Genomic DNA, 267,374 nt, shown 5'->3' with positions numbered 1-267,374 from the left:
TCAATAATCCTGTAATACATACAATTAGTTAAAGAGATGTTATGGGAAAACTTGTTTTTTCAAACTGCATCAGTTAATAGAGCCGCTCCAGCAGAATTCTGCTTTAAAATCTGTTTTTTAAAAGAGCAGACAGATATGTTGATAGTTTCCCAGGTGCCCCCCAGCCATGTGCTCTGATAAACTTCAGTCTCTCTTTACTGCTGGGCTGCAAGTTGGAGTGATATCACCCCCCTCCCTTTCCCCCTCAGCAAACGATCGGCAGAACAATGGAAAGGTAACAAGATAGCAGCTCCCTGGCATCCACATAGCTAAAAATGCTCCCATGCCACACCTAGTGATCAGAATAGCACTCAATAGTAAAATCCATGTCCAGCTCAGCCAAGTCATGACTCCCCCAGTTACCCATGGAATAGGAGAAACAAAAGGTTACCTGAAAGCAGTTCTAATGTGTAGCCCTGGCTCCTACTGAAAGCGCCTACACACCAATATTACAGGTAAAAACAAATACAATTGTTGGCTCAAGAGTGAATTACAGTATTTGCAATGTAAAGAGTTTAATTTAGAAATAAAAAGTATACCATAAAAATCATGACAGAATCCCTTTAACCAAAGTTATGAAATAAAACTCCATGTGCTGAAAATAGGACTCCTGCTGCAAATAAATATTTGAAAATACTTTGCTGAAATATTAAAACTGAATATTGGTGCTATTGGATCTCCAAGCTAAAGGATTTTTTCGCATTTAAAAATAAATGGAGCAGTGCTAATGAACTGATCACCCAAGTGCAAGCAGTTATTACATTATTGTTCTGTGCACTGCAGAGATAGCCTGTAACCAATGTTCTGTACCCACATGTGCACAATAAATAATCCTTAGTTACTTACTCACACTGATCTTCACCCTGTAGGAAACAGTGGCACTGTGTAATGGTAATTCTCACATTAACAGTACTAGTAAAAGTGACAACAGAAATGTTCAAAAAACAGCAATTTGCAGTTTTCCGTGCATTATAAGAGATGTGTAGCAGTGTATATGGCCTAATTGTAATTCCAAGCCATTATTGCATATTAATAAAGGGACTTGTTTCTATAGCTTTGTTTTACCCAAACAAGTAATCATTTTTCACAATTTTGGATCTTATACATACCTTCATCGGTTCTGATATTTTTGAGTTCAGTTACTACAATTTTTTCCCCAGATGGTGTCCCATGGACATTTAGCAGTAAATGGAATAACTGATTGCTAATACAGATTCCACGTGGGGTTTTTTTTTGCAATAGTTAAGTCTCCTGTGGGGCAAGGCAAGAGAGTTAATGTTAGTGCTGGGAATATAAAAAATTATGTTCAGCACAAAAACTATTCATTGCAATAATGTTGAAAAGGGGGTGTATACTGTCCCTTTAAGCCAACATCATCTGCTTTGTTTTCACAATTCAGCAGGCGACTATATTGCACCCTGTGTACTATCAGGGGCAAAAATCTGATTCTGGTAACCTAAAGTAGTCTAATTAATTTATTGACCCTGCTCATGCTCTTTTGAATTGACTCCCACTACAAGCACTCTAGTCACCCACTTTTCTTTAGGCTTGAGCCACAGGGGGCTGATTTTCCAGTATTGTAACATGCATTTTAGTCCCAAAATCTACAGTGGCTCCGGGTCAGGCACGTAGAAAGGTTGTTCAGAGCATAGGGGCTGACTCTCAGCTTGCACAATCAGCCCATTGTGGCCACTGCCTTAGTATGAGGACTATGGGCCATGCCACCCTCTTTTCTCTTGTTACACCCCTAGGAAGCTTTTTTTAAAAAATACATATTGCTCAAGTTGATATTCTTATTAAAATCAAGAAATGCAGTTAGCAGCACAATACTTTTATGTAATAAATAGTGACTTTTTTGATGCAACCGCGCCTTTGTTTTTATGCGAGCACGCCCTTTTTTACATGTGCATGCCTATTTTGATGCGACGTGCCTATTTTGATGTGTCTTTTTTTACGCAAATGTGAATTTTCGCAGCGAAATTTCTCTAAAGTTTAGAGAAACAATTGGCCAAAATGCAGAATCCATGCCTGGCGAAAAAATTTGCTTATCACTAGTAATAAATATCACGTAGTGCAACAGAAGGTGACACAGGGCTTTATAAGCAGGAAAAAGAATCAAATAGGATAAAACAAGATTTTAGTATATCATTTGCAAAAAGTTGGTACCTTTTTCTCACTTTATCTGTACCCCTAAGTTTTAAAGGGTTATTTAGTGAAATATGATGCCTGCAAACAGGAGAGTGAGTGCTCAGCAAACACAGCAGGTATGGAAATGCAAGTCATTAAAGGTGCATTGACTGTAAATCATGTACTGACTCTCCCAGGCAAGCACAAGGAAATGTCATCGCTGCAGCTGCAGCCTCTCATATTTACCTGCATCAGCGCTTTTATTCATCGGAAATTGTCACTTGTAAACAAGTTCATTTCAAAACACTTTATGCTTTTAAACTTTGCCTGAGGCACCAGCACAAGAATCGGGAGAAAGTGCCTGCCTCAGACTCCCTGAGAATCCTCTGCTCTTCCAGCAAGTGCCTGCGTACGTGCGTTTCTTTAATAAGCCTTAATGTCAAGTACATTTAGAATGCTCAGCGGTGAGGCCGTGGGAATAGAGTCTCTACTGCAAGATATTATATTCTCTTGTACAAATACGAAGACAAAACATGGCAGATTTGATATGAATTCTACTTCCTTGCTGTACTGGGAGAGGTGAGGATACGCTGACTGCATCTTCTTTGAGCAGAAGTACTTAACGTAATGGTTGGGACCAACAGGTCACCGTGTTCCTTAAAAAGCGAAAATTTCATTTGTGCATAATAGTAAATAGAAGAATATGCAGCATTATTTATAAAACAAATCTGAAGGCTGGTGTACAAACAAAAGGCTGAAGGACAACTATACCCTCAAGCAACGTATGGCTCTATACAAATATATTGCATGAAACAGCTCATATATAAAACCCTGCTTCATCAAAATAAACCATCTTCATAAAAATATACTTTGTTAGTAGTATGTGCCATTGGGTAATCCTAAACAGAAAATTGCCAGTACTAAGGGCCGCCTCCTGGGATCATAGGATTCACAGTGCACACAAACAAACCAAGGCACACATACATGCTAGGCCCCATCAGCCAATTAATGGACAGAGTTCTGTCTTTTACTCCCACACTACTTCCTGTTACAGTTAGAGCTGCATTATTTCCTGTCAGGTGATCTCTGAGGGAGCACACAGCCCATCACAAAATGGTGGCTAAAGGGAAAACATTTGAGGCAATATTTACTGATATATATATTCCTTCCAGTTTGCTAAGGCATATTTAATAGGCCACTTAATGTTATATAAACTATCTGTTAGTATCTGTAAGTATTTATTCAGGGGGTATACTTTTCCTTTAAGTATCAATGGCCAAGTCCATATTTATCTGCAGCATGAATGGTTGCTGGTACTAAATAGGTACAGGAACATTGCCATGGCGCAATAGATGGACAAACTTGCCACCTTATTCAAGCTTTACAACTTTTTCTTTCTAAATTCAAGTAGTTTTTATTAAAAAATTGAGCATATCAACCAGTAAAATGAGAAGATATGTGAAGAAACAAAAACAAGTAGATTAAACAAATGTCATTGCCCAGCAGTGTCATTCGGTATTGTTGTATGCTAAGTCTAGGGCGTATATATTAGTCCATGGGCTCAAAACTTTATGGAATTTCTTAGGGATGCCTCATGTCGCATACAATAACTGTTCTACCCTACAAACATCATGCACCATTGGTCATTTGGTCAATCAGGCAAGTTAGAAAATTTTGGTCAGATAATGATGCGCATCTATTGAGTATCTGATAATATCCTTGGGGGACCTACAGTGCATTTCCTAGAATTTAAGTCTGAATGTTAGTTTTAGAGCATTGCATTTAAATAGATATCCGATCATTCCTCAGATGAAGAATAAAATATGAATGTGTATGGTAACCTTAACTCTTGAACTGCTGTTCCAGACCTGAAGTTACAGCACACAGCACACTGGAACACACCAAACATCCCCACTATTGCACACTAGATACACAAAGAAGCACAAACTAGTGCGATGTCAGTCTTTTCTGAAATTTCTCACATTCTACAACTAAAAGTCTGTAGCCACTGTTCCTCAAGAACTCTTACACTTTCTCTGTCTATTCTTATACCAAGAGGTAAGTTGTATGTCCTTTCTCTGAAAACAGAATTTAAATCTTAGTTTGAAGCTCATTGTCAGCTACTCTATATTTAAAGAAATAGATAGATATATAGAACTACCTTGTTCAAGCTTAGTGCTCCCAGAGGAGATTGTTTTCATTGCACTATGAACCCTATAGGAGAAAATTGCATGTTCTTAAAATCTTGCTTCGTTATGCCACTTTATTACATAAAATAACCCTACTTATTGTGTGAGAGTTAATAAACTTTTTGTCATATTCTGTTGCAGTAGGCACCAATATTCATCCTGTTCTATCCCCTCATGAACACTGCCACTGTGGAACATTCCTGCTCAGAGACCTGGGCAAATCAAGTAGAGAGGAAGGTTGAGTAGAGAAGAATAAAAATAGCAAATTCTGCCTGTTTTTTCCCTTCCCACACTCCCTTCCTAGCTGTATATGAGCCTGGATATCTCCTCATATTATGCTTTATACATTATACAATTATACAGCAAACTGCAATATATAGGTTTACCACTAGATGCTGCTGATGTGTTTTTTTCAATGATAAACATCCATAATGTGTTTATTATTAAGACTATTTTTCTCTCTTTTTACCACTTAATTTTAACAAATCAGGTTCCCAGTTTTTGATGTTCTATGCATTTTTGTACAAATTTCTAACTGCAAGGATGCCTTACAGGCAGTGAAGATAAAGGCTTGATCACATTAAAAGGAACAAACAGTACACAAACTATATTACAAACTATATTTTAATAAAGAATATCATACAGAAGCCTCAGATATTACTAAAGAAACTAAAGGGCATTTTGGTTAGATTTAGAAATACTACCTGCCGATTTCTACCTCAATGTGGGATTCCTTCATAGCAAATTACAGTTTGCATAACATCTGCATAATCAGGCAAGTGGTTTGAGGGCACAATAACACAAAAAGGCAACTTCCAAGCTTGCTTTTCCCAGCAATCTGAATGGCAAATTTTTTTAGACTTTATTTTAGTAGATGAAAATAAGACTCCCCACAGTACTGGGCCCCCAGTATCACTGTGTACCGTTTTGATGTAGTTAATAATATACCCCCTATTGTCAAATATAAGGATATTATAAGTCACCAAGGAGTTGCTACAAAAAAGGATACAGTTGTGTTGGTCTTGGCTGCATCAAATAAGTTGCGGTCATGCCAAATAACTCGCGTTTGTATCATATTCACGCACATCAAAAAAATCATTCTGACTTGCAAACCAGTGTTTGAAAGATAGTGTTATTGTATGTAAGTGTAAATCATTTCATCCCACTGTAGCAGAGGGTGGGTATACACTATACTGTAGGCCAAATACTCTGTAACAGAAATGTTTTCATCAGTTCTACAGTAAATGAACAGTTTAGTCAGGACAGCAGGAATGCGCGGTTTGAGATGATGTTGCAATACACAGTACCCATACCACATCAAGCACAGGATTGAAAAAGTAAATAAATAAATAAATAGAAAAGTAAACAAAAATAGTGGTCAGTATCCCTTACCCATTAGCCAGCTATGGAAGCTTAGTCAAAAGCAAATTAACTTTTTTTGTGAAGTATGTTATTTTATATTATTTTAAACAGAGATTATTAACAACATATTAATAATATCTATATTTAAATACACTAAAAAAAAAAAACCAAAACAAAATAAAACCTTGTTTGTTATCATTGTGCTGGTAGAATCTTAAGGGTAATTAGCCATGTTTAGCTGCTATAGGGGATCAGAGAACTACTTCGGACAACATCCAGTCCAGTTACAGGCAGGGAAACAATCTAATTAAATAGGAGGCGGGGAAAAAAGCCTGAGGTTTGCTGAGAATCCAAGAGGACATGAGGGAAAAGAGGAGGACAGGTGGGAAAAGAGGAGTACCCTGAGGGAGCCTGGGTTTGGAGGCAAATCCATGGGGTGGACCAGCAGAAGTCATAAAGGATGTCCTGCTGCAGCACCCATCCAGAGAGTGAGAGTGAGAGAATAACAGAATGGAGAATTTCGCCATCTGAATGCCAGATTTTACACAGCATAATAAATCTGCCCCTAGGTGTTGTGACTGTGTTAGTGTAGTGTACCACTAGAAGGAGCTGCATGCCTACATCTTATTTTAGCTAATATGTATTCTCTCTGTTAGTGGATGTGCTATCTAGCCTGACTTTATACCTGCTCTCTGTGGTGAGAAATACTTCCTTCTTGCAAATGTCTGTGCATAGTTAGCCATGATGGAGCTCGTGCCCGATTTGACGTGGCCATGCCCAATTTGACGCGAGACAAAAAAATTCTGCGCAACAATTTTTTCAGCAGGAAATTTTCACGGAAGTTTCGCCAATCGTGAAATGCAGAAATTCGCTGCGAATCCATGCCTTGCAAAAAATTCTCTCATCACTACTAATAAATAAGTTGTTTAAGCATTACCAGCGAGTCCTGTGCAACTTTCACTGTAAACCCAACAGTTAGTGAGTCAGATACACCCACATTTCCCCAGGGCAGGACTGCTGTTTATAGGAAACACTGTTGCATTTGTTCTATCTTCATATAAGTTATATATTTGTTTGCTAAAAACCTTTGTGTGTTTTATTCTCCCAGTAGAGGTGTACTCCTCATTGCCCACTCGGTACAGGCATTGTAAATCCCAGCTCCCATTATCTCTTTTAAGTAAAGAGGCCAGGTCTGCTGGATTGCCACAGGGATCCCACCAGGTATACTGTAAGTCAGTGTGATCCTGTTCTACGAGAGTGTTCCACGAAATGGTTTCATTGCTATATAGGCATTTCCTTACTTTACTCTGGTTGCCTTGATTTCAAATTTGTGGCAGAACGTACTTTTGCATTTTGAATTATTCTGTTTTAATTCTGCCTAATGCTGCATGGCAATATGTGGAATATTTATCAAAGGGTAAAAAGAAAATTCTCCACAAATTTCTCCATAGGCTGTCCTAAAAGTGAATTGAGAGGGAATTGAAAGTAGGGTTGCCACCTGTCCGGTTTTGACCTGTACAGCCCGGTTTTCAGAAGGGCTGTCCGGGTCAAAACCGCCTGCCTGATTTCCCAAATTAAGAGATTCACTGACATTGAAGCAGGAATCGGGCAATCCTTGATTGCCGCATCATTGCCCTTACCCCATGATGTCATGGTCCCGCCTCTTTCCCTGCCCTGTAATGTCACGGGCCCACCTCTTCCCTGTCCCCCCGTGACGTCACCCAAGCTCTCTGCCCAGTCAAGAAAGCCGGCAGAGGTGGCAACCCTAATTGAGAGTGACAGTAAAGAGAATCTGATGAAGACCTGTGTTTTATAAATATGGTATAAATAAAGGTGCCCATACACTATAAGATCCGCTCGCTCTGCGACATCGCCGATATCCCCACCTACGAGTGGGCGATATCGGGTAGCAAGGGACTTGAAAAAAAAATAATCCGATCGTTTGGCCCTGGGGCCAAACGATCGGATTACATTTGAGTTTATGGGGCAGTCGGTTCGGGGACCGCATCAACGAGCCGATGCGGTCCCCGATCCGACCGAATTTTCTAACCTGGCCGATCGAGATCTGGCCAATTTCAGGCCAGATATCGGTCGGCCAGGCAGCTCTGTTCTGCCCATACACGGGCTGATTAGCTGCCGAATCGGTCCAAGGGACCGATATCGGCAGCTATAGTCGGCCCGTGTATGGGCACCTTTAAGGTGGCCATACACGGGCCGACTATAGCTGCCGATATCGGTCCCTTGGACCGATTCGGCAGCTAATCGGCCCGTGTATGGGGAGAGCAGATCGGCCTGGCCGACCGATATCTGGCCTGAAATTGGCCAGATCTCGATCGGCCAGGTTAGAAAATATGGTCGGATCGGGGACCGCATCGGCTCGTTGATGCGGTCCCCGATCCGACTGCCCCATTGCCGCCCACATAATACGATCGTCTGGCCCCAGGGCCAAACGATCGGATTATTATTTTTTTTACCTAAATGGTCCCCGATATCGCCCACCCGTAGGTGGGGATATCGGGGGAATATCCGCTCGCTTGGCGACATCGCCAAGCGAGCGGATCTGCTCGTGTATGGCCACCTTTAGTCCCATAATATCACAGATAGCTGTAGGCCCCATTGTCTCAGAAGTCTATTGTCAGAAGCTGCTGCATTAATCCTCTTTCTTCCTTCACAGGATTTCCAAAAGCCAGTGTAATGCTCCTTTTTTACAGTCTTCTGAATATTTTAAAAGGAAAACTTAATTACCCTTCTTATCTTCTTCCCTTTATAGTGCGCTTGTTTGAAAGAGTCTCTTTAATTTGCTTCGTTTTGGTTTAAACAAGTTGCGCTTTAGTTAATTAAGAAGCATGATTTGGGGATGGAGTGACAACATTCATTAAAAAAGGCAAGTATGTTAGATTTACATTTACAAGAGTGGCAATGGATTATGGAGCTAAGAATATAGAAAACTTCAATACTATCATTTAGAAAACAGCATCCTTAGTAGTATTTGTTATTATTAGAAAAGGGACAGATTGTATTAGATGATTAGAATTGCTTGTGTTTTTGGTGTTTTGTTTTAGTTACTGCTTGGTTGCCATTGGTAACTGAAACGGGTGCAATTTAGTTAACATACTAACATATATATCAGTGGCAGTGGCAGAGTGGCAATGTTCATTAAAAAAGGGCAAGTACATTACAATTACATTTTCAAGAATGGCAATGGAGTATGAAGCTAATAATATAGAATACTATAATACTTCAGTACTATGATTCGGAAAACAGCATTGTATTAGATGATTTGACTTTCACACACACACGCGAAGCTCAGTTATATACACAGTGCAGTATGCAAACTCGGATGTAATACATGCAATGCAGTGTATTTTTCTCCCGAACTTAAGCATAATTAGCTGGTGCCTTGTAATTTGCATTAGCCATAAATTACACACAATAGATCAAAACAAGTTGTGATTTACTATGTGTTCAAGCATGTGTCCTGCTATGGGTCCAGCTATGTGTCCTGCTATGTGTCCTGCTATGTGTCCAAGCATGTTTCCTGCTATGTGTCCTGCTATGTGTCCTGCTATGTGTCCAAGCATGTTTCCTGCTATGTGTCCAAGCATGTTTCCTGCTATGTGTCCTGCTATGTGTCCAAGCATGTTTCCTGCTTTGTGTCCAAGCATGTTTCCTGCTTTGTGTCCAAGCATGTTTCCTGCTATGTGTCCTGCTATGTTTCCTGCTATGTGTCCTGCTATGTTTCCTGCTATGTGTCCAAGCATGTTTCCTGCTATGTGTCCTGCTATGTGTCCTGCTATGTGTCCAAGCATGTTTCCTGCTATGTGTCCTGCTATGTGTCCAAGCATGTTTCCTGCTATGTGTCCTGCTATGTGTCCTGCTATGTGTCCTGCTATGTGTCCAAGCATGTTTCCTGCTATGTGTCCTGCTATGTGTCCTGCTATGTGTCCAAGCATGTTTCCTGCTATGTGTCCTGCTATGTGTCCAAGCATGTTTCCTGCTATGTGTCCTGCTATGTGTCCTGCTATGTGTCCTGCTATGTGTCCAAGCATGTTTCCTGCTATGTGTCCTGCTATGTGTCCTGCTATGTGTCCAAGCATGTTTCCTGCTATGTGTCCAAGCATGTTTCCTGCTATGTGTCCTGCTATGTGTCCAAGCATGTTTCCTGCTTTGTGTCCAAGCATGTTTCCTGCTTTGTGTCCAAGCATGTTTCCTGCTATGTGTCCTACTATGTTTCCTGCTATGTGTCCTGCTATGTTTCCTGCTATGTGTCCTGCTATGTTTCCTGCTATGTGTCCAAGCATGTTTCCTGCTATGTGTCCTGCTATGTGTCCAAGCATGTTTCCTGCTATGTGTCCAAGCATGTTTCCTGCTATGTGTCCTGCTATGTGTCCAAGCATGTTTCCTGCTTTGTGTCCAAGCATGTTTCCTGCTATGTGTCCTGCTATGTTTCCTGCTATGTGTCCTGCTATGTTTCCTGCTATGTGTCCTGCTATGTTTCCTGCTATGTGTCCAAGCATGTTTCCTGCTATGTGTCCTGCTATGTGTCCTGCTATGTGTCCAAGCATGTTTCCTGCTATGTGTCTTGCTATGTGTCCAAGCATGTTTCCTGCTATGTGTCCTGCTATGTGTCCTGCTATGTGTCCTGCTATGTGTCCTGCTATGTGTCCAAGCATGTTTCCTGCTATGTGTCCAAGCATGTTTCCTGCTATGTGTCCTGCTATGTGTCCAAGCATGTTTCCTGCTATGTGTCCTGCTATGTGTCCTGCTATGTGTCCTGCTATGTGTCCAAGCATGTTTCCTGCTATGTGTCCAAGCATGTTTCCTGCTATGTGTCCTGCTATGTGTCCAAGCATGTTTCCTGCTTTGTGTCCAAGCATGTTTCCTGCTTTGTGTCCAAGCATGTTTCCTGCTATGTGTCCTGCTATGTTTCCTGCTATGTGTCCTGCTATGTTTCCTGCTATGTGTCCAAGCATGTTTCCTGCTATGTGTCCTGCTATGTGTCCTGCTATGTGTCCAAGCATGTTTCCTGCTATGTGTCCTGCTATGTGTCCAAGCATGTTTCCTGCTATGTGTCCTGCTATGTGTCCTGCTATGTGTCCTGCTATGTGTCCAAGCATGTTTCCTGCTATGTGTCCTGCTATGTGTCCAAGCATGTTTCCTGCTATGTGTCCAAGCATGTTTCCTGCTATGTGTCCAAGCATGTTTCCTGCTATGTGTCCTGCTATGTGTCCAAGCATGTTTCCTGCTTTGTGTCCAAGCATGTTTCCTGCTTTGTGTCCAAGCATGTTTCCTGCTATGTGTCCTGCTATGTTTCCTGCTATGTGTCCTGCTATGTTTCCTGCTATGTGTCCAAGCATGTTTCCTGCTATGTGTCCTGCTATGTGTCCTGCTATGTGTCCAAGCATGTTTCCTGCTATGTGTCCTGCTATGTGTCCTGCTATGTGTCCTGCTATGTGTCCTGCTATGTGTCCTGCTATGTGTCCTGCTATGTGTCCAAGCATGTTTCCTGCTATGTGTCCTGCTATGTGTCCAAGCATGTTTCCTGCTATGTGTCCAAGCATGTTTCCTGCTATGTGTCCAAGCATGTTTCCTGCTATGTGTCCTGCTATGTGTCCAAGCATGTTTCCTGCTTTGTGTCCAAGCATGTTTCCTGCTTTGTGTCCAAGCATGTTTCCTGCTATGTGTCCTGCTATGTTTCCTGCTATGTGTCCTGCTATGTTTCCTGCTATGTGTCCAAGCATGTTTCCTGCTATGTGTCCTGCTATGTGTCCTGCTATGTGTCCAAGCATGTTTCCTGCTATGTGTCCTGCTATGTGTCCAAGCATGTTTCCTGCTATGTGTCCTGCTATGTGTCCTGCTATGTGTCCTGCTATGTGTCCAAGCATGTTTCCTGCTATGTGTCCTGCTATGTGTCCTGCTATGTGTCCAAGCATGTTTCCTGCTATGTGTCCTGCTATGTGTCCTGCTATGTGTCCTGCTATGTGTCCAAGCATGTTTCCTGCTATGTGTCCTGCTATGTGTCCAAGCATGTTTCCTGCTATGTGTCCTGCTATGTGTCCTGCTATGTGTCCTGCTATGTGTCCAAGCATGTTTCCTGCTATGTGTCCTGCTATGTGTCCTGCTATGTGTCCAAGCATGTTTCCTGCTATGTGTCCTGCTATGTGTCCTGCTATGTGTCCAAGCATGTTTCCTGCTATGTGTCCTGCTATGTGTCCTGCTATGTGTCCTGCTATGTGTCCAAGCATGTTTCCTGCTATGTGTCCTGCTATGTGTCCTGCTATGTGTCCTGCTATGTGTCCAAGCATGTTTCCTGCTATGTGTCCTGCTATGTGTCCAAGCATGTTTCCTGCTATGTGTCCAAGCATGTTTCCTGCTATGTGTCCAAGCATGTTTCCTGCTATGTGTCCTGCTATGTGTCCAAGCATGTTTCCTGCTTTGTGTCCAAGCATGTTTCCTGCTTTGTGTCCAAGCATGTTTCCTGCTATGTGTCCTGCTATGTTTCCTGCTATGTGTCCTGCTATGTTTCCTGCTATGTGTCCAAGCATGTTTCCTGCTATGTGTCCTGCTATGTGTCCTGCTATGTGTCCAAGCATGTTTCCTGCTATGTGTCCTGCTATGTGTCCTGCTATGTGTCCTGCTATGTGTCCTGCTATGTGTCCTGCTATGTGTCCTGCTATGTGTCCTGCTATGTGTCCAAGCATGTTTCCTGCTATGTGTCCTGCTATGTGTCCAAGCATGTTTCCTGCTATGTGTCCAAGCATGTTTCCTGCTATGTGTCCAAGCATGTTTCCTGCTATGTGTCCTGCTATGTGTCCAAGCATGTTTCCTGCTTTGTGTCCAAGCATGTTTCCTGCTTTGTGTCCAAGCATGTTTCCTGCTATGTGTCCTGCTATGTTTCCTGCTATGTGTCCTGCTATGTTTCCTGCTATGTGTCCAAGCATGTTTCCTGCTATGTGTCCTGCTATGTGTCCTGCTATGTGTCCAAGCATGTTTCCTGCTATGTGTCCTGCTATGTGTCCAAGCATGTTTCCTGCTATGTGTCCTGCTATGTGTCCTGCTATGTGTCCTGCTATGTGTCCAAGCATGTTTCCTGCTATGTGTCCTGCTATGTGTCCTGCTATGTGTCCAAGCATGTTTCCTGCTATGTGTCCTGCTATGTGTCCTGCTATGTGTCCTGCTATGTGTCCAAGCATGTTTCCTGCTATGTGTCCTGCTATGTGTCCAAGCATGTTTCCTGCTATGTGTCCTGCTATGTGTCCTGCTATGTGTCCTGCTATGTGTCCAAGCATGTTTCCTGCTATGTGTCCTGCTATGTGTCCTGCTATGTGTCCAAGCATGTTTCCTGCTATGTGTCCTGCTATGTGTCCTGCTATGTGTCCAAGCATGTTTCCTGCTATGTGTCCTGCTATGTGTCCAAGCATGTTTCCTGCTATGTGTCCAAGCATGTTTCCTGCTATGTGTCCTGCTATGTGTCCTGCTATGTGTCCAAGCATGTTTCCTGCTATGTGTCCAAGCATGTTTCCTGCTATGTGTCCAAGCATGTTTCCTGCTATGTGTCCAAGCATGTTTCCTGCTATGTGTCCTGCTATGTGTCCAAGCATGTTTCCTGCTTTGTGTCCAAACATGTTTCCTGCTATGTGTCCAAGCATGTTTCCTGCTATGTGTCCAAGCATGTTTCCTGCTATGTGTCCTGCTATGTGTCCAAGCATGTTTCCTGCTATGTGTCCAAGCATGTTTCCTGCTTTGTGTCCAAACATGTTTCCTGCTATGTGTCCAAGCATGTTTCCTGCTATGTGTCCAAGCATGTTTCCTGCTATGTGTCCTGCTATGTGTCCAAGCATGTTTCCTGCTATGTGTCCTGCTATGTGTCCAAGCATGTTTCCTGCTATGTGTCCTGCTATGTGTCCTGCTATGTGTCCTGCTATGTGTCCAAGCATGTTTCCTGCTATGTGTCCAAGCATGTTTCCTGCTATGTGTCCAAGCATGTTTCCTGCTATGTGTCCAAGCATGTTTCCTGCTATGTGTCCAAGCATGTTTCCTGCTATGTGTCCTGCTATGTGTCCAAGCATGTTTCCTGCTTTGTGTCCAAGCATGTTTCCTGCTATGTGTCCAAGCATGTTTCCTGCTATGTGTCCTGCTATGTGTCCAAGCATGTTTCCTGCTTTGTGTCCAAGCATGTTTCCTGCTATGTGTCCAAGCATGTTTCCTGCTATGTGTCCAAGCATGTTTCCTGCTATGTGTCCTGCTATGTGTCCAAGCATGTTTCCTGCTATGTGTCCAAGCATGTTTCCTGCTATGTGTCTTGCTATGTGTCCAAGCATGTTTCCTGCTATGTGTCCTGCTATGTGTCCTGCTATGTGTCCTGCTATGTGTCCTGCTATGTGTCCAAGCATGTTTCCTGCTATGTGTCCTGCTATGTGTCCAAGCATGTTTCCTGCTATGTGTCCTGCTATGTGTCCTGCTATGTGCCCTGCTATGTGTCCAAGCATGTTTCCTGCTATGTGTCCTGCTATGTGTCCAAGCATGTTTCCTGCTTTGTGTCCAAGCATGTTTCCTGCTATGTGTCCAAGCATGTTTCCTGCTATGTGTCCAAGCATGTTTCCTGCTATGTGTCCAAGCATGTTTCCTGCTATGTTTCCTGCTATGTGTCCAAGCATGTTTCCTGCTATGTTTCCTGCTATGTGTCCTGCTATGTGTCCAAGCATGTTTCCTGCTTTGTGTCCAAGCATGTTTCCTGCTATGTGTCCAAGCATGTTTTCTGCTATGTGTCCTGCTATGTGTCCAAGCATGTTTCCTGCTATGTGTCCTGCTATGTGTCCAAGCATGTTTCCTGCTTTGTGTCCAAGCATGTTTCCTGCTATGTGTCCAAGCATGTTTCCTGCTATGTGTCCTGCTATGTGTCCAAGCATGTTTCCTGCTATGTGTCCTGCTATGTGTCCTGCTATGTGCCCTGCTATGTGTCCAAGCATGTTTCCTGCTATGTGTCCTGCTATGTGTCCTGCTATGTGTCCTGCTATGTGTCCAAGCATGTTTCCTGCTATGTGTCCAAGCATGTTTCCTGCTATGTGTCCTGCTATGTGTCCAAGCATGTTTCCTGCTATGTGTCCAAGCATGTTTCCTGCTATGTGTCCAAGCATGTTTCCTGCTATGTGTCCAAGCATGTTTCCTGCTATGTGTCCTGCTATGTGTCCAAGCATGTTTCCTGCTATGTGTCCTGCTATGTGTCCTGCTATGTGTCCAAGCATGTTTCCTGCTATGTGAAAAAGTGTTGGGGAGCATGAAGCATGAAAAAGGCTATTCTTTTGTCACGCAGGACAATTCTTTTTTGACCATGACTATTCTTTTGATGCAGGCGTCAATTTTTGGACGTGCAGCGAATTTTTCTGTGGTTAATTTTTTCATCCGTTTCATGAAACAATCCGCCAATGGCGAAACGCAGAAATTCGCTGCGAATCCATGCACCTTTGGTTTGGGATTTGCCCAAGATTCAGCCTTTTTCAGCCGAATCCTTAAAATCACGTGACTTTTTGTCACATAAACATGGAAGTAGTATTTTTTTTGCACTCTTTAACCCTTCTGTGTCCTTATTTACAATGTAAATTAGGATTCGGATTCGGTTCAGGATTTGGCCAAATCTTTTATGAAGGATTCGGCGCATCCCTAGTTTCTTGAGAGGGAGCTGTAGATAAACTACAGGTCAGCAATCCCAGCTCTTTTATTAGGGTTTTTATGTGTTTTTATTAAAAACTTCACAGAAAAGAATTAACATTACTCAGACCTACATGCCGGCCAATAATTACAAGTTATAACCAAAATTCACCCCCCCCCCCCAGTCCACTGGCCAAATGTCTCAATGAAGAACCTGAGATATGGACAAAAGCAGTCTCAGTCCTGGGAAGAGTCTATGCTGTTGCCGTGGATTTCCAGAAGAGGAGAGTGAATGAAGTGATCATTCTGGTTCATATTTTATTTGGTGTTACTACTGTTAAAGGAATCAACTCATTTGAAAACAATGAAAAATGATGTTTTTTCCCCTAAATGGGAAATTGTTCAGTAAAATAAATAAATAAAATAAAAACCTTGCGATATTGGATTTTTCCCAGACATACTTTGCTAGTAATTGGATACAGACCGAAATAAAAAGTGCTCGAGTATAAAGAAAAAACCTCATATTACATTTTTAACACAACTAATTAAATCAAGGCTTATGTTTTATTAAAAGTGGGTGAATTTATTTGACCATGGAAAAAGAATGCGCTGTTATCAGATTTCTTCTGGCAAAAGGTGAAAAGTTTAGTTGAAGGAAAGTGGCAGCATTGGGATTGTAAATGCTAGACAGCCATATATCAATGGGTAGAATCACGTAACAAAGAACAGTTTGTCCACGGCTTCTCCAGCAGAGTTAATAGAGGTCAACTGCGCATGAACACAGCTGGAGAATGTATAGAGACCTTGCTGCGTTCTATATACAATACTCAGATATTGGGTTTGTTTGAATAAAGCTATGTTTGGATTTGCAATGTGAAAATGGAATTCAGAGACTAATATTTATGTATACAAATTATTAATTGTTGAGCCGCAGCTTTCATGTACACATATTGCGCTAAGAAGTGTCATTAGTTCAGATGGAAAGTATTTTGTTTTGTTCAGCTTTTTTATACAGTCCGTTCAATATAACGCAATGACACATTCATTTTCTTTGTTGAGCTTAGCAGTGCATCCCAGTTGTTATGGAGTGCTGCAAAGATAACTGATCCATGGCCCCTACACATTCTTTCAATGGGAACCTCCGATGGCTGCCCGTGGATGCTGGGAGTTCTTGTATACAACATGCAGAGGCAGGAGAGCTCCACATCAGGGTTGTAATATATTGAAATTACAAAGACTGTTACAGTAAAATATGTGTTTCTCTCAAATAAAAGAATGTTGTAGCATTTACAGACATATATGAGAAGGATTCAATATCCTGAGACACTTTAATTTAGTACATTCAGGTCAATTTTCATCTTCCTTTGACAGGTTCTATTTGTCTGTGAGAGGTAGAAATTATGATAAGCTTTTACTTCAAATGGAAACAAAATAGATTTTCTGCTTACAGGATACGTGAACTCGCGCTTCACTCAGGAAAGCTCATTCCTTTTTTTTTAAAGCATTGTCGAGTAAAAGCAAGAGGGAAGGGAAGGCTATGGGGTTTTACTAGGTTAATGCTCCCAGCATCCCCAGCACAGGGTGATAAAATAAAACAATATTAATGCATTATATATTATATATTCAAACCATCATTATTTTGACTTATATGGTACAAATCATAGGGGCTGATTTACTAAGACACGATTTCGATTTCCGAATTGGAAAAATTCCGATTGGAAACGAACATTTTGCAACTTTTTCGTATTTTTTGCGATTTTTTCGGCGTCTTTACGATTTTTGCGTAAAAACGCGAGTTTTCCGGCATCTTTACGATTTTTGTGTAAAAACGCGAGTTTTTCGGCGTCTTTACGAAAGTTGCGCAAAGTCGCGATTTTTTCGTAGCGTTAACACTTGCGTGCAAAGTCGCGCCTTTTTCGTAGCGTTAAAACTTAAAAGGCGCGACGTTTCGCGCAAGTTTTAACGCTACGAAAAAATCGCGACTTTGCGCAACTTTCGTAAAGACGCCGAAAAACTCGCGTTTTCACGCAAAAATCGTAAAGACGCCGAAAAACTCGCGTTTTTACGCAACAATCGTAAAGACGCCGAAAAAAACGCAAAATTACCGATCATTACGAAAAAAACGCAATCGGACGCATTCGGCCCGTTCGTGGGTTAGTAAATGTGCCCCATAGATTTCAGTGCTAATCATTTTCTTGGCGTAGAAGTGTTTACCCAAAGGTATTTTGCTTTACATACTCATAAAGCAGTCATGCACAGTCTGCTTAACCTCAAATGAAAGGTTTTATTGATAAATGTAACGAATTATAAAATATACATTAGATAAGCAAATCTGTAAAACGGCCGCATTACAGAAGTCTCACATGTCCTTATTGGGGAGGCCCATTTATCAACATTCTCATTTTGGTGATTTTAGAGATTTTTGAAACCAAGACTAAACTGATTTCCACTAAAACCATGAATATCTAGTTGTTTCTTAAAAGATTTGAATTGAAAAAGCACGAAAAAGGCTAATCCACATTTTTTTCTTGTTTTTCAATGAACAGAGTATCTGAAAATCCTGAAAACCTCTAATACCCCAAAACAAAAGAAGGTCTTCCAGTTGGAAACAGAGCAGCTACCCATTGAGTTTTACATGACCTCGACAGATTTTAGATGGCGTTTTTATCCACAAAAAATGTGAGTTTTAGCACAAAAAAATAATAAAACAAGAGCATTAGGAATTGCCCCCATTGACTGCTTAGTACTAGGCACCTGATGGTACATATGCAAATTTCCAAAAAGGACAATAACAAAATATAATTGAACACTTGTGGGGCACAGTGGAAGGGTTTTTATTTTATTTGCACAAAAATCTAACTTTCCTCTATTTTAAAAGTACTAAGAGAGTGGAATTTTACAGGTATAGGACCTATCATCCAAAACCCGTATCCAGAGAGCTCAGAATTATGGGAAGGCCAGCTCCCACACACTCCATTTTAATAAAATAATTCTAATTTTACTTAAAGTTGTGTTTAGTATAGGACAATACATTTTTTGCTGTCCATTTTCAGACTATGAACACTATTAGGACATTGTTCCTATACAGGTATGGGATCCCTTATCCAGAAACCTGTTATCCAGAAAGCTCTGAATTATGGGATTCCCGGCTCCCATAGACTCCATTTTAATCAAATAATTCAGAAATTTAAAACTGATTTCCTTTTTCTCTGTAAAACAGTACCTTGTAATTGATCCCAACTAAGATTTAAATAATCCTTATTGAGGACAGAACAATCCTATTGGGTTTAATAACTGTTTTATTGATTCTTTAGTAGACTTAAGGTATGGAGATCCAAAATACGGAAAGACCCCTTATCTGGAATACCCTTGGTCCCGAGCATTCTGGATAAAGGGTCCTATACCTGTAGTAGCTTTGCCTATGGAGCACCATTACCAGCTGCTTGTTATATAAATAAATATAAATATAAATAAATATAAATAAATATAAAGCAACATTTTATGCAAAATATAAAGAAAATACTAGCAGAGAAAAGGTGTCATCTTGAAAAAAGCTATCCCATTTGGATTTTCATGGCTGTATCTTTTTTTTTTATCAAAAAATCCAAATTGAAAAAGCACAAACGAAAAAAAGTCACAGAAAAAATGTAAACACCATGACTTTTTTGTAGGGATGCACTGAATCCACTATTTTTGGATTCGGCCGAACCCCAAATCCTTTCGTAAATGATTTGGCCGAATACCGAGCCAAATCCGAATCCAGATTTACATAGGCGAAAAACGTTCAACTTCCGTGTTTATGTGACAAAAAGTCACATGAATTTAAGGATTTGCTTCGGCCAGGAGCGTGGATTTGGTTGAATCTGAATCCTGCTGAAAAAGGCTGAATCTTGGTTGAATCCTGAACCAAATCCTGGATTCGGTGCAGCCCTACTTATTGTTGCACAAACAGAATTGTTGAGGTTTTGTTGTATGATAAATCACAAAAAAATTACTATTTCCCATGACGAAATTGAGTTTTTGGCTTCAAAAAACCTGTACTGAAAAAAAGAGCAACAGTAAATGCCCCATTTAGTGCCATCATTTTTTAGAGTATGTGACCCAATTTGTCCCATTGTTTTTAATGGGTTACACCAGGTCTGAGATTGTGTAAAATATTGTTGTAATCTCATGTAAAATAAATCCTGTGCCCTTATGAATAGGAAAAAATTGAAATCCTTATTTTTAATTAAAGAATAGATACTTATTTGTCTAGTTATTCAGCTGCTCCAATTTCAGTGCTTGCTATGAGGCTATTCCGGCTCTGAAGTTATTTTAGAGTTTAAAAACAAACCTAACAAAATATATATATCTATGCAGAAAAAATGTTTGAAAAATGGACATTTGGGGTGTTAGAGAAATACTCTGACATTCTATCCATGATGAGGAAATTCAATAGGAGAATAATGACAAGTGCTTTGTTAAGATGCATATTCACTGGGCTTTAATGAACATGACATAGGCTAACAATAACTTCATACATCTGTTTTTCTTGGTGATAGAGATAATTTTATTTCATACAATAATGGTTTCAGCTGCCAATAACAGAAGAAAAATGTACACGTAATAATTCACTATGATTGAAGGCTTAATTAAAAAGAGATGTGACACATCATTACATTTTCTCTGTGTTTCTTATCAGGGTTCAACAGCTTTCCTGAATGATTTCTCTCGCACAATCAACATCATCACTTTAGTCAGGAGACATAAGGTGTTTCTGAGAGAATAATTAACCAGTTGGGGCCTGCCAAAATAAAACTGGAATTGTATTCATATTTCAAAGTCCTACTGTTGTCCCAGTGATCAGGTATACAGTATTTAGGAATTGTCTCTTACCTTCATAAAATAAACTTTATCCGCCATAACCACCACTAGTACAAAAACACATTCTTACATTCAGCATATGTTTTTATTAAGGCTCACTCTATCCACTCTATACAGGTATGGGACCTATTATCCAGAATGCTTGGGATCTGGGGTTTTCCGGATAAGGGATCTATTAGTAATTTGGATCTCCATGACTTAAGTCTGCTAAAAATCATTCAAATATTGAATAAACCCAATAGGACTGTTGGGATCAAGTACAAGTTACTATTTTATTATTACATGGAAAACGGAAATCATTTTTTAAAATTAGAATTATTTGCTTATAATGGAGTCTATGGGAGATGGCCTTTCCGTAATTTGGAACTTTCTGGATAACGGGTTTCTGGATAAGGGATCCCATACCTGTACCAACTTGCTAATGTTCTTACTGTCCTTATGTTATAAGATTACTTGTTTTGTGGTTTTAGAGGTTTTCAGGGTTTTTTATGCTGGCTTTTGTGTGACAACATGAAAAAGTTGAGGTTTTCATGCAAGAAGTAGAAAAAGTCACCAACATGGTCAGGGCAAATATGTGTAACCCTTTGGATTGCACTTAACAAATACTGAAATTAAATATTCTGCTGACCTAATTAAATTGGTAAGCTATTTGACACCTTACCAGTAGGTGTCACTGTATCTTTTTTTAAAAGTGTTTTTTTATTGTTTTTTTTTGTTGAAAGTTAGATAGATAGAAAAGGGAGGGGGAGGGGAAAGGGAGGGGAGCTGGACATCTTTGATTTCATTTGGTGGTAGTTGCTGAGGATTCGAGCCATGGGGACCAAATTCCTTCAAATTTGTTTGCACATCCTCTGGCGAGGTAGGTAAGTTTGTATAGTTGTAGTTGAGAGTTGATCAGAGAGATCCATTTGCCAAGTGTCGGTGGAGATGGGCCCATCCAGTGCATGGCGATTGTCTTTTTTGCGTAGAAGAAAAGTAGTCTCATTAAACATCTGGTATATGCTCTGGGCACCAGGGAGTCAAGTAGGCCTAGTAGGCACGTGGTTGGGTTATAGACTTGGGGGAGTAACAGTTCGGTAGCCATGAAATGTACGATTTGCCTCCAGAATTTTTGTATGTCTGGGCAGTCCCATATAAGATGAAAGAAGTTAGCGGAGGAGGCCTTGCATCTCAAGCAGTTAGGAGAGGCAAGTCTTCCGATGGTGTATAGTTTTTGGGGTGTGAGGTAGGTTTGGTGAATGGTTTTAAATTGTATAAGTCTATTTCTCACACTCACTAGAGGTTGGTATAGGTTTTCTATAATTTCATCCCAATCATCGGATTCTATGTAAATCCCGGTTGCTTCCCATTTGTATTTTACTCTGGGCCGTGGGTCATAGCGCTTAGAGATCAGGTGTTTGTATGTGTTGGAGAGAAGTTTCTGTCTAGACGTTTGAGTTATTAATTTTTCCAGATCAGTACTCTGGATTTGTGGTGCTGATATTGGAAATTGGGCGGAACAGAGATGTGTAATTTGCGCGTATCTAAGCTCCGACAGGTCGGGTCGAGAAGTAGCTTGGCGTAGCTGGGGTAAAGTGTTCAGGGCTCCATTTGTGTATAAATGGTCGATGCGTTTAATTCCTATTTTGGCCCATGTTGTTGCCTCTGGAAATGCTGCAAAGTGTTTAAGGTTGCTATTGCCCCATAGTGGTGTATCAGGCGATAGCAGCTCTGTTGTGTTGGTAAGATACCTCATGGTGTCCCATGCCTTTTTGTGGCATCTAGAACTGGTGGTAGGGGGCTAATGTCCTTTCGACATCTGTAAAGAGCATTGTGTGAGCTTTCAATGGAGGTTGCATATAGAGCTTCTAATAGTGATGCTGGGTTTTCGGTGTCAAATACTTTCCAATTAGCAATGTGGGAGATTTGGGAGGCTAAGTAGTATAATTCGTAGTTGGGGGATGTAAGTCCTAGGTGGTCTAGGGGGGCGTTGAGCGTTGGTCTAGAAAGGGAGGGGGTTTTGTTTCCCCAAATGAAATCGGATTGCGTCCGGTCAATGTCTTGTAGGGCTTTTTTGGGAATATGGCTGGGGGTGTTACTGAAGATATATAAGAATTTTGGCAAAAAAATCATTTTACATATATTAATTCTCCCGATTAATGTTAAGGGTAGTTTTGTCCAGAATTTGAGAGTGTCTTTAAATCTGTTGTGCAGTGGATACAGGTTGTGTTGCAGGAATAGGTCTGGGTCTTTGGTAATGTGTATTCCTAGGTATTTAAAGTTATTTGCGACTTTGAGGGTGCATTCTGGGTCTGTCATTTGTGGTATTTGCCCATCTACGGGGAAGATTATGGATTTTTCCCAGTTAATTTGCAGTCCCGAGAACGTGCCAAAGCGTTTGTATTCTGAATTGCATATGTAAATGAGTTGTGGGGGTCGGCGAGATACAGTAATGTGTCATCTGCATATAGTGAAATCTTTTCCTCGACTGTTTTGTATATGAGGCCTTTGACTTGTTGGGAGTGTCTGATTGCAATTGCCATGGGTTCGATGGCTAGTGCAAAAAGAAGTGGGGAGAGGGGGCAGCCCTGGCGGGTGCCTTGAGTGAGTGTAATTGTGGGGTATAGGATCCCATTTACTCTGATTGTAGCTTTAGGTTCTTTATACATTAGTTTAATCCATTTAATGAAGGTTGGGCCAAAGTTCATTCTGGTTAGGACTTCCCAGAGGTATAGCCACTCGATAGAGTCAAAGGCCTTGGCGGTGTCTAATGACACTACCAATCTGGAGCCTGGGTTTTCATGTGGGATTTGTAGGTTGAGAAAAAGTCTTCTCAGGTTAAAGCTAGTAGATTTGGATGGCATGAACCCTGTCTGGTCTGGTTCGACTAGTGTGGTTATTACTTTTACAAGTCGCTTAGCTAGTATTTTGGCTAAGATTTTTATTTCCATGTTGAATAAGGATATTGGTCTGTATGAGGAGCAAAGTGTTTTATCTTTTCCGGGTTTAGGTATTACCACTATGGTTGCGTCATAAAAAGATTTAGGGAAGGAGAAGCTTTCAAAGGAGGACATTAATGTTTCATGTAGTTTGGGAACTATTTCTTTAATGTGTGTTCGGTACCATTCTATTATAAGACCATCTGGTCCTGGGGATTTGCCCGGAGGGAAAGATAGTATGGCTTCCGCTATTTCGTATTGGGTGATGGGGGAGTCCACGTATTTTGTTTGCTGGCGTGTAAGTTTTGGTAGAGGGAGTGTGTTGAGATAGTCTTGAAGTTCCTGGTTGGAGTAGTGTGCGGTAGATGTATATAGTGAAGAGTAATAGTTGCTGAACTCTGCGGCTATAGCTGTTGGTGAGATAAGTGTCTCTCCTGCAGCGGATATTATTTTTGGGACAGCTGTGGTGTTTTTTGTTGCCTTGGCTAAGAAGGCCAGAGGTTTACCATTTTTGTCTCCATAGGCAAAAGTGGTGGCCGTAGCATGTAGTAATTGCTTTTTAGTTAGTTCAAGTCGGTGTAGGTTAAGGTTTCTGAGGTTAGTAGCAAATTCTCTGTAGTTTGTGCGGTGTGGGGTCTGCTGTGAATGCGGTTTCGGCGTTGCTTGTGGCTGTTTCAAGGTCTTGGAGGGTTTCTTTTGTGTTGGAGCGTACTCTGGCTATGGCTGCTATCAAAGTACCTCTGGTGACTGCTTTGAAGGCATCCCATTCTATCTGAGGGGTTGCTGTGTGTTGATTTTCTTGCCAGTATGTGTTTATCGTGTTGGTGGATTCAGCTAATACTTCTGTATTTTTTAACCAGAATGAGCTAAGGTGCCATCGCCGAGTTTGGGGGTTGGGCAGTAATTCTAGTGACAGAAGCAAAGGAACGTGATCTGATATTGCTCTGGGAAGGTAATTTATTTCTCTGATTTTCTGGAGCAGATCTGGGGAGACCAGTGCTAAATCAATTCGAGATAGCGTGCGGTGTGTTGCTGAGTGGCAGGAGAATTCTCTAACATCAGGGAATTTCCATCGCCAAGCATCTACGAGTCCGTATGCTCTGGTCCATTCGGCCAGTCTGGGCGGGTGTGTTGTGGTGGGGTTTAGTCTATCTACTGTTGGGTCAAGGCAGCTATTAAAGTCCCCCATAATGCATAATGGGGCGGGAGGCAGTGTTAATTATTGTACATTATTTTGTACATATCTTGGAGAACACTGTCATTGAAGGGTGGGGGAATGTAAAGATTGGCTATTAGAAGGGGGTTGCCAGCAATTGCACATGCCACAATTTGAAATCTACCTGACCTGTCGTTGCGCGCTTCTATTAATTCAATAGGTAGCCCCTTTCTGACAAGGAATGATGTGCCTCTGGCATACGAAGAGTATGTAGCATGGTTTGCGTATGTGACCCACGGCCGTTTCAGTGCCAGTACTTTCTTACCGGTTAAATGTGTTTCTTGTAGTAGGAGAATGTGGGGGCTATACGATTTTAGGTAGTTAAATACTAATACTCCTTTTACTTTGTCATTGAGGCCTCGTACATTCCATGAAATTATTTTAACCGTACTCATTGTGTAGTGGGTGTGGTGTTTGGTACTCACTGTGTGGGTTGCGACTCCCGGGTGCCCAGTTGTCATATGGCTCGGTTCCGCTTTGTAGAAGTTGTTGGTCCAGCTGAGTAGGGATCAGGGCTTGGTGGTATAGGAATAGTAAAGAAAGAAGAAGTAGATAGGTAACAGAACTTACAAACAAAAGAGGTTCCCAACAAAAAAAACCCCACCCTGCCCAATCCTTAAAGTCTGGTGGGCTTAATTTCCCGAACTTAGTATAAACTGGAGGAAGTGGTTGCCCATAACAAGTTGGCATTAAGGTTTCGCGATGGTCCGGGGGGCTCCGTGGCCTTGGTCGCGTTTGCTGCGGTCTGGTCCATTGCAGGTAAGGGTAAACTTGGCTTTGGTCTTTGGGGTTTGTTAGTGGTGCTGTCTAGGAGGTTATGTACCTGCTTTTTCTCCTTTTTTTATCCCCCCCCTTCCCCCTCCCCCCAAAACCCTCCCCAACCCCTTTCTCCTTCTTACTTCATCCCCCTTTCCCCCCCCCCCTCTCTCCGCTCCCTTTATCTCCTTTGTGCTTCTTTTTTAGTTTCATCTTGACTGGCTGTTGCTCTGTTCGTATGTATTGTCTTTTCCCATTTCGTGGGTACCAGCACAGGTTGGGGTTAAATCCGCTCTTTACCAGTGGATAGTTTGGTTTGGTGTGGGCTGTTTAGAGTAGATGGTTCCACTTGGGGCATATAGTTATGTTCTGTCGTAAGGCACATTTCTTTGTTCTGGGTCTTTGGCTTGTTTTTATGTTACTTTTCTTGTGCAGGTGCTTTAAAGTCTGTTGTTTTAGCGGTTGTGCAGCTTGGGATGAGGTGTGTTAGCTGGGTCAGAGTCAGTGTCTCCCCGTGGTTTGGAGAAGTGATTTGGTAGTGTACAAGTATTGTGTACTGGTATGTTCCAGTGCTCATCTCTGTTTCTTAGAGGGTTGGCTGCCTTGTTCCCATAGGGGCATACTGTGCCATTGGGGAGGGTAGGGTGGTGTGGGTCAGGGAGGCTGAGGCAGGGGGGTTTGTATTTTGCAGGTGTTTGTTCTTACCCCTTGGTTTTGTGGTGCGTAGTTGCCGGTTGTAATTCTCAGGGTCTGGGGCTTCTCCTTGGCCTTGCCCAAATCCACTCCATAGCTTCCTCAGGGGTAGTGAAAAAGTAGGCCCGGTTGGCATCATTGATTTTGAGCTTTGCTGGGTAGGTCATAGCATATGTTAAGTTAAGTTCTCTTAGCTTTCGTTTTACTCCGGTAAAGGTGCTGCGGAGTTTCTGCAATTGCGTGGAGTAATCAGGATATAATGATACAGGCGCTCCGTTATGTTCCAGTCGCCCCTTTGCCCGTGCTTCAGAGAGAACTGCGTCTCTATCACGGAAATGGAGGAGTCGTATGAGGAACGGGCGCGGGGGGGGTCCCGGTGGTCTGGGGCGGCCTGGGACGCGGTGTGCTCTTTCTATTGTGTAGTGGGTCGTGAGGGCTGCGTGGGGTAGGAGCTGTTTGAGCCATTACTCTGCAAATTCAGTTGGTACTTTACCTTCTGATCCCTCTGGGAGTCCCACTACACGCACGTTGTTGCGCCGCTGCCTTTTCTCATAGTCATCTAACAGCGCTGCTTGTAGTTTGAGCTGCTGGCGGAGATCAGTGAGTTGTGCAGGGAAAGGAGCGCACGTGTCTTCCAGCTGGCTCACTCTGGCTTCCACCGCTGTGGTTCGTTCCCGGATGGTTTGTAAGTCTACTTTTATAAGTGAGAGATCTATCTTGACCTCTTCGATGCGTGCAGTAAGCGTGGCTTGGCATGTCGCTATTGCAGTTAACACCGGGGCTAAGGCATCAGCCGGGTGTTCTTCTGGAGGGGCTGGAGGTGATGGCGGTTCGGCGCCATTTTGGACCGGCCGTCTTATAAATTGGTCCAGCTTTTGCGATGCGTCCGTTTGCTTTTTGGGCCCTTTGTTGCCACCCATAGTTTCTTGGTGGTGTAGGGCTTTAGCTGGTTATGTTTGGGTACGCAGACTTCCACTCTGCTTGGTTTCAGGATCAGTTGCGCCACGGAGCTCACCGAGGTGCGACTTGTTAGTACGGCATCCGGCCACGCCCCCCGTCACTGTATCTTTAGTTCATGTATAAGAAAAAAAAAACCTCTATCTTTGAATAGTTTGAGAGACCAACATCCCCTGTCTCTGGGGAAAGAGTGGTTTCTTCCAGATTTTTAGGGAAAAGGGAGAGAACTTCCTGTGTTTTTGGTAGTGACTGGGAGTGGCTTCGTCAACCCTACGGCTCTTCGTCAACACAGGTCATCGGTTACTTCCTACAGGCAGTGTCCATCAGCATATATGGCTGGGTGAGACCATAGAGCATTGCTCATATTCTTTGTTAAAGAGCAAGGAAACGCTACTACTGTAGCCCTTAATATAGTGTAGAGCCCCCTTGCCTATAGCAAATCGCCAACTTTATTTTTTTAAATAATGGTCACTTCTCCCAAAAATTGGCTTGTAACTTAGCTGTATTTGCAGCCTGTCATGGCCGCCATCTTGGATTCCCCCGCTCGCACCCCCCCGTGGCGATCAAACACCCCCCCCGCGGCGATCAAACCCCGCTCGTACAACCCCCCCCGCCGCTCGCTCCCTGCAGCGCTTGCCTGCTCCTTCAGTGCTTCTGCCTCTGTGTCTATGTGCTCGCTCACAGAGGCCAGGGGAGGGGAGCGCGCCTGCTTCTCTCACTGAAAACAAGCAATGTGCATGCGCCGCCTACAGTGTCCTGGTCGCATAGTATGTGCAGGAGCGTTACATTATGGGAATCCTCAGCTCGGCGTTTTTTCTTCCGGTTTGGCTTCTGATCTTCTGAACAGGGGAAATATGGGGAGACTTAGGGGCACTATTGAGACAACTGAAGGTATGCCTGCAGCTTGAGATTAAATCTTTATTAGCCTTTCCTTCTCCTTTAAAGGTTATATTGAGTTATTTCCTGCTATTTTATAATTTTGCCTTATTGCTATTACATTCACTGTCACCACTGTAATATTCAAACAGTGTAGCAAGATGTTACTCTTCAGTTGCTGCATAAATAAATATACCTTCTAAAGAATTCCTGGCGCCCAATTCTTTTCATCACAACCTTTCTGATAATCCTCTCACTGCAGAGGGCCCAGCCCTGAGTGAAAGTCCCTGGTGTGGCCTTATACTGTCATAATAGTGCTACATATGTTCACTGTGCGAATCATTCTGTGCAGCACAAATTTTATAAACGTCCCCCAATGTTTCCTAATACTACAACTAACTGAGTTCCTTTACTAAAGCCAGTTAAAAATACCCCTTAGCTAAGTTCTGCTTTCCATTTTACATGTTTTTCCAATAGCACTAATTTAAAAACAACATATTTTTTTCTTTCTCTTTTACTCTCTCTCTCTTTCTCTCTCTTTCTCTCTGTATAGACCTCTTTTTTTCTAAGCAAGGGTTTTCATTTCAGAAACCATATGGAGAGAGTCAAATGTCATGCTTAGTACCTCTGCTTCAGACCAGATCCGTAAAACTCTCCTCATTTCTCATTCCAGTAGAAATCTACAGACACCATCAGTTCAATTTTGCTTCTATTATTAGCTTCTGTTATAAACCATTCTATTCGGAAGTAGCGGTGAGCGAATTTTTTCACCAGGCATGGATTCGCAACAAATTTTTGCATTTCCTCATTGGCAAATAGTTTTGTGAAGCTTCTGCGATATTGTCAAAATAAGACAAAAATGGATACCAAAAAAGGCAGCTGTTGGGTTAGGTAATCGCGTCATAAAAAGGCATGGTCGCGTCATAAAAGTCACGTGCGACAAAAAAAAAGTGTGGCACCAACATGATTTTTTCCGACGTTTCACAAATTTTTACATAGTTTTGCACATTTTTCGCCAAAACAGGATGTATTGCCTTATCACTACTTGTAAGCTCAAAGGCATGTTATGGCTAATGATTTGGTGACAAAGACAGGCTAAGTCAACCAGACGCCCTGGTGACCTGGCCAGCCCCCTGTGTGTGCACGAACATGCACATACAGGTAACTGCTCTGGTTTACTACTTGTTAGCCTGGTGGTTTCAAGGTAAAGACCACTGACTCTGATTTAATGAATATTGTTAAGAATGGCGCTTCAGGAATTCTGGGTCTTTTACACATGAAAATATCATACCGTTCCCCAAGATAGTTATTCTAATAAAATAATTATGAAGTTTGCTTTGGAACATCCAGTTTTGTTGTAAACCTACAGGAATGATTTTTGCATTTAAATTTGGATGACAGCACAAAGCCAAGCTTTTCAATAAAACCAGCCCAGATGTCACAGTATAACCAAGATGAGCCTTGTAAATATTTGCACTGAAAACACAGTCTGAACTTGTCTATACTATCTGCGGCTCTAATTGTGTTTTTCACTCTTATTCTCTAGACTTAAAATTTAATTCTGCATACACTTCAAGGTGCTAAGTGGCTTCTACATTTAAATATATTTTTTTTTGCTGAGAAAAAAAAAAGGAACACAACGATCCAACATAATCAGTGCATATATTTGTAAAACTGTGCAACTTTGTCATCTATTATTTATGATCTACAGTAAATTGGCCAGACTTTGTAAAGTTTACTTTTTAACAAGCTGGAAAATATGCTGGCTCATTTGTAAATTATGAAATACTAAGGCATTTAAGTGTACGCACTGAGCAACTCTAGAGGGCAAAGGACTCCCGCAGATGGTCACAACATGAAAATGATTACTCTTTGACATTGGCACAGCCCTAAGATATTTTTTTGTTTAATGTTTTCATATTTTATAATCACAAACAGAAAAGCAAGGGATTCTGCCTTGGGGGAACTCAGCTGAAGTAATGTAAAACACAAAATGATCAGCGGAGCCTGCTGTGGAAAGACTGCATGATAACTGAGCTTGTTGTAGCACAACTGTTGTGCTGTCTTTAGCACTGCACCAGGACTACCCCACCACAATAAGGGGCACATTTACTAATCCAAGAATGTCCGAAAAACGTCCGAATGCAGTTCTTTCGTAATGATCGGTATTTTGTGATTTTTTTCGTAAATTGTCGTGACTTTTTCGTAGCCGTTACGACTTTTTCGCAGCGCTACGACTTGCGCGAATTTTTCGTAGAAAGTTTCGGATTCATTCAAGCTTCAGTATCGAGATTTTCCTTGGGCCAGGTTTGAGCTGCAGAGTGCCATTGAGTCCTATGGGAGACTTTCCTTGGGCCAGGTTGGAGCTGCAGAGTGCCATTGAGCCCTATGGGAGACTTTCCTTGGGCCGGATTGGAGCTGCAGAGTGCCATTGAGTCCTATGGGAGACTTTCCTTGGGCCGGGTTGGAGCTGCAGAGTGCCATTGATTCCTATGGGAGACTTTCCTTGGGCCAGGTTGGAGCTGCAGAGTGCCATTGAGCCCTATGGGAGACTTTCCTTGGGCCAGATTGGAGCTGCAGAGTGCCATTGAGCCCTATGGGAGACTTTACTTGGGCCGGGTTGGAGCTGCAGAGTGCCATGGAGCCCTATGGGAGACTTTACTTGGGCCGGGTTGGAGCTGCAGAGTGCCATTGAGCCCTATGGGAGACTTTACTTGGGCCGGGTTGGAGCTGCAGAGTGCCATGGAGCCCTATGGGAGACTTTCCTTGGGCCAGGTTGGAGCTGCAGAGTGCCATTGAGCCCTATGGGAGACTTTCCTTGGGCCGGGTTGGAGCTGCAGAGTGCCATTGAGCCCTATGGGAGACTTTCCTTGGGCCGGGTTGGAGCTGCAGAGTGCCATTGAGCCCTATGGGAGACTTTCCTTGGGCCGGGTTGGAGCTGCAGAGTGCCATTGAGCCCTATGGGAGACTTTCCTTGGGCCAGGTTGGAGCTGCAGAGTGCCATTGAGCCCTATGGGAGACTTTCCTTGGGCCAGGTTGGAGCTGCAGAGTGCCATTGAGCCCTATGGGAGACTTTCCTTGGGCCGGGTTGGAGCTGCAGAGTGCCATTGAGCCCTATGGGAGACTTTCCTTGGGCCAGGTTGGAGCTGCAGAGTGCCATTGAGCCCTATGGGAGACTTTCCTTGGGCCAGGTTGGAGCTGCAGAGTGCCATTGAGCCCTATAGGAGACTTTCCTTGGGCCAGGTTGGAGCTGCAGAGTGCCATTGAGCCCTATAGGAGACTTTCCTTGGGCCAGGTTGGAGCTGCAGAGTGCCATTGAGCCCTATAGGAGACTTTCCTTGGGCCAGGTTGGAGCTGCAGAGTGCCATTGAGCCCTATAGGAGACTTTCCTTGGGCCAGGTTGGAGCTGCAGAGTGCCATTGAGCCCTATGGGAGACTTTCCTTGGGCCGGGTTGGAGCTGCAGAGTGCCATTGAGCCCTATGGGAGACTTTCCTTGGGCCAGGTTGGAGCTGCAGAGTGCCATTGAGCCCTATGGGAGACTTTCCTTGGGCCGGGTTGGAGCTGCAGAGTGCCATTGAGCCCTATGGGAGACTTTCCTTGGGCCAGGTTGGAGCTGCAGAGTGCCATTGAGCCCTATAGGAGACTTTCCTTGGGCCAGGTTGGAGCTGCAGAGTGCCATTGAGCCCTATAGGAGACTTTCCTTGGGCCAGGTTGGAGCTGCAGAGTGCCATTGAGCCCTATAGGAGACTTTCCTTGGGCCAGGTTGGAGCTGCAGAGTGCCATTCAGTCCTATGGGAGGCTTCCAAAATCATGCAAAGTCTGAAAGTTTTGCCCGCCGTTTACGAGCACTCAATATGAAAAAGTCGCGACAATATACGAGCTTCCAAAGCATCAGAGGCATCTCATTGTTAAAAGATATTAGTCAGGAGAAGGGTACAAAAGAATTTCCAAGGCATTAGATATACCATGGAACACAGTGAAGACATCATCATCAAGTGGAGAAAATATGGCACAACAGTGACATTACCAAGAACTGGACGTCCCTCCAAAATTGATGAAAAGACGAGAAGAAAACTGGTCAGGGAGGCTAACAAGAGGCCTACAGCAACATTAAAGGAGCTGCAGGAATATCTGGCAAGTACTGGCTGTGTGGTACATGTGACAACAATCTCCCGTATTCTTCATATGTCTGGGTTATGGGGTAGAATGGCAAGACGAAAGCCTTTTCTTACAAAGAAAAACATCCAAGCCAGGCTACATTTTGCAAAAACACATCTAATGTCTCCCAAAAGCATGTGGGAAAAGGTGTTATGGTCTGATGAAACCAAGGTTGAACTTTTTGGCCATAATTCCAAAACATATGTTTGGCGCAAAAACAATACTGCACATCACCAAAAGAACACCATATCCACAGTGAAGCTTGGTGGTGGCAGCATTATGCTTTGGGGCTGTTTTTCTTCAGCTGGAACTGGGGCCTTAGTTAAGATAGAGGGAATTATGAACAGTTCTAAATACCAGTCAATATTGGCACAAAACCTTCAGGCTTCTGCTAGAAAGCTGAATATGAGGAGGAACTTCATCTTTCAGCATGACAACGACCCAAAGCATACATCCAAATCAACAAAGGAATGGCTTCACCGGAAGAAGATTAAAGTTTTGGAATGGCCCAGCCAGAGCCCAGACCTGAAACCGATTGAAAATCTGTGGGGTGTTCTGAAGAGGGCTGTGCACAGGAGATGCCCTCGCAATCTGACAGATTTGGAGTGTTTCTGCAAAGAAGAGTGGGAAAATCTTGCGAAGTCAAAATGTGCCATGCTGATAGACTCATACCCAAAAAGACTGAGTGCTGTAATAAAATCAAAAGGTGCTTCAACAAAGTATCAGTTTAAGGGTGTGCACACTTATGCAACCACATTATTTTAGTTTTTTTGGTTTTCTTCCCTCTGCCTAAAAGATTTCAGTTTGTTTTTCAATTGAGTGGTACAGTTTATAGGTCACATTAAAGGTGGAAAAAGTTCTGAAATTATTTATCTTTGTCTCATTTTTGTACAGCACAGGACATTTTATCAGGGGTGTAAAGACTTTTTATATCCACTGTAAATTTGAATTTCATATTATCCCATGGTTGCGTTATACCGCAGTTAATGGAAGCACGCTGTCTAGTAGGTCAGATCAACCTGCACTGTGTTTCTGTGACTTCACTGAGAACCTACATGACTGGAATGCAGGATATGGTGGTTATTTTATTTATTGCTTGGCATGAGGACGAGCATTCATCCCTCAAAAGCTTTTTTCTTCAAATAAAAAAGAATCCACAATTTCAAATTGTTTCTGCTTTTTATATTCTACAGTTTGATCATTGGTAACATTCACTTAGGGATGGAAACTTCACCTAGGTCATTTATTCTTTTTTTCAAGATGAAAATAGACATGTTTTGAAGAAACTCATTTACATCTGATACTTTTCCCCAAACTCTAAAGAGAAATGATTTACTTACTTAAAGGGGACCTGTCACCCTAAGAAATAATTCCAAATTCTTTTCTATTCTGCTAGTCAGAAAAAATAATGTTATTTACACCCTATAAATTGTATAAATCTTGTCTCCTACATCCTTGGAATTCACAATCATAGAGCACAGGCAAGTGCAACTTATTGTAGCATACAGAGTGCTCACAGCTGCATTTACCCTAAAATAATTCCATGGCGCATAGACTCCTAGACGTATGGCAAGGTGCCAGTAATGCACAGGAAAAAGGAAGTAGAGACTGCACACAAATAGGTTTTGGCTGGGGAGCTTACCCCATTTATTCTGCCTGTGTACAGCACAAAATCAACCACCCCCTCCCTCCGTCAGGATAACAACACCGTGAAGGGACAATGCTTAAAACAGTGGTGAAACCCCGCCTCCAATCAGGAGGGGAGTGATTGACAGTATAATTAAGCAACAACTATCTTTTCAGAAAAAGCTTAAATGCCCATAAAATAAGTCCATTGTATAGGAAGAAGGCTTGTATGTCCATAAAATAAGTCCATTATATGGATCCACAGAAATCCACTATCACAACATCCAGCTCATAAACACAAATTGACCATATAGTAAGTCCATTACATGGATCTACAGAAGGTCATTATCACAACAACCAGCTCATAAACACAAATGTTAGTTATAACATATGGTAGTGCAAGGAATATATGTAACATGCTGTGTTATTATTACACTATACCATAATGCAAATGCTCATAGTTACACACCATTGGGGCTGTTTACCTTGCTTTCTGTAATCCCCAAACAGTGCTGGGTTATCTGTAAAAAGAAAGAAGATAAATCAAATAATATTCACAAAAAGCAAGACAAACTCTAGTTTTCATTCAACCCCTTAGGGAACAACGTTTCCAAATCCAGAATGCTTCTGAGCAGAGCAATTTTTTTCTTTACAGGCAACCCCGCCGTAAGGGAAATCTTCTCCAATACCTGCCACCTGATTTGTGTTACAGGGTGCTTTTGCTCAAAGAAATGTTTTGCTAAGAGTGTTTCCTTCTTACATTTACTTTTAGCCCTCTCCTTATCCTTAGTTTGTTTCTCATCATCAGGTTTATTGTTTTTAATAACACTTTTATGTTCATTGAGGCACAAACGTACCACCCTAGTGGTTTGGTCCACATACCAGAGGCCACGTGGGCATTTTAACAGGTAAATGACCGCTTCTGTTTTGCAAGTGCAACATGCTTTAATTTTATTGGGTAGCCCTGCATCATCCCAAAATCTTATTTATGCACTAGAATGGGGGACCTGATTCCCATTCCCATGCACAGGATACACAAATATAGATTCTAAATTGGGAGGGGGAATTAGAGGAGTGCACTCACGTCTAGTAAGTGCTGAATGGAAAGTGATTGTAACTGCTTGAGGCTTAGAGGTAGGGCAGGGAAGGCAATATATGATAAGTAGCTGAGATTTTTAAATACCTTTATAGTAGGTATGGATGTTTCAATATACAGACAGATAGATGATAAATAGATGATAGATAGATAGATAGATAATATATACATGATAGATGAAAGTTTCTGAATAAAGAATTAGTTTCTATTGAAGAATATTTTGATTCCAATTTGGTTTGGGAGAATGTCTCTTCCTGCTTGCCTTCACTCACTAAATGGCGGCATATTGTGTCTGCATACTGCATCTATAAAATAATTTTCCAGGGCATAAGAAGTCTGTGAAGGTTTTTACTCACATTTTGTCCAACAAAACTGGACTTGCTGAGTTCTTTATTTTAGCTAGTAGCAGAGTTTAGCAAATGTCCTGGAATTTTCAATCTTTAGTGTAGTTAAATCACTGAAATACAATCACAATGGCTCTGTGATATACTCACAGTGGTACCATTAATCTCATTGAGGCAGTTGTTTATTTTTGAGTTATGTAACGATAACTGGGAATTATTGTGAAGGTGAATTGTTGGGAACATTGTTTAGCACAAGCAGAGCAATGTGGTTTAAGTTCCCAGTGTAGCAATAAGGGCACAGATCTATACACTGGGGAGAGTAAACAACATATTTGGTCTGAAAGAGGCATTAAAGACGCCATTTATGATAAGCTGGAGCAACCATTCCATTTTGCTGGACACAACTCTCATGGTCAGATTAAAGGGTAATGCTGTAAATGACAGGAGTATCCCAATCTTTTCCTGTATCAGTGCTTATATTTTATGTATGAACAAGATTTACTCAATAAATGGAGTAATTTGTGCTTTAGATTTGAAATATAACTTTGTGCTTGTGTGGTTTATTAATTGGATAAATAAGAAACTTTTCATGCTGCTTTATAAGCATCTGCACAACTTTTAATAAGTAGGTTTCTCATACTTAAGACATATTTTAACTATAAAAAGATTAATAGTGAAATGTGCCATTTGCTGATATCAGTCTGTCATTTGAACTCCAGCAGTTATCTAAAAGAAGCACATTTATGTACGATTAATTTTTTTTCATTATGTTCCAATGACAATTACTTGAGCCACTGCGTATTACAGTTTGACTGTGTTGTGCCACAAAGAAATGATTTGCCACATGCATTGTAATAAGGAAATTAAATATATATTTTACATTTTGGTTCTTCAATGGATTAACATATATGAATGAAAACATAAATCCTCTTTTGTGTTTTTGGAACTGGATTACTTTGAGTAATCAAATAAACTCATACATGTAAAAAAACTGATGTTCCCACAAAATAAAACTAAGGCGTTATAAGAAATATTTATGTCTCTTGATTATGTATGCACATTTCAGCTATTATAGCAACATTTACCTTACAACCAGAATTCCCTAGAGGTTGAGAGCAAAAGATTAAGGAAAAGAAATGGACCTGTTGCCTAACTAATGCTGTGTTATGGCAGTTTAAGTTGTATATCACATTTTTACACATCAGTGAGATCATGTTTGAGAAACCCTTCCATAAAATGAAATGAAATGTTGATCCGCACTGCTTGTATAGTGAGAAGACTACCTTTGTGCGTGGAAGGTTAATCCAAAGACATACACCAACCCCATGTCATGAGGCAGATAATGATCCAGTCTAGGTTAGGCTTGAATTCCACTTTACTCTAAATGATAACAAAAAATAAAGTCCTTTTTAAATGAAACATGTAACCCATACCCATTATAAAATCCCAGCTGTCAATCATATGTTGCCCTCCCCACCGCTATGCCTCAGGCATAAAGGCAGGGCAGACAATAACTTCAACATTTCATTCAGCACTCACTTCCCCTCCCTCCTCACCTTCTAATTGTGTAGCCAGGAACAGGAAACGGATGATTGGAGGAAATGATCTCACATATAAGGGAGGGGAATGGGAGGGTTTAAAACTAAGAAATCTTGCAATATGACTTTTTGGTCACTAGGTGGCAGTGTACCAATGTATATGCATATAAACCATTGATTTTAAACATAACACATAACTATTAACTGCTGGGGCTGCACACCCACTTTGGCACATAAGATTTTTGGGTGATACAAAGCTTGCCTTAATAACATTACTCACTAAATGGCGCTGGCCTGCTTGCTGTAATTGTGTAATTCCAAGGCTGATGGAAACAAAATTTATATTATTTATATAGCATTACTAAAGTCTGTTTTGCTTGACAAACAAAATATAAAAGAATTTGGAATTCTTTCTTAGGGTGAAAGGTCCCCTTTAAAGGAAGGCCAAGAGGCAAGAACAAAAGTGTTTTGCTTTATTGCATGAGATCAGCTTACCATGGTCTTTATGTTGTGAACTTGTAGTTCACTATTTATTGTGCTGCTCTAAATAACATTTAAATTAGACTTTAATGGACACTTTTGAAGGAGACTGGCCTGCTTCCTGCATCATGTTCTACACTGAGACTGAGTTATGTCTGTTCACTGAGCTTAAGTTTAGAACCTTGGAGGTGGGACATTATTTGCAGAGTTGTTTACTATGAGAAGTGCAACATAAGTCAAAATACTGTATAAAATTCCTGTAGCAGCCAATACTATGCACGGCTGATCCCTGACTTAAGGTACTGACACTTGTGAAGCTAATTACAGCCAACAAACTTGATGTTTTCAAACCTTGATGTAAGTGGCACTATGCCAGGCCTTGGATTTTGCTCCTGTAGTTCAGTAATTTACTTTGACTGTCCTTTCATTGTGAGCCCATAGTGTACAAGCTTGAGCTGTAATAAAAGCTGTAACTTTTAAGATTGTCATAGAGTTTTTAAATAGAGATGTAGCGAACTGTTAGCCGGCGAACTAATTCGCGCGAACATCGAGTGTTCGCGAACGCGGAAATTCGCGAACTTTTGGCGATGTTCGCCATTTTGGGTTCGCCACGTTTTTTTTTTGCACCGCGTTTTTTCGCCTCAGTTTTTTCCACCGCGTTTTTTCGCTTCAGTTTTTCGCCTTTGCGTATACATAGGAACAGCTTGCGTTTTTTTTTTTGGCGTTATTTTTTGGCGGTTTTTTTTGGCGGTTTGTTTTTTTTGCCGGTTTTTTTACAAAGTATTTTTGCTTGATCCCCCTCCTGCATGCCACTGTCCAGGTCGTGGCACCCTTTAAACAACTTTAAAATCAGTTTTCTGGCCAGAAATGGCTTTTCTAGGTTTTAAAGTTCGCCTTCCCATTGAAGTCTATGGGGTTCGCAAAGTTCGCAAATATTCGCGAGTTTTGCCGAAAGTCCGTGAACGGGTCCGCGAACATTTTTGGCGATGTTCGCTACATCCCTATTTTTAAAGTAATCGCTCTTTATGATTCACATATCTAGGCTGAGACTGTTATATCTGAAACGATTTTGCAGCAATTTAAAGAATTGTGTCTAAAAAAAGGATTTAATCCTAGCCAGGCTGCAAACCATAGAAGTAGGCCTGGAGTATGAGACTGTCTGTGCACACGGAGTAGAAGACATTGGGCCTGATTCACTAAAGTGCGATAAAATGTGCACTGTTTTTAGCGTGCGCTATAAATTTTACCGCGTCTTAATTTTGCCGATTTTTCACACGATTCACTATAAGCATACTTGCACTTTTTTACGCGTGATATTGCATGCGTTATTTAACTCGCGAAGACTATTTCAATGCGGTATTTGCCAGTAGATGCGCTAAATTACGCACGCGAATAGTCGCCGCATATGAATGGTAGCATAGAAATAGTGTATAAAAATTGTCGCCACATATAAATGGTGTATATAAATATTAGCCACATATAAATGGTAGCATATAAATGGTATCATATAAATAGTAGATGCTTATAAATAGTAGCCACTAGTGATGAGCAAATCTTTCTGGTTATCTTTAGTGAAAATTAGCAAATCTTTCGAAAGATCTACAAAACGGCAAAAATGTTGTGCGGGCAAAAAAATTGTTGCTGTGACTATTATTTTTTGACGCTTGTATAAATTTTTGGATGTGTGTTGAATTTTTGCGTGGCGAATTTTTTCATGCGTTTTGCCATTGGCGGATTGTTTTGCGAAACGCATGAAAAAATCCACCTTGAAAAAATTCAACGCACGTCCAAAAATTCGCTGCAAATCCATGCCTGGCGAAACATTTCATCACTTGTAGCCAAATATAAATAGTCGCGCAAATGAACGCACGCCATGTTAGCCATACACGCCAATACTTGCGGAAAATTACTGTATTAAAAATGAACATTTCGCTGCAAACTGGCGGCTGCGTCACTCTAGGGGAAACACAGACTTCAATAAATAACACTGCAAAGTCCATATTTTATTGCAAAAAACTAATTTACTGTACTTTTGTATAATTATCGCCTGCCTGTAGTAGGTGTTAATTTTGAGTAAAATTGAGTAAAAAGACACATACTTGAATAAATAACACTGTAAGTCCATATTTTATTGCAAAAAACTCATTTACTGTACTTTTCTATAATCTTTCGCCTGCCTGTAGTAGGAGTTAATTTTCGCATAGCCGAATGCGATATTTAGCGCGCAAAAAGTTATAGTGAATCAAGGAATCGTTTCCTTTTCAGCGCGGAAAATAACGCATGCGGTAAAACTAGCGTGAGAAATACCGCATGTGAAAATGGTGATTTATCGCACGCGATAATACTATGGTGAATCGCGCGCAAATTATCGCGTCTTTTTTACCGCAAAAAAGCGTGCGATAATTTTTATCGCACTTTAGTGAATCAGGCCCATTGTATCTGTAGAAATGTCTGCAAAGAAATGTCACCCCCCCAGTGAAATGAAGTTTAAATGTCTTTTAACAATTCAACAAAGGTTTTATTTGACAAACTGAGCTCAACTCAGTTGTAATGACAATTATGAGCAGAGCAAACACACCAATACCATTGTGGAGATGGGACTTGATATTCCTTATAATATTGGAGGGAGTAGATACTAACTTGATGCCCTGTGCAGCTGGGTGTCCTTTCACTTTCAGGAACAGTATCATAGTTGGAACCAAGTGCTACTCTTTCTAGCTTGCCTGTTTGCCTTACACCTGTGAAGTGTATTAGTACATATGAAATACTTTGTTCATCGTGTTCCTGTTCCCTGATGTTCACTAAGGGCTTTTCGTCCCTTAGAGCCCTTCTTTAATGGGGTCTTATGCGCTACAGCCACACTGACGCTGTAGGAGAGGTGGAGTCAAAACAGCAAGAGTATGGTATGAAAAGCTATGAGATAAGTAAGGAGAACATAAGTGAGAGAGGAATGGATGCAATAACCTCTCAAACTCCAGCATGACTATGTTTGGATGTAAAGAGGATACTATAGAGCTTTCTTTTTTTTCAATTTACAGTAGCCCCAGGATAAACATACCTGTATAAGATGATACAAGAAGGTTGTTGAAGTTATAAAAAAATGTATATCTCTCTACTATATATATTTATATACAGTATTACCACAATCACAGATGGATCTTTAAAACAAAAGTTTATATAGACAAAAATATATATAACAGGAACTATAAGAGCATATTTATAAAAATAAAAGAAAATGTAAGAACTGGTGTAAAATAAATGGCGTACTTATACAACCGAAAGAGCTGGTCATTATTTATAAAGACTGATCTATAAAATGATAACATCATTTTATACCTGGTGTAACTTAGTTTGAGTTATGTTTTTTTGCATATTTGCAATTGTTCATGATTTCATTATTAGAATGTGAGTAGTGATGAGCGAATCTGTTCCGTTTCGCTTCGCCGAAAAATTCGCGAATCTTTGAAAAGATCCGCGAAACGGCGAAAAATTCGCGAAGCGGCGAAAATGTTGTGCGACAAAAAAATTGTCGCCCGCGGCTATTATTTTGTCGCGCGGCTATTGTTTCGTCTCCCGCGGCTATTGTTTTGTCGCGCGGCTATTGTTTCGTCTCCCGCGGCTATTGTTTTGTCGCGCGGCTATTAGTTCGTCGCCCGTGGCTCTTGTTTCGTCGCACGGCTCTTGTTTCGTCGCGCGGCTCTTGTTTCGTCGCCCGCGGCTCTTGTTTTGTCGCGCGGCTATTATTTCGTCGCCCGCAGCTATTATTTCGTCGCACGGCTATTGTTTAGTCGCGCGCGGCTCTTGTTTCGTCGCCCGCGGCTCTTGTTTCGTCGCCCGCGGCTCTTGTTTCGTCGCGCGGCTCTTGTTTCGTCGCCCGCGGCTATTATTTTGTCGCGCGCTATTGTTTCGTCGCCCGCGGCTATTATTTTGTCGCCCGCGACTATTCTTTTTTGACGCCAGCGACAATTTTTTGACGTGCGGCGAATTTTTCCGCGGCAAAATTTTTCATCCGTTTCGCGAAACAATCCACCAATGGCGAAACGCGGAAATTCGCCGCGAATCCATGCCTGGCGAAACTTTTCGCCCATCACTAAATGTGAGCATTAGTAATGCATTTAAGGAAGGGAGATAATGTTATGCTGGCATAATCTTACCTATTAGTATGGAGGTATGGACAGAGATGAGGCTGAACCCACCTAAATCTACACTGCCCCAGCTTAGGAGTTTGGCTCACAATGACTAAACGTTGCCAATAGATCCATATGGGTCAGTACATTTTAGAATATATTATTAAAAGTTATGATTTACCAATTTTTCATTCTACTCTCTTATATATAATAGCTCCTTTATGAACACAATGGGGAGGTGTAGGTACCTGTGTTTTTACCAGATTCCCATTGCCTTCATTAATTCTTTTTTTACTGTACTTGCCATAATGTAAGTTTCTATTGTCCCCTAACAACTTATCTTACCCTAGGATGGCATTTTAAATTGTATTTTATTGTCAAAATTAAAATGAAAAAGGAAAAAAATAAAACATTTTATAACTTGCCTGCATATTGCATCATCTAAATATAAATGAATGTTTGGCTAAAGACCAAGCCTGCCCTTCTCTGTTTATTTCTATATTTTATTGCTTAAACATAGTAATAAGAGTGGCGGTAATGTTGCCACTGTTGGTAAGCACAAGAACATGAAGTTTGCTGTTCTGTTTCAAGTAACCTCTTCAACTTGGGCACATTACTGAATTCTTTTACAATAAATGCCTTCAGAAAAGCATTCCAGTAACTGCTGATGAGATGGCTCAGTGCGTTAACTTATACATTATTAATAAATGGTGCCAGCAGCGCTCCAGACTTCTTGCTCTGTGATAGTGCCAGCAGATGTGCTGAAAATGTGAAAGAGAAGTTTTGTATTGTTATAACCCTTTAAATATTTTTTTTATCTAAAGCACTGACTGTCGGTGTAAATGCCAGTTAATGCATACATAATTGAATGGCAATTTATATTTCTCGTGACGCAATGTATAAGAACATAGTAATGACCCTCAATTACAATTATGGGCAGTAGTCAGACTGATTACTAACCTGAGGGTCTGTAACAGCGTATGTAAGGTAGTTCAGCTGCCTAAGTGCCACCAAGGAGATATAGTTCAATCAGGACCCAAGCAAGAAATCAGACAGAAAAGTGCTAAATGGAAGAATAGAGATTTAGTATCCCCCTAATAGAAGTCTAAGGTGCCAGAGCCTGTGGAGAGACACCATGTTAATTGCCTACTGTACTGCCTATTGACTTTATGTATAGCATTTTGCTCTGATAAATGTTTTATCTAGCTATTCACCAATCCTCACTCTGTATACAGGAACTACTGGCTCACAAAACAGCCTTATTTTTTAAATAGCACGCTTTGTTCAGCTGCATTCGTCGCAGATAAAAGGGTTTCGAAGATAAGACGTGTTATTCTGCATAGCCCAATATATGGTGTTTTAGAAACATCCTAGCATTCATAAATCATTAGTACAGCATTGTAGATTTTATTTACATTGATTTGCAACAAATCATAGCCTTGGACTGTCACCAGCCCTGCTTGAAGGCTGAATACATGGCATAGCCTTGGAACAAAAAAAGGGAAGAAGTTTGGCACTGAAAGATATAATCTGGTGGCTATAGGGATGGAAAGGACTTAACATAAAAAAAAGGCCTGGATAGTGATGAGCAAAATAATATGTATGTTGGGAAAATGGTAAAAGGGTTATTGCTTTTGTAGTAACTTGGGTATAATTAAAATAGCTAAGTGTCATTTATACCACCGGCCACCAGAGGGCAGTAAGGGCAGGAAGGTATAAAATGAGCAGCCACACCCAGGTTCAAGGTCTTTGACAGGAGGGCGTAGTCAAGTTAACATCCATCGACAGGAGGTAAGTCAGGACCTGGGCAGTAGTAGAGGAATAGCTAGCCTAGGTTAGAGGGGTGTAATAGCAAGCATTACATGCACGAGGCATTCAGGGTAGATAGAATGGGCAGCTTCTGCCCCAACCAGGAGAAAGGGGAACCAGGTTCCAACAGGTACCCCGTTAGTCAGGGAATCAAGCACCAGTATAGGAACAGTTAGAAAGAGTGTAAAAGACTTCTGGCCAGAATCCTTAGATGAAAAGTCCTATCCGAGAAGAGTGGAGGGGTATCACTAAGGAGTACTGGACCACTAAAGTGAGTGGAGGGGTACTAGAGTGGATACAGGACCACTAAAGTGAATAGGTGGGACTAGGTCCATGGTAGTGGAATTGAAGAGATAACTTACTAAGCTGTGCAGCTGGCCTAGAAAGTCCTTGGAAGGAGAAGGAAATGTATGTAACACTAAGGGGCAGATTTACTAATCCACGAATTTGAATCACGAATGGGAAAAATTCGGATTGGAAATGAAAATTAGATCGCAAATATCCCGAAAATGCTTACGAAAAAATCGTATTACTCACGATAATATGGTATTGGCGATCCGAAAGTCACAAAATTTTTGTACTGACCATTGTAAACAGCGTCAGAGCCTTTCCGAATTTTTTGCGCAGAAAAATCGTCGAGAATACGCTTGGAGTGTTCGTATGAACGCTCCAAGCATTCGTGTCTTAGTGAATCTCCCCCTAAAAGTGCTAAAAAGTAGGCAGTAAAAGTACCTGCCTGTCTGAATGCAACGGTGACCATCGGCTGTGAATAAAAAGTTATTTGCATGAGAAAGAGTCTGCATCTTTTTTTCTGACCAGAGTCAGAATATCGAGTAATGCTAAGGGTGCTGTCCCTTTAAAGGACAAGGAAAGGTTAATATAAATTAAAAGTAAGTCTAAAGGCATTCTTTTTAAGTACTTACTGCATATCTAAATTCCCAGATCCCTGCTTGCTTCTCTGAGATATGGTGCTGGCAGCCTACAGCAGTGTGAAGCCTACAGTGACATCACTGAAATCTCTCTCCCCTTCCTATTCTCTGAGCATGTGTGTAACTTGATCCTGTCTCCTGTTCTGAGCTACACATGCCCACCAGCCAATCAGAAGCGGATCTGCCAGAGGGGAGGGGGGGGAGGGAATGAAACACATGTGCAGTATGAAGCAAGGAGGGAAAGGAAGGGAGAATACCTTTTTAGAGATGGCTGCCTGTTCTAGAAAATGTGAAGTAAGTGTGACTGAGTAAATATTTGATTAGGTGAGCCAAAAGTGTGGCGTTTTTACTAAACAATAGGAGGACTATTGGGCAGTATGCTTTTTAAATTTTGACTTGCATTCCTCCTTTAAGGAATTGTCACACACACCCTACCTACTTCTAAAATGATAGCCAGTGCACAATAAAATAAAGTTTCCAATATAGTTGGTTAGGAAAAAACGTTTGATTTTATTTCCTTTTCCAACTTAAATTCTGCTCAATTCTAAACAATATTAAAATCAGCATTTTATTGTGTTTGCTTCTTGCACTCTATTATATACTCTTGTCTTCTTTATTTTGTGACCATATCATTTGGAAGGAACAGTTTTGAGCAGTATATAAAATCTGTACTGCACATCTGTTGTTCAACCAATAAGAATATGTGGAGTTAAAGGAAACAAAATGGATTGTGGTCTAGCAGAAAAAGGGAAAATCAAAATGAAATGAAGAAATGTGTAAAGCAGAAGGTAAAGTTAAAAGCAGGAGAAAGCAGTGGTTAGTTTAAGGCAGGGCTGTCCAACTGGTGGCCCGCGGCCCCCCTCTGTATGGCCCCCCTCTGTATGGCCCCCCACCTGTCTGGCTGCTGTGACTACTTACCTTAAGGGTGTGTCTTAATGTCTATGAAGATTTTCATTCATCCAGGTCATGGTATATCTAGTATAAATAAATTTAAAGCAACTGGACTTGTTAAGTAATCATTGAAGACATTTCACTACTCATCCAAGCAGCTTCTTCATTTCAGGTGTGTCTTAATATGACTTTCTGAATGAATGAGGGGTGATATCCCTACACCAACCATTTGGGTTTTTGCTGTGCTACCACCATTAATGTGGGTATAGTCTTAAAAGCATATAACATGGATGTGGTTTAAAAAAGGGGAGTGGTCAAATCTGGCTTCCATTATCGGCCTTCCACCATGTAGGCCAGAAAAATTCCTGCCCTCGGTACCACAGAAGTTGGACAGCACTGGTTTAAGGCATTGAACCCCCAACCTCTACAGTCAAGGCACCTATCCAGAAACCTTGCCTGCAAAACAGTTGAAAATGCCATAGACCATGCGCCACCTTGTGGTATTTTTTGGTATTTTGTTTCCTTGTGTTAACTGCTTAACCAGACATAACGCAACAACATGGGAAAGTTAGGATCTTGGCTGCATCTGTATATATTTAACAGAGCTTCTTCCCACATTTGCTGCAAACAAATCCTCTTGGGTACTTGCAAAATAAAAGAATGATATACTATCAAATTTACACTGAAGAGTAGAGATGAACAGTATGTTTTGGAAAATTCATTTTGGTGTGTCATCACCTACACCTGCAAGAATTAGCAATATATAATATGTCCCCATCCATCTGGGATTGGGCAAATTAAGAGGCTGGGTTTTAAGTCCTGAGGGACAGTCCAAGTCCAACCAGTAAATTTGTTGTAGAGAACCCTTTATCAATTCTTTTTAAATGCTTTATGGATTTTCTGCCTATTTATATCATCCATGTTTATTATTGTCTCTATTGCTGTTTCAACAATTTTTATTTTAGGGTCAACTGAATCAACAAGTGTAGAATTTTTTGACAAAAGTTTATAAAACTTTTAGAGTTCTGCGCAGTAAACTTTTTTGGGATCTTTAGATATTTAAGAGATACTAGCAATGGCCAGCATTTTAATTAAGTGATGTGAAATAGCAGGTTTGTCCCTGTAGTAAAGTGATTCCCAACCAGTGGCTTAGGAGTAAAATGTTGCTCACCAACCCCTTGGATGTTGCTCCCAGTGGCCCCAAAGCAAGTGCTCATTTTTGAATTTTCAGTAAGGAAGCCAGCTTTGGTTGTATAAAAACCAAGTATAATGCTAAACAGAGCCTTCTGTAGGCTGCCAGTCCACATAGGGGCTATTAAGTAGCCAATTATAGCTCTTATTGGCACCTCCAGGAACTTTATCCATGCTTGTGTTGCTCCCCAATAGTGATGAGCAAATCTGTCCCGTTTCGCTTCGCCATAAAATTCCCGAAATGGCAAGAAAATTCACGAAACGGCGAAAAATTCGCAGAACACATTTGTTGCACGATTTTTTTGTGCAACCACAGCCAATTTAACGCACAACCAAAAAAAAATTCAGCGCAACAAATTTTTTCGCGCCAAATTTTTACAGAAGTTTCTCGAAACAATTCGCCAGTGGCGAAATGCGGAAATTCGCTGCGAATCCATGCCTGGCGAAAAAATTCCCAACACTTTTTCCATTTGAATGTGGCTCACAGGTATAAAACGTTGGAGATCTCTGCTGTAGTAATTTCATAAATTTCTCATAACTTGAATTGCGGTTACAATATTTCACAGCCCTTTAGGTAGGACTTCTCTATGGGATATTAGCTCCAACCTTACAGCATGCCCTTTTCTTGTCTCTATCTCTAAAGTTAAAAAAGAAGCACTTTATAATGAAGAGACCATTTTTTCAACAACCTAGGAAGTAGAGAGAATAAAATAAGGGTCTGGATGCATTGACTTGGCTGTACAATTTGGCAGTTTGCCACCTATCTGTATTTGTATTCAAGGAGCACATGATAAAAACATCCAAAATGCTCATTTCTAAAAGAGAGCCTCAAATTTATTGCTAATGGTTTATGTTAAAGTGATGCTAAAGTAATGAAATGTACATTCTAGTATATAAATGTTCAGCATATTCAGCAAAACACAAACATATGGAACTCATAGATTCAGGAAACAGCAGTGCAGGCAGCATTGTCAGAAGAGGCCCACTCCCTGCTGCCAAGAGCATTGAGAAGAAATACAGCAGGAACTGCACAGTCTTCATGACTCCAGCCATATCACAGCTCAACTTCATAGAAATATATGGCAAAATGTTATCTGCATTTAGATGAATGGCAACAATATATCTGATAAACATTAGTCCACATGATTTCACCATAGCCCGAAGACTACAGCTGCTCATATGGCATGTAATTTATTTATTACATCTTCTAAACCATTGTTTCCCTGTGATCCCAAGGTTTATTGCATTTGCAGTGTCTCACCTGGGAATCATCATTTTGTTTTTAACAAAGTGTAAAACCTTTATGTTTTAACTCTTTAGCAAATTAGACTGGTAAAATCTACCATCTTCATATTATGAGCATTTTCACTATACAGGTACAGGTATGGGACCCATTATCCAGAACACATGGATCTGGGGTTTTCCGGATAAGGGGTCTTTCCGTAATTTGGATCTCCTACCTTACGTCTGCTAATAAAATTAAAAATTAAAATTGTTTAAGCTCCAGTAAGGATTATTTATATCGTAGTTGGGATCAAGTACAAGGTTCTGTTTTATTATTAGAGAGAAAAATGAAATCATTTTTACAAATGTGAATTATTTGATTACAATGGAGTCTATGGGAGATGGCCTTTCCGTAATTCGGAACTTTCTGGATAATGGGTTTCCGGATAAGGGGTCCGATACCTGTATTGGATCTTTTATTATAGGATTGAAAATACAGGAAGAATCTCCCTTAGAGGAAATAAGATGTATTTCTTTAATTTGGCTCATCATACTCTAAGGGGGCCATTTACTAACCGTGGGATTTGTTTTTTAGCACTAAATATTAACTAAAATTTTTCGAGATTTACTATATGTCAAAAGGGCTAAAAATCTGAATCAGACAATTTGTCAGCTAAAACTTTTTGAGATCCCGTAGGAGTCAATGGCAGATGTCCCTTCTCTATCGGATTTTTTTACTAAATTTAAGACATTTGAGACAAATGAGTTTAGTCGAGTTTGAAAATTTTAAAAAATTAGAAATGATAGAGTTTAAATAAATGCACCTCTTAGTATTAGTGGTTGTATATATAGTTTATGTATGTGAGTGTATAGATTGGTAAGTATAGGTTTGTGGGCGCTGGGTTTACTTGGATGGGTTGAACTTGATTTCTTAACCCTATGAAACTATGTAACTATGTAACTATGTAAGAATTAATCTTCTTTTTGACAGGTAGATAACAAAGTATCTTATCAGGACTACATTGTTCTATAGTAATATCACTATCAAATGTGGAACTACAGGGTTCTGGTTTTTTACCAATGATGATTACAGTTCTGCAGTTCTGTTCTGTCTGTGGGACATAAATGCCACATCATTGCCTTAGATACCATATCTACATAAATGACACTGAGCATTATTGCTTCATAAATATTCATGAATGAATGTAACATGACATAAACAAACCAACTTGTAGCTGGAGGGCAGAGACTGGTTTGCAATAAGAATGGCCAGTGAGTAGGTCAGTTAAGCTGGGCATACATTAAAAGATCCATTGATTTGGTGAGATTGCCAAAAAAGCGGATCTTTCCCAATAAGCCCCCCTTGCCCTAGGGCCAAATGTTTGGATTATGATAACGGGTGTACACGCTATCAAATAAAAGACCACATAGTTACATAGTTACATAGTTACATAGGGTTGAAAAAAGACCATTGTCCATCAAGTTCAACCCATCCGAGTAAACCCAGCACACAACCTATACTAACCACATCAAAGAGCCAATGGGCAAATAAGCTGCCAACTCAGACTGAAGGAGTTGAAATAGAAGTTAATATCTGCCTGTGTATGGCCACCTTTAGTATAAATCTGCAGGTATCAGATCAGGTGTGCTACCTGGGAGTGGTACTGGAAGAGTATTTATCACTCAATCATCTTGGGTCTGCTCTTTCTTACATTTCAAGAATTAACAAGAATCAAACATATTACAGCTTGGAAAATACAAGCATATATCATGCATTTGTACTGTATCTTTGTTAGATATTGCAGTGCCATGGAATAATGATTATGTATTTTATTGTGCAACATAATAATCACAAACACAATGCCTCCTAGTACAATGTACCACAACCTTTTCCATTTCCAAGTCTAAATCTATGAGGGCCAAAGCATCCTTTGTTTCACCTCTCATAGGCAACATTATAAAATCCATAAAATCTGTAAACAAAATGAGAAGGCAGCAAAGCCAAGTTCTCCTTGCTGAACAATATTTATTTGCACAATGCTATTCATCATTACAAGGCCATTTGTGCTTTACCATACAGCGAAGCCTTGCTAAGCATTGCTTCTCTGGGCCCTATTACAGCTTCCTACCTTGTATGTCTTGTACTCCTGTTTCAGAGAGTGTATATTCATCAAGGCAAATGATGCAACTAAGTAAGAAACCTAATAACCAATCAATACCTGAAAATACAGTACTTCAACTGCAGCAGGTGGGGGAGATGCACGTGTCTCCCTCTGCTCCCTTTCCTTTATTCACATGGAGGAAGGAAGGTGTTATCATTAGGATTGATCCCCCTGAAGGAGAATAGATCTTTATACTGCTGAAACTGTACAACAGTGACTATGTCATGGTGTTAGGGGCAGCTCATAAAACCAAGACTTAAACACATAATGCTGGAATGCAGATAAGACAGTAGAGGTCTTAGGTATAGCAAAAGCATTTCCCATGGTGCCCTATGTAAACGTGGAAATCTTTTTTGACTGATTTGATTTGACTGTAATAAGCAAACAATACTTTGTACTCGATGGTAACTAAATGTAAATCTTTAGATTGTTCACCTTTATATTAACTTTTAGCATAATGTAGAGAGTGCTATTCTGAGACAATTTGCAATTGGTTTTCTTTTTTTATTATGTGTGGTTGTAAAGTTATTTACCTTTATATTTTATATAAATAGAACCCATAGCTGTTACTGATCTTTCCTTATTGTGTGGGACATCATTTTTATAAAATGCCTGCCATAAAGCAAAACAGAATTGATGTATTTTGCCAGAATGGAAAATAAAATGCCAGATGAATATCAGGAAATGTATTTTTTCATATATGCCAAAAACATGACCAAAAGCTTTCCCTAATTCTATACTATAGTATACAATCATTTCAGGCAACAGTGAACACTTTTTATTCTGACATCAGTTTGAATAGATAAGAAGGGATTTGTAAATAATCTCATGACTAGAGCTATACAATATATAGTAAATAAAAGTTGATGTTTGCATGTATTTGTCTATTTGTGCAAATCAGCCCTAAAGTACGAAGCAATTTCACATTTGTGCTGAAAATGGCAAATAGCAGTTAATAGATTTATGAATGCATCTTGCAGAGCTCACAGCAAGTCTTGTTCCCGGCTGTCAGAGCTTCTGCAGTGTTTGCAAACTCTATCCCATGCACATAGTAAGTGTATAGTAATAATATAGTCATTTGTCTGTGCCAGGCACTTACACTTTCAGCACAGGTTATGATTGCATTTTAAATTATGGTTTTTTTAACATTGCCTTATGTAAAATTAATGTTTTGAAAGGTAAATGCAATGTTATTTAAAATGATACTGACTTATTAATAAAGAATTTTCCTTTTTTGCTTGAAAGTCTGCAATTATGTTTTATACCCTGTCCTTCACAAAGGCCTGTATTCCTGCTTAAATATGGTGCTGCCTGCATTAGTAGCTATGTACTTATTGATAGGTATCCCCACTCCGGCCCCTGAACTTGCACTTCATCAAAATGCCAAGTGTTTACCTAGTGCTGGATTTCCTGCCCTATGCTGCCTCTGTGTGCCATACTCTGCCTGCCCTACCCTGCCTGTGTGTGCCATACTCTGCCTGCCGTATGCTGCCTATGTGTGCCATACACTGCCTGCCCTATGCTGCCTCTGTGTGCCATACTCTGCCTGCCGTATGCTGCCTGTGTGTGCATACACTGCCTGCCCTATGCTGCTTGTGTGTGCCATACTCTGCCTGCCCTACCCTGCCTGTGTGTGTGGCATACTCTGCCTGCCCTATGCTGCCTGTGTGTGTTATACACTGCCTGCCCTTTGCTGCCTGTGTGTACCATACTCTGCCTGCCCTATCCTGCTTGTGTGTGCCATACTCTGCCTGCCCTATGCTGCCTGTGTGCCATACTCTGCCCGCCCTATGCTGCCCATGTGTGCCATATTCTGCCTGACCTATGATGCCTATGTGTGCCATACTCTGCCTGCCCTATGCTGCTTATGTGTAATATACTCTGTCTGGCCTATGCTGCCTGTGTGTGCCATATACAGTGACAGAATGCCGGCACTAGTGATGAGCGAATCTGTTCCGTTTCGCCGAAAAATTCGCGACTCTTTAAAAAGATCCGCGAAACGGCGAAAAATTTGCGAAACGACGAAAATGTCGTGCGACAAAAAAAATTTGTCGCCCGCGGCTATTATTTTGTCGCACGGCTATTGTTTCGTCGCCTGCAGCTATTATTTTGTCGCGCGGCTATTGTTTCGTCGCCCGCGGCTATTATTTTGTTGCGCGGCTATTGTTTCGTCGCACGCGGCTATTATTTTGTCGCACGGCTATTGTTTCGTCGCCCGCGGCTATTATTTTGTCGCGCGGCTATTGTTTCGTCGCCCGCGGCTATTATTTTGTCGCGCGGCTATTGTTTCGTCGCACGCGGCTATTATTTTTGGACGTGCGGCGAATTTTTCCGCGGCAAATTTTTTCATCCGTTTCGCGAAACAATCCGCCAATGGCGAAATGCGTAAATTCGCCGCGAATCCATGCCTGGCCAAACATTTCGCCCATCACTAGCCGGCACTACTCCTCCAGTCTGTCTGAGGTGTGAACAGGTGAACAATTTGGGAGTTTACAGTCTGAGCCTGAGAAGTGAACAATACAGGGGTGAACAATTCAGACACTAAAATGTGTGAACAACACAGGGGATTACATGTAGAAACAATACAGGGGATTACAGCCTGAATCTGAGGTGAGAACCATGCAGGGGACCATTTAATCTCAGTACTGATACCATTTAAAGCTTACACAAAGGTCACAGCGGTCAGACAGGTTGGGGGTCACACAGAGAGGGGTTGCTGGCTGGATGCAAAGTTGGACAGCACTGCGCTAAAGCATTGGTAACCTCTCAATGCAAGAAGCCCTAACAGTTCACTATACTATAAAAGGTGAATATGATAGTCTGTGTACATGTGGCGACGTGTTTAGAATAAGTGCATCAGTCATTTTTAGGTTTTACAACATGCTGTAACTTTCAAAGAACAGACTTGTAATGCATAAGAAGAAGTCATGTCGTTTTATAGAAGCAAGTCATAACTCTAGCTATTAATTACAAGCAACGAACATCATTAACATATTTTATAGTTGCAGATAAGAGGAGAGGAAACATTTCAGAGCTACACTCACAGGCTACCAATGAGAGGGCAAGAAATTAAGAGTCATGAGTCAAAAGGTTAGGAGAGCACACCTTGGAAATAATTGGACATATAAAAAGCACAGAACTGGCTATTTAATTCTGCAATGGATCAACTACCTAGCAACAACTTAAACTTGTAGTTATTGGACAGGGTGCACCATAGGTTTTTAAAAAATGGCACAAGGAAACATGCAGAAGAAGGGTATGTTCCCATATCACGGGTGTGCTCATTGTCCCTTTGTCATTAAAGGTCCCCTTTCTCATGCCCTCATTGTAAAAGGATTTCCCAGCAAAGGTACACAATTCATTTTGGCTACAGGGTATTGCCAGTATTGAAACATTTTTTTAAAAAATGGGTGATCCAGCAGAGGAATTATGATTCGAGGAAATTGAACCTTGGATTAGAAAATATTTGTGTTTCAATGAATACACAGACTAAACAAGGACTTTTAGCTGCATATTTATCTGTAGGGATGCTGCTCCTTTATATTTAGGGATTGGTACTTACTTGGTGTTAAATTTAAGTACATAGGATAGGATGTGCATTCTGTAGGCAGAAACAAGGAGTAGGCAGAAGAAGCACCAGCCCAGGGTGCAATGATGGGGGGGGGGGCAGGCAGGTACCTCTCTTGCCCACTCCTAGTCTGCACTCCCTTGTCATTGCCCCCACTGCTTGTCATTACACGGTGGGGCAGTAACTCCCCCCGTGATGGATCTGTGCGCACACACGAGGTGGAGGAAGGTGCAGGGGCGACCCTGCCCTGAGTGCCCATGGGTGCAGGTCTTTGACCTCCAGAATAGAGCACTATGCTTTACCAATGAATGGAGTACTGCCTGTATCCTGCAAGTCAGAGGGCAACTATAGGTGCATGGTGTGTAATGATGAGTAAAACTGTAGTCAATGGAAAAGCAAAATTATATTGCAGTTAAAGGACATGTCAACCCCCCCAACCAAAAATTTTAGCAGAGAAAAGCCTCACAGCACTGTTTAAATACCTGCCACTCCAGTCCCTCAAAAGCAAACAGTAAAGCTGCAGCGATCCCTTGCAGAGCAGTGTAACTCCCTCTCCCCCCTCCCTTCGGAATTCAGCTTGTCTGCCTGGCGTGCTGCACATGCCCAGTTCCAAGCTGTTTTGGTGAGCATGCTCATGTGAGCTGAATCCCTTCCCTACTCAGCAGAAGATATGACCTCTTTAACCACGCCCACTTCCATTAATCTTTCAGTGAGCTGATCGCATGCGCATTTGGAACACATACACACACGCTTGATGACGTGACGGGTGACACACGAATTGGCAAATACAAGAATACGGCGGTGCGGGCTGTCGGAGGAAGTTGAGGGGGAATAATGTATGCGGTTAAGGTGGCGGTGAGGCACCCTTGGCATTAGACATGATTTTAAATTTACCGTTGACATCTCCTTTTTAGCTCTGAAATAACATTTACATTGGGGGGGGGGGTATATGGGGGCTTGGTTGACATGCAAAGGGGCAAATTATAATGCCAATTCCAGTTTTTTCTACATTTTTCCAAAGCAAAAACTCACATTATTTTTTTAGCAAAGCAAAACACATGGTGAAATTCTAGTGTGAAGTTGTGTAAATTTGAGCTGCTGATAAAACCATGAATTTCGCCACAAAACTGTACCACTCCTTACAAACCCTAATGGCATGGAGTGGAGCAACGCACATTTGCTAAGTAAATGAGCACAAAGGGGTTCAGTTTTGTGCCCCCTACTGTTCCTGCACTTCTGATTGCATATGTAAATGATTTAGAGTTCTTTCATCTGATTTCAACAAAAGGTCTGTCCTTTCTTATAAAAGAAAATATAATTACAAGAAAATTCCCAAGATACATTCATTACAAGTTTTCAGTGATTTTGAAAGTTATTTGTAAATGTAATTGCAATAGTAAGCAGTATCTCTCCCTCCCTTGCTATTCTCTGCACTGTGCTTTTGAAAACGCATTGATGTTTGAAATAGAGTAACTTTTGGCTAGAACTTCTCCCATAGCAGAACCTCATTTTCGTCAGCTAGACAAGTGCTACAAATTCCCTTGTTCCTGCACAAAAGAGCAATACAAGCCATTTAATCAACTTCAAAGCAGTAGTGAAGTACAACACACCCTTCATGGAGCAAGATTGAGTAAATGCTCCTGTGTATATACAGCAGTTAAGAACATTTGTATTTTTTTCTCTCATTCAAGTGTTGCCTTCCCTTTACCTCACTTTGTGTGTACTGTATCTCTGCAGCTGATCCTTTCCATCATTTGCTATATTATATACTGGCTTATCCTCTCATTAATCTCCTCAATTCATTTTCTGAGTATAATGTCATACAAGAGACAAAACTTGATACAACTGTAAAATTGCACCATTAATCAAGTACATAAATAATATCATCAATAAATATTCATGGCACGATTATTTATTGTCGCAGAAAGTCATCGTTCTGCCTTATCTATGGCAAGCAATCTTTCTCTCCCAGTCAGGTAACATGATGCCTTTAACAGGGGCAAAGTAGTAATTGAAAGAAGCAAGAATAGGAATATGTAATGCTGTAAAAGTCAGCAGCTCACAAAAGTAGACATGGGGTCCAGCTGCTCATCCCCCGGGCCATAAGACCAATGGGTTTGAACCAGGAACAAAGATAAAAGAGCATACACTTGATTAAGCACAAAACACATACGGCTGCACATATCACTTTGCTGTTTTTACATGTGATTAAATGAGATTTCATTATTCTCCTTTTTCCATTAGTGGAAAAAGTATATATATATTTTTTTTTAAATGGACAGTTTTACACAATTAAGCATACATTGTATTTACAGTTGATAAAGATACTGTTGGTGCTTTACAGTTGATATTGTCCTCGTAAATAATTTGGAGCAATGAAGTCTGTTCTTTGAAAAATGACTCTGGTTTAAATGTTCTCCCTTAGAGCACCCATCAGCGTTTGGTAATTTAGGTCACCCCTTCATTATTAGATGTTTACACTCTGTTACATTTTCATTCTATTATTTTGTAGATAATGACCCTTTTCAGCCTCATGTAATGTCTCATCTTCTCCATTTTCCCTCTCTGTGGGATATCTTCAAGACTCCATACATGGCTGGGTAAATGAATAAATCATTTTGTTCATAATAACACCTGAATGCTAATGATAGCATTATATGTCCTCTCCTTAATTCTTGTTTATGTTTATTACTGCCTACCATTGGATATACTACAGGTTCTTTGATCATTTTCAAAATTAATTATTTAAAAAGCAAGCACAATTATATGCTCCCTCTCTTCTTGGAGTTGGATGGATCTGTTGTTATAAACCTCATACAATTTACATTTTTCTTGTTTTTCTATATTTCATTGCCCTGCAACTTATCAACCAAGGATTTCATCTCTACTGCTCCAACAACATGAAGCTCTGAGAGTTTAATATATGTATAAAAGAAAATCTTACCTACATGTGTTTAAAAATTACATTAAAAATTGTCCTTCAAGAAGATCTTTAAAGGGATACTGTCATGATTTTATGGTGTACTTTTGATTTCTAAATCACACTGTTTACATAGCAAATCATTCCCTCTACAATTAACATTTTTATTCTTGAACCAATAAATGTATTTGTTTAGATGTAATATTGGTGTGTAGGCGCCATCTCAGCGCATTGTGCCTGAGTCTGAGCTTTCAGAATGAGCCAGCGCTACACATTAGAACTGCTTTCAGGTAACCTATTGTTTCTCCTACTCCCATGTAACTGGAGGAGTCCCAAGCCGGACTTGGATTTCTTACTATTGAGTGCTATTCTGATACCTACTGGGAGCTGCTATCTTGCTGCCTTCCTATTGTTCTGCTGATCGGCTGCTGGGAGGGGGGGTATTATCACTCCAAATAACTGTGGTATTGTAAACCTCAGGCATTTACTATAACCTCACCAGTTACACATTCTACACAATGGTACTTTAATTGCTTTTATACAGATATGGGTATGAGAGTGTTTTCTTTTAGTGGTAATTAATACAAGTTACATTTTAACTAATCAATGAGCCAGCCCTTCACGTAATCTGCTACAAACTATTCAATGTTACTATAAATATATCGCAACAACTATACTGTTGTAGTAACCACAGTGAGTGGTGCAGTTCTTTTCCCCCACTTTCCAAATGCCCTCTCTTGGGTAATATGTTAGAAAATTGTAGTTTATTCTGTTCTTTTATGGCATTTTTTTCAATACATCATTGTATTTCTCCTATAATTTTAGGAGTGGAAAGGTCACTTTGCCTTTGAAGAAAACTCAATGGAAACAAAAATGCTAAACTTGCAGTTGAGGTTTAGCTAAAAGCAACAAAATAAATTGAGTTAAGTTTGTTCCAAACATTAACTAATGCTATCGCCAAAGATTTTCCAATGACATCATGCTTTTAGAAAAACCACTTTAAATGACAAAGTATGTAATGGCACTAACAACACTACATAAAGCATATACGTATATCTATACACAAATAGCACTTCATTGTATCTCCATTTATTTAGAAATAACATTCTAACTGGATTGTACATCACCACATGCATCACTTAAGCAGCAGCCAAAGTAAACCCTCGTTATTGTTTAAATTCATTCTTGGATCATGCGTCTCCGGGTAACACTAGACTATAAGGTTCAAAAGAGGTCATTCTAATGTTAATTGCCTACTAGGCAAGAATTCTACATAAACACTAAGGGGCCCATTTACTTACTCACGAACGGGCCGAATGCGTCCGATTGCGTTTTTTTCGTAATGATCGGTATTTTGCGATTTTTTCGGAAAATTATCGCGACTTTTTCGTTACCAATACGATTTTTGCGGAAAAAACGCGAGTTTTTCGTAGCCATTCCGAAAGTTGCGATTTTTTCGTAGCATTAAAACTTGCGCAAAAAGTTGCGCTTTTTTCGTAGCGTTAAAACTTAAAAGGCGCGACGTTTTGCGCAAGTTTTAACACTACGAAAAAAATCGAAACTTTTTGCGCAAGTTTTAATGCTACGAAAAAATCGCAACTTTCGGAATGGCTACGAAAAACTCGCGTTTTTTCGCGCAAATCGTATTGGTAACGAAAAAGTCGCGATAATTTCCGAAAAGTCGTAAAGGCGCCGAAAAAATCGCAAAAAATACGAAAAAGTCGCAAAATGTTCGTTTTCCAATCGGAATTTTTCCAATTCGGTCGGAATTCGTGTCTTAGTAAATCAGCCCCTAAGGGGGCCATTTATTTATTGTCTGATTTTTTTTTCTGATTTGGATTTTCAGTGCTAAAAGTCACAGAGGAGAAAAGTTCCGACTTTTTCAAGATTTTCGGCAGCTCAATCTTCCCGAGATCATGTAGATGTCAATGGCAGATGTCCCTTCCCTTCCTTGGAGGATCCTTGTTGTGCTTAGAAATGTTAGAGATTTCAGATTTTTGAAACTGGTTATTTGTGCAACAAGTCGAAAAATACGGAATTTCCATGACTTTTTTTGCGACTTTTACCACACGTGCTTTTTCACTTCAGATTTTTGAGTAAATGGCAAGAGCTTATTTGAATTTATAATAAAAAAAAAAGAGAAATGTTAGAGTTGTAGTAAATTTTCCCCCTAAGGATGTTATTTGTCAAAATTCATATATATCGGAATAAATGAAAAAAACAATCAAATTAAAGAATGGAGATTCCCTTAAATTCATAATTTAAAAAATAGTTTCCCTTTTGCCTAGGCCGGCTCCCATTGACTTCTACATGACCTTGCAAGCTTTTCAGACTTTTACATTTTTTCACGTAACTGAAAGATATGGAAAATTACACCATAATTCAAATTCTTGCTTTTTAGAGCAAAACTATATAAATTACAGAAAAAATTAAAATATGAATGTTGGTAAATAACCTCCTAAGGGTCATGTGATACAAGGAATTTTCCCTGCATATCTCTATGGGGAAAATGCTGATCCATTTTCAGGTTATGTGTGGCTGTGCTGAAGGAAGACATAGGGGCAGATTTACTAATCCACAAATCCGAATCCCGAAAGGGAAAAAATCGTATTGGAAACAAAAATTTTGCGACCTTTTTCGTCGCCGTCGCGATTTTTCAAATTTGACGCGACTTTTTCGTATTTGTAGAGACTTTATTGTATTTTGTGCAACTTTTTCGTTGCCGTCGCGATGTGTTTCGTATTGAGCGATAGTAAATGGCGGAAAAACCAATCCGATTTTTTCGCGACGGCGACAAAAAAATTGCGGAAAATATACGAAAAAGTCACGACGGTGACGAAAAAATCATGGGACATGCGAAAAAAAATCGCAAAAATACCGATCATTACAAAAAAATGCATTGGGACGCCTTTGGACCGTTCGTGGATTAGTAAATCTGCCCCATACTGTCCTTAAGGCAGGACAAAAATGGACAAATGGACAAAAATGATATAAACAAGAACTAAAATTAGAATTTCACAATTACATCCTACATTAGACAGTTATTACGTTGTTTATTTTTATTGCAGATAGGGCATGTGGAAGGCCTAATTAAAGTGCAAATATAACTTCTCATTAACAAGTTTTATTACATACACTGCACACAGGGGCAAACAATAACATTTCTTCCAGTTTCAGGTGCTGCAAAAGCTATATTACACTTGTCCAAAGGAAAAATATTGCTCATGTAGAGAAATACATTTTTCATTAATTACTTTTATGAATTCTCCCCTAACGTTACATTAATCTAATAAAAGTCACAGTAGGTTTGCTTTATGTCTAGTAACCAATAGCCAGCAAATGCTTGTTTTGAAACAGGTAGTTAGTGAATGCTGTCTGCTAGCTGGTTGCTATAGGTTATTAAAACTGCTCTCAACTTGTGACTTTTATTATTATTATTAACATTTATTTATAAAGCGCCAACATATTCCGCAGCGCTGTACAATAAGTGGGTTACATACATTGGACATACAGAGTAACGTATAAAGAAATCAATAACCGATACAAGAGGTGAAGAGAGTCCTGCCCAAAAGAGCTTACAATTTTATCACATAATACCTTAGGCCATTGCTTTTTATCACTTATATTATTCTCATTTACTTCACCCTTAATTTTAGCTTTAAATTTTACTTGTTATCCCACTGTTTGAATCTCAAAGCTGGCATTATAAAGAGGACATCAGTTGAACTAATAATTTAATGAGCGTTTTTCAAAAGAATTTACCTGGCAGGAAGCAAGGGTGGGGTTATGGGGAGCGAGTGATATATAAATGTATTAATGAAAATGTATGGGTCAAATGTCAGCATGTTACAACTATATAAAGAGCTTCACTTGTTTCCTCTTCAATAAATTATGTTGTCGTGTAACAAAAGATGAGCTTTCTTCTACCCTATTAATCCATAACCATCTAAAAATATTTTTTCATTGATTTTCTGTCACAAAACAGTCTGCAATAGAAAGGTGCATTTATTGTCAATCCCACCTGAAAAAAGCAGCGCTTTGTATAATGAGGGTAGAAAGGGCTCCCTGAAAAGGCCTAGGTACAGATAATGCCTACACAAGTCATATTGATCGTACATTTTCTCTACAGCAAATGACATATTGATTATGGCATCGGATTTTAGTTTAGTCTGTATACTGTATGACTGGCAGGGATTCATCACACAGTGATCAGAAGGATTATGTTAGAAATGTATTAAGCATCCAGCTTCTGCATACTGTGCATATTCCTTCATTTTCCTACGCCATATGGCATTGGAGCTGGAGGTGGGGAATCCTACCTGTACCAAGCTCTTTATATGTATAATTTAACTTGAGCTAATAAGAAAATGTGTACATTTACTGATAGCCAGCAGTATCTGACTATCAGCGTTGATACCCGATGTAGCAATTTAGGGGAAAAATGCTGCCCTCTGGGTTAAAGGAGAAGGAACTGTAAAAACTAAGTAAGCTTTATCAGAAAGGTCTATGTAAATACAGCCATAAGCACTCACAGAAACGCTGCACTGACTTCTCTGTCAAAAGAAACAGGATTTGTTGTCTCTTTGTTCTCCTGTGCCAGAGACATGCAGCTCTCTCCTTTCTCCCCTCTCCTGCTCCCCCCTCCCTCAAGAATGCTAAGAACTCCCTCCCCCCCCCCCTTAGGAATGTATGATCTGAGCCAATCAGCAGGAAGCTTCCTCATAGTCTTAGAAACTAAACATGTACACCAGTCTTGGTTTTTGCGCAGGAGCGAGGCATTATGGGAACTTTCTTTACAGAGCTCAGTGGGTTTTTTTTCCTATGAGGCTTCTGATCATCTGAACGGGAGAAATATGGGGAGACTTAAGGGCACTATTGAGAGAACTGAGGGTATGCCTGCATTTTGCACACTAGTGCCGTAAGTTAATGACCCCTATGAAGGTGGTGGGAAAAAGAGCTCATCAGAAAGATGCAGGATTTATTTGACTCAGGGTTTGGAAATTTGCCCTGCATAGGAGGTCACAAAATAATATATTTCTTCTATCAAAAATTACTTGGGCTTATATTAAGACTTGTAAACGAATGGGATCCATGGAGATGTGTCAGAAATTGCTATTTTTGTGCTCACCTTGATATCCTTAAAGAGGCCGTCGGGCACAGGAGAAGCTGCAACTAAAATGGATCTTGTTAAAAACTCTAAGAAATCCTCAAAAACAAAGGAGAGTTAGGATGGTGAAGTGAGAGCAGAAACTTAAATCCATATGAAATGTTGACAGGAACTTGAAGTTGTGATCACAAGAAAGTTCTCACAAACTTAGACAAAGTTATTTTTGCCTAAAAGAGGGGGTGCATTTTTGATGAAAGTTGCTAACCTACTGTTCAGACTTCTGGTTGGTCAACCCTGTTATATAACTCACCTATTTTTCACGTTAGCTATTGGGGCACTTTGCTAGACCAGACAGCAAAGTAAGGTAAGTTTCTCAGGACCCCTCCATAGTATCTGCTGGTCCTGTACATACCTCATCTGCTTCAGCAGATACTTAATAATGCATTCTCTGCAAAATGACAGAGTTAATATTTACTGTAAAATATCTGACCCATGTTTAGTCTTTAGTATTAAATATCAGAAAATGTGATAATAGAAAAGGGCACAAAGGGGTTATAGTTTTAAAATTACGTTCTTCAGATTGACATTTCTGCAAAGGTCCAAGACATAATTGAAACCAATATTTTCAGCATTCTAACTAATGTTGTCTAAATGCTTTCTATCAATACCTACAATGCCTAAGCTGGGCATACACAACACAATGGAGACCCCAGATAACTGGGCCCGTTGTTCTTCTACCCTGCCCATCAACACAGGGACAAGCTGCGATCAGATATAGATCAAGAAGGGGCAAATGCTTTGTCCCCATACACTAACCTGTAAAAAGCTCATGTCCTAAAGCAAGATAAATGGCTGTTTAATTACAATAATAGTTTTATATACAGTACAGGTTTGAGATCTGTTCTTTGAAATGCTAGGGACCTGAGGGTTTCTGGAACTTTCTGTAATATGGATCACCATACTTTGTTTACTTAAAACTTTTAAACATAAAAGAAGCCCAATACGATTGTTTTGCCACCAATTCCTGCAGCTTAGGTACCAATGAGTACACTGTATGTTTGTTTAAATAAATGGAAGATGCCTACTTGTGACTCTTTTTACAAACATTAATGCAGTATTAATTGATATACTTAAAGGGGTGGTTAACCTTTGAGATAACGTTTAGTATGTTAAAGAATGTACTATTCCAAGCAATTTGGAAGCAGTTGGTCTTCATTATTTATTTGTTAGAGTTTATTATTTGCCTTCTTCGTCTACATCAGGGATCCCCAACCTTTTATACCCGTGAGCAACATTTAAATGGAAAAAGTATTGGGGAGCAACACAAGCATGAAAAATGTTCCTGGGGTGCCAATAAGAGCTTAATAGCCCCTATGTGGACTGGCAGCCTACAGAAGGCTCTTTTTGGCATTATACTTGGTTTTTATGCAACCAAAACTTGTCTCCTTATCAGAAACTCAAAAATAAGCACCTGCTTTGAGGCCACTGGGAGCAACATCCAATGGGTTGGTGAGCAACATGTTACTCCTGAGCCACTGGTGGTCTACATCTTTCCAACTTTCACATGAGGGTCACCGACCCCTCTAGCTAAAAAACTATTACTATGAGGCTCTCCAGTCTCTCATTCACACCACTGCCTGGTTATTAAGGTAAGCAAGACCCTAGCAACCAGATATCTGCTGAAATTCCAAACTGAAGAGCTGCTAAATTAAAAGCTAAATAACTAAAAAACTGAAAAAATAAAAACCAATATCAATGCCTACACCATACTAAAAGCTAATTTCAATGTGAACAACCCCCTTTAACTAAGGCAGCAAGTAACCATAGTACAAGTATGGGATCCCTTACCTGGAAACCCGTTATCCAGAAAGTTTTGAATAACGGAAAGGCTATCTCCCATAGACTCCATTATAAGCAGTACCATTATAATAGAACAATACCTTGTACTTGATCCCAAATAAGATATAATTATAAGACAAAACAAGCCTGTCGGGTTTATTCAATATTTTAATGATTTTTAGCAGACTTAAGTTATGGAGATCCAAATTACGGAAAGACCCCATATCTGGAAAACCCTATGTCCCGAGCATTCTGGATAACAGGTCCCATACCTATATAGTAAATAAAAACTGTAATTAGAATTGTAGTGTAATTCCAAAGAAGACACTGCTTATGATATACCCCTAATAAATCACCTCTAATAACAATACCCCATGCAGTCATTGAAATGGTGATGCAAACTACACTTAGCATCTTGCAAATAATGTCTTTTTCAGCACGTTCCTGTGTCGAAGACTGACAGAATATAATCTACTTTTCTATAACACATTAAATGGATTTTAAAGATTTTGGAGAGATTCCAGAACTCCCCAGTGACACAGAACAGAGGCACATGTTAGACTTAATGCTTTCACTGAGTGAGAAAAAGAGACACTTCTGGAATTCTATCAAAAACTACTAAGTGCTTGGAGTGGATTTCCATTTTCCAATATGCCACAAGGCAAGATAATGGGCAAATAGTGCTTTTCATGAAGTTTTGTTTTATATGCTTGGTTGGCTGCTCATGATAGCAATTGTTATTGTATTGTCATGAGAAAACTAATCTTTCTTACCTTCATTTTTCTGACACTAATTTACTGTTAGAAAAAATGCCAAGTGCCAAAGACAATAGAGGAAGGACTAGGTAAATGAAATAAATCATTATTCTTCTACTATCAACACCTAATTTCATTTCTATATGCTATAAATCATTGCTTTCCTAAGACTAATCATAAACATGTTGACAACCAACAAATGGGGCTGAAATTTTTTCACCATTTCCAAAATAAAATACTTGAAATTTATAGAAAACTTGTGCTTTTCACAAAATGAGTGAAATCTAATTATATGAAAAATGTGCACAGACAGGAATAATAATTTGCATTTCGCAATGTAGTATTCTTCATTAGATTTATTGCAATGGTCATTAAGCAGTGGCACGAAAGCAACATGTTGCTGACCAACACTTTGGTTGTTCTCAGAGGCCTCAAGAAAGCTGCTAGTTTTGGTTGCATAAAAACCATTTGTACTACCAAACAGAGCCTCTTGTAGGCTACCAGCCCACATAGGGGCTACCAAATAACCAATCATAGCCTTCTTTGGCACCCATGTACATTTTTCATGCTTCTTTTGCCCCCCAACATGTTTTACATTTGAATGTGGCTCATGGGTAAAAAAGTTATTGAGGACTACTGACTTGTTGCATTGCAAATTGTAATTTTGCATCGTGTACTTTTGAGGCATGTTTGACAGTGGCAAACTATACCCCCAGAATAAATACTTAATATTGATGAGCACATTTTTTGTGCCAGGCATGGATTTGCAGAGAATTTCCACATTTCGTCATTGGCGAATTGTTTTGCGAAAGTTCGGCAAAAATTCAATGTGGAAAATTTCGGTGGGCGTCAATATGCACGGTCACGTCAAACTGGGGGTGGTCACGCAAAAATGGGTGTGGTTGCATAAAAAAAATTGTTTTATTTGTCTTATCTGTGCCATTAGAATAATAAATCATTCTATAGGCACAAAAAAGAGTATCATCTAATTTAAAAAGGGGGGAAAGTAAAGGAGAAGGAAAGTAATTTTGGCATGTTACTGCCACTTTAGTGCCACCTAAAATGCTATATTTATTCTGCAGAAAACTTTATCATACCTGAGTAAACAGCCCTAGAAGCTTTCTCTGTTTGTTTAAGATAGCAGCTGCCATTTTAGCTTGGTCTTCATAGCTTCCTGCTGTAGCTCTAGCTGCTGCTCAGATTACACATTCCTAATGGTGGGGGTAGTGAGTTGTATGAATTTTTATGGGAGGGGGAGCAGGAGAGGGGAGATAACTGTGCAGACTCTGGCCCCAGGAATGAAGGATTTTTCTGAGAGGAAGTCAGATTCCCTAAGAACATGTTTACAAAGAAGGAGACAAGAAATCCTGTGTTTCTTTTGATAGGGGACAGAGTGCAGCGTTCTGTGAGTGCTTATGACTGTATTTACATAGACCTTTCTGATAAAGCTTACTTAGTTTTTACCTTTCCTTCTCCTTTAAAAGTAGCAATAAAAATAATAAAATAAATACAATGATTCAAGAATTAGATTGAAGAATAAGATTGAGTAAATCTAAGTTCAACTGCCTGTTAACAGTAAAATAATACTTCAGGTGACAGTTGGGAAAAAGTGCTGAATATCAGCAGATTGAAGCAATGCACAGAAATAAATAACAGGCACAGGTAACAAGACCCTTAATACATCCTTTAATACATAACGCAATGCACAGAAATAAATAACAGGCACAGGTAACAAGACCCTTAATACGTCCTTTAATACATAAAGCAATACACAGAAATAAATAACAGGCACAGGTAACAAGATCCTTAACACATAAAGACAGTATGTTAGCAATGGGGCAGAATGCAACAACTTTAAACAGGGGAAACAGAGGCAAATTAGATGCCACTAGAAAATTCTCAATCTGTTCTGCAAGCAAAGCCGCATCTCTAGTTTATATCAATCTACAGAATGTTCTCTGCTCTGCAAACACTGCTGATTGCTTCAGTCAAGGTTGGTTGGAAGTTTATGCATCTCCCTTCTGTTTTATCAACGTACCACCGCCTCATACTCCACATCTTTCAGGTTTGCAGGATCCAATGCAATAGAAATTCTTCATCAGTATCCAGCTGCAATGTTTAACAACATGAATATATTTTGCAATTGTATTATTTGAATTATTGAGGTGTAAAAATCATGTATAATAAATCTCTCCAGTGGGCATTTTGGATATAGCCTCTGTGTCTGTTGCCTATTGTAAAGCTGCTTTCTGTATTATAACCTTTATCAATGATTTAGAGCAATCAAGGTATGTTCTCTCATTTCTACTGAGGGAAATGCTATTAGTGAAATGTTACTTCTCCTTACATATGAATTGGACTCCCAAGGTTCTGACTGCTCCTTTGCATTCCTTGAAGGTAAAACTGATCTCCATCCAATCTAATTATTTGTTTCTCTAGAGATTTTAAATTCATATCCAGAGCACTGTTAAAATTTAAATTCTACTTAAAAAAGCATTTCTATAATTTAGTGGATGAAAATAAAGGAGGGCATGGATACATTTAAATAACATTACACATCATTTTCAATATAAGGAGATTATGAAGCAGGACAAAGGCATTGGCAATGGCTCTACTCTCATTGGGGTGATGGGTTCCTGATCACCGAGGGATCATTGCTTTTCATTTTCTGGCTATATTGACAAATGTAAAGAGCAACAGATATACAAATAATATTAACTGTTAAAATTGTATGTTGAGTGTGTAAAAATGTGCTTCTAAAATGTTTGTTTACTAGTGTAAGGGGATAGGTAACTTGGCAGTATGGTAGTTTCCGAAACTGTTTACATGTAATGTTGTAGGAAGGATGTTGCAGAACTACAACTCTCAGGCAAAATCAATAAATAGACTCCAGTGGTTCTGAAAACAAACAATAACTTCTTTATTAAAGGAATGTAACATCAATCTCTCAGGCAATAGGCACATAGAGTACAGCAAAATAATTCAGCAAATATTCACATATACACCATTCAAAAGGGTTTGGCGAGGAGGGGCCAGTGGCCAGTCTGTGGATAGTCAACTTGCAAAAGTTCAACCCCTAGCTTCAGGTTCTGAAACACAGTTCTAATCCCTCTACCATAGGCGGAGGGTGACTTTTTTTGGGGGGGAGGCTAAATATGGGCCGTACACAGTCCGACCTATAGCTAATGTGAGACTTAGTGGATTCGCTGCTGGTGTAAAAAATTAACCTCCCAACTACCTCTTGCCGTTCCCACTGACTCCCAGGGATACTGTACAAAAGTGCGGGTGGGGGTGCTTTTAACCCTAAAATGCTTAGGATGTAAAAGTATTCATATGTGCTCTTCTGTTGGGGGTTCACTATACATTTGTGTTTGTGATCAGTTAGCTTCAAGGGGTAGTTCACCTTTAAATTAACTTTAACATGATCTAGACATTGATATTCTGAGACAATTTGCAATTGGTCATCTTTTATTTTTAATAGTTTTTCGGTTATTTAGCTTATTGTTCAGCAGCTCTCCATTTGGTATTTCAGCAGCTATCTGGTTGCTAGGGTCTTATTTACCAGGTAGTGGTTTAAACAAGAGATGGGAATATGAATAGTTAAGGGGCCTGAATGGAAAAATAAAACTGTAGCTTCACAGAGCAATACTTTTTGGTCAGTGACCCTCATTTGAAAGCTGGAAAGAGGCAGAAGCGAAAGGCAAATTATTCAAAAACTATAAAAAATTAACTAGGAAGACCAATTGCAAAGTTGCTAGGAATAGGCCATTCTATAACATACTACAATTAACTTAAAAGTGAACCTCCCCTTTAGATGTGTTTAAGTTAGCTTTACAGAGAGAGAGGCAGCAGGTACTGACATCCCAGACACGTTATATACAGTGAGACGCAGTCTTTATATACAAAACCAGCACATTATATGCAGTGAGATGCAGTCTATGTATACAAAACCAGCACATTATATGCAGTGAGACGCAGTCTATATATATAAAACCAGCACATTATATATATATATATATATATATACACAAAACCAGCAGATTATATGCAGTGAGATGCAGTCTTTATATAAAAAACCAGCAGATTATATGCAGTGAGACGCAGTCTATATATACAAAACCAGCACATTATATGCAGTGAGACGCAGTCTATATATACAAAACCAGCACATTATATGCAGTGAGACGCAGTCTATATATACAAAACCAGCACATTATATGCAGTGAGATGCAGTCTTTATATACAAAACCAGCACATTATATGCAGTGAGACGCAGTCTATATATACAAAACCAGCACATTATATGCAGTGAGATGCAGTCTTTATATACAAAACCAGCACATTATATGCAGTGAGACGCAGTCTATATATACAAATCCAGCACATTATATGCCATGAGAAGCAGTGGGTACTGATGCCAGATTTTCAGGCCCTGGCACTATAACACTGGCACTGATACACAGCATTGGCTCCACTGTAACTAACTAGGAATGAAAAAAACAATGACAAAAGTAAAAGAAAAATAGAAAGTGCAGAAAACCATAACAAATATATAAAAGCACAATGAGCTTTGTTAGGGGGAAGAGTTAACTTACCCTCCATCTGTTAGGGTAGGGGATATGGATATTATAGATGTCAGGTGACAAAAACAATTTAATTTCAGCTAGTGGGTCAGTCTTTAGAACATATACAGTATAGTTACTTGTGTATAGTACCTGTGGGATCAAAACTGCAGCAAAAGTTCAAAGTTGTGCACTGGCTCCAGTTTGCAAAATCTCCCGATCCCTGTCTGCATCTGCGCCTTGATTGGTCAATTTTACTGCCTGTCAAGAAAGCTGTGCTCTGATTGGATCTTTCTTCTTGTGGATTCTCTAATCAGAGCAGAGCTTTCTTGACAGGCAGTAAAATTGACCAATCAAGGCACAGGTGCAGACAGGGATCGGGAGATTTTGCACAGCTGATTTCTGCAGAACCCCGAGAAGATTTGCAGGGCAGTGCAGAAACGGAGCCAGGTTTTAAGGTGCCAAATCAGGTTTGGGGAGGCTTAGCCTCCCCAAGCCTTATTGAAAATCCGCCTATGCCCTCTACCTTCCTTGTAGGAGCACAGGCTGCTCATTAAAAACCCTGAACCTAGCTGTTACTTCTAAAGTAAGCTATAAAAGAGAATATCCTAACACCAAGAGGGGCATTTACTAGCCGTTGGATATTTGTTTTTTTTTCCAGTTTGGAATTTTTAGCACTGAGTTGTAGAAAAAAAAGTTGCAACTTTTTTGAGATTTACTATGCGTCCAAACAGCTAAAAATCCGAATCTTACAATTCGCCAGCTAAAGCTTCCCGACATCATGTAGAAATCAATGGCAGATGTTCCTTTCCATTACTGAAAGATGCTTCTTTTGTCTCAAAACTTTAAAGGTTTTGGATTTTTGAGACTGGTTTTGAACAATTTGATTTTTCAGGGCGATTTTTCAGGGCGACTAAGTTTCTGTGACTTTTCCCACACTGACTTTATCAGTTTGGATTTTTTAAGTAAACATCAGACATTTATGGAAATGAGTTTGGTCAAATTTTTGAAAATAAAAAAAAAAGAGAAATGTTAGATTTAGTAAATGTGCCCTCATGGGGGCCATTTATTAATGGCCAGTTTTTGCATTTTTTAGCACTAAAAAAAAGTTGTAGCTTTTTTGAAATTTACTGTGCAACAAAACAGCTAAAATTCCAAATTGGACAATTTGCCAGTTAAAACTTATCGAGCTCATGTAGCTCAATGGCAAATGTCCCTTCCCTGGAGGATCCTTCTTTGCCTTATGACTCAAATGCATTTTGCACATTAACTCCAGTGCATTTGGCGACCATTTCACAAATTTTTTCACAGTCTCACATTTTTGGAACATTGTTCACTATTAGCAAATGAAAGATTAAAAACCATGTGATGTAAATTTAAACCAGTTAGTGACTCTTAGTACAGTAAGGTTACTAGATTACTTGAAAAGTCAGGGTGCATCTAAATTCATGTTGCATTTAAATTAAATTGCAATCACTACAGCCCTTCCCGCTGTTTTTTTTATACATTTCCCTGAATTTTGAGATCTGATCTGGTAATCCTTTGGTATTGGTCAATCACATTTGCGTAATACCATGGGTAGGAATCTCTGGTTTCTAAAGATTTGTGGCACAGAAAGAGTTCTGTGAGACATATATCTTAAAAAAATAGTTAAAATATTTTTTTTTTCTTACTTTAATTTCCTAATGATATAAATTCAGAGTTTGACCTACCATGTCTTTATTAGATATTGTGACATGCTGACTGCCTGTACACGTCACTTTTGGGGGGAGTTAGCTATGGTAGGCAGGTATGCAGAGGATCAGGAGCATAGAGACAGGGACACAACTTTTTCAGGCAAAAAACACAAGTTTATTTGGGGCAAATGCCTCCCAACATAAACATCACATTTCACAGTTAATCAGCAAACAGTTCATCAAACTTATTTATGACTTGTCCCTTCTTTGGGGCTCTCACCTTCCAGGGTAACTTTCACACTCTGGAACCTTTTACTGGGGCTTTTCACCAACCCCAATGACCTTCAAACATCCACAGTGACTCTCACACTCATGAACACTCGGGCTACTCACTCAGCCCTGCTGTCTCTCCCCTCATGGGATATCAACTCACCAGCCTCTGGCACACTTTGGCTTCTCACTAAGCTAGTTCCGGCACTCATACACGGAGCTTCCATTTGAAGCAGCGTAGGTGGTTTTTCACGGTGAGGGCAGTGAGGTTATGGAATGCCCTTCCTAGTGATGTGGTAATGGCAGATTCTGTTAATGCCTTTAAGAGGGGCCTGGATGAGTTCTTGATCAATCAGAATATCCAAGGCTATTGTGATACTAATATCTACAGTTAGTACTAGTGGTTGTATTTATAGTTTATGTATGTGAGTGTATAGATTGGTAAGTGTGGGTTGTGTGTGCTGGGTTTACTTGGATGGGTTGAACTTGATGGACACTGGTCTTTTTTCAACCCTATGTAACTATGTAACTATGTAACTATACACATTGTCACGGCTCCCTTTGCTCCTTTGCAGTGGCAGGCAGCACCCCCAGCCCCTCTGGGAGTTCCTCACACAGGCAGGCAGCACCCCCAGCCCCTCTGGGAGTTCCTCACACAGGCAGGCAGCACCCCCAGCCCCTCTGGGAGTTCCTCACACAGGCAGGCAGCACCCCCAGCCCCTCTGGGAGTTCCTCACACAGGCAGGCAGCACCCCCAGCCCCTCTGGGAGTTCCTCACACAGGCAGGCAGCACCCCAGCCCCTCTGGGAGTTCCTCACACAGGCAGGCAGCCTTCCTGCTCTGTGCTCTGCTCTGAGAGTGACCCTTTCTCAGTGACTCCTGGCACTTGGTTACATCTCCCTCTGCTCCTTGCAGTGACAGGCAGCACCCTCAGCCCCTCTGGGAGTTCCTCACACAGGCAGGCAGCCTTCCTGCTCTGTGCTCTGCTCTGAGAGTGACCCTTTCTCAGTGACTCATGGCACTTGGTTACATCTCCCTCTGCTCCTTGCAGTGACAGGCAGCACCCCCAGCCCCTCTGGGAGTTCCTCACACAGGCAGGCAGCACCCCCAGCCCCTCTGGGAGTTCCTCACACAGGCAGGCAGCACCCCAGCCCCTCTGGGAGTTCCTCACACAGGCAGGCAGCACCCCAGCCCCTCTGGGAGTTCCTCACCCAGGCAGGCAGCACCCCCAGCCCCTCTGGGAGTTCCTCACACAGGCAGGCAGCAAACTCAGCCCCTCTGGGAGTTCCTCACACAGGCAGGCAGCACCCCCAGCCCCTCTGGGAGTTCCTCATACAGGCAGGCAGCACCCCCAGCCCCTCTGGGAGTTCCTCACACAGGCAGGCAGCCTTCCTGCTCTGTGCCCTGCTCTGAGAGTGAACCCCACTCTGTGAGTCAACCTTTGCTATGTAATTTCACAGCTCTTTTATTTGCCGCTCACCTGCAGCCTAACCAGGCAGCTCCCTACAGTTGGGCAGCTAAAAATACTAAATGGAGTACGGAATGGAGGTCCTATGCTACTAACCCTCCATTTACTCCTTTCTCATTTATCTGGCTTTTCCTAAAAAAAAGTCACAGTTGCATCAAAAAAGACACAGGTGTATCCAAGAGCGGAAGAAAGGTGGAACTCAACAAAATGTCAGTATAGAACCATAAGGAAGAATGGGCTGTGTTTCATCCTGCACTCCCCAGTGATGGAACACAGGAGAAATCCTCTGCAGAGAAATGCAGGGCAAAACACCCATGTGTAAGAGCTCTTAAAGTAACAAATAAATGTGCTACAGCAGGTATTTTATGGCCCACTTTATTTGTCTATCCATTTATCCTTTATCAAAAATGAAATCAGTTGGACACTCATAAAAAATGCAATAATTATTTATGAAGGCGTTATGCTGACTTAGTTTTGCTACTCAGATAAAAAATGTATGTTTTCAACTTTATCATTTCTATACACAGAACACATTGTGGTCTTTTGAAAAAAATTCTTCAAAAACCTCAGTGCGGATGAAACTAAAATTCAATTGGAAACAAAGTAAATACAATTCTTTATTCTGCTCCTTTGAGCATTCAAGTGTTGACCAAGAGATAATTTGTTGTTTTTCCCTTTTCACACTTCCAACTTTCCCTCACATTTCTTTTTTTTTTCTTCTTCACAAAAAGATTGTTTTTATTCTTTTACTTGGTTATATTTAATACACATATGTCAAGCATGTTTTATACAACTACCGGTTTGTTTTACTGAACAAATCATGAAATTGTGGGAACATTTGCAAAACGGTAATATATTGGCTTTGAAATGCATTGGAGTCTCACGTTTTCTTCTCGCACTAAATGCATTGAAGTCAATAGGTGTTTTTTCTTCCGTCAAATGCATTAAAGGAGAAGGAAAGTAATTCTGGCATTTTACTGCCAATAGATTTGCCACATTAGTGCCACCTAGAACAAAATATTTATTCTGGAGAAACCATTACCATACAGTTTTAGAAGCTTTCTTGGTTTGCTTAAGATAGAAGCTGCCATTTTAAGTAGCTTAAGTAGCTGCTCCAGCTCTAGCTATTATAACTGAGATCACACATTCCTAAGAGAAGGGGGAAGGAGTTCTTAGCATTCTGGTGGGAGGTGGGAGCAGGAGAGGGGGAGAGAGAGAACTGAGCAGACTCTAGCCACCGGAATTGAGGATGTTTCTGAGAGAGGAAGTCAGACACTGGAACATCATGTTTACAAAAAAGAGACAAGAAATCCTGTGTTTCTTTTGATAGAGGACTCAGTGCTTATGGTAGTATTTACATAGACCTTTCTCATAAAAGCTTACTTAGTTTTTACCTTTCCTTCTCCTTTAAAGAAAATGGATGTTACTCCTCTAGTTTTTTCCCATACAACATGCATTGAAGTTGATAGTCATTGGTTTTTTTTTGCACAAATGCACTACCATCAGTTGTTGGTAAACAAAATGGATGGCAAAATTCTAGAGCAGATCGTTCAAAACCACAATTTTCTCAGCAGAATCAGAGGAAAAATGTGCTCATCGCTATTTGTGGCATATATACGGAGGGAATGGTGGCACACCAGTCAGAAAACTGTAGTAAAGAGCCACATATGGCTGGTTGGAAAAATCTAAGCAATGTATGTATGTATGTAAGTATAAATTTATTTATAAAGCGCCACAAGGGTACGCAGCGCTGTACAGTCTTACAGAATACAAAATTACACACTGGGAGGACAAGTGATATAATAAATAAATACAATACAGTATAATATATATATATATATATATATATATATATATATATATATATATATATAAGTGCCATGTGGTATGAGACTCAGTGGGAAGGAGGTCCCTGCCCTGTAAAGCTTACAATCTAAGTCTACAATGTCTATTTTAGACTTTCTATAGATACTGCAAAATTAAAAGATTGTTTTATCCCAATTTTTTTGCACAATTACTTTCTTAACCACTTCAACCTTGACAAGTATAATTATAGGACTTCTTTAAAATCATATTTTTTTGTCATTTTCCTCTGTATTTAAACTAATTTAAATATGCAAGGTTAATCTGATAATGCTGACTGATATATATATATATATATATATATAAATTTAAATGTTTAACCTCTGGTGCCTGCACTCCAAACATTCTGGCACTGCTCATTAATCACTGCAGTAAAAATAATTGATTTAATCTTTGTCAAATAATGTAAATAATATAATGGGTTTATAGTAATTGAGTTGGACATTAATGATTACTTTGTGACTCATTGATGTTTGCTCCTAGGTAAACAGATCTTCCATCAACTATTAATTTCATGTAACAGCCAATTAGAACGGCTCATATAATTAGAATGAATGCCGTCTAGAAAATGTTTATATAACTCTGTTTGACCTTAAACTACTAAGAAGTCTGATGCAGCCACACAACACATCAAATGCTGTGCTATATATATATATACATATATATATAACTAGTATATACAGTATATAACTAGTATTATACAGTACTTACTATTGTATTTAGTCCTTAATAAAATATAATAAATAAATAAAATAGATAAACTTACTGCATTTATACTACTGAAAGTATCTGGAAACCTGCCTATTCAACATCTCATTCCATAACTGAGGGTTTTTAACATGACGTTGGTCCATCTCTCTTGTCTACATCACTCTCTACTTTTCTGGGTAGGATTTCCACTAGATGCTGGAGCATTTTTTGGAAGGATTTGCTTCCATTCTTTCACAAATGAATGTTGAGCAGTAAGGCCTGGCTTGCAGTCACCTGTCCAATCCAGGTGGGCTTGAGTTCAGGACTCTTTAAAGGCCAATTTGGATCTTCCACTTCCATCTCAGCAAAGCAAAACAGCATGGAACTGACTTTGTGCTTCATACTCAAACTGCAAAGGTCCTTCCTCAAACTGTCATAAAGTAGGAAGCTGCAGTGTTTAGGTTTTCTTTTACTGCAGGTAGGGATGAATTAACTATTTTGTCTTGTTCGGTTTCTTGCCAGAAAGTAAAACATGGTATTTTGCTCCAGAAGACCCAATTACATCATTACTATGATCCCCTTGCCTCTCTTTGTCTAAGTAGCTGGCTGGGTACTGAGTTTTATTAGAAATTGCCAACATGTAAATCTTTTTTTCTATAAAGAACAGTTGCAGTGCTGGTAATTTTGTAGCCAAAAGTACCTTGCTATAGAACAAGACTCCAAGACAAGGTTCTGAATAGCTGAGCATGTATCAGACAAAAAAAAGGAAGTCTTAGGAAGCTGTCTCAGTACCATGAAGAACAAGAAGGCTGCAATATATGATACGAGAGGCTTCAGGTAACACAAGAGTGGTCTGTACTTTTTATAGACAAAGGTTAAAGCTTTTCTAGCCTCAACTAGCCTTGGGTTGTCTTTATTAGGAGACACAAATTGGGGGGCTATTGGTCTAATATTAGCGTGCACAGGTCTTATCCGTCATCAGTGAGGGCCTCCACAATTTATTATCAGTAGTAAAGTGATAAGAAACTTCCCATTGACTACAAAGCATTTCAACAAAATTGTAACCAGTTTCACATGTCAGTAACTGCAACCAATGGCCCTAGATTACCCCAGGAAAAACAGATCCAGACCATTATTACTCTTCCACAAGGCAGAATCACACCATCAGACAGGTAGAGTTGTTCTCGCATCAGCTAAACCCAGACTTGCCAGACTTTGAAGAGTGATTCATCACTCCAAAAAAACATATTTCCAATGCTGCAGTGATTAAATATAATGGCGGTGACACCATTCCAGCTGATGCGTGATGCTGTGCATGGTAATCTTGTGTACAACTGCTTATTCATAAACACACATGCTCAGAGTTCAATAGTTTTAGTGCTGATGTTGCTTCCTAGAGAAAGTTTGGAACTTTAGAAGAGAAGCTCAAATACTTTTGACAATATAGTACATCTTCAGCTACTTCCATAGACAGCTATTTTTTTCCTTTATAGGTAGGTTAGGTGTCATTGGTTAGCATTAGAAGCCTAAAATAGTTGTGTGCATATATTTAAAAATAGTCACAAGTTTATAATCATAATACTGCTAAGCTATCAAACCACTCTAACTATATTTAAAGGGATTATGTCTTATTTATGGTGTACTTTTTATTTATAATTTACACTGTTAATATTGCAACAATTCACTCTACCATTTAAAATGTTATTCTATTATAAACAACAAATGTAATTTTTTAAGTTGTATTATTGGTGTGTAGGCAGCCATCTTGGTGCATTGTGCCTGAGTCTGAGCACTAATAAATAAAACTGCTTTCAGATAAGCTGTTGTTTCTCCTACTCAAAGTACTGTTGTCAATACAACACAAGTTGCATAATAGCAAAACAGGGTTTATTCTTTTTAGGTGCTATTCTCAAGTCTAGCACTATATCTCCTCCAGCATTCAAGAAACCTGCTTTTTGGCAGGGTAAGGGGGTACCTAGGGTCTCAGAAATCATTACCCTCTGATTGGATTTTATGTATTTGGGGGCTAAAGTTCTCACTGCTTCTCACTGTATTTGAAGTATTTGTGCTGCTACAACCTTCTTTCTGTCAATATATTTAATGTGTGGGTGCCACTATTTCTGCCCCTGACTGTATAATGTATTTAGGATCTGCAGTTTTTGTTCAAAGACCTCAATGTACCATTATTTACAAGTGCATACTGTGTATATATTTATATATCCTTTATGTACAAGCTAAATCAGGTTGGCAGAGAAATGCCTGAAGCCAATCTAAATTATTGGGAGGCAATACACAGGTTCAGATCATAAAGTTGCTAAGCTAGCATTCCAAATGAATGTAGACTCTGTATCACTGTTATCACTTGGTGGGTACTGCAGTTTTACATATGGTTTGTATATGGTTTGGTAACACAGAGCTACTGACTAAAGCAGGTGCTTTATCTGGTTTCACTTTTCATAAAAAAGGCAACACTTTCATTGATTTCTCTTGTTATGGTTTCGTAAGTATTTGGACACAGATCACAAGAGCTAATTAAGACCCAGCATGTGTTGATATGTTTCAGTTTTGCTGAATGTAGGTAACAAGTTATTTCTGCTAAACACAAACTGCCAGTACAACTAAACAACAAAGAAAAATACAAATGTAGTTAAAATTAGGCAACATAATTGTTCATTTCTACAGCATGACCTTGCTTATTAACTTCTGTTTGGCACTGCTAGCTCACGCAGGACTATTATTTTTTAATAGTGCCCCAGTGCAAAAGCAAATCATAGAAACTTGTGCTTTCCATCAGTAAATTGTTTCCTGGAAGACAGCAAAGCTTCTCATTATTGAAACTTTCTGAGTCATCATATACCAGCCTAAACCCCTTCATTAGCCGGGATAGTTTAGTACCTTAAAGCTGCAGTAAAGCTTTTATTTTCCTATTGTTTTTGTCTAATTAGCACATAAAGAGATGAGAGTATACTAGTATATATGTAACAGTTTTCTAGATGGCTTACTTTACTCTGTATTAACTCCAGATGGTGAACACTTGTCCTGACATTGGCTGGGCAACAAATCGCTGGAACTCCTGGTAAAGCATTACATGGGACTCTCTCTTTCAGGTGGACCCTCACATTAGGATGGAAGAAGAATTAACCCTGCTGACTTCACACACGCTGAACATATCTTATAGGCTTCCAGGGAAATATAGCATATAATCCATAATCTTTGGGACATTTGAAGTCTCACAGTCTCAAAAAGTATACCAGAATAATGCTATGGATTTGATAAAATCCAATTAAGTCTTTTGGCATGGGCCAGGAAGGAGATAAGAGAGACAGAAGTGTTGCAGGACATGATGTGGGGAACAGCTGGCTCTCATGTGTAGCGACCTATGAGGGATGAAATGCTAAGGGGCTGATTTACTAATCCACGAACGGTCTGAAGGCGTTTGTTTCGTAATGATCGGTATTTTGCGATTTTTTCGTAAATTGTCGCAACTTTTTCGTAGCCATTACGACTGTTTCGCAAAATGTCGCAACTTTTTCGTAGCGCTACAACTTGCGCGAATTGTCGCGACTTTTTCGTAGCCTTCGCGCCGAGTACGAAGGTTTCGGATTCATTCAAGCTTCAGTATCGTGACTTTTCTTGAGCCAGGTTGGAGCTGCAGAGTTCCATTGAGCCCTATGGGAGACTTTCCTTGGGCCGGGTTGGAGCTGCAGAGTGCCATTGAGTCCTATGGGAGACTTTCCTTGGGCCAGGTTGGAGCTGCAGAGTGCCATTGAGCCCTATGGGAGATTTTCCTTGGGCCGGGTTGGAGCTGCAGAGTGCCATTGAGCCCTATGGGAGACTTTCCTTGGGGCAGGTTGGAGCTGCAGAGTGCCATTGAGCCCTATGGGAGACTTTCCTTGGGCCAGGTTGGAGCTGCAGAGTGCCATTGAGCCCTATGGGAGACTTTCCTTGGGCCAGGTTGGAGCTGCAGAGTGCCATTGAGTCCTATGGGAGACTTTCCTTGGGCCAGGTTGGAGCTGCAGAGTGCCATTGAGCCCTATGGGAGACTTTCCTTGGGCCAGGTTGGAGCTGCAGAGTGCCATTGAGCCCTATGGGAGACTTTCCTTGGGCCAGGTTGGAGCTGCAGAGTGCCATTGAGTCCTATGGGAGACTTTCCTTGGGCCAGGTTGGAGCTGCAGAGTGCCATTGAGCCCTATGGGAGACTTTCCTTGGGCCAGGTTGGAGCTGCAGAGTGCCATTGAGCCCTATGGGAGACTTTCCTTGGGCCGGGTTGGAGCTGCAGAGTGCCATTGAGCCCTATGGGAGACTTTCCTTGGGCCGGGTTGGAGCTGCAGAGTGCCATTGAGCCCTATGGGAGACTTTCCTTGGGCCGGGTTGGAGCTGCAGAGTGCCATTGAGCCCTATGGGAGACTTTCCTTGGGCCAGGTTGGAGCTGCAGAGTGCCATTGAGCCCTATGGGAGACTTTCCTTGGGCCGGGTTGGAGCTGCAGAGTGCCATTGAGTCCTATGGGAGGCTTCCAAAATCATGCAAAGTCTGAAAGTTTTGCCCGCAGTTTACGAGCGCTCAATACGAAAAAGTCGCGACAAGATACTAGCAAATCGTAATGGCTACGAAAAAGTCGCGATAATTCGCACAAGTCATAATGGTTACGAAAAAGTCGCGACAATTTACGAAAAGTCGTAACGGCAACGAAAAAATTGCATAAAATACGAAAAAGACGCAAAATGTTCGTTTTCCAATCGGAATTTTTCCAATTCGGATTCGTGGATTAGTAAATCAGCCCCTAAGAGTATGCTGAGTTTTTGTGTGTTGCAGCCTATAAGGTCAGCTTATATTCTATTATTACTTAAGGATGCCAGTGGCACCTCTAAATAATTGAAAAAGCACAGCTGGCGGCTGTCAGTACATCATTACCTAATGCTAAAACAGGAAAAACCTGTATTTTCTTTGACAGCAATAATAAACACAAACTACTAATAATCACTGATGTAAACCCACCCATTTGGTAAAATACATTGCTGTAAAAACACACTCTCCTTCCTCTAATGGAGAGAAATATGACTTCCTCTAGGGGGCGAGTACTGCTGTGTTATTCTTTCTGAAGTTTTTCCTTTCAGTCTCTTGCTTTTGGAAAACTCCTCTCCTACACTTCCCTGCTCTGGTATTTGTTTGTTTATTTATTTGGTGATTTTAACTCTTTCTCCTTTACTTGATTATTTACAGCACAGATTAGTTTAGGAAAGGCAAGCAGGCAGGCAAGGCCCACACATAAATAATCAAGTAAGAGGGGGATGAGTTAAAAGCACCATAAAAAACCAGCAGCACAGAGAAGTACAGGAGAGAAGTTTTATAGTGTGGTGGAGGATCATTATTGTAGAAACACAGACTTGAACATAAAAGGGAGAACCCTGCATGGCCACGTAGCATAGTATAAGCCGAGGTTAACATTTAATTACGCTGCCAGTCAAACGTTTGAGTTTCGCCTTGCAACCTCTGATTAAGGTAAACGTGTGGTCGGAGTCCAACATGATCTTAAAGCAGAAGCAACCTTTGTCCAATTTAAGTAGAAAGAGGTCAAATTGAATAAAATGGTTTAAAGGACATATAGGCACATTTTGAAGAATTGTCACTATCTCTTTAAGGAAAACATTAAATAAACCCAATAGAAGTATATAAACCAACAGAGATTTATGCTGCTTAGTTAATCATTACTTAACATTTGAATGATTTTTTTAGCAGACTTGTAGACATTAGTATCACAATAGCCTTGGATATTCTGCTTGTTCAAGAACTCATCCAGGCCCCTCTTAAAGGCATTAACAGAATCTGCCATTACCAAATCACTAGGAAGGGCATTCCCCAACCTCACTGCCCTCACCGTGAAAAACCACCTACGCTGCTTCAAATGGAAGCTCCTTTCCTCTAATCTAAAGGGGTGACCTCTGGTGCGCTGATTGTTTTTATGGGAAAAAATATTCTGTAGTGTGCAGGCTTTAGATTTATTTTATAAACTACTACTGCTATGGGTCTGTTATCCGGAAACCCATTATCTTGAAAGTTCCAAATTACAGGAAGGCCATCTCCCATAGATTTAAATTAAATAAATCAACATTTTTTTATTAACTAATTTTTTACTGTAATAATAAAACCGTACCGTGTACTTGATCCCAACTAAGATACAAATAATCTTTATTGGAGGCAAAACAATCCTATTGGGTTTATATAATGTTTAACCAATTAGTAGGCTTAAAGTATGTAGATTCAAATTACAGAAATACCCCCTTATTCAAAAAAAACCCGAAGTCCCAAGCATTATGGATAACAGCACCCATATGTGTAGTAATTATCACCTTAAAAACATAAATGCTGCAGAAAGTTGGGGGAAATGGGAGCATTCACTCTAGTCTTTATCCATAAGATGGTTATTAACTATACATTCAGTGTTGTTTCCTTTCTATAGCCATATTGTTTGGGTTATTATGTGTATAATAATAACTTTCTTTAATAGTCTAGCTAGCGTACTTCATTCTTAAGATGCATTATATGGTTTTATGGATGGGCTGATTAAGTCAGGTTATCCTACTAAGGGGTCCATCAGGCCAAGGAGCTATATTACTTGTGGTTGTCCACAGTCCATCAATCAATCTTACAATTTTATTGTCATCTACAAAATTGTACTCCAGAGATTTAGATGTTATTACTAGGTTACTAGGGTCTGCAGCAATTTCTTTTGGAGCACCCCAAGAATCTCAGATGAGGACATTTTTGCAAACCTATATTCAAACTGGTCAGATTCCCACTGTTCCTTCTGTAGTCCTACTCCCCCCTCAGCAATTGCAGCGTATGTACTTGATGAAAAATAAATAAAAATAGCAATCAGTATATATATAAAAAAAATAAAAGCCTTTTTTTCTACTGTTAAAACAAGCCAGGAAGCTTGTGCTCATTTACAAAAGCACAGCACTTAGGATATAATTATTGTGAATTATTTTCAAAGGTTTCCTTAAGTGTGTGTTACTCATTAACACTACTGACCTAAAATCTTGAAATAAAAAGTGGAAAATGGGGGCATGACAAAGGCATTTCATTCTGCCGTGCTGTCTCAAAGCTCTTGGGAAATATTTGTTTTGTAAAACAAAAAACTAGACTGCTGAGCAATCTGCCTTATCGACTATTAAAATCTGACAATGACCTCACCCACCTCTGTGTGTGTTGAGTGAAGTAGATGCTGGAGTTGCTTGAAAATGATTGCCTATGGGTTAATTACAAAACCTACTAAATGAAACATCTGTTTCATTCTGTGCCAGCGGTACTGATAATTAAGGCTTGAAATTCAACAAAGGGTTGCAGTTCATTAGACAATGTTCACCTTTGTGGTTTTCCAAAGCACTTTGATGTTCATGTCACAATGTGCTTTATGTAGCAAGCAAATTGCCAGTCAAACGGATCTGAGAATACTCTTACAAGTACCAATGCATTTATCTGTTTGCTGCCTCTCATGCTGGTTGGTAGATAGGGTTTTAGTGCAGTTTGTCACAGAGTGGTTTGCTTACTGAAGCATTAACAATGGTATCCATGTAATATGAGGTTCTACACCATTCTTCCTAAATGTTTATTTTCTATTGTACAAAGTCATAATGACAGATCTATTAATAAAAGCAGTACAACAGTTAGTACACGTAATGTGCCAGTGCAGTTAACCTCACACTCTCCCCACATTCAGTTGTGGATAAAACCACTATTTTTTAAAGTTACTTGCATCAAAATGCATTCCTTGCACTTCTGTATAGTCATGCTTGCCCTCTGTTCCAAATTGGGCACCTATTGATGCTACCGCCACCTCTGTTCCCATCAGCACCCTGCAGCAATCTCTGCAGTTCATTTGTGGCATAAGAGGTTTTGTGCGTATCTGCACCAAGTAATATTATGCCACCCACTCTGTACACCTATTGATACAGCGGAACCCTGTGGCTAAGAGACAGTTTCAGGGTTCTCACTGTAGACAGCACCAATAGGTACAGCAACGTGGCTAAAGAATAAGGTACAGATGTCATTTTAATGTCAAGTACCAGAAATTATGCAATCCCCAAAATCCACAAAAACACTGCATTGTAGGTTAAAAATGGCAAACTGCAACCAAAATACACTTTGACACTGCACAATACACACTGCACATCTTACCTTTTATCTTTCTTCCATCTTTCTCTTAGGCTATTCTCCTGTAACTTCCTCACATATTTTTTTTAAACATATATGGCTAACTTGTTATGAAACAGAACTTCTTTATTTATAATGCAAGCACAGCTTGTGCACTCTTTCTTGGGGACACTATGGAGTCACTCTTGCACTGTCCCTCTGAGCTAGAACTCTTGACCTACCTGTCCCTCAGACAAACAATACTACAATCCAGCAGGATTGCACCAACTCTTCCTCTAATAAACAGCAAGAAAACTTTGACAAGATAATACAGTCATGGGACCTGTTATGCAGAAAGCTCAGGAGCTGGGGCTTTCCAGATAAGTGTTCTTTCTGTAATTTGGATCCCTATATAGTCTACTAAAAAATAATGTAAACATTAAATAAACCCAACAGGATTGTTTTACCAATTGGATTCATGCAGTTTAGTTACCACTATGTACAAGGCATTGTTTTATTATTACAGAGAAAAAGATGATTTTTTTTTTAAAAAAAAATTATTTGCTTTAAATGTACTCTATGGAAGATGGCCTTCCTGTAATTCTAAGCTTTCTTAATAATGGGTTTCCGGATAATGGATCCCATAACAGTTTAGTAATGAAAACAATGAGTCATTTACTGGGGGGCAAATCAGTCAATATTTACATTGAACCTTTGACCGCAATTACAATTTTGGGGGGAAAAAGCATGAATTTTGAGTTCCTGAAACTCAAAATGTATTGAGTTACAAAAAACTTGAATATAAAAATTCACCATCTAAAAGCTGACAAGTTGATCTACAATGCAATGGGAATTGTATTAGCAAAATTTAAGATTTTCAATGTAAGCTTTTAAGATTAATTCAAGCTTTAGTAGGTTGTTAAAAATGATGGGTTCAATGTGATTATGCAGGGTTCAAATTGTTGTTTTTGCACATTTTTATGTAATTAAGTTTTCAAGATATGGGGGTTTTAATAAGTAAGCAAGTTAAAAAATAGTGAAATTTGATTTTTGATGATTCAAATTGCAAAAAAAGGCACTAACCACTATGATTTTTGCCCTTTTGCATCCGCCCCATACTTATCAGCCTAATAGTAGGTCCTTGTGCTCCTGAATGCAATTCCTCAGAACTGTGTATGTAAGGGGCAGTCTTTGTAATTATTCACATGCCCAGGTTAGGGAGTGCCAGAGGAAGTGGAAGGTGCAGTAGAGCTCTGTAATTACTTTCTGCCTATGTAGAGAAATAAATGCCCCTGTATAAATAGGCACTAAGAGACAAGATTTTGCCTAGTAATCTTAAACTTGCATCCCAAGCTGTAATGAGGGCCAATATCCTTCACTTTCTTATAGACTTTGTGCATGTTGTCAGTGCTGTACAAAAGCTGTAACAATTCATGCAATCATAGGGTTCATAATATCTTTGACTTCTACACATATATTTTGAATGAGACTGTTGGGGCAGAGTGAAGTGGTGCTTGGAGATTTTGTACAGGTATGGGAACTGTTATCCAGAATTTATGGTACCTGGGATTTTCCAGATCTTTCCATAATTTGGATCTCCAAAGCTTAAGCTTACTAAAAGATTATTTAAACATTAAATAAACCCAAAAGGATTTTTTGCCTCCCATAAGGGTTAATTATATCTTAGTTGGGATCAAGTACAAGATACTGTTTTATTATTACAGAGAAAAAGAAAAAATTTGAACTATTTGTTTAAAATTAAGTCTATGGGAGATGGTCTTTTCATAATTCAGAGCTTTCTGGATAATGGATTTCCGGATAACAGACCATACCTGTACATTTTATCTGGTTCTGTAGCACCTTGAAGAGAATGGTGTTTATACTTTGTGTCTCATTCAGCAATGGCGCTTGGTTATTACTGATACTTGTATATCTGGGTTTGAATATTTCTGAGAATCGGTTTGCTTTTTCACATGTGTGATGATTTAACCAGGCAGGGAGTTTCAGCACCCACGCTGTTCCCTAATTCTGGGAGGAAGAGAAATATTACCAGTGGATTACATTGTGTGCATATTTTTGGTTTTGACAGACTTGTTACCTCAGTGTGACATCCCATAAAGGCTGCCTGCTATTTTAGTAGTTCCAGGTACTCTTCCCCGGAGGTATATATTTTGGAGGGATAAATGCTACTGACTAATGATTATATATCAAGCTGAGCCATAAAGCCAGGAACCTTTTTTCACAATTAGCTCTATTATCCCAAAACTGCCCAATCCCCCAGGTGATTGATATACATTATTATTTCAATGAGCCATTTGTTCGATCATTCTTCTAATTATCAGCAGAAGTAACTCAGTATATTATTACACATCATGAGGTACACTAGTGATTTCAGCCTATATTAGGTGCAATTATCCTTATGCAGTTTTAGTAAATATGGATTATGCTCTATAGACTGGTATGTTGGATACACAGGCAACATATTCTCTAATAGGACTTTAAATGCTGGTAAATGATAGTCCCCTGTTGCTACAATCACTCCCCAAGTGGCTCTTTAATGTGTAGATCACATTGAAGCCCTCCAAATGAACCCAAGTGCACATATATACACACTCTTACTAACCTGTCTATACACTCACATATATAAACAATATATACGAATATCTATACCAACTAACTTTAGATTTTAAGATTATGTTAGGATATTATTGTTCTTCAAAAAGTCATCCAGGCCCCTCTTAAAGGCATTAACAGAATCTGTCATCACAACATCTCTAGGAAGGGCATTCCACAACCTCACTGCCCTCACCGTGAAAAACCACCTACGCAGCTTCATGGAAGATCCGTTCCTCTAATCTAAAGGGGTGACCTCTGGTGCATTGATTGTTTTTATGGGAAAAAAGAACATCCCCAACTGCCTATAATCCCCTCTAATGTACTTGTACAGAGTAATCATGTCCCCTCGCAAGCGCCTCTTTTCCAGAGAAAACAACCCCAACCTCGACAGTCTCACCTCATAGTTTAAATCTTCCATCCCCTTTACCAGTTTAGTTGCAGTCTCTGCACTCTCTCCAGCTCACTAATATCCTTCTTAAGGAATGGAGCACTGCATTTGCTAGGCAAGGCAAAATCATGTTATCATCCCTCAGGTTATATCGCCTAAAAATGTATTGTTATGCCGCATAATTTTCTGTATTGAACCTTTTTTACTTCAAAGCTCTGTGAGGCTATGGCCACATGTTGAGTCTTTATCAGCAGTATTTGAATCAGGAAAGCTAATTTAGAAGAGCAATGTGAGTTAAAATGGTCTGAAGCATTATTATAACTCACCAGGAAAGGTCAGCTGTAAATGCCTCTCAGTGCCACAGTTAAACATAAACTTGATTTGAAGAGCACATCTGCTTAAAGCTATTGAATGGTTCATTGTTCAATACTGAATATAATCTTACACTTCCTTTTTTATGCACCTGATGAAAAATCTTTCACACACCTTCATAATTAAGGAAACAAATTAAAGCCAACTGTCAAGGTATTGCTGCAAAATCTTGAAAGCTAATGGAACAAAGCAAAGCAGAGGTTCCTGGATATTACCTTGGGATATCATTATATGTTTAGGTACAGATTACATGTAGCAAGCTAAACTTGCTGGAGATTTTATTGTTCCCTGTCGAGCAAAGGTGCTTGTTGCATGGAAAGACCCAATTATCTACTTACAACTTGTACTAAGCTAGAGCTTATAAGGACACTGGGAGTCATAAACGTGGCTTGGAAAGCCATATCTGGCCAGTGGGTCTCAAGATGCTATGCTTAAATACTATGCCACACTTTAGTATATTTAGGTAAAACCACAGGTAGCGAAAGTAACAAGGAATATACTCCCTCAATGCAGTCACAGAATGTAACTATATGGAACTATAACTTGTTTATATTGAAAGTAACCCAAGTATTTTCAAAACTAGACAGCCTTATACAATAAGTAAATATCTGAAGGTTATTTTACATTCCTATATAAACAGAATCTGATTTCAAGGTAAAACAAGAGGAATATAAGTTTATCATGTGTGTTTATCATGTATAAAAGCTGTCACACAGCATTCTTTGCTGGCCCCTCTGCCTATTTCAGCAATGGCCTTCAGCTTAGCTCATCAGACAGAGTTCCTAGTCTGTTCTGTACTTGCAGCATCCATATCTTATATATATATAACTCACAAATTCTGACACTAAAACAGACAGAATACCTGACACATACATGTATCCATTGTCACTAATAACTCAACTTCCATCACTTGAAAACAGGGGGTACTGAAATCACATGCACAACTGTACAGTTAGGGGGCATATTTATTATACTGTGTAAAAAACGGAGAGAACATTCGCCACACATCGCCAGGCTTCGCCGTGTAAAAATGGCCTAAAAACGGCGCAAAAACAGCGTAATTGTTTTTTCTTCCACCGGAACTTATCGAAAATAACTGCGTAATATCCGGCGTTCAGGTGGCGATCATTTACACTTATTTTACACAGCTTTTTACTCCGTTTTTTTCGGCGAATTAGTTTTACACAGCATAATAAATACGCCCCTTACAGTACAGATACAGGTTTGCAAGGTTATAAGCATCCATCAGATTTAAATCATGTCATGAAAACAGGTGCCAGTTTCAAAAGGGCATCCAATAATTTTTGCAGTTGGCTAACTTGATGATACAATCACCTATGATTTTATTTAATTATGTTTCATTAAGTTCAAACAATAATAAGAGGGCATTCCGAACACCGAGTCCCTGCACATAATGCTATATATCAAATAACTGGCAAGCTACTAGATACATTGGAAGCCTGTATCTCAGCAACAGCTGGGGAACCAAAAACTGACCGAAAATATGCAAATATGCTTCCATCTTTTATTTCCATTCAAATTTTGGAGTTCATTTAAAGAGATAATGACATGTTCCTGTAACCGGAGCGGTGGTTATTACCTATACTGATACTAAGCTGACCATAGGGGGAGCTGTGATCCTACCATAGGCTGGAGAACTAATGTAAACAATGCTCCAAGCCTATGGCAGTATTAAACATCCCCAACCCAGGGGACTGATAACCAACTCTCCATGCTCAGACTACTTCAGCCTGGTTGGAGTGTTGGGACTGGGGGCTCCTTCGGAACATTTTTCTTAATGACAAAATGCTATAAAAATACTGCCCCATTCCTAATAGTTATAGGAACGTGTCAGCATCACTTTAAAATTTGATTCCACAATATGAAGAATTGATTTTATAGCCAAAAGTATTTGCCCATATTTATACTTTGCAAACCTCATATTGCAAACAAAAGGATTATCAGATTCTGACCGTGAAACTAAGTATTTTCTCTCTCTTCCCCACCCCTTCTGCAAAGCCTATTATCAAAATAAACATCTAAGCCAAAAATTGCAGAAGCTCTTTCTGCATTGTTGGCAAGAAAGGAGAAAAACAAAACAGATTAATACAGCTGCCTGCTGCTTTATATGTACATAATATACAGCCACCATCTGCTGAACTTTCCATCCACTAAATACAGATTTTCAGAATGTATCATAAAATGGAGTTTGCTGTAAGTTTTTCCTAGCTTATTGAATTATGTTGCATTATAATCACTTGTTTGTCTCATGGTTGAGCAGAAATACTGTATAGGAGACAATTCATTTTTCAAATCTTGTCAAAACAATTCATATTGTTTTGAGAGTTTTCACAATACTGTACAGAAAATAAGGCAGAATGGGTATGTGACAGCTTTAACTGAAATGATCAATGGGTTGTACTTATAAGGGGACAGGACACAGTGTGCAAAGGGCAAAAGTAAAAGCTTTAATTGGCCTTTTTTCTGCACAATGGGCACTACCTTTGCAGCTGCAGAATAGCCCTAGGCCTCTGTGCTTGGGGGCCCTGTCCTTACTGCTTGCCCTATGGCAGAACTAAAAGGCGAGGCTTGCCTGTACCTCTGATACTGCTGTGGAGCATTCCGAATGCAATTGCTTGTTCAATGTGGGAAAACTAAATGACTCCCGTATTAACTAATCCCTGATTGACTAATCACTCACTGATCACTACACATATACTGCAGAATAAAGCAGCATTATATTTTAAGTATATTAAGTATTTTGGGTATGTTGTACTAGGGATCAAAATTTCTGAATACATATTGTTTTTACATTTTTTATTTTAAATATATTGCTGGTAATGGGTGCGGAGCTGTGTGGGATAATTAAAATATGCATTAATTAAACTATAAAGAATAATATAATAGTGTGGAGGTTAGCTCAAGCTATAGGAGTATAGGAGTATAGGATAAGGGGTCTTTCTGTAATTTGGATCTCCATACCTTGTCTACTAAAAAATCAATAAAGCATTATTTAAACCCAATAGGATTGTTTTGCATCCAATAAGGATTAATTATATCTTAGTTGGGATCAATTACAACGTGCAGTTTTATTATTACAGAGAAAAAGGAAATCAGTTTTAAAATTCTGAATTATTTGGTTAAAATGGAGTCTATGGGAGACGGGCTTTCCATAATTCGGAGCTTTCTGGATAACGGGTTTCCGGATAAGGGATCCCATACCTGTATTTTTAATGGTGGTGGACATGGACTTGGAAATGTCAAGGCATGTATTTGGTAAGACGCTTGGGTGCCTTTTAATATGTTAATGTGGAAAAGCAGTGATGCAGTGATGCACTGGAGTGTACTGCAACTAGGAGCTATATATACAGTATATATAGTGAGATACTATGAAGAACACTAAGAAGTTGCTTTATTGCAGATTCCTGCTTCATGAGAAAAAATATTCTTGAGCATTTTCAGGCAAGAAAAAAAATTGCCCCCCAATAGTAAAGGGTGAAAATGACAATGTATTACTGGTGAGTAAAAAACTGAAAAAATATTTGCTTTGGCCATTGGTAACAAAAATGTAAACAAAACAAGAAATTGTATGAACTATGTCCACATGGATCAATTCTACCTATGTCAGTGAAGCCCAACCAGTGGCTCAGGAGTAACACATTGCTCCCCAACCCCTTGGATGTTGCTCCAAGCATAATGCCAAACAGAGCCACCTATAGGCTACCAGTCCACATAGGGGCTACCAAATAGCCAATTACAGCTCTTATTTGCACCCCCAGGAACTTTTCCATGCTTGTGTTGCTCCCCAACACTTTTTTCCATTTGAATGTGGCTCATTGGTATAAAAGGTTGGGGATCCCTCACCTATGTGAAACAAATGTATCATCTTGGGGGGTGGAAGTGGAGAAAGACACCCATATGTGAACTGAATTCTCTATGGGGCTGTAATTAAATGATACAACATGGATAAAACAAAACCAACTATAATAATAAGTGAATACTTTTCCTTTATTGAAACATTTTTTTTTCATGTTTAATAACAGCATTAAGGAAGAGTGAGAAGATCTCAGATGTATTAACTCTTGTAATAAAAAGAAATGGTTATTCTGGATATGGGAAATGAACATTTTGCTTTGCACAAAATCCCATACCACTTACTCAATCCCCGAAGCCCTGTTATTCAGAATGTGTGCCATTGTGCTATTCCAAGATAAAATGTTCATGGCATAAAGGACAAACTGAGAGGTCTTTTATTACAGAAAGTTTATTATTGATTTAGATTTACAATAATGCCGCTAGTCTCATTATGGGATTTCCAATTCCCTAAAGCAATTGATTGAAAAACTGTCACACTGAGAATGCCACATTGTTTAGGTCAATTCCTTTGCAATCATTAGATCCAATCTGGTGCAGCCACAGTCACATTGTTTCTAAAATTGTGACAAATGACTAGCAGCAGGGAAAAACTGCATTTGTGTATTATTCATGGGACCACTAGCCATAAATTACTCGTCTCATCACCTATTATAAAGCACCTAGCAACAAAATTCTGTTAATTAACATATTTGTTTGCAATAGTGTTGAAATAAGTCCATCTGATATATTTTAGTGATTCTGAAACACCTCAATAACTTTCTATTTCTGCTGCCTGCAAGGAGCTGACACCCAGTCAGCTTCAGATTATAGTGTTTATTTAAATGAGAAGCACTGTTATAATTGGAAGTCAAGTCATTTCTATTGCAGTAGGCCAAAACCCAGTCATTTTGATACCGAAGCACTTTGAAAAACATTAGAAATGTTGCAATTATTTTTAATTGCTGTGTTCAGGATAAAGCAATTTAAAATTACCAGAGCTTCAATTTTTAGCACTTTAATTTGGAAGTGAATCAAGTAATTTTCTGCCATGGTAGTTTAAGATATATTAAGCCAATTTACAAATGTGGCATTTAGAGAAATCAAATCAAACTTAAGCTAAAAACTGAGAAGGTCATGTCAACAACATTGCTGGTAAGATAAAGCTGAATTACAGACAGAAAAATAATTCAAAAGGGCATCATGTGTATGGGAAGGGGTTAAAAAGAGTAATGGAATGAAAAGGAATGGGAAACTTAATTAACACTTTTATTCTGCATCGTTTAGAAATCCCCACCATTTCTATTTGAAACAACCTTACTGACTTACTTATATGTAAACACATTTCAACTATTGCTAGTTTTTACATGTTTATTTACATTTCAGAATGGAACATTTAATAATGTTTTGCTTAATATTCTGGGGTTATTGTATGGATGTATGCTACGATTTGGCCATCAACTAAACACATATGGACATAGGCAGAGTCAATGGAATATGGTTCTCATCTAAAAGGACTTTCCAAACTTCACGTTGGGTATCAGCTATCACTCTAGGAGGCCGTAATTAAGGCCCCATATTGAGACCAATAAGTTAATTACTCAGTAGTAGCCAAGTTGGCAGCCAGTGATCACTGGTAATAGTAGATTAGACAATCTGCTCTGGAGAGCAAAGTAGTCATTTTATGTATTCAGTGTTTTCTATGAACTTTTTACTTTTTTTACTTTTTTACTGTCTTACAAATAGAAAAAATATCCAGAAACCTAAAATTCTGTGTTCTTAGTGAACGATAATAAGAAAAAAGTTCTCCTTTAGTAGTAATTTGCAGTCCAGCCCATTGATCAGTTTCAGCCCAAGCCTGGAGCGATTTGTATAGAGTTCACAAATTTAGAACACCATTTTTCCACCTGCTCCTTTTTTAAACTACCTATTGTAGTGTCTGCTGATGCCAACAATAAAAAATGAGGAAGAGATTGGGATGTAGAAATATGCAGTGTAGGCATGGTGATGAGAGACATTTTTCATTATGCTGTTATAACTAGGGAATTCCAGTTCTATATTAGTGATTAGCACTGTAAACATAAACAGATGATATCCAGCAGAAGCATTTAAGAGTGCCAATGCTACTTTAAAGGAATACTATACCCCTGAACAATGTAGGGCTCTATGAAAATATAACTCTTAAAAACAGCTGATACAGGAATAGGATCCCTTATCCAAAAACCCATTATCCAGAAAGCTCCGAATTACGGAAAGCCTGTCTCCCATAGACTCCATTTTAATCAAATAATTCAGAATTTTAAAACTGATTTCCTTTTTTCTGTAATAATAAAACAGTACCTTTTACTTGATCCCAACTAAGGTATATTTAATCTTTATTGGATGCAAAACAATCCTATTGGGATTAATTAATGTTTTATTGATTTTTTAGCTCCAAGGTATGGAGATCCAAATTACGGAAAGACCCGTTATCAGGAATACCCTTGGTCTTGAGCATTCCGGATAACGGGTCCCATACCTGCATAGGAATCCTGGTCCCTGGGATCATACGATTCCAGTTTGGTAAGATTCTTTAATAGGGCACTTAATATGATTTATGATCGGATTGTTAAGTATTCATTCTGGGGGTGTAGTAGACACTGGGGTCTCAGCCCCTGTGGGCCCACACTCCCCCAGTCCAACCCTGTAAAGACCTATCTTTAGTGTGTCAAAAGAGTGGCAACTCCCAGGGCCCTATACAAAGCAGTACCTATTAATGCTGCAGACAGAATAATCAAGATTTGTGTAGGTTTTGTCTCTCCAAAAAGAGGCTAGCTGCTATATATTTATATTTTCTTATACTTTTACAATGGAAAGCCTTCTATACAAAATTTCTATTGCTTCCCTGCTGCAGATGTGGGTAACAAGTAAGGCAAAGCGTGGGTAGTAATGCAAGATGGTGGCTGTAACACTTATAATTATTGCTTTGTTGGTTATGATTATTATTGTTTGAAGCACAACTGTCTACTGACTGTCCTTTTACTGCTAAAGAAGGCTTATTGTGCTGCTGCTACTGGGTCTCCTAACCTAAGTGGGATCCAGTAGAACACACAGAGGATCAAAGCAGGATCCTACCTAGAGAGCCTTGTGCATAATCTGACTCTATTTTAACGAATTTAAGATTTTAGCTTTGCCTTTATTGTAGAAATCTTTGATGTCCAAACTATGGAGCTATCTGCTATGCAGGATTAGTGGCTTGTGGTTGCCTTAAGATCAGTTAGGTTGACTGTAGCATCATTATGAGCTAATAAGTGGGTTGTGACTAAATGTTGGACCCTAAATGGGCCCTTGAACCATATAAGTCCAAAAACACCCACTCCCTATTGCTACTGACCAAGTTTAATGACAATTGCCTGCTTCTAAACTTGCTGGGCAATGCACTCCTACATGCTCCTAGATATTGGAATCTGCAGATTAGCTAGCCTATGTGATGCCTAGCCAAAAGCTAAAGTACAAAGGTAGAATAAAAGTAACAAGCAGCAAGCTCAAGTTGCTATAAAATCATAAAATCAAAACTGACTATAACCAACACTTCAGGAATACGGCAAGAGCAGAGAATTTCTTCTATTATGGACACATATGCTTTCGAATGTCTTCATGTTCCATGTTAGTGGGAATAAAATATTTATCATTTTGCAAGTGTTTCAAGTTAAAATGCATGGGGTTGTATCTAGATGGAATAGGCAGGTGTTGTAAGTTATGCACCTTCTTTTAACAGAAGATATTCTCATGGTTCATGTTATTCTCACTCAAAGAATCATGGAAGGGACATGCCCCTTAGTCTTTGTAGCCATCTATAAAGCCACCATAAAGAACTGCTGATTTACTAGGACAGGTCCAGCGGTACGCTGCTCACACATACTTAGATGAGGTCAGCCAGTTTGCCCGATTTCAACCATCATTTGGGAAGTCTTGGGGCTTCCTGAATGTTTTAATCTTGCTAGATCTTATTAGTAAACTTGCAAAATATTGTAATATGACTGCTGAAAAGTTGAATCAATATTTTGTGCTAACAAAATCTGGTGGCATGATCAAAACAAGCTGCCTGCAAGTTTGGATTTATAGTTCATTAAATTAAGGCTGTGTCTGTGCTAGTAAATCAGTGGTTAATGAGCGCATTGAACATTAATATGTGCAATGTGCATTAATATGAGCCTAGTAAAGGTACCCATAGTTTTAATGATTCATTAATGATCAGTACAAAAAAGTGCTAATTCTCCCTTCGACCAGAGCAGAGAAATAAATGAGATCGAGTTTACTATGGTTAATGGTTGCAATGTACAAATACTACCATAAATCACCCTAGCATAGCAAACCAAATACTAATATAATGTATTGGTAGTAATATTCCGATTGTCTGATTGATATATTTCTTTAACATAAGCATTCATAGCATAAATAAGTTATTGCTCGAATTTGTGTACTTAAGGGTAAGAATACTGATTGCAACATCATGTGGAGGCTTGAATATAAACATATGGAATTCATGTAATAAACAATGAATAACAAAAGCAATTTGACAATGTTTGTTTTATGTTTTTTGCCTGTTATATACCAGCAGAATAAATTACAGATCACATAATGTTTTAGAAGTAATGCAAGTTTTCTAAAGCCTCTTGGCATCACTAGATGCAAAGCTTAGTTGCAGGTTTGGTGCCAGACTTTCCTGCTATATAGATGGCTTGGGCCCCTAGCCTAGGTGTGCTTGTGCTGTTGTAGCCTTTGGTTGCTGGTGAGTCTGTGCACTGTAGTTGGCTTGGGTGCCATTTGTTTGCTTATGTAGTAGTTGACTGCAGTGTATTCCCAGTACATGGCCTTAAGCCACTGTTGGCTGGTACAGTAGCTGATCCTTGTGCCATTTACCCATTTCTGGTTTTCCGCTTATTGGAGCTCCTGGTCTGTTCCAGAATTGGCCTATATTGGTACAGTGGGGGTTATTGGTTCAGCTGGTTCCAGAGCTGGTGTGCACTAGGGTTTCTTATCATCTTTATTGTGTGTTCTATCAGCACTGAGTTTGGTTGATTTTCTGCCGAGGTTTGACTGCTGTCAACACTGCTGCGAGCAGCTGACAGTGAGTTGTAAAGCTGGTGAGTGCCAAGCCATATTTTCTAGGGCCACAGGTCGGTTCTGAGGGTTGTTCTGTACTTGGTTTCTGTAAACAGTGTCTTCTCTCTTCCTCCCACTCAAGGCTACTACTGGCTTCTGATAGGCCAAGGGATTTTCTTGATAACTTTGACATCTTCTAACAAGACCAGTAGTACATGTATTCTAGTTGCCAATTTCTGGTCTTGTTTGAAGATGTCAAAATTATTAAGAAGATCCCTTGGTTAATCTGAAGCTAGTAGTAGCCTCGAGCAGCAGGAAGAGGGAAGAAACTGTTACAGAAGCCAAGTACTGTATTGCTCTCTTTCTCAGCTCTTTCTCCGGTAACTGCAGGATTGCCCTGGCTGGAGGAACACACTAAGCAGGTAATAGCTGCAAAAGAGCTTGAGACTTAATTGCTGTGTCACAATGCATTCATTCAGCATGGGGAAGGAACATGTGCGTTTGGCGTTTTAAGAGCGATGTGGAACTACGCAGACTGATAAAAAAGATTGCTGGGAAAGAGAGGCTGTTAGAAAGGCAAGCAGCATGGAGTCGCAGAGCTGGAAGCAGAGCACTTGGCAAGGCTGGTATGGGTAGGGGAAGAAAGGTAGAAGATGAGTGGAAGATCCAAAATCTGAAGCCAGGCAGGGTCAACCAACTAATTAACCTGAACAAGGCATCAAATCAGATAAGGACAAGGGAAATCACTAATCCAGAGAACACTTTGATTCAACCACATTCACAACTACAAACAGTGGGAAACACTGCAATTACTGCTCATTGGGGGATGGGAGTAGAGGAAAGGTTACTGAAGATCTGGAAATCTCTATATCTCTATTATTATTCATTTTTAGAGTTTGTGAATTTGAGAGCTTTTTTCTACTTTGAATAAACTTGCATTTAAAAACTCAGGTGCTTGCTTATTTTTTTAAAAAATCTGAGTAAGTTTTTATGCATTCTTATGGGAGGGGGAGCAGGAGAAGGGAGGGAGAAAGGGAGAGAGGAGAGAACTGAGCAGACTCGAGCCTCAAACCTGAAGGAGCCCTCAAAGAGAGTAAGTCTGATACCGAAGAACATGTTACCAAAAAAGGAGACAAGAAATCATGTGTTTCTTTTGATAGAGGTGCATCATTACTGTGAGTGCTTATGGCTGTATTTACATAGACCTTTCTGATAAAGCTTACTTAGTTTTTACCTTTCCTACTCCTTTAACAGTGCAGCAAACAAAAAAAAAAAAAAAACAGTAATACATTTATACAGCCATCCATGTATCAGGGAGGGAAAAACCTAAGTTTGCACATAGATTTATTAACACCATAGTTTATTCGCAAGATATATTAAAACTATTTCTCTGAAGTAAGAATACTTCCTCAGAGTTTATAATAGGCTTTTAAAAACAAGCTATTATAACACAAACCACAGCTATTACAGTGGACATAAATAAATATCTACAGCTAGTATGTGAAATGTTGTATATACATTAAATGTTAATATCCGTTTAGCATCTGCAAATTATTATTATAAATTATTTCTTGGAAGCAAATGTCATATTTTGTATGTTTACATCTTAAGTGTGCTGAACATCATGGACAAAATGTGAGCTTTGTCCATTAGTTAAATGCAACCCCCCCCCCTTATAACCCTAAATGGTAGCTGCCATGGCTACATAGTAGCTTATACATATATACAGTAAAATACAACATATATTAGAACTACTAAAACAAAGTAATGGTCTGATCTATCAACTCTGGGTCATTTTTACTGAGCAGTAATAATAAAACAAATGTTTTTGAACTTCAGGTTGAGCCATTCAGATTGAGGCCATGCTATTTAGATTATTCTGAGAGTGCACTGCAGTATTTTCCCCTAAAGGGATATTATTGTAGCATTTTCTGTATCGGCTAACAGCAGAACTGATATTTTGGCAGATATTACATTTATCTCAGATGAAATGTCAGGAGTGCAAGATGGACAAATCCATAAATACACCCCTGAAATACGGCCAGTGATGCCACAAGACACAGCACTGTAACAAAACCCAATTTTCCATTTTTTTAAACATTTGAGTTTAAATGGTTAAAGAATTCTTCACAGCAACACAAAAATGCACACCATTTTAAAGAAAAGAAGATGGATGTTTAGGTGAACGATCTTTCAAAGACCATTGTCCAGCACCATGGACAGGGGTTGGTTGACATACTACTCATTAGCTGCAGAGGCAATAGAGGCACATCCCTGAGAGTTGCTTAAAAGGGCACCTTGAGACCTTAATATTTATACTTATTCAGCTATTTTGACTGATGGTAATATTAAGCTGTAGAGTGCATGTTTTGTGTATGACATACCAGTGCTATGCAGTGTGAGCTATGGAGTGTGAACTGCATGTGGGACTGACTGAGTAAGGCACTATACCTAAATTACCTGATAATGTCCATTTGCGATAACATTTGATAAACATTCTCCACTTTGCATGGTTTATTTACTCATATAATGTTGGTGCAGTTTTTATCAAGTAGCACTTCCATAATATTTAAATGATCCTACCAGGGAACAGGGAGTCAGTTCAAATTTCATGTTTAAGGTACAGCCCAAGCCTTTCTTACTATGGATTTCTTATGCCTTAAATAATATGTTGATCTGGAAAATCTCTAATGTAAGATTAGTTTGTTCAATGTATAACACAATGGTCAGAACAGCCAACCAGAGAGTTTCCAGACTGTATAGATTGTAATGTAAATCAGCATTGCCTATTGCAGGTACAAAACAAACACTCCTTTTCTGAATTCTTAGATTTATACAAATAAATGATGGTTGCCATGTTACTTGTCTCAGCAAGTAGCCAGTATACCTATTTATGTAATGTTTATCAAATGGAAGCTACATATTTTAGGGTAGATAGCATCCTGCGGTGCCTCTAAAAAAACAGCAGACCTTGAACTTAACTGTATACTGTATCTTCTCCTTTATAGCATTCTCTGTCTGATATTCAATAGAAAATAAAAATATTGAGTTGTCTGCTTTTTTTTTTACAAGTGTAATATATCTATCTATTTTCTATCTATCTATCTATCTATCTATCTATCTATCTATCTATCTATTGTCTATCTATATATCTATCTATTATCTATCTGTCTATCTATCTCTATTGTCTATCTATCTCTGTTGTCTATCTATCTATCTATCTATCTATCTATCTATCTATCTATTGTCTATCTATCTATCTATCTATCTATCTATCATCTATCTATCTATCTATCTATCTATCTATCTATTGTCTATCTATCTATCTATTGTCTATCTATCTATCTATCTATCTATCTATCTATCTATCTGTCTGTCTGTCTGTCTGTCTGTCTGTCTGTCTGTCTGTCTGTCTATCTATCTATCTAAAGTGATAAGCAAATCTGCCCAGTTTTGCTTCACAGAAAACTATGGAAATATTTGCGTAATGGTGAAAAATTTGGCAAACGCTGATGCCTCTCTTTTTGATGAAGCCACACCCTATTTTTACTCAACCACACATATTTTGATGCAACCGTGGATTTTTTACGTACAAAGCAACCTTTTATTGCCGCTACCACACCTATTTTGATGTGATGCAATCACGAATATTCGTGACAAAATTTCGGAGACGTTTTGCAAGACAATACACCAATGGCAAAATGTAGTAATTCACAGCAAATTGATGCCTGGAAAAAACTTGCTCATTGATATCTATCTATCTATTGTCTATCTATCTATCTATCTATCTATCTATCTATCTGTCTATCATCTATCTATCTATCTATTGTCTATCTATCTATCTATCTATCTATCTATCTATCTATTATCTGTCTATCTAGATGTTAACCTTTTGCAAAATACTGTATTTTGTAATTCTATTTCAGCAGATAAGAGAAATATGCCCAGGTACATGGCTAAATGTACAGTATGTGTGTAGCAAATGTGTAACAAGTAGCCTCTCTATGTACAATACTAACTGGCAGCCAAGGAAAATATCAGTATCAGATATCTAAAAATGAACACCGTTAAAAACATAAACAGTCCTTATATCTTAGTTTTGTAATGATTTTTTTAAACCCTTTACTTCTTCCTAAGATCTATAAAGCAGCAGTTGTTCTTTTTCCCACTCACAACACAACATTTCAGACAGGAGTTCTAAACAGACCAACTATTAAATGTAATAATGAATGTAATGCATTGTTTTCTACAATGTTTCATTCAATCAGCATGTCTGCAGATTACAGGAACAGCGGTGTGCCATGATCATTTTCCATAGTAAGCCAACATATTCCTTTTTTATGTCTCCGAGACAGTAATTCCCTAGCAGCCAGCAGGATGTGATATCACTCTATCAGGCTAAGCAAAGTGACTGGGGCTCCAACAGGGTTTTAAACAACACAAAAGGCAATACAAAAAATTGCCACAGCAAGACTTTTTTTTACCTTTTCGAAAATGAATAACTTACGCGTGGTATTAAACTGCTCACTGTGACAGGGTTTCAAGCCTATTCTTATAGAATGTAGCCATGATCATTCCATTTCACTGGGTTTTTATGGGGCTGCAGTTTGACATCCCGGCCAATCTGTATTATGATTAGCTATGGGATCTGTTATCTGGAAACCCATTATGGGACGGCCATCTCTAATAGATTCAAATTAAGTTAAACAATTTAAATTTGTAAAATTTTCAAGAAAACCCCAGCTCCCAATTATTGTGGAAAACCATGTCCCATACCTGTAAAAGACCTTCTATGTAAGTAGTAATCAGGATATGCAATACTAAATGGCATATGTCTAAGGGAAATTAAAAATGCTGATGCAGTCCTTGCCAATGATTTGCCACTCAGGTAAACTGGGCAAAACAATAGGTTCTATGGAAGTACATAAATGTAATTACAGAGCTTAAAAATTGCAGTGGCCAATGTCTATGCTGTTCCCCAGGCCCCCAGCCAGAGAGTAGAACTAGCATTGCTGCAAATCTGCTGGGTTAACCTGGCTTCAATTTTATATCTTGGCCATAAGCTGCTTACTTTTCTGTTCTTTCCCTTTCAGCCAGTCCTGGAAAGGCCTTACCTTTATATATATCTATAATATATTTGTGACAAATAACATATAACTACATATAAGTGCTTGTATAGTGTAAGAGTAAGGGAAGGACAGGGCTACTTATATGTGTCTTGGTCAATATGCCTTATTCCTGGGCAAGAATAGAGTTGGAAATTGGCATGAGGTGTATTATTATAATTTGACTTTTCTTTCAATTTCAGACATTTTTTTTCAGTGCTTTTCTGTTTGTTCAAAAGAATGTCAACATGCACTGAAATAGAATTCGCCCCGGTTTCAGTGGTTTATGAATAAGCCCCTTAATCATCATCACCTGTGGTGTAATTCTGTAAGGAGTCCATTAAAGTCCATATCCTTTTCTCTGATACATAACACACCATAATTCCTCTTTTTCCATTCATTCTGTGGTCGGACTCAGCAAGGAGAAGAAAATATTAGCATCTAAAAGAATAAAATGCTGCATTTGGAATATGCTTTTCCACTTCAAAAGCACAATAGGGAGGAATAACCATGCTTAGAACGCTTATTATCTTTCTCCAAGGGCAAAGCCACGTATCATCAAGCCTTAAAGAACAAGTGACCCTGGAGGAGATGGGGTCGCTCATGTTACCTAGGCAATGTGATGAGCTGAGAACTTCAACTGCTGTCTAGAAATGTGCAGGCAGTTAGCGATTCCTTTATACAGATTATTCCTTTATAAACCTCACTTTCCTTTCATTTTAATAACAAATTCTATTTACTTTTTAAAACCTAAGTCGGGTTTAAAGCTACACTTATATAACATAAAAACCTTGGATGTATCTGAGAAGGCTTGGAGCCTATAAATAGGGGATGGAAGATTTTCACACCTTGTGCCTCCTTGTAGATTGTAAGCTCTTTTGGGCAGGGCTCTCTTCACCTCTTGTATAGGTTATTGATTGCTTTATATGTTACTCTGTATGTCCAGTGTATGAAACCCACTTATTGTACAGCGCTGCGGAATATGTTGGCGCTTTATAAATAAATGTTAATAATAATCTCCTCAAGGACCCCTTTGCCCCGACATAAGATCTACTGAGCACACTGGGGGCTCAGGTGAAAACAAGGCAATTTTTTCTCAGTGCTGAAATATATGGCTACCAATACATAACAAGTTTTGGGTAATTTACAGCAAATGTAACAATTACACAAACTTTCTGACTGGTTGTTACCAAGACTGGTCAATGTGTGCGATGCAAAGAGTGTTCAACTCACTAGACTTGCCCCAACGCCTGCTTGTGTCCCCAGCTCGCTTCTCATTGATTATAGTGCTGCCAAATGCAGGCAGTGTTGTATTCATGGACACAGAACCAATCCTTACTCTCCATTTTGGAGTTCAAAGACCTGTGCCCCCGAGTGCTTGTCAAGGAGCAGGGTGCTAAGTGGCAAAAACATGAAAGGTTATGCCTTTACTGGCACATTTTATCCTGTCCCCGCAAATCATAAATGACCCCAAGAATATTGTACGTGGCTTGGCATTCATGATCATAAAATATAACACAATTCCACATGTTTTAATGCAGCAAAAACATTTTAAAGGCAATATATGACTTAATAGACCAGTTTCAACAGGAAATAACACTTTAATTAACACTTTAATGTTAGGAAATATATATAAAACATATTTGATAAAAGCGTCTGCACTCAATCACTGCTTTCTATTCAAGGTGAATGGTCATAAATATGTAAGTTTTGCAGGTAGGACCAGCACACTCTGGGTAAGTAAAACAATGTTTATGGTATGTGAACAGAGCTGAGCGCAAACACACCGCTATAAGCCCCAGATGTATTAAAGAAAGCATTTTTGCATGTATAGGATGGAAGCAAACAACATGTCAGCTCAGAGAAAGGCATTTTTAGTGTTTCTAGTTCTTTAAAGAAAAAACATTTAACAAAGATGCTCCACAGAAATTGCCTTAAGGGGTTACATAATGATGTGCGCTACCCAGCATGTTGGTTTGCTTGCTGTGCTGGCAGATTAAGCCTTTACTCATGAAGCCTGCGATGGAAGTGATGTGTGAAGTATATGGCTGCTCAAGAGAAGGAGACAGAGGAGAAGACGTTTTTATATTTCCTGTGGGAGAAAATGCCACTTTTAGTGAGGTCCTGTTTGTTCAGAACTCTAGTATGTATGTAGCCATTATTGTAAGGCTTATATTATACTTTTTGGGGAAAAAAGGTTGCAACATAAAGCACCTAATTTATCCATATAAACACATTAACATAGTAGGCCAACATTAATAATAATGAGACTGCAGCATAAAACTGCTCCACGCATGCTGTAGCATATAAATAGCACTTGTTGCATAGAATAGTACTGGCCAAAGTACTGCATGTAAAGCACTTGCACCACTCCCATGCCACCCAGTGCTCTTCTTCTTCTTTACAATTCATATTTATGCTTCATATAGATTTGCAGTGGAATTTATGTGCAAGGGAAACCCAAATAACAGAAGCATCACAAATATAAAAGTATTTATTAAAATTGGGAACAGTTACAATGTTTGCTATGCAAGAACCATTTCATTTGCCAGGGAGCATGTAGGCATCATTGACTTTGTCTTATGGGGTGAATCTACCATAGATATCCATTTTTGGTTTCATGCCCATATTTATGTGGATTAACACCGTTCTTTTGGAACAGTAATTTCTTTTCAGCTCCTTTAATCAATTTTGACAGTAACTATTTGTCCTTGTCTAAATTTTTAGTCAATTATTAAAGTTAATAAGAAATGTACAGATTTATGTTAGCATTAATTAAGTCAATAACTGTAGATCTAATGGCATACTCTTTTGTTGAACTTTATCCTAATATGGCATATACTTTTTAAAATGGACCAAATGATAAAGTAACTGTATATTGTGGCTGTATCTTTTCTGTATGCTATTAATGTCACATTGACCCAGAGAATTCAGTCTCTATTAAAGTAAAGACATCCAAATCCATTTTAAGAGCTCTTGTTGTGCTTTCTTTGTGCTCAGGGTCAAGTAAACCTTAGCCATTTTTTTACATGACAAGTTTTAGACTATTGTTATTTTCATAATTTATCAAAAATGTCAGGGAAAAAGGTAAATTCTACAGATATAGAATTAGTTTCTCAGATTTTGTACCTTGTACATTAAATGTCAGCTATGGCTTACATGGTTTATGGTTCCACGAAGTCCTGGCTGAGGCGTGATTGCCATGGAAATGGATTTTGGAGAGAAATTCCATGTTATAAGCCTTACAGTTGATAAACTAAATGCATGAAATGACAAGCATAAACTTTATTTTCAGTGAGAATACAGAGGACTTATGGTATCCAGGGTTGCCATCATGGGGGGTGGGGGACAGGTAGGACAGTTGTCCCGGGCTCTGTGGGTTTTGGGTAGTAAGGGGAGCCCATTAGTGCCTGTGTGAGTGTATTTTAGGGTTCCCATCTATGCTTTTTTACCATTAGAGCCCCTAGCTGTTTTTTAATTTTTTTTTACCATTAGGACCACCAGGAGGGCGGGCCCAGATAGTTTTTGTAGTACAGGGCCCCGTGATTTGTGATGGTGGTCCTGGTGGTATCTAATGCCTCTGGTGAAGAGCAGATACCTATTAACTCACACAGTACCAAAAGTGAAGAACATTTGAAGCAAGGGAAATAATGTGTAACATGGAAATATTGATGGCAACAAAGGGGGTAAAATAAATTATAAATAGGAGAAAGATGAAAAGGCTCACTTATTAATAGAAGTGCAAAGCACTAAGATGGGCACAAATCTGACAGTACATTGATTCTATTCAGAAAGGTACTTCATGTTGTGTGCCTATTGTGCTCAATGCAACCATGCTTAGAAAATATCTCGAATTTTGCATTGCACTTGTGAAAGCCTTGGAGAGTGTAGATTCACACACCATATATTATCACAGGCCATTAAATCATCTAAATATGATTGTTAAATGTCGGGCTGGATGCTAAAATGGCCAGAGAATTGTCCATAGAAATTGTACATAGAAACATTTGCAGCCGGGTCACTAGAAATCAATGCATTTCCATGGCCTATTTGCACGCGGTTTACGTATCGGGTTTGCAGCAGTGAGTAACAATTACAAGCCCTTATGTGTTAATATATGGAGTGCAAGGTGGCACAGCATTATTAGTCTATGGTGAAAAAATGAAAGCTGGACACAGGATCATACAGTGGATTTGGTTTATAGCTTAATGAGTTGAAGTAATTAGCAAGGAAGGCTTCATAAGACTTTGTTGGGAAACAAGCACTCATTTATTGGAAGACTATTAAAAAAAGAGTTCATGTTACGGTTACTGGTACATTTCTGATGAAGTCTGACAAAGGATTGAGAGTGTTCTCATAGCTAATGTGCCCTGAATGCCAGTTAGATGTATAACTCCCTCACCCCGGCCTTTAATTCATAGGAAATGCATTGGTGGGATGTTGGTTTATTACATAACGGTGGATACGTGTGTACACATTCCTTAGTGAAAGTTTTTTTTTAAATTTCTAAGTAGAGATGAGCTAAATAATTCCTTTTGGATCTCTCGTCTGCAGGAATTCCAGGAAATACATTCACAGAAATGATTCCTGTTGACATTTACTTACATTTGCTTGAATACCGCACAACTGAAATGCATTTTGAAGAAAAATGCCTTTCTAACCAGATAGTAATAATGTATCATTTCTTTTGTGTTACATTCACTTTTTCTATTTACATGGGGCTCCTCTGAGCACAAGTCATTCCTTCAACAGCTGTCAAGATACAACTTGTGGCAGGGACAGGTGCTAAAAGTTGTAGTTGTAGTTTAACCAATGTTGGAAGATGATACAGTATAGTACAGGTATGGGACCTGTTATCCAGAATGCTCAAGACCTAGGGGGAGATTTATTAAGACACGAACGCTTGGAGCGTTCATTTGAATGCTCTGAGCGTATTTTCACAGATTTTTCCGTACGCCCGCGTGACTTTTTCGTACGCTTGCGCAAAAAAATTCAGAAAGGTTCTGCCGCTGTTTACAATCGCTCGGTATGAAAATTTCGTGACTTTCGAATTGCCAATACCATATTATCGCGACTAATATGATTTTTTCGTAAGCATTTTTGTGATATTTACGATCTTCAGAAATTATCGTATCCAATCCGAATTCTTCCCATTCGGGATCCGAACTCGTGTTAATTAATCGGCCCCCTGGTGTGTTCTGGATAAGAGATCTTTTCATAATTTGGATCCCCATACTTTCAAGTTTACTTAAAATTCATTTAAACATGAAATGAACCCAATACCCAATAACTGAGTGCTACTTTATATTTTTTAGTGCTTTGTTAAGAAGATGGATACTTTTAAACACAGGACCTCTGGGGGTTAAACTAGGCTGGACCAACAGTACCTCTGGTGGTGCAACAAAAGTCAGCTCAATAACTGTATTACTCATGGCAATGGCTAGATGTCGACCGGGCATTAATACTTTTTTTCCCTTTTGGGTACATTGTATCTCTGTACATTTAAAATTAAGTCACTTTCTAATGCTGTTTAATGAAACCCAATAAAAACTATTGAGTGAAAATAATGGCTCCACGCATTGGTGGGTTTGCCCCAGAATGAGCTAGTGCTTCTCATATATGATGGCGGCTCATGATTAAGTCTTTAGTGTACAGTTAATTGATATGTTTAACTATAGTTTTTATACTAAACTCTTAGTGAGAGAGAGACCGTAGGGACCCTGAAGTCCATTTGAAGCAGATCTACCAACATGATTTGATGTAGAAATATGTAAGTTGTCCAATTAGTAGGGAGATTTCTCAAATACATTTTTTTTACCAACTCAACACTCTACTTCTAAAAAACATATTTTTAAAATAATTACTCACGTATTCGTTATAAGAGTCTTTATTTTGCAAACTATACATAAACTGTATAAAAGAAAATGCATTTTTCTCAGTTTTTTCATAAGATAAACAGTAAATTTATTCAATAATGTTCTTCAGATCAAATAAAAAGTAACACAAAATGAATGAATTACAGGGGGACCACCACTGAAAGTAAAGAAACAATTGTGGAAAGTTTTACTTTTCCCATTTTATTGTGGGCTCGAAGCCAATATACAAGAAGGTAGTGGAGTTTTGAAGGATCTACTGAATGAATTAACATGCCAACATAATTATACAGAATAAAGTAAGCTTTTTAAGCTTAGGAAAGAAATGCAAACATACACAATAATTATAAGCATAATCCAATTCACACTACGTAAAAGAAAAAAATGAAAAAGTACCCATTTCTCAATCCCTGCAGCAGCACCTAATCTAGTATTAATGCAGCGAGCTGGGAAAATCTGGAACTCTGCTTAGGGGAGATGTATTTAAATGTCACCAGGATCCAGCTGGCCAACCCAGGAATTACGCCAATAAAGTATTGATACATTATCAGTTTATACCAGGGATGTCCAACCGACAGCTCAGCACCACAGACAATATATCTGCCAAAATTCTTGTTCGGTTAGGCATCTTTATGAAAAAAGTAACAAGCAGGATAGGTCTTTATAAGTCTTGCTAAATTCAATAGAAAATTAGCATTTATATACATAATCATGCCAGAAGACTTAGGGGGTGATTTATCAACGATCGAGTTTGATTTTTTTTGTGCTTAAAAAACTTGAATTCGAGTTATGGTTCAAAAACTCAAATGTCTGGTATTTGTTAAGTGCAAAAAATTTGAATGTAAAAATTCGCCATATAAAAGCTTGCGAGTTTTTATAGGTGTCAATGGGGGCTGTCATAGGCAAAGTCAAGCCATATTCTCAAACTCGAAACATTCGAGATATTCAGGTTTTTTATTCAAAGGAGTTTTCCTTATTAGTAAATAAGCAACCATTCGATATGCGAGTTTATTCAATTTAGAAACACAAACTCGAATTCACAAACTCGAAAACTGATAAATAAGCCCTTTAATGTATTATAATGGCCTCCCATCTAATAGAGCAGAGCTCTTAATCTAGATCCTTGATACTTTCTTAGGTTATAGTACAGGGATCCCCAACCTTTTATACTCGTGAGCCACATTCAAATGGAAAAAGTGTTGGGGAGCAACACAAGCATAGAAAAAGTTCCTAGGGGTGCAAACGAAAGCTATAATTGGCTATTTGGTAGCCCCTATGTGGACTGGTAGCCTATAGAAGGCTCTGTTTGGCTTTACATTGGGTTTTATGCAACAAAAACTTGCCCCCAATCCAGAAATTAAAAAAGGGCACCTACTTTGAGGCCACTAGGAGCAACATCCAAGGGGTTGGAGAGCAACATGTTGCTCACGAGCCACTGGTTGGGGATCACTGTTATAGTACCTTGCTGAGATTTATTTTCATCTCTTGGAGACCTAGGGCTTACTGCATCCTCTTGGTTTTGTTTGCACTGCCACCTAGTGTTGGTAAGAATCTTGTATCAATAGTATTTAGCAGTATTTAGGCTGGCTGCCTACAATGATCTTGAGTTAAGCAACAAACAGGCTCTGCTGTCAGGTACAGTAGGAAGGTGCAGGCTTAATGGATGCCAAGACTCTGGGTGTACTGTAAGCCGTGGGAACCTAGTAACACACCTATTGGTCACATGATTGCTGAGTTACAAGGTTCTCACCTCTCATCTTCATGGTAGAACCTCCCCTGATACTTCCTTAACCTCTCTTATTTAAGAGGTACCTCACAAATGCTTCTGTTCCACAATTAGCAACAAACAAATAGGTATTGGGATACAATTCAATATGCTTAATCATACGAAAATTCACTATGATGTCGTGGAAGATTTTGGGATATACCAAGTATATGGTATGTGGCGCACAAAGTATTCTGTGGGCTAAGGGCCAGCCCCTGCCCTGTACCTTTATATAGGGTCCAGCCCTTTTTCTTGGGTTCCCTTTAGAAGAACATCTGCAACGCTACACTAGGCTTTTCAATAAAAATACAGCTCTTCAATTCCTGTTTTACTCTTGTAATATTTTTGTAGAGTTAAAGTATGCAAATAACTGTACCAAAATAAAATATCAATAATGCAAATTTTGTCACCATTTAGTAACGGAAGATTGACGCCTTTTCTCATGGGCTTTCCACATGTCAAGGCTTCCTTTCTTGTTTTAAAGATCTGCCCCAAACCTTGCCCACTCTTACTAGCAAGCTCCACCCATTTGAGGTTATTGTTTCAGGGCTACCATGTTGATACTGGTACTATAGGAAGGTACAAATTTTTGAACAACTACTTAATATCAAGGACAACATTGTTTCCTAAAATATTTGAAAAGTTATAGGTTGAAGAATTAAAACTAAAACCTGTTTTGTTCCCTATTAATGTGCCTAATATTTCATTGCTTTCTATACCTTCCATAAAAATGGCAGTGACTTAACTGGCATTTTCTACATTGCACTCCACTATTCTCTTGCTGTTGCTAAAACCTTCATGTTCTTTGCCTTTCTGTACTCTTATTATGTACTTGAAAGAATCATGTGTAGTTGTGAAGGAGGACTGCCTGGCACTAGGAGGACATGGTCAGCATGGAAAAGATCAGAAACAGAAATGACCAGGCATAGCAGCACAGGAAAACCCTAACATTTGCTTATCACCCCTTCAGAAAAATACCAAAGCCTGTATCTAGCATAGGTTTTCTGCTGTACTAAGCAAAATGAAGTAAAATATGTAGAGTTTACTCCAAAGCCTTTGGAGTACAATTATGGGCGGGTAAGTATTTCTGAGCACAGGCGGGAACAAACCGTAAGGACTAATAAACCTGCAAGAACGAATCTTAAGGACTAATAAACCTGCAACAATAGCTAAAGGAGATATGTGCCAAGTGAGACATATTCATGAGCTGCAAGGCACTCTTTTCCTGAGCTTGGTAAATAGAAGCAATAAAGAACTATTACTCGAGTTAACAGGATTTCCTTTCATTCAGAAAACATAATAGTTGTAGTAATTACTCTGAAATGCATTCACTATTTCTTCCACTTATGTGACTAACGGAGCTTAAAGATATATAAAAATATATCAGACTTATAGGTTTAACTGGATTTAAAGACACTCTGTATCGTTACATGGCTAATTAAAATAACTATATCAAACATGAAATATTCCAAAACATATTCAGGTAACATCATAATACTGAAGGTGATTTCCTTTGTGAACAGGTTCTTATCGACCTTCTTACAAGGTAACGCATATACAGTTAGTTATGTAAATGAAATAAATATGCCAGGTGGGTCCAACATGCAGCTTTCAAAATATCCTTGAACTACATTTGTTTAACAGCTGTTGCTTTCTGAGTGCTACAACTGGATGGCCGAGGTCAGACACCCATGGTATATTGAGAGTATTTGTAATGCATGCAAAAACAATGAATGCAGCCTAAATGGGCAAATACCCAATGCTGAATATCAGATCAAAAACTCTCATTAGGATTAAACTGCCACACCCAGAACCATATTCCTTCTCAACTTCTTCACCCAAAATTTGTTCTAATTACTTTAAAATTAATATTAAAAGAAAAAGCTGAACCCAAAAGGATACCTGAAAGCCCACAAAAATAAACACATTTCTGCATAATCTGAGGAAACGCATAAGCGTTGGTTTTACAGAATTATATTTCAACAACAACAACATATTGCAGTAAGGAGTGGAAATCCAGATCTGGTGGCTAATTTTATATCCTAGGGTTCTTAACATTTGGGCAACTCAGACTACGGCAAACAGATAACAGGTATAATCATTTCTTTGATTCTGCTTCCTCCAAAATATTCTTGTCCTCAAAATGTATGTTTTCTTCAGGTTATACTTCAAATGTGTTTTCTCTTTGTCAAAAGCATATAAAAGCTCATAAGCACATAAATGACCGTTAAACAAAAGTCTATGACTCCAGCTTTAATACTTGATATGATTATACAAAATATACACGTTGTTTTCAAATTCTTTTCATCTTGGTGGTTAAGTGAGCAAAGGTAATTTTCTAAGTGATGTCTTTTCGTTGACATGAAAAATAGAATAAATCTGCCTTATTTAATGTCAAATATATCCATCTTCATCCTCATCGTCACCTTCATCCTCATCATCATCTTCAATTTCATCCTCATCGTTCATCATTTCATCTTCGTCATCCTCTTCATCCGTCCAGTCATGAAAATCTCCACTGCCAAAATCTCCGGATGTTTCCGAATCACTTCCTGTTAATACAATACAATTCTACTGAAATATTTGTTGACTATACTCATGTAAGCAGTTAAGGAATATGCTCATCACTACTCACAGCACAAATGTACAGAGCAACTTGGCATTTTTTCAAATTTGTGAATTTAAGAGTTTCTTTTCAATTCAAATAAACTCAAAATGTACCAAACTGGAATGTTTGCTTATTTATTAAAAAATTCAAATGTAAAAAACTTTAAACATATGAATTGCATCAAATTCATATTCTTCTTGTGATTTTCAATGGTTCGACAACTCTCAAAAAATTTGAAAAACTCAAATTGAAAATAACAATAACAAATTTTTACTAGGACTACTCCCAATGACTTCTACATGACCTCCCAAGCTATTTAGCTTTTTAGAAGTTTTACATTTGAGTTTTTCAAATTTTTTTGCACTTGATAAATATCGAACACTTGAGTTTTGGAAACTATAATTCTAATTTTTTTCGCAAAAAAAAATTAGAATCATGGAAAAAAATTGAATTGGAACATTGATAAATCACCCAGTTTTGTGTTCCAGTGTAATTGCACTATGGAAAAAATGTGCATGCAACACAACCTGTGTCAATATTGGCCCTTTGTAAATCTGCCCATCGTTTATATGGGCAGGACAGAGGATATGGAATCAATAATGTCATTTGCATGCAATTCAATTGAAACGTAGGTCTCAAGTCTTGCATCTTGTTAGATTCAGGGGCATCCTCAGGGACATAGAGTATCGAGATCGTCATTACATTTTTTACACAACTGTATTCAGATTTCTGAAAAATGTAAATTGGAAAAATCACAATCGTTTAAAGTCATGGCAAAAAAAAACTGTGAAGCAACAAAAAGCAAAAGCACTCAGGGCTACAAGGGAAAACCCTTTAAAAAATTTATTGCGGAGGTGCAACGTTTCGGAGCAAACCTAGCCCCTTTATCAAGCTTGATAAAGGGGCTAGGTTTGCTCCGAAACGTTGCACCTCCGCAATAAATTTTTTAAAGGGCTTTCCCTTGTAGCCCTGAGTGCTTTTGCTTTTTGTTGCTTTGCAGTTTTGGGAGGGTGCCGATCCCTCTAGCAGAGTGCACCGGGTGATCAATTTTGGAGAGCCAGGGTGTGCGGAAACGGTCTCTGTTGTGCTTAAAAAAAAACTGTGGACATATTTGCACTTGGGCAGTAACCAATAGTAACTAATCCACCATTAGCTTGGTTGTGCAAGTGGCAGGAAGAAAAATTAAAGTTAAAATGCTATTGGTTGCCACTGTACCGCTTAAATGCAGATTTACTGATTTTTTTTGTGAACATAAAATTCTATTGCTTTTTTATGTAAATTTCTTGGGCATATTCAGCCAAACCCAAAAATGATAGATAAAGTGCATCTTGAAAACCATTAGTGGGCAATAGTTAAAAAAAAATAAAATAAATAAAACCACAAAAACTGGGGAAAACAGCAGAATAATGTTAATAAATATACAAATATCTGGCATTTACCGCATTCTGCAGAGCCAATTTTCCGGGATCCTGAAACTTCATTGCCATATCTGTCAACGCACCAGCACTGGCCGACACTTCCATGGCACTGAGTTGGCTTGTAGTACCCGTCTTCATCACATACTGGTATGTAATAACCTGCAAAAATAAATATGCACAAAAAATGACTGCAGCAGAAATGGCTCAATGAAGGGAAAGTATGAACTACATCCTCAGGGAAACATTATTGAAATGATTTTCGCGGGTATGTTAATCACAACATTTTCCACACATTGCAAGCTGGCAAGCTGATTTATTCATATTTCAGTTTTACCAAGAATGATAACTGCCTACTCTAAAGTGGTAACCTTGCTTCTCATACTGAATCACTAAAGTCCATATTCAATAAAAGATGCTGTATATAACATGATGCATTATGTGTAAATTCACAGGAAAAGTCCTATCATTGCTTAGCAACTGCAATTTTTTATGAATGGAGACTGCAGCAAAACCAAGCAGAAGTTTCTATGACTGCATTCAGTAAATTAATTAAGCTATGCATTAAATACCAACCTATCAGTAGTAAATATCTGACTTGTTGCAACTGGTTTCCAAACCTAGACTCATGTTGGGTCAAGTTTGAATTTAACTGTAAGCATGCAGAAGATGGCTTCTTTATTGATTTTGTGGAAATTGCAAAAGGATCAGTAAAAATTGCCATGTTTCTATCCATAATACACTCCAGTATAACTGCAGGTGTGATTGCATGATGTGTCAATCCTGGCACACAAGTTGTTCCTGCAGGCCAAGTGCAATTGGCATTGATGTGGTTGTTTCAGTGTGGGAAGAGTCACACTGTATGAACATTGCATGAAATTGAAATGCTACAACTGGCAGTTCCTATAATACAGTACATAAAAGGAGAACTGTACTTATTGGCTGTTCAAGGCAGGTAGAAAGTACAGGGCTCCAAAACATGATGTATCTTGTGCCTTATGCAGCAAAACAGGTGCAACCTGCAAAATGGCTGCAGACCTGTCAGCTCTCTGGAATTATTTAGGATTCACCCATATTTATACCACCAGCAGGAGCAGAACAGGAGGTTTTGGTCTAGGTACAACAGAGTGTATTTGGGGTAGAACCAAGCTCATGGTAAAAACATGACCAGGTTCATTTACGAAAATATTGATCTCTCTGTGGTTATCTTCAGTTATTTGCTTCACACAGTTGTGATGGAATGCGTACAATAAGCAAAGTTTTTTTGCAAGGAAACTCTGGGTTACTTCAGAAAGTAACCACGCCAAGTAAGTTTCCCCCGTGGTAATTTGCATTTTAGCTGGTGGAAAGGAAGCAAGTGAGGCTTTGAGAAAAGACTGCACTAATACTAGTGTCCCATCAAAATTACCAAGAAATATCTTCTTCACTTACCTAAAAGTTTCTTTCCTCCCTGTTGTTTCTGAATGTTGCCTAACTCTGTCTGACAAGGGGGATCTGTAAAAAATAAAAAAAAATTCCTGTTGATAGTCAATGAGACATAAATGTGGTTGCTACAAAGAATATTCGATTGAAATAAACTAAGAAATGGATATGGTGTAAATGCCCTGCTTGAAAGGCAACAATGGTAGTAAAGTCTTTGTGATAATAATAGTAATAGATGATACTGTTTGCAAAAACCCCAGTCTGTGGGTTATACTATAAGTAAATCTGCTAAGCCATCAATAATCAAAACAGTAGTGAAAAATCAAAATAAGATTTACTAGGACAAAAAAAACAGTTTAATGCACATTGTGCCTTACTCATATGAGTAAGTGCCCCATAAGGCACGAAACGAGCTGTCATAGATAGAAGTAAGAAAATGCCCTCATCACTCAAGTTTTTGAAAGAATGAATGGGTCAAGGCATTTCAAAATGAAGATCAAGTATTTACTAGTGTGCTTTAGGGCAAAAACCTGCACAGTGCTCTGGGACAGAGAAGGGATTGCATTTGCCTCAGATAATATTGGTTTCTATAGGACAGACTTATTCAGATCACAATATATAGCACAATCTGAAATCCACAGAAGAAACTTTTACACACAAATCTATTAAAAAGAAAATAAGCTCTTAGTAATGGATTATTTCTGTCATAACAATGAACGGCATTAATTCACGTGTAAGAACAACAGAGCTTTTCAAGTGTGCCAGTTCCAATTTATTTTGGGTATAAATCATTTTGTCTAACATTATAAATAATCCCCCCGATTCTCCTGTTATATTTTAACACATAATCAAATAAATAAAATGCAGAATAATGTTTCAATCACATTTTCAAAATCAATTAAACATGAAATATTTTCTAAATAATGATTTCAGCTATCAGTTTACTGTTAGAAATCATTTAATATCATGCTTAAGCTCAACTATAACATTATTATAAAGAAAATGATTGCTGTTAAGTGTGAGAGCCAAGGGTTCCATGTCTTTCTGAAATTCTCATTAGCAATGCCACTCATCTGCTCATTAATGCAAATAAAAATGACCTTAATTTAAAAAATGACCTTAATTTGAATGAGTCTCCTAGTCTGCATTTTGCAACTGAAAACATGGATTTTTAAATGCTAAAAAGAAAACTTTACATTTAAACTCGTTAATTCAAACATTCTGAAATACGTTTTAATTTCCTTTTTGCCTTCAGGTACTCCATTGCACCTCTACGCGCTACAGAATAATAAGGCTCAGGATGTTGTGGGATTAATATTGTCATTCAACCAGATACAAAGAATAATGTTTCTTGGGAGACCTCTGTCCTCAAAAACATGGCAAAAGGGGGGTTCCTCAGAGAGATGTCAATTTGTTTTCTTCCTACAATTGAATTAGAGTCCAGAGGACTTTCTATTTTCGACAGAATGTTGCAATTGTTATAGTTTACAACTTTTTCTTTGTAGTAATGTACAAAATTATAAAACAGTAACAGTTTCCAGACTCTTGTCCTTTAGTGCCTCTAGTTACAGGGGCCTTCAGGTAAAATCACCTTGGGTGCAAGCCAAAGTATTACTGACCTTCTCCGGTATACTAGCATGGCTGATATTCAAGATTCCTCTTATTTAAACATGATGAATATATTCAAATCATTGTTGACCTGTAGGATGTATTTTTTAACAGCTGTTGCCTAAAGAGAGTAAGGTTTTCAAAACAGTGTTTACTACAAGGTGTGATTACTAATTCACCCTAATTGACACTGCAGAATACACTCTGTAGGTCAACAATGAATTAAATACATTTAATTATGTATAATAATAATCGGTTATATGTTTGTTTTGCTTATATAAATGTAGTTATTGTCCTATACCAGCTGAACAGTTGAAATGAAAAAATCATTGTTTGGTATATAGAAGGATAACTTATTAATGTGAAGAAATACTATGGCTGTTGGCTGGTAAAAAGATATTGTTGCACAAAGGGATATGATGCAAACCTGTCCAACTGTAGAACTCACCATTATCCATCAACAAAAATATTTGTCCAGATTGTTTGCTCAACACAAGACCTATAAAACCCCCCTTGCTGAAGGGCTGGAAATTAATTCTTCATAATTCAGAGGAAGGCTACATGGCTGCTTAAAAACCAGCATTCTTTGAAGCATGTTTTTTAATGCATAATAATTAGCAACATTGTTTTTTGTGTACTTTATTTGTTGTAGATATAAAATGAATGAGATCGAAGTCCTAATTCTGCACAAAGCACGACCGAGAAAAAAATCATGAGAAACTCTTAATGCTATTGTAGATGTCAGAATAACTTTCATTTGTAATGACCAATTAAGTAATACAAACTGTTAAAGATTTTGGTGAATTGTGTAACCAGTTACAACGTCTGGCCACAAAGTGGTGGGGTCAGTATAATTATTTGGAAATAGTCTGGGAAGAATCTCTTGTTGCGCTAACTGTAAAAGCATGATAAATTATGCTCTTTATTTAATCTAATATTGAACTTTTGAATGAGGATGGATCTCCTTCATATTTTACCTTGCTGTCTCTGGAAACAGTAGCACCACTCATTGTTGGATATTAAGCTGTCTTTATATGTATCACATGTATTGAAGAAGGCTTTAGTGCATTGCTCATTCTTGTCAATATAAATGCTTCCAAGCTCTGACTGGTCCAGCAGGAGATCATAGTTTGTATCAAGTCTATTAAACATCCATCCAAGTGAATCTCTACAAATTGGCAAAATGCTGGTATCAAACCCTATGAGCGAAAAAGATGAGTTATACAAAATATAATGTAAGATTATTCTGCACTGACTGAAAAAGCTTCATGTAATAAAACTACTGTATCTACATAGTACACAAATGGCTTAAGCATCATCATAATCATTAGGTGTTGACTGTAGGAACCAATAATAGGTCATGGGGTGTGAAGTATGTACTTACTGTGAGTTAAAAATAGTTCTATAAATGGTTAAAAAATGTGAGCTTTAACATAAAACATGTGAGTGTCACCATTAAATTAGGTTACCTTTTTGTAGGACTGCTTCACAAAACAAGTCACTCCAGTTCCTAATGAGTCTATTCATGATTTCATTCAAGATTTATTTATTTACTATTCTAAATACATAAATCAGTACAGCAGTGCATATAGTACAACATATAAATATCTTACTACTTCTTTCTGCTCGGGTTACTGTTTTGCTCTTTTTATTCTGGAAACCACTTTCATGAAGAGCTTTAAACCAATCTCTCAGTCGGTTGGCAATCTCCCGAAACTCCCGATCTGTGCACACTAAAATAAAAAGAAATCCAATCCAATGAATGATCTTACCAGCAGCTTTTGTCTTGAGGAAAAAAGCTATCAGACAGTTACTCTTCTGTTAAAACAAAACTATTACAAATCTTTTCTAAGTACTGTATACCAACACATTTTTTACTTTATAAGTTCAAGAAGAGATGTTGAGTCCTCACTTATATAGGAATATTGGAAGTTATTAAATATGACTTATCAATGTTCTAATTCAGAATTTCTGTGGTTCAAATTTTTTTGTGCCAAAATTCCCAAATTCAAATTATGGTAGGCAGGTAAGCAGAGGATCAGGAGCATAAGAGACAGGGACACCACATGTTACATCACGTTTTTCTCTAACAGCATAAGTTAATTTGGGGCACCTCCTTCCAACATAAACATAACAGTTCACAGTTCATTAAATATGGTTATGATTTGTCCCTTCTTCAAGGCTCTCACCTTCCATGGCAACTTTCACACTCTGGAACCTTTTACTGGGGCTTCTCACTATCCCCAATGACGTTCACACATCCACGGTGACTCTCACACTCATGAACATTCGGGCTACTCACTCAGCCCTGCTATCTTTCCCCTCCTGGAATATCAGCTCAGCAGCCTCTGGCACATTTGGCTTCTCACTAAACTTTGCTGACTCTTCTCAACACTCATACACTTGGTCACAACTCCCCTCTGCTCCTTGCAGTGGCAGACAGCACCCCCAGTGCTTCTGGGAGTTCCTTACACAGGCAGGCAGCCCTCATGCCCTATGTCCTGCTCTGAAAGTGGACACATTTCTGAGTGACCCCTCAATCTCAGCAACTCCTTCACACTGAGCGGCCCCCAGGTATGGGAGCACACAGGCAACAATTTGTTGCGTGGCATAGACCCACTGAAAATTATGGGTAGAATATGAATTCAATGCATTCAAGTTTATGGGTTAATTTGATCAAGTTTTTTTATACTCAAATGTTTACATAAACAAATATTTAACAAAGCAAAGTCTTCACTTCCTCTCATTATTTACAAAATAACATTGATTTTATTCTCCCATAGGCAAAAAAATATATAGAATTTATGTGCTTTACTGTAATTGTGACTGTGAACTCACTTTATCTCATGTTTGTTTTGATTGTTACTGATAAAGTTATTGATTCAAACACTGGAAGACCCTATTAGAGCAATTTACACAGGCTTTTTATTGGTAAATAATTGGCATAGAGGGATAAGCATTTGAAAAAAAGGATGTATTTAACTTTATCCAACATTAAAATGAATGTGTAATTCTAAAAGATCTTTTGCCATTAAGAAATTATGGGGGTCATTTTTTTCCCATTTAGATTTTTTAGTGACAGAAAAAAGTCACAATTTTTTTTAGATTTACTGTGTGACAAAACAGCTAAAAATTAAAATACACCAATTTGCCAGTGAAACATTTGTGAAACCACGTAGAAGTCAATAGCAGATGTTATTTTGTTTGTGCAACAAGTCGAAAAAGTCACTGTTTCGTGACTTGTGTGAATTTTTCCAGCACTTACTTTTTCAGTTTAGACTTTTTAGTAAATGTCAGACATTTGTGGAAATTAGTATAGTCACATTTTCTTTTTGCAAAGACTGAATCTGCAAAGAATGTGCCGAAGAACATAAAGCTATGTCCCTTGGTCAGCTTTTAGAATATATAAATCCGGGCTTTAAGTGGTTCCATGAATGAACCAACACATGGGAAGCATTTTCTTTTATCAAACTCAGAGCAGTTAGGGGCATTTAAAAACCTAACATTAAGTTGTCTTATTACAATTTAGATCTATTCAGATTATAATTTTACTTGATAGATTTACAAATGAATATTTAATGACCAAAGACAGACAGTAAAGGTTGAGAAAGGTTAGACAGTAATCAAACAGATGCATACTTAATTAGACAAATTTCACTCCAATATCAGCCTACTGCTTCAGGTCTTTACTAATCGAAGAGCTTCTGCTGTTACAATCAATTCCAGTAGCCATTAAACGCATATATATCAGGCAGGCTCAAGGCACTAACACAAAGGTTATTTTATCTATAACAATTATCAACTTGTTGCATGTATAAAATCACCAAACAAGATAATTACAAAAGGACAAAAAAAGGCAACCAACCAACTTACAATGAACTATTAGCTCCCCACACATGTAATGCAACCAGCCTTTAAAGGAGAACTAAACCCTAAAAGTGACGATGCTATATTTTATACACTGTACTTACTGCACCAGCCTAAAATTTCAGCATCTCTATAGCAGCAACAATCCAGGTCTTTACAGTTGTGACTGGAGCTCCCCATTTTAGAAAGAGTCAGTGACACTCACATGCTCAGTGGGCTCTGAGCAGCTGCTGAGACACTAAGCTTAGGGGTTGTCGCAAATTATCAAATAGGAAAGGAGGTTGGCTTGTCAAATAAACTAATTCTACAAATCTGATTCTTAAATTATAATGCTAATGGGACTGGTTTCTGAGCTGACATATAGTAATTATCTGTATTATTTATTATCCTTATATTGTAGTCAGTCTTATATTGTGACATTTATATTCTGTATATACAGTATATTGTGAGTGGGTCCCTAAGCTCAGTAAGTGACAGCAGCACAGAGCATGTGCAGGGAATCAGCAGAAAAGAAGATGGGGAGCTACTGGGGCATCTTTGGGGGCACAGATCTTCCCTGCTAAAGGGTTGTGGTTGACAATGTGATTGACATTTCTACATGACTTATTGAGTTAGGCTTTAGTTCTCCTTTAAAGGGACAGTATACTTGTTCTGAACACACATTTTGCATGTTGTTTTAATTCAAAAATAATGAGAGACGCCCATGATAATGAGCTACTCAAAGGCCACTGCATAGAGGAGAGAGGGGTTTGTTTGTTCAAAGGTAGGTAGGACATTCTAAATAGGTTGTCCTGTTTATAGAAGAAGGGAGAGGAGGGGGTAAGGTCAGTGAAAACAGCCCTACTTTTAAATTACTGCTCTATAATGGCAAAAAATGAATTTTTAAATGTTTTTGATTAATAAGCAATAGGCAGTAGGCAATAGACAATAGGCAAAGGTATCTTAAGGTGTACACTGCTCCTTTAATTTAGAGAGTCTTATCTTTACAAGTGATGTACAGTATAACTATACCACAGAACATATAATATAAATAGATACACATATAACGTACATATATCTGCCTAAGGTATCACAAACAGATTTCATCTACAGGCTTTCTCGGCATTGGGAAGAGTCATGTAAATAATTCACACGAAGCACAGACAATCCATAGGTTTGGCTACACACATTGACTCCATTTGTAACAATCACAGGAACAGTTAACTTTCTTGCTGGATCTAAACCATGGAAATAAATGTCAGTTTACAGAAGATAGTTTTATACTAAAGCCAGATGCCTTTTTAAATTTTAATAGTTTCTTGCTTCCTACCTAAGGTAAGAGCAATCGTAAGGGTCATTATAAAAAACAAATGTACCAAAGGCAATGTATTGCAAACACAGCAATATGCAGACACTACATCTGTACTTTTCATTATAGGGGAATATTTACAATATTTCTATTTTAGGGCTTAAATCCCCTTTTGTTAAACCTATTCAGAAAAAACATTTCTCAAGAACGCAAATTAACATGCTTATTGTTTGTGTGAGTAAGCAGGTTAATAGGATAAGTAAAAAGGTTTGCACCCAAACTAGTAACCAATAGTTATCAATGAGCATGTAGTTATAACCGTGCAATAGTTAATTAGCAAACATCCAATTGGTTACTACCAGATAATAACTGGCAAATATGGCAACTTTTATAATATTTTCCTAATAGACACAATGAAGCAGAAACTTCTAGCAGTCATAATGACACAAAGGATGCTGGACTATGCTATGCAATATGTTAATGGCCTAATTTGCTAGTGGTTCATAAGTGACCAATTACGACAAAAAGATTTAATTTTTTTTAATGTTAACCAAAACATTTACATTACTATAGAAAAGGTTAATTTAGTATGTTACACCTACCACATTTTGTATATATTATTCTCATTTTTAAATATTATCTACCATATGTCTATTTCAGTTTCTGCCTACACAGTACTTTTTCTTAAACTTTATATATTCTTGCTGTGAGTGCATGACTGTATCTCAATTTCTTTTACTTGCTGTCCCTTCTCGTCTTATCACTCACTCTCTCGCTGTACCCCGGGGAGTCTACATATGTATGTCTTTTCTTGTCTGTCGTTACCTGACTTTCTCTATTTCTGTCTCTCTAGTTTTTTATGTCTTTTTCAAAATGTAGCATTTCTTATCCATGTCACAAAAGAACTTCTTAAAAAACACATATAGAGTGGTATTGGGTACCCCTTGTTTTAGGTATCTCCTCAAAACCAAAATGTTCTAGAATATAGGCAGAAAGCAAGCTCCATTGTGTAATAGTAAAAAAAGAACAGCCAGTGCATTATTGTATCTATTATGCTGTTATCTATACTGGAATAATCACAGTCAGTAAATATTATTCCTGCAGCCTCTTAAAGGGTCTATATCATTTCATGAAAATCAAAGATCTCCTACCTGATTATTATGATTGGTCTGCCATTTCTCTGTTACTAATAGGGGCACATTTACTAATCCACGAACGTCCGAAAAACGTCAGAATGCGTTTTTTTCGTAATGATTGGTATTTTGCAATTTTTTCGTAAATTGTCACAACTTTTTCGTAGCCGTTACGACTTTTTCGTAAATTGTCATGACTTTTTCGTAGCCATTACGACTTGTGCGAATTGTCGCAACTTTTTCGTAGCCGCCACGCCGAGTACGAAAGTTTCGGATTCATTCAAGCTTCAGTATCGTGACTTTCCTTAGGCCAGGTTGGAGCTGCAGAGTGCCATTGAGCCCTATGGGAGACTTTCCTTGGGCCGGGTTGGAGCTGCAGAGTGCCATTGAGCCCTATGGGAGACTTTCCTTGGGCCGGGTTGGAGCTGCAGAGTGCCATTGAGCCCTATGGGAGACTTTCCTTGGGCCAGGTTGGAGCTGCAGAGTGCCATTGAGCCCTATGGGAGACTTTCCTTGGGCTAGGTTGGAGCTGCAGAGTGCCATTGAGCCCTATGGGAGACTTTCCTTGGGCCGGGTTGGAGCTGCAGAGTGCCATTGAGCCCTATGGGAGACTTTCCTTGGGCCGGGTTGGAGCTGCAGAGTGCCATTGAGCCCTATGGGAGACTTTCCTTGGGCCAGGTTGGAGCTGCAGAGTGCCATTGAGCCCTATGGGAGACTTTCCTTGGGCCGGGTTGGAGCTGCAGAGTGCCATTGAGCCCTATGGGAGACTTTCCTTGGGCCGGGTTGGAGCTGCAGAGTGCCATTGAGCCCTATGGGAGACTTTCCTTGGGCCGGGTTGGAGCTGCAGAGTGCCATTGAGCCCTATGGGAGACTTTCCTTGGGCCGGGTTGGAGCTACAGAGTGCCATTGAGCCCTATGGGAGACTTTCCTTGGGCCAGGTTGGAGCTGCAGAGTACCATTGAGCCCTATGGGAGACTTTCCTTGGGCCAGGTTGGAACTGCAGAGTGCCATTGAGCCCTATGGGAGACTTTCCTTGGGCCAGGTTGGAGCTGCAGAGTGCCATTGAGCCCTATGGGAGACTTTCCTTGGGCCAGGTTGGAGCTGCAGAGTGCCATTGAGCCCTATGGGAGACTTTCCTTGGGCCAGGTTGGAGCTGCAGAGTGCCATTGATTCCTATGGGAGGCTTCCAAAATCATGCAAAGTCTGAAAGGTTTGCCCGCCGTTTACGAGTGCTCAATACGAAAAAGTCGCGACAATATATGAGCAAGTCGTAACGGCTACAAAAAAGTTGCGTCAATTTACGAAAAAGTTGTGACGGCTACGAAAAAAACGCAATAAATACGAAAAAGTCGCAAAATGTTCATTTCCAATCCGTTTTTTTCCCATTCGGGATTCGGATTCGTGGATTAGTAAATCAGCTCCATAGAGTTCGTAAGTATCAAAAAATCACTGTGAGCACAAATCATTCTTTGGTACTATTTTGCTGAAGCCCCATGAGAAAAGAAAGTAAGCGCCATGTGTGAATACCACCCTAGACCTTGAATAAACAATATAGTAATACAAGTACCTGTAGTAGGAACTACCACTTATGAAATGTTTATTTGGTGCACAAAACAATCATAAATAACCATTCCAAATGGGCAGAGGTACCTTAGTGATCCATGGTCTCTGAGCTCCTCCCTCCTAATGCGTTTGGCAGAATAGGATTTTTTTACATTTTGGATACATTTACTGCATGATTGTTTTGTACCCCAAATAAACATTTCATGTGTGTCCTATGATAGACCAAAACAAATTATCCAGTTTACTTTTCATTTAAATAGAAAAAGCACCAAGATGAATGCAAGGGAATTCTCTATGTAGTCACACATTTGCTTGTTAATCGCAAACAATGTATAATATTTGGGAAAATGGATGTGTTGATTATTAGCTCAGTTGCTTTCAACTCAAGAGATGTGTCAGATTCCATCAGCTGTGCACTTGCTTTTGTTCCATTTCAGCTCTCCAGCAATGACTGTATTAAGTCTAATAACAGCATCACTTCTCTACACTGGTTGAATGATTTCTGAAACATAGACTGATTGCCGTGTCAGTGATGACATCAGCAGTTTGTAACAAACTGTCGCGTATCCCTCCATCTGTATCTTATGCCTAAAGAAAGCCAAGTATAATATTTCTGGTTGTTATAGTATGGAAAAGAAGGCTACAGTTAGTATCTTACCTTATCTTGCCTATTTACAATTGATTTTATCCCCTTCCTTCAAAAGAAATGATATGTGTGCAGTAAAGCAGCATTTATTCAACAGAATTCAGTAGCCTTGATAAAAAGTTAACTTTTTTAACTTATACTAATATCTATTTTATTGTATTTATTATATAATTTTGTTATTTTGTTAGGCATATTATTTTATACCAGGTATGAAATCCTTTATCTGGGAACCTGTTATCCAGAAAGCTGTACTATATATATATATATATATATATATATATATATATATATATATATATATATATACATACACATACTGTACTAATTAAGACATTTCTTAGGTCATTTATAATTTGCTTTAAGTGCTTCCATAAAAAACAACACCACACAGCAATATATATATATATCTCAACGTTTAGAACACAGAGCACTAATGGGACTTAAATTATGTGCAAAATGTAATGGTGTAAGTCAACGTTTCCATCCTACACAGAGGACCTTTATCAAGACCTTTTGTGATGTCTTGATAACGGTCCTCTGTGTAGGACTGAGGCGTTGACTTACACCATGAAAAGCTATGGATATTCATCAATATTTTAATATATAGTCGGTATACCATTCATTGGGTCTGTTGTTAAACATATCTAGGTTACTAAAGAGTACCTAGTATGAAACAAGATTACTATTTTTCAAAGTGAGATGTAAGAAGGAATGAGATTGACACACACACGTAAATGCTGCAGGATCAGACAAGGCTCGTGATTTTAGATCTTTTGCTGCCTTGATGTGAGATATTAACATGGGTGTGCCCAAATAGTTGTAACTGTACTGCTTAGAGCTATTGTTTCTGTTTAAGTTTAGCATGATGGCATACACCCAATATGGGTAGATAGGTCAGTAGTAAGCTAACCATGTGGCCTCAGTAGAATGCCTGCAGTAGCGCATTCAAATGGAGAGAGGGATACTGATAAAGTCATTCTCCTTGGGTAGAGGGTAGGGGAGTTGCAAGGGGTGGTCACTGATTTTCACAGTATAATGTGCCTTGGGTACCAGCGCCAGTATCCACCGCTATCACTGTATAATGAATTTGTGGTACTAGTACCCACTGACTATGAGTGTATAAGGTACTTCGGGTGTCAGAGCCCATCTTTTTTCAATCTGTAATGTGCTTAGGGTATCACTGTCTGCCACTGTATAATGTGCTTGAGGTGCCAGTACTCTCAGCTTCTACCCATATAATGTAAGTGGTGTACCAGAACCCACTGCCTCTCACTGTATAACATGTTCAGAGTGCCATAAAAACTGCCCATCGCTGTATAATGTCCCTAGGGTAACAATGGCCACTGATTCTCATTGTATAGTGCACAGTGGTCAGGCTTAATCCAGTAACATGAGCAGGAATAAGTGTAGGCAGAAGGAAGGTTAAAGGCTTGTATCAACAGGTCTTTTTACCAACAGGAGCTGAACAGGAAAAGTACCACTCAATAAGCCAGGTGTTGCCAGAACATGTAAGTTACAAACTAATCCAATATGAAGCTTGTTGGTGAGTAACAGAATTGCAGGGTTGGAGGAACATCATATCTTAGTGTTTAACATTTTTTTAGAGTTACTGGTCCTTTAAATGTCTGCACATACAGTAACAGAAATGTGCAAACCTTCCCAGTGAAACAACTTTTTTTAATTTTCCCTTTATCAAGGGATATTAAATTGGAGTGAGCAGATTTCCCCGACTTATTGCCATTTTAAATGTCTGTTTTCTGTAACCCAACTATTAGCCTAAATGTGAATAGGTTTAAGTAGAGCAATCTAATCAAAGGGTTCAGTATAGTTGAATCTCATTAATTTCAGAGCCCAGAGCCTCTATGGGTTACTTAACAATTTACTGTTATGTCTCCTACAGTTCTGCTCTTGTCTAGTACAAACAATAAGACCACGAGGCCAGCATTACTGAAGTGGAACCATTTGTAATACCAAACTAATATATTACTGCTTTCTATTGGTCCCTCTAGACATCCTTTTAATTGTGGCATAAAGCTGTCATGAGCTCATCAGCTACAGAAGACCCCTTGGCGTAGTTTATTTAACCTAAAGTTGAAATAAAAGACTTTGATCCTAATATATTTTGCACTGTTATTCTAGCTTACACAGGGGAAAAAAATACATCACCAATCCTTTCAGTTCTTAACTAGTTTCATCAGCTCTCACTTCTAACAGACAATGCTTTCAAGTCTTTTTACAATGTTTGCCAAAGACTGGGCCAGCTAAAGTCAAATCCTGAATTTGATAATATTTATATTTAAATACATTTTTGGTTTTAGGATCTAAAAAAAAGTTTTTCCATGTTCTTAGTTTTCTTTTTGTTTTTTGTTCTGCATTAAAGGAACAGTAACACCAAAAAATGAAAGAGTATAAAAGCAACTAAAATATAATGTGCTGCTGCCCTGCACTGGTAAAAGTTGTGTGTTTACTTCAGAAAGTCTACTATAATTTATATAAATAAGCTGCTATGTAGCCATGGAGGCAGCCATTCAAAGGAGAAAAGGCACAGGCACATAGCAGATAACAGATAAAACACTATTGTATTCTACAGAACTTATCTGTTATCTGCTATGTAACCTGTGCCTTTTCTCCCTTTTTCCAGCTTGAATGGCTGCCCCCATGGCTACACAGCAGCTTATTATATAAATTATAGTAGTGTTACTGTAGCAAACACACCAGTTTTACCAGTGCATGGCAACAGTGCATTATATTTTTATTACTTTAAAGCTCTTTCATTTTTTAGTGTTACTGTTCCTTTAAAGGAGATACATATACCAATGTATCATTCTATTTAGTCATAGCTTGAACTTATAACTTATTGAGGTTCTCTCTGTGGAGAGCTACAAGCCAAAACCAGCAAACTGATATCTACAGGGATGATATTCACGGAGAACTTTCTCTTTATATATATATATATATATATATATATATATATAAAGGAAGTAGACTGAAGAAATTATTTTCTTTATGTATAATAAATTATGCAGTTATAGTTCTAATGTTGACACAGAGAAGAGGAGGCTGAATCGGCACCTGAATCAGCAGAGTACAATATACATTAATATCGCCAATCATTTTTAACATGTTTATAGGGTGACTACCTATAACTGGTAGACTCCCAGTATGGGAATGGGAACTGGGAAGGCATTTGCTATAAGAATTAAGCATGTCACAAGGTAATGTGCTGAACCAAAGCAAGGACTTTATTAGACAGCTTCTTACAGGTGTAGCAGGGACAGACTAGAGCACTCACTGTTGGCTCAGAGCATCTCAGTTACACAAAACAAGCATACTCTGGGGATTCTCTCACATCCTCACACTCACAGTGTTCCTAATCCTGAAGCCTCCAGTGCCACTATCATGTGGAATATGCACCAGGGTGCCATTAGCTGTTGAGGAGGCCTCATCTCCCAATAACGCTTCCCCCTATTTCTCAGTAATGTCCAGCATTCAGTGCACAAGCTTCTTCCGAGCTGTCTCATTATAGCCCCCTAACATACTCCATAGCAATACTGTCAATATTTTAAAGGAAATGAAAGGAGTTGTTCAACTATAAATTGACTTTTAGTATGATGCAGGGAGTGCTAATCTAAAAGGATTTGCAACTGGTCTTCATTTGGTTTTTTTTTTGCAGTTTTTAAATGTTTTGGCTTTTTGTTCAATTGCTCTCCAGTTTGGTATTATAGCAGCTGTCTGGTTATTTTAACCTAGCAATCAGGCAGTGGTTTGAAAGACAGACAGGAATATACATAGAGGAGGGTCTAAATAAAGAGATAAGTAATAAAATACTAACAATAAAAATACAATTGTAGGCAAAGAATTCAAGAACTATAAAAAATGAAGACCAATTGAAAAGTTGCCAAGAATAGGCCATACTATAAGTAAAAGTTAACCTAAAGGTTAAACCCTTGCCCTTGTCTGCCCAGAAGATTACTATGTCTGTCTGTATCTCTACTTTGAGATTCTCCATTTTTAAGGATAGAGCCTTCTGGGATTCTCGGATGGCCTCAGGAAGAATAGTAAATTCATGAGATAGGCCAGAAGGCTGAGCCGTTTCTGGGCCTGGTTTATCCCCCAGGCTGAACAGGGAAATGGAGCCAGCAGGCCCTGCGGCCTCAGTCAAGATGGCATTGCATGCTCCTTTGCATTGTGGTTTAAGAAGATGTAACAGAGTTATAGTTCCCTGTGGTTGTGAGTTACAAATTGTCCAAAGTAGAGCTGGGTAATGATTTAGAATGGGATCTGCTTGGAGCTCAGACTACTAACACATCTTGCTTGGTTCTCTACATAAACACCCCCCCCCCCCCCCCCCCAATATTCTATATCTAAACCAACTATACAAGCCCAAAGGTTTGCCCGCAGCAGATTCACATCTTCTGTTCTTATTAGGTAATCTTTAATATCTCCAGTGACACTGTAGACTGTGCTCTGGGCTACTATTGGGAGCATCAAAATTATCAAAATATTAGCAGAAAGTTACAGATCAGAATGGACAGGTTTCCAAGATGGCATGCTATTTAACTCTGGACAATGCCTTGCATTGTTACGTTATTTATTTTTACATTGTACAAAGAGTCGGTCCCTAAGCTCAGTAAGTGACAGCAGCAGAGAGCATGTGCAGTGAATCAGCAGAAAAGAAGATGGGGAGCTACTGGGGCATCTTCAGGGGCGCAGATCTTCCTGCTAGAGGCTTGTGGCATATAAATAGATTGAAACGTATGTTTGTTGTTTAAGTGATGTTAGGCCTAGTAATGCTGTTTGAGGCTGTACATTTTTCTCATTACTGATTATTATTATTATTAGTGGAGGCTCTGACTGAATGATTATTACCTATTATAGGAGGATAAGTTTGCACCCACACTAAACAGCATAGGAACTTTAGATTTAAAAACCCTGCTTTATGTGACCAGTTAACTTCTTGGCGACTTCCAACAGCTTTACCTATAAATTATATTACATATATCTTATAAATCCTCTCTGCTCCTAACTGAAACACACTCCTACAAAAATCCTACAAAATGCCATTTCTCCGTAAATCTAACTTTTGGCTGATCAGTTTCTTTCTCAGTCTTTTTATGCAGAGATGAGGTAATTGTTACCTGAGGCTAAAAATATAATAACACCATGTTTAGTTTCACATCACAAATCTTCTTAATTAGGTTGTCGAGATCTTAGCAAAATTATTATTATTATTATTAACAAGATTTTACATATTAAATATTCACTTTTAGGACAATCATGAAGAAAAGTTACTTTGTAAAACAACCCATGTAAGTCACAAAACAGCTTAGGGTTGAAATGGAAGAGCATGGAAGTCATTATGAGCCAACCAAGTCACTTACAAGCAAGAACTGCCATGTTAAAGGTTTAGTAGTATAAAGAAAACACTCCACATAGGAAGCAAAAACAACTTGTGTCAATGTAACAACCTTTCCTAGCAATAGAGGTTAATGGAGATCACATAATTACAGTGCTTGTAATCACTAACCCTCTGGTCCTTGTTTGTTACTTCATGTAAAGTAGTTGTATCTTGTCAGCCAGTCAGATTTCAGGGTAATACATCTGGTATGAATACTTTCGGAATAAAACATACCAAAGTGATGTAAAGGTGATACCTTTATCAGTTTAGATGGTAATCACTGCATTCAGACTATCTCAGTTCTGTTTTCATGCCGAATCAGCACATTTAGGAAAAAGGTCATGTTTTATATGGCAGGTTTTTATTTATGTCACACAATATACTAACTGATAGCAACTGATACTAACAGGTGCTAATGCGCACCAATGACAAAAAAAATGTTGTGTGTAGTCTTCAATTTAGAAATACATAAATTAAATAGTCTTACATTTAAAATACATATACTTTATACTGCAGAGGTCTTAGGCATTGAAACTAAATCTAAACTAAATCTGAAACAAGATTCAAAACAATGGTTTTAAGGGTGTGAGTTCTATTCAGAGATACACAAAGCAGCCACATTTAATTAAGGGTATGTCTATTAATAAAATGAATATTATAGAATGCCATTTTTACTGCTCTATATATCTATTTGGAGACTTATCTGCCCGTAGAAATAATGGTGAGGGTGCATGAATGGTGGTAAAATTTGATTATTTCTGCCATCACATATATAAGTTATTATATGAAGATAAATGATTTGCTGAAATATAAGTCTGCCCCCAAGTATATAACTCATCGTATTATACAAAATGCTCAGTTGGAAAAACTATGTCTCTGTCCCAAATGTTATTTTTGATGGCAAATAGAAAGGGTCCCCATATCTGAAATGAGCAGCAACCCCAGAAAAACCTGGCTTGTATGCAATGTACGCAATGTGAAAGTCATTTTGTTTTTAGAATTTCTATAAAACAATATTTTTTCTCTAAAAAAATAAAGGTATTTCTTTTTGTAAGGCTTTCTAACCCTGGCCTTGAATCTAAAGGTGGCCACACACGTGGCGATGGTCGCATGAAAGATCGTACAATCTGCCACTAACCTTCAGGGCTGAAACGGCAGATAAGGAGGTAGAAACAATAGGATTTCTACCTCCTTCTGCCGATTCAGCCCTGACGGCAGATTTTGCTCAGGCGCCTTCTATGGCGCCCGATCAAAATCTTTTAACCTGGCCGATCGGCGAGTCGACTGATATCAGCAGCCTCCTGCGATATCGGTCAACTTGCCGACTTGCCATACACGCACCGAATATCGTACGAAACGAGATTTCATACGATATTATCAGTGCGTGTATGGCCAGCTTAAGGCTTCATGGAAAATAACAGTACGGATGCAGCTTTCTTTAGGCAAAAATTAAAGATATCCACCAGAGCTTACAGCAAACATTCTGCAACAAACCCTTCTGCTTAGGCATTTTAAAGAAACAAAATGCTAGTGGTCAAATATCTTCCAAGCACTCTCCATAATATTCAAGACTGTGAAAAATGTACAGCCTTAAACAGCATTACTAGGCCTACTATCAACATCACTTAAGCACCAAACATACGTTCCATTCTATTTATATGCCACAACAAAGTTTCTAGAAATTGGCAACAAAAACATCTTCCCAATTTTACTTAAACTGTGCCTAAAATCTCTAAAATATCAACTTAGAAAATGAAATACACACAAAGACTCTAGATACCTATTAACAAATGGACTTTATTGGACTCTTGCAAGAGCCAAAATAGCCTACGGATGCAAGCCAACTGGTACTCCCTCTATCTTCTTCTCTTTAACTTAAATATTTGAAAAAAATTAAGAAAATGTTAATTAAAAAACAAACTTCTATTTAAAGGAGAACATTTTTACATGTACAACGATAATTAACAACCATTTTTGATTTTCTAGTGCTACCAACCCTTTAAATAATCATTAACACCAGAGAATAAAAAAGCCAGTTTGACACCCACTGCAACAGAATGCGTAGGACAAATTACAAAATATGTGATAAAAAAAATTGAACATATGTTTCTAAGAATAGATTTTCAGAAGTACAGGATACAAATGTTATTGGTCCCTTCAGTCTATTTACATGCAATCAAAAACAAACTGGTCCTGAAAACAACAACAATAATAATAGTAGTAGTATAATTATTAGTATGTATAAACCCTAAATCCTAAGGCACTACAGATCAAGTTACAGTTTACATTTTCTCTTTGCTTCAGACTTTATGTTAATACAGTCAAGTTCCATTATACAGCTACTGTTGACTTAGCAGAATGTCACTCAGAACTGACAAGAAGGGAGAAGTACACTGGTTACATGTCTACACCTATAAATTACTGAAATTTTCAATATTTTCTAAGTAAAGAAAAATATAAAGAGTGAATGTTCAAAATGTACTGGTATGGCCTTAAATTATATATACGTTTAGGGGGGAGATTTATTAAGACACGAACACTCGGAGCGTTCATTCGGAAAGGTTCTGCCGCTGTTTACAATCGTACGAAAATTTAGTGACTTTCAGATCGCCAATACGATATTATCGTGACTAATATGATTTTTTCGTAAGCGTTTTTGTGATATTTGCGATCTTCAGAAATTATCGTATCCAATCCGAATTTTTCCCATTCGGGATTCGAACTTGGCCCTAGGTCTTCCTCCAAAATGAAAAAATTAGACTGAACACAAATTCACAGTACCATTTTACATTAGGAGCAAGGCCAACCAAAACTTTTTTTAAAAAACATCCAAAATTATTTGCTTCATTTAGAAATCTACTTCTTATAAAATTGCAGATTTTGAAAATGAGTGACATTAAATTAAATTGTGCCCTATTTTATTGATATCATCATTTTATTGATATTTGACAAAAGAACATACATAGAAACCATGGGAGAGGAGATTGCTATATCAGCAAATAGAGGTTTTCTTTTACTAAGGACACACAGTATGGGAATTTAAACTGGGAAACTGGTGAAGTTATTTTTATGTCTGAAACCTTCCAGCTACCATTTTAGGGTTACGGTTGGTTTCTCTGTAATTGTGAGACCTTATTTGGGGTTTGTTTGCTTTTGTTGGATCAACGTATGTAGGGATTGGAGAGGTTACACTTGATTACTGAGTAAGTAAATTAAGGTTGCTTTAGCAATTTGTCATAATTCTGTTCAAAATTTTAAATAAATTGCTATTTTAAACAAGATTGATGTCACATAAAAAGCAATTTGATGTAAGGTATAAAAGCAAGCTATATCTGAAACAAAGAAATTACAAAAACAGCAAGGTATAAATATCAATACAAATTCCTGTTATGAGTAATGTAAAGCTTTCTAATAAATTGGATTCTTACCCCTTTTATTTGTTTTGCTTGCAGTTTTCAATTTGTTTGGTGAACAGGGACAATGTCCTTCACACTTCACGGAGATCTGCTTACCTGAGAGACATGCTTGATATTCTAGTTTACACTGAAATACAAATAGAAACCTATAAATCTTTTGTAAAACATTACATATGATACATATATACATGTACAACCAGCAATGTGCTATAAAACAGTACAATATTCTATTTGTGCTTTCTGTAATTCTTATTTTATGCTAGTCTGGGGGTACTGGAAAATCTAAATGTGTTTGTTGACCTAGTACTATCTAGTAAACTGACACTTTCACTATACCGTTTTCTATATTTAGATCTTTAGCACGAGATTCTCATGATGTAGTATGGCTTTTCTCCCAAGATCTATTGTCTTATTATGACATTATCTGTAGCACAAACTTCAGTTATACAGATTATAAGAATTAGGTGAGGTTTATTTTACACAATAAGATTGATGGCACAGTGGAGGTAGTGGCAGCCAGCTGAAAAACGCCAAAGGCTGCATCCTACCAAATCATATTGACTGGAATGAGAAACACCAGAGAGCACAGGTATTGTTGCTTCAAAAGAGTTTATCTTAGAGAACGGGGACTGGGCTCAGAGGACAATTCAACCTATAAAGCTTTATCCAGAGATAATACTTTTAACATTGTGAATGAATTACTAGCATTAAACAGGGTCGGACTGGGCTGCTGGGGGTGTGGCGTCATTGTGGCATTTTATTTCCAATAGATTCACCACATTAGCGTAACCTAGAACACCATATTTATTCTGCAGAAAGCATTACCATACCTGAGTAATGAGCCCTAGAAGCTTTCTCTGTTTGTTTAAGATACCAGCTGCCATTTTAAGCTTCCTGCCTGCTGTTATAGCTCAGATCACACATTCCTAAGGGAGAGGGGAGTGAGTTTCATGAATTCTTATGGGAGGGGGGAGCCGGAGGGAGCTGCACAGAATTAAGGATTTTTCTGAGAGAGGAAGACAGATACCCAAGAACATGTTTACAAAAAAGGAGACAAGAAATCCTGTGTTTCTTTTGATAGAGAGAGCTTACTTAGTTTTTACTTCCCTTCTCCTTTGAAGTATAAATAAATTGAGATGCTCTTAATCCTCCATCGTATTTGTATTTAAATGAGGGCCAAACATATAGCCATTCAATTTAAAATGCAGAAAGGCATGAATTCTTTATACTTTAGGATTATACAATTGAACAGTTTTCATTTAGATCACTAGATGTCACCTTTATGCCTGGGATGTTGAATAACAGTTCATTTCTTTGCATATTTTTTTATAGACATTAAAATTAAAACAAGATAAAATAGCCTTGCAATGGATTTCATATTTTTGTAAAACATTTGGCATATCGATAGTGTTTATGCTGCAAAATACATTTAAAATACAGTTAAAATATACACAGAGCAAATATATTGTAGCTTTGCATTCTGAGAAATACCCAAAAATCATGTCCAAATAAACACAGCAGCTAATCGATTTTTCTGTTGTTTTCAATGGTTGATGGAATTAATAAACTGTAAACTTAAATCAGAGAATTTATTTGAGTGATTGAGGGAGGAGCATAGTAAATAGCTTAAAGGAGAAGGAAAGGTAAAAAGTAAGCTTTATCAGAAAGGTCTATGTAACTACAGCCATAAGCCCTCACAGAAACTCTGCACTGAGTCCTCTGTCAAAAGATTTGTTGTCTCTTTGTCTTCCTGTGCCAGAGACACACACATCTCTCCTCTCTCCCTTTTCCTGCACAAATTCTCAGTAAAGATTAAATGTTTGTTTACACAGATATACTGTAAGTGCCTTTCAGGCATGTGAGTTGTTACTAAGTGCCTCTCATTATAGAGGTTAAGACTGGTCAGTGTAGAGTATTATTTCATTACAAAGAATGGGACATTATTGAGAAGTCTCTAGCCTACAAAGCAGTACATGAGAAAGCAAAGCCACTCTTTCACCCTTTGGCTACAAACTATTCATGCCCCCTCATCACCTTCAATGAAAAACACTTGCCCTTGCTCTAATGCAAACTGCTAGTACTGGGGGTAAGAATATATACCTGACTGAGAAAACACCCCATACACCATTAACCTAACATCTTCTGTTCCTATTACCTGAAATAATTAAACAAAAATGTAGATCGTCTACAGATGCATGAATGTAACTTGTTGTTCTGGCTAAGTTAAGGTTAAAATTCAGTGCTTATCGAGGACGAGTTTATACCTCAGCAAAAATATATGGAATGTGAAAACTGACATTCACTGATTGCAGTCTTCATTAACAATCAAGTTAAATTTCAGTAATTACAGCAAATGTCAAGTAATAAGAGCTAAGTGACCTAAAATACTTACAAACAGCAGGATATTTGAAGAATGTGCTATTTTCATAAGTGTCCTTGAATTTTAACAGTTTGCTTTCCAGATCTAATTTATATTTCTTTTAAATTTCAGGGTTAAATATTATATTTTGAATCATCAAAGCAAAACATACATGACACCAGTGTTGCTCAACATGCATTGATTATGTTTGCTTCATTTTCATTGGCCGCAAGTGAACTAGTTGCAATAGAATCCACTGCCTCCAAGGTGTCAACATTTCCCTTATAGCTCCAGTGTGAGTGATGCCCTATGGCTATTGCACTGACACATCACATAGCATTTCCAGTACAACCACATAAACCCTGCAGGCAAGGCTATACACAAAGGCCAAATAAGCAGATATTCTTTAAGATGGTTGCTCTCTTTTCCATTTTTGTCCCTGAATGATGTCTTTTTCTTTAATAAAGTATATTACTATAATAATACATTATATGGGGTTCTCTTATTCAGTTTCCCATTTGCAGAAATACCTTTGACCCTTGACCCCCCCCCCCCCCCCAGCAATCCTTGGGATGGATGGTTCATACAGTGCACAAAATCAACATAATTTAGGATCCTACTGCACTTTATAGGCGGTAGGTTGCTTTTAATAAACCTTTGCTATTCTAACAAGGGAATGAGAAACATAGGAACATGGTAAATGAAGCTGAAAAAAGTATTTCAACTATTTTGAGTAAAATCTGCCTGTTAGTTAATTTAAAGGATGGCAAAAAAAAAAAACCCACATCCAAAGCATCTCAAATTCTCCTCAGAAAACAAAAAAAAACACCCATTCCCAAGTGGGAACTGGATCAGTTGCGGAATCAACTTTTAACCAAGAGTTCATTTCAGTACTTTATATTTTTTTCACTTTCTAAAAATCTTTCCCTTTCTTGAAATTATGTAACATACCAGCGAATAGAACCTCTTCAAGGAGCGAGCTTTAAAATTGCCACATGTTAAGATGGAACCTTCTTCCTTCTTACCTGAATGGATGCTCTTGTGTTCACTGAAAGGAACTACTTGTGAATAAAGCATCAGTATTGTATGGAGCCCTTGTATATTTATCCCCCCTTAGGTGCCTCTTCTCCAGCATAACAATCCCAATGCCTTCCATTCCCTTTATCGGTTTAGACATTCTTTTTTGTACTTTCTATATTTCATTAATATCCTTTTTTAAGGATTGGAGACCAAAACTGCACAATATATTCTAGATGGGGCCCCTACCAGTGCTTTGTAAAGAGGGAGAATGGCCCTCTTCTCCTGTGAATCTATATCCAAAGCTTTGACAAATCCAAATCGATCACATCTACTGCAACCTCAATGTCAAAGTTACTATTTATCTCATCATCAAAAGCTAATAAATTCATTTTACATAAGCTATCATCCTTGAAGCCATGCTGTACTACTTACTACTGATAATGTCACTCTCCAGCACATGATCTTGAAAGTGATCCCTTAACAAACCTTAAAACAGCCTGCCCACAACAAATGTCAGACTTACAGGCCTGTAATTGCCAGTTTGAACTTGTAATCCCTCTTTAAATAGTGGAATTAAATAAACCTTCCTCCAATCCATTGTTAACAACCAGATGAAAGGGTGTAATATAATTCATCAGGTCCTGGGCATTGTTACATCAATAAACATTTAAGTGCCACATCCTGCGTCAAGACAACTTATATGAACTGAGCCATGAGCACTTTTACATAACTGTTCCTGTAACTTGGATTCCTTTATTGTACACATTTAGGAAAACAACTGGCTGAGCACACGTAGAGAGCCAAGGCCAAATATCAGAAAAAATATCTTAAGCATCTCTGGTATACTAGTATAGATAAAAGGTAAGTATATTTTCTTATAATGTGTAGCCACTAATTTCACCTTGCTCTAGAGAAGCACAGTTGTAACAGTGAGAATTTCTGTCTTGATTGACTACAAAATCTTCCACAGTTCTTATCAAAACTTATATAATACTTCTGTATATGACTACCATAGTATTAGCAATTACCTTTGTGACTTCCTAAAAAATGTGTCCCTCTCTGTTTTTACTTGTGTAGTTAAAAAAAAAAAAAGTTAATAATGGTTGTGGATGAAACATTAAACAAATCCTAAGAAGTAAGAACGTTACATATAAAGCATTATGCTGAATCCAAAACAGCCATATGGGCCTTTAATGTGGCAACTGCTACAATGTTCAAAGTCTCCAAAAGACACCAAAGTAAACTGAGCAAGAGACCAATGCAGCCACATGTATTGATAAGACATCAACACAAAGCTATTTCCAAACCAGAGATTTCATCATTATACCAAGATAAACAGATGAAATGTGACAAAATATTTCTGAAAAATAGACAAAAGGTAAAGATTCTATATTCTGCTACAATCAAATTATATTTTTGTAAATATTTGATCAAATATATATCTAAATTAATTAATTAATTAAGATTGCCAAAAATAAATGCAAACATCAGCTATCTATATTTTGAAAACAACTTAGTTGTTTTTCTGTAGACAGTTAGATTGCTAAGGTTGGTAGTGACCCATTAACATGCTGGTAGGCTGGTTAAAAAAAATTATTTAAGCTTCATGGGAAATGAGAAATATGTTAACTGATAACGCATTCTGTTCTAGTGATGCAACATATGGAGATATACAAATAGCCATCTTAGATATGTGCTTGTCAACTGATGAAAAGTAACATGTAAATGATAATAAGAAATTACAGGCTTCCATTGCACATATCATTGTTCTTCTAAGGCAGTCTCCTATTAGAGCCAAGATATAGGTATGAAGTTTTCTTACTTAATATTATTGTTAAAGTGAAAATATACACCGCCAATAAAAAAGTTGAAGGTATTAATAATAAGCTCTATAAATATTCCACAAAGCAGCATGGGGCATGACAAGCCATTTGCAAAATGCTGGTGGAAAGACTCTTGTCTCCATGCATGCTTGCTATTAAATTCAATGGCAATTCACAAGCACATTGAGCCCAAAAAGGCTCTGGTAAGAGGCAGATTCTATTCAAGCCAATGGCATGCAGCACAATAAGTGACAATACTTGGACAGATCTGTTATGCAGATTACCAAATGAGAAATGCTTCTGTTATTTGGATCACCATACCTTACGTATGCTTCAAATCATTTAAACATTAAATAAACCCAATGGGATTGTTTTGCTGCCAATAAGGAGGCATGCAGCTTAGTTGGGATCAAGTAACAGTTTTAAAAATTAGAAGTATTTGCTTAAGTTGGACTGTATGTATGGCCTCCTGTAATTTGGAGCTTTCTGGATATTGGGTTTACAGAGAAGGGCTCTTATACCTGTATATTAAAAATGACATAATGTGATTTTATGTCTTTCAAACTGATGCAGAAAATTTGCCACAAAGTGCAATTTATTAAAGAGTTTGGGACTGTTAGATTCATGCATTTATCTATATCAAGTCACAAATTTCAAAATAAATCACAGTTGGTTTAGGTTTCAAAAATCTGTTCCCCATCTGTACCAAGTCATACATTTTCAAAATAATTCAAAATTCATCAGTCTGTGCTCCATCTGTACCAAGTCATAAGTAAAATACAGGTATAGGATGTATTTCCTGCAATGCTTGGGAGCTTGGGTTTTACTGACAGCTCCGAAAACATTTAAACATTATTACAGTATTGTTTTGCCATCAACATGGATTGATGCTAGTTTGCTACCATCAAATACAAGGTACTCTTTTATTATAAGAGAAAAGGAAAATCAGTGAAAGCATGAGCGTTTTCTTAAGTGAGAGTCCTATAATTCAGAATTTTCTGAAAGTATGTTGTTAGAAATGTATTAATGATTAAACACTGGGGAACTTAAACAAGGAGTGACTTCCTTATGAATCACAGACTAAAGATAGAGAACTGTGCCTTCATTCATCAGCTTTCAAATTATGTAATAAGATGAATCCCCTGCTCTGTAGTGGAAACACCTTTTACTTTTCTTATAATGTATCAAAAAAAAAGTTTTCCGCTCTTCATAGAATTGGTACTTGGCATCCCTTATACGGAAACCCGTTATCCAGATTCCAAAATTACAGAAAGGCCATCTTCCATAGACTCCATTATAAATCATTCTAATTTCTAAAAATGATTTCCTCTTTCTCTGTAATAATAAAACAGCACCTTGTTCTTGATCCCAACTAAGATATAATTAATCATTATTGGAGACAAAACAATCATATTGGGTTTATTCAATATTTAAATTATTTTAAGCAGACTTAAGTTATGGAGATCCAAATTACAGAAAGATCCCTTATCCAGAAAACCCCAGGTCCTGAGCATTCTGGATAACAGGTCCCATACTTGTACAGTAGTATAACAGATGAACCCCTATTTATATTGTGTTCTAAAAGCTTATATCACTTTCTAAATCTCTCTGTTATTACATTCTTACATTTATGACCCTTATTTCTAGTAGTGTTTCATTTTTATAAAGAGTTGTGTCTAAAATACTAAAAAAAGGAACAGATGGAATGCATGATGATATAAAATACTAAAAACTGCCATATGCAAACTGGCAGAATCACAATACATAGATTGGAAAATACAAAACAATACATATTAATATGACTGAGCACATTCCCAGGGTTGGCAGACTTGCCAATTTTTCAATGAGAGATATGTTCTCACCCTGACATTGATGAGACCTGCATGTAGAATTTAGTAGAAGTTATTATCCTGAGCTCTGTAGAAATATACCTTTTAGTTCTGCATCTTGATGCAGCTCACATATAAGGGTCATGTATAACTGTATTACTGAAAGCCACAGATGGGTGTAGGATAAACATAGCTCGATTGTTATTCAACCAGATTTGTTCTACATACATGCAATCGAAAACAAACCTGTTTTTTCTTTTTGCATCTAGTGTTAAAATGGCATGTATTTTTCTCAATCTCCACATAATCTTTAGGAGAATGTACAAAGATATTACTACTTGACTAGTTTTGTAGTGTCTTTCCCTGGAGTCTACAGCCAAACCACAATAAATGGACAGGACTACCTAATGACATATTTTTATTGGCCTTCATTTTACTGTTGAGAGCAGCTTTAATAATATTCTAGAAAAAATCTTGATTTTTCCCCACTTTTTCCTGGGCTAAAAAAACCCTGCCATAATTACTGACAAGAAATTAGTCATATACTAGTCATATACATCAGTTATAAAGAAGTTTTCAAATCAAGGTTTTATCAGAATGTTGGATGAGTTGCTACAGATTGGCCTTAAATTAGTATGTTTAACTCTTCCTGTACCAGCCTTATGCTACAAGATCATTTAACTATCCAGCAGAAAAGCATTTTATTATAAATAGTATGCATGGTGATATTTGCTCTTACCTGTGATGAATATGTATGTCCATCAGATCCACACACTGGATTTGTGTTTATTATAGGGCATTGCTTACAGCTGGATGAAAGTGGTACACCTCTCCAGTATTTATAGCTTAGTCCAGCTTCCTTCATGCTAGAAAAAAAGGGCATGCATTATTCCAAAACAAAATTTACAGCAATAACATTATTGAATTATTGTTCCAAATAATGAACATCTTTCATTATTTGTTACTTTGCTGTGTTTGTTATTTGTTTTGTTGGTTGTTTGTTTTGTTTATTTGGGGACATCTTAATTAAAAAGAATTTTGAGATGTTTGTGGGTAAAAGACTGTGCAACTCTAGGCAGTATCAATCAGTGTCTACTGAAGCTAGTTTATTTCCCCAATTTTACATGATCTGGCAACATTGCACTTGTCTTTATGTAATTGCCTTTATTTCAAAATTTCTAAAAGAATTGACTAGAGTTGACTTTAAATACTAGACATAGGATGAGATTTAGGACTACTAATTATTATTTATTAGACACTGTTACAATGGTTTTCAGGGTTTTTTGTTGCCACAGTATCTATACAACAAAGTATAGTATAATAATCCTATTTCCCACAGCCTCTTCAGGTATAAAAGAGTATGGCAATAGAGTATAGAAGGTATAGAACTATGGAAATAAAAAATATTTTAACATGATTGCATGAATTTTCTTTACTCCACTGACAACAGAAACACAAAGTACATTTATTACATAGCACAAGCAAATTTTAAATTGGGCACTATCAGAAATGGCATACCCATATTTCAGAGGTTTCTGGATAACAGATTTCCCAATAATAAATCCTATACCTGTAACATGTGGCTAAAACTATGGCAAATCCTTTTTATTAGTCTGCTGTCAAGGCACTCATATTGTTACTACAGATCAAGAGCTAATATGCCACCACTATGGATCTCAGCCCATTAATAATGGTTATTAAAATGAAAAGAAGACAGTGTAGAGAGTGTAATAATCATAACACATCTGTACAAATACTTATATAGAAAAGAAAGTAAATGTCACACTTATGAGACAAAACACCAAAGCACAATTGAAAATTTGCTGATCAGAACAAATGGGTGGATTTTATTTTTAATAAAGTCTGTCAATATATGCCTAGCAATATAACTAGAGAATTAGTAGTACAGTTACCTGGTACTGCTCACTCAGAGCAGTACCAGGTAATGAGTATGAATAAAACTGTTTGGATCCTGGGGACATGAATAAACTGTTTGGACCCTAGGGACACAGACCATGCTTCGTTTCCAAAGACAGTAGTTCAAGTCCATCATGCCAAGAAATTCCCAGTAGATGTTGCTGTTGCCTAACTGGTGAGTAGTGATGAGCGAATCTGTCCCATTTCCCCATAAATTTTGCGAAACGCATTTGCTGTGTGATCTTTTTTGTCACCTACGTCTTTTTTTGTCACCCGTGCATTTTTTCAATGCGGTGGTGCCCTTTTTTGACGCAACCGTGCCCAATTTGACATGCGGCAAATTTTTTTTAAGCGTAACAAATTTTTCAGCAGCAAAATTCCGTGGTGAGAATTCAGGCCTGTTTGGGCATCTTATGGTAAAAAATCTATGTCTGGCTGCAACTGATTTTATGTACTCCTGGCAGATATTACTTAAGCATTATCTTTATCTTTCATTACTATAAGCCCAAGTTCTTTTGACAATTTTATTTGGATGAAGAAAAAGGACATGATCTGATCTAACATTTTGAGGGGAAAATTTGAGCAGCTGCCTTGGGCAGAGAAGAAGAGCAGATTTGAGCATTTCCCAATGGAAAACAACTTGGGATTCTATGGAATCAGTGCCTACACTGCTACATGCTTCTCAGACATAGATTCATCCTTATTCACTTTGCAAAGAGCATAAAGAAAAAAAAGGATGGTTCAGGTTCTATTTGTTTTTATGGCTTTTTTAATCATTGCAGACCCACTTTGCAAATATAGTGTAGGGACCCCAAAGAATTGGGCCCCTTCAGTATTAGTTCCCCTTTAGACAGGCACCATGAGGGTGGCCTATGTGATTTGGACACCTAAAGGTGGTCCTAGCTGTTTATGTGTGAAAAGGGAGTTTCCCTGTTGTTTAGCAGCAACCACTAGGTGGCAGTGTGCTGCAATATAAAAAGGGATGACACCCATTTTGTGAAGGTCTTTCTGCCTGGGACCCCTCTGTAAGGAGGTGAACAACAGGCTAGTGTTCTAGTACAGGAGGTACTGTAATAGGTCACTCTAGGAGTGACAGGCAGGCTAGAGAGAACGGGCAGTGATAGCCCCAACAGGAGAGAGAGGGGTTAAGACCCCCCAGCACTCATGGCTGGAGTTAAGGACCTGTAGTGTGTAGTAAGAGGAGCCAAGTCAGCACCTGGGAGTGTTCCCAGTGAAGGGGCCCTACGCATGGACCGGGGTGAGTTCCTAGGTGGAATCATCTGGCGTGAGTACCGGGGGTAGCCCAAAGAGAGAGAGTGTGACTTGAGCCGTCTGTGTGACAACCTCTTAAGTGTTCTGCCTGCATCAACAATAAACAAGTTCATCTGGTTCACCATTTTAACCGGTGTCTTGGCTATTCATATACTGAGGATCCTCAACTGCCTGGTAAGCAGCTACCCCAAGGGAGGGGCAAGGTACCGGGAGTTGCTGGGAGTCCGGGTCCAAGGAGGACCTCAGAGTTTTCCCAGGGAGGAGACATATAGTTCTACCTATACCTACCCTGGGTGGAGGCACGCCATTCATTTATATCATACCTGTCCGTCATAATAAGCGGGGGCTCAGGGCTCCTGTAGCACCACACGCAGGGAGTTGCGTGTTAAAAGTACAACAGTAGCCAAATTAGGGTTACAATAATTTACTGGCACTTTCCATAAAAATGTTTCATGAAATGTTTTTTTGCAGTTATTTTATACTTTAACCTTGCACCTGTTTTATGTACTCAACACAATGAGCACATCCCTACATAGTCAGAGTCTATTTAAGGGAAGTGCTTATATCACTATCTATTGATCTGATACTGCAAATCATCAGGAGAAGGATTAATCACAATTCCAAGAATCTGATAGGTCACTGCTGCTCTAGCACACAGCTTCAAAGTGTCAATTTACAGAAACTCATGATCATGGTCTATATGCAAAACTCTTTCTTAGATATATATTTTAAAAGAGAATAAAAAATGTACTCTTTGTTAAATAATTAATTTGAAAGGGTCCTGCGCTGATGTACTTTGATGCTACCAGAAACCAGCAAATTTAGATCCCTTGAAGAGATCAGTGCTCAGTGACACGTATTTGTAAGCCATAACTGAATTTACAGCAAAAAAAGAAGACATGTAGGACCTTACAGTAACAGGGTGCAACTTGCTAAGGAAGTTATGCATCTAACAATTTTTCTAGATAATGTCAGTATCATACCATAAAGCAAATACTGAAACCAGTTTTTCAGCAGGTTACAAGGATTTGTTAAGGTGCGCTCACTTACCACAGGCTAGTGAACAAAGTTCAATTTTGAGAGCCACTGGTGTGTTTTTTCCCACAATGCAGGGTTTTTCCCCCAAAATTCCAACATAATTGTGGACACAAATGGGCGCTTTTCTTGACACACACAGTTGTGTCCAATATGGCGAAATGGATGCAAATACATGTGCTCTGAATGATGTCTGTACCCGATTCTCTAGGCGCAAGTGTGCTGCACCTATTAATTCAGGGCATTGAGGGAACCCTCCCTAGAGTTATCGCCTGGTCAAGAGGTGGGCTGTAGCTCCAGGGTTCCCCCAAATCAATAGGCACATCAGTGGCCAGTACGGAAGCATGCACGACCTGATCATGAATGGTCTACACAGAGTGCAACAGAAGTGCAAAGAGTGCACTTAGCCGCAAGTACCTTTCATAAAACTGGGTTTAGGTGCAACTCACTTTGGGGAAAAGCCCAAGCTGGTACATTCTTTAAATTTGCAGACAACAAATATTAATAGGTATGCAATTTGGTGTAATAAATTCTATCTCCCACCGGAAGAGTATTATCTGGGACATTTTTTCCACTTGTTTTATTGCACTACTGAATTCAAAGGATTGTGCTTATACTGAAGTAGAGTAATATTTTCATGAAAATATGTGGCAAAATCATGTTAAAAATAAAATTCTCTGCTTGATAAACAGACAATATATGCCTACTGCATTAGCTGAATTTGTTATGTGGAACTGACATGTGCAGAAAAGTTTTTATTTTCTATGACATGAAACGTCAATAAACATAAAAAATATTATGTTTTAGAAAATATGTTTTCGAAGTTTGATAACAGATGTCCAATAATTCAGATTGTTAATACAACCACCTGTCTTTCATATTTCCTGTTTGTTATGTTTTCAGATGATTCTAATATCTACACAAAAAAAATGTAAAAGTTTTTTAAAGTTTCCTGTTATGTCCAAGTCTTTCTCTTCTTTGCAGTGTGAGTTTAAACGACTCAAGAACATCTAAAGGAAAGAAATTGAAAAAAGATCTAATATACCAAAATTCTAATCTTATTGACTGCATTATCAAACCCCTGAGACAGTGGATTGCAAAGGAAATTGAAAAATGGTATAACAACAAATAGAAAATAATAGCTAAATCTGATTCATATGCATCTCTTAAATTAATAATTATAAATTGTAAGTTTAAATTAAGATTCTCCTATAGGAAATACCATAACTGGCTGATACATTAGACAGCGTCAAGAAGGGGTTGCATGACTTTTTAACAAGTGAGGGAATACAGGGGTATGGGGGATAGCTCTCAGTACTAGTGACGGAATACAGGGGTATGGGAGATAGCTCTCAGTACAAGTGAGGGAATACAGGGGTAGGGGGGATAGCTCTCAGTACAAGTGAGGGAATACAGGGGTAGGGGAGATAGCTCTCAGTACAAGTGAGGGAATACAGGGTTATGGGAGATAGCTCTCAGTACAAGTGAGGGAATACAGGGGTATGGGAGATAGCTCTCAGTACAAGTGAGGGAATACAGGGTTATGGGAGATAGCTCTCAGTACAAGTGAGGGAATACAGGGGTAGGGGAGATAGCTCTCAGTACAAGTGAGGGAATACAGGGTTATGGGAGATAGCTCTCAGTACAAGTGAGGGAATACAGGGTTATGGGAGATAGCTCTCAGTACAAGTGAGGGAATACAGGGTTATGGGAGATAGCTCTCAGTACAAGTGAGGGAATACAGGGTTATGGGAGATAGCTCTCAGTACAAGTGAGGGAATACAGGGTTATGGGAGATAGCTCTCAGTACAAGTGAGGGAATACAGGGTATGGGAGATAGCTCTCAGTACAAGTGAGGGAATACAGGGTTATGGGAGATAGCTCTCAGTACAAGTGAGGGAATACAGGGGTAGGGGAGATAGCTCTCAGTACAAGTGAGGGAATACAGGGTTATGGGAGATAGCTCTCAGTACAAGTGAGGGAATACAGGGTTATGGGAGATAGCTCTCAGTACAAGTTGATCCAGGGACTGATCCGATTGCCATCTTGGAGTCAGGAAGGAATTTTTTCCCCTCTGCAGCAAATTAGAGAGGCTTCAGATGGGGTTTTTTGCCTTCCTCTGGATCAACTAGTAGTTAGGCAGGTTATATATAGGCATTATGGTTGAACGTGATGGACGTATGTCTTTTTTCAACCCAACTTACTATGTTACTATGTTACTATTATATTTTAAAAAAACATGAAAATTTGCATTGGAAACTGCTCTTTCATGATGCTATCTCATCCTATGTCTTTTTTTAACTTATGTTACTATGTTACATACTATGTATAATAATTAAACATTTAGAATAGAAGATGGCAAATAACTTCACTTGAATGTACTTAAATCTACTTAATTTACAATAAATTAAATGGTCCATATATCAGCCCCTGCCCCTGGGGGCCTATCACATTCACACACACTGTGGCCAATTTTATTAGGAGCCAATTAACCTGCCTGTATGCTTTTGGAGTGTGGCAGGAAACCAGAGAACATGGAGGAAACCCACACAGATATGGGGAGAACATATAAACTCCTTGCAGGTACTGTTCATGCCAGAATCGAACTCAAGACCCCAACACTACAGGGCAGCAGCCCTACTCACTGTGACACCCTACTCACTGTGACACCCTACTCACTGTGACACCCTACTCACTGTGACACCCTACTCACTGTGACACCCTACTCACTGTGACACCCTACTCACTGTGACACCCTACTCACTGTGACACCCTACTCACTGTGACACCATGCTCCTCTACATTTTTAATGTATCTCTGAGTATTTCCATACTCCACACAATTGCCGTCTCTCCTGTTAGATCATATTCAGTTAATTATAATATTTCTTTAAAAAGGTGAACAGTGAACTGAAGAACTGAATTAGATAACTGATCATCTTATCTCCAGTAGTTTAATGTTTTCATTTCATTGTTTTTCATGGAGGCCACCTTGTACTTCAGCTTTACATACATCTTTGAAAGGAGAGAGAGAGAGACATCACTACTTGAAAAGATTCCATTCAAATTCAATTACCTCTCTCAGTAAGAAGCTCTTTATTGTTTAAGAAAAAATAATTAAAAAAATTTCAATAATTATACCTATATAAAATATACTTAAAATCTTTCAAATTGATTTATATTGTTTCTTATATACTTTGTTGCTGAAAATTACACTATCCATTATGCTGGTATCAAACTTTATTAATACACTTAAACAGTAAAAAACAGTTTATGATTTTATAATGAAAAGCGTAATTTCTTAAAAACCCCAATTAACATTTAATTGGAACACCTTCTCTTTCAACAAATAAGACTTATTTTGAACATGCTTTTTGCCTGTTGGTTTAATTAGGAACTATGTATGTTTTTTTAGTAACTTACTGACTAAACAGGTACAACCTAAAATTGAATGTTAAGTTACAATCTAGTTCCGGTTCCTATAAGCACAACCAGAACAGATCACCAGAAGTTGTCTGTAAAATGAACTGCATGACTTCCTAGTGGGCTGGTGATTTTATTTTTACTGTGCTTGTATGAACAGGAAGTAGATTGTGACTTTTCATTTCATTATTTGTCCTCCTTAAAGGAATACTTTTCAAAACACATCGGTTAATACAGCTTCTCCAGCAAAATCCTGCATTGAAATCTGTTTTTCAAAAAAGCAAACAATTTTTTATATTTAATTTTGAAATTTCACATGGGGATAGCCATATTCTTTATTTCCCAGGGTGCCACAGCCATTTGACCTGTGCTCTGATAAACTTCAGTCACACTTTAGTGCTGACCTGCAAGTTGGAGTGATCTCACCCCCTCCTTTTCCACCCAGGAGAAACTCCCAGTAGCTATTAGACTTGCACTTAATAGTAAGTAATCCAAGTCCGGCTTGGGACTCCCCCAGTTACATGGGAGTAAAGGAACAATAGGTTATCTGAAAGCAGTTCTAATGTATAGTACTGGCTCCTTCTGAAAGCTGAGACGCCTACACACCAATATTACAGATGGCGCCTACACACCAATATTACAGCTACAAAAAATACATTTGATGGTTCAAGAATACAATTTTAAATGGTAGAGTGAATTATTTGCTATGTAAACAATGTAATGTGTATGTAATTTAGAAATAAAAAGTAAACCATGAAAATCATGACAGTATCCCTTTAAGTAAAAACAAATACCATACCATACAAACCATACATATTAATTGAAACAATCAGACAAATAATATATTCAGCACAGGTTTATTAAACTATAATGACATCCATCAATATAAAAATGCCATTCACCAGGACTCAATATGCTGGGGTGGCACTTACGTTTTATCCAACTAGTTCCCCACATAAAGCGACTCCCTCCTGGGGTGGCACATAAGTTTTCCAATTTTCTGTTTAAGTGAGAGGCATATAAGCATATTCTGGAATGAGCCCTATGTTGCATTCAGAATTGAATCATTCAGAATGTACAAACTGCTATGGAGCCCTGTGTGTAATCCCAGAGCTGAGAGCGCTAAAACAAATCCCCACGCTCGTATATAAGGAGTTCTTTCAGCAGGTGCAGGCGCTAGACTTGTACTCACCAACACAGCTTAGCAGGCCACAAAAGTAAAGTACTGCAGAACTTCAGGCTAAATAAAACAATAGTATCATTATAGCAACTTTGTGTTCTCTGGTGCTTTATTTTTGACAGCTTGATAAAGGACCAACATTGCTGTGCTGATGCCATGGAGTGCTGCAGTACTTCACTTTTGTTTAGAGCTGAGGGCGCTACAGGGGCAAGGCGCAGAATTTGTGCCCTTATGCACTTTACGCACCATCGAATATATATTATAGGGTATCCGTAGCTCTTGGGTATTATAGTGAAATCTAATACCCATTCATAAATATCCACTTTCCAGTAAAAGTTCATACTTCCACTCAAATAATTTTGACTTAGCTCATAGATGATTCACAAAAGTGAATTAGTCCTGGATCATTAATGATTGTATTAATTAGTACAGGTATGGGAACCGGTATTTGGAAACCCATTATTCAGAATTACAGGAAGGCCAACTCCCGTAGACTCCATTTTAATCAAATAATTCAAAATTTTATAAACAATTTACTTTTTCTCTGTAATAAAACAGAACCTTGTACTAGATCCCAACTAAAATATAACTAATCCTAATTGGAGGCAAAACAATCCTATTGGGTTTATTCAATATTTAAATTATTTTTTATAGACTTATCCAGAAAACCCCAGGTCCCATGCATTCTGTATTACTGCTTCCATACCTGTACCAGTAACCTTGTACTACCCCACTTGTCAAAAGTTATCTAGAATTCTTATAATCATTATATCTATTTATATGACAGGGAGAGAATGTGACAGCTACACAATTTTTATTGAAAAAAAAGAAAACCCCCCTTTTCCCCCAAGATGACATACCCAGAATTGTCTAGAAATTTGTGGTTTCATCTTTAAAATAACAGAATATCTTTCTGCACTGCAACACATTTTTTAATTGGGGCAAATATAAAGAAATTATTTTCAGTTGACCATGGGAAAAACAAGGACTTTTTTCTCTTTTAGAGAAGTTTTAAAGATGGATATCACAAATGCAGACACACTGGAAATTGTAAATGCTTGAACACTAAAGGCAGTTTGCATACAAATATATACCCTGTTCGCTGGTCTCTTTTGCACAATAGTTATCCCCAATGCCCAGGTTTCTGCCAAGAAACTGCTTTATCAATAATATAGGCACTTTTGAATGTTTATGCAACAAAGTTACTGTGTATGTTCTATTAGATTCATTCTCCCTTGCAACTGGTGCACTTTATATGAGTGCCACAAATGGCAAGAAACACTGGCCGAACTGCAAATAACGTACATTTATTGAAAATACCCTATTAATCTCTATCCTAAAACTTTAAACCTTAAATTCTGAACATGTTTCAAAACCCTTGGTTGGTTTATATTATTATTATTATTTATATAACGCCATCAATTTACACAGCGCTTTACAGAATAGAGGGGTACAAAAGACATAGCAGTTAACATGTACATATAAACAATTCACAAAAATGGTTTGCAGTTACATTGGATCGGATCGGAGACACTAGGGGGAGGGCCCTGCTCACAAGAGCTTACATTCTAAAAGGGAAGGGTGAGACTTAACTTTACATGGAAATAAAAAAACATAGCAATTGTTTTAATTAGTCCCTATTGGTAAACATTATAAAGAAAGATAAAACAAATTAACTGAAAATTGGTGTGCATACCAGTCGTAGATGTACACTTTCCAATAGCTATGGAACAACTACGCAACCCAGAAACAAACATATGCTTGACAGGCTACTGTTGAGTATAGCAGAAGAACTGGCTTAGCATTTTAGCTGTTGAGAAAACACGATGCAAATTACATGTCTCTTTTTTGGAGGCATGTTGGAGCTGCACGATAGAAGTGTCCCTAAAGATGGGCAGAGATGGCCTGACTTGGTTTTGCTGTTATCTATCCTGTGGGCATGATTCATACACATGCTGTACCACACATTGCAATATAAAATTTTTAGCCCAGACAGCCCAATTTCGATGGCGTGTCAGAACATGCCCATCTAAATCTGCACATATGGCCGCCATGATATACTGGATTTACACTTTTTTGATAAGCTCTCTTGACAATTAAAACACTGTACGTGTTCTCATTTTCCTAATGGGCTAAAAGAGATTGCTTGCAGTTCATTACTTATAATGATAATATGGCTGATGACCTCAGATGCACAGAAAACGTCCAAAAATCACATTCCATTCATAAATGGAAAATGGAACCAAGTTTCCCATACAATAAAATGTATATCCAGAAGCACTAGACAAACCACAGCAGCTAAAAGACAAATGTTATTTTGCTGCCCCTCAGGATGAAAGTTACAGCAGGTACACCAACACATCTGACAGAGAGGCTGCAGCCAAAGAGTTTCTTACGTCTATAGTGGTGCCCCTTACATCTAGACTGAAATAAATCTTATGAATAATTACTAATGATCCTGTGTTTCTTCAGAAAGACGTCATGCTAATATTTTTCCAGGATCTGAAAATTATTGTAACTACTGTAGAAAGATCTAGCTTGTTTGGTAGGTTGAATCTCCCACATTTAATCAGCTATGGGACAGGCCTTTTGTGAGTCTTTCAATTTCCAAGAATTAGAAATCTGTCACTGTGAGGGCCCTTACACACAGGCAGTTCTTCCTGCATCCCCCTGCAGTTGGTCCTTCAATGCAGGAGAAAACAGAAAGTAGCACAGCCCTTTCTTTGGGATGGGACTCTACTCATTCAGCCACATGCCTTATGTTGGAATGAAGGAGAAATCCTAGGAGAGCAATTGGTTCAATGTGGGTAAAAGTAAGGCTAGCACTTTGATGTAACTGCCCCAAATGCTACATGTGCTGCCCTGCTGCTGGACCAAGGAAGACAAAGCCCCTCTGCCTGGAACAAAAGACAGCGAAGGTTTCCCATAAAACAGCCAGAAATAAATGATCATTTGCCTGTGTTAATGGTCTCCTCACAGTGATGGTGTCATATGCAGCAACAAGGAAGCAGTGCAAATGTAATCTCTTTATACCCAATGTGTTTCTGCCTAAAATCATCATTTGTAACAATAAACATTGAGAATTATTCATCTACCATTCTTCTATTTAGAGAACATATTCAATTCAACTGTAACAAACTACACAATATTAGCTACAGTTGCACACCATCATATTAAGCAAGGTATTTAAAGAAAAAAATTGCTCTGAATGCCGATGGGAAATGAGGACAGAAAATGTACAACCTGGGAGCCGTTTCAAGTGTTATACTGTTTGATCACTCACGTTACAGTACATCCCAGGCTATAAAACAATGGAAAATGCACACAGTCAAAACCTATTTTCAGGATACCTATATTTTACATTTTTCTCCAGAAGCCTTAAATATTTAATATTTTGCCTTGAGGCACAAAGGTACATCATCTGATATCCCATCAGGTTACATTTGCAATACAGTATGTGATTTCTGCATTTAAGTAGAAAGTAAAACCTCTCAGAAATTGTTCAGCTATTGCAAAATGATTTTCTTTTCTTGATTTCCTCTTTTAAATTATTCGATGTTGTAGTTTTATTCTTAAAGGCATATTAAAACAGACTCAATACACGATTATTGGGGAAATATATTTCATGGTACATTAGAAAACTGACTAATACCTTCCACTGTGAATGTGAGAGGACAGACAGGAGTAAGCTGACATTTATATACATAAATACATTTACACCAAACACGTTTATTGCTGTGTGTATTACAGTATATGGTTTATATAGTTACCAGTGCTGCATACTGAGAGAAGCCATAATGTTTGTGCTCCAACAGGCAACAAACGCCAGAAGGCATGATGCAAAGTTCAAAAAGCATTGTGCTCTCATATTAGAAGGGCCATTCCCTACCTGACTGTCCTTCTCTTAAATAACCAGAGGGCACTTGTCTGCTTTTTAGCCTGTGACAATGGTTGATACTGTAGGTGTCTGTTTAACCCATTCAACTAATTGTCAGTTTGACCCCAAGCTTTGATATCTTCTCTATCTAGTCTTCCCACCACTTTCCCTGAATCAATAATCTAGCTTTTTAGTGTATTCCCTTGTCCTTTAAGTATGCCATTATCAATGTTCATGTTCTGGCAGAAACCTCTGATGTATGTACACCACGTAGGAACAGGTATGGGATCTATTATATGTAAAAACCCATTATTCCCATTATGCAGAAAACTCTGAAATACCAAAGTGCCATTTCCTATTGAGTGCTGTTTCAGCAAACAAATCTTATTGTGGTACAATATCCTTTTTCTCTATAATAATAATAATAATAATAATACTAAAAGATTACCTTGTACTTGATGGTAAGAGAGGGGCAGATTTATCAAAATGTGAGTTTAGAGCTCAATACATAAAAATTCATCCACATTCTATTCATTTCTATTAGGACAAAACCACACCAGCCGGGTTAGTACGAGCGAGTCTTTCCTCTCCCTTAGTCCTCCTGTCTTTGGGATCCTGGGGCTGGCGCATTTTTTTGTTTAAGTTTGGCTTTTCACAAAGACAGAAGAAGGAGGATGATTGCTTTCTCGCAGCTACCCCAGGCTGGTGCGGTAAGTGGTTCCTAACATTTTGGTACCCACCCAGTGATGTAGCCTTTCCTTCTCCTTTAAGCTCGTAACTCACATTTTGATGAATCTGCTCCTAAGCTATCACCAATCCAGGTTGGTGGATACATATCAGTGTTTCTATTATTTACATTCTTTTATGTAGCACTAAGGCATTGTGCTCCAAATCACAAAACTAAAAAACTAAAAAAAAACCTCTAAAAAAACTCCACACTTTTCTGATAGTAAATCCTATACCTTAAATTATTAGGTTGCAAAATCAAAGACAATAAAAAAAATAAAGACAAACATGCAACAAGTTCAGCCACTTAACTTCTCAACTATCCCTCCCAAAATATAATCCTCCATGTTCCTCATGGCTCAGTTTGGCTTCCTTCTACATCAAAATATCTTGATTACAGCTGAAATCTTCTATTCAAATTAAAGAGCTGTAATAATTCAAACTCTACTGTCTCATTACAAAAACCTTCTACAAGAAGTCTTTGCCAAGCACATCATAGCCTCATATTAATTGAAAGCTACTTATTCATATTCAGGACAACTGTAGAAAAAGGCCCCTTTTTGGGTAGGCCAGACAATAGTGAACCTCTGCCCTTTTGTGAGTAATTTGTTTTTATTAGTCATGTGCTCTGAAATAATAAATATGACAGCCACTCTTTATGTAAAGTATAAACCAAACAACATACTTATAAGCATTACAAGATATACTGTATTGGCAATAGTAGATTAGATCATTAACAATTTTACTCCATCCCACTGCATACTGTGAACAATAATAATGAAAATAATGATCTAAAAAAAGTCCATACCTATGTGTGATTCTTCTGTGACTGATGCACACAGCAGTCTCTTGATCCTGAGCAATGCAAACTTTATGACGACTGCATTTCACTTTTAAACATGGATCTTTAGATGGATCTAGGGCTGAAAAAAACAGAAACACTTTCTAAATCAATTAACACTTATTTATGGTCTTATTAAGTGAATTCCTTTATCATACATATATAAGAGATGTGGTAAACATCTACAACTAATATTTGCTTGAACATTCCACCCAAAGATTAAGACAGAGCTGCCACCACTTTTTCTGGACAGGGCCTAGAAGAAAATCTTAAAATGTCTACAATAAACACCCCTATACAATTGTAATAAAAAGTTAACATAGTTCATGTATTCTAGCATATTAAGTATATTTGAGCAATGGTTCAAAACACATATTACCACCAAGATATAGTGGCAAGTGCAGTTTTTAAGAAACACACACATTTCAGATTAAGCAACACTACTACCAGTAATATTCTGAACAATATCCATTGGTGTCAGCTGGGGTGTCCCCACATCAGGAAGGATTAAAAGTAACAAAATATTCATAACTGTACTGAAGTATATTACTTAGCATGAATGGATAAAAAGAAAAGCTCTTCAGTAGAGAACACCAACAATCCATATCTTCATATGATGTAGAGTTGTACATCAACAATGTATTTGGTTATTAACAGTAGCCCAGTTCACTTCTGTGGACAATAAAGAGCAAATCCAGCTTTTTTCAGTCAGAAAGGGATGATTGCCACATTGCTATTCAGAATTATAAGCCTTCTCTTAGTCATGCCACTTTAGATCCAAACTTAATCCAATACATCTGCCACTTTATTCATCCAGCCAATTACAAGAATTACATTTACTAAAGCTCTATTTTTTTGGTTCAGGTTTTTTGATGCCCAAACTCAATTTTGCCAGAGAAAAAATACATGTTTTTTGTCGCTATTTATTATGCAACAAAACGGCAACAAATCCGAACACAAAAATAAACCATCTAAAACCTGTCCCTTTTACAAATGGAAGATCTTTCTTTGCTTTGTGGTTTTAGGGATTTTCTGACGCTGGGTTTTGTGTGATCAGTAAAGTACTAACTTTCATAAAAAGGGCATTAACTCAAGGGATGAAAACACAATTTTGTCTCTTTATAGGTCTCTGGTAAGGCCTCACCTTGAGAATGCAGTGCAGTTTTGGGCTCCAGTCCTTAAAGGACACGTAACAGTGCTCAATCCAACCAGAACTTTTTATCATAGTAAAAAGTAAATACAGGCTTTACACGTCCTTTAAGGATATTAATGAGCTGGAGAGAGGTGTAACTAAACTGGTAAAGGGGATGGAAGATTTAAGCTATGAGGTGAGACTGTCGAGGTTGGGGTTGTTTTCTCTGGAAAAAAAGGTGCTTGCAAAGAGACATGATTACTCTGTACAAGTACATTAGAGGGGATTATAGGCAGATAGGGGGTGTTCCCCTAAAAAAAAAAAACAGCACACCAGAGTCCTCCCCATTAGACTAGAAGGACAAAACATTCATATGAAGCAGCGTAGGTGGTTTGTCACGGTTAGGGCAGTGAGGTTGGGGAATGCCCTTCCTAGTGATGTGGTAATAGCAGATTCTGTTAATGCCTTTAAGAGGGGCCTGGATGAGTTCTTGAACAAGCATAGTATCCAAGGCTATTGCGATACTAAAATCTGCAGTTAGTATTGATGTTGGTATATATAGTTTATGTATGCTAATGTTTAGATCAGGTCAGTTTAGATCTATGTGTGTGCTTAGGGGTTTTCTTAGAAGGGTTGAACTTGACGGACTTTTGTCTTTTTTCAACCCAGTTTAACTATGTAACTATGACGATACGAAAAAGTTGTAGTTTTATGCCACAAACTGAAAAAACTGCGGTTTTATAGTTTTTTTCCGTATCTTTTACTGTTCCTGCTTTTTCAGTTCAGCTCTTTTGATTCATGACTGACATTCATGGAAATTAGTTTCTTCTCTCTTCCTATGGTGATATTGCATAGTAACAGTGGTTCTGTTTGTGTCATGCTGAGCTTGGTCAAGCACAGTATCAACATTGAACACAATTACACAGTAGCTAATACTTTAAAATGTCTTATAAATAAAAATATTTGCCCAAGAAACTTTTATTTAACTTCTGGTTGAACCAGAGAAAGGCAAAATCAATTAGTAGTCAAACCATTCTCTGTATAAAGTTTGTACTCTGTTTGAAAATCAGTAACTATGTACTTTACCACAAAAGTCAACGGACCCTTTCTTGAAACTATTGAACACATCTGCAATCGCTTCAGGGAGACATTTCTGCAACTTCACAGCTCCCACATTAAACAAGATGAAACCCCCTTTCTTCTAATGTCAATTGATCCCTCATGTACACTGGAGAGATTCAGTGGCACATAAGGCTATGGAGTGTTTTTGTAAGGTGCCCTATATCTTTATGCCCAGTGACCACTTTCCCTGTCTCTTCTACAGTGAAAACAGTATTGCATAGTTTTTCTTTCTTGTTAACTGAGATTGGGAATGCTCTTTATTAATCTATTTGCTTTTATCTGGACTTTCTGAATTTCAGTAATGTCCCTATTTGAGTACTTAAAGGAACAGTAACACCAAAAAAAAATAAACAATGTATAAAATAAATTACATTTTAATGCACTGTTGCCCTGCACTAAAACAACTGGTGTGTTTGCCTCAAAAAGACTGCTATGGTTTATATAAACAAACCTGCTTTGTAGCCATGGGGGCAGCCATTCGAAGGTGAAAAGGCACTCGTTACTTAGGAGATAACAGATAAACCCCCATTATATTATACAGAGTTTAGCTAACTATAGAAGCATTTCTGTAGCAAACATACTAGTGTTACCAGTGCAGGACAACAGTACATTATATTTTAATTACTTTAAAACACTTTCATTTTTTGGTGTTACTGTTCCTTTAAGACTAAAATTGACCAATATATTTAAGATTCTGAGGACTTACCAGTACTTTGTAAAGCAGACAAATTCCCACTCCTAAATAACCCTTTTAAAACAGAACAGTATCTTATTGGTATTGCTTGCTATAGCTAAGTTTAAAATACTCTACAAATGTCCTTCTCCATTCATCTTTCTCTCCACCCAGCGCCATTACGGGTACCCACCAATCTTTCTTTCTATTCATTCCCATTAAGGAATATAAGGGTATAAGTAGTATGCATGTTTTTATGTCCCAAGAACACATAGCCCAACAATTATAAACACTGAATGTAATTTGCCATTTAACATCCCAGATAACTACTTTCTCAAGATCTCTGTGCATGGATGCCATATATTCGATGGATTTAATTGTTTTGAATAGTGTCAAATCAAAATCATTGCCAGCTACCCTTCAAGCAATTCTACACCACAAACCAACAGGCCTTAGTTTATAAAGCAAATATTTGTATGGCATTATACCAACTGCCCTGTACATCACCTGTAACACAACCCTAGCGTTCAACTTCCGACTTCATAAAAAGAAAGTAAATCATGTTGATTCTTTAGAATAATCTAAAGAATAATCTTGAATTCTATCTCTAAACAAACTTTCAAATAAACCTCCTGGCCTATAATTGCCAAGCTAAGACCGCAAAGCCTTTTTAAGAACTAGAAGTACATGCGCTTTCCTCCATTCTACTGGGACCATATTATTATTAACATTATTAACATTTATTTATAAAGCGCCAACATATTCCGCAGGGCTGACCATACCAAATGAAATGGAATCTATGGGTGCATGTCATCTATCCCCAATGATTTGTTACACTTTTATTAATGTTCAAATACAATATCTTTGTTAGCCAATGCTAATTTATTTGAACTAAGCTTTCAATACAATTACAATGTTGTAATGAGTATTGTATCACTGGCTCTTCTATTTTATATGCTGCAGAAAAAAATCATTAAACACACATAAACAAAATATTTTAATTTCTAATGGAGCCACACTCTCAGTCCTCTTTTTTTACTGTCGATAAACTCTTACATTGACTGACATTATCGAGCACCAATTGCAGCAAACACTCTCTATTTCACAATCTGTTTTACAATCAATACTAGTGGAAAATGTTTTTACTGTAATAATAATTATTACCTAAATTTGACAATATTTAGTCTTAAATAATAATTACCCCCAAAGGCTGGAGATTTGTGACCAAAAAGGAAATACCAGACTATTTTGAGGTTTAAGCTGGAGCAAAGTAATGTTTGAAATAACAATGTGATTAAGAAAGACTGATGGGTTTGTCTTACACTTGATTGTCTTAAAAACAGAAAAGCTTGGCCAACTTTTTTCCAAGATATTAAATCCTTCTGGAAACAATTACACATGCCAAAGTCACCAGCTCACAGTATTTTGAATAAATTATGTAAGTATGTTGAAGAAAATATATTAATGTTAAAATAAATGTGTAATAATACTGCAAATAAAGTTTTCTTCATTAAACATGCTGATTACCTGTGTGCATTATTCCTTATCTTCTGCTGCATTATATTTCCAGGCTGAAGTGAGATGATAAGTCTATAGGAACTATTCGCAATTTTACAAATTTGTTCTTTAACAGTTTTATAGTACAGGTATAGGACCTGTTATACAGAATGCTTCGGACCTGGGGCTTTATTTAGATCTCCATATCTTAAGTCTACTAAAAAATCATTTAAACATCCTGTAAACCCAATAGGATTAATTATATCTTAGTTGAGATCAAGTACAAGGTACTGTTTTATTATTACAGGGAAAAAGGAAATCATTTTTAAAAATTAGAATTATTTGCCTATAATGGGGTCTATAGGAGATGGCTTTTCCATAATTTGGAACTTTCTGGATAACGGGTTTCAAGATAAGGGATCCTATACCTGTATAAAAAATAATTCCAAGGCAGTTGAAAACAACGTCCTGATCATGCATTAAATACAGTTCTTCTGTACTAAAGGTGCTCTTTCCTTTGTACATCATGTGCAAGTAAGTGGAGTCTGACAGAATCCCCACATTCTACCCCTTCTGAATGCAGTGTGTAGGGAAAGGTGCATTTTTGCACTTTTTATTTTAATTTTTTATATTGCCCTACATGGGTCCAAAAAAAGTTCATCATATATCAACTCCAAACTGAACAAATATATAAAAATATATCAAAATTAAAAACATTACTAAAAGTAAAATATATGACATGTACAAAATTGCCTCTTATCTCTCTAGTCCCACTGCTGCTGAACATTTGCTAATATGATGCACTGACATATATTTGTAAAATGGATTTATGGGCTTAGTAAAAATCAAGTATATGTGGGCCAGTTGCCCAATTCATTTCAAGGTAATCCCCTTTTGGCAGTACATATTGAATTGTGTGTAAAGGCTAGTAATCACCAGGATTTTAACAGTGCCGTGTAAAAAAACTTGTTCTCATCCAAGGTACTTTTTACTTTTAAATTGTAAAAAATGGTTGTATTTGTTTTTTGGGCTTTCAAATGGAAAGATAAGATTTAAGGTCATGATGTGGGCACTTTGATAAAGCACCTTCTGTAATATAGAGAAAGATTAGCCAATCAGAGAGAGTTGTGAAGTTTCACATTTACTTACACAGGATGGAATCACCAGCTTAGAAAACCCATAAAAAACAACTCTGGCCTCTAGTAAAAAATGATACCTCTGTTTCCTCCTCTTTGGTTGAGCACTTTATGACTTAGGGGCACATTTATGAACACTCAACCTTCGGGGAGTTCCAGAACTCTTGCGTGGTTTATTCATCTGAATAGCCCCATTCGCACTAATCTGGTTTTTCTTTTCCCTGACCAAAAAATAAAAAGCTTGGCAGGTTTTACATATTCGTGTGAAGAAACAAAGCAAGAGTTTGGGAATGCCTGCGTGTTTCTGGGATACAAATCCTCGAGCCTGAAGGTTCGGGCGTTCATAAATTTGCCCCTTAGTTTTCCCTTTTGTGATTTATAATATATTGTGTCCCCTTGCAAAGTATGTACAAAAAAGTAACATGTATAAAAAGCTTAAATCTGGGTATCCAAAGCCATTGTCTATGGCAGAGGATATAGACTTTTGTGTTGAAGTCCACATTTACTTGTTCCCCTTAAAGGTGAAGGAAAGTTACAATCATTGGCAGGTGGCAAAATATTAGGCACCCCAAAACAGCACAACAACTCCCCCCCCCATACATACTTGTGGCTGTTGATGCTCAACCAATGTGAACTACTTGGTTACAGTTTTACAATATATAAACAGAGCATGCCTTCCTTTCATGTGCAAATGGAAAAAAAGTGTGCTCTGTTTATGTTATACAGATCAAACAGACTTTAATTTTATTCCCCACCCTTTTTCACCTTAATGATTTTGGTGGGGTAATTTAGAAATTTGATTATGATCATTTTAAAGCATGAATCTTAAAGGTGAAGGAAAGGCTAAATCATAAGGGGTGCCAAATGTTAGGCACAGTGATTGTAATCGCTTACCTAAAACCCCCAGCCTGTGCTCCTGTGATTGCTGCACCGGCAGCAATCCCAGGGCCCACGTATGTGCATTTGATCGTAAAAGCTGGCTTTTTCGTTAATTTTGGCTTTTCACTATACTGCGCATGCAAGAAGACCAAAGGAGAAAGAGGAACGCTCTCTCGCGTACACCCAGGCTTATGCAGTTCTCTCCTTACAGGAGCACCGGCTAGGGGTTTCAGGTAAGCGATTACAATCACTGGGGGGTGCCTAACATTCTGGTAATTGAGACTGTAACTTTCCTTCTTCTTTAATATTATCTTGCACAATAACCAGTTTAAACACGGCTTCAACTCATACTTAAAAAAAAAAAAAAATTGGAATTCACTGGGGAGCACTGGGGGCAGAAAGTTTAGGAGATATATAATATATATATGTGTCATGCCTTCATCCAAACCATTAAAATCCAGACCTAAAGTCTCCAATTTTAAGATTATTATGTGAAATGAAAGGAAATTGCTAAGCAGTAATTGCAGCAGTTAGAACTCAATATAAAGAACTAGAGACAGGGTTTGTGGGATATTAATAAAAACACGCATTTGTCAATCATTATGCAGACAAAAAAAACACTTCACAGTTAGAAAACTGAGGAGGCCCATGTAGCAGTTTCTCAAACTATTCAGTATGCTAAGAGCCATGAAAGAAGGGTCACCAAATGGCAACAATCCGGCTGTGTTTAACACCTGCACTAAAGCAATTTATTCGTACCACTATTATTTTTCTTACATACGTGCACATTACTTTTCCTATTTATATAAACTCTTTTTATATAATAACATTGTTATACAGGTATGTTCTGACATCAGACTGTGGAACTTTTATCCAACAGGATAATGTGTCATTTAGAAAGATTCATCTGCAAATAGAACAAAAAGGAAAAATTGGCAACACAGAACTCTTAGCTGCCTGCCTATAGTAAAATATAAAGTACAGAGTCTTTTAGTATTAAAGAGAGATAATGATTATATTTAATATTCTACAGGTTAACTGAACGAAAGAATCAAGAATAGTAACTAATAATACACAATGTTAATCCCTCAATTTTACTTTATCTAAAAAACACTAAAGCACAGTGTGATTTTTTTTAAGAGAATTGCTATTATTTAATGTACCATGGCATCCAGATAGTCTTTTTGGGGTAAGTAAAACAGATTTTAGATTTTTAGCCCATGTCTACATAAGCGTATAGCATTTACATTTATAACTGTTTGTATTTTCTTTTGTATTTTTTTAGGCATTTAAATATTGTGATGTTTATACAAATCCCTGCAGTCCTGGCCATGTCGATTTCTCCATCTAACCTCCTCGTTTGATCTCCAGCAGTGGACTAATACAGCTACCCATAAGGATAGTCAGTTCCTAGACCTTTTCCAAAAATCTATCTGCATTTAACAGTGAGCATTTTCCTTTTTTAGATCATCATCTTTTTCTATCTCGCACACGTCTCCTTCTACTAACACTCAGCCTAAAACCTGTTTCGCAACACTCGATTGGTGGATATAACTGCTCTTACTCTCTCAGCACTAACCTCTCCTCCTTCTGTGCTTCCTCTGACCCTGAGTTACTGGTTGCAGCCAAAACACAGTCGTGCCCACAATTCCCGTCCTTGGCTTAACTCTCAGACACTATTTCTGTGCTCCTGTGCATGATCTGCTGAGCGCATTTAGAGGAAATCTTGTGCAAAAGAAGACTTCCTCCACTATAGATTTCTTATGTGATGTCTCAATACTGCCCTATCCCAGGCCAAGCAAGCATACTATAATACACTTGTAAATAATAATAAATCAAACCCATAATGCTTATTTTCCATATTTAACTCACTTCTTTATCCTTCACCTAATGAATCAATCGTATCTGAACATACCCCCAGGACTTTGCTTTTTAAAAGTCTATTCTTTTCGCAAACAATGTTCCCAAACCTCAGATACCAAAAATCTTAACCTTCCTAAAGCTCCTCTTTTTGTATTCAGCTCCTCTGCTCTTGTAACAGAGTCTACCTACCTATTACCTGCTCGCTGGATCCTATGCCCTCATCACTACTAAAACAATGTGCCCCTGTCCTAACTCCAGTTTTTACTCACATATTCAACTCCTCTCTAGCTTCTGGTGCTTTTCCCTCTCTATTCAAACAAGCCTGTGGTGCACTGACTCCTGCCCTATACAGAAACACTATCTTCAGAGGTCATTTTCACTGAAACAGTAGACATTTTCTTAAAGAGATACATTACATAATTTATTAAAATTACCTAATCTGCTAAAATAGCTTAATTTATGTGAAGGCGAACCACCCCTTTAAAGTGTTTCCTATTGTTAGTCCTAAGGGCACACTGGCAAATAGTTTTTTTGGATACGCCTTCCTAATTACTGAGATGATATTCAAAATGTTGAAGACTTTTAATAATTTCACTCATTTGCCTATTTGTGCTTTGAGGTATAAGAGTATAGTAAATGCATTCTTCTCAATAGGAGAATTCAAGCAGAAGTTGCTACAGAAATAGATGTGATTCCTTAAAGGTCAACCCAAAATATAATTTTTTGCCTAATAAAAGAAAACATAACTCTAAGCAACATACTTTGCAATATACATTCATTACAAATTTGTAATGGTTTTAGTTATTTGTATATATAACTGCTATTAAAAGCAGTGTTTGCCTGTCCTTTTCTATTCCCTGCCCTGGTGGCTCTGGTGTTTGAAACAATGTAACACAAGGCTGCAGACTGACAGACCTGCCTTGCTGGAGGAGACTGAACTTTGCAACATTGTTTAGAAAGTAATAACTAGGAGTCCAGCACATGCTGCTTTCAATAGCAATTATTTCAATAAATTCACATAAGTTGCTTGGAATTAAGTTTTCTTTTATTAGGCAAAATATTATTTGGGGTCAACATGTCTTTTCAAATGATAAAACTTTACATTTTATTTATATTATTTTTAACATATTTGAAAACACAGCTACAGAAATGTAAAACAGTGTGTCATTGTATAATAATAAAACATAAGAACTTGTATGAAAACTCACACAGTCACATGATTATAAATGGCACTAAATAACATTTAGCTTAAATAACTTGCAAAATATATCTATAGTTTTAAAAGTATTACATATTCTTTAGTCAAATGAAAAGGGTTTGTTATATATCTATGTACAGAAGGGCACATTGCTAAGAGTAACCAATCAGTTAAATTGCTTTAATTTTCAAACATGCGGCACAAAAGTTCAAAACTAATTGCTACTTGCCTAGTAAACCTTTCCAACCAATCAGCACCTGATTGGTTGCTATGGGTTACTAAATGTGGGCAAATGTAAGACTGTTTATTACATTACCCTGTTAGTGTTTCAGCTACAACTGCAAAGTTTCCAACAGGCTTTACAGGGTAGTGAGCAACCATGAATACATATATAAAACCTGATCTGCAGAATGGGCCAACCCAATTAATTTAGGTGACATTATGTGGTAACACAGGACAACCCTAATTTTACATGTCAGATGTACATATAGTAATTATAATTATTTCTGTTTGCATCTACACTAAACAGATGAGACTTTGAGAGATCAACACACAGATTTCAAAATGTAGTATTTTACTGTAATAAGCTAAACTGGAAGTACAATGCATAAAGTTCTCTTAGCATTAAAGGTTGTCCTCTTTAAAGGATAAGTAAGCCTTTTATCATAACAGCCCCTAAAAATATACAGCCCCCAGAATAACATACCTTTCAACCTGCACACATTCTCATGCAGATTCTGTACAAGCAGCTCAACTTCAGCTCTCTCAGCTACTTCCTAGTCTAGCTAGGAGCACCGCCCCCCTTTTCTTTGCTAAGCTCTTCTCTCTCTAAATGTGAAGATGGGCGAAGATTGAGGCAGCAAGTATGCCCAGTAGACACATCTTCAAAGTCAGAGAGAAAAGGAGAGCTCAGCAAAGAAAAAGGGGCAGGGCTTTAAACTATTATAATATAAATTACTTATTACTTAATATATGGAGAAGTAGTTTTTTAAGTGTCAGTACCACTTTAAGAGTGCTTACATTGTCCTGTATTCTGATAGCATTGTGTTGTTCTTGCAAGCTATATTATGTTCCCTTGCAAGCTATATTATGTTCCCTTGCAAGCTATATTACGTTCCTAGTTAGCCATCTGCATTTCTCTTCTTTTTTAAATCTTTTCTTCTATTGCCACATTTGTCTCTTTCTTCCCCCTATTTTGTTTTTCTGTGTACTCATGCCATTCCAACATACCCCCACATTTCAAAACAAAACCACAATTCACCTAGAGTGAAACCCTTTAGAATGATACTATATATACAGGATTACATACGTCAGTAACTGTATTCTTTGTTTTTGTATTTATTTTGTTTTCATGAATTGGATTATATTATTTTATATTCTTATATTATGTTTTTATGTGCCACAGATGGTCAGGAAACGTTGCAGCAATGTCCAAATAAACATTTTCATTAAAATGATTTATTTTAAAATAGATATATCCACCACATACTGAATGTACTATACAAATTCAACAACATCTCATCATCTAACATTGGGAAGGTGGACTGGATATAAATTACAGAGCTGAATGATTTCAGATACAGCACAAAAAGTGATTGTTACATACAAGGAATAAAATTAAGAAGCCAAACTTTAAAATTCTAGCTAACCCTTAAAGTTGTTAAGATTTCTAACTGCAGTCTGCAAGCCATCAGCTTGAACACCATTTTTAGAACGATCCAGTCCCACCTGTAACCCATAATTACTCTGCAATTTCACGTCAATTGAAATAATTGCTAGCATGCTGTATCTTGGCCTGGTGTGAATCAGAGAGCTATGTGGGAACACTGCAAAGTAAATCTTTGCTTTTATCCTTCACCAAATGTTTAAGTGGTAACTTATGCAACACAATTGCTGTATCCTTAAAGGACACTAAAATATAGTGCATGATGTTGTTACATAAGAAATCATGTTGAAAATTTTAAATACATATAATGCCTTAATATCATAGCAGAAAATGATACACTGAACACTACCAGTAAATGTATAGTGAAACCAGTGAAATTAAAGTTATACCTAAAGTCTTAGGTACAAATGTTCTAGTACAGATGTGCCAAGTAAACTGTTAAGTGTTTAAAAATAGCAGAATGGGGGTTACAAATATAGGCGCTAAACTGACAATAGCAACCAATAAAGTCTTTCATTGTTCAACTTGCAGTCGACAGTTAAAAACAAATTGATTGCTATTGGTAACTGCACTTGTGCCATTTAGCACCTTTGTTCTTACCTATGCCATGCGTTCCACTGCTGTGGCTCATTCATGCGTTCCCCTGCAGTGGCTCATTCATGCGCTCCCCTGCAGTGGCTCATTCATGGGTTCCCCTGCAGTGGCTCATTCATGCGTTCCCCTGCAGTGGCTCATTCATGGGTTCCCCTGCAGTGGCTCATTTATGGGTTCCCCTGCAGTGGCTCATTCATGGGTTCCCCTGCAGTGGCTAATTCATGGGTTCCCCTGCAGTGGCTCATTCATGGGTTCCCCTGCAGTGGCTCATTCATGGGTTCCCCTGCTCACTACATTCACAGCACATCCTTTGCTACCTGTTTCCATTACATGGAACCGCCAAATGGAGGTGAAACACATCAAGTTGCCTTCTACCTCGGTTTGGTAGTCCCCCGCGGCTCAGTGAGTACAGCTGCTACTGGAAATAATTGGCTGTTTATAATTCATGCAGTCCCACTATGGAACACATATAAAAGCCACCACAGGGGAATGCAAGACCAAATACTTGTTTGTAAAAGACCCAAATCAGCTCCAGGACTTATAAATTGCATCAGTGTTTCTCAGACTGGGAAGCTAGCCTTGCTTAAAATGCCTGAGGTTCAAGTGACCCTCTCACTCTATAGACAGCTGTAATCACTACTAAAACACTGCATTATAATTGTAGAAATAATTTAAATCCTTAAACTGTAGAATTCCTTTTAGACACAATGTGCTTTTTGATGGTAATGTAGTAAATCAGTGCAACCTGTGTGGCATTATAGCCATGCACTTGCATTAGACTTGCATTAGACTTCATCCCGTACTTCCAGTTTGTGCCTGTATGTTACCCAACCACTCAGATTGTAAGCTCTACGGGGCAGGGACCTCCTTCCTACTGTGTCTCATACCACATGGCACTTATATATATATATACATATATGTATTTATTGTATTTATTTATTATATCACTTGTCCTCCCTGTGTGTAATTTTGTATTCTGTAAGACTGTACAGCGCTGCATACCCTTGTGGCGCTTTAAAGTTATACATACATACATACATACATACATACTCCAAAAACCAATACTGGCAGGTTAAAGGAAAAATGTTAGGCAACCCCCACTGACTGTAATCATTTAACTGAAACCCCCGGCTCCTGTTAGGAGAAATCCACACCGGCAATGGAATTTCTACAGTTTAAATTATTTCTACAGAACAACTATAATGCAGTGTTTTAGTAGTGATTACTGCTGTCTATAGAGGGAGAGGGTCACTTGAACGTCATCTCAGCAGTCATTTTAAGCAAGGCTAGCACAGTCGGAGAAACAATGATGCAATGTATAGGTCCTCGAGCTGATTTGGGGCTTTTACAAACAAGCATTTGGTCTTGCATTCCCCTGTGGTGGCTTTAATATGTGTTCCATAGTGGGACTGCATAAGCTAAAGCAGCCTATTGGCAATTGGAACCCCCCAGTGATTTAGCCTTTCCTTCTCCTCTAACTGCTTCCTAATATAATGGTGTGAATTTGAACTACTGGCAGTGACACCTTCGAAATGATACAATACAAACAGACAGCCCATTCATGCTCATGTCTTTGATTGTTGAGGGAGAGAGAGAGAGAACAGAGTTGAGCACACCAGTAACCAAAATAACAGCCCTGGGTGCAGGTCAAAAAATAGACATATAGAGAAACCACATACTCAGGGACTTGGTGCAAAAGAAAAAAAGTTTATTGAAAGAACTCCAACTATATATATATATACAATATATAGCTACATATGTATACATACAATTTAGCTAAAATGATTACAAAACAAGCAATTTCAATATTGTTCTCGGTTGTAAAAATTATTAAATCTGTTTTGGATTTTTTTAATATTCCTTTATTTACTAAGCACATGTGGCTATATGATAAGATAAAGTATGGGGCATTAATAGAACACTTGCTCAATAATATATATGGCAATAACTGAAATATAAGCTTAAATCAGTATTGTTATCTAAAAACACTTTTTTAACTGTTGTGTATTTAGAATGTAAAGGATGGTTAAAGGAGAAGGAAAGGCAAAATCTATTAAGCACACTATTAAAAAGTACTACTATTGCTGTGTAAAATCGCTATATTCCTGGCTTGCCTAATGAAAGATTTACAGAGATACACATACTACAACTTACATGCTTGTTTCAGTGAACGGCGCCGCCATCTTATCCAGCGTGTCTGTATGGGCTGAAAAGCACAAGCCGGCTCCCTGCTCCTGTTACAAAGTTTCTGCAGCTCCACAAACCCCCCCCCCCGCTCCTCCCCGCTCCTGCCACAAACCCCCCTCAAGCTCCACAAACCCCCACTCCTGCCACAAACAATCTCCCTCGCAGCACCAGCCCGCCCCCCCCCTTCCCCCTCGGCAACGCTGCGTCGCCATGGCAACCGGACGCTTCTGCTCTCTGCCCATGCGCCGCCTGTAGAAACGAGTCCTCAAGTCTTGGAAAAAGCGAGGCATTATGGGAATCTTCTCTACCCAGCGTTTTTTTTTCTCTGTTTGGCTTCTGATCTTCTGAATGGGTGAAGTATGGGGAGACTTAAGGGCACTATTGAGAGAACTGAAGGTATGCCTGCAGCTTGGGATTAACTCTTTACTAGCCTTTCCTTCTCCTTTAACATGACATTTCATTTGTTTGCCACACACAACAAACACAAAGAAGCTATTCCTCCTCTCAGTTTCTCAGACAAATTAAACAGATTTTGTTACATTTTAAGCAGACTCCAAAGCCTAAAAGAAAAATGACTGTACCAAAATATTGTCATTTACTAAACCTTTCCAAGTTACAAATTTAAATGGCAGAGTCTTTTTTGTGTCAAAAATATTGCCAATTAACATAAATAAATATATGCAGTAAGCATATTTTTCAAATTTACAGATTATTCAAGGTGCTCAAGACTGGCAATATCTAGCAACCGTATTAGCATTTTCATTCCTAAGATTGCTTTTGCTTGAAAACCTGTTGTTAAGAAAGTTCCAAATACAACAATGCCATTTTGGTTGATAAAAACAAGTGTTTTTAAACAAACTGTGTTATTTACACAATTTTGGTTGGTTAATAAGATGGTCCTCAAAAGTATCAACCCGTATCATTAATTACAATAAATATGGGTTTTATTTGTGACATACTGAGGATGATCTGTTAGGGGCAACTTTAAATATCAATCATATACAGTTAACACATAGGTTATTTTCTTCTGTATCGGCTAGTTACACTTCCAGCCATAAACTACAGTAATCAGACCAATGCAAATACATTCACTCATTTCTCCACATCAGTTCCATGAACTTCTATAGGCCATCTCCTTAATATGCATGCTTTCTATATAGGCTATGCTACTATATAGGCTAATATTAACATATCCTGTTAAAAGGTATTGCTTTAAGCTAAGTTTCTGACCCATAAAGGTGGGCTCACACATTATCCCCATTATCATCCTTACCATTGGCTGCACACATGAAAAGTTTCATCATTTAGTATGTCAGCTTGGTTAAAAGACTGTCATTTCTGGTTTGTTGTCAGTGTTTACCAAGACTGTGCCTAATTGCTTTACATTTCATACGGCCTTCTTATTTCCCTTTCCTTATTTCTCATTCCCCTGATATAATCAGCTCTTGCTCATGTTAGCAAGCTGCATCAAGTCAAAAGCCACAAGGTACAGAACCTGAATGAAAAGCAGCATGGGACTCGAGACTTGGCTTAGATTTGGTATGTCATTCCAAGAGAAATGGAACCTCAGGTCCATATGCCTTGTTGGCTCCATTCATATTTTAAATTAGAAAACATGTCAACATATTGAGGAAAACAGCATGATGTTAAGCAGGCGTTTATCCTTTTCCAGGATTATAATAGTTTACTGTGAATAACATATTGTGAGCAACTTTAAATACTTGTGTACACACTAATAAACATAAAGTAAATGCACCCAGCATGTTGTTTCTTTGTGTTTAAAAATATAACCAAACGGAAACGTACAGGGGTCAAATTATTATGAAAAATACCTGACTGCTTGCTCAGGTTTACCGAGCAATAACTTCTAACCAAATCAGACACAGAAGAAGTTTTGTTTTAGTGCAGTGCATATATGTTAAATGGATATGGGTTCAAAAGGAAAAACTGTTGTCCTTCAGTTCCAAAAAGGAACTAAATGGAACTGAACTGTTAAAAGACTTAACTTCAAAACACTGGGGTTCTTATATGCCAGTGTTCCCCAACCAGTGGCTCGTGAGCAACATGTTGCTCATAAACCCCTTGGATGTTGCTACTTTTTCCATTTAAATGTGGCTCAGGGGTATAAACGGTTGGGGATCCCTGTTATATGCCATAAGTCTGTGTTTTTCTTTACACTTTTGTGTACGGAGGGTACTTTGCTGTATATATGTATACTACATGTATGGCATATATACTATAACATGCTGATTTCATACTTACTATGTGATTATACATTATTTTTACTCTTCTGATTTTGTGCAATGTACAACATGGCCCCACAATGTTTTTCCCCCTAGAACCCTTACACAGAATATATATTCATACAAATAATGCCTAAGGAACCAATCCCTTGATTTTTTTTTATCTAGTACAAATATTAAAATACATATGTATAATTGTTTTTCTCTTGATCGAGACTTCAAAAAGGCAGCAAACTCCATTTATAGGGAACAAGAATCCAATAAGCCATACCTGAATTGCACAGCAGCAGAAACACTACTAAGCACAGTTCCAAAAGAACATTTAAAGATACGTTCTAAGAAAATAAAATAGCTATGCAATTATATAATAAGTTGTAAATATATGTCTTTAAACATCAAACGATAACAGCATGTTTGAAAACAGAATTAAAAAATTACCTTGATCAAAAGGTCTACCCGGATTCCATGTACGAAAGTAATCATCCTACAAGACAAAAAAGAAATGACTAAAAAAGATCCAATATTAAAGAGAACTTCAGTCAACTGGAAAAAACCATGCAAAAAAGATGAACATTATATACAGGGATACTAAAGAAACAGAAAAATAATACAAACCTCCACTTCCTGAGGGGGCAAGCAAGCAAAATAAATAAAAAAGGATAGATTACTGGGTTGGAATTCATGTAACTTTACAGAAAACTTATAAAGAAAAGACTTTGTTAATGTATTATTAGTCACTGGTTTTCACTTCAATTTTTAGAGATTTCATTTTTATGTTTTGTAGAAAATAACACATAATAAGACCTCACAGGTTATTCCTTGTCTCGCAGTTGGAATTGTGCAACAAAGGAATACTACTGTACTAGAACATGTTTAAAAAAAAATCTCAAGCTGCAAGGAACTGTAATTAAACTGGTACAATATGTAATTTCTCTGCTGCAGCTTTAATGGTTTTAGCTCCAGCTGTTTTCACATCCATTGTGTACATAACATCCGTGGAAGCAATCAAATTTAGAATCAAAACACAAGATAATCAGTTTCCTGATGATTTTTGATAGATGTAGTAAAAGATTATCTTGGGATAGTGTTGAGCAGTTTCTAGTTTGGCTATGGATTCTTTTATATATTATGCAAATGAATATATTTAGTAGTATAGTTTCTAGATCACTAAATATGTAAATGTTCTTCAAATACAGACAGAGAAATGCATCTAAATTTAAGAGAAATAACAAATTTTGATGTAAACATAATAAGATGACTACCACAACCTCAGGGGATAAAGTACAGACAAAAAAATTGATAACTCAGTGGGTCGCTTGACTCTGACCCAAGGTCTTTTTCTTATGATGACTTCTGTGCCATCTAATTGTTGCCTTGGTGAAGTCAATTAATCTCTTTGTGACTCATCCACTAAAGTCTGTTGGACAGGAACTGACTACATGGGCTAAAACATCGACAGCAATAATCCAAAATATGTTGTAAATAACGCAAATGAGGAACTCACTGTAGGGAAAAGAACATTCAGTCCTTAAAAAGGATATTAATGAGCTGGAGAGACATGAAACTAAACTGGTAAAAAGGATGGAGGATTTAAACTATGAGGTTAGACTGTCAAGGTTGGAGTTGTTTTCTCTGGAGAAAAGACACTTGCGAGGGGACATTATTACCCTTTCCAAGTACATTACAGGGGATTATAAACAGATAGCGGGGGATCATTTTTCCTATAAAAACTATCAATGCACCAGAGGCTATCTCTTTAGATAAATATAAGTATTACTTACTCTCACTGTCTAATTAACTATAACCCTATTTGTGTTATGTAATGCACAACATACATTTGTGCTGCTATATAAATACATAAATACAGTAATACTCGATTTTATCATTATTGATAAAATAAATATGTTATTGTATGCAACAATATGTAGCAATATTTAGTAAGTTTTAAATTCAGGGTTATTATATATGCTGTCCTCTAGAGGGTCTCAAAGAGCTGACAGCTGAATTCAGACCTCCGGTATAAAACACTGACCTTACCAGCTGAGCAAACCTTTATCCCACAAACACTATACGTTCTTTATTTTTATTTAAGATATAAATGTATGTTAATACCCTTTTAGGAGGGCTTACATTTTATATCTTATAATTCTTATATCTACTCTTTTATTCAGCTACCTCTGCCACATTCTTTATATCGCACACATTTTTTGTTAGCTTGACAATCCCCTTATGATAAATCTGAAGAGACATACTCTTCCATTCAGCTGCTAAAAAAGAAAAATCTGCACAGCTTAACTATTCCAAAATGATGCAAATGTACCATACAAAGTTCCATATCCAAGGGCTAGCATGGTATTCTCACACACTACTGTAGAGCATACAACATCCCATGCAAGTGCTTTTAGCTAATTATCAAATATGCCACCTAAAAGTACACAGCACTTAATAAACATATTGTAGCATGATGTGACACTGAATAATTGGGTACTTATATAGCGTCTTGCTATACAAACAATAATTATTAACACATATTTATAGCCAACATATTCGGCAGCGCTGTACAATAAATAGGCATATACAATAAACATACAAAAAAACATGCAAAATAACCAATAATCAGTACAAGAGATAAAGAGGCCCCTGCCTAAAACAGCTTACAAAAAGAACTAACTGAAGATTCTAACTGAATGGACCTGTTCTCACCCTGAGACCAGTAACAAAAATGTGTGGCAAAAATGTATTTGGCATATTGTATTAATTAAAATGTTTCTACTTGTTGCTCTAAACCAGTGCAGTCCAATATTTTATGTAGTCACAATTTTGATGTAAGCCAACTACTTTGATTTAACCTCTTTTCTAGCCTCTGATATTGGCCCATTCTACCCCCTTTCTGGTGTTTTTTAACCTTTGTTTACAGTCTTCTACCCAGCATATTCTTTATTTTATCCCCACTCTTCTTATCCTTTCTTCTCTCCCTATGTCTGCTTCCATATTCTTCTGATCTCCCTTTTCTTCATCTGCCTTTTTCTTTTATGCTCTCCATTTGTCCCCTTCATTTTCTATTTCTTTTTCTCCTGCAGTCTCAATTTGCTTACACACTTCCCCTTTGATGATTACCAATGTATTCTACCCTTGCCTGCTTTGGGAGCAAATAATTAGCTAGGCTGAAAAAACAATTTTCTTGGAATCTGTCCTTGGAAAAGAGTTGCAGGCCTGGGATCTTACAGCTGCAAGTTGAACGTGAGCCACAGACCATAAGTTAGACAACTAAACAATTCAGTAGAAGGAACCAAAAGCCTTTCATTTTATACATGATCCCATCTCCTTAGTAAGCTGAATGTAAAAAAACAATGGTGCTGTATGTGTACCCATTATTTTGCCAGTCTACCCATGTCTTGAATTATTTCTTGTATAGTTTATCTCACCATGGGATGTACTCTTCTCCTATATCTGTAAATATGCAGGTAGTTACTAAAATCTATATGTTTGAAGCTGATGTTTTTAGTCTTAGATGTAAGTCTTAGCAAGGATTGTCATTCATTTATACAAGCCTTAATGACAGCCGTAGCAGAGTAGGTCACATTAAGTTCTCATAGCTGTTGTTGTCATGTACCTCTTCCTCCTTGACAAAACATTAATGCCATTAATTTATGTTAAAACTGGAGCCACTTCTAGTTCCACACATGCATCTGAAGAGTTTTACAATAATTACAAACTATCTGAAAGATTTTGTCTTAGTTCCTAGTCCTTTTCCCTCAAACAGTCGCCTGTCAGCACTTTTACGGATGACCTGGATGAAGCTTTAAAGACTAGAAATACACAGACATATTCATTTTTGTTGTATGCTATGTGATTATTTATAGTATGTGGAGCCACACAGTCTATGTAGAGTCTTAGTTCACACAAAACAATCATGATTTATTCTTATGTTACATCTTTAACATCTTCTATAATGCCAATTTATTACAAAATAATGTACTGCTTTCACATTCTGGAACTTTCTTTAGCCTTCTGTGTCCTATTGCCAATTGGTAATTCTTTATCAGAATTACAGCCTTCTTTGACTATCAAATTGCAATATCAAAACAAATGTCTTTCTTTTCTTCTACCACTCTTTGTTTTATAGCTGCCTCAGTATTAACACACAAATGTAACTTGTAACTGAATGCACTACAAAAAGCAGCTAAAGAAAGTCTCATATACAATAGTCACAGGCAAGCCATATAACTTACCACCCTCAACACTCTAGGCTATAAATAATACAAATTACAATCTGCACCTCTTGTATTTAGCTAGCAAACTTATTTTTTTAAGAAACTGAGTTATACTTTTGAATAATTGCCTTGGAGAGTAATGGCAGCGGGTACAGTAAGTACTGCATTGCAGATAGGCATGCACAGTTCTATATGTGTTGGGTACATTGCAATGATGCGCATTTCGCCAATAATCAGTGCATTTCTTCTGAAATCATGCATTTATTTCATTATAAAAACATAGTAGTTTGGGTGTAGTGGCCAGACATTAATATGATACGAAGCTTTGGAATTGTCTTTCTTTTTTTGTTGTATTTTTGTTCCATATACTTTTTGATGATTGGAGAAAATAATTGTGTAAATTATACGTGACCGTTCTCCTGTTATACAAGTTCAAATTTCAATCTTGGAATTTAGCTAATTCTAATGAGATTTGTGTTTAATAAAACAGTGTAAGAGCAGATTTTACGGTTGAGTTCAATTGTTTCTTACCTATACGGAATCTCAAATGTATCATTTATTCAGCATTACCCACGGCATGGTACAAATGTGATATTACTTTAAAAAGTGTTTGTATATTTTGTAGTTGAAGATTTCCTATTTAGACATGTTATTTCAGAGATCTAAATATCAATTTACCAGTTCATTATGTGCCAGTGACTGGTATTTGCTTTGGTTTCTAAATATTATTTGCAGCAATAACTATGATAAATGATTGATTCAGACAGGTACAAAGCACTTAAAAGAGCTATAACTCAAAATGTCAAGTAAATGCTCATGCAGCTAATGGACTTTTGATGCATTTCTTGTATTGAACAGTTAAGTACAGAACGTGTGCATATTGGTAATGGGTTTCTCAGTAATATGATAGACATACTGGTAGACTCTGGTATTTAAAAAGCTGCATTTAAAAATGTTCTATATAACATGAATATACAGCAAATATATATATATATATATATATATATATATATTCATTATCTTTGAAAGGGTCCCTTTATTGGAGCTTCCTATAGATCCTCTAGGGTCCCAATGAGGGGTGGGAGCATTCTCAGAACTGAGAGGTATAGTTGGCTGACAGAAGACTGTGCTAACGTATCCAGGGGGGAGCACATTAAATTAGTGCCAGGTAGCATTTTAAAGTGATACTGGCATATGCCTGTAAAATTCCATCAGTGTCATTTTAAAGAAATCTGAAGAACTAGAAGAAAAATTACATATTTATGTTCTTGATAAATATGGAGTACAAACAAGTCTGTAAACTCCCATCATTCCCCAAAATACCCCCAAGTTATTTTTTTAAAAGAAAGATAACATTTTCTCTAATACTCAAAATAATGGTATAAGTCCTAAATGATATACTGTATCAAAGTATCAAAGGATAAGAATAAGAAACAGACCATGGTAGTTATTCACGGCTTTCTATAATAATCATAGCAATCACAATAGTCAGGGATTTCAGCTACAGCTCATCAGTCTCTAATTACACTGCATCAATAGAAATAAGTGGGTCATTAATTTAACGCCACACAGAAAATACATGTCAGAATGCACTATGTATATCTGTCTCCACTAAGATGGATTTATATATGAGTGCATTTCTTTTAAATTTCAACATTACCCCTCCACTTATTTCTACTTTCTAGAGGCCTGGCCACTAACATGCAAGCATACCTGTTTTATTTTTAAGAACATAAGTGATACCTATACCCTATTTTGTTGTTATATATGTGATGTTCAATTTATGACTTTCATTGCATATCTCCAATACAGGTATGGAATCTGTTATCCGGAAACCTGTTACCCAAAAAGTCACAAATTATGGGAAGGCCATCTCCCATAGACTCCATTATAAGCAATAATTCTGAGTTTTAAAAATTATTTCCTTTTTTTCTGTAATAATAAAATAATACCTTCTACTTGATGCCAACTAAGATATAATTAATCCTTATTGGATGCAGAACACTCCTATTGGGTTTATTTTATTTTATATGACTTTTAATAGGCTTAAGGTATGGAGATCCAAATTACAGAAGGACCCCTTATCTGGAAAACCCCAGGTCCCCAGCATTCTGGATAATGGGTCCCATATCTGTAATTTACTTTCAATTATTTTTTATTGCAACACCCAAAAATATTGGGATATGACTTTTACAGTATCCATTCAGCACCTTGAATACAGTGTTCTTGACTCATCCAAGCTGGGGGAACATCCAAAGACATGCCCATGTCCTCCCCAGTCGCACCACGTGAATACAGAGCTGCCAAATGCAGGCAGCTAGATTCATGGCACTTTATAATACCATAGTCAACCACATAAATGAGCCTTTAGAACTTTCAGCAAGCAACAAATTGTTATATGATATGGAAACTTGATCAGATCATCATTTTAAATATATACATACATAGAAATACAGCTCTCTCCATAACGGTTGTTTAATGACCCAACACACTCATTGACCCTTTTGGTTTCCTGTGGTGCCATAGCACATTTGGGGGCCCAAATATAAATGTATGATCATACAAGTAAGGATAAAACAATGATTCATGAGTGTCCAACAAACAGAATATTAAAATCAATAAATTCAACAACACAAGTTATCCTGAGATAAATGGGTAGTAATAAAAAGTAATGTAATATCCTGAATGCGGTTTACTTATTGTAGTCTAGGAGAAAAAACTAATACAGAGATCTTTACAAAAACTAGGTTACAGAAATGATTTAATAATTATAGGCAGAACTCCAAACAGATGTAACGTAAATCCCCAAGGTATAAACTTCGAGGAGTGCTGTGAACATTTGCATGAATTTTTAATTAGGGATGGTGAAAGAATCAAAGCTGAGAAACCCAACTACCAAAAAACTCCTTATCTCCTGACTAAGCAAAAGTAATGACCTAAATACAAGACCTGAAACCAATAAAGCAGGATTTTCAGAACTGAATAACAACCACACACTAGTGTTTCAACACATTGTGGGTTTGGCATAACCTAACTTGTACAAGAAATATTTCATTTACTACATGGTTTCCATAGAAAGATTAAAACTTTTTTGGATATTGAAAGATATTTGGGCTTCTACTTCTAAAGTCAGTTGGTTTAAGGGTTAAAATTTTCATATAAACCACTAAAGATTCATTATAAGTATGTATTTTTCCTATGCAATTTGAATTTAATCACTGGTTTGTTAATCTAATCAAGCAGTGGTGCCCCTTTAAAACCCCACATTCTATACTGTAATGCTCAAGGACAAATAGAATGTGTGCTTTCCCTTCACACACAATGTCAAAACACAAGCATAGGAAAATTGATCTGCCTTTGATAACGAAAATCAAAGTGTACTTTGCTCATGCCCTTAGCTTTCAGAAAGAGAAGCAGACCTTAGAAAAAAAATATTTTCACAAATAACAATTATATAGTCATTTGTATAACATATTAAATAATATAAATCATATTAAATACAGTTATTTTTTACAAAACAATCATTTCAAATAGCGGAGGGACTTAAAATAATTCAAAAAGAACAAAAATGAAGACCAGTTGCAAATTGTCTTGAAATACTATTGTCTACTCATGTTAAAATATCCCTTTAACCTGTTTTACTACATACAGTGGTTTGATATACTGTATTTAAATAAAAGCATTATAATTGATGTTCTACTTTAACATTGTATTATTATATACATTGCCAACAGTACAGATGCCTATAAATAAATGTCAGTGGACTAGAAATGCACTAAAGTTTGATTTTTAATCACATATAATAAAGATTGGTTGTACAATAAAGAACAAATTTCGAGATTCGAGTGTTTACTTCTTATATTTGTTCTTATGAACCATCTCTAAATATGGGCTTGTGGTAAGGGAGCCAGGCTACTTACAAAGTTTGGTGAGTGTACCCCTTTATTCACATCTTCTGCTTGGTTTAGATATCACTTATGTGTGCAGGGTCTGATATTCACCCAGGCCATTTTGAGAGGTAAGTTCAAAAAGCTTTATACTATTGATCTAAATACTGATCCTGTGGTCTATGCACACCCGGGCTAACTGGCTAACATGGTTAGTTAATCATGATTTTCAAGTTGAGTGGCTTATATGTTAATATTGTAGCAAACAGTACAGATATCTAATAAACTGTTGTGTGCAAATGATTTTTTGAAGCATACATATTTGCCTTAATAAAAAAGGTAAATTAACTTGGAGTGTCATGTTGCATCATTACCAGCAAGGTAATAGCTGAAAATTCCAGGAAATTTAGAGACACTTTGTTGAAGGAGAAGGAAAGGCTAATAAAGAGTTAATCTCAAGCTGCAGGCATACCTTCAGTTGTCTCAATAGTGCCCTTGAGTCTCCCCAGATTTCACCTGTTCAGATGATCAGAAGCATCACAGGAAGAAAAGACGCTGAGCTGTGTAAAGAAAGTTCCCATAATGCCTCACTGCTGCACAATGACCAAGACCAAGACCGGTGTAGAAGCTCAGTTTGTAGGACTATGAGGAAGCTTCCTGCTGATTGGCTCAGATCACACATCCCTAAGGGGGGGTAGTGAGTTCTTAGCATTCTTGAGGGAGGGGGGAGCAGGAGAGAGGAGAGAGCTGCGTGTCTCTGGCACAGGAAAACAAAGAGACAACAAATCCTGGTTCTTTTGACAGGGAACTCAGTGCAGCGTTTCTGTGAGTGCTAATGGCTGTATTTACATAGACCTTTCTGATAAAGCTTACTTAGTTTTTACCTGTCCTTCTCCTTTAAACCAAAAATTACAAATATCCCAACATTTTTAAATGATGTAAAGCTTAGCCTTCTCCCTGTATCAGCTCAATTTTTCTGCACTAAATTTTTGCATGCAATCTCCATTTCACATCTCTTTCATGTTTAGTGTGGGGGGGGGGTAATTAAAGGATTTGTAAACCCTAAATATTCCTACCAAGTTTGGCACATCTCCCCCACTTGCACATTATTTGTACTGCATTACAACATTTTCCCTTATCACTGACATCATCAGTGACTGAAATCATCAGACTGAACACAACATGTTTGCAAAGACCATTATTAAGTGTAAAGTTCATGCAATGAAGAATGCAGGCTTACACAGACAGAAAGTCCTGCTTGGATTGAGCACTGTATTGGTTAAGCTGAGCTCAGGAGAGAAGGTTAAGATAAATAAATAGACGCAGAAAGCTAGAGCAGAGGTTCTTGGGATACAGCAATGACATCTCTTCATTGGCTAGACTGGAGAGGGCGTATTTAGTAATCTGAGCTAAGAAGATTCACTGCCTTAGTTTGGAAGTGAGCATGCCCAGAAGCCAACAGCCAAAGTAAATTCCCAAGAGAGGGACCCCGAGTGGCTTAGAAAAGAAGAAGGAATCCTTAATAATTAGGGGATAATTAAGTTTTACTATTAACTTTTCAACAACTGGAGCGGCAGGTATTTAAAGATGTCAAAAAGGCTGTTCACAGATTACATTTTACTAATTAACAAGCCCGAGTTTTAGCCTAACCCTACAATAACAATAGGAGTAAAAATACTCAATATCATTTGTATAATAGGGAAAACAGAATAATCCAAAACTGTTTTTATTAAAAAAAAAGTATATTATATACCAATTTATAGTATCTGACTGTCCATTAAAATATATGTGATACGATTTGTTTGTAACTCATATTTGCAGTATTCTGCTAGTTTTTTGCTAAATGCAACAGGCAATATAAGCCTTTTGAGTAAAAAGATTTTATAAATTGTTGTTAGCTGCCACCTTTAGCTGTGTCACTTTAGTTCCCAGTATTTATCCTGGTGACAAGCAAGCAGGAGCATGCAAACTGTGGCCAGGTTTCTGCACATGTTCCTATTTGAGATCAATGGTGGGAATGTAAGTTACATGGCAAAGATGGTGCTCTGGCTCTGCAGTTCTACACACACTATGTGGGCACAGTTACATAGGGGCAAGTGTAAGAGATGTGGGTGGGTTGGGGGGGTGAAGTATCTGTGCACCTGCGCTATAAATGAACTCAAATGTGGGGTTATAACATGTGCTTTCTGCCTTTAACAGAGGCATTTTCTCAATAGTAAAGCAGGTACTAATCCAGTTTTTAGTACACACCCTGACCATGGCTCCACTTTCCTCTTATTGCTAGTTATGAGCTATTTACTTAGGGTGTCAACTCACATTTTCCCATTCCCCCTCTGTTTCTACTTATTTACTTACTGTGTCAGCCGCAATTGCTCTGCTTCATCTTATCTGTCTATACTATGGAAAGATGTTCTGTCAGTGAGAGGAGGGGGGGTAACACTATAGTGTAGAACACAATACTGCAAAACACATTACAGGAGATTTTGGATATACCACTTTGCCAGTCTCAGGTCTTATGAGCATTTATTTATTGAGTCAATTTTGTTTCATTAATCACATCTTTTTTTTTTTTTTTATAAGATTTTAACTGATAGGGAAAGGGTGAGTATGTGGGGAAAAGAACATAAAATGTACAAATATTATAACATTCAATGTAGAACAGCATAGAACCTATTACAACCAATTGGAATGATTGAGCTATTGAGGTCCACATATTCACACAATCATACCAGTAACACAAGGCTAATTCACAGATTTATACATTTACAAACAATAGTGACTTAGAGGACACACATTTCACCCATATCTTATCATATTTTTCAAATGACATCTTAGAAAAGCCAACTTTTTTCTCAGCAAAAGTTAATTGTAGAAGGGGGTTAGGGTTAAACCATTAGGGAATATGAGATAACTAGCTAAGAAAAACATATTAAAATCTGGGAAACCCAAGACCCCACCATAACAAGAGCAAATTGTGGGGTACCTTAGCTTGAATGATGGAGAATTAGGTACTTTATATAGATTTAAGTGTTATGTTTTTAGAGATTGACTGGAGAGTTCTGGAAAACATTCTGTTTAGGCAAAAAATATATATATATTTTTTAGATTTATTCTACCTTATAAATTCAGGGGAGTATTAGCACAAACATTTGGCACATGATTAACTATGCTGTTTAAATGTTATTGTTTTTTATTTTTATTGTTTTTAATTTTATTGGGAGTTCACCTACAACTGTTAGTTGGTGAAATGTTCTCATTATTAGGAGCAAATATGATTTTCCCAGTTAAATGTAAGAACATTATTATTTGCTGGGGTCCACAAGCAATACACCATCATTCAGACTCCCCATATTTAAAGGAGAACTAAAGCTAAACTAAAGAAGAAGCTAGAAATGTTGTACATGTATGTTTTGGGTTTCTGTACCAGCCCAAGGCAACCACAACTCTTTAGCAATGAAGATCTGTGCCCCCAAAGATGCCCCCATTATCTCCCCATCTTCTTTTCTGCAGATTCCCTGCACATGTTCTGTGCTACTGTCACTTACTGAGCTTGGGGACTGACTCAATATATCCTATATAAAAATTATAAATGTTATGATATAAGGCTGATTAGTAAATAATACAGATTATTAGTGCACGGCAACTCTGAAACCAGAGTAATTAGCATCAGAAATTAATAATTAGCAATGTAACATCACTTTCTATTACAGACAAACCTTTTCTTTTGCATGATATTTTCCTACAACCTCTTGGGTTGGCTTCCCAGCAGCTACCCAGAGCACACTGAACATGTGTGTGTCGCAGACACTTCTAACAGATTCCAATATGGTGACCCCTGTTACAACCTTGAAGTACTGGATCATTACTACTATAGATATTATTAAGCTTTAGGCTGGTTCAATAAGTTCTTTATATAAAATATTATATTTCTAGCCATATTCATTTTTAGGGTATGATATTAGGAGAATGTCAAATCTTGGTAGTTCCAAAACTATAGCAAAAAAAGAGGGGTAAGAGAGGATATCCACCTGGTTAGTGCCTCTAGTTAAACAGACTGTTAGAGCAATCAAACAAAAAACATTAAGACTGAGGAGTTTTATCCCTTATTTAAGGAATTACGGATGGACATGCAAGAAAAAAAAAAGTATATTCTTTATTTATTGCACTGTATGTTCCTCTGACTGCACTATTAGTACATGTGTGGCATACAAAACTAACACTATATGCATATTTGCAAATATATACAAATGTACCATTGCTACATGCTTCATTTGAAAGCATATTTAAACTGTATAATTACCATGTCTCCCCAGTAAGTTAAAGGCAAGAGGAGACTTATGAAAATGTGAACATTATTTTACATGGCACATCTCAAAAAAATCTAACCAGAAAGGTTCTGTTAGCTTTTTTTTGTAAATTCTGAAATATAATTGTAAAATAAATTAACTAAGATTAAGATTGCTAATGTCAGTCCTCCCAATCAAAAAGCTTATTTTGTCTGCACATTTTCTAGCGATGATTATAAATAATTGCAAGCATAAATTAGAAGCCATTCAATGCAAGCTTGACTAAATGAGCTATGGCTCCGCAAAGCACGAATGGCTGATTTTAAATATTAAATTAGTAAACAAAAGTCATGAGGGGAAAAAAACAACCAACAATTTAGGATTAGGTTTTAGAGGCAGAAATGCAAGATACATATATTTGCCCATTTCACAGTTCAGTTCTTTCAAATATGTTGATACACTAATAAAGATTGTTTTTGGCATCTAGGTATAAAAGATCAATGTAAAGCACTGCACTGGGCACAAGAAAGCGTATTTATTGCACTAGCAACATGATGTGAGAGTATACTATATGTAACATTTCAGCCTAGACTCATCCCTCTATCCAAAAAGTTCACTATGTTCTATAATCATCTTCAAATTAACTGGCAGTAACAACATCTGAGCTATAGTGGTATGGGACCAGTCATCCAGAATGTTCCAGACCTGGGTTGGAACCATGATTTGGTTCTATGATCTCTACATGATTTGGATCTACATTGGCGATAAGTGAATTTTTTTGGCAGACATGGATTCGCAGCAGAATACCGCATTTGCCAATAGCAAATTGTTTCGTGAAACTTTTTTGATCCAAAAAATGTGTGGTCACGTTAAAAAATAAGGTGGATGTGTCCTGAAGCAAAACGGGACAGATTCACTCATCACTAATCTTCGTACCTTAAGTCTACAATAAATGAATTCAACAGTAATTAAAAATAGTTTTGTTTTGCACCCAATAAGGATTAATTATATCTTAGTTGGGATGAAGTACAAGGTACTGTTTTATTATTACAGAGAAAAAGGAAGTTTTTAAATATTAGAAGTATAAGAAGTATAGGAAGTATAGGAATGCCATCTCCCATCAACTCCATTATAAGAAAATAATTCTAATTTTTAAAATGATTTCCCTTTTCTCTGTAATAATAAAATAGCACTTTGTACTTAATCCCAACTAAGATAGAATTTATACTTATTTTATTAAAAACAGTCCAATTTGGTTCAATTAATGTTTAAATGATTTTTCAGTGGACTTAATCTGTGAAGATCCGAATTACAGAAAGATCCCTTTTCTTGAAAACCCCAGGTGCCCCGAGCATTCTGGTCCTATACAGGTCCTATACCTGTATTTGATTAAAATTAAATCTATGGATGATGGCCTTCCCGTAATTCAGAGCTTTGTGGATAATAGATGCTATACAGGTATGGGACCTCTTATTCAGAATGCTAGGGACCTGGGGTTTTCCGGATAATGGACCTTTCCGTAATTTGGATCTCCATGACTTAAGTCTGCTAAAAATCATTTAAATATTGAATACACCCAATAATCTTGTTTTGCCTCCAATAAGCATTAATTATATCTTAGGATCACAAACAAGGTACTGGCTTCTAATTACAGAGAAAAAGAAAATCATTTTTAACAATTAGAATTATTTGCTTTTAATGGAGTCTATGGGAGATGGCCTTTCCGTAATTTGAAACGTACTGTATATGATACTGTATATCATTTATTGTTTCTGTTATCTTCAGATGTTTGTGACAAATGAAATGAATCACTATGTGGTTTTCCCCCAATATGTCATAGGAGCCTATGGATCCAGTCTGATATAAACACTTTATTTCTACAAACACCTTACCTAATTTCTACAAGCCTTATTAAACAATGAACTAGCAAGGTATATTACTAGTAAGGGTATGACTTATCAGCTAACTAGCCCTTACAAGGCTTCCCAGGATGGCACAATGCCACCAAGTACATTGCCCCTAGTCCAACCCTTCAGCAACAGAGTAGTATCTATTTCCCGTTCATCACGGAATTAACAAAAAGATAAAAGTTGCAGGTGTGATCCTATCTTGTATCAAATCTGTAGATTATTAGTGGTTTCACACCGTTACCCTTTGTCTTATTAGATGTAAAGCTCCATCACACAAAACACAAGTTTGCACACATTTTTAAAATAAAACATGAAGGCATATAAAAATCTCTTTTCTGCTTGAAAGTGCAGTCATTTTAAAAAGTCACAAGCAAAACAAATAATGATTGCTGACATGCCTGCGATAAATTCATTCCCCTTGTCATAATCAATGTATTTCTCATATAGCCTTCAAGTTACCCAACTGAAAAACACTCACTGCCAGGCTTCTCTGACAGTTAGGAAATGCATGATTGTAACTAAAAGATTTGTCACGCTATATCTTGATACAGATTGTGTTTCATGCTTATTCCTGTGTCATTCAATCAATATACAGTAATTAATATCTAACCGAGGCATGCACACTGTTGCCATTAATGGTTATGTGTTTTATTTTCCAGTAGAAAGCAATCATTTTGTGATGACAAATAAATCCATTAACCCTAACTCAGAAATGGCGGTCTAAACCACACTGCGCTTCATTGTAAGTGCTACTGAAGCAGTTTTGGTGGAAAAAAGGTTTTACTGACTGGCATGGGTTTCATATGACCCAACTTCGACTTACTTTGAGGTCTGTGGTAAAATACATTGAATGCAGAAAGGAAATATTATAATGGCTAGAAAAATACATTTAAGGTAAAATGGTTTTATTTCAATCAGTGTATGTCTAATGGTTACACAGAACATGGAAGAACAGAAACAAAAGCAAACATTGTTAGAATAAGATATAATGTATGAAATGGCAAAATGGAAAGTGAATTTGCCAACACACAAATTAAATTATCATTAAAATGAAATTCTGGCATTATATATAATACTGTTTAAACTTTATATATACTGTATTTCGACATCTGGAATTCCAAAATTCATTTCCACTCCATCAATAGAAAAAATGCCCCAATGTTAAAGATTATGCTAAAAACAATGATCATTATTTATTTTAATCTACAGAAACAGCAACCCCAGGAACGAAAAGTGCACCCTTAGCTACTAAGCTAGCATCACCCGGCTGTGCATAAATGCCATGGGTTTTCTGGTAATTGCTTAGAAATCAATATTAGCAATTGGGGACCACTCCTCCACAAAGAACTTCCTAAAGGAGAAGGAAAGGCAACAATCAGTGATTGTATTCACTTAGCTGATACCCCCACGCTCTTCTCCTATCAGAAAACTGCACCGACCTGGGGTTTCTTCGTCGAGCACCACAGAGTGATCCTCTTCCTGCTTCTTCTATCTTTGTTCGGGTGTGCATGCACAGTAGAGTGAAAATCAGAACTTTAACGAAAAAAGTCGACTGCACATGCGTCGGCCGCAGGATTTTGAAGTAAGAAGAAGCAGAAGATCCGGATCACTCCCTGGTGCTAGCTACAAAAGAGCACAGGCCAGGGCAGTTATCTGCTAACAGGAGCACTGGCCTGGAGTATCAGGTAAGTGAATACAATCACTGGGGAAGCCTACTTCCATATTATATTTTATTTCTATAGACACAACATATTCCAGAGCACTTATTATAGAGATAATATTGTAGCATTAATACTTCATTCGCATAAGGTCCTGCCCCAGTGGATCTTCAGTCTAAGCCCCTATCTCATTCACACACACTGTGATTCATTTTATCATTAGCCAGTTAACCTGCCTGTATGTTTTTGGAGTTTGGGAGGAAACCCATGCAAGCACTGGGAAGGTATTCAAGCTTTAGAGTGCCAAAGACCACAGTGTTTTATGGAAGCAAAGCTAATGGATGTAATCTACTTGGACTTTGCTAAAGATATTTGACACAGTACCACACAAAAAGTTGATGATTAAACTAAGGGACACTGGCCTGGAACATAATATTTGTACTTGGATAGAAAACTGGCTGAAGGATAGATTACAAAGAGTGGTGGTAAATGGAACATTTTCTAATTGGGCCAGTGTTGTTAGTGGAGTACCGTGGGCACAGGCAGCACAAATGTGTCAAGCACAATGCCCACTTCAGGCCACAATGACACTTGCATTCTGTGAAAAAAAGCTGAATTGTGGGACAAATACATGGTGATTGCACACAAAATTGCACTTGCTTTCTACATCTGCGGACATAAATGAGCCCTTTGGTCTTCCAAAACTGACAATTGTTTCTTTTGGAGCTATTTTTTTGTGGATCTGTATGAGTTTTTACTGTCTTGTTTAAAAATCCACTTTCAGTTCAGCTTTGTGACAGATGGCCTCACATTCTCCTAATATATTTTCTGCTACATTGTGGAATTCATGGATGACTCAGTAACATTAATCTTCCTGTGCCTAAGGCAGCACAGTATCTCCAAACTATAATACTCACACCATCACGCTTTACATTTGGTATGAGGTTCTTCTATTTTAAGGTTGCATCTCTTTTTTGTGTCTTATATGACTTTGCATATAGTGGCCAAATAAATCCACCTCTGATTTGCCAGTGTTGCATTGATGTTCTTTTCTCAGATCAGAGGTTGCTTTCTTTCTGACCTCCCATGCAGAGAAAGTTGTTTGCAACCTGTCCTAGCATATGATGCATTGTTGCAGTCAAAGCCAGTAGATGCTTTGATATCATCTTCACACATGCACAGTAGAGTGAAGAGCTGACTTTAACAAAAAAGACAGCATTTTCGCTTAACTGTGCATAAGTTGGCCGAGGATTCTAAAGAAAGAAGACAGGAGAATGGGGAATGCTCACTCGCCCATACCCCGGCTGGTGCAGTCTTCTAACAGGAGCACCAGCCCAGGGTAAGCAACTGTCTTTGCTTCTCCTTTAGGGAGAAGACACATAGAGCTACTAGTAGCAACTACTTGTCGTGGCTACTAAAATAGACAACGCTGATCATTTACTGATAACTGTCTCTATGAGTGTTTTAGCAGAGTCAATTCTCAGTATTGTCTATGGCAGGGTATTTTCTGGAGTTTAGTAGCCATGAAAAAGTTGCTGCTACTAGTAGCTCTGTATGTCTTCACCCTTAAAGATGCAACAGAACCTTTTGTCTTGTTATCCAGATTTACTAACCCTAAGGGCACTGGCACACGAGGAGATTTGTCGCCTGCGTTTTTTCCCCCCGGTGCTTTGGCGACAAGTCGCCACGACAATACACACGAAGAGATTTCATGCGAGTTGAGCTCCAGGCGATCTGCTAACCATGGTACCACTCGACAGTTACCCCTCCCACATGTTTACTCAAGTTGCTCAGAAAAGGGTCTGTGTGCGATTTGAAACAGCGGGCGACTTGAAGAAGCCTCGTATGTTTTGACGCTGGCGATTTCCATTGGTTTAGCATTGGCGTCTTGTCATTCGTCTTGTCGCCAAATCGCTCTTTTAAAAATCGCCGGCGACAACTCTCCTCGTGTGCCAGAGCCCTAAAGGATTCCCTGTATTACATGGTATCTGAGGAACTGCCTAAATACTGTACACTACAGGTGAAACTCTCAAATGTTAAGGTTTAAACAGGTCTATTTCTCTGTGTCTGGTCTTTGCTCTTGGACTATCACATTTATAAGAAAAGGTTTATAATGTGTAGGCAGACAGTGCATGCAACATTTTCTTTGTGTCTTATGCAGGTTGTATGTTTGTACTATACACTCCTATATCTTCCATTAAAAAGCCGTGCTCCTGCATTTTATTGGCATTTGGTTAACAGAAAAATGTGGTGCATAGGGAAAAAATGCCTGTGTCTACAAGTCCTTATAATGGTATCAAAATCCCAGTAACTAAGGCAGCATTGCTTTCAAAAGGAAACAGCCACGCAAGTCACCAAAAATACATTCACTAAGCAATAACAATGTTACTAACTTCTTTTATTTAAAAAAAAAAAAAAAGAAAATGTGTACTATTCAGTAGTAATCCAACTATTTATAGAGTATTTTTTGGCACAATTGTTTTCTTTTTATCTCAATGATAATGTCCTTCAAAAATGATTGGCCATTTCACAATGGCAGACCTTTTGTCTATGATTATATATGGATTGTCTGTTTGCATAATGTAAATGCATAACCTTACAGCACTTATCTAGACTTAAATTTCTTATCGTCCTACAATTTTCTAGAGCAGGTTTGTCCAAATAGAGGCCGTGGGCTAGATGTGGAATCCCAAAGTTTTTTCATGGCCAAATCTGACAATAGCTCCACAGACTTCACTGTATGATATCATTATTTTAATGTAATCTGACCTTTAAACATGCTATATGAGAAATAATTGTCCCACTACATGTAATAAGTTGGACAGCACTGCTTAAAGTGTAATGTACAAATCAACAAAAAGACCAAAAGGCATACCTGTTGTACATACAACTACAAAACTGTTCAATAAATGAAGCATGATGGATTTGGGTCCTAGAGTAAAGCATACGTCATTACTATCTCTAAACTGCCTCTATTATTTCAATGTAAATAGAATTATATAATGTTGCATATGTGTTTGTAAATATATATTTGCATTTGAATAATATGCCATAAAGTACCTTTGCCATACAAATCCCCCACTGAAACTTACATAAAAGCCATCTCTAAGATGCTTACATTTGTCTGACTGCTAGCATATGCAATAGTTTGACAGTGAATTTATTGTACCATACAACGAAAGCCCAGTTTTCAGTAAGTGCCATATAATTTATGTTGAGGCGATTATTGTGACATAAGCTTGACACATTCCATTATGGCTACAAACTAATGGAAATACAGTCTAAAAGCAAGAGACTTTTTTCTGAATTACACTGCAATGCTGGGTTATTTGAACTGACTCACTATGCTTTTCTATCACGTACAGCTAATTTATATTGCATAAAGTTAACATCAAGCAAATTTTTCTTAGAATGACTTTAAAATGATGACAAACTGCAAATCTGTGCAAGTTAGCCTACAAATGGAGTTAAGGCCACCGCACAACAGAGATTTCATCAAAACTTAAATCACTTGGGAACCAAGCAGACCGATATAGATCCCAATATACTTACTTACTTGTCTTGGTTTCCCAATTAGCCTAATCCAGAGAAATGCATATGATAGTTTCAGGTTCTCTCTCTGCTTATACAAGCTACAGTTAAAAACATAGGAAATGATCAACCATCTTTCCGAACGCTGTCTATTTTTAGTATTTTGCTCCTGGCAAACCAACCCCACAGGAAAAGAGGTAGGGATTTCAAGCTTCTAAAAAAATGTTATGATGAAAATTTACAATAGAGGGGTAATTTAATAAAAGCTGCAGGTCTATTAAATGATAGAAACCAATCAACAGGCAGCATTTTCTGTCTGATTGTCTGCTATGGGTTACTAGACCTGGGCAACTTACCTTTGTAATTTTACTACATGTGGCTCATTAAGTGCAAGGTTATTTTCAAGTACTCAAGTGTAATTGTGCCTGCCACAATCAGGTGCACAATTCTATCCCAAATACAGGTGTAAAGATTTGCCTTGACCTTGGTAAACTATGTACAAACAGATACAATTTGCACTTATAATTGGGGCACGGGCATACATTACGTTTCAAGCATGCAACATGCAAAGGTGCCCTTGCACCACATCATTCTGTGCCTTGCACCTCATGCAGCAAAATAGGCAAACCGGCTCGCAGTGTGTATGTGCAAGTGCATTGTGCATCAAAATTAGGAAAAGGGGGGAACAAACTGTGATAACTGTAAATAGTTGACTGATGCATCTATGTAATAATGAAGACAAACACCCACATAAACCGATAACACTGTAAATGTTACATCTGTATTTAAGAACCTATAGAAACTTTGGCTTTAAGGGAAAATTTACAGGCATTAAACTGTGCTACCCCAGCCCATCATAAGCAAAATGTTGTCTTAAATAGTCACTACAACTGTAAATGTTTCATTTTTATCTACTACCTTTTTTCTGAATGGATATATTGTCTTTTCAGTGACACTAGTCTGGCACAGGGGTTCTTTATCTTTTCCCTGCTTACCTGCTTATAAGTACAGGTATGGGATCCCTTATCCGGAAAACCATTATCCAGAAAGCTCTGAGTTATGGAAAGCCTGTCTTTCATAGACTCCATTTTCATCAAATATTTCAGATTTTTAAAATGTATATCCTTTTTCTCTGTAATAATAAACCAGTACTTTGTACTTGATCCCAAATAATATAATTAATCCTTATTGGATGCAAAACAATCCTGTTGGGTTTAATTAATGTTTTATTGATTTTTTAGTAGACTTAAGGTATGAAGATCCAAATTACAGAAAGACCCCTTATCCGGAATACTCTTGATCCCATGCATTCTGGATAACGGGTCCTATACCTGTACTGTAACAATAGGGAAGCACAATAATATTGGTTTTCTTTATCCCTGTGTCTACATTACAAGAAGAATGGGGAGTGTATGCGGGATTAACGGTATGCGGGAATAACGGGAGCAGTGTCGGACTGGGAACCAAGGGGCCCACAAGAAAACCTTAGACCCTAGGCCCGCTTTTCAAACTATTTTCCTGCTTTCCTCACCCAACATCTTTATTCTCCTAGTCTCTTTTATTTACATGCTAGCATCTATTTTTCCATCTATTTCTCCTCTTTGTTCCCATTCAGAAATAGGGATTGAGCATGTGACAGGCCAATGGTGAAGAGCAGGAGGGCCCACTTACACCTGGCCCCACCGGGAGTTTTCCTGGTATCCTGATGGGCCAGTCTTACACTGAACAGGAGGGCAAAACCATTTTTTCATAAATGGAGGGCACTCACTTAGCATACAAAATAACAACAATATAGGTATTTGGTGCAAAAAAACCCCCCAAAACAGCACCCCCATACAGGACACCAAAAACAGTAATTTTAAATAGAATAAGGCTTTGCACACAAGAAATACAAGCACAGTGATAGTATTAAAAAATATAGTCCTTTATATAGTATACAAAAGATTTAACAGCAGTCAGTTTTAATTGCAAAGTTACAAAAAAATACATACAGATTAATAAGATAATACTGTACATACCACAAAATGTGCATAGGATGTTCTAAGGATTCCCCTTGAGAAAGGCTCTTTGCCGAAACGTTGGGGTAATTCTCATCTTTGGCAGGTGTATCCGCTAACTTGTGTGTCTTCTTTTGCCTATGCACATTTTGTGGTATGTATTATCTTATTAATCTATGTATTTTTTTGTAACTTTGCAATTAAAATTGACTGCTGTTAAATCTTTTGTATACTATATAAAGGACTATATTTTTTAATACTACCACTGTGCTTGTATTTCTTGTGTGCAAACCCTTATTCTATTCAAAACCATTTTTTCGCCAGGGTAATCTAGGGACATGATGTTAGACACCATATTACATATATATTATATATATTCACAGTGAATACCACAGACCTGACCATTGGACATACTGTTATATCCAACAGTTATTGATATAGTGCTATTTTTATATATGCATATATTTATTAACCAGTAAACACTATAGGTGGATCAAAATAAAATGTTATGGAATATTTTATTATTATTTTAGTACAGGTATGGGTTGCATTATTCTAAAACCTGTTATACCGAAAGTTCCAAATTATATGATAGCTATCTCCTATAGACTCGATTTTTATCAAATAATTAACAGTTTTAAACCGATTTCCTTTTTTTTCTGTAATAATACACCAGTACCTTGTATTTGATTCCACCTAAGATATAATTAATCCTTATTGTAGGCAAAACAATCCTATTGGGTGTATTTGATGTTTAAATAACTTTTTAGAAGACTTAAGGTATGGAGATCTAAATTTGGTAGAGATTCCTTTTCCAGAAAACTCCAGGTTCCGAGCATTCTACATAAAATGTCCCATACCTGTATACAAAATTGGGTAAAAAGCTATTTCTGGACAGAAGATGTACAAGTAGCAAAAAGCCCATTTATGCCTCTCCAGAACTGAAAGTGAGCCTTACATGTTTTAGGAACACTTGCATATTGTATACATAGTGGCCTGGTAACGTGAAACAATTAGCATTTTATGTTAAGACTTGATTGACTATTGTGTTTTTCAAGCCAAATTAACCATTAACACTTTAACAAACTTGAGTCATTTAGCCTTCTGTTTAATTGCAGTTGTTAATTTATTTAAATCAGCAGATTAACCAGTAATGAAACTGTAGCCTGGTAAAATACTATATAAGGTTGCAGAGTAATTAAACAAAAAGCCACAGCATATGAATTGTACAGGTATGGGATCCGTTATCCGGAAACCCTTTAACCAGAAAGATTCAAATTACGGAAAGATCCAAATTATGGTCTCCCATAGACTCCATTTTTATCAAATAATTCAGATTTTTAAAATTGATTTCCTTTTTCTCTATAATAATAAAACAGGACCTTGTATTTGATCCCAACTAAGATATAATCCTTATTGGATACAAAATAATCCTATTGGGTTTAATTAATGTTTTATTGATTTCTTTGTAAACTTAAGATATGGGGATCCAAATTACCGAAGACCCCTTATCTGGAATACCCTTGGTCCCGAGCATTCTGGATAAAGTGTCCTCTACCTGTACACTGAAAATATGAATTTATGTAAAAACAGAATTTTGGTTTTAATACCTTAAAAGAGCAGTGTACTCCCTTGTTCAATATACTTTTCACCTATTAAAAATTACCAAAAAAATCTATGATTTCAACAGGGCTCATTTACAAATGCAGGTGCTAGTGAGGACGTGCAAAAATAGACATGATACATTGTATGTATTGACACATTTTACAAAAGGTATTTGGTGCCAAAAGACATACCTTGTTCCCCTACTGACATGGAAACCATGAAGCTTCTGCCACCCTGAATGTGTTGGTAATTCCAGGGTTCTCACTGCGGCAGTGCACTCGCAGAATTTGCTGAAAGGGATCGAATCTGGAACCACCGGGTTTTTTCCCAGGGTCCCACCAGCCCCATCCGACACTGGACTTGTGCCTAATGAATTATGTGCTGGTGTAATTTTAAGTATCAAGTTCTTTAAATGACTCAATTCCCACTCCAACAATTTTGACTGCTGATAGTTAGTGCTACAATATATTATACATTTTTTGTGGAAGTGGCAATTTTCCCAAAAGAAGAAAATTATATTCATCAGTTGAGAAATTGATCTCTGCAAACCATTTTTTTAGTGATAATCTCTTGGTCTAAAACTTATCTTTATTTCAACAATAAGCATTAGTTTGATGATGTTACAGCATTGACCTTCAAGTGACAAAATTTCCTCTATTAAACTAAACAGGAAAAAGGCAATGTAAAAATGCCAGAGATGAAGAGCATTATCCATCTTTGAAGAACGTTTCAGTTCCTCCAAGGAACAGAGAAAATATTACAAAGCTAAATATTTTACAGAACATACAGCCTCTGCCTAGCAAATTATAGAACTTTCTTCAGGTGAATTTTTAAAAGATGATTTGAAAGAAGGCAAAAAGGACGCAACATGATTTAGTTGTTATGTTTTCAAAATTGTAAAAAAATAAACATTTTGATAGAAAACAGTAAAATATTAAACCCAAGATGTATTTTAAGTGTAAAGGTAATTACTCTTGTATGTACTCTATGTACATAAGGGTGCTTCTTTTTTTTTATTTTGGAAAGCCCAATCCATCAAACAAAAGAAAAAACCTACAAAATAACAAATTAAGTGATATAAACTTGCTCATAAAGCTTCTCTGAGCACTACGGTTTTATACTGTGCACATATAGTTAGGGTCCCTGACACTCTGGGCCTTCAAAAAGAGCTGCTGAGCTGACGCCTGTCTAATGAAGTATAAGACTGTCTAAAACTGCAAATATCTGAGAAGCAGGGCCATATTTATATATAGGCACGAGGGCCTGTGCCTAGGGTATCAGCTTTAGGGGGTGGCCTTTGGGTGCCTATATAATCAAAGATGAAAAAATAAATAAAAACTTCTCCAGCCTCCAACAGATGATACCTGTGCGAATCCAGCAGCGGAGCCTGGGGAGGGGGGAGTTGCAGAGAGTGACGGCAGGCAGAGGTGACGTCACATGCAGCCATGTGTGACGTTACTTCTGTAAGTTGGGACACGAAGACACGTAAATAGAAAATAAATGTAAACTGCAGAAGTGCTCAGAAGACCACTCTAAATAAGGTTACACCGATTCATTTGGGTTTAAGTTCAAGTGTTTGTACAATCAGTGCAGGTAGACACAATGTTATTTAAGGCTATGAACCATTGTTGAATCCATCCAACAGTTTGTATTTATTTATACACAATTATATTTTTCCATTCTTCATTTAATTGTAATCAAATCCTCAATAGCAATGGTCATTGAATGAAGGCAGAATAACTATTTGGGTGCCATACATAAAGCAGAGGCTCCAGAGTACAGAACAGAACAGACTACTGCTATATTATCACTTATAATAGGGATGGAACACAGGCAACACAGATGCATGGAATTTATGCAGACTACGTTATGATGGAGATGAGGCTAAATATATATCAGTATCAGTGTTTTCAAAAGTTTGCTTGTTATGTATTTAAACAAATCTGTATATCTGTGCAAGATCAAATAAAGGTAATAAACAGCAGGCCAATATAGATCATGTTTAAATTTGATACATTTGGCATTATCTACAGTAAAACAGAAAATAAAATTGTAAACAATAATTTGACTGGAATGTTAGGTTTTCAGTTGCAAAATACCAAGTGCAATTTGTATTTTAACCTGAGGACACACATTAACAATTCTTTTCTTGTTAACATATCTCAGTTCAGTTTCTTTTTTACACATCAACGATATCTTTTCAAATATTATTTCCAGTTCAATGATGTAAACAGCAATACTTCCAGGAAAATAACAAGGCTTAAAATAATGTAACCACCCATTATTCTCAGTTCAGTGAAGTCACTTCACAGCTTATCTTCCTAAATTACTCTATGAAACATGGCATTGATATCATCTGAAATAAAACTAAAGAAAATAATTCATTACAAATCAACAAAAAACAAAATAAGAATTGTTTTTACTCCATGAATGTATTTAGGGATGTATTTGTTTCTTGTGTTGTCCTAGGCTGTTACAGAAGATTGTTCCCATGTAGGTTTTAGGAAATAGACCATCCAAATATTTTCCTTTTAGGTCTACAATGGTCTCCCATTGCACCTCTACTCTGAATCATAAACTATAAAGATATCCTTTAATAAAACACAATTTTAACAGTATTTCCTAAATACACCCATGTGCATAACTACTATATTTATCTGAGCATAGTGGAACAACTTCTACTGGTCCTCACAGATGAATTGCTGTTTATTACTGTTGTTATATTTAAGTTATACATAATGGGATTTTTCTCATCTAGCTCAGTGATAATTTTTGGATAAACTGTTAAAAACCTCAAGTTCTTGTGAGATCTAATGATCAAACACAAAAGCAAAATGAATGTGTAAAAAAAATGTGGAACTTAAATATGTTCCTTGTATACACCAGACTAAACAACCTGAAAAGGTATCCTCAAAAAATCCAGAGGAAAGACACTTAGGGGCACATTTACTAACCCACGAACGGGCCGAATGTGTCCGATTGCGTTTTTTTCGTAATGATCGGTAATTTTGCGATTTTTTTCGGCGTCTTTACGATTTTTGCGTAAAAACGCGATTTTTTCGGCGTCTTTACGATTTTTGCGTAAAAATGCGAGTTTTTCGGCGTCTTTGCGATTTTTGCGTAAAAACTCGAGTTTTTCGTAGCGTTAAAACTTGCGCGAAACGTCGCGCCTTTTAAGTTTTAACGCTACGAAAAAGGCGCGACTTTGCGCGCAAGTGTTAACGCTACGAAAAAATCGCGACTTTGCGCAACTTTCGTAAAGACGCCGAAAACACGCGTTTTTACGCAAAAATCGTAAAGACGCCGAAAAACTCGCGTTTTTACGCAAAAATCGTAAAGACGCCGAAAAAATCGCAAAAAATACGAAAAAGTCGCAAAATGTTCGTTTCCAATCGGAATTTTTCCAATTCGGATTCGAAATCGTGTCTTAGTAAATCAGCCCCTTAGGGGCTGATTTACTAATCCACAAACGGTCCGAAGGCGTCCGAATGCGTTTTTTTCGTAATGATCGGTATTTTGCGTTTTTTTCGGAAATTGTCACGACTTTTTCGTAGCCATTACGAATGTTTCGCAAAATGTCGCGACTTTTTCGTAGCGCTATGACTTGCGTGAAAAGTCGCGACTTTTTCGCAGCTTTCGCGCCGAGTACGAAGGTTTCGGATTCTTTCAAGCTTCAGTATGGTGACTTTTCTTGGGCCAGGTTGGAGCTGCAGAGTGCCATTGAGTCCTATGGGAGGCTTACAAAATCATGCTAAGTCTGAAAGTTTCGCCCGCCGCTTACGAGCGCTCAATACGAAAAAGTCGCGACAAGATACGAGCAAATCGTAACGGGCATGAAAAAGTCGCGACTTTTTGCGCAAGTCGTAATGGTTATGAAAAAGTCGCGACAATTTACAAAAAGTCGTAACGGCGAGGGAAAAATCGCAAAAAATACAAAAAAGTCGCGAAATGTTCGTTTTCCAATCGGAATTTTTCCAAATCGGATTCGTGGGTTAGTAAATGTGCCCCTTAGGGGTTTCATAATTTCAATTTCTGTCCATCAATCAATACAATTATATCACGCAGTGTTGTAGTGCTGCTGATTCTTATAAATCACTTAATCCATCTAATCCTTTAGGAATACATATTTAACCATCTATATTATTCACTAAAAATAAAACTCTGTTGTTACCAGGTCCATGAAATATAGCATGAGCGGCAGAAAAATAAAGTAGAGACAATAGTGTCAACATATTCCATGTTTATTTAAAATGGCACGGATTTTCAACACTACACAAGATAATCCTTCAGCCAACACAGCAGCTTCGAGAGCTAATATGCAATTTATCAATCTACAAAATGAAATAAGCATTCTATTTAAACTAGGTTAAAAGCAGATGACAAAAAATAAGTATGGAAATAAATTAAATGTATTATCAGAATAATGATATGCTTCACTGACATATCCAGGGTCTTCTGCATCTTTATAGGGAACAATCTGTCTAAAATGTTTTAACCTCATTTTTAAGTTGTACTCAATGTCAGTTTAAAACAAAACAGCATAAACATACAAATTCAAATAGTTCCATAACTAAGAGTATATACAGAGGTAGTGAGCAGGTAACCAAACCAAACAGCAGGTACACTATGATATGCTGTACACTGTAATAGATTTTTATCAGTAAGACATTAGGTTGGACTAAATATTAACAATGTGCCAAGTTGGGGTGGGGTTTGTTAGTTTTGAATACAGAACAAGTATTGTCACTACAGGCCGCATCCTGAATTGGGTCCATTGCTGCATGGTTTCATTAAAAAACTTCCAGGTGGTGGTAGCACCGAGGTTCTTACACTACATATAAAGTGCATTCTGTGCTTTGCTCAAACCCAGGACCTTGTGCATAGTGGCTTTGTGATTACACAGCAGAAGCAGTCTGCACGGGTCTGTGGTACTGAAATTTCTTGATGATCTCTGCTCATCTAATTGTACTAACTGAACTTATTTGTTTTCTGTGACTGCCCATTTGAGCTTTCATTTAAAACCCCCAGATCTGCACCTTACCCCTGAAAGATCTAGTTATTAGTAGTTTCTATGCTTAGTAGGATTCTACTAGACTACCAAGTGACCACACTATGTACTCATGTGGTTACAACCTGGTGGTACCCAAGCACACCAGTCTACTAATTAGCAGTAAGTAGTTCCTCAAGTCAAAGACAGCTGTTGTAGGCAGAAGGTATGTGCAGCCTAGAGACAGAATCAGTAAACTCTAGTAATTACAATACAAATGTGTGCATGTTTGCTGAATAGCATCAGAGTCATCATCTGTTTTGCAAAATATTCATCTAAAACTTGAATAAGTTTGTTAGCAGTACCATGTCAAATTATCTAAAAATATCCTGCTATTCATTAAGAACTCATTGGAGTTAGGTGATACTAAAACTTCTAAACTATTTTAGTAAAGACAAATAAGAAAATAGAAAAACATGAAAGGTCTCTTTCTCCTATAAAAAGTAGAACTACTGTAATGGAAATTAAAGGCTTGAATATTGGTTTAGCTCCAACTGGTCTCATGCAGAAAATATTAATAGAGTTTGGTCAGTTCATAAACTGGCTTTTTAAGTGCCTGTGCATTTGTAGTGATTCCAAATGACTGATGTAGCTGGAGAACCTCTGGTGCACACACACAAACGCAGATCAACCAAATTGACCCAAATCTGTATATGTCTAGGGTCATCAACTACACAGGCCTGGGCATCGTCTGTCTTATTTGACCAATTAGTCCCAGGACATATCTGTCAGTTCAGCAGAGGTACCTGGCATTATAGAACTCTTCTGAGCTTAAATCATCTGAATCATCGATGTATTTTTACGAAAACACATTGTACATAACTCCAGTTATAAATGCCACAGTTCTAGCCAGGTGATTCTTATTTGTAGATAATGCAAAGTAAAATGAAAACAAAAAAACTGTTTTTCTGCAGTGCCTTTGAAGGTCAATTCAAATACAATTGTTAAACAGATGGATGTTAACTGGATTTTTGTTGTGCTATTTATAGGGTTTTATGCCCATTTTCTGCTTGTTTTTGTTTATCTGGTTTGTTTGTTTTACCAGAACTTTCAGAAACTACATTACATATAGATCTGCAGACTGGCCAAAGCCATTATAGAGCCACAAGAAAACAGATCATAAACAAGTAATTTTAGCCAAAGGGAAGGATCGGTTTGGGTAAATCAGAAATGCCCTTGATTTTGCTGCAAAAGAAGTGCCTGCACTTTAATTGCTATGACACATCAAGGGGAAGATTTACAAAATATTTACCTGGGGTACCCAAAGAGCTGGCCACACACATACTGATAAACCATATGAGATATATTTTGGTATTATTGTTTAGATACTTGTATGACAGGCAGATGATTCTGAATTACATCCTCGCACCTCATTCTATCAGTTTTTGACATCTGAAAATGTCATCTCTTGATGCTCTATATCTGGCAGTTTTTGGGGCATTAGTAGATAAGTGAATTAAGAGGACCCACAGCCTCTCTTTACTCGCTGCAGTTTGTTCCTTCCAAACAGAACAATAAAAAGGAAGTTACGGTTTCTATGACTACTTATACTGTATCAGTACAGTTCTGGCCTATGCATGATTGGCAGTGTCGGCCAAAGTACAGTCACATTTAGCACGTCCTGACATTCAGGAAAAATGTTTAATATATTTACATATTTATCAAAGGAATGAATGTATTGGTTAATCAGAATGTGCTAAACTGCTATAAGCACTTTACCATCATTCTGTGCTATAGAGAATTTAGACTTAGCTCAGATCTTACATTGTGTGCCATGCATTCCAGATGCAATCAGTCACTCTGAAGGTCGCAGCTTAAAATATTAGTATACAGACATTTAACAGATCTGTTTTATAGGCATCGTGTGTCGCAGTATGCCTTCTGTTAATAAGGGAATAATAAAATAAGGAGTAATAAAATTAGGTATAGTCTAATAAAGGACTAATAAAAAGATACTTTTTAAAAAGGACTTTTTAAATATTTTTATGCCATCACTGTGTAAAGCAGCAGGTTGCTTCAAAAGTCATATTCAGTCTGCCATTTTAAAAGGTAGCTTCTATATTTATGTAAGTCCTTTAAAAAGCAACACCTACTCACATCCTTAATGCCTAAATCTGCTAGAAAGCTGACAGATCAACTTTAACCCATTACTTTAAATGGAAAGACTGATCCCTCGTTTCTATCTTAAATATGCCTAAATTTTTCAGTTTTGCAGCTTTTTGTCCTATTATAGCTCATGCATGTCAAGAGTACCATGTATATGATAGCTTCCCTCTCTGCTATTAAAACTTGAGTAAAAAAAGCAGGATCTTTTTTCCTTCTTCAAACATGCCCATTAGCAGATCTGTATGCTATTATTTTCTGAACCTAACTCACAAAGTTCCAAGAAGGAACATAGAAGGCCATGGCTGAGGATCCTTTATATTTCACAAATGTGTGACTGAAAGTACTATCAAGCACAATCGTTTCCTTCAGAAAAAAATATTTTTTACATTTACAGTAATTCATATATCTACTTAAAGGAGAAGGAAAGGCTAGTAAAGAGTTAATCTCAAGCTACAGGCATACCTTCAGTTCTCTCAATAGTGCCCTTAAGTCTCCCCATATTTCACCTGTTCAGATGAAGCCAAACAGGAAGAAAAAACCCTGAGCTGTGTAAAGAAACTTCCCATAATGCTTCGCTCCTGCACCAAGACCAAGACCGGTGTACGTGTTCAGTTAGTTAGACTATGAGGAAGCTTCCTGCTGACTGGCTCAGATCCACATTCCTAAGGGGGGGGGAGAGTGAGTTGTTAGAATTCTTGAGGGAGGGGGCAGCAGGAGAGGGGAGAGAGCAGAGAGCTGCGTGTCTCACAGGAAAACAAACATAACAAATCTTTTGACAGAGAACTCAGTGCAGTATTTCTGTGAGTGCTTATGGCTTTATTTACATAGACCTTTCTGATAAAACTTACTTAGTTTTTACCTTTCCTTCTCCTTTAAAGGGCAATTACAACCACTAGTTTTAAATAAAAAAAGCATAAAATAATTTGCTCTTATTTTAAAACAACGTTATTGTGTTTGTGGGCCTCGCATAGGTTTTTTAACCCCTGAAGTCCAGTTTCCTTGTGGTTATCCGTGGGCTTGCCACCAAAATGAATTTAAAAAAAGCATTCTTTTAGGCAAATCAAGTGCAAATTACACTGTATACAATTTTACCTGAATCTGCGCTGGAATGGCACCAAATCTGGACCACAATGTAAATAATAGCATTTGCAGCTTTATAGTCTAAAAATAAGGTTTTATATGTTTTGCTGAACACATATAAAAATAAACTCAAGGTAAATCCTTAAAAATTGCATATTTTTCATTACGTCATTGATGGCACCAATACGTAACAATACGGCCAACAAATACTTGTTTGTAAGTATGTAAAAAAGGACATACTACAAATTATTACAATTTCAATAACCGAGGACTTCAGTTATTTATATTTTCAAGATGTCAACTCTTTATTCCTCTTCTGTCTTCTTTTCTCCAAGCATGGGCAGATACATGCTCTGTAGACTGAAAATGCCAACTTTCTGTGTCTAAATCTGGTTTTCATTCTACAGTGCAAGCTCTACCTGGATTAGAAGATAAAGAAGACAGAAGAAGCAGAAGATCATGGTGACAAGGAACTTCTACAGAAATACACCAGGCCAGTGCAGTTTATAGCAAACAGAAGCACCCACAGGGGTATCAGGTTAGTGATTATAATGGCTGGAGGGGGTGATCAATTAAGCTCTCTGCCAGACCTATGCATTCCTTCAAAGATGTCTACATCAATTTCTAAATAATCCAATTAAAACGTAGCTCCACTGAAAAGCTTAAAAGGAAGGTTCAGTGTAAAAATGAAACTGGGTAAAATAGATAGTCACTAACTAAGAGGTTAGAGAGATAAAAGCAGGAAGTAGTGTTCTGGCTATTATGTTGGACATTTGTCCACCCCAGCCTTTATAGATCACATTTTGCTTAACTAACTATATTATAATTATTTTTTTATTTTGCACAGTCTGTTCATTTTACCCAGTTTCATTGTTCAGTTTCAACACTAAACTACAAAAAGAGCAGAGCACAGATAAGATAATTTTAAGATCTTGAAAAAAAATACTATCTATTCACACATACTTTGCCCGTATTAACACCATTTGATGCTGTTTCAGTTGGCACTGGCAGCTCAGCTGAACTGTAAGAACTTAAAATGGGAAATCTCTTGCCCTGTTTTAATGCCCAGATAGGATACAGATATTTTACTCCTACCAGCTTCAATTTTTAATACCCTCTTCAGCTTGTGCTTCCAGCACACTGAAAGAAACAAAAACCTCAGGATAGAATGTTAACTTGTTTCTAAATGTGCCTACAATTAAGTGCCCTGTGGAGGCACAAAATGGGTAAGACATTTTCTTTTGATATAATTTATGTTCTTTTCCTAAATAAAACTTTTACTACATTTTCAATTGACATAAGAATTACAATATTCGTAAAGAAGAAAGCTTGCAACACATTACATCATGCCACATTATTAAACTATTATCCCTAAAACTATTGGTTAACTAATTTTCAAAATATTAGCAGTTTTTAAACTGCTAACTTATGACATTTAAACAACCACCCCATCTGAACTGCAGATGGTGCTGCTCTTGCAGTTTCATTATATTAGTGGTTTAAAAGCTAGAAAAACTAGAAAATAATAATGTCATGAGCACTCTGATTAATTTTACTTTAATTTAAAAGTTTATGTTCCCCGTTGTCATTCTGGAGCTTGTAAAGTGTCATTGTTACCCTTGATTTTTTCTATATGAAAATAATAGCAAAAAGGCCCATCTCAGGCCAGACAGAAACAGGAAAAAGCAAATGTAGAAAACAGACTGGTAACTTGCTTTCCATTAGCATCTGTCTATAGTATACCCTCTAAAACGGTTAGCTTTTAGCTTATGCTTTACAATATATAAACAAATTTCACAAGGTAACACATTACTTCAGCAATAATTCTGTTTCTATAGTACACTGAAAGAGTTCTGATAACATAAATAAATGGTTTCAGAGGCAGATGGCAAACCTTTCAGCAGATGTGAACTGTGTAAAATACTTTATATTTATTTTATTGGCACATAACTGCAAAGATGTCTAAACATATTATTCTGCCTCCAAAGGTGATATAAAAGGTGATATAAAATTATGATTAAGCTGTGACTTCTAGTACAAACTGAGCAAATAACATTCAAGACGTCCTTGTTGTAGTGCGTCTCATATAAGACGATAATTGAAGAAAATATGTTACTATGGATATACTACATTATTGGGAGCACTTACTAGCACTCAGTTTTTTTTATTTTAGGTTTTTTGGCAACAAAATCAGATTTGAATGTGGAAATGAGTTTAGTCAGCCACAAAAGTTAGAATATCAATAAATGGGCCTCCCTGTGAAACATAATTTATATTGATGATATAAATGAGGTAACAGATCAGCAACATATGCCCTTTGATACTTTCTGTATTAAACTAGAAAGGTAAAAACTAAGTAAGCTTTATCAGAAAGGTCTATATAAATACAGCCATAAGCACTCACAGAAACGCTGCACTGACTTCTCTGTCAAAAGATTTGTTGTGTCTGTTTTCCTGTGCCAGAGACACACAGCTTTCACCCCTCACCTTCTCCCCCCTCCCTCATGAATGCTAAGAACTCACTTCCCCCATTAGGAATGTGGATCTGAGCCAATCAGCAGGAAGCTGACTCATAGTCTTAAAACTGAGCATGTACACTTGGTCTGGGTATCTGTGCAGGAGTGAGGCATTATGGGAACTTTCTTTACACAGCTTAGCTTTTCTTCCTATTTGGCTTCTGATCATCTGAACGGGAGAAATATGGGGAGACTTAAGGGCACTATTGAGAGAACTGAAGGTATGCCTGCAGCTTAAAGGACATTTAAACCCCACCCACAAAAATGTAATCACTGAACAGCCTCTTTGAAATCTTTCAATACCTGCCACACTGGTTGTCCAGAGGTTAATAGTAAGGCTGCAACATCTCCTTAATCACTTAGATTTCCTTCTCCCCCTGTAACCCACTCGGCCCCCTCCCTCAGGAATTTGCTTTGGCTGTTGGCTTGTGGGCATGCTCAGATGTTCTCAGCTCAGATTACTAAACACGCCCTCCAGTCTAGCAGCCAGTAAAGAGATGGCAACTAAGCTCTACCTGTCTGCTTTATTTTTTTTTCTCCTGAGCTCAGCTTTACCATTACAGTGCTCAAACAAAGCAGAACTTTTATCAGAGACATTTGTGCCTGTGTGAGCCTCTATTCTTGATGAAATGTATGCTGAATAAGGGTCTGTGTGTGTGTATGCAGTTTGTGATTTAAATGTATCTGATTATGTATCAGAGGAAAAATGGCCCCCAGGTGAAAGCTGCTATTTGCTTTAGGAAAATGTGATGGTGCTGGCATGGCAGGGGATATATGCAGTACAAATGATGCCATTTGGGTGGGGGAGATGGGCCCATCTGATATACATTGTAGGCAAATGTAGGCTTTACATGTCCTTTAAAATTAACTCTTTTTTAGCCTTTCCTTCTCCTTTAATGAAGAATTAAAAGGCCATAGGGTGGTATTCACACATGGAACAAAAACAAAGAAGCAAAAGCTTCCTGAATTACTTACTATTGGTCTATTGGTGTTAGTCAAAGGTGGAAGCACAAACCTTAATTGTACTATTAGGTGAATTCCTAATGAGAGTTAAAAATAATGTAATTTTTAATGATTAAACATTCATCTGATTGGAACCAAATTTTAAACTAAAATACTACCTTTGTGGGAGTCAATGTTTGTTTATAGTACAGGGTGAATTTTCTGAACAAATAGTAAGTAATGGCATATATATATATATATATATATATATATATGTTATGTATTGTTTACATTGTGTCATAGGATTTTTTCCTGTCTTCTGTTAACAAGAAGTTGTGCTCTACCTAATTTCAAATATATGAGATACAGGTATGGGACCTGTTATCGAGAATCCTCAGGACCTGCTGTTTTTTGGATAAGGGGTTACAGATTTTTTTTGCGATTTATTAAGCATAAAAACCATGAAAAACACTAATACAAAAGCTGTCAAGGTCATGTAGAAGTCAATGGGAGCTGTCCTAGGCATATTGTAACAATCTGAATTTAATTTCTGGTTTTATGGGTTTTTGTGGGTTTTGTTAGTAAGTCTACAAAGATTTGAGGAAAAACATATAAAAACCACCAAAAATGTGTGGTTTTTGGGTGCTTTTTATTCTGCTTTTTAATTCATTCGTGCTTTTGCAATGCAGATCTTTTAATAAATGACTAGACATTTGTGGATTGAGCGGAAGTGATTTTATTTGTGGTGTCAAAAACCCCAAAAACCACGAAAATCAGAATGTTCATAAATCTGCCTCCACATCTACTAAAAATCATTTAAGAGTGAATGTTTATCCTCCATCGAGGATTATATTTTAGATGGGATCAAGTACAAGGTACTGTTTTATTATTAGTGAAAAATAAAATTGAAAAAATGTGAATTACTGGATTAAAATTGAGTCTATGAGGGATGGACTTCCCATAATTTGGAGCTTTATGGATAATGGCTTTCCAGATAACGGATCCCATACCTATACCAGCAAGATTTTGTCACTTCTGCGGGATCCATGTGGCACATACAGTGCGCCACAGAAGCTGGGAGAAAGTCTAAAATTTGGGAGTATATGGAAAGATGACGCCAAAGTCAGATATCTCCCGAAAAAATAGGGGAAATTGACAGCTCTGCATTTGGACTTGCCAGCTGGCTGGTGTGGAGAACTGCACTGCTGGTCACAGTAACTATCTTTACTATAAAAGATTAGCAGACACTGATAAATTGGCACTCAATGTCATGACAGGTGCAGCGTGGAGTCTGCAACCCTCACCCCTCCCACGTTTTACCCCACGCCCCTAACCCTTTCTCCCAAACACCACATTTGGACACTTTAGCTGGGAAGAGAAGGCCGCAGTTATTTATTTATTAACAATAAAACTTAACATCAGTTAACATTTGTAACATTATTACTTATTAATTGTAACAAAACCGTTTGAATAACAAACATTTACAGTAACCAACATTAACAGTAGCCAACAATCCTTACTCGCCTCCTGCGGGCTGGCTTCTGGCTCCATTTCCCCTGACCTAAACTGAGGCTAACTGCCGCTCAGGACCGCAGGCCAACCGGGCTACACTCACCTTGACAAGTACCCCCCTTAAACTTCCCCCTGGGGGCACAGAGTAAGGTACCCTGCGACAACCCCCTTTTATAAGGGAGAGAGGGTGGGACGTTGCGAGCTACTGATCCTCACACTGCCTGGAACCGACCGGAAGGTAGGACTGCCTTCAGCGCCCCTCCCCCTACTAAGCCTGGGAAATATCCAGGGCTCTCAATGGCCAGCCACCAGGAACCCATAAAGAAGAGGGGGGAAGGGGGTGGGCTGCCCTCCTAGCCTTGTCATGCCCTGCTTCCCTACACTACGCTCCGGGTCATTTGGCCCCATTTATGACATTTATCATAAGCTATCTTAATTCTTCCAAATGCTTCTCAATCAAACAAAAAACACTTCTTGAGTTTTCAGTTTGTACTTATAGTAGCTTTGAGAACCCAACGAACCATCAACCACAAGTTTATAAAAGGAACCTATTCTAAACAAACATATCCAGAATCAGATCAAGGACAAACTCCCAATAATGTTGTATGGCTCTCTAGACAGTAAGTAATTAATTCACTCTGTCCATGTGAAAGCTTGTGGCAGTATCCAGAAATAATATTATGCAGTATCCTCGAGGTAGTATGTTTGTTCTTTACAGCAGGGTACCAGGTGACTGCGGCTAGGGATTCTGAGGCATTTAGTTCAGCAACAAGTCTGCCCTGGAGAGCATCTGCATTAAAATGCAGGCCTGGATGGTAAATGGCAGACAAGGTTAAACAAAAATATAAATGCAGAGCTGGCAGATGATCACAAGGAGACAACTGACTGTTAGAGATTTTTAGGCAGTTTTGTAATTAACTTCAACAAAAATGCATTCCTGACACAGAGTCTGCTATAATCGATGTCTGTGAAGAGTAAAAAAAGGTTATATGTAGGTAAGAAAGGCATACAAATACAGCCATTTAGTATAGTAATTTGCTTAACCAAATGTTTAAATAATCTTTGGTTATATTGTTCTCCTGTGATTAGCCACTAGTTTAAACAAAAATTCTGCTACCAAAATGAAATAATAAACTAAACAGGTTTTTTTATCTGTGGGGTGGTATTTTTAATATCCAGTGCTGTATTAAGGTCCAGTACCATCCTACACACAGGACCTAAGAGCACTCCCAAAGCCTGTGATATGCACATGCGCATAAGTCACATCTGGTTGCATATGACTATGGGAGATGGCCTTCCTGTAATTCTGAACTTTCTGGATAAGGGATTTCCGGATCCCATACCTGTGCTACATTTTAATGACACTATTGGAGCTCACCATTTGTTGCGGTTTTTTTTAGTGTACTTCTTTTGTTTGGGAGGTGAAGCCACTACAATGTCAATAAGTTAAAATGTTTGCCATTTGTCTTCTTTTAATTACATCTTTTGTGAAATCTAATCAATATAATTTTCTTCATTGTCATCATTTTCCGCAGATCAAATAAATATTATAAGTGCAACATATGTCCTCTTGTGCCTATATGTTTATATACAACTTTAATTTATTACAACTAGAGAGTTTTTGGTTTACAAATTTCCCCAATTATATTTATTTCTGTGTAAAAGCTTTATATTATGACTTTACATTGCAATCACCCAATACACATGTATAAAGTTCTAACTGTAAATACATTAAACATTACAATTTTTTAAATAACTACAACTGAAAAAGCGAATGGTTATATTATAAAACCTATAACATACTACACACCTAGTACACACCAAGTAATGAATATTGTCTACTGAATAAGGATTCATGAGAAAATAAGACATTATTACACAAAAAAAGGAGAACTCAAAAATAATGAATTGTTCATCAGTATTCGGAAGCGTGCTTACCAGGTGGAGCATGAAAGACTTTATTTCTTAGAGAAATTACTCATTCTCCAGTCAATGAAATGTGCAAAAGACAAAAATAACAATGAGAATTTAAAGTGATTTTGAAGATGAAGATAAACAAATATGTGACAAGCTTTATATGAAGCATTGCTCAAACTAAAGTAAATTGGGGAAAATATAGGGATGAATAACATCCAGAATTCCATTTGTAGGGGCTGTTCAACTGCTTTACAAGATCAGTGGAATTGATGTCATACAATACACAGTCAAGCATAACAGTGCGGGAATCACTAATTTGATCTGTGTCCAGTATTGGACATGAATAGCAATTAATATTGGCACCTAATTACGCTTGGGTATCAAAGGCACAAAACTATAACTAAAAAATATTAGTTTCAGTACAGTTTCTAAACAAATGTCTCAGACATTATCAGCCTATCTACATTGTCTTTAAGTAAAGTAGGATGCTGTTTGGCAATTTGAAGGAAGTCTATTATAGTCAGCCTAAAGACTTTAGTTAGACCCAACAGGAGTGCCAAACAGTGCCTTACACATGCAGAAGCAAATATTTGTATTAGAGCAGCGATCCCCAACCAGTGGCTCGTGAGCAACATGTTGCTCACCAACCCCTTGGATGCTGCTCTCAGTGCCCCCAAACCAAGTAGTTATTTTTGAATTACTGACTTGTTGGCAAGTTTGGGTTGAATAAAAACAAGCTTTACTACTGAATAAAGCCTCCTGTAAGCTGATAGTGTGCATAGAGGCTACCTAATAGCTAATCTTAGCCCTTATTTGGCACCTCCATAAACTTGTATGATGCTTGTGTTGCTCTACAAGTCTTTTTAAATGTTACTGTGGCTCACTAGTAAGAAAGGTTGGGGATCCCTGTATTAGAGCCTTAATGCAATAAACAAAAATTAGGGATCCTGAAAATCTGCCATACAGAAACTGGACCAAGACATAAAAAGCTCTAAAATACTTCAACCCATCAAGAGACATAATAGTAAAAACAGAGAGCAAAGAACCAAAGCAAACCATATATCGGACACAAGATACAGATATTAGATTTTTTAGACCTGATTCAATGATTTCAGTATAATTTAAAGCCCTTAACTTGATTTGTCTGACTTTGCCAAGAGAGAAACCAACCTACAGATAGGGACACCTTCTAAAAATAATGTATGCTTTAAAGGCAGACTTGCATCACAAAATGTAAGTTTTAAAGTGGCAAATAATGCTTAAATGAGACTGGGCAGGAACAGACCCAAACATTACCCAGAAAAAAGAAAAGTCCAAACACTGCAGAGTAGAAAAAGAACCAAAATGACAAAAAATGTACTTTTGGAGTAAATTGTTATTGCTCATTGGAACCATGGACAGGGCTGTCACTCCATAACTCAGCATCTAGTACAATTTTGAAACAAAGGTAGCCTGCATATATTGTTAGCTGTTTATAAATATTGTTCAAGTTATTCCAGGCCCTCACTATATAGCTTTTAAACATGGAGTTAATAAGGATTTTTTTAATTTCATTAAATTTGTATGTTATAGATTAAATAATTGAAGCACATCTGCATAAACAAAGTACACTATAGGAACTCTGTCTGATTACTTCCTTGCTGAAGAAGCAACTGGTCTTCACTTTCTTATGCAGTCAAGTGCGGGTCAGAGTTGCTTGCCTTTATGATACTAATGCAAACACAGATATTGCACTTTCTTTCTTGTCAGTTTCTGATGATATGTTTCTAACAGGCTTTCAAGCCAACATTCCCTTAGCCACGGTTCCTTGTGAACTGTCAGCTGGCTGAAAAGTCTTTGTCACAGTAGCTCCTGCCAAAAATGGCCGTCTTGTCTCAAAGTCAGCAAGGTCTCTTTCTTTAATATTAACAGACAAAACATTGGGCAAACAGTCTTCCCCTGCATATTAAAACACACTGCTTGCATGATGCAATGTTTACTTCCTATTTAATTTGTGACTTTAACTGTACCAAGAAACCTGCTTTCAATATACTTTGTAACCCTCATTAATTCATGTGCTTATTTTAAAAGTTACTTGTATATCTCCAAAGTAAGAACCTAAGCCATCCTCCGCTACAAATCAAGACCAGAACAAAAAAAAATAAAAGCAAATGCCACTAAACACTTAGATGAATAAATGTTCAAAGAGTCATAAAATAATTGATGAAATAACTAAAAGAAAAAAAACCTCAGTCAGCAAATAATTCTATAACAAACATTTTACAAACACATAGCAGTGAACATGCAGTTAGAGGAAATAATTATGGTCATTAATTTAAAAACTGGAACCTTTGCAGTTCTTTTCCTTATAAAAGATAATAGCATCTTAGTGCTTTGTTAATGAACAATAAAATGAAATCTGCTTGAATATATATTCAGTTCCACATGACTAGAATTAAACAATATATCAATATTACCCATTAGTGATGAGCAGGTTGATTAGGGTTAACATTTTGGGTGGCCATTGAGGGTTCAAGTTGAACACTCTTCATCTGCTCAAAAAGTTTCCCTGTCTTGCAACCTAAGGTGTGTGTAGAAGTAGAGTACAGAGCGGAAAGATGCGAGTACATGTTCGGTGTGGGTCCAAAAATGGCAACATTTTGTGGGTTAGAGTTGGGTGCAGGTTAAGGTTTGGTAGGTTAGGGCTGCTTTAGGGGTTCTAGCCTCCTGAAATGGCCAAGTTGATGCCGCCCCCCTCGACTTCCCCTGCGTTTAGCTTTTTTGCATTGGGGTGGGGAGGAACACTAGTTCAAAGAGCACTAGAGCACTAGAAGAGCCATAATTCCGATTTAAAAATCAGATTTTCGGTTCTTTAAGTTACCAGGAAAGGATTTTTACCGCCCCTGGTAACTTGCTTGCAAAGGCCACTTAAGAGAGAGTTACAGTACTCCAGGCATGATATGATGAGAGAGTGAATAAGAATTTTGGCAGTATCTTGGGTGATAAATGATTGTATTTTGGAAATATTTTTTAGGTGAAAGTGACATGATTTGATTGGATATGAGGAGTAAAGGGCAGGGCAGAATTAAAGATAAGCCCCAAGGCACTGGGCCTGAGAAGATGGAGTGATAGTAAAATTGTTATGCAACCAACTGAGCAGTGGAGCAAACTGGTCACTAAAATGTAAACAGGCCAGTAAGTCAGTATTAGGTAAAAGTATTAACGGCCCGTGGGTATGGGGTCGACCTGCACATCACTACTAAAAGCTTAATCTCATCTTCAGTATAAAAAGTATCTTTAACATTTTTAAATATTGTTATTGTTCAGTAAAAGAGGCCAATAGTTTCAAAAAATTAACTCATTCTTCAAAATTGTCGACAGTTATATATATTGTACTTTGGTCCTTCATTAATACATGTTAATAATAATGATAATACTAATGAGGACAGTCTTTTACAGTAAAATGATTTTATATACATCATTTTTTAACACTGATGCTTTTTACTACATGGACCCTTATTTTATGCATCCAGCTCAACTACTTATTCCCCAAGGAAGCATTTATGGGCTGGGATTAGATAGAGTGCTATTTTCATTTTATATTGTTTCCTCTACAGATAATGTGGTTTCTGCATTACATAATATTTTATACATTAAATGCACTCTTTCTTCCACGCTCTTTTTTGAGAGACCATAAATTTCATCTATTTACAGCTATTCCCTACAAACACATTTCTGAACTGCGTGGAACATCTGGACTATATATATAAATATATATATATATAAAGCATTTCTTTATAATGCAATTCAGTTATTTTAAACTATACAACATCTTTTTTGAGAGAAGAAATATCCCCTTGGCAAACTGTTGGTTAAAGTATATACTGTAGGTATTAGGTACCAATCATTATGGTGAGACCACGTTAATTAAGCACAGTACAGGTATAGGACCCATTATCCAGAATGCTTGGGGCCAAGGGTATTCCAGATAAGGGGTCTTTCTGTAATTTGGATCTCCATACCTCAAGTCTACTAAAAAATCAATAAAACATTAATTCAACCCAATAGGATTGTTTGCCTCCAATCAGGACTATTTATATCTTAGTTGGGATCAAGTATAAGGTACTGTTTTATTTCTACAGAGAAAAAGGAAATCAGTTTTAAAATTCTGAATTATTTGATTAAAATCGAGTCTATGGGAGACGGCTTTCCATAATTCGGAGCTTTCTGGATAACGGGTTTCCGGATAAGTGATCCCATACCTGTTAACTGTTAACTGTCTTTTGTTAACTGTTCTGTCTTTTGTACCCCTCTATTCTGTAAAGCGCTGCGTAAATTGATGGCGCTATATAAATAATAATAATAATTCTGTATATTGGTTGTTAAACTTACATCAAATGCATACATACTGTAGATTTAAGTCCAAGGTAAAATCTGAGTGTTAATACAATGACATTTTTTTTTCTTTTGAAGAGATTCAGAAGCATTTGCATTAATACAATAAATGATGAATTGTTAGGAATTACACTAGCTGTATATCAGATTGTTAGGGGCCCACTTGAACACTACTTATCAAAACAGACTATATTTTCTGCTGCTGAATTCCAAGGTCACTGCTGCTGCTTGGGCTCCCTTTATCTTTTTGTATTCATGCCGGCTATACTGTCATGCAACTGTTTTCTTCAACCCTATTTTACAAGTACCTCATCCATACACATTTATTGCAATACCTATTTTACCATTTTCAGCTATTGTTGTTCTCTATACTCACTGATTGCATTCCACGTGTTTTTTTCCCCTTTCGAGTGAAGCATAATGTTTATAATGAATAGTAAAGACCAATTTTATGTGTGAAATGAGCAGTTCCCAGATGCAAAATGTTTAACCTTCCTTGGAAGGCATTGCTATTTAAACCTCCCCCTCATTTCCAAGGTCCTGCTGTGTCCTTTCCCAGTGTGCCAATACATTTCATCTTCGGACATAAAAAAAGGTAAAAGAAAAGTATACTAAAAAAAGAGAAAACTGAATCTCTGTAGTAGTTTGTATTCTTTCAAAAAGAACAATATGCCAATAAAACTAAATACAGACTTTTCTGTCCGTTATATGTCTCTATCAAAACATAAAACAATCCTTTGCACACTCAATACTCTGCACCTCTTTATAGCACTTTATTTGTATAATTTTAAATCCAAAGTAATAAATACCATATGTGTTTTTCTAATATAATTGATATATTTATGATTTGGCAACAAAAACAAGGAAAAAAAAGCAAAAGATTATAAACCTACAAAAACAAAGATGAGAACTAGGGAGCTGATGAGCCTTCATATATTTATATGCCCCTGAAAACTATTTCATGTAGCTTTTGATATCCAAAGTAGGAAAATGTAATGTAACACAAAATGTATAGTAACACAATCCCCATGCATACTGTAATTTCTAAATTGTTATAACCGCATTAAAGGGAAAATGTACTCCTTTTTTTGACAAAAGCTTTTTCAGTTGGGCTTATGTAGAAAAGCTATATAAACACTGCATAGTTATGTTACGTATAAAATCCCTTTTCCCAAACCTATTTAGGCTAACAGTGAAATGCAACTCCATCTTCAAGTTGTTCCATGAAGTAATGGAAAAAGGTAAGGGAGAATGTGTAAAAAAAGTCTTAACTTAAAGTCTTAACTTAAATTCCATGTGCAATATGAATGCATGCATTTTTTATATCTTTATTCAAGTCATTTATTACATATTACAAAGGATGGGTATGGTAAAACTTGGTAACTTTGTGTATATGTCATTATAATTATAGTCATTTTCACTGAACCTTCAACTATATAAAATCTCATATATCAGTCAATAGCTTGCACAACATAGATGTGGTGGCTGAAAAAAAAATTATGGAACTAAAAAAGTCAAAATACTTAAATATAACATACAGAAAAAAAAAACAAAACACTTGGTAATATGTGGGCCACTAATATTCCAGGCACAAAAACAAAGGACTCAACAGTGTTTAGGTTAAATTTATATTCTAACTAAGGTTAACCACAGGAATAGTTGAGGAAGTGTACTTAAGTAGAAGGAAAGGTAAAAACTAAGTAAGCTGTATCAGAAAGGTATATGAAAATACAGCCATAAGCACTCACAGAAACGCTGAACTAAGTCCTCTATCAAAAGAAACACAGGATTTCTTGCCTCCTTTTTTGTAAAAATGTTCTTCGGTATCAGATCTCCTCTCTCAGAAAAATCCTTCATTCCCTGGGCCCGAGTCTGGGCAGCTCTCTCCTTTATCCCTTCTCCTGCTTCCCCCTCGCATAAGAATTAATAAGAATTCACTCCCCCTTCCATCAGAATGTGTGATCTGAGCTACCAGCCCCTAGAGTTGCAAAATGGAAGCTAATGAGACCAAGCTAAAATGGCAGCTGTTATCTTTAACAAAGAGAGGGAGCTTCTAGGGCTGTTTACTTGGGTATGGTAAAGCTTTCTGCAGAATAAATATAGCATTCTAGGTGGCACTAATGTGGCTAATCTACTGGCAGTAAAATGCCAAAATGCCTTTCCTTTTCCTTTAAACACCCTGACAAGGAAGTGCCCAGAGCAGGAAGTGGGGCAGTGCTATAACATGGTTTATAAAGGTCTCTGCATACCTAAATAAAGTATGTCTGAGGTTAATGCTCAAAACTTGAAAACCAAGCTGGATCAGATATTCAATCAATTACCCATTACCTATCTGGTAATGAACTGGGGTCCTGCAGCCCTCCCTATTGTAAGTGTAATGAAGACTGTAGGAAGCAAGTCTCACATTCAGATCCCACCAAATAGAGACGCTGAGATTTCCAAAATAAATGGAAAAAGTTACATATTCTGCAAAAAGTTTGTTTGGGTCATATTTCATGACTACAGCAACAGGGAACAATATTCAGTCTCTTTGTTGACAATGTGCGTGCGATTTGATGCCTGAATCTACTAAATGAATCACAATGAATTGATATCATGAGTTCCTACATTATCATATCATTAAATACCATGTTATATTTACTAACTTTTGCAGTCTTACTGCAGTAACAAATTAATTTATATTCTTTCTATTTCTCCAACAAACTCATGAAATATTTAAAATAAATGAAGTTTATACTTAAGAAATTATACTGACAGATGCCAAGCACAAAACAGTAAACTGCAATGTCTTTTGTTCCCTCACCATGGCTGACTGCTTCTGGCAGGTTCCTTGCTCTAATGAGCAAGTTGCCTGGCTGAAAAAGATCTAAATTAAGCAACTGAAAGGCCAGCTGTCAATTCAGAAAGTACATAAGTGCATTATAGTTTTACAGTTGCACTTTTTTCTGTGGGTAATATGTCTTTATTGACAGAATAATAACTGCTGATTAAAATGTAAACAACATTATTGACAAAATCAAATATTCCCAATGATGAAATGCTAAAATCATAACTTAATGTGAAAGCAAAATTGCATAAGAATAAATAAGTATCCCATGCAACAAAGCAATTAAAATAATAGCATGAAGTTAATAAATATCAAATATCTTTAAATTGTTTTATTTCTGTTTGCCACCATAAAAAACCCAAAAGATATAATGTACATTACTATAGGCTGAGGTGAAAGAAAATCATTAAAGAAAAATGATATCACTAAAGACAATATGACTTTATTAATGCCTCTGGGGCAGGCACTTTTTACATTCATACATTCATTTTACAGTCATACATTCCCAATTTAAAGTATTAGGAGGTGGAAGTTGAATTGAACCCCAATATCCTATGTGCTCCTCCTCTGCTCAGACCCATTTTGTCTTAGGGTATTTTCAAAAACAACTCATATACGTTCATACACAGAAGCACTAAAATCATAGTGATTGGATCCAAAAACAATAGCTTCCTACAACCAAGCAAATGAACACATATTTTAAGGGAATAAGTGAAGTGCAATTATTTCCAATGTATTCAATTAGGGAATTATAATAGCAATAGGATCTCAGTCAGCAGTTTCCTAGGCAAATACACAAAAGCTTAATTTAACTCTACTGGGGAACTTGGAAGAAGAAAGTGGTTTAAAGGCAAACAACAGGGGATAAACATGTACATTTGCAGAAATATACCACCCAATTAGATGTTTTCTTTAATTTTTTTAATGCACTAGACCAGTAAAGTTGATGTACAGATGCTATGGGTTTCTGCACATAGCATGTTAAGCCCAATATCTTCCAGCAGGGACATTTGCAGAAGAACTTTGCCTTCAAACACAAGGTAGAAATTTTGTTCAATCCTTGCTGACTCCAAAGGGGCAAGCAGATCAATCCCTGGATCTACTAAAAGTATTAATATGAGTAATATTGAAACTTTGTAGTGTTTTTGCCAGTACAACTGCTCAAGGGACTGCATTCCTCAAGGAGCTTATTTGTGCTGCTTGGTAAGATCTACTTTTAAATAAGGCAGTATTCAACACTAGTAATAATCATCATCATCATATTCCCCTTAAGAACATATTTTTCAATATAAATAATCTTAACGTGGTCTTTTAACAAACTGTGATCTTCCATTTCCTTTATCCCCCCATCAACCCTCATAAAAACAACTCTGACCACTGCAAGCAGTGCTGTTCATGGGGCACACACAACTCTGAAGTGTTTTGGAGAGCAGCAATAGAAGAGTTTAGAGTATGGTGTAAGTGTGCAAAAAACTTGGGGGTTTGGGCTCTTTTTTAAACTTTGCACCCCATGCTGCACTTTGTAAATGACCCCTAATATCTGGCTGGCCATTGCTTCTGCTGAATAGCATTGCTTGCTTCCACTAGTTTTATTATTATCCACAATTTCTCTATGGGGTAGATTTATGATTGCAATATTTTTGAAATATGATTGAAATATTTCAGCTCAAGTAATCATAAAGGAAACCCCGCGTGAGTTAAGGAACTCACACAGTTAAGGGAAAAAACTTGTTGGTTGAGGTATTTTTCCCAAGTGGGCTTTCTCAAATAAGAAAAGTTCAGCACCTAAATGCCCAAAGGCTCAAGCAATTATAAATCTGGTCCCACGTCTTTCTGCATCAAGAATTTATCATACAATATAGTCTAATTGGTGGTATAGATTATCTGCATATTTTTAAAGTGTATTCATTATTCAATACTGATTCCCATCTGAAACTTCACTGTCCAGATCCACTGCCAAGTTTACATACAATATGTGTATTTTTCTTTACCTTGACATTAAAGTTTTGTTATAAACGCTTTTGTGATGTATACCTTTTTATTATAGTATAACACTTAAATCTTTTGGAAGATATCTGTAATCTACAGATGTATAAAAACAGGAACATGTAGCCTTTCATCCAAGTAATAAGACCCATTAAAAGTCCCCCAGCCCCCGGGGGCAATGACAAGGTAGTGCGGGCTAGGGGTAGGCAGGAGAAGTTTCTGCCTGGCGCCCCCCCCCATATTTGCGCCCTAGGCAGGTGCCCCTTTTGCCTACCCCTAGTTCAGGCCCTGGTTACATGGACAGAGAGCAGGGAAGCAGTTGGGGAGTATTTATTTATCTGTGTTTAGCATGCATCCACCTCCTAAAATGAGAAGGTCTCATACTAAGCAAAGATTTAGAGAAGGATTCCCACCTCAGCAACCCCAGGCCATCTCTATTGCCCATCCTATCTGCAGCCCCCATTACTACAAAAAGTGTCCATCTGTGTACAGGTACGGGTTATGATATCCAGAAAGTTCCAAATTACGGCAATGGGACTCTCCTACAGACTCCATTTTAATAAAATAATTAAAATTTATTAAAATGATTTTCTTTTCCTCTGTAATAATAAAACAGTACCACATACTTGATCCCAATTAAGATATAATTAATCCTTAATAGAGACAATACAATCCTATTGGGTTATGTTTAAATGATTTTTTAGTAGACTTATGGTATATGGAACAAAAACCAAGATTCCAGTCATTCTGGATAACAGGACCCATACCTGTATCTGCTATAAAATGCAGAGTTGCACAGCAAAGTTAACAGGCGCCATGTCATGCTGCGTCAGACTCTTTTCTGTAAAAGATCACCATCTGGTTGCACATGCTCCTGAAAGCTCAGTGTCAATGATCTGACAAATGAGGATCCAAAGTTGTGTAACATGGTGCTTGCCAATCCTACTGTTCCTACAGTTCAACTCTGCATTTTCTTTGCAAGTACAAAGAAAGGAACATTTTTGGCACAATTGGCTGGCACAGAAAAAGAGGCCTATGTAGCCCATTAGCTTTTGGATAAAGAACATATCAAAGGAGAAGGTAAGTTAGAATCACTGAAGGGTACTCCTGTTAGGAGAAAACTGCACCGGCACTGGGTATCTGTGACCGAGTGTCCCTCTTCTGTCTTTGCATTGCTTATGCATGCTCAGTATACTGAAAAGCTGAAATTTAACAAGAAAGTCAACATTTTCACCCTACTGTGCATGTGCCCCAGGATTCGGAAGAATGAAGATAGACAGAAAAGGATCGCTCAGCCACAAATACCCCAGCCAGGTGCAGTATTCTGTTAATAGAAGCACCACCCCCGGGGATTGCATCTTCCTTCTTCTTCAAAATAATAATAATGTCTTCAAAACAACTGATACTCTTAATTACTTTTGTTGGGGTAAATATCTTATAGTCAACTCATTTTAATAGCATTAAGATATCAAATGTATGAAGTATGAAAAATGTACATTTATAAAAAAAAATTACAAACATATTAATATCTACTTGATATCCATTAAAGGGCTTTAGGATACACATTTATAAATCATCTGTCAGGATAACATGCATACTCACACGTACACTCTTTGCTTGAGGACCTGGAAATGAGTTATCCTTAGTGACCTGTTAAGTGCTGAAGTTGGTGTGCCCAGGCAGCTCTGAACTCGTAACTTGGACATTTGAACTGATGTGCTTGCTCAGGCAAAAAATAATCTGCCCTGTGCTGTGACAGAATCATTAAAATATCATTGTTCATGATTAATGAAATTGTGTCAGGGTACACCGAGACAAAATATGTAAACAAAATTAGTTTTACTTTAATAAAAAGCAGAATGATGAACTAATTCCCTTTACTGACACTTCATTCATTTTCTCACAGGTCTTAATTAAAATGAATATATTTAACTATAAAACTGCTATAATGTTATGCTTTCAGGCAGACACATATGCATTAGCATTCTAGCAAAATGACCATTTTACCCTAAGGATTCATCTCATGAACATTTCTTGAAACACAATAACGAACTGTTATCAGACAGTAGGAGCTTGATTTTCTGTGATAGGTGAAATTGGAAACCTGGTTAGTAAAATCAAAATATAGATGGTCCCTGCTGTGCCAGAAGACAGCCTCATAGTAATGAGTGGTGATTACAGAAAGCTCTCATCTCAGATTCAGTAAGACACAAATGAAGGGATACATATGAAGGACAATGTGACAACCAAAGGCAGGCAAAGCCTCAAAGAGGATAATGAAAGAACAGGCTGTAATTCTAAAGTTTTATTCCTAAAGACAGCAGTAATCTAACTTCCCAACATAGATCTATCAAATATAGAATATACGGTACATAATGAAGTACATAAATGTGTATATATCTACAGTATATATACATACAGTATGTTATAGGCCACTAGTATATTTTATATTTAAAAGGAATAACTAAATTAAACTATAATACACACACATTTAGTAACAGTATTTAGCAATGCATACTAAAAGGAATAAAGTAAAAGTACCAACATTAGAAGAACATTTCTTGGAACAAGCCAGGTATAAAGAAACTTACCAAACAAACCTCTGTCTGCATTGTGTATATTGTACTACATTCTGCAGAGCAAATAACTCTTAGCAGTGCATTTCACTCACCATTCTTGAATATTTCAGTGTATAATTATCACCTGCCTCATAAAATTACATTTACACAAAACTCTGAGGAATTTATCAATGCCTTGTTCATCTGGATTCCCTGTTGCCTTATTTGTTCTCACTATTAGGAACTGCCCTTTTAGAACTTTTCCCTTCTTTTTTCTTCACCAACTGCAGCACAAAACAGCCACTATGTGCCTGTTAACAGTGCGCATTGGCTATAAAGGTCCAAATATGCTCTTGCTGAGAGCCTACAGCAAAACGTTTAATGTAATTAGGTGTTTGGAGAGTGCCCAAACCTTGCTAATAGCTTTTAACTGGAGTAATGTAAGGTTGATATGTTGATTTTTCCAGTCTGAAAAAAAACATTTGTAAAGAAAAGAACATCTTTTTTTTATTTAAAGGAGACATAAAGGGTAAACGAAAATACCTCTAATCTTGTAGGCAGTTATGAATAATATTTGGTGCTGGTTTCACTCTGTAAAAATGGCCCCTTTAGTGGAGCTCTCTATAGATCCTCCCCAGTCTCTGTTTCAAATAAGGAGTGGGTGTGTCCTAATGGTCCCTGCACAGTAGGGGGAAGCACAATAGGAGGGTGACAGCCAATCACAGCCCTGCAGTCACACAAGCAAAGCCAGGCTTCAGTTCCCTATCAGGTCAGCCCAGCTGCTGAATTGGTTCCTATCCTACAATGCAGTTTGGTGAAGCAGGAAGTGGAAAAGATGAGCTGGACTAGTAGGGTTTTTTTTCCATAAATTTTCAATAAATCAGCCGGAAACACTACTTTTTAAAGCACATTCTTTCTATATTTAGATGATTACTATTCATTGGCACAATATTGTTTTTAACACAATATGTACCCTTTAAGCTAACATGTTCTTATAAAGAACACAAAACTGTAAATATAACAGATATGCAGATAAAATAAGTTTCCAGTGTAGCAGTTTTATAATTTCATTGTCTTTTCTTCTTTTTGTAGAAGTGCATGTGTATGGATAATGCTCCCAATCTATATCTAATATCTTTTTTTTTAATACATATGTATATATATTATATATATATATATATATATATATATAAAATATAATAGAAAGAGTGCCGCACACATAGGGACTTGATACAAAAGAAAAAGTGGTTTTATTGAAAAAATTCCAACGTTTCGAGCACAATCTGTGCTCTTCCTCAGGGACAAACCAAACTGGTATCAAGTCCCTATGTGTGCGGCACTCTTTCTATTATATTTTTGTTTTTTGACCTGCACCAAGGGCATTTGGACTTTTATAGGGTGTGCTCCTCCCTGTACACTATATATATATATATATATATATATATATATATATATATATATATATAAATACACACACACACACACATATATATATATACACACACACACATATATATATATATATATATATATAATATATGAATAATATTCTTCGGCACAAAATATCACTATGCCAAATCAATGCTTCCCAACCTGAGGTGTGTGTAGCATATAAGAATCACAGGAGGACAGCGGATCAAAGTCTCTCAATATGGGGTATATTTAGAAGAAATGTGCATCTGTATGAGATACAGTTCAATAATCTGATTTCTTTAACCTATGTTTACTACAAAAAATCCATTAGCTTGCAAAGATAACAAAGAAATCAAATAATATAGAATCACAAACAAGTTCTTAAATAGTTAACAATGTTTTAACTTGGTCTTCATTTTATCTGAAGTAGTCTAGGTAAAGCTATTTACTTTATTTTCAAGGATTCTTACTATTACACAGCTATTTAATCTGCACTATAATGAGCACAGATGGCTACAGTCAATCCCAATAAGATTTAGGAGGTAAGACAAGATGAATGGTAGATTTCCATATGTGCTAAGCAACCTTTCCTCAAGTAAAACAAAGATTATTGCTCTTAGAAAGAAGATCATGATGAGATGGAATGCCATTATCTTCTTTACAAAAAGATTATAGGGCCAATCTTTTGAAAAGAGTATTACAATACGATTTGCTCCCCGGCATACGCACGTTAGATATTATTGCTGTTCTTTCCATAAAAAGAACACACCAAAACAGAAAAATGGCCCACACATTCAGCAAAGGATTCTTTTTATCAGGTGAGAGGTTGAGAGTGCAGTCCATCCTCAGACAAAAGCAATCATGAGCATTTGTTCAACAAGTCCCTTTACATAAAGTATTTTTAGAATAGAAACTTGTTAACAGAAATCCCTAGTTTCATGTACATCTTAAAAAGAAGGCTGCGATTACACTGTATTAAGGTGACATTCAGACTGAAATTGTAGGATAAAGCTGTACAAATCGTAGGATATTCTGAAATAGCTGGCAGACACCAATTGTACGAAAGTGGCTTCCATTGTAGGTCCCCCAAGGACACTGCCCAATACACAATACATGCGCAGATTTTATCGTTATCCAACCCAAATTTTCTAATCTGGCAGACTGACTAAACGACCAATCGCCATGGTACGAAAATTATTGGGATGGTAATTCTGAGCCCACTACAAAATCTTGCTATGTTAATGATTCTGAAATGAGGGGGTTCTTGCTCTACTCACGACTGGAAACTGTGAGGAACATTGCTGAATCCTAGTGAGGGCTAAATTATCATTTAAAGTTAAAGAAGTCAGTATCAAATAGAATTAAGTCTAAAACAACTGGACTTTTCTGAGTTTTTTCTTGAGAACGTTTCACCACTCATCCGAGTGGCTTCTTCAGTTCAAATGACTGGTAGGGAATTCCCTGGCATTTAAACCCTTGTGGGTAGTACAGTCACAGGCATCCAATCATAATGGTTCCATAGAACTTATTAAGTTGGGTGTTGGCTGAAACTGACTGGTGTAAGAAGGTATGATCCAGTCACAATGGTCCCATGATTCTAATTGATGCAGGTGTTAATCCTTCATGACTGGATGTGTGAATTGTTGTGAAACCACCTGTATAAAGATGTCAAACAGAAAACTGGCACTTTTGGACTATGCAATAATTATCAAAGAGGGGGAATCTTGATATTGAAGTATACAGGAAACCCACCCACACAGATCAGTACTTGTTGTTTTATTCCCCCAACCTTTGGAACATAAACTAGATTTTATTAGGACTCTACATCGTTGGTCTGAAACTGTGGCATCCAATGCAGAGGCTAAAGAGAAGGAATGCAAACATCTAAAAGGAGCTCTGAAAACTTGTGGGTACCCAGGCCAACAAACTAATTATCAAAGAGGGGGGAATCTTAATATTGAAGTATACAGGAAACCCACCCACACAGATCAGTACTTGTTGTTTTATTCCCCCCAACCTTTGGAACATAAACTAGATTTTATTAGGACTCTACATCATTCGGCTGAAACTGTGGCATCCAATGCAGAGGCTAAAGAGAAGGAATACAAACATCTAAAAGGAGCTCTGAAAACTTGTGGGTACCCAGGCCAACAAACAGAAGTGAATAAACAGCAGAAGAAGCAAAATAGACATCACATATATTGCAGGAAAATCAGAAAAACATTTTCAACAAACACCGCAAGAGGTTTGTTGAACAAATGATAACAAAAAAGTTGGACATCCCATTACAGAGTGTGCCCAATTTTTGAAATTTGAAATAATGATTATAAAGTAAAATGTCAAGTTACAGGCACAGTGTATTCTGTTAAGGTTAGGCCTTACAACCAATAGGTATTTTAGGTAGAGGGAGAACAACCCCATCGTTTAGTGATTAGCAAGCAAATGGGTATTTAAAATAAACAACTCCAGTTATTGCCAAGATCAGTTTCTACCCACTTTTATAAGAAAACATTTGCTCATTTTCTAAGAAAAACTGTTCTCTGACTAATCATCAGGTTTAGAAAGTAAACTCTTTTGTTGAAGTGCTGTAAAACCACTTACATATCCAGTCACGTTCACGGTTTATTTAAATGTCCCATTTTAATTAGAAAAGGGTATCATCTCAAAAGGAGCACAGCATTAAAATAAACTGCACTCACCAAGATTTATTAAATATTTTGGTACTTTACTAAAAATAGGCACTTTCATCTACTTTAGGAACAAAGTTCTAAAACACAGTATCAGTATAATGTTTATCAGTAAACATAACTGAGCAACATAAAGGAAACAATAGTTATTTCAGCAGGAGGTAAATGTTTCCAACTACCATTAAAATAAAAAATTAAATAGTACTTCCACTTTCGCTCTTGGAAGTCTCGCTGTGAAGTCTCCTACACAAACTAATCCGATTTATTTTCTGTGAGGATTTAAGTTGGAAGTTGGACTGAACAAGCCAATGATGGGGTAGAAGTTTAGCATCTACCTAAAAATACAATACATTATTTCTAAATATGGAATATTAAAATAAGAGAAAATATACTATTTACCAACTAATTCTCCTCAACTAAAGAAAGCATTCAATACGTAGGAGAGGGATCATAATGCAACAACCAAATTCAAATTTAATAGAAACACTTACATGGCTGATACAACATTATAGGGTTCATTTAGGGCCACAACTGCAGTTGCGCTTGTGCAAAAATGTACACAGACATTGCACGAATGAATGTCATTCATTAAAAGTACTTGCAAAGAAAACCGCCCCTTGGAAGGTAAGCATACTGTAATTGCACTCAGCACTACTGAATTCGACTCACCTCCTGTTGCAAGTTATTGATGTAGCATGAATAGGCGCATTGTAATTGCAACCAAACAATCACACACACTTGTTAATTTAAAGCTATGCCAAGCAGCGGAAGTGATGCGGTCCCAACTCTGGAAACATTAGGCTAATGCTACACGGAGCGTATGTAGTGTGTTTTCAGCAAGAAAACCGCTTGCAGAGAATATGCTCCATACGCTTAAAAATGCCTCTATCTGTGCCTGCACCCAAATGAATGTAATATGCTGGAACATGTAGACTCACAAAAATATGTGCCTTCACATAGCGTTTTTAGGCGTATATCGGCTACATGTGCCTGCACCCCAGCATATTTAATTCATTCAGGTGCAGGCACAGGTAGTGGGATTTCTAAGCATATGGAGCATATTCTCTGCAAGCATTTTAGGGCCTGCTGAAAATATGCGCCATACGCTATGTGTGGCATTAGCCTTAGCCACAACTTGCATCTGATTTACTACCAAATGCATGCACAATTCAGTTTGTTTTGCAACTGTGATTGCAATTGCCATGCAGACATGCTGCATTTTGGGTAAAAAAATTGCACTTTGCACACTGGACTTGTGAATGACCCTTTATAATTCATAATGCTAAGTAAGAATAATGATACAGATTTACTATAGGGCTATCTAATATAAGGTGCAAAGTTTGCAACAGTTCTTTTCACCTATAGTAAACCAATCAGCAAGTAGCAATTCCTGGTCACCTGTTTAAAATCAAATCTCATTTGTCGCTATGGATAACTGCACCTGGGCAAACTTTGTGCCTTTTATTAAATATGGAGTTTGATTCTTGAGTTACCAATTGACTTTTCTGGCTTCTTCTCTATTCTTATATCAGCTATGCAGCACTGCCTACCTTACCAGCAGGATAACTTTACTTTTCGCTCTTTCTTTTGCCTTTTCTTGGGTTGTATTACATTGGTTATTTTTATTTTATTAACCTCAAAGTAAGCCTAAAAAATCAGAAAAGACCAGAAGAACCTGCCAGGCATGTGTACTAGGTGCTATCACTGTTGTTTACCAGTTGTTGACCAGTGACATCACTTTTTATTTTTGGATTCAGTTGCAAGGGCAATACATGTATGATTTTGTGGGCTGACAATGTAATCCTGTGGACATTATGTAATGAACTACTGTGTACCAGCACTTATATAGCCTACTGAAATGTCCTACTAGGAGCTGTTTATGCTTGGCAGAGATTTGTTTTATTTAAAGTTATTTTATTATTAATTTTATTTTGCTTGCTTTATATTTTTCACTGTGTCCCAATTATTCAAATATGTATACCAGGGTACTTAATTATGATCAAATGTAATTTAACAGAGCATTTATTGAATTATGTATGATGGCCTTTGATATTACTGTTATTATTATTAGCTGACACCTGGAGCTCTTTTCTGGGGGAGGTTGGCACTTTTGGAGTGTTGCGTTTGCTTTCAAGTGATTTTAAGGGGTTAATAAGAATAATCACTTACTTTGCATTAGAGCTTGTGTTGTTGTTCTTTGATGGATTTCTCTGTTCTTTTGTGCTTTTTTTTACACATCAAAGTGCTGATTGTCAGGTCTCCTTTAAAGCTGACTGATAATTGACAGCCAGCCCAATATGACTCAACATTGCCATTGCCTTTGTAATTGTGATATAGTTTAACTTAACATCCTTTTCCGTGTGGTATACCCATTATTTTCTTCATTCCTTATATATAACCACTGGAAACCAAGAGTGGGAGAAAAGCTACATGAAAGATGTTGATGAGTTGAATATAACTTTAGATACAATGGGCTGTTGTACACAGCCATAATTCTATTCAAACAAGCCCAGAGTAGCCTGACACAATTTCCAAAGTATTATGGATAAGAATTAGCTGGAGTAAAGGTCTCTGCCTTTTAAAAATGGAAACGTGGGTTCTGGAATGATATTTTGCACTTCACTAGTTTGGGTTATGAAAGATACCAAGAGAACACACCTGCCTGAATCTTCTAGTGGTATAATTTATTCAGGTTTAGGATAAGGCTCTTGGTTCCAGAGAAAGCAAACCTTAAAGGAATACCATCATGAGAAAACATGTTTTACATTGCTCAAAACGCATCAGTCAGTAGAGCTTCTCCAGCAGAATCCTGCATTGTAATCGGTTTCTTTATATTTAAAGGACATATCAACCCAAAAAATAATTTTTAGTCTAATAAAAGAATCGAAATTCTAAGCAACTTTCCAATATGAATTTATTAAAAATGTTTTGTAATTGCTGTTGAAAGCAGCATATGCTAAACTCCTGGTTATGACTTTTCAAACAATGTTGCAAAGGCCAGTCTCCTCCAGTAAGACGGGTCTGTCAGTCTACTGGCTTTTGTTACATTGCTTCAAAAGCCAGAGCCACCAGAGCAGAGAATACTGCTTGTAAGAACTATACTATATACAAATAAACCATTACAAGTTTGTAATGAATATTTTTTGGGTTAACATGTCCTTTAATTTTGAAATTTCACATAGGGCTAGTCATGTTCTTCATTTCCCAGTGTGCCACAGCAATGCAACTTGCACTCTGATAAACCTCAGTCTCTATTTACTACTGTGCTGCAAGTTGAAGTAATTTCACCCCACTCTTCCCCCTCCCCAGCAGCTGATTCAGCAAAACAATGGCCAGGTAACAAGAGAACAGCTTCCTGACACCTCTGCTTAGGATTCAGTAGCCTGAACCCATAGTGCCTCCATGGGCTAATAGAACTGCTGGTACTGTTATGAAGTTTAGCGAGAGGGTGAACAGGCAAAATTGCTTATACACAGGGCTGCCAAAAACCAACCTCTGCAAGTGGTAACATCTTGGGAAGGTCTTGTCCCATTTAAGCAAGATAATGCCACAATTAGTACAATTATGCCCAATTAGTTTGTAGATATGGGAGTGGCAGAAGTTGTCTGGCCAGCAATCCCTTCCCTCAACCTAAAGAATACTGTCATGATTTTAATTTTTTTCTTAAACCAACAAATATATTTTTTCAGCAGCCATCTCAGTGCATTGTGCCCGATTCTGAGCCAGCACTTCACAACACAACTGCTTTCAGATACCCAATTGTTTCACCTACCCCATGTAAATGGAGGAGTCATGAGACAGATTTGGATGTTTTACTATTAAGTGCTATTCTGATAGCACAGGTGTCAGGGAGCTGCTATTTTGCTACCTTTTCAATGTTCTGCTCATGGGGGGGTGGTGTCACTCCAACCTGCAGTGGAGCAGGAAGTGTGACTGATGTTTATCAAAGCACGTGGCCATGGACACCTGGGAATGAAGAACATAGCTAACCCCATGTGAAATTTCAAAATTAAAAATAAAAAAAAAGATTTTAATGTAGGATTCTGCTTCAAATTAGAGTGATATCACCCCCCTCCCCCACACCCGCCCCCCACCAGCCACCTATCAGCAGAACAATGGGAAGGCAGCAAGATAGCAGCTTCCAGTAGGTATCAGAATAGAACTCAATAGTAAGAAATCCAAGTTCCGCTTGGGACTCCTCCAATTACATGGGAGTAGGAGAAACAATAGGTTACCTGAAAGCAGTTCTAATGTGTAGCGCTGGCTTTTTCTGAAAGCTCTGACTCAGGCACAATACACTGAGATGGCTGCCTACACACCAATATTACCACTAAAAAAATTAATTTGTTGGTTTCAGAATAACATTTTAAATGGTAAAGTGAATTATTTGCTATGTAAACGGTGTAATTTAAAAATAAAAAGTACACCTTAAAAAAATCATGACAGTATCCCTTTAAATATGTGCCCGATTACAGCTGGACCAAATAAACCAATATGCTTAGTACCTTACTTCTTAAAGGCACCTCCAACAATAAATACATTTTCTTTTTTAAGGCTGTGTGCTATCTTCATTTTCCCTTTACTAACTGTTTGACTTTGCCCTTTCAGTTGTTTAGAAAGACAACTGGAATATTAGTCTATAGGTCCATTATCAAACCCATTAAATCAGATTATTATATTAAAATTACATGTATTTTAAAAGCCATATATTCTTTATTATAAAGTAGGGATGCACCGAACCCACTTTTTTGGATTCAGCCGAACCCCCGAATCCACCCCCGACGGATTCTGCCGAATCCCGAACCAAATCCTAATTACCATATGCTAAATAGGATCGGTAAGGGCTCTAATATACTGCGCGTGCAGCGAACATTTCCCCCCCTACCATTTAACCCTTCCAAATGCTAATTTGCATATGCTATTTTATGCTAATTAGGATTCGGTTTGGCCAGGACCGTGGATTCGGCCGTAGCCAAATACATCAAAAAAAGCCTGGTGCATCCCTATTATAAAGACTTACTGGGTGTGTTTGAATCCTTAGAACTTCTGTCTCACTTTACGCACAAAAGTTCTTTTTTGACTAGACATAATGAGCTCTGTTTAAAAGCTCCAACCTTCCTCCAGTTGCTGACTGTGACTCAGACTTTCAGATAAGAGTATATTACACAGCAGGTTTGACTGTAACAATTGTTGATGAACCCCCTTCTCCCACAATTACTCTGAAGAACCAAAAAGGTAACATCCAAGTTTAAAATGAAAGTACTTTTAATGTCACTGTTCTGTGACATTGAGGTTTTTTTTGTTTTGTCTTAAATCAGTTTGAGCAAAGTATGCACAACACAAGTCCTATGGATTGAACCCTGATGTATAGTGTGCCCTCACTTTAACAGCATGATCTTACTATAGGTTAAATTATATTTCCAACTAAATCAAGTTAATGTGAGATCAGCCCTACTGTCCTTTCCCCAGCATTTCTAGAAGAGCCTTAGGAACATGATGTTCCCTTACAAGTGGCCATTAATGAACATTGTCAGTATTCAGAACAGGCAGTAAAAAGACCTGGCAGTCTGCTAGAGTTCCAAAGATTTCTTATAACTATGTCAGAATGTTACTTTTTGCAATATACCTAAAAAAATTAGGAAAATGCATATTCTGCAGACTCAGTGGCTCTTTTATAAAGCAACATCAGTTTCATGATCCAAAGTATGCTACAGCACTGTAAAGTAATATTCTCACTGCATTCCTGGCACAGTCGATACATGCAAACTCCATGGAAAAGGCTATTCAGCATAATTAAATAACTGATGTATTGAATGCTTTGTGTATAAAAGAAACTGCCTTGCTGCCGAGTCCATATAGGTTTTATTTTAAGCATTTGATGTTGAAAAAAAACTTTATCCAGTCTTATTAAACTAATTTCGTCTTTCTAATGAATTCCCTTGGGACAAGAAAAGCAATTCACTCTTAATTGATTATATCAATCCAGATTTACTATAGATTACAATTGTTCTGCAACTTTTTAAATGCTGGAAGCAAACAGCAAATGGCAAATATATTATAAACACGCTGAGAACAAACACAATTTTTTAGCTCACTGAAATAACAGAGTAGATTAAGAACTAGACTGTTGCAAATTTTAAGTGGGTCATTTTGTTCTGGAATTTCACATTATTTTATTACAATGCCTTTTAGAATAATAAATAAATTACTCCTGGGGGAATTCAACTATTAACTAGAGCTCTGCTCAGAGTCTATCACCCCCCACCCTTCCCATATTCACAAAGTGAATGCAAACAGAACACTTTGGAAAAAGTACTTGCTCTGTGTTTGATTAACACAAATTTAAATACAGACTGATACAATGATGAAATAGCCTGTAATTCTTGACCTATCTACCCCTTCATTCTCAAAGCAAAGGCCAGGTTTAATAGGAAGGTTGTGAACCCAAGAAAGGAATGTTACTTACTCACTTTTGCCTTTAAAGGGATGAGTCGGGGTGGGGGGGGGGGCTGGCAGTCCCTCCATGAATGCTAGGGGCTGTAGCCAAACTACTACTGTAAGCACTGAAGGGCCACAGATGAAACATATATTTTGGGAGACATAGTTAATACTCCATTACCTCCCTCTGAAAGCTTCAACCTAAGGAGGCAGAATGCACAGATGCATACCCAGGACTGCTTTACACATCCCAGAAATTGCCTATGTACTTAATACTGCAGTTTTGCAGTTTTAACACCCAGGAACCACTCTACATAACTCAGGTAGTGCAGTGTTTTGTAGTTTGCAAATCCAGGGACCATTCAACACACAACTCTCTACTACAGTCCTGCAGTTCGCACACTGGCAGACCACTACTACATAAGCAGATGCCTATGTGTTCACTTCTGGAGTCTGCATATCCATGGGCCATTCTATATAACCCAGATAGTACCTCTGCTCAGTTATGCAGATGGCACACCCAATGAACATCATACATAACCCAGATAGTGGTGATGTCCTCAGTTCTGCAGTTGGCACCCCAGAGACTGTTCTACATAATCTACATAGTGCTCATATGCTGAGTTCTGCACTTTGCACGTGCAGGAAGCACTCTACATAACCCAGATAGTGCCCGTGTGCTCAGTTCTGCAGTTGGCACACCCAGGGAGCACTCTACATAACTCACATAGTGTCTATGGGCTCAGTTCTGCAGACTGTACTCCACAAAACTCAGAGAGTGCCTATACACACCATTCTACGCTTTGCACACCCAGTGACCACCCTGCGACCACCCTACATAACCCAGATACTATAATGCCTATATGTTCAATCCACATACCCAGCACCACTCTGCATAACTCAGAAAGTGCACGTGAGCACAGTTCTGCCATTTACACAATCAGGGACCACTGTCAATAACCCAGATAGTGTCTGTGTGCTCATTTCTGCAGTTGGCACACCCAAGGACCGTACTTTGCATAACCCAGATAGTGTCTATGTGCTCAGTTCTGCAGTTTGCTCCCAGTGCCATAACCCTTTCATGCTCCCCCAGCCCTGTACTTATCAGTGTCATAGTGTGTTGCAGCAGATTCTGAAACACATAAAAAGGCTTAATTACTAGGTATGACTAAATCATGGCTCATAGCCTGACACTTGCTCATGCAGAATAGGCCAGGGTACAAAGCAAAATCTGCTGCCACACAAACCCATAATAAAGAGCACCTGGGAAGAATTGTTTAAACATTGTTCCTGCAAGATTAACCCCTTTATCATCAATACGAGCAGCCTCATTTAACTGTATACTTCATTTGGAAGAGATACTTCAGGATTTTATACAGTCATGACAAGGGAACTAAAATACTGCATGACAAAACAAAGAAATACGAACATCGGATTGAAGCAATCAACAAATTACAGCAATTAGGTCAATTTCCACAGATGGAACTAGCATGGAATAATGAGGAAAAATTCTTGTCACAAGGCTGTTTTCTTTAACTGGAGTTTTTTTCTCATAATTAGCAGCTCATTAAAAACAAACCATTATCACTTACTGCAGTTATGTCCAAACTGCAAACCTTTACCTGTCATTGAACTAAAACTCCCTGCATGCCACAACATGCAAAGCTGTCAGGGGGTTTTTAGGGGTGGTAGTTCAACAACATAAGTGCCCAGGGGTTACATATCCAGCAGGACAGCATCTGTAATGATATGGATGGACATGCCTTGCAGTTGCACCAGACATCCATAAAAGAAGAAAAATATGCTGCGGAGTAGCACCGGCTATATTGTACATTACTGTGGCATGTATCATTCGTAGGGATCCTGCATTTGGTAAGGAACAAACGCCCTGTCCTCCAGTGCTATAGATCAGCATCATGGGAACTGGTAAGGGCATTTAATGGCAAATGACAGTAGTGACCCCTGTGCCAAAGAAATGCCCTCAGCCTAAATGCACTAGAATGCTTGCTGCTCCGCAAATCAAGGACCCCTAGAGGGAATTGCAACGAAATCTGAACTTACATCTCGAAATCGATTCCAGTGGCCAGCAGCATCCTTGTCATACTGGGACACAGTGGTTAGCCATTGTTTATCATCCAGAAAATTGCCTCTGTCCGACCTGCCAGTGGCGGCTGCGGCTGCTGCTGCTGCTGCTGCCAGGACCTGACTGCAGGCTGCTGCACACACAAAAACCAAGGCTACCTTCATCATCTGCCAGAGACACAAACGGGGGAAAACCATGATCAGACTGGAGACAGTGGGGCTGGATGGGGTCTGGGCAATCGGATGAATGGCAAGTGATAGGTAATAGTCTGATCACCTTGCTAGAGAAACCCTGCACTCTTCCTCCACCTGATAACGCAACTCGCCGCTGCCAACTAACAAGGACCACTGCTACTGCTGCTGCTGCTGCTGCTGCCTGCGCTTGTCTCCTCTCACACAGCTCTGTGCCAAAGTCTCTATCCTGCCGCTCTGAGAGCCAGACTGCCTAGTGGGCGGGGCTTGTGCTGTGAACGAGCAGGAACAGCTTCAGGGTCCTAAGTTTGTGTTTCACTCAACTGCCCTCAGTGCTGTACTGCCGAGTACAAATCCAAAGTCAGTCAGCATAATGCTAAATATCACGTTTACTGACATATTAGAGGTGTTATTAGGAGATTCACCATGGAATGATAAGCTGAAAAGTTTACAGTCCAGCTGTGAGGTACACAAGTGATAGGTAGCCATGATGCTGGCATCCCCACAGAGTTGCACCTCATTACTAATTTCATTAGATTCATTATCAAGCTACTTGTTTATTGGCATGTGTTGAATTGGCAGGCTACCCTGCTAGAATATCACCAAGCATAGTCCTCTCTGGGACATGGATATCTGGGTCTCTGATGCTCCCTGGGGGCCCAGTCCAGGGGGCACATTTACTAATCCACGAACGTCCGAAAAGCGTCCGAATGCGTTTATTTCGTAATGATCGGTATTTTGCGACTTTTTCGCAAATTGTCGCAAATTTTTCGAGCGCTCAATACGAAGAAGTCGCGACAATTCGCGAAAGTCGTAATGGCTATGCAAAAGTCGCAACAATTCACGAAAGTCATAATGGCTATGCAAAAGTCATGACAATTCACAAAAGCATAATGGCTATGCAAAAGTCGCAACAATTCCCGAAAGACATAACGGCTATGCAAAAGTCGCGACAATTCGCGCAAGTCGTAACGGCTACGAAAAAGTCGCGACGGTGACGAAAAAATCGCAAAAAATAGGAAAAAGTCGCAAAATGTTCGTTTCCAATCCGATTTTTTCCCATTCGGGATTCGGATTCGTGGATTAGTAAATCAGCCCCCAGATGTGGAAATTGCAATGCACAGTTACACAGTATGAATGCTCTGTGTGATTTTAGATCTATTGCTTGTGAGCTCATTTCAGCAGGTAGGGTTGCCACCCAGCTGGTATCTGACCAGCCTAACCGGCAAATCTCCAGCTAAGCCCCGTGCCGGTATCACAAATTTACTGGCAATATACCGATGGGTAAATTTATACGACTGGCATCCCTACCTGACTTGCTCTTTGGCCAATCAGCAATTTTTAAATAGAGAGTGACCCCGCCTCACATGCCCATTTCACCACCCCATATGCCCATTCCTCTGCATAGCTCACCCATTTCCCTGCCCCGTGACATAATCGGCCACCCCCAAGTGACATCACTACACAGCCCCCAAACCCGAAGGCTGATATTGTAAAAAAAAAAAAGTGGTGACCCAATGAGCAGGGCTCTCTTTACCTTTTGTATCGGTCATATTTTTGTATATGATCTGTATGGTTTTGAGTTGTATTAAAAGGGACATAGATTCATGGGAGGAAAGGATCATTCTTCCACTTTACAAAGTACTGGTAAGGCCCCATCTAGAATATGCCCTGCAGTTTCACTCTCCAGTGGCTGACTTTTAAACAAGTAAGAAAATACAGGTTATTGAAAATAGATTTTAGTACAAGTTGATCCTGGGGTCAGAAAGGATTTTTTTCCCCCTATGAGAACCATGCAAGAGGCCTCAGAAGAGTTTTTTTTTTTTTTTTTTGCTTTCCTTTGGATCAACTAGCAGTTACTGTAGGTTTTATATAGTGTGAGAAATGCAATGGAAAAAGATCATTATTTGGTGTATTTCCATAAGTGTTGAAGGTAGGATACAAGTAGCACCAGGTAAAATTTCTGGTTTTGCAGCAGAAAATGCTGTGTTCAAGTTATTGGCTTAGGAAAAGCCAAATTAATAGGTCCCTGGAGTGAATGGAGGAAGAGTAGGAAAGACCTTCAATTCCACACTCCGTTTATTGTTTTCAGTTGGCCAGCTGTAGGGAGCTGTCTGATTAGGTTGCAGGTGAGCAGCAAATAAAAGGGCTGTGAGATTTCACAGAAGGGGTTTTGAGTTGAAGTTGGTTCTTGACTCAGAGTAGGTCACTCTCAAGAGCAGGGCACAGAGCAGGGAGGCTGTCTGCCTGTGTTAGAAACTCCCCGAGGAGCTGGGGGTGCCTCCTGCCACTGCGAGGAGCAGAGGGAGTCGTGACCAGGCGGATAAGAGCTGAGAAGAGTCAGCAAGGCTTAAGATAAAGCCTGAGTGTGAGTTACCCTGGAAGTTGAGAGTCCTGAAGACGGGACAAATCATATCCATGAACTGTATGTTGATGAACTGTGTTCCTTTAAGCTTTATGTTGGGATGAATTAGCCCTAAATAAATCTGTGTTTTGCCTGAAGATGTGGTGTCCCTGTCTCTATGCTCAAGATCTTCTGCGTACATGCGTACCTGCCTACCATAGCTAATTTCCCCAAAAAATTGCATGTACAGGCAGTCAGCATGTCACAATAGACATAAAAGTTTGAACTCAATGGACATGTGTCTTTTCTTACCAATTATCTTTAGTCTATACGCCCATCTATTGTACCGTACTGAGGAATAGGTTGGCCATTTATAAATAATAATATAGATATAACTACTAATGCACTTGTGTCAAAACATTTATGTAGGCAGCTGGAACATCTATTAACACTCATACAATGCAGGAAGGCAGTTGCTAGTTCCTGCAGTTCATTTTTTCACACCATATTAACTCCCCCTCCTATTTTTAATTCTCCTGTCATTTCTCATATACCCCCTTTTAGTCAATATACTCTATAGTAAAATCTTTTTAAGGTAAAGGTTGAGACTGTTTCTCAAAGACTTTTTAGGTTCCAAAATACAGAATAACCAATATCATGGGTCTGATGTACCACTGATTTTCATCCACTGGAATAACATAAAATAGACTGAAAACAGATTTTAATTTTTTTTTAATGAAATTGATTAAATGCCAGCAAATCTGTAATATTTTAGTAAATGTATTTGCTGCAGATGGCCCAAACATTTTATCTGTATTCAGATGATACAAGAATAAAAACAAATTAAGAACCCCTCATTCATACTGATCCATATAACCACGTGGCTGTATCTTTGAATCTATTAGTTAGAATGCTTGGACCTTTGTATTTTCCATATAAGTGGTCAAGATCATTTGGGCAGGGCCCTCTTCACCTCTTGTATCGGTTATTGATTGCTTTATATGTCACTCTGTATGTCCAGTGTATGAAACCCACTTATTGTACAGCGCTGCGGAATATGTTGGCGCTTTATACATAAATGTTAATAATAATAATAATTACTAATTCACCATTTATTAAGACAAATAAAATATGTAAACACATTTAAAAGCCAAGGAAAGGCTAATTCACTTTTTTTTTTATTGCAAAAAATGGACTGGTCCATTGGAATAAAACCGTCACGCTATTCACAGGTATCCCTTGCTTGGTCTTGAGCTTGCTCATGTGTTGAAGAGTAAAGATTCCTGATTTCGCTATTGCACATGTATGTGTAAATCAGCTCTAGTGATGCCTAAAAAAGGTAAGTAAAATCCTGAGGACAAAAAAACATATTGATTTGTATGTTGACTGTGCTAGGCTATAAATGCTATGGATTTGGTGAAAAAAAAGTGTTGAGATGTATAGTTTTCATAAATGCAAAATGTTAGCTGAGCATTGAAAAGTAACGTCAAGTATTTCTGTTCCATTTGGATATTTGCCCTATCATGCCTCACCGTTAAGTTGAATTGTACTTATACTGTGGGAAATGCTTACAAGTAGAGGTTTTTTGTATTGACATACTGTACTAACAGCACAAGCTCCCACGGGCTTGAATGAGGAAGTAGCTTTCAAATGCATCTTTTAAAAGGTATTTTGTAAGATAAATGTATCAGCCCTGCGGTCACTTAGAGATTGCACTTTATCACCTCGAGGGTGGTTGTAAGCTCTCCTACCCTCATAATATTATATACGTGCCGTACAGCTGGTATTAATAGCGGTGGAAATGTTATATAACTGTCACAGTTTGCTGAATTGTTTTTAATATCAAAATTATAATTTTACATACAATATCTGCTGAACATATACATGATAAAAATGAATGTTATAATAATGTTCATGCATTTGTTGCATAAATCATATGCATTAGAAATACAGTAGTATAAAATGTTTATTGTTATTATATCTGTTGAAGGATTATGGTTTTATCGTTATGCTGATGATATAGTATTTTTCCACCAACTTGACTACTGGAAGGTTTTCTGTAATCAGGCCCCCATATTAGACTGTCTGCTGAAAGATTTGTTATCCTTTGCTGTAGGACCATAGGCAATAGGACAAGTCTTCTCCAGGTTCCCTACAACAGGTACAGTTGTTTGTATTCCCTGTACCTACTTTTTACTTTGGAATGGAATGACATTAAAGGAGAACTAAGACATTAATTTAATATGGCTAGAAATGCATACTTGATATAATGAACTTACTGTATAAGCCTAAAGGTTCAATGATTCATGCATTCAGAGTTGTGGACAGGAGCTCCCCATCTTGGATTCTGTTAGATGTGTCAGTGACATGCAAATGCTCAGTGTGCTCTGGGAAGCTGTTGAGAAGCTGAGCTTAGTGTTCATCGCAAAGTAGAAAAGGAGGTTCACCAGTCATATAAACTGATGCTACAGGTGCTGGGTGTTAATTTATTGCTTTCCAAGTTGCCATGTAATGAGAATCTGAATTTATTAGTAATTATCCTAGCATTGTGACATTTATTCTTTATATATATAAGAATTATATTTGTGAGTTGATCCCTAAACTCAGGTAACTGACAGCAGCAGAGAGTATGTGCAATGAATAAGAAAAAAAGAAGATGGGGAGCTACTAGGGGCATCTTTGAGGCACAATTTAAGGCTGTGGTTGCTTTGGGCAACATAATGTGCAATATTTCTAAGCTATATGCTTGTTAAGCTTTAGTTCTCCTATAAAGAAAGAAAAGTACTGTTCAGTGAAAATCTCTTCCTTCTATGATATATCAAGTAAACTTTTAAAATACCTTTACTTCAGTCTATTAATGAAAATCTCTGCTGGATAACTTTGAGTCTGCATAGGGCAGTAGTGCAGCCAGAAACAAAAGCAATGAACACGTTTTATCTGAAAGTTACAAACTCTTCAGGCACTTTACTGAAGGTACTCGGCAACATAGCTTGGAAAAATATTATTTAGTCTCTGGCATAGAGATTATCTAGAGTCAGTAGTGCATATTAAAAAATAGTCTCTGGTTTTAGATCTCTCATACTCATTTGTAACGTATCCATGCTTTACTTTCCTCATTGCCCTAGCTTCTACCCAGACTTTTCAAAAGAGAAATTGCCTTACAGCTCCTTCAAACTTGTGCAGCTACATACATATATATATGTGGTTATGATAAACTCACATGCCTCATAGGATTGTATATGAATAACTAATTACATGGTAAAAAAAAATACATTTATAATTATATATTAAACATGTGGCCTGCTTTTAGTTTGCCAGTGAGTGTGTATTCCACCTTATTACTCTTTATAGAAAGGGTGTAGGTCTTCTGTGTAAGAATTTAATCTAAAAGTTCACATTAAAGTTCAAGTCTGGGACAACTAAAGTCCTTGCATATGTTCAGTAACAAAAAAAAGAAAAAGTTGGGAAAAACAAAACAAATAAATACATCTGCCGAGAGTGGAATACCTTTTTTTTTTTACTCATAAAGAAATATTATTAAATATCTGATTTTAGGATCCATCATTAGAAATGCAGGGTTAACATTTATTTACATTACTGGAATTAAATTTATTATAAATTGTTTCTCTAAAATATTACCAATATAGCTGTCTTGGTTACGTAATAAATTAATCAAAGCCTTAAGGCTTTACTCTATTGGGTATTTTATCCAATAATATCATGTCACGAAGTTAAAGAGCGCAGATTAATAATGTCAAAATAATTGTAATTAACTATGTTTTATATTACAGTATTGATATTGGAACTATTGAAGTAATCTTTAGATTTTATTTTCATTAAAAATTTGCAATATGTTTCAAATGATTAACCGCCGGTCATATTACTGTGTTGGCATTGACAAAGAGTTATTGTATTACACTAGATGGAATCTAAGTAATTACGGGCTCCTGTTATTTAAATGCCACTTTATGGGCCAATAATGGATAGTTTTCTAGTACTGTATGAATTTTCATGCAAAGTGTTACCAGAGCTCAAGCAAATGCTTTCTTAGCAATGCGGTGTTTAGCTCAATGGGTTGTCAGCCTCTGAAGAATAATGAAAATAATAAAAAATAGTTTTCAATGTGCTTTTTACAAATTCTCTGCATTATTGCTATTTTTATAGTTTGTCAAATAGGGCATTATTAGATGATGATTTTTTGATGTTTTTAATGTTTGTTACCCTCCATTCACCTCTGTGACAGTAGCATTATATTGTCTATGCATAGTGCCTTGGAATGTAACAGCTTACAGCCGGAAGTGCATAAGCAATAGACATGAAGTATACAGTCACTTTTTGCTTTTGAGCAGCAGAACTGTGCAAAGTAATGTACTTTTAGGGTGATATTATTGAAATATGAACATAAAGCTATATTTTGCATTATAATATAGCGTATGTTAATGCTAAGGAACATAGAATTATTAGGCTAATACAGCATTGCTTGGATGCAGTGAAGTATATTGCAATGCAACACCAGAAGTAATCCTGTAGAGCCCCAGGCATAATCCAATTATACAGATGCACTTTTTGTAAAACAGCATAGTTTATTAGGATAGAGCTAGCAAAACTGACTAGAGGTGCAGAATAAAAAGAGCAAACTCTGCAAATTCCTCTATAATACAACTGACCCACTGGATTGACTACAATCTAAGAACAGTGTTACATTCAAAACAGGTTATTCCTGCTGACATTTAGGGGCCCATTTACTTACTCACGAACGGGCCGAATGCGTCCGATTGCGTTTTTTTCGTAATGATCGGTATTTTGCGATTTTTTCGGAAAATTATCGCGACTTTTTCGTTACCAATACGATTTTTGCGGAAAAACGCGAGTTTTTCGTAGCCATTCCGAAAGTTGTGATTTTTTCGTAGCGTTAAAACTTGCGCAAAAAGTTGCGATTTTTTCATAGTGTTAAAACTTGCGCAAAACGTTGCGCCTTTTAAGTTTTAACGCTACGAAAAATGCGCAACTTTTCGCGCAAGTTTTAACGCTACGAAAAAATCGCAACTTTTGGAATGGCTAAGAAAAACTCGCGTTTTTTCTCGCAAATCGTATTGGTAACGAAAAAGTCGCGATAATTTCCGAAAAGTCGTAAAGGCGCCGAAAAAATCGCAAAAAATACGAAAAAGTCGCAAAATGTTCGTTTTCCAATCGGAATTTTTCCAATTCGGATTCGAATTCGTGGGTTAGTAAATCAGCCCCTTAGGGTCACTGCAGGGCACACTGCAGCACCCAGACTGAAATTACTGGCCAAAATTCTTTCTTCTGCCAATAAGCATATATGGGGTGACCCATTGCTTTTCCTTCTGATGTTACAATTAGCAGTATTTTCATAGCTGCAACAATGTTGCAGGTGTGATATTACCCTTTGACCTCACACTGTTTTGTTGCTTTTAATGTTTTAAAGGGAGAGAAGTACCGTGGTAAAATCCTAATTTAACCATCTGGTAAATTGATGTGACACCAGCTGTTTTAATACAGAAGCTTGCTTTGCTTTTGGAGGCTAATTTATTATTAGGGACAGCATTCCCTTTCCAATAGTTACAAACCTTATATAACCATATGTACATAACTATGTTCTTATTAACCATGGTAACAGGCTCTGATACATTAAGGGGGCAGAATAGCAAGTATAGAGTGCAACTTGCACCCCCTGATGTTTCTGGCCCCCATATCCTAAATGACATGCAAGGTAAGGGCATGCTCAGGGACACCCATGTCCAGCCTATGTGCTCCCCTGGCAGGTGCTAAGAGCACTGCACACATAAACTCTTTCCATTCAATAGGGAAAAATAACAAATAATCCCCCCCCCTCCTTCTGCCCCTTATACATGCTCACCCCCAAAGGAAATGATCCCTCTTAGTTATCAGTTACTTATAGTTTTAATTTGCATTTACATTTTGATCCTTCCAAAAGAATATCAATGTTAGCTCTTATTCATTTGCTTTTATATAAAAAAATTTAATTGTTCCTTTATATGCTGTTGCAACAGGTTACTGGCCTCTGTTGTTGCTAGGTAAGCACCCAGTTGTCTTTGAAAAAGACAAATACAAGGGTGAAGTTAAAGTAGGTAACCTTATGATAAGGTACAAAGGGCAAGAACAGGAAAAGGAAATTAACCACATTTACATCACAGGATGGGATGCGCATCTGCAGTATGTTCACTTCTTGAGCTTCGTAACACAATTTGTCCAAGGAGAGCAGTTAGAGCACCACATTTCTTAAAATGTTTTTATTTGGGCAGGGCTCTCTTCACCTCTTGAATCAGTTATTAATTGCTTTATATGTTACTCTGTATGTCCAATGTATGAAACCCACCTATTGTACAGCGCTGCGGAATATGTTGGCGCTTTATAAATAAATGTTAATAATAATGATAATAATTAACTTTAGGGTAGCATATCAGCTCTGTAAGCTTAGTGACACTTGAAACATTGCAGAGCTGTTATGCTACTGTAAAGTTAGTAAACTAATTTAAAAAATTTGGAAGTGCTGTTGTCAAGAAAGTTAAGTAATCAGGACACAGGCTAGAGGACAGGGCAAAGGAATACACCCCAAGATACTATGAAGCTAGACCAGTGCTGTCCAACTTGTTACATATAGTGGGCCAATTATTTCTGATATGATTATGTTATACAGTTAGAGTATGTCTATGGAGCAGACTGGCGGCCATAAAAAAAACTTTGTAGGATCACATTGTCCTCCAGCTGGACAGCTCTGAGCTAGACCATCAATGACAAATGAGGTGTTGTTGACTTGGTTACAGGGGAAAACTGTGGTATCTACCAATAATAAGCACCTGGTGGCAACTAAAGTGAAACTTGAAGCTAATTGCCAGAACCAGAGCCACCCAGAGGTGTGCTTTAAGCAACATTTTAAGTGTTTAAATGGGTTAAACTGTGAGAAAGAGAAATCACTAATAATCAGATGTCAAATAGCTATGTGCATTTTACTATAAAATGTGGCCTCCACAGGGGCTAAGGTCACACACCCTACTACCAGTTGTTTATATATACTATATATATATATAGGTGTCCAGAGTGCCACAACTAGGGTATGTGACATTCCATCTATGCACAGATTTAAAAGGGTTACTGCTTGTACTGCTTGTCATTTTCTGCCAGAACATACCATTTCCATGTGCAGGAAAAGATACTAGGGGATCCCTGGCAGTAACACCATCTCAAGACAGGTGTTAATTTCTGGCTGAACAGAAGTATAGGTGCTAGATGCAAATTTCAAAAAGTGTGTATAGGCCTAAGCACTTTTGTTTATAGAGTTTTTCAAACATATTTTGTAATTGTTTATAAATGAGCACTTTCATGTATATATAAAGTTTCAAACTGTTCCTGTTTATATAATAGCCATTCTGCCTCATGAATGTGTATGTTTTGATAAAATCATTTACCTTTGAACATTTTAAAATTCACTAGTAAATTGATATATATTCCCACTTCTCTTTATTATATACCATAACATTTATAGTTATCATATAATTTCCTATCATAGTGATTTCTATTTCCCCCATCATAGTTTAACAGATCATCATTCCTTCTAATGTTAACATAGTAACATAGTAAGTTGGGTTGAAAAAAGACATACGTCCATCACGTTCAACCATAATTGTTACAGAGTTTTCACAAGACCCCTTAACACAGAGATATTGAATGTTGATTTTTTAGACACATCTTTATTGGGACACACATGAAGGAGAAATGGACAAATAGATACTTTTAATTTCACCTGAAAAAACCACATGGTTATAGAGTTTTCTAGCTTGTTAACCAGGGAGTGAGGCATCTTAAAGAGGGGCCTGAAATGTGTTTATCTATAACTTTAGGTGATCTTCAAATTCCATATTGTATCCCTTTTTGGTTTGGTATGTAAGTATGCATTCTTACCTTAAACCTGCAAAGATTTTTATTTTTTTGTCGGGGAAAAAGAAAAACCCAATTTGCATGAAGCGTGCAATCTGGATGAGAAACCACGTGAGAGTTTGGGAACTGGACTGCTCGAGCATTCTTAAATCTTCCCCTTAGTAATAAATATGCATATTTCAACCCACAAAATAATAAAGGAATTCTTTCTACATTTTTTACATGTCTAGCCATTTGTAAATACCCTTTGTAAAGCCTTCTCTACTAGTCTAGGGGGCTGATTTACTAACCCACGAATCCGAATGGGAAAACGAACATTTTGCGACTTTTTCGTATTTTTGCGATTTTTACGTAGCCGTTACGACTTTTTCGTAAATTGGCGCGACTTTTTTGTAACCATTATGACTTGCACGAATTGTCGCGATTTTTCCGTAGCCGTTACGATTTGCTCGTATCTTGTCGTGACTTTTTTGTATTGAGCGCTAGTAAACTGCGGGCAAAACTTTCAGACTTAGCATGATTTTGGAAGCCTCCCATAGGACTCAATGGCACTCTGCAGCTCCAACCTGGCCCAAGAAAAGTCATTATACTGAAGCTTGAATGAATCCGAAACTTTCGTACTCGGCGCGAAGGCTACAAAAAAGTCGCGACAATTCGCGCAAGTCGTAACGCTATGAAAAAGTCGCGACATTTTGCGAAAAAGTCGTAACGGCTACGAAAAAGTTGCGACAATTTCCGGAAAAATCGCAAAATACCGATCATTACGAAAAAATTGGATTAGTAAATGTGCATGAATGCATATTTCAGGTTTACAAATGAAACCGAAATCAGATACAATATAGAATTTGAAGGTCACCTAAAAACACATCAAATAATGTCTTGTATTTACCAAATCATCTATCTCTAGCTCTACATTGAAGAAATTCCACAATTTTAATTACCTAGTGAGGAAACATTATTTTTGCTGGTGTAGGTGCAGTAATGTCCTTCTGTTACCTGCATAGTTCAAGGAATAAATATTTCCTGTTAGTGTTAAGTTTACTGACCTTGAATTTCTTCTTCCCAGTGAGGTATTTTCCAGTGAAGACACCTTTCTTTACTGTAAACATCTGTCAATTGTTCCTCATTTGTTTGAACAAAACAAAATTAGGCATTCTTTATATAATTTCTCTCTGTAGCAGCACTAATTATTTCAGACATCTCATCTTAGTTTCAGTTGGTCCCACAATCATTTGCCTCTAGTTAGTTAATCTCAGCATTACTTTAATATGTAGACAGAATGCACAAATTAGACTGCTGTAATCTAACAGACTGTTACTTTACTTACTTACTTTACTGGGCCTTAACTGCTTATATTATTGAATGCGTAAAACCCAATACAGTTTAGCAACTTACTTCTTTTTCTTCTTTGTTTGGGGGACAAACAATTTCATGTGTCTCACAAAATGAGTGGTAATAGAAAACAGCTTTCTGTATAGGTCATTTCTAAAGAGCTCCTGATATGAACTGCACTGAGTGCCTATATCAGAATAAGCTGGGAGAAAAAAGAATAATTGCTATTCTCAAATGTTCCAGTATAATATATAACATGACATTCTTTGGAAATTCTAAGAGGGTTATAGCATTGTGTACCAAAAGCATTAACCTTATCACTCTTGTCATGCTGCAGAAATGTCCTGTTATGTGTCAGTGCTCTATATTTCTACTATAGAACTGAACTAAATTCAACTAGTATTCCTGGAATTAACAAGGTAAAACACATTTTCTGTTTGAAAGGTAGATTCCACATTGAGTGTATCAAGAATAAATATGCAATATATATCTCTTAAAAGGAAGGCAATAAAATCTGATTAGGAACAGAGTCAGATTTTTACTTTGTAAAGTGCCCTTGAGGTCCACTATACAAAAGTCAACATCAAGCAAATGACATATAAGGATAGTGAAACACAGTGTATAATCCCTAGTGGAAAACTGTAAGCATACCGGTCTAAATTGGCAAGTGTTTTGTCTGAATACAGAATGTTGCCATTAAGTGTGTCAAGGAGCTACATAAAAGAAACAAGGAATAACACCTTGGGGATAATTTTATAACAGATACAGAGATATATTATTGGTTTGTATATTCTACTGGACATGGCCACATTTAGCTGCTTTTAAAACCTTATTGCTGCAGTGTAGCTTTGTAGATTAACATTTCAGTCATATATAAAGATGTCCAAGGGACCAAAATAGATTGTGCATTTTGTGTATCAGAAGATAAATGGAAGGTGGTTTGCATGTAACAGTAACTTTACTTCCTATCTTCATTTTGGTTCCCTTATCTTTTACTGCGAGGGGAAAGAGGTGAATTTTAGGGTTTACTTGCCTATTGCCTTATATAGGCAAAAATGTATCATATAATTGCTGTTAGGTGAGCAGAAATAACTAGTCATATGTTGTATATTTAATTACTACCACAAAGGGTTGACAGATGACCAAGCCTGGATACAGTGGTAAATGAATGTCAAACTGGGAATTAAAAGCTGTGGTAAAAAAATAATTAACATCTGGGGACTGATTCACACAAACATGTACCTGTAAAATTTAGGGACAAAGATAGATGGATTCAAATATTGAATATAATGAGCATGTTGTGTTCTGGTGTGCTCTAGAATAATCTAGAAAATGTTATTTCATACTCTAATTCAGAAAGCTTACTGACATACAATAATATAATATAATATAATATAGAATTTTACTAATTTCTGTTAGGTACCACATTCCATTCCAGTATGCCAACATCTAAAAGAAAATGGCAGATTATTATTATTTTCAAAACACAAATACATAGATCTATGGAGCTTTTCTTTGTTAAGCATTGATAAATTGCTAAGGAGGCGTAATATATTTTAAGCATAACAGCTTTCAGCAAATATTACTGCAACACACTGCACTAAAGGACTGATTTATCAGAACCTAAGATGAAAAGTATATTCATTCATGATAAAAAATGATTTTCCTTAATGAAATGTTGTTTCATTTAAAAAAAAGGTCCTCAAACCTAGCAACTTATAAGCACCATCATATGTTTGAATATGTTTGAATAAAAATCTTTTGCTAGGTCCACTTTTTTTTAGAACTCTCAAGGGTTGCTAAATATTTCTCCCATATAACATAAATGCATGATGGTGATTATTCACTATGAGGCATGTAAATCAGTAACTGAGAAACTCTGTGATTTTGCTTACTTTTTTCTCATTGAGAACTCTTGTACCATTTCTTGTGTTATTTTGTGCATCAATTTTCTTAGGCACCCAAAAACATTTGTTGAGTTGCATAAAGTTCCCAAAGACTTCTGTTGAATTAATTTACTAACCCAACAGAAAAATTAAGTAAAACAGCTGTCAGAATTATTTAATAAAAGTATTGGCTGGTGTGTTAATCGTGCCCATTGGACAGAATAATTAGAAGAAAATGGTGGCAAAAAAAAGAAAAGTGATAAATTATGGAGATATCTTAACTTGTGAGAAAAACTCGAGCTACAAGAAGTTTTTTGACCTATCACTATTGTTTTGCAAAATACCTTCTAGATCCATTAGTGGTATCAAAGAAGTTGCCACCAACGGGATGTGATGAATGTGATGAATCAAGGAATCAAGAGCTATAAGTAGCCAAAGATTTGGTGAGCCTCACTGAGACATCTATCCCAATGCATCAATCACTAATTGCATTACCCTCTAATTGCAAAGGACCTCTCCTTGGTCATTCCTAACAGCATTAATGTGTAATTCATTAGGTGTCCATGTCGGTGTAGGTGCATCATACAACAAGAATCTTGATGGTAACACTTCTTCAAGGTAGATGTAAATGTAGTATAGATTCTAGAGCAACTTTTCCCTGTTTAAGGGTATTTGAAAGTCACCAAAAGGTTCTGTGATATATATTTAACCATTTACACAACTCTTTAGTATTTTTATATGCTTATCTTTTTAATAAGGGGGTATTTATAATATACAGAAATAGCTTTGGTTTAGGGATGTGGTATAGGAAAGTGCATGTAAATTAAAACTACAGGGAGCTGAATGGCTGCTAGCTTTTTTTATAGGTAGCAAAAACAGACCACTGAGATTTTTATGTATGTATGTCTAGGATATAAATGTCAGTTAAGTACAAATAGTAAATGTGTCTAGAAGGTGGCAACATCATCAGTAAATTGTATATGTCACTCTCTGAATTAAAAAAAAATGTGCTAAACGTATGAATATATTTAACAGTATATTTAACGCTTTAAGATATTATAAATATCTAGGTAGATACTGTAGACAGATATAGATGACGATAGATAGATAGATAGATAGATAGATACCTTATTTTAACATTGTCATTTGGCCATATTTACGTACAGAATGAAATGCATTTGTGCTGACACTGGAGGGTTTTGAATTATTAATATGGACATTCTGGAGTTGTTTAACTGGCATTCTGTTAAAAGAAAACCATAGGGTCACAAAAACCCATATGCTTGCCAAACTATCTATGCACTGCTATTATATACTGCACTCTTGCAAAATTTGTTTTGGTAAGTGAGTAATACAAATTTTTCAATTTCATTTAATAATCAAGGCTACATTGCATGGCATTCAAAAATGAATACCAGAAACATTACTATCACAGTTCCGACCCGAACAACATGTCATAGATAATTATATTTAAATATAAGAACGGATTTTGTTGAAAAGTTCTAAAAACATAGATTTCTGGATAACACAATAGTTCTTTGTTAAACATCCTCTTAAAACTTTTTCTTGTAACGCTTCCAATATTTAACATGGCGATATACTTTAATTTCTTTGGGTTCCCAGCCAACGCTAGCATTTATTTTGGGCTTCTCAGAAAAAAAACTGAAACAGATTACACATTGTAAGGATGCATTGCAGGGCTATAAACACTAACAAAATTTACTTATTGAATCCATATGGCTTTAAGAAATTGACAATATTTTTAATATACATTTTGGCAATACTTCATATGTAAACTCTCAATGTGAGACTAAATTCTACTTTTAGCTATGGCACACATTGCATTTAGATCGCCTGTACATGACAAAGATCAACTCCCAACATCAATAGGAATTACTCAGCAAAGACAACTTTTTGATCTACCCATTCACTGCTTAGTCATTGCACAAATTATTGCGTTTAAATTGTGCATGCACTCTTAACATATGATTGGGTGGGTAATGGTATTTATTGCTACTAGAAGTGGTTTATGTTTTACATATATATACGGTATGTATTACATAGTAATTTTGTTGAAAAAAAACAAATAAAACTTCTGGCTGGCCCTTTCTATAGCTGACTGACATTGCTTGTTACAACTTAGGTTATTACTAGTGTCCCTAGTACCTGTAGATCTTTCTCTATCAAGAATTAGCCTAACTTAGTGACATTAACTTTATATTTGGCCTGCCCTGCATATTTTAAAATCCCAAGCAGTAATTACAATGTCCCCTCCAAAGTCATTAATTAACAAATTAAAAAAATGTGGACTCAAAACAGAACCCTGCAGCACCCCACTAAGAATCCTACACCAAGTAGAAAAGGGTATTATTGACAAGTACTCTCTGTACACAATACTTTAGCCAGTTTCTATCTATGTACAAACAGTATTACCAAGACTACAGACTACAGACTTTTCTTTAAAAAAAAAAGAAAGAAAGAATGCAGAAAAGATTGCAGCGTGTATCAAACAACTTGGCAAAATCCGAGTAGCACATGTCTACTGAAATCCCACTGTCCAAGTTCCTATTTATTTCATCATAAACATCATGGAAATTTGGTTGACATGATCTGTTTGCATTTCAGATTACTAGTTATAATGCCCTTCGCCAGTATATTTTCTTTGTTGCAAAATGTTATACAGTAGTTCTCATATACATATGAACATCAGTATTCTTGGTTATGAGGATTCCCCAGGTCCTGAGCATTCTGGATAACAAGTCCCATACCTGTACAAGTATTTATATAAATAATTACAAATGTGGATATGTTATATATACCCAATCAGCCTCTGCTCTGCTCATTTTCCTGGGGGTATTGGCATCTGTGACCTGTCTACATGTTAGCTCTATTGGCCTCTCTAACTAACCATAACCAGTTCTAATAACCTAGAGACTGGCCATTTGGCCATGTGATTTTTTTTCTTGCAATAAAGGCATTAATATATTATTAAAGGGTGTAGCAGGCTGATATATACACATACAATAATTGAGGGAGGGCACACTCCAAAACAATAAGTAAAATGCCTGGGTGCAAGTATATACACAAACACACACATATGTTTCAGGCCACAAACTGGGTGTTTTGATATCAAAATTTGAATTTGACATTTTTTTAGACAAATTTACTTTTTGATATTAAAAGGCACAGTGTATACTCTACAATTTTTTCATGTGGTTATTCTGTAACTGGTGGAGCTGTACCTGAGCATGTAATATTATATACCTTATATGTGAAATGAGCGCAGGTCTATGTTTCAGGCCTGATTATCTTGTCATCTTTGTTTTTTTCCCTGAGCAAGCTTTTATAAAAAAAAATATAACCCCTTATAACCAAAGTATTTCAATTTTTAATGGAGCCACTTTCATTTTTATTATTGATAAACTTTAAGCCTTTGTACTTGCCTTAGTGAGTGCTCCGTCACAACACTTGTTGCAGTGTTTGTTGTTAGTGTTGCAACCAATAGCTTTAAAATTGAAATTTTTCAATACTCTTTTTGGTCCTATTCGCCCTAGAACTATATTCTAATTGATGAAATATTTCCTAATTTAAGTAACAGGTAAGAACTGAAACAAAAAATCTGCAATGGCTGAAGTACAAACATTTACCTATATGACTGTACAAAGGCTTAATTTTGAATTTAAATGTAAGTCCAACACAAATGTAAAACACACCTTAATAATTTTTAGGTTACGCTCTATATTTCTTAACCAAAGTATTCAAATATGTTTAAAACACATTTGCAGATACTACAAAAGGACTTGCAACCGTGTATTTCATTTGATTACATTTAAATTACTTTAAATACATTATAATTTCAAATGTGGTAATCCTTCATGAGGGAATCATATCATTTATAAAGATATTTATTCCTTTATTTTCCCTGAACTGTGGTGTTTGCAATTAGGAAATTGTTCTGACTTCCAGAAGGAAAAGCTTATTATAATTTAAAAACATTTTTCATCTTCTGAAATCATTAAAGTGTTTCAGTACTGTAGTTTAATGAAATTGTTTCAGAAATTGTCTGCTCTGTAAAATTATATGTGATATTTGCATAAAGTATATGAAATGTATAGGTTAATGCAGCTGCAAGAAAACTAATTACTATGACATAACTAGTATTTTTTTGTTCAGATATGGAGTTCCACTGAACATCAGTAGACTGCATGTTGGACCGTTATATGAATTTCCGAGGTAACCAGGTGTAATTAAAAGTGATCCTGGAAATAAAACCCCTGAAATGCTTGTGGAATCCACTGGTTCCACTGTAGAACCCTGCGTTCATTTAAGTCACTAATAGGGTAGATGAAGCATGTGCAGTACTTTGCTACAAAATGACTAATTCATTTTAACACACGTTTCAGGTCACACAGGACCCTTTCTCAAAAGAAAATCTTGTTTTGTGGCGATTTTCATATTAATTAAAAATCTGGAATAGATTAATCATGACTGAATTTTTAGTTACATAGTTCATTTCCATTAAAAAAAGGCAAAAGTCCATTAAGTTCAACTCCACCAAATGATCCCCAGCTTATTCTTGTATATAAACCATACATACCAATACTTATACTTAACTACCTGTAGATCCTAAGATAACTATAGCCATGGATATTTTGCTTGTTCAAGAACTAATTCATGCCACTCAAGCAATTCAAGCTTTAATAGAATCTGCCACCACAGCACCACTCAGCAGGGCATTCTACAACCTCTCTGCCCTTATCATGAAGAACCACTGTACCTACTTCTAATGAAAGTTAATTTCCTCAAGTATAACAGGGTTGCGTCTCATACCTTGATTCTACCAGAGACCTATAAAGAGACCTATAAATTGTATTTTCATTTCTCAAGGTAATGCCCTTTTATATGCAAGAAAGCACTTCATTTGCTTTAGTAGCCACTAAGGGACACTGCCGAGAGTTACACTATTTGTTTTCCACAAGAATCCTGAAAAATTAAGTAAAGAGGTCACAGAGCTACAGTAACCTTCTTTAGTACTCTTGGATGACCCTTGTCTGGTCCAGGACCTTTGTTTACTATCACATTCTAGTTTCATTTGAATTTTCTTTTTCTTTAACTTGAATGTCTTTAATTTATTTTCCTACCAACTTCAATGTAAACACTTCTATCAAACCATAAGGATTTTGCTTTGCAATGGCAAGGGCAATATACCAATGTTTATCTATTAGGCAGCTTTTTAAAGACATTTAATTTTTCTTATGTGTTTAACAAGAATATTACATGAAATGCAAATTTGTTTGTGCAAATGTTTATTTAATTTAATTTTTTTACATCCCACTAAATGTTTTAGTTATTTCCTTGTATAGTTCTTTTTTCTGCAGCATCATCTTAAAAGAGACCATGTTATGATCACTGTTTCCTAACTGCTCATCTAGGTAAATTCAGTATTATTAGTTATCACCAGATTAATAAAGGGAGTCTTTCCTTGTCAGTTCCTGAACACCCTGACATCAAAAGTTGTAATCTACCATATTTACAAACCTGCTAGTTTTTTCTAGCAGGTAATATAATTATATATTGATATTGATAATTGAAGTCTCTCATAATAACAACTTGACTTAATTGTAAGGCCTCCTCCATTTGTAAAACAGGTATGGGACCTGTTATCCAGAATGCTTGGGACCTGGGGTTTTCCAGATAAGGGGTCTGTAATTTGGATCTCCATTCCCTAAGTCTCCTGAAAAATGGTAACATTAATTAAACCCAATAGGATTGTTTTGCCTCCAATAAGGATTCATTTTATCTTAGCTGGGATCAAGTACAAAGTACTGTTTTATTATTACAGAGGAAAAAGGAAATCATTCTTAAAAATTAGAATTATTTGCTTATAGTGGAGTCTATTGGGATGGCCTTACTGTAATTTGGAACTTTCTGGATAATGGGTTTTCAGATAATGGATCCCATACCTGCAGTAGTTTATTCTCCTCTCTTACACAGGGCAGTTTGTAGCGTACACCATTTTAAGGGCTTTCACACACCCCACAATTTGATGAAAATCTGCAGAAAAAAATGCAAAATTATTTGAGATTGCATTTTTTCAGCAATTCAAGAAAATGTCAGTGAAAAAAAAAATCTCACATTTTCTGCAAATTCAAGTTTTTCCAAAGAATGAGAGGTATATGTTCAACATTCCAGTTATTTTTTTAAACATTTCTAAAAATGAATGGAATGCAACTAACACAAACAAGCTTTCCAATTCAAGTTTTCCGTAATTATGCTAGTAATCAAGAGAGAAAAAATTGCAGAATAATTGCAAAAAAACCTTGATTGAGTTTAACCTCTCTTGCACTATTCATTTTGAAAAAACTCAACTTGAAATTGATAAATAGGCCTCCCAATGTTATCCCAGCAAATCTGGAACTGGGAATGGGTAGTTAAACGAAGAGATATCTCAGTTGGTAGGATATTCTGTGCTAAGAAAGGCATTACACATAATTGCAGTTTCATGCTGTTCTCTCTTTTTTTCTCAAACAGAGTTAATAGTCTTTATTTTTTCATTTTTTCGGTAGGCATAGGCACATCTAGTAATATGATAGCAAAACGGAGAGCAAATGTTCCATTAATTATCACATCTAAAGATAGATTTAAATTTGCTAACACATTTAGATACTCTATTGTCTATTCTTTTGAAAGGTGGATTTATAGCTAAATCACCACTCAAATTATCTTCTAATTAACTGTGTATATCAATACATATTTAATAATGTGAAAATTTCAACATTTTTAGTAAAAAGCAGATCTTGTAATATACTAATTAATGATAATTAAGGACAACTGTACAGAAGCAAATTATTAAAGCTGAAAGGTATCACATATTAAAGATATTATGCACTTTTATATCAACAAAGCTTTGTAAGTAGAAAACACAGGAAAAGGCTGATTTGTTTTTTGGAGATTGTTCTGAAATATTTACATGTACATTTATGACCAAAAGAACAGTTATGTCCAAATTCACTATTTGTGCCTCCATATAGTTGCACGGCGCTGCTCATACCTGCCTCCTTTTCTGAACTGAGCACCCCTTTAATGCATCACCTTTAAGATAAATTTTAGTATTTAGTATGTTATTGAATATGCAGTTTTTAGCATAACTGGTCTTAACTTTTTAACTTTCTATTTGCGTTTCTGTCTCTTTCCAGCTTTCAAAAGGGAGTCACTGTCCCCAGCAGACGAAAAATAATTGCTCTTTAAGGATACAATTTCATTTTTGTACCTTGATAGGCGAGGTTGCAATAATGGTCCCCCTTTGTGTACAACCCACCCCCAACTTACCCCATAACACCAAACACAGACCTGTATTTTATTGGTGGAAAGGCTGCAGCCGATTTTATTAATAACATACAACAAAATTTAAGCAATGTTTCACTCAAATACACTTTACACTAAGCACATAAACACATTACAATTCTTAACACTACAACTTAACCTTATATTAACCTTATACATTTGAACAACCCTTTGACTAAGCATCCACAACCAATCTTTCCCACCTCCTGTGCCTACTATGACAATTTTCCCCTCAAAGCCTAGCCCCTAGGCCTGCCCCCCCAGAAAAGCACCCATACCTTAATCTATTTCAGCCCCACCATGCCTTAAGCTGCGACAATCAAACAAATAATCCATTTTCCCCATCCCCTAATCCCTTACCCCAGGGCGGGTGGGAATGTTGTCCCCTCCCTTCAGCTGTCCACGAGGTAGTACTTCTCCGCTTTCTGTTTCCTTTATTTAAGCTATCTCTTCCTCCTCCCACTTACTCTCTTAAAACTACAAATCCCATCATCCTAAACACCAACTTTCTTAGGTTCCTATTCACCCTCTTGTCATGGCCCTGTGTCGCTCCGCCAGACTATTTTATTGCAGGTAAAACCTGGAGATACCCCCCCCCTCTGAAGATGGCAGTAGCTCAAGGTTCCCACAGCAGCCAGCATTAACTGGCATTATCTGCCCCATTATGTAATGTAATACTAAATAATTATTAGAATGCCCCTCAGCTTTTGTCTCCAGGTCAGTCTGAAGAAACAAATCCCCCCCTGAAAATGCCTTGCCCTTCGCTAATATTGTAATCAGCGCAAGTAAATACCATTACTCTAGAGTTTTAACTAGTGATGAGCAAATATCTTCGCCAGACATGAATTTGCTGCAAATTTACGCATTTCGCCATTGGCAAATTGTTTCACAAAACTTCCGTGAAAAATGTGCCATGGAAAAATTCACAGCGCTTAAAAAAAATTCTGTTGTGCATCAAATTGGGCGTGGTCACATAAAAAGGGCACGGTCACATCGCATTGGGTGTGGTCATGTCAAATTGGGTGTGATTGTGTCAAAATTGGGCGTGATCACGTAAAAAAGCATGGGCGACAAACAGACGCACAACAAATGCGTTTCACTAATTTTTCGCCGTTATGCAAATCTTATGGCGAAGCGAAGCGGGACAGATTCGCTCATCAATAGTTTTAATTTAATCTCAGAAAAATGGGAAATCAAGCATTTTTCTGATTAAGCCGAATGGCTGTGAGTAATGTAATTTACCTGCAGCAATTATAATGTTAGCGAAGGGCAATGCATTTTCAGGAGACCTGTCACCCATGATAGCAAATTTTTAGTGCAGGCAACAAATTTCCTTGTGTGTCATTGACCTAAATGCAACAAAAAGGCAAAAATGCTGAATACAGGTAGAAATGCCATTTATATACTGAACTTACTGTACCAGTCTAATGGTTCAGCATCTCTGTAGTAGTAGTGATCCAGTGCTTCAAAGCTGTCACAGATTATCACCATAATGGAATCTATTAAAAGTGTCAGTGACACTCACATGCTCATTGGGCTCTGGGCAGCTGTTAAGAAGCTAAGCTTAGGGGATATTATGAATTATCAAGCAGACAATTAGGTTTGTCTGTCATAGAGGGTGATGCTACAGGCTCATTATTATTTTCCGATGCTAATTGCACTAGTTTCAGAGCTGCCATGCAGTGATTATCTGTATTAATTACTAATCAGCCTTATACTGTTACATTTATATTCTATATATACAGTATATTGTGAGTCGGTCCCTAAACTCGGTAAGTGACAGCAGCACAGAGCATCTGCAGTGAATCAGCGGAAAAGAAGATGGGGCATCTTTGGGCTTCTGGAGCATCTTTGGGGGCGAAAGATCTTCCCTGCAAAAGGGCTGTGGTTGCCGTGGGCTACAGAAGCCCATAACATATTTTAAAACAAATCTAGCCTACTTCTTTAGTAAAAATTGAGTTCTTCTTTAAGACAGTAAATACAGTTAAATCATTAAAGCAATTGCAGATGTGAAGCTACTTAGATGCAATTATTTTAAATAATTTTCATTCAGTACCTGCTGGCATTTGTTTGCCAAATACTTTTCTATTGTTCTGGTTATTGTTTGAAATGGAAAGTGGTAATGTGAGCATGTAATGATGCAGTGCTTATTTCTTCTTTAATATCTTGTCTGTTACTGACACTATGCTAGTTTATTGTGACATTAGTTTTTATGTATCCTTCCTCATAGTGTAATAATTGCTTCTAAACTGTTAGTAATGTATAGATACAATATTATCAGATTTTTATAGCTTGTCTTTTATATTATGAGGAAGTGGCTCATTACCCATGAGACACACAGAGAGCTGATTTGTTCTGTACTTTACTACACAGTATATTACAGTATCAGCACTGTTTATTCATTTGGGCTGTATGAGCCAGGCAGTGAGAGAATTATTTAGCTTAGATTCCTGTCTGTATAGTGCTCCAAGGTTCATGCTTGTACAGTTTAGCTATTAATGCTGTTTGCGCATATAAAGTTGGTGTAAGATTTTATAAATATTTAAAGCTTTGCAATCATACACACCTGGAAATATATAATTTAAAGGATACCATCCTCTCTTAATTTCCTGCTTTTTTAATTGGTCCTAAAGTTTCAACACTTATAAGAGCGTTTGAAAAATACTTTTTAACAATATAACTTGTATATATGAATGTATATTTGTATTTATATAATGCTACCTGTGCTGTACAGTAAAACAACACATAACAGAAAACAGAACATATATAGTAACAATAGAACATAGGTCAGTAGAATAGGAAATAGGCTTACATTCTGCAAATTACTGTAATTCTCTGTTTGTCAAGACAAATGCCCAGGTGGCAGACAACATAAGGTCAAGGTCCAGGTAGATGTTAGCAAAAGAGTTTATTAAGAGCAATTTACACAAGGGGTTACACAACTGAAAACACAGTTCTCAGTTAAGCATTTTTATGAATGTTGTGGTTATAAACAACGCAGCAATGAAAGAAAGCCACTTTAAGATAATGAGCAAAAAACAAAATCCAAGATGGCCAAGAAAAAGAGCACTGGTGATATTTCTTTTTATAAATATGCCCAAAAGGGAAGGGAATGAAAATAAGCAGAGGTGGGAGGTCCAATAGCAAAGAATCCTGGGAGGTCCCATTTCTTATATCTTAAAACTGGCTGGTAAATTAGGGTGGAAGACACCTGGGAAATACTCTCTTAGTTTACATCTGCTAAGGTAATGCAAAAGGCAATCAGAAGGAGTCTTCCTTCAACTTTATGCACCCCATCATACCCCCGTCAATAAAATCCTACAATAAATGGGACCGTTGAATGCAGCCTGAAATAGTGATGTCACCTGACTTATTGACTCGGTTCTTAGTAAAACTGCACAGCTTGTTAAAGAGACCCCATAACTCTAATATATATAGATGGCAAGCTTCTAAAGCAATGATATTCAAAACACCTTTCAATGATCCATTGTCTTAACTGTTATATTTTAAGGATGAGGTTATAGAGAAGTGTATCAAACGATGTTTAGCTAGGTGTACATCTTCAAGACTTAAGCAGACCTTTTACTTTTGATAGAACATACCTCTAAAGTGAAGGGGAGGTGTGGAGCATTATTTAAGACATTTGGGAAAATTCTTCACTGAGAAAAGAATGATATAAAGGTGAACTTCCATCTCTTTGATTTGAAGCAGAGGTTCTTATGTATTCTGCACTCAGCAAAAGACAGGAAGGTGGTTAAGGTAAATTTTAACTACCATTGCTAATCTCGGTGAACCAAGGAAGCATCACACAGTTTATTATGATGACTACAGTATTTGCATTTTTTGTCATGTTTTGCTTTCCTTCACTTATTTAAGAAAATTACTATAAAATCACAAGGGACAATTGTATAAGTGTTTTTTAGAGAGGTGGGGATGGTTCGTGATGATTTATGATGGTGGATCAGCAATGAATATGCTGCATAATTAAAACAAAAGAATAAAAACACATTTCACTCCTTTGAAAAGTGTTAAACGGCAAAGTGCAAAAGCAATCTGCATTACAAAGTGAGCTGAGTGAAGAACAACATTCATGATAATTAAACTTTGAAAAATATTGTTAGACACTTTATAATGAGAAAACTTCTGCTAACATCTCTTATAACACTACTTCATAGAAGCATTTATTTATGTATTTACCTTTAGCAATGATATAAATATTAGAACTGTAAGTACATCAATTTCCCTTATGTTTTAATTATATGTTGGAATTTACTCAAGAGTATTATTGCTGGACAAAATAGTGTAATTACTTTTGTGGCTTACTATATAAATTCCAAATGAAGTGATTTTAATTGTAGCCCAATACATCTCGAGTCTGTGGTGTATGAATACAGTTAAACAGCTAAAACAAAAGCTAAACAAAAGCAACAGCCTGGATCTTTCCTATGAAAAACAAAACTCAGGTCTAGGCATTATATATGTCCCATAGATCACATAGATTTGAGTTACAAATATCAATGAACTTGGTGTGCCTATGCAATAAAAAAAATCAGAAAAGAGTAAAATTCACCCAAAAATTCCCAACTATTATTCAGTTAATAAAAAGTCCTTGGTGTCTGATTAATGTATAAATCAATTATAAAAAATACCTCAATAGCATTACTGCAAAGCAACTTATAAAGTGACTTGTGCAAAAAGTGCTTGATTTCCTACAATGACTAATATTCCATTAGTATTACTGTGGTTTATGAAATCCTCAACCAGTTAAGTCTGTGCCTATTGAGAATGAAATCCATGAGCTTAATTCATTATTATAAAGTGCCAGTGCTCCAATTTAGTGTGACTTGTTTGCAAATAGAAAAATATTAATGAAAGAAAAAAAAAAGTTCAAAATTTGTGCTTCAATTTATTTGAATAAAAGTTAGGAAAACTAGGAAAATTTATTGAAAGTGGAGATGTCCCTGAGACTACTATTTCTATTACTGTTTAATCCCTGGGACACCACAAGGGGTTTTTATGTGTTTTTATTAAAAACTTCACAAGAAAGAAATAACATAACTCAGACCGACATGCTGACCAATAGACGGCAGGACACCCTGACTGTGGTCTCGTCAGTTAGCTTCCCTAAAACAATTGTGGAGAACCATCTCACCTGAAAAACCACAATTCCAAGGCAAGAGAGATAAAAAAAGAATAAAAAGTAAAGCACATCAAGGCCTGTGTGATTTCTGAACACCATCTATAAACATATAATATAAGTATATATTTCTAACTAGTGACTAATTAGTTAAAGTTATCACAATTGGTTAAGAATAAAGCAATTTTGCTGACGCGCGTTTTGCATAGAGAATTATTTGCTTATATTGGAGTCTAAGGGAGATGGGCTTTCCGAAATTTGGAACTTTCTGGATAACAGGTTTCCGAATAAGGATCTCATACCTGTAGCGGTTATTATTTCCATTCTTAATTTTGAAAGACCTGATTGAAGGGCTGGGATTAAAAGAAACAGTAACACCAAAAAATTAAAGTGCTTTAAATGATTAAAATATAATGTAATATTGCTGTGCAGTATTTGTATGTTTGCTTCAAAAAGGCTACTATAGTTTATATAAATAAGCCATGTGGCCACGGGGGCAGCCATTTAAAACAAGTAAAAAGGAGAAAGGCACAGGTTACATAGAAGATAACAGATATGATTAGCAAAATGCAATGGTGTTTTACAGAGATTCTGTAACCTGTGGGGTTTAGATCTATTTCAGCTTGAATTGCTGCCCCCATGGCTACACAGAAGCTTTGCTTATATAAACAGTAGTTTACTATATAGTGTTCCTGAAGCAAACACACAAATTTTACCAGTGCAGGGCAATACTACATTATATTTTAATTATTTGGTGTTACTGTTCCTTTAATCTGAGTGGGAGCAACTTTATCTATAGTTACAGAATTAACATATAGTTTTGAAAATACCCATGCCACCTGCACTATGGGCGTATTGTGTGAGTCCTGTAATGTAACAATATGTTGTCTGCACAATGATAATGAAAGTTCAGCACAGAAATACCATATCAATATGTTGGTTTATCTTTCTTTAGAACTGAATACTGCATTTCTCCTTCTGTTATTGTTGAAGTTTAAAGCCTTTATCCCTAGTAGCATTTAATGATGCCTTCATGATGAGCCACACTTAAACCTTCAGCCTGGATACTAATGACAAGGGGACTCATCAATTGACCCTTTGCTTTCAACCATCCCTCTGAACCCCATTGTTACATACATACATGGTGTACATACATACATCAGGAGCCAGAAATGGGTAAAATGGCCACAGCATTTATTCACATTTCATCAAAAAAATAGGACCTTGCCAGCCTCACCCAAGGCAATATTCAAATCCAGAATTCCAAAAGATATTGCTACTATACGCTACCATTTCTCACTGACTTGATATCAGCAATATGTCATTATATCCACCACTGAGTATTAGGCTGCCACTACCTACAGAGAGGATGGCCCCAAACTCTGCTACTAGCAGGAGCTGCATCTCCCACCATGAGTGATGTTTAGCAGCCCTGCTGCCGGTCTTGAATCTGCAGCATCTCGAGGAAATAGGAAATCCAAGCAGGCTGTCACCTAGCACAAGCAGTAGTAGCGCCTGTATCTATCAATTCACCATGCAGTTACAGGAGAGAACCTCCTTTCTCCCTCTGCTAAAATTTCCTGTGCAGTACTCTGACATGGTCCTATCACTGCTGTGACAAATAAAACTTAAAATACATTATCATATATCCACTGTTTTTATCTAGAGGAAGGCAAAAGCCCAGCCTGAAGCCTGTGTCAATTATGCCTTGAGAGGGAAAAAATTCCTTCCTGACCCCAATGGCCATCAGAAACATTCACTGAATCAACCATTTGACATCCATTTAACATGAATGATACCATGAAGACTCTCACGTTTATACTGTATAACACTACAGAACCCACAATATAACAGTGCATACAGGAAAACATCCACGTTCAGGATGGGTTAGTGGGATGAATCTACCTTCTCAGAGGTAGGGAAGTGAACTGCTTCTCTCGTGACATCACATCCCTATCCTTCTCCACCCCCAGCCCAGCTTTCCCCTGCCTTGACTCATTGCTTCTCACCCAATCACAGCTACATCTGATTCTGCCAATCTTTAAACATAAACCAGTGTAATCTGGCTGCAGGTTATTCAGATCCCTTGTCATGCAGCCCCTGCGTTTATAGCTCCAGGGCTTCCTTTCTTACTACTAAAGTCATTTGAAACGACTGAAAATACTTTTTAGATTAAACTGAATACAATTTTAAGAAAATTGTTTGATAATCATGATGCTTCTGAATCAACAAAACAGTATTGTGACAATTCATTAGCATAATTGTAAATGACATGCAAATGTGCAATAAATATACTGACAGTTAATATGACATTTCCTATTAAATCTAAACAGGTAAAATAAATATTGTTCCACTGTACTAAAAAACAAAATTTAGGGTTTCAATTAAAACATTACAAGAACTAACCATAAAAATGGTTATATAAACGGTTTCTCATCTGCTCTATATTACTGCAAACCTTTTATCGCTCTATGCTCAATACACTTTAGTTTAAAATTGTTCATATACCCCTTCTGTTTTCTGCCATAGAAATTTCTGCGACCAATTTCATATCTTACATGGGGTAATTTTAAAACCATTTCTTTCTGTGCTTATAATTTTCTAGAGCAATAGAAAACCCAACTGCATGTGCATAAAGCATAAATATAATTTGCTCTTTTTATTTTCAATTTACAGGCCAGGCTATTAAGAGGCTTTTTAGCAATGTTTTCTGACCTATATTTTGTATTGAGACCAAGATTTCTGTGCATATCTATGGCCTTTTCCCTGCATTTTGTGTACTTAATTAATCTTATTTTGTTTGCTGAGGAAAAGACTTAGCTCCTATGGCTTAGCTGACAAATATATGCAATAGAACATAATTGTGCTTTGAAGTATTTCCAAGTTAATTATACAGACAACACAGCTAGTCAAGTAAACAGTATTTCTCTTTCATCTTTTCCTGTCAGCTCTCTTATTATGATTCCTGCAACAATTTTGCAGTAATGTTTCTACCATCTCTGTTTAAAAAGATTTAAAACAATAGCTAGTGGCTGCATTCCTATTAGAATCTGGCAAAATAACAGTATTTAGAGGAAATTGAAAATGCTTAGTAATAGGAATCCCATATACAATTTGCCACAAACATATTTTGATCATAGCTGCAAGAAAATATTGTTTCTATGTAAATTACAAACTATCACTATTACTGATATCTGAAAATAATAATGCAATTTTACTTTGTGGAGCCCATTTAGATTTAAGTCTCCATAGTATGAACATGAGCCATTAAAAAAAGTTATAATGACTGAAAGGTGCCAAATCTTAAACACCCCCAGTGACTTTAATTGCTTACCTGCTACCCTGGCACAGTGCTCCTGCTGACTTAACTACACCACTCTGGGGTACTTCTGTAGGAGCACCACATTGCAATATTCTATCTCTTCTTAAATCTTCCCTTCGGCCCTGGGCCAGTATGCATGTGCAGTAGAGTGAAACACTGCTTTTGGTTCACTCTTGGCTTCTCACTCTTCTGCACATGTGCACCTGGAATGGAATGGAAAAGAAGGGCCCCTGCACTTTTAGAATACAGGAGCACTGGGTATCGGGTAGGTGATTATAATCACTCGGAGGTGCCTAACATTTTTGCATCACCTTCATCTCTTCTCCTTCAATAAAGCTTGCATTTAACCGCATATAGCAATCAACCAGATATCTTCAAATAGATGACCAGAACATACAGTCTAATGACTGGTTGCTATGGGTTACAAGCAAACATTATCACTTTTATTTCTTTATCCCACTTATGTGCTACCATTCCCCTTCAGGCCCCCACTCCCCCCACACATACCTCATCCTCCTGCTCAGCTTTTTTCACACTGCCTCACTATGTCGACTTCTTCCAGTTTATGTGAACACATAATTTTATCTGTAAAATATATGTCTCCAGTTTACTTATTTTCATATATAAGCTCAATAAAGCCTTTATTATACTAAATTAAGTGCAAGTTCACCTTTACTATGTTTAAGATCACTCTATTCTTCTTTATATTTTTTTATTTGCTCTCCTATTTTGCTTTTTCTATCTAGCAATTTAAAAAAATTATATTTGGTTTTTAGGATCACTGAACCTGGCAACCATAAAACTGATACTCTGAAAGACTCTTTTTTTTTGTTATTGTTACATTTTAGGACTTATAACTTTATAGAGTTATTCATGAGTAAACAATTGCAAATTATCTTACCAATACCATATATTCATTATTTTCAAAGTTCATTTTGAGTTGAACATTCCATCAAACAGTACCTTTGCCTACATGTGTGGTAGTGAGCATTGATAATAATAATAATAATAATAATTATAATAAATAGGGCATTTTACCTTTATATGAACATCTAGTATTATGCAGACAGTGATAATCTAAGAAAATTTGCAGTTGATCTTTTTTTAACATTTTATAGTTTTTGTTTAGTACCTCTCCAGTCTGGAATTTCAGCAGCTATCTGGTTGCTAGGGACCCATTTACACTAGCAATCAAGCATGAAATTGGAATGAGAGACTGCTATTTGAATATGAGAGGGTTAAATAGAAACATACATGTGAAAAAGTAGTAATAAAGTTATAGCCCAAAAAGCTACAGTTTTTGGTTGACAAGAGGTAGAAGAAAAAGAAGAGGGCAAACTATTTAGAAACTAGAAGAAACCAAAGATTTATATTTTAATCAAATTATTTATTGTTTATTACATTGTTAAGTTAAAAGTTACTAAAACTCAAACTTTGTACAACAAACTAACATGTAGCAAGGCAGCACTGCACAAGAGATAGTGTCAAACATACATATTACATACAAAAATAAAACTAATAATTAATATAAAAGGTAAAGTGGGTCCTGTTCAATAGAGATTATAGTCTGAAATAAGAAGGGGCATGATAAACAAGAGAAAAGGGGTGTGGACCTGGCGAAGATTAAGCCATAATCATGATTAGTTTAGTTGCTTGTCTGAGAAGTGGTCTTACTCCAACCAGTAATTTATATCAGCATATATATAGTCTATAAAGTATGTTCATTTGTATCGGCCTGAAGGCAGCCATCTGTTCCTTGCATTTCTTCTTCTTGGCTCATTCTACTACAACTTTCTACTCATTCCTCACTCATGGTTACTTGTTTAAGCTTTAAAAACCTTGGAAAGGCATAAGTGACCCCTTACTTCAAGGCATATGATTTTCAAACCTGCCTAAAGATGGGCATATACTGTCAAATTTGGCAAGGTCGCCAAGTGAGCAGAACTTCTCCCGATATGCCCAAGGGTGGCCATCGGATAGGGGACTGCATCAATGAGCCTATGCAGTCCCCCAGCCGATGGAAAAATAAAACCTGACCAATGGAGATCTGGCCAATTTCAGGCCAGATGTTGGTCAGGGAAGCCAATATCAGCAGCTGAATACCATAACCCAAATTTTAACTGACCCCTAAATATACTCCTTACCACCACTGCCTACTGCTAGAAATGCCTTCTGTTTGATTCCTGATAATTACTTGTCTGCAGCCTTTGTCTGACCACCTGTTTGCCATCCACCTACATTAACTATTGTTTGGAGTTTATACTGACCCCACCCAGTACTTTTATGTTTTATGACAAAACTACTGTGCATTATGTAAACTACCTAAGCCCCCAGGGCAATCATGCCTGCACTGGCTCAGATGCACAGGTCTGGTTCTAATATGTTTAACTCTTGGTGTAAAAAGTAAAGTGTGGGAATCTAGTGGGGAAAGCAGCTATTCATGCTCGCATTTGTGTCATAGGTAATAAAGAAAATATTATAGATATATATTCTAGATATTATAATACATAATATATAGGCACCAAAAGGAGATGTGATAACAACTGCACCTGTTGCCCACTCATTCCCTTTAGTCCAACCACTATTAGTAAGTTATATTATTAGAATTACAGTTCTGTTTGTGACAAGAATACGCTTTATATGCTGGTAAAAGTATAGAAATAATTACGCAGATGTTGACTGTAGGTCAGTTGTTCTTGCAGTAAAAAATGAACCTTAGAAAATGTTGCTTGTTTCATTTGAGATAATGAGAGCTTACCTAGCACAACCCGATGGCACACAAAAATAATTATATTAACCTAAGAATTCAAAAAGTAACAAAAATATCATGACTCTACTATAAAGTCTGCAATTTAACCATATGAAAAATAAACAAATTTCTGCTAAATTTACGAAGGTATTTGCAGTAGTAAGTTCCACATAAGGTGGGACACCCTTTTTTGCATCAATGAATGTTGCTGCTGCTGTGTACATGGATATGTACGATAGTCTAGTTTAAAAAATGCTTATAATATGCTTACAAGTAAGGTTAAGCTTTTTTTATATCTGTTTCCATGATCTATCAGGAAATCATGGACATCACAACAGTTTAATGCCTGCATGAAATGGAAGCACTATGACTGCAAACTAAGCACCAGTCAGTACCCATAACTATCACCATTAAATGTCTAAACTGTGAATTTTATTTAGTTATGTGACAAAGGTGATTTAGCTAATAAAGGAAAACTACACCCCCAAACAATGTAGGTCTCTAAAAATATATAGCATACACAAGATCATATGTTAAACTCTGATTCATCTGAAAAAACCATTTTCATAAAAATGTACTTTTTTAGTAGTATGGGTACTCCTAAATAGAAAAGTGCTATTTTAAGAATTAAGGGCCGCCTCCTGGGATCATAGGATTCACAGTGCACACAAACAAGCCAAGGTACACATACATGCTAGGCCACATCAGCCAATGAATGGACAGAGCTCTATCTTTTACTCCCACACTACTTCCTGTTACAGTTAGAGCTGCATTATTTTGCATTATTTCCTGTCAGGTGATCTCTGAGGACTAAATAGGGATCAAGGGAAAGAATGTAAAATGGCTATATACACTTATATATATACAGTATATATATTCCAGTTTGGCGAGATTCTTTAGTAGGTCACTTAATATAATATAAACTATCTGTTGGTTAAGTATTCATTCTGGGGGTATAGTTTTCCTTTAAGCTACAGTACATACAAGTTAATCTTTTCTTTGCTATGCTTTTAGAATGCCGTATTTCTAGTGACTTTACAGCTGATATTCAATATTTATTTTTTATAGTTTTTTTTTAATTACTGTATTTGCCTTGCTCTTCTGCCTCCTTTCGGCTTTCAAATGGGAGTCCGATCCCAGCTGTCAAAAACTATTGCTCTGTGAGGCTAAATTTTTTTTGTTATTGTTACTTTTCATTATCTTTCTATGCAGATCCTCTCCTATTTATATTCCTTTCTCTCATTCAACCCACTAGGGTTGCTAGGGTAAATAAGGCCCTAGCAACCAGATAGCTGTTGAAATCCCAAAATGGAGAGCTGCTGAACAAAAAGCTAAGTAATAAAAAAAACCATGAAAAGACAAAAATAAAACATAAGGACCAATTGCAAATTGTCTCAGAATAGTAATATCTTCATCATACTAAAAGTTAATTTAAAAGTGAACTATCCCTTTAAATGCATCAGAGGGCAGGAGGTAAGTACAGGGCTATTTTGCAGTCTGTGTCCATAGGTACTGGGCAGGTATGGGCATGGTGTGGGAAGGTGTATGCCAAAGTATGCCCCTTATAAATACAGGAGATGTGATTGGTAGGCCAGCTAGGATCAGGTCTTTCCCTGTGTCCCGTCAGCCTAGTCCGACCCTGCGTTTTTATATCCTTAGGTTCATTAATGTACTAACCAAATGGAACTGAAAATGAATAGTCCTAGATATGCTGCTTATTCAAAAAAGTGGTGTTTAAATTTGCCTCTGAATTCTACATGGGGTAACCATATATTTTTTAGACAGTTGTCCCATTATCTCTGAAAAAAGTTACAACTACTTTCATTTTTTCTCTAATTCCTCTTTCTAAGACCATGTGAATGAAATAGTATTAAAACACTAAAATAACCAGTAGGTACAGGATCTAATATTTGCAATGCAAATATATTCCTGATTTCTGTGATTTGAAGCACCATTGCTTAAAGTGATACTGACATCAAAAAATGACTTTTTAAAGTATGAATCTACATAAAAAGTTCCCTATAGGTCATGTTGACCATTCTTTGCTGATAGGACTGCTTTTGTAAGTAATTGTTGCTTAAAACGCCAAAACCTGACTGTTTTGCAAACCTGACTGTCCCTTCTCAGCCTGTCAGTTATAGCTTCTAATGCTAACAGCCTCCTGCTGCACAAATATGGCTGCCCCCTCAATAGAGGAAAATGGGGGTTCAAACAGGTAATGTCAAAGCATTTTTTATGTAAAAATTAGAAATAGCATGCAAAGACATTGTTATGATAGATGTTGAAAAGGTTTCATTTCTGGTATCAGTATGTCTTTAAAGCTTCCAAAAATACATAAAAATATTGTATTGAATTGTTTTGCCACCAACATGGAATTATCTAGCTTAGCTACCACCAGGTACAGAAATTAAAGTATAAATATATTAGAAATTGTTTAAAGAGCACTTTCTGGATAATGGGTTTCTAGATACTTGATCCCCATCTGTACTAAAAGACTGTTTAGTGCTTGATGTTCAGAAACATCTTTGAAAACATTAAAAAGAGATTTAAAAATAGATGAGCATGGTAAACATTACCTGCAGTTGCTATAGGAAAATTAATCTCAATTTCCAAGTTTCATTACAACTGATTCCCTGTCAGGTTCCAAAACAAACAATTACATTTCTACCAGTTTGCCACGTATGCATTTATGACCTGAAACCCACTGAATATTATCTCTAGGTGCTAGAATGTAATTTAAATATACCAAATGGGCTGTAAACAAAGACAGCCATCAAAGAGAAAAATTGCTCAACAGTTAGCTCTCTCATGACACATTAACTGTGATAGGCAGCGCTGGCAGGGTGCTAATTACCCCAGTGATGTGATCCATTTTCTGAACGATAAGAGCTTCAATAATTCACTGGTAGCGGCTGCTAAAAAAATGTAATGTCTCATAGCTGCCGACGAGCAAATCAGAAAATAATCTTGTGTCTTTTGGTTGACATTCAGATGCTATCTGTTCATTATAAAATATAAATGCTACTTGAGGCAATTTTGATTATAAAACATGGCAGATGTATAATGTGTCTGAATTTGATTGTTTGCAATAGTAAGGCAATGCCCAGCAGAGAGTTGCCAAGATGCCACTTTTTTTGATGCAAATGAGTTCTGCATGTACGTTATTAATGGGGTCTCTTGGATACGCTATATTTTGTAGAGCAGGATGTTGTGGGAAAGCTGACACCTATTGTTCAAAGTGCATTTGTTGTAAGTGCCCAGATATCAGTGCTAAGCTGATAGAAAAGTGTTTCAATAAAATAGCAAGTGTTTCTTGTGCTTATATACAGTTTTCAAAAATAAAATTTGAATGCAAAGATAAGCAGTACCTATTAATTTAATATACCGTAACAAAACTACTCTGCCCCACCACCCCTCAAAAAAAAAGTACCAAACCAACTTAACCCCACCCGCAGGCAACCCCACCCCCTCACATATAAATCCCCACTCAAACTCTTATCTTAGAGCCAGCATGGAGTCTGGATTAGAGTATTTCAACTATTATTTTCCAGTCTTTTACTGGCCATCAACAAAATAATGATGCAGCATGTATTAT

The 267,374-nt window shown here is 37.5% G+C and overlaps 1 protein-coding gene across 3 annotated transcripts; it reads right to left on the bottom strand.

The window, feature by feature from the left end:
• Nucleotides 1-105,361: 105,361 nt before the first annotated feature.
• On the bottom strand, nucleotides 105,362-231,977 carry spock3 (SPARC (osteonectin), cwcv and kazal like domains proteoglycan 3). 3 transcript variants are annotated; one of them, NM_001102726.1, is given in 14 exon segments: nucleotides 105,362-106,511; nucleotides 106,825-106,893; nucleotides 107,896-109,680; nucleotides 111,176-111,313; nucleotides 112,583-112,645; nucleotides 115,159-115,380; nucleotides 115,795-115,914; nucleotides 131,505-131,619; nucleotides 139,263-139,389; nucleotides 152,761-152,875; nucleotides 169,422-169,467; nucleotides 169,599-169,607; nucleotides 231,536-231,724; nucleotides 231,834-231,933. In NM_001102726.1, coding segments are annotated over 11 exon segments (1,302 nt in total). In that variant the 5' UTR covers nucleotides 231,834-231,933; the 3' UTR covers nucleotides 105,362-106,511; nucleotides 106,825-106,893; nucleotides 107,896-109,522.
• Nucleotides 231,978-267,374: the final 35,397 nt, after the last annotated feature.

Source organism: Xenopus tropicalis, chromosome 1 (assembly GCF_000004195.4).
Source record: "Xenopus tropicalis strain Nigerian chromosome 1, UCB_Xtro_10.0, whole genome shotgun sequence".
NCBI classification, from domain to species: domain Eukaryota; kingdom Metazoa; phylum Chordata; class Amphibia; order Anura; family Pipidae; genus Xenopus; species Xenopus tropicalis.
This window is presented reverse-complemented; position numbering and strand designations above follow the sequence as displayed.

What these genes read in the sequence shown, in the direction of transcription:
- spock3 (XM_012967860.3), bottom strand. Translation starts at nt 231,724, where the DNA reads ATGATGAAGGTAGCCTTGGTTTTTGTGTGTGCAGCAGCCTGCAGTCAG. An exon ending in CACAGAAGAATCACACATAG is followed by an intron (nt 139,390 to 152,760) that starts GTATGGACTTTT and finishes CTTTTTTTCTAG; the next exon opens with CATGAAGGAAGCTGGACTAA. An exon ending in AACCCGAGCAGAAAGAAGTA is followed by an intron (nt 115,381 to 115,794) that starts GTAAGATATTTA and finishes TTTCGCTCATAG; the next exon opens with GGTTTGATACCAGCATTTTG.